At 43.1% G+C, this 255,859-nt stretch overlaps 2 protein-coding genes and 1 pseudogene across 4 annotated transcripts in view; 1 reads left to right on the top strand and 2 right to left on the bottom strand.

Moving 5' to 3' along the window:
* The window catches only part of DMRT1 (doublesex and mab-3 related transcription factor 1), a 68,911-nt gene extending 2,254 nt beyond the window's left edge, over window positions 1–66,657 (bottom strand). The window contains exons 1-4 of the mRNA XM_066614449.1: window positions 66,349–66,657; window positions 56,264–56,450; window positions 32,060–32,343; window positions 24,095–24,257 (exon numbers count right to left, since the gene is read on the bottom strand). Of these exons, the coding sequence (XP_066470546.1) occupies window positions 24,095–24,257; window positions 32,060–32,343; window positions 56,264–56,450; window positions 66,349–66,657 (943 nt within the window). The remainder of the gene's footprint in view (window positions 1–24,094; window positions 24,258–32,059; window positions 32,344–56,263; window positions 56,451–66,348) is intronic.
* A 17,640-nt stretch (window positions 66,658–84,297) lies between these two features.
* Window positions 84,298–231,833, bottom strand: KANK1 (KN motif and ankyrin repeat domains 1). Of its 3 annotated transcripts, none has more exons than XM_066614750.1 (12): window positions 231,581–231,833; window positions 141,446–141,560; window positions 107,773–110,427; window positions 101,003–101,164; window positions 99,948–100,050; window positions 98,957–99,178; window positions 97,326–97,413; window positions 94,404–94,623; window positions 91,717–91,859; window positions 89,156–89,356; window positions 86,680–86,778; window positions 84,298–85,823 (listed from the first exon to the last, which is right to left on the bottom strand). In XM_066614750.1, the coding sequence occupies exons 2-12, from the start codon at window positions 141,480–141,482 to the stop codon at window positions 85,758–85,760; spliced, it is 3,996 nt and encodes a 1,331-aa protein (XP_066470847.1). In that variant the 5' UTR covers window positions 141,483–141,560; window positions 231,581–231,833; the 3' UTR covers window positions 84,298–85,757. The 3 variants fall into 3 exon arrangements, with proteins under 3 accessions (XP_066470847.1, XP_066470848.1, XP_066470849.1); XM_066614751.1 differs by lacking the exon at window positions 231,581–231,833 and adding an exon at window positions 201,123–201,206; XM_066614752.1 differs by lacking the exons at window positions 141,446–141,560; window positions 231,581–231,833 and adding an exon at window positions 114,736–114,814.
* Window positions 216,968–218,473, top strand: LOC136638536 (aurora kinase B-B-like; annotated as a pseudogene).
* Window positions 231,834–255,859: the final 24,026 nt, after the last annotated feature.

Raw genomic sequence — 255,859 nt, 5'->3', positions numbered from 1 at the left:
TATATGTACACAAAAACTAAGAGGAGGGTTGCCACATTTTTTCCCTGCAGGGCTCCTGTGCCCCTAGCACTTCCATATCTGGAAGAAATTCAGCACATGAACCTTCTTATTACTGCATCTTCAAGCTGGGAAAAGCCACATCTACTGAAGTTTCTGCTTGTCTTACAACTCTTACAAGGCACAGAAGTTCTACTAGAAAAAGCTGGCAACTATGCAGAAAAAGAATTTAAGTCACAACATGCGACTTGCATGTAACAACTGTGCATACCTCCTTTCAACAAGGCACAGTTCATAGTCTGGGAACATGGAGTTCATAGCATTTCGTGCAAAATCCCGATTAGACATATCTGAATAACGTCAATGGGATAATTCCTATGAACATCAACAGAATTATTTTTATGCTTAAAGCTTAGAAGGACAATTATCTGTTTAGATAAGTAGTTCCCAAACTATGGCTTCATGGTCCACTACGGGGGTCATGACCCAATTTTTGGTTCGTTGCAAACCAGAAAAGGCAGATTATACTATTAGCAGCAAGGGTTAAACAACCTGCTATGGGGGAGGGGGAAGCACTGCTGTCCAATCACCATTATAGCCACAGAGGCTTGGGCAGGCGGTAAAATGAAACTTTTTTTAGGTGGGTCCCGATGCTAAAAAGTTTGGTTTGTTTTCCCCTACTTCTAGATGCTCAAAGAATTTTCAAAAGAATTTTTCAAGGAAGCTTACATGAAAACAGAATAACATAGAAGTATAGATACAAACAGGCAAACCACCTTCCACTAGACTTCATATCCACCTTGGTTTTCCTGAGCATTCCTAACAGGTATACAAGAATCCAAGAGCTTCTGTGAGCAATCCCAAAGAACACTGGCAATAGGACAGGAAGCAGTTTTAGAACATGTCCCCTTATGAGCCAAAAACTCTAGCGCAGTGCTATTCAAACTGGGGTGTCGCGACGCCCCAGCCTGAGGACCCTGGTCTCTGCCCCCTTAAGGGGGGCAGCTTAGAGGCAGGAAAAAGGCAGCGGCATGATCCCCAGGATCGCGCCACTCAGGGGGCTGCAGGGGCTTGGCTGCACTTACCCAAGCCTCCTGCAGCCTCCCTGGGGCACGGGGAGCCCGGCACGACCGCTAGCAGGGCTCCCCACAGCAGGGAAAGTGGATGCGGGGCAATCGCACCCCGCCCCAAAGCGGAAGTGGAGTGTGATTGCTCCACATCCACTTTCCCTGCTGCGGGGAGCCCTGCCAGCAGTTGCGCCGGGCTCCCCGCGCCCCAGGGAGGCTGCAGGAGGCTTGGGTAAGTGCAGCCAAGCCCCTGCAGCCCCCTGAGTGGCGTGATCCCCAGGATCGCTGCCTTCCCCCCGCCCCCACTGCCTCCCCCCCCCGCCCCTGCAAAGACATTCTGGCTCTCAAACTCTCCCAGAGAGTTTGAGAACTACTGCTTTAGCAAATAAAAAGAAGTTTGCTATTGTTGGGGTAGGGAAGTGGTAAAGGCAAGAGCTCGCTATAGGGCCCATAAGTGAGTGGACAAGGGGGTAATTTGTACCTGGACCCAGGGTCAAAAAGGGGGCCCAGGACCCAAAGGAGGGGGCTCAGAAATTTCCTGTGATCTGACATTTTCCAATCTTACCCACCCTTGCTGCACACCTGGGATGCTGGGGGAACTATTGTAGATATAGCAGCAGCTGCTGCCACAAGCCATATGCACAGGGCTGAGGAATGCATACACGACATTCCTCAACACAGTGTCAAATCTGGGAGGAAACTGGCCTGCTACAGAAGCTCTTTGGCTTGTGGATTTGCTTACCGTGCAGGAGTGTATAGGAGCTCAGGGACACAGCTGCAGAAGTAAGTTATGATACACAAAGGAAACTTTCTACTCTAGTGTAAGCCTAAATACGATGATGCTAATTTTCTGCAATGATTCTCTATATTTAAAAGATTTTTGAGATTCTTGAGAGTGTGTTTAATTTTTGGTATTACTGTATCTAGCTGCTATGCCACAGGGTCTGGCAGACCTGGGCTCTGCATTGGGAAGTCCAGTATACCTGGACTTCAAAGACTATTCTAGCTGCCACCACCCTTCCCCCCCCACCTTGTCTGGGAACAAGCTCAAAATAAACTTTGTACCCCATGATAAAATTCCTCTCAGAGGTCCTGGCTCACTCTCAGGCAGGTAAGGCAGGCCTGTTGGCCAGCCAGCAATGTAACCTTGAAACAAATAGGTGTGTTTATCCTGGCATGGATCTGCATTGACTGAAAAATGTATTGCAAGGTGTTTTTTTTTATTCCTGAGCTGACTGTATCACATTTTGGAACTCACCCCTCCGTTTTGAGATTATGCCAGCCTCAACTATAAACAGGAAACACAATAAAACCCCAGAGCAGCAGGATAGTAAACTTCAGGAGCTACAATAAAACAGGTACCAATGCTCAATCAAAAAGTCAAGCAAATAAAAAATAGTTTCGACATAACCCTTAGCACTAAACTAACGAAGTACCAGAATTCACATCTGATTTCACATCTGGGTGACACCACAGAAAATGCCCATTCCCTGGTCACAACATGCCTAGCCTCTGAAGGTGGTAAAAACCATGGAAGAGCCCCTAAAGGAGGTGTAACAATAGGGAAGATTCATTTAGGAACACATGATCTTTTGGATACCTGGGTCTTAAGGCTGCAATCTAACCACATTTTCCTGAAAGTAAGTCCCATTGAACAAAATAGGACTTTTCTGAGTAGACCTGGTTAGGATTGCCCCTTTAGGGCACAATCCTAACCAACTTTCCAGCACCGAGGTAAGGGTGATGCAGCTCCAAGATAAGGGAACATACATTCCCTTACCTTGAGGAGGCTTCCGGAACTGCCATCCAAGTGCAGGTTGCAGCATGTGCCCCATTGGCACAGCTATGTCAGTGTGAGAAAACTGGTTAGGATTTGAGCCCTAGTCATACTGGGTTTTAGTGGACTAACAGCCTAATCCTGAGCAGCTGTAGCGGTGCCGAAAATGACTGCCACTGTATCCTGCGCACTTCGGGCAGCTGCCGGCAGCTCCTTGGGAGAAGGGGACTTTTGTCCCCTTCCTCCAGGTAAAGAGAGTAGCCCCACAATGGGGCTACTCAATTCGCCGCCGACCAAAAGAGCCTTCATGTAAGGTGGCAATCCAAACATGGAGGCTCTGGATCCAGTGGAGCATCGCTCCTCTGGTCTGCCTCCCTCCCTGCCTGCCTCCCAGTAGTACCTCCTCCCTGCCCTCTCCCTGTCCTCCACCCGCCTCCTCCCTCCCTGGAATGCCTCCTCCCTGCCCCGCTTACCTCTCTGCTGCTCAGCAGTGCACTGCTCAGCGGTATCATTGGTGTTCGTCCAGTGGTAGGGCCTGCAAACATTCCTTATGGCATGTTTGCAACAGGTCGCGCCAGCAGTGAGCCAGTGTGCTGAGCCCAGGATTGGGCTCAAAACCAGCACTTAGGGCCAAATCCTATCCAATTTTCCAGCACTGATGCAGTCATGCCAATGAGACATGTGCTGCACCCTGTACTAAGGGAACAGTCATGGAGGACTCCTCCAAGTAAGGGAACATTTGTTCTCTTTCCTCATGGCTGCACCGGCACTGGAAAGTTGAATAGGATACAAGGCATACAGCAAGTCAGTGAAGATATTTTAACAGCAGTGCAACATATATATTCCTTACCCAGTGGTACTTACAATGGCACACATGCTGGCTTAAGAATTAAAAAAAAATTGAGCAGAACAAATAGATACTACAGTAGTGATGGTAAATCTTTTGGGCTTGGCATGTCAAAAATTCTGAAAATACCTAACTTGACTCTGTTGGCATGTTAGCCCCACCCTCCAAACGAAAGAAAAACAATTCTTTATATATTCATTTATTAAAAAAAATACAGTCCAATCATGCGTGGTGCTATGTATTATATAAAGAACCATTAAAGGTAATTACAAAAAGAAATATGAGTAAAACATATTGTTGGGCATTAGTGAACACTAGTGTGTGTCATCCAAAACATTGTGTCGTGTCACACACGTGCTATGGGTTCACCATCACTGTACTAGAAACTTCAATCAATCCCTTGGGAGTCACAGCTGCCACTTCCTTTCCAAAATCGATCATACACTTTTATTAGCTGCACAACCTCAACTGAGAAGGTAAATCTTTTCCCTAATGTTTAGTGGAGCTTCACCCACTGAATTTCCACTTGCTGTGCAGCTGTTACAGATGTAGGACAGGAGCACTGCTAGCAGAAATGTGGTAACTCTAGGGGGAATTAGTGAGAGAAGGTAGAATAAAATAGCCTAGTTATCCGTGATTGCAAGATGGAGTCTAGAGGTCCATTTCACACATTAATCTAGGCCATGTGACTCCGACCACAAAAGCAGCTCTCAGCTCTCCAGGCATCTCCTCCTCCCCTTCTGGCAATCATTCCTTCCTGGAAGCCTAGCACAAAAGACTCAATTCACTTTCTTGAGTTCTGATGAACTGCAGCAGGATGTACAAGGTGCAAAAGAGAAGACCTCACCTCTCCCTTCAAGTCCTCTGTCCTGTGCAGAGGGGCAGGGCCAGTTTCTCACGCCCCGTGTTGGACTTTGGAGAAAGAAAATGACGGCTCAATCCTATTCTACTTTCCAGCACTGGTGCAGCTACAATGTTGCCTAAAGGAAAGGGAACCAACATCCCTTTGAGAAGGTCTCTGTGACTACCCCTCCCCCACCGCAGGACGCAGTGCACATTGCATCAGCATGGCTGCATCAGGGCTGGAAAGTTGGATAGGATTGGGCCCTGACTCTTTCCTTGCTTCCTCATTCTCCCAACACCAGAAAAATGGGAAAAGAGGGAGATGGAATCTGTGGCAATCACACATGATGTCGTAAGCCAAGAGCTCTCACTAAACTTTGGCCAAAGTAACACCATTTTAACATCAGCAAACGAAGCGTCATAAAACCCCATTATCTAGCAAAAGCAACACAAGCTCACCATGGCAAAGTGTGGAGGGAAGGGCGGAAGTACTGAGAAGAGGAGAGTGGAATTTTACTGGACCCTTTGCTCATATGCTTGCCTATGGTTGAACTGAGTATAAAAGCTAGTTGCGTCTGGTTAAACCTCCGCATGATCTGAGGCAACTGGTCTCCTTGCTGCCTTGCTTTGGTACCAGCAATAAACCAGCTGTTATCTGCTACATCTTCCCTTGTTGTGTAACTGGATCTTGCACGCTGGGAAATGATCCTCACGCTAGCTTTGTAGGTTCAAGGGCAACACACAGGATGTCTGGCAACAAACCACATTTGTGAACCACTTCTGCTTCTTCATGGGTGAGGTTACCAAGGGAGCCTATGAAAACTTGTCCATGTTAATAGCCTATCCTGAAATGGGAAGGAGTCATGTGATACAGGTCAAAACATGTGAGAGAATGTTTTGGCAGTGTGGGAGCAAGTCACAGAGATGGCATCTGGAACTAGCCAGGTACAGTGATCAGCCACTGATTACTCTGCAGCAGTTAAAGATGAACCAGGCCCAAACTACTGTAGAATCACTATAGAGGGGGTGCATTCACTGGGAGTAAGAAAAGACAGCAGGAAGAAAATTGTAACAGAAGGATGTCCTTGATCTCCAAAAAGGAAAGCAGAAGATCAAAATAGAAGTGTTAAAGAATTTAAAAAACTAATATGGTGTGAGAAATATTTGCAACACTTCCATCTCCACTAGATACAAAAAACCAAGCAAAAGGGTCTCTGACCTGGTTCACCTTTGATGAGTTGAGATCCACCCAAAGCACTCCCTTTCCGCCTAGCACAGATGTAATTAAGGGGAAGCTGCAGTGGTAATTTCTCTCCTCATTAACTTCCTGATTGGTTTGAGGCTCAGAATTCCACCAGGCTGCCGTTTGTCACCAAATCCAAATGGCCAATCGTTAAGACTAATGTTTGTGTAACTAACTGCCAGCATCTGCCACGTCTTCTTGTACAACAATAATAGTGAAAGGGTAACATTAATGCTCCTGTGTTAATTCAACATGTATTCATCAATAAGGAAATCTATGATGTAATTAGCAAAATGCATCAGTAGACAAGTGCTTGGAGTCATTTGTAGAAAACTAAATCACAGGAGAGACGTGCACAAGTCCTTAATGTATTAACCAACAGTACTTATTCTGTTTTGAATGTTCATAATTTAGTGGGGAGCACTGCCAGAGGACATTTTTTAGAAAGAGAAATCAGAGCAATTCACCAGCCCTTGACTTCATTGATTTAAAGGCGTTGTAATGCATACATTGTTTAAAAGCTATGACAAACACTGTACCATCACTTATGAACTAGGAACAGTGTTAATTACCTGAATTCCATCTTTACACCACTCGCAACTTCATTAAGTGTTAAATGAAACCAATGCTGACATCACTATGTCAAAGCTAAGAGTGCAAATCCATTTTGCAAAAACTCACAGAGGACTCCCTAACTTCAGATATCATAAAATGGATCCCCAGCAATACTGGGTTCTTCAAGTCTGCAATGAATGGCTCTGGTTCTGAAGAACTAAGAGTGCAATCCTGACCTAGGATTGGGCCAGCACAAGTCCCTTGAGCTGGCCAAGGAGGGTCGCAAAGGTGCCGTAAAGCACATCTGCGCCTCCTCATGAGTTAGCTGGGCTAGCGCACGGAATACAGCCTCTGTGCCAACTCGGGAAGGGTGCCTTCTGTTGGCCAAGCTCAGCCAACCCAAAGCTCAGGGGTGGGTGCGGAGGAGGCAGGAGGGAGGCGTTTGGGGCAGGGGAGGAAGGGCAGAGGGCAGTCCTGGGGGCAGGCAGGGAGTGGGAGGTGGGGCTGAGACCTGGCTCTTATGCCGGATCCCAACCCCCGTTCCCAAGCAGTGTGGAGTGGCTTCAAGCTGCTCCGCTCTCCTTTGACATGCCACCACAGGTGGCAGCACAACTCTGAGGAGGCCCATTGGGGCTGCAGTGACTTACCTGGGAGTAAGGGGAAGAGTTTCCTCTTACCTCTGGCTGAGCTACTTCAGGGTCCTATCTTGCACTGGATACAGCACAGGTCTCCTGGCCTGCCTGTTCCAGCACAATATAAGACTGTGTTGAACAATTCCTTTCTGGGATTTTATAGCTGCATAAGATGGGGAGATGGAAGATCTAAGCTGAACACATGAAGTTGCCTTATGACCATTTCTTAAAAGATGCTTAACTACAGAAACAGATGCAACCATAGCTCATTTTGAAGTACTGTGGTTACTTTATCTCTGCTCTTTATTAACCCATTCTGATACTACCATCCTTAGCTCGAATTATTTCTCCATGCATTGCTAAAGTGTTTTAAAACTACTTTTGGATTCTTTATTTACAACAATAAGTGCAGTGGTGTAGCTAAGGGGGTGCAGGGGGTAGCAGCTTTATCAAGGGGGTATCAAGCTTTAGGGGGACAACAAGCTGAGCTTGACACTAGTGACCCAAACTGTGAAAATATGAGTATGTACGAATAATACCATCATATATCATTGGAAAGGTAATTAAATGCAGAATGCAATGAAACAGCACTGGAATATCTGTATTCTATCAAAAGTTATGGCCAATTAACCAGAAAATGAAAACATAACTGCCTTGTGGAACAAAAACCGGTTTTGCTTAACTCCAAACTGACCTATGAGACTGATTGTTCTGAGTGCCAATGAGATGTTGTTATGATACTGCATGGAACCAATAACATTTTATTTATTTACTAAATTAAATTTGATTTTGTCATGTGGGGGGCTACAAAATCTTCTTTGACCCCAGGTAGCAGATATATGCCTTAGGGTGCAAATCTAACCCCTTATGTCAGTGCTTTCCAGCACTGGCATAGCTGTGCCAATGGGACATGTGCTGCATCCTGCAGTTGGGTGTCACTCACAGAGGCCTCCTCAAAGTCAGGGAATGTTTGTTCCCTTACCTCAGAGCTGTATTGCCCTTATGTCGGTGCTGGAAAGCACCGACATAAGAGGTTAGGACTGCGCCCTTAGCTATGCCACTGACTGAGGGGAGGCAGCAGAGCAAGTGGGTGGTGAGCTGCTGGGAGGAGGAGGTGGGTTCCTCCCAATTTTCACTTTTTAAAAAACCCGGGCGCGATGCCACTTCCGGCTGTGACATCATTTCCTGGGCAACATTTTGAGCTTGGCATCGGGCTACACGATCATTAGCTACGCCACTGAATAAGTGGTCTATTCTATCCCCATAGTTTAAAAAGTTACTTTGTTGATAAATGTATTGTTTGTACTGGTTTTGAACTTGTATGTACATTTAAAAAAATTCTATTTTTAATGGATTATCTGATGCACACAAATCCCTCATAACCGAAAATCATTTTTTAAGAATCTTCAACTTACATATTTACATCAAGATTTATTGTATACACACACACCCCAACGCTCTTATAACACACATCACACCTGCATGACAGGTTGCACATGCCCCTTTAACCAACTCTTAGAAGGTATGGGGGCCCTGTACATCTGGTTACCTAATACAGGATTTAACTTGAATGGTTCAGATATTATGTCCTTTCGGCCTCACCACCATCCTGTTATATTTGGAAATCAAGGCAGGCAATAATAAAGTCAGAACATTTGGTAGATGAAATGTGAACAGGGCTGAATGAAACAGAAATATCCCAAATACTGCTCTTTCACAATACACAATTTTGTTCTACTGTTTTTAATTCATTCCCCCAACATCTCAAAGCCGTCGTTATATTTATCAATTCATAAAGAATTTGTTCTAGCGAGACTTGCCACAAACTAACCAGTTAGTCTGTACATGAATTAAAATATGAACTCAGGTCTGTGACATGTGTCACAATGAAATAAGCTTTGCATTGTTGGCTCACCTCTACTAGAGCATAATATTTGAGGGTTTTTTCCCCTGGGTGTTTACTATTTAGTTAATATCACATGCAAAAATACAAAAGGAAAATACACAACCTCCAACACAAAGTCATCAATGGACTGATGCCATGCAAAGAACTGACTACCTTGAGTGATCTCCTGTAAGTCAATGGCCTGGAAAACATAATATGCTTCTAGTGATGTGAGAAACCACTAGGATAGTCATGCTTGGAAGGCAAAATGTTCTTTGTGTTTACATTTAAAAACCATTAGACTCTTAATAAGAAGCAATTTTTTAAAGATTTAAGCTCTCAAGTAGTACAGCCCATTTATTAAAGCTCTTTCACCTTCTTATTCAGGGAATGGAAGAAAATCCGTTCTCAAAGCACTCTCACTGTTAGGATTTAAGGCTCATTTTTACATTGAACAAATAGCAAATGAATGTGCCCAAAAAGAAATGTATAAAAAGGGGTGATGGTAGAAGAGACTTCCTGCACAATGAAAAGTGTTCTGGTGTGAACGTACAGGTGGGGCCTCTGTATCCGTGGATCATGAACCCCCCCCCCCCGACCTGCACTGAGCCAGACTTGGTACCACCTGAGCTCTCTGGAGGCCGCCCGCGGCCTCTGCAGGCTTTGGAATGACCTTTTAGTTTCAAAAAAACACTTTTTCAGCCCCTCCAGGGGCTACCCTGGGTCTCAGAATGCCTTATATGACCAAAAACGTCATTCCCGGTTTCCCAAGGGAAACCAGAAGTAGTTTTTTTCAGCTGAAAGGCCATTCTAAAGCCCACAGAGGTCACAGGCAGGCGTGAGCGGCCTATCCGGGCTTCAGAAAGCCCCTCCGGAGGCGACTGCAGCACAGTTCCAGTCCCCTATGACGGGCTTAAGGGGCCAAAGATAGCAGATTTGATTATCCATGTTTTTCGGTATCTGGGAGGGAGGGTTCGAGAATGGATTCCCTGCAGATACCGAGGCCCCACCTGTAGCTTGAGTTTGGCAGTGTATGGCTTCTGAATGCACACACATAAATGGCAGACAAAATCCAGAGTGGCTCCAGTTTGAAAATGAAATGTGTCAAGGCTAAGGGGGCACCATATCTTTCTTCCTAAAGCAATAGCTATTTGAGAAAGGCCTTGATTAATAGGAGCAGTTTAAGGTTGGAATCCTATACATCAGTGATTCTCAAACCGGTAGGTTGCGACCCACCAGTTCATGTAATGCAGCAGCAGTCCTCTGCAGCGCTCCCCAAAGCTTGGAACCTTCAGTAAAAGCGGATGCAAAGCACTTCCGTTTTGCAGGAGGTGCTTGGTTCCCACTTTTATTGACAATTCCAAGTGTCAGAGAGCGCTGTGCAGGGCTGTGTAGGGCTCCCCGCACCTCCTGCAGCCCTACCTAGATCAAAGTAAGTGCAAAGCACTCCCCTCACTCCTCTTAGCAACGCAATCCTGGGGATCACATCGCTGCCCTAACCCCTCCCCCACAAGGACTTACTGAGGGAGTAAAGCTCCCTCAAAGCTTGAGAAACACTGCTATACACACTTACCTAGGAGTAAATCCCATTAAATCCACTGAGTATTACTTCTGAGTAGACATGCATTTGATTGCACAGTAGTGGCCCAATCCTATTCTAAGAAATGCTACACACACCAGTGCAACGAAGCCCCACCGTCACAGAAGCCCCTCCACCACCAGATATGGCCCCAGCTCCACAACCACAGATCCAGCAAAAGATCTGGTGTCCTATAGGAGGCCATGTGGCAGCTGGGATGCGCAGTTAAGTTTCACCCCACTTTACCATCCTCTCCACCAGGATGGCCCACTGGATGCAGTGGATATCACCAGTGGTCCTCTGTTCAGCAGACACATAGGATCAGGCCATTCATTGATTAAATGGACATTCCGCTAAATGCAGGACTGCTTAACAAAATCTGGCTTTCCAGACTCATGGAGAGCATTGGGTTTTGATAGAAAAAGAGACTGAACTGCAGATGGGTTAGGAGAAGTGGGTTTTTGAATATCTGTCTTGCCTTTGAAACCTACCAACTCATTCCGCCTTTGCTAGAAAGTTCCTGAAAGCTAATCTTTGAAACAAATACCTATCTTGCATTGTACCTTAGCATTAGATAGCATTAGATAGCATTAGATCCAACAATTCCCAGCAAGTTCTATATACATCTCAAGCAGCCCTCCCCATCTCCACTCCATGATATCTAACAAATTGCTTTGGAAACTGGGCATCTTCCAAAGCAGGTTGAGAGATGGTATGCAGAGCCTGCAATTCACAGAAAAACAGTAAAAGAAAATCCCACTACACATAAGTAGCTCTTTGCATCCTGGCCTTAGAGTTGAGACTTAGAAAGGATTTATTATTATTTATTATTTTATTTATTATTAGAAAGGGGAAAAAAAGTTCAAAACCAAAACTGTACACCCTATTGCACACCAGACATGCAGCCACATACCCAGTGCTGCAATCCTACGATCACTTTCCTGCAAGTCAGCCCCACTGGAAATAACAGGTCTTACTTCTGAGTAGACATGCCTAGGATTGTGCTGTGAGAGTCGGTTTCCCATCTGGAAAGCTAACTTCAGGCATGGCTGTTTTGTATGCTAAATGCACTCTTCTTAGGCATCTGTTGTGCTTAGGCTTCCAGTGTAATGTACATCTGCTTAATTTCATCCATGCTGACAAAAGGTGAAACAGAGGCAGGTGAGGTATGAAGTCCTGTCAATGGCACTGGGTTAAGAGGGGAAGGTTTATCATTTATTTATTGCAAACATTATTGTAAAAAGTCTCTCCTCCCAACCAGTCTTATCTGCAGGTTCTAGTGGCTGTTAACAATAGTTATAAATACAGATACTATAAACATATCTGAAAAAACCAATAAAAAGGTAAGCTGAGCAATGAGAACAGAGTTGATAGGACATAAAATACCAGCAGCCCCCGCTTCACACAGAAGCCCTTCTAAAAAGAAGATTTTTACCAGCCTCCTGAAGGAGCCCAGCAAACTAGTCAGATGATCTTTCTAATAGGAAAATCTGGGGGGGACGATATGTCCCAACAGAAGGTCCTGCTTTGATCCATTTTACTTTGAGGGCATAATAAGACTTTGACTTCACAAAGTAAAGACTTTGAGTTTACAACAAGAGTGTGATTTCTCAGTTACTGATGTCCACACATTTTAACACATATCAATAGTCAAAATCTTAGGATCGTGGGTCTTTTTCTACTCCTCTTGTCCTAAATGAGGGGTGTAAGAATTTTTTGGTTTCTTTTTTCTCCCTTAATTAGACTTAGGGTTGCTCCTAAAAAGAGAAGGGGATTACACCACCAATTATTCCATTAAAGTTTGTCCCAACTGAAGGGTACATCTGGAAGCTCTGATGGATAGAGACCCCACTGGGGTCTCACCAAGCAGAGAAACACTTTCAAAAGTAGTGTTTCTCCTATATTTAGCAGGGGAACAGCACTTGTCTTTATGCCACCCTGCATATAATCTCTTCCAGTGGCTGTTGCTGGTTTCTCTTTGTCTTTTCTTAAAATTTGAGACATTTGGGACAGCTCAGGGAACCATGTTTTCCTTTATTTTACTGAGTAAACTGCTTGGTGAACTTTTAGTAGCAAACTACTCTCAATAAACAAACAAACAAAGCTAATATTGATGCCCCATTTCATTCTCCCAATCAGCTTACTGCTCAACAAGAAGAACCAAATATAAAAATATTAGAACACGTTAACACCAATCAAGACAGACAACAGTTGCCTGTTCTCAGAATAGCTTCCAAAAACAAACTTGAAAAAATTGCAGTAGTATCTTTAATTTTCATGCAGCATTGAAGCAATACCAACAGCCAACACAACTGAAACAAATCAGTTATTCTCCTGTGCTGCTGCTCAAACAACAATTGAACTTAGTATTGATATTAAGACAAACATCAATAAGAACATCAAAAAACAAAGTTGGCGGGGAAGAGCCAAAACTGGGCAGAAAGGGGTAGGAATGGGGCAGTGAATCCATGACGATGGTGTGTGCTGGATCCTGTCCTCCTTATCTGCAGCCTCCCAGTCTCCTTTTGCAAAATTGCTAATGCAGATCTGAAGAGATGCACTGCAGGGAGGGAGACTTACAGAGGGGAAGGGGACTTCAATCTCCTTTCCATTCCAAAGTCTCCTGCTTTGCCCCTTCGAAGTTTGGTGAAACACGCCTGTGGGACTCTGGAGGGCAGAGTGCTATCTGGTCACCTGAGACCATTTACCTGCCCTCTTTGTGGTTCTTGAGTTGTTCCCCTCCCCCTGGGCTTAATATTTAGTTAATATGATGTGCAAAAAATACCAAAGGAAAATACACAAACTCCAAAACAAAGTCCCCTTTTCCCTTCCAAAGCCTCCTGCTCTGCCCCCTGCTGGACGTCTGGTGCACATGTATAAAGGGGACCTGAACAAGGCACTGTCCCACAGCACAGCACTACCCAGTGCAGGCCCTGGTGTACAACCCGAAGAAATCTCTAGCATAGTCGTTACTGTCACGACGAATGCATTCTATGACGCTTTGTCATCATGGGGTATGTGTGGGGACAAAGACAACTAACAACGTGTTTGGACCAACTGCCACACAATCCTTTACATCCCAGTCTTCATGGGCAGCAAGCTGCCTTGGAATCAGAGCAAAACCCACACATGCATATGTGCGCTACCTATTTGTGTCTGCTTAGATAGTTTGGAGGCACAGTGGGTGGGGACTATGTTCTCTTCTTTTCTGCTAGAGAGTAGTTACATGAAGAAAGCCAATTAACAACCCGATCCTAAGCAACTCCCTAAGCAGCAATGTGACCATGCCAACTGGGCACACACTGTATTCCGTGGGGAAGTTTCAGGCCCTGGAGACCTCCTTAGGGTAAGAGAACATTTGTTCCCTTGTCCCAGGGTAAGCTGCACTGCCCCACTGGGTCTACTCAGACCTACGCCAGCTGTCTCTCTGGTCCAAGTCCATGTGGACTGGGTCCAGGGGTTGAGGCAAGGAAGGAGGATAGGATATTGGTGGCACCACTGCCACTGATATCACCCCCTTCCTGCATTGATCTGCCTTCCTCCACATCCCAATCTCTTGCCTGTTCCCCTCCTCCCTGCCTCCCTTCCCACTTGCACTGCCTTACCAGTGCCGGTGGGCTTCCCCTGGCCACTGCTGCACAGACCCAGTCACTTGCAGTGGTGGCCAGGCTGCATTGAATGGTGTGTTGTGTTTTGTGGCAGCCATACAGTTAATTGTGATACAAGTTCCAGTTACAGGGTCTGAGAATAGTATTGCTAAAAACCAATGAGGTTGTGCACATACGCAGCCTGAGTGCACTTTTCTCTAAAAATGTCACTGGCTTGCACAGAACAACCATAAAAATGTAAGCAGAACCACCTTGGCAGCATGAAGAATTAACAATTTGGCTTTATACCAGTGAGGCAAGTTGGTTTTTAAAGGTCTCCAGTGTATAGACTTAACATGAAAAACCTTCTTTGTCTAAGTAATACCAGCATATTCTTGGAATATGAAGCAGACATGCACAAAAAATTGCTTACAAGCTTGAGAAAATGGCAGCTTTGGCATTTGCATGCTGATCTACTCCAACAGGTCTACAGGGAAACAGAATATAATTTATTAGATCTCATTTGGCTCAGCAACAATTGCTTTTCAAAAAGGAAAAGAGAACAATGTAATTGAACATAAGTGACCCCGTTAGTGGATAAGCCTTCAACAGCCTGAGGCAAGAGCTAGTACTGATGTAAGTACAAGGCATGACAAGAGCTGGGTGCTATAGCTAGCAATTATCCTGGTATTTAACCAAATCTATCGCTCATCAGTAAAGCGTTTAGTGCTCTAGTCAGAGCGAGACAGGCTGACACGGGCACAGTTACTTAACTGTCCCCTCCAGCGATTATGCTTTTCCGCAGCTCAAGAGTCATGTCAAATTAAACAAGGCATTGACTTTTCACTTTTAGAAACATTATGGCGTGATTGACAACTCTAGGATGCTTTAAGCCAGGCACTATAATCAACTCGCAGAGGTTCCACTTATTTGTGAGGCAGGCTTCCTCACCCCCTGCCCCCCTCCCAGGGTATTTCCTCGCATGTTGTTGTACAGTCATCTCCAGCTTGCTTTATCCCTCGGGAGGTTTTGGGAAGCAAGTGATATTTTCATTGCTGGGTGACGAAAGGAGAAGACGGGGAGCAAAAGAGATGACTCGGTTTCAAATGGCCAGATATCTCCTTTCTCAATCCAATCCTGTTCACATTTCTTTAAAAATTCCACTTGGTGGTGCCTGAACAACAAGGAACACAGCAAACAAAATACTGCCCCAAAGGGAAACTGGACCCTTGATTTTTCCTGGTTTATCATTTGAGAAACTACAGAATAAATGCAGGGTCAGCACAGGTGCCACATGGCTTGTAGGCCTCAGGTGTGGAAAAAAATACATATACAGACATGTTGGTATCGGTAGGCACTCAATAGGCACTCATCCTCCTCGCTGATACATACAGATGTGCCTCATTTAACAACGGGAATGCGTTCTCTGCACATCGTTGCTAAGCAGGTGCGTCGTTAAATGAACCTAGGTTCCAGGATGACTCAGTAGGAGTTCCTGGAGGCCAGGCCGCTAGCCCACTCTAATGGCTTCCATGGGCCTCAGAATGCCCCACAGAAGCTTCCAGAAGCTACTTTCAGTTTTCAGACGCAAACCAGAAGTAGCTTCCCAAAACCAGAAGTAACTTCTGGAAATTGCTTCTGTGGGCAATTCTGAGGCCCCGTGGAGGCCATTAGGCTGGGGTAGCAGCCCGGCGCAAACCAGAAGAGGCCTCCAGAGCCTCCTACTGAGGCTTCCCAACACCAGCAGCACTGCGGTGCATGAAGGGAGTTGTGGTGCTGTCACCGTCTAAGTTGTCCATTGTTTAGCAGAGCTAAATGATGCTTAACTGTATATAAACACTGTTGTACACAGAATTCTATGAGATAAAATGAACAGACTGCAATCTGGGATATGTGTTTGTGCATAATGACATGTCCTAGACCTGGTTTCCAGGAGTTCTTGCATTACAAATGCTCTTCAACCATTACCTGTCACCAATGTGCTTTCTCCTACTTATTTATATAAACCTGTTTTCAGGTATCACCTTTTGGTTAGCCTGGACTTCTGGTTTCAGAGTCCTCCTGCACTTAAAATGGTGCACACGTGGTGTGTATCGCAGCATGACTAAGCAATGGGAGGCTTAGAGCAGGTGAAGACACACTGTCTCCACTCAGGCCCACAAACAGTTTTTTGGCATTTTGTGCCTAATTTCTTTCTCTGGACTAGATAAACCATATTGGACCAGGTAGACCAGGGTCTGAGAATAAAAGATCTTAGCAGATTGTTAGTCAGGTTACTGCCATAGGTGATGCACATATCTCCACATGACAGATGATGAACTGTAGGCAGTCATTGCCTAGCAAGAGTCATGTATAACAGGCCAGGAAATAGGCTTTGGTATTGCCATGTAGCTGCCAAGGCCCATGCCCTGACAGGGGCCTACCCATTACCAGAGCCCCCATTACTGCTGTGTGATATTGGCTGCTCCTCCAGCATTTCACCAATGTCAGTTTCCTCTCCCCCGCCCCAACACTGGTTTCCGCTTTGACCCAATCCACTTGAAGTCAAAGAAAACAGTTTCCACACTGAAACATTCAAAATAAACGGCAAAATCCAATACTTGCAACAACAGTATTTAAGCAATTAGACATATTTTGCTAGTAAATGAGGTACAATGGAAGGATGTCAGATGGTCATCTAAACATGGCCCATATACAGCTGTATGCACGAGTGTTTCATCCTTTAAGGTGTTTGGATGAAAGCATGCAGATTAGAAAGTGGAGCTCTCTCCTGCAATCTACATGCATTCTATGTCATCTGATGACCTGATGGTGGAATGGGGGGAGGAGGGAGGGAGGGAGGGAGGGAGAGAACACTTGCTGATCTCATTCTGGCTAACAAAATAAGATAATTATGAAGATGATTACGTAATGGTAATTCAAACACAGCTCCATTTTTCAATTTGAACTTTCAAATGGAGACTAAAGGGGAATCTCAAAATAATTACCTGACCTACCTATAAAATCACATGTTCAAAATTAAAGAATTAATGACCCACTTCCCAAAAAATATATCACCCTGGGCTTCTGGGCGAGAATGAGAGGATCTTGCAAGATCTGATTCTCGGAGATGACTCTGTGCCAGCAGAGCCTTGTCCCACACAATCTCATGCAGGGTTGACCCAAGACATCCTGACAACTGAGGCACCACGCCAGATGTCGCCCCCCTTACCCAGTGATGTGCTGGCCTCTGCTCCTCTCACTCTCCAACCTTCTTGCTTAGCCCTCTTCTCTCCTCCACATTTCCACTTCCTCTCTGTCCACCTCTTCCTTTTCCAGTCTTCCAATCAGGTGATTCCAATCCAGGAAGGGGAAGGAGGAGGAGAGGCTCTGCAGACAAGAAGGCAGGCAGAGACGGGTAACCCACCTCCAAATAATCAGCTGTCTCAGGTGACTTTGGCTGGCCCTGAACTGATGCCGATACAAACTGTTGGGACTGCAAGGTACTGTGCTTGTTATTTGAAGATCCTTATCCTACATGTATTTGCTTAGACTGAGTTCATTTCTTTAGCACTGGAGCCAACAACTTTTCAGATGAGACATAATTAAACATGAAGTCAAAAACGGATTCTGGATATAGGGGCGACATATTAAAAAGCCAAAGGTAGGGATGTGCAGATACTAATATTGTGATTTTGTGTATTGCACAGAAAAGATACATGCATGCAAACCCCTATGCACATTTAAATGCTTATAGATCCATATGACCAAGGACAACTTTGTTTATACCTCCGCCTGCATCTGTATATGTATAGAAAACATATTATATATTATCGAAATATATATAAAGCTAACTTTTCAGTCTTGAGAAAACAAAAGCTATCCCCATATAACAGCCAAATTCCTACATAACTCAATTTCGACATCTCATCTGGTGTGAACTGCACTCATTCCTAGTGTAAACCCCACCGCGCTGTGCAATGATATACTGTAATGTCACATCGCAATCTGGATTTACTATAAAGGGCTTCTGACGAGTTTCAGAGCAGTAAACATTGCAGCGAGGTGTATTTCACACTGAGCTGGTTTTTATGAAGAACACTTCACCGCCCAGCCACGGCACCCAGATGATGAATGGTGAAAGATGCATGACAAGCTTCATCATTGTTTGTAAATCTTAACTGTTCCTGCTCACTAACTCTGCAAGCAATTTTCAAAGACAGCGGCCGACAGAAGGACAGCACAGCTTTCCTGAAGGTTATTCAACTTGTACCCGGCCTAAGCTCTGCCTCTGAGGAGCTACGGACTGGAAAAGAAACTTGCTGGTTATCAGCACCTCGACGTTAAAGGCATGTTAAGAAAAGCAAACTTAAGGAATCGCATCTCCTGGTGTAGTGCCACTGAGGCCTTGAATGGTTAGATCTACAGAATGAATAAGAAATAAAGTCTTATTATCCAGGTGGAGAGCGGATGTGCACCTCGACTTATCTGCACATGAGCAATGAAAATGATGAGACTAACAGCCCAATCCTGTGCACACCTACCTGGAACAGGTCTCACTGAGCTCAATGGCCTTACTCTCCAGAAGGTGCATACTGAATTACAGCCCAAAAGCTTTAACAAAGCTTCTTAGTGTCACCTGGATGTAACAAACATATGCAAGACATGCTCCATATGCATTAACCAGGGACAACTATTGGTTCTGAACTCACACTACTCGTGCAGTTCATCCACCCACATGCTCTCAAGGGATAAAAAATACTTGGCTTGGTCCTATACCCTAAGCATCTGCCCTGCGAGTACGGCAGAGTGGTTACAGTGTGTTCAGAAAAAGTTGGTTTAAGTAATCCTGAATAGCCTTTATTAGCTATTATTATTAGCCTTTATTAGCTATTATTATTATTAGTAGTAGTAGTAATCCTGTTAGCCTTTAATCTAACAGCACCAAAGTGCACAGCTACCCCAGTCTACTTCAAATACTACTTCTGACATTCTTTATCCTGAGATAACAAACCCTTTAATCTGCTTTCCACCTCTGATTTTTTGCACCATCAAGAATACTCAAGATTGATTCAGCTTTGCTAGCTTGAACCAACAATCCTTCTATCTACGCATGCCAGAAATCTCAGGGTGTTTTAGCCTCCCTCAGTTAACAGGGATGTGGAACTAGCAGACAGCAAAGAAAAACCTCTGCATAATTAGATGGTTTTGGACTTAGCACTATTCCACCTCAAGTAATAATAACAACAATAACTAGGTATTTATATACCGCCTTTCTGGTCATTGGATTACTCCTCTGACTTTATTCAAGGTGGTTTACATAGGCAGGCATTTCTAAATCCCTCAACGGGATTTTTACAAACATAGAGGTTCTCTCTTTCAAGAACCAACAACATTTCAGATGGATCTTCCTGGTTTGGTCTCACTTCTGGCCTCCAGTTCTCTGATGCAGGCTGACAAGCAGCTCCATCTCTCACATGGAGGGCAGCCAAGACGCTTCTTGCTCACACCAAGAGCAGGTGGAGTCACTCAGCTCGGCTTGTCAGCTGCTTCAAGGTCTTGCCATTCTCAGCCGTTCAGGGTGCTGCCGGTGTCCTCAAACTGGCGACTTTCTGACTTTATCTTCGGGCTAATGGAGGCTCTACCCTCTAGACCAGACATCCTGCCCGTAGCAGGAGTACAGTACAGTACAGTAGCACTGTATCTCAAGCACGAGTCCAACAGTAAAGAATGGTCCAAATGAGCAAGTAGAAAAAGGTTGCTAGAACACTCTCAGACTCCCTATTTGTGAGTTGCTGATTCTGGCAGCAATGCCACACAATCTTCTGAAGTAACTTTCAGGTATATATTCCTAATCATGGCAACAATCCCTTACCAAAATTAGCAATTTATTCAGACCAGCAGTCCGCCAGAGGCAGCAACCATGAGAGGTCAAGAAGAGGCAGGCAAATGTCCACCCAGGAAACAATCTTCCTCCTTTTCCACTGTTTTTCACAATTTATAAGCACGCTGCTTGTGTTGGTAGTGATTTGAACTCACAACTGAGTCAGAATGAGCTAATGGTGCATTAGCAAGTGGTTAATGAGCCAGAATGAGCTAATGGTGCATTAGCAAGTGGCTTAAAAAGAAATCCTAACCAACATTCCAGCACTGAGGTAAGGGAACAAACATTTGCTTACTTTGAGGAGGCTTCCATGACTGCTACCCAACTGCAGGATGCACCCCAATGGCACAGCTGAGTCAGTGTAGGAGAGTTGGTTAGGATTTGGGCCTTAGTTCATTTGCTGATACACTACCAGGCTTACAGCGCAATCCTATCTTGTGCTGGAGGTCTTCACTGTATCCAGTTCAAGATTGGGGCCAGAATCAGTTCAGCAGGAGGCAAGGGGAAACTCTTCCCCTTACCCCCGAGTAAGCCACCACAGCCCCGATGAGTCTCCTCGGACCTGTGCCAGCTTAGGAGGTGGCACAAGTCTGAGGAGAACGGAGCAGCTTGGAGCCACTCCGTGCTGCTCGGGGAACGGGGTTGGGATCTGGCATAACTGCCAGGTCCCAGCTCTGCCTTCCAAATTGCGCCAGCCTAACACAAGGTTAGGATTGCACCCATAGTCTGTCTAAATTCATCCATTTCTGTCACACTGCTGTGAAAAGTCAAGAATTTCACCCATACAACTCTACATCTAACTCTACAAGTCAGATCAAGAAGGCTTCCATTCCCACTACGTTCTCTATCAGGAGAAAAAGCCTTGCAGTCTTAGTAGCATCTAGCAACAATAACAGTATCTAAGGAGAAACACAACTTTCAACTAGGTTTTAAATTAAACTGGCATTCTTGCAGATATACGACTCCTTGTTCCAGAGGAAGTTGCTTCCTCTGAAATAAGAAAACCCTACGGTATTAGTGCACAACTAAGTTCTACTAACAGCACTCCCAGTCCACCAGCAGTTCACCAGCCACCTGCTAGAGCAGGTAAGGCAGTGGTAGGACTGGGATGAAATGGTAGGGGGGCATAACCGGGATGGGAAGCTGCAGGAGGTGTGGATCTGGTGGCAATAGTACACACTTGATCCTATTGTCCTTTTCAGCAACTTCCCCTTCCACCACAGACTTGTGCCAGTGATTTTGGGGGCGCTGGTCAAAGGTAGCCCATTGTAGGTCATGAGGCTTACAGATGTATAAGGGGATTTAAATCCCCCTTCACCTCTGAAGCCTACCAACCCCCCATACTCATACTGCTGCAGCAAAACATCTGACCCACCAGCTTGTTTATTTTAGGACATAAAAAGGAGCAGGTTGAATTAAAAAAAAACAATGTACTGTATCTCAAGAAAAGGAAAAGAAAGCAATGGTTGGGGCTATTCTTAAGAGGACTTTCCTATTGGTTTCAGTAAGGTATTATTCTATCCTGAAACGTAGCTAGAGGTTTGGGGGCATGACTGGGATGGCTCCAGAAAACAAAAGTAGAAATGGCAGACTTGCTTTAATGCATGAAGGGACTTGGGACCAGTCTGGATATACATCTGACTAGCTCTTACTGCACAGCACTCCCCATGGCATGCAAGGGTGCACTGTTTAATTGTGTGGCAGGCGGTCAGACTACGCATTCTGATGCAATTAGGCAATTATACCCTGGCATGCCAGGAGAGAAATGGGACATCACATCCTAGTTGGTGGAGAAGAGGCTGGTCAGACATGTATAATCCAATCTGGCCTTTGGAATGATGATGATGGACCTTCTAACAGTGATTGGTTGAGACCAGGTATGGCATGACCAGGAATGTTGCTCAACATCACCTTGGGTCCGCCACTGCAGCTAGCACTAACAAAAAGAAAGAGCCCGTTACCATGCTCTGTCGTGCGATTTTCACAAACCGGAAGTGTGGGATTTCTGATTTAACCCACAGGGACCACACCTTTGTGTAATCTCTGTAAATAAAATCAGTAGATCTGCACTTCCAGATTTGTGAAAGCCATGCAATGGAGCACACTAAGGAAGCACAGCAATGTGGTTTGAGTATATGGCAGACTGGAAGGAGGCAGTGGCAAACTTGGGGTGAAGGGTGCCCTAAATTCACCACCTCTTCACCCTCCCACCATCTGCCGCTGACACAAGCAGCAACAAGTCACCTTATGGCTGGGCTGCCAGTGGCTAAGCTGTTCTCATATCACAGGGGAAAGGCGGGAGAGTTTCTAATTGTCAATAGCTGAGCTACTCATTTTTGAGAGATGTGGCAAAGGCATGAAAGGAGATGTGGAGCTAGGCTGAAGGAACCTTATGGCCTAGGAAAGCAGATCGGAAGGCTCTACAAGCATGGGGGAAACCTGTGAGAACTCTGATGGGCACACTACACATTTTGTTGGTGTTCCATGACAGGAACTCCCAATATAATTTTCTTCTTATATGGGTGGAGGCAATTTGGACCCGGGATGCAGCACAGGGGAAAAAACTGGGCCCTCTTCCCCTGCAGCCCTGATCCCAATTGCTTCCCCCACCCCAAGAAGAAAACTATGTTGGGAGTTCCCATCATGAAACTCCAGCTCAACCAAGTGTATAGTTTGGTACTAAAAAGGGACAGAGAAGCAAGAGAGGGAATGAATAAGGGGAGGGACAACGGTGAATCTTGAACAAATGAACTCTCTGGTTTTGAGATACATAAGATTTGTATTGGGTTCCATTGTTCACACCCTTCCCTTGAGTTGACACACTTTCAGCCCAATTCCATGTCCCATTAGCTCGCAGCACACTGCACCACTAAACAATGTGTGTGAAGCATGCTATTGGGGGGAGGGACAGCTCAGGGAAGGTAGATTAAATTTTTTTTATTTACTTCCACTTGGCCTCTAATGGGTCGCCTTGGACCTATGACAGCTCTTTTACTGTATATGTCTGAGGAGACTCCTGAGGGAGGGTCTGGGCTGGGAAGAGGGGGAGCATGCACTGCTGCCACCAAGATGCTCACATTTCCGGACTAGCCTGCTCTCTACACCAAACCACCCACAATCTTCCTCCAAACTGCCCCTGCCACCGGCTTGGATGGTGGAGGTTTAGTCGGCTGCTGTCGCCCGTGCATGGCCTCTAGCCCTTTGTTAGGAGGGAGTGCTTGGCATGCCACCAGACAGACATGCCACCAGATCACAATATCTGCCATCGTAACCCCAGCACAGGATTGGGCCATTTATGATGCTGCAGTTTTAATGGAGAAGAGCAAGCACAGACAGAAATGAAGACATCCATCTGCCTTTGAACTGAAAATGTACAGCCTGTGCTCGAAATGATCAATGTGTAAGGGGAAACGGGGGACTATTAGGAAGACCATCAAAAAAGTGTGCAATGTGTTTTTATTCACACCCTTCATAATTGTACTTGCACTTCTTGTGCTGGGCAGGTTCCCCTGCTATGGAAAAACACTCCGTCAGAGCTTGGAAATCACTGCCTGAGCTCAGTAAATTACATCTCCCAGCTTGTCCATGGCTGATTGATGAACTAACTTAGGGAACAATATCAGTATGTGGAATATCGTCTCGACGAGTAGTCAATAATGATTGAAAACACCACATTTTCTGCAAGTTAAAAATGTACAAGAAGCCCAGCTCCCACACCCCCTCCGAAATTATGAGCACAACCAAGGATGAATGTTCTAAAAAGATGTCCCCCCCAAACTAATTTTACAAGTACCTGAGCAAAGAACAAATATGTGAGGAGAAAGAGGCAAAAAACATACAGTGACTGCTATAGAATCTGAAGTCAAGCAACTGGACCACTAAGGGTGCAATCCTATGCACAATTCCCTGGGAGTAAGCCCCACTGACAATAATGGAACTTACTTCTAAGTAGACATGCATAGGATTACATTGTAAGTGAACAGAAACACAAAAAAGAAGCTACCCACTAATGGTTGGGGCATATATGAACCTGCAGCAAAATAATGGACAAACTGTGTTTTGGAGAATTTCGAATGTGGCAATAAACCATTTGACTATTTTATTCACCTCCAACATTACACGTTTCTGTTTAGGTAATCATTTCTGCCGTGTGTTTTTAAATAAAAGTGCCCCCCACCCCCAGTCTTCCCCCATTAGACCAGGGTGATGCTATTCTTACCATTTGCTTTTGCTTCAGAATAAGAGGGGCTCTCCTCAAAAGTGAAAATCTGCGGGACACAAGCAGGGGTTCCAACACTCTGTCCCAGGTAAGAGGTGGAGGGATAGTAAGAATGCATCCTGTACTGGGATCCCACACCATGGCGGTTCTCTGGACTTTTCACCTGTTTTGAGAAACAGCAGAAAAAATGAAATGTAATTCAAATCTAAGACAAGAAAATAAAAGTTTAGGTACAAGCTGGAAGCGTTGAGATTTTGTTCCCTTCTAACTTATTTGTTAGTTTAGCAGAAACAACATTACACATTTTCTACTGAATTTGTACCTGGAATTGCTCTCTTCAAACTCTATGTGGCTTAAACTGTCCATTTGCACCCCAAGCAGATGGTATTAGTACAAGTGTTCTAATGTACTGAAAATGCCTTTAGACAGGAAATAGGTTCATTTGAGGTTTTTTATCCACCCAGAAAGCTGAAGATGCTGAAGACACTGCTGTCTGTGGTGTGCACTCTATAAAGTCCCTATTGTTAAAATCCAAAGGTTTTACAGGTTTTGGTAGTGCTCAAAAACATGTCCGACCCAAGTTGATGACAAGGCAAAAGAAAGACCTGATACACTACAGGAAGTGAAGGCTCTCTCGATTGTGCTCCAACTTCAAAATCATTTGCAGACCACAGGCATCACTTTAAGGAAGACTACATTCTCAACTTAAAGAAAGCTGGGCTGTTGTGTCAAGAAACTTGTCTGGATCTCGTCAAAGAGCTTTTGTCCTTACACTTGATAATGAATCAGGGCCTTGTCAAACATGCAAATTATTTATTTTAGATTTTCACTGAGTCACAAACAGTTGTATGTGTTTAGCAGAACCTCAGCTCTCTAGTCCAGCTATTCCCAAACTGTGAGTCTGTGGCCCACCAGAGCCTGATCCAATTTTTGGTGAGTAGTGAAACAGACAAGGCACATTGGACAAAGTGCATCAAGAGCTAAACAACCTGCTACTGGTGAGAGGAAGCACTGCTGCCCAATTACCATTATCACCACAGAGGCGTGAGCGACTGATAAAGTGAAACTTTTTTTCTCAGGTGGGTCCCAATGTGAAGAAGTTTGGGAACCACCACTCTATTCCATTTGTATTTCCATGAAACAGTTTGATTTGGATAGTTTTGAGCCTAATCCTACTGGGCTGCAACACCAGTGGAACAACAATTCCACCAACACTAACCACCTAATGAAAGTCGTAAAAGCCCTTCCAGATGCGCAAGGAGTTACGTGTTGTTGTTATTATTATTAATAACAGTATTTATATACTGCTTTTCAATGGAAGTTCACAAAGCTGTTTACAAAGAAAATTAAACAATTGGCTCCCTGTCCCCAAAGGGCTCACAATCTAAAAAGATGCAAAAGAACACCAGCAGACAGCCACTAGAAAAGACAGTGCTGGGGTGAGGAGGGACAGTTACTCTCCCCCCACTAAATAAAAGAAGAGCACCCACTTAAAAAGTGCCTCTTACCCAGTTAGCAGTGTTGCTGGAACACCAGCAGGAAGGCTGGAACCCTTACCCAAAGAAGACCCCTTCACAGAATGCAGCACAAACCATTTTGGCAGGGGGAAGAAACCACAGGATTGGGCTGTCGGTCTTGAATTATCCCCCCTACCCTTGAAAACCACAGGCCAGAAATTGAATTAGGCTGCAATCCTATCTACACTTTCCTGGGAGTAAGCCCCACCGAACCCAACAAGGCTTACGTCTGAGTAGACATGCATAGGATTGTGCCCTTAGTTATATGGGACAAACATAGATCTATCCACCAATCTTCAGCAGGCAAAAAAACTAGGAATTGGTCAATCATCCATATTTTTTAATATAACTACATTGGACACCAAATGAAGATCAGGTAGAACTTACTAAATGCTTTGGGATGTTGACAATGAACAGAATGATCAGATACTAAAGTTAATCTTCCATCCACATCAACAGCTTGTCCTCAACAGGATGCTGCCAAATTTTGAGGAAACTCTCTGCACAGGTCAGTTTTTCAGCCTGCTCTTCATGCTGCTATCTCTGTTTGCTTTTGTTTTTCTGTGCATCCCCTAAACTAATCACTTGACAGGGACTATATAATTTTAGCAGCAATAAAATGGCACCAATACCCACTGGTGCTGAAAGGATGTCTAGTTTGTCTTCTTTCACCAGGGAGTGTGGGCAATGACCTGTTTCCTATCAAGTCTTCTTGGGGTTATTCCCCCTTGCCTATTCGTTAAAAGAAAAAAAAAACCCACCTAAAATCCCAGGATTCCATGAATTATGACCACTATTATTAGTAGTATGTGGTAGCTGGCTAGCAAGAGACATGTTTTATAATCTTATTACCTGCACTAAGTCTGTGAACCACGGTACGACCGACAGACAAAGACTAGGCTTTGCAAACAATATGCATTGGATTAACCACTGAAGAATATCTCGAAAGCTTTAGGTTTTGTTTTATTAAACTGTTTAGACTATATACCATAGTAAATCTGAGCCACAAGGTTTCCTTTTTATAGAGCTTAGCTACCCTATTTTATAGTAACAGTAAAGAACCAGCCAAACATTAAAATGCTTGACCTTCGCACTGTATTATACAGGGGACCTAGGAGATCATTTACCCAATGAGAATTTCGCATTACCTTTTAGCTTGGGAGCCAGTGAAAATCCTTGCCTTAACGTGTGTCAGGAGTGTCAAGAAATACACCACAATTCTGAAGAAGGCAAAAGAAGTAAGAGGAAACAATGGCCTAATCGTTATGGATTTCATAATAAAAAACTGCACCGAGGCCAGGGCCAAGTTGGATGTGATTTGAATCACATTTTTGGAGACAGCGTGCTTACTTCCTCCTGCTGCCCCACCTGGTGCACATGGAGCAATCCGAACTGCAACAGGGCTTTAAACCTACCCCTGCACCATGGTCCCAGTCCAGATTGGTCCAACATATGCTACAGGGTGGGGGACAGGACAAGTACACCAAGACCGTGACATTTACAGCCCAAACCTATCCCCCGCTTGCAACAGTGGAAGGAGCATCCTGTGGTTGCCCAACGACAGTGTGTACACTGCTGCTAGGCTAGTCCAAACCGCTGCCACTACAAAACAGTTGCAGCTCTGGAACCACATCACTGCGAATCCCAGGTTGCATCAGCCTTGGTAAGTTGGGTAAGCAGGGACATGTTGTGGGCTAGGAGGAGGACAGGGAAAGTTTCAGGGCACTTCAGGGGCAGACTGGAAAAGGGAGGGTTGCATCCCGGCATCAACATGCACCAGGATCTTATCACCTCTTTTTTGACCAGTCCCTCCCTTTCTGCCCTCAGACTTGCACATTCCCACATAGTGATAAGCTCTTCCTCTCCTGGGATAGCTGTAGGTATCATTCAGAGCCTCAAACAAAAGTGGCCATTTCAGTATTAGTCATGCTAAGTATTACTGCTAAGTTTCACCCCATAAGAACTGCTTGCCTTATTTGAGTTCCATTTCTAAAATACTTTTCACTATGGAAATAAAATACAGTTTCACCACCATGGTTTGACTCCCTTGGATACGAGAATGGAAAGCACCACACCATCTATATCTGTCCTGCCTTGATAGACAAACTCAATTAACCTTTGCTATTCTGTTCCAACCTACTATTTTAGACAAAAGCAGTGACCCACAAACAATACGTTACCATCAGAATCTCAACTGCCGTGACATCAAGAGATATAGCCCTATCAGCAGTATCGGAAAATAAACAGCTTAGATTAGCTTCTCCAAGAAATACGGATTATATTCATGTCACACTTGAGCTGTCAGAAACATTAGGTTACTTTTAGCATAAATCTGTATTGTGAAGGGTATCTTATAAATACAGTGCATGATATGCTTCCTGAATGGTAAACCAGAACTTACAGAATGGATTTACATTGCTGAGAGAATCCAGAAATACTGTAAAAATATTGGCCCACAATATTTAAAACAATTCCGTCTAGCATTCACTCCATGAATTGTTCATTGCTGCTCTCGTTTGATATATTAAAAAATCTGTATTTGGGGAAGTGTTCTCAAATGCCTCAAGCTCCCATCCCTTTCTCCTTTTCCATTGTTGTATTTAGGTTTTCTCCTTGCTTCGTTTTCTAGTTTCCCTTTAGTCATATCTTGCTCTGCAAATAATAAGAGCAAGCACTTGAACTATTCTGAATTATTCGGAGCAAAACTAATCATTTACCAAAACTGTGATCACCATCTAAATGAAAAGAAACAGAGAAAAAGATGTGGTTTAACTGCTTGGAGAAAACTCAAGCAAAAGTTCTTCAGGGTAAAGTCAAAGAAGTGGGGAGGCAGGCTCAGGCTATGCCCATTTGGACAGGTGCTTTCCCCGTGAATGGGCAGGGCTTACAGGCTTAGCTCCAAAAAGTTCTGAATGAGGCTCTGTGCAGGTGTCTATTAATACACCTGTGCAGGTGCAGAGTCTGTTAATACACCTGCACAGAGAACATGAAGAAGAAGTAAACAGTTGCCAGAACTGTAATCACAACAATAATCAAAACTGTAAAAGAAAAAAAACTTTCAAGCACCAGTGTCACATTTTAAAGACTGGAAGAAGCCACACACTCGGAAGTTTTCAGTTGCAGACAAAAACTGAATCGTATTTTGCCAAAAAATGTCTCTGTGGGACAACACTCCTCACAAAGGCTCTACCCTTTGATCATGGCTTAGCACAGCGATTTTCAACCAGTGTGCCACAGCACATTGGTGTGTCACGAATGGTCAGCAGGTGTGCTGTGGGAGTTTGGGGGAGAGTCATTTATTAGTCGGGTCATTGGAGGGTGTGAGCCCCCACCTGCAGGATGTTGTGCCTTGTCAGTCCAAAACCTGATGGTGTGCCTTGACAATTTTAGTGCCTTGTCAGTGTGCCGTGAGATTAAAAAGGTTGAAGATCACTGGCTTAGCAGGTAAACCCATACAAATCAGGTGAAGCATTTCTCCTGATCAGCATAAGCACTGGTAAGCACTGGGATGGAGAATCTCCATGCAATCATGGTTATCCATTCACCAGCAGCGATTTCCACAAGTGGTCGCTTCCTGTGTGGAGCACAGCCACATGAAACATTTTTTGGCAACTTCCATCAGAGGATTGTAATGAGCTACTAAAGGTGATGAGGGTAACATTTTTTTTGTTCAAAAGATAACTACTTTCAGAGATCACGTTCTAATGTACTTAAACAATGTCTGTGTTTTTTAAATCCTTCACACACAAGTTGTTTAGGTCAACAAGCTCAACACCTCTTATAATTAACAATGTAATATATCTCTTGGTACAGTCAATTAATTTTTCATTTTCGCTTTCCATGGCAGTTATTTTATATTTTCTATCTAATCATTTCCACGGAAGGAAATAAAAGCAGAGCTACCTGAAAAGAGAACGTGGCAATTTTTACCACGTTGCATGCAAAGTATAAAGCCTGAGTGTCTTAGTTTGTACTGTGACTCAAGGTCTTATGTTGGAAGTTTCTGGAAATCCTTTTCCTGACAGCTGTCCCTGGCTGGTAGGAAAACTTATTCCAATACCATTATCTACAACAAAGTTATCTGCAAGAGAGACTTGACAACTGAACCTCTCCAAGTTTAAGCCTTTTGCAAGTTCTGTTTCAAGGCCTGTTTCTTTAGACTAGTTCCTGACTGTTGGGACTGAAATGTTAACTTATACTTGAGTGACAGCAACAGGACATACTACAGTGCACTACTGATGTGAGTCACAAATTGGCTGACCCCAGAGAGTTGCCAACTCCTAATCTGAAGACACTGACTATTGATTTAACAGATCCAGGGCAGTGACACACTGGCCAGAAATGATGACTCTAAGTAAAAACAGGTCAGGAACTACTGTAGTCAAGATACAATTAGATGAAACATGGAGCTGTTCTCATCTTCCATCAAGGAAAGGATGGCTGGTGAAAACATGGGAAATGGTAGCCATGGAACAAGATTTTGTTTCAGCAGAAATGCTCTATGAGCCCAACTTCTATTGATAATTTCTTGGAAAAATGGCTCCCGTTTTCTCACTATACTGGTTCATTAAACACTAAAAAAACCAATGAGTTCTATTTTTGTTTTGTGACATGAAGGACGGTGGATGCATCCTTTTTATGTTCTTATTATGATTAATGAAGAACTCGGGGGGGTGAGGGTGCTTGCTCAGGACTTGGAGAAGACATTTTGATACTCTTTCACCATCTACGCCACAGTTCAGATCCATTAGGTTTTAAGATGATCAACCAAATGCAAAAGGTGATAATCTCTTAGGCTGATTTGAATTAGCATAAAAATATGAAGCCTTTGAATTACACTGAACTTACAAGACTCTTGTGCAAAATGCTCGGTATGAATTGGCTCGCCTTCTGTTTTTACTTGACTAAGGGCCCAATCCTATCTAACTTTCCAGTGCCGGTGTAGTTGCTGTGCAGCCATGAGGCAAGGGAACAAATGTTCCCTTACCTTGTGGAAGCCTTCATAACTACCCTCCCACCACAAGATGCAGCACACACCCCATTGTCACAACTAAACCAGGTCTGGAAAGTTGGATAGGATTGGGCCCTCAGACTGTAATCATAACCACACTTTCCTGAGAGTGAACAAATAGGACTTACTTCTGAGTAGACCTGGTTAGGATTGTGCCCTAAAACTAAAAAAAAAAAAAAAAAGGTACTTTGGAGAACCATTTATTCTTCTACGTGAACCACTTTGTGAATTACTTTTGTTGAAAAGGGGTATATACATATTATTATATAATGTTGTATTATTATAGTAATATTATACAATAACACTTCTACACAAAGAAAAATTGTTCCAGTGAAAAAGTTGCATATTACCTTTTAACAGTAGCTAAATGGGCTATAGTAAAACTTAGGAAAGATCAAATTTATATACAAATCTGGAAGTTTGTATGAAATGTCTAATCATGAAAACAGTAACAGGCTACATTACAATGATGCAAAAATGATGCATCATGGAACAAAACAATGGTCAAATATGGTGGCAATTCATTGCCTTTGGCAAAGATTTCTGCTACCTGCTACTAAACCAATACTGTATCTTATTATTCATCAATATTAAACAGTATTACCATTGACTAGAGGTGTTTCTTTCTGATGCGTAAGATAGGTTTGCAGCCCAATCCTATCCAATTTTCCAGTGCCAGTGCAGCCATGCCAATGGTGCATGTACTACATCCTCTGGTGGGGAGGCAGTCATAGAGGCCTCCTCAAGGAAAAGGAATGTTTGTTCCCTTACCTCAGGGCTGCATTGCTGCTGTACCGGTGCTCCAAAGTTGGAAAGGATTGAGCCATATTCTTACTAAACACAATGGATTTACTTCTCAGTAAAATAAATAACTCCGTTTTTCAAAGACCTCTATTGACTTAATATTTTGACGTTCTATTTGTATTACAATGTGTCTGATTTTTGCAACACATTCTCTCCTGTTATATTTTCACAGATATTTATATGCTGTGTTATATAATGTAGTTTATACGAATTGTTATGAATATGCAATATTAGTTGATCACTGATATTTTTCAATGCTAACAACCAATTTCTCTTTACTCCTCTGTAAACTGAAAAAACAACAATGAATTTCAAATCTCCTGAGATAAAAAGTTACTTGAGCTCCTAAACAGATAGGTGTGCAAACTATAAGCACAGGATACAGCTGACCCCTACAAAACACCCAGAGGAATACCAACATCTGAGAAAAGGTTTCAGTCTGAGTACTGCCACTTAGATGGCAACTGTCAGGCTACTTCAGCATGTGAGATACTTGGTGAAGGTATGGTTTGTTTCCTGCATCACCACAGCTATACCCTGACTACTACTGTCACATTTCAGTGAAGCCAAATGAATGCACCATTTCCAAAAAAAAATCATGGCTGTGATGTACAGCTCTCATTTACACTATACCTGCCATTGGTTTCCTGACTGGCTTGACATATAGGTTGCTGGAAGGCTTCGAAAGCTGTTTTTAACAGGGGACCCTACCAATGGGCTCCCCATCTCTCCAGAGGTTGTCTCACTGGCTACAGCCATCTGGTACTGGGAATAATTGTACAGGTTGTTGTAGTAAGGATACAGGGATGGCTGGTAAAAACTGCTGTAGTAGGTGGAGTCCACAACTAAATCAGATGTGCTCTCCAGGTGCCCTCTGCTGGTCAGGGAAGGAATGTCTTGAATCAGCATCCGTCCCTCTGAAAAGAATGGAAAGCACAACTGATTATGAAGTAGTATTTTGAAAACACACTCGCTGATCTCTTAGCACACTTCAGACCTGCAGGATGCAAAGCAAAAGAAATAGTAAACACGAGGAAACGGCAACTAAAATGAATGCAGATAATCTGAGAGATGAGCTCAAACAAATTCTCTCTGTGTCATGCCGGATATGAAGAAGATGGACTGTTTACATGATCAGAGTATTCTTTATGCAGTTTATTATTTGTGATCCTCGAGTACAGTGCCACTGATGCAATATACCGTCTCTGTATAATGGAAAGAGGATGGAGCTACCACTATTCCTCTATCCCGCTCCAAATACACACAGATCTATTGTCACAAATATACACCAACAGGAAGAGAGGAACATACTGTTTCCAATCAACTTGTAGAAAACCTTAAATGTTCACCCTGTGACAGAGCAATGGGTGTAGGCTTTGACTGTACTGCTTGTCATACATGCACACATACGTGCATGCACACACATTTTTAAAAGGGCTTAACATTGGATGAGCACCCAAGTGGTGGTTTTGTATAGCAAATGCAGGACACAGACACTAAAAAAAAAATTAAAATAACTTTTCAGGATGCTTACAAGCATCCTTGCAACATTATTCATCAGATGGCTATGACTCTCACAGAACTACATTTTACATTGCCATTACAACAGAAATGTATTCACTACCTGGGGAAACAGCCACTTTTCCCCATTTATTGTACTTTGGATATTGGAACACTTGGAACCTGGGGGAACATCCATGGAGAAACACGCTGAATGAGTAGCACCAACATATTTGCTATGTGTGTACAAAAAAAAAAAAAATAGAGAAGATTGTATGAGAAGGCCTGGCAAGATTAATACAATCAAGGACATCCTCAGTGGATTTAAACTGAAATTCTGAAGAGTGATACTATCTGACCATTACTTGGGAAAAATGAATTGGAAGGCAGACCCATTAGTCCTCAAAAATTTGAAAGACATGGACTTCAGGGAGACAGTCTGCTTTCCTTTTCTCTGTTGGTATGTTCAGGGATCATACAATAATAAGCTATAATATGATTCACTAAAGTCTAAAAGCCATCTGATAAAGCTTGAGAGGGGCTACTTGTTCATGCCACAAGGCTTCCCTTTGAATCAAACTGCATTACAATATTAGCAAAGCTATAACTGCTAAATTGTCAATAGTGTAATGTATTAAAGATTTCAACAAAAATGCCACAGTTGAAATTAACGGTCCTATACAATCAATAAACAAATCACTCTAGGCAACTCGTGGCTAATTTACTTGCAATAGATCAAGAGTGCCTATACTCTAGTTTTCAAAGATTAAAACAGATTATTTGGGGAGGGCAACAAAAATAATCAGCAATCAGCAGATCACCTTGCATGCAAGTCAATTTAGGAAAGAATTGACTTAGAGGGCTGAATATTCAAATATAAATACAGAAAATCATGACTACTGCAATTTAAGACAACAGAAAGAAGATATTGAGTCTTCCACATAATATAATTAGTAACAGAACTATAGAATACTGTATTAGATGAACGTGCATCTTAAAAAAGGAGACTCCTAGACTTTACAGATGTGGAAAAAATCTCAAAGAGATGAAGTCCAAAAGGTTCCAGTACTAGAAGGGGAGACTTGGTGGCACATGCATGTGTGTATATATATTCTTCTAGTTGCAGAGGGATTTTTATTGTTATGTCTCAATTCTCATTCATGCTTTAAAAATCCTTAGACAGAGCATTGCTGCCTTTCCTATCCTGCTCCATCCCGCCCTCCTCGCTGCAGCTCTCTCTTTTTGTTATAGATCAATGTGCCATATGATAAATACCATTATTGATTGTCCATGTTGTACAAAAGGCTTCAGGCACACTAACAGCAGTTAGCAATAATTCATTTTCAAGAGAAGGTGTCTATTTTTAAAGCAAGTCTGACTGTCGGGCCAGCTACACTACCAGAACAACAGGAAGAGTTATCCCATGCAGTCAGTGAGACAAGTGTTCCGCTGGCTCCAGTAGAGGTGCAGAGCATGCTGCTCATGGCTGTGATGGCTGTTCAGTTCTGGCACTGAATGATAAGCCACATGCATGGTTCATCAAAGAGAAAAACAAAGAGGTCTGAAATTGCAGGAGGCCTGGCATGCACCATTCCTAGTGACTCCATGAAGCTACCTTCAAACCAATGGTTGATCCAGTCCAGTATTTCCTACTCTGGCTCAGGTCTCAGGCAGAGGTCTTTTCCAACGCTGCTTCCCTGACAGCACAGTAACTGACAATGTAGAAGATTTAATCTGGGATCTTCAGCCTGCAAAGCCTGCTCATTGTGGCTTCTCCTGACAGCTGCCCCAAGGACTTAAAATCATCACTCCAGGGGAGGTTTGACCCATATTAGCCATTATGGCAATATGGAATCCTTATGTCTAAAAGTAGGATGATAGTGACTGGATCAGTGCTGGTGACAAATTGCTGGAGGCCCCAGGACAAAGTCTCCACTGGATTCCCACAGCACCCCTGCCCATCAGTTGATGGGCATGCTGGGTATTACCACTGCCACTGAGGGTGAGAACTTGGGGTCAGTATGGACAGGTTGCCCTCTGATGCAAGTGGAACTTTGACCTTTGCCCAGTGGCATCACTAGGATTCGCGTCACCTGGTGCAGGAGGCCTGCGTGTCACCCCATGCAGTGGGCGGGGCAACGCCCCAGGTGGTAGGTGTGGTGATGTACCATCACCCTGCCCCCACTGGTTTTTTGGCTGTACCTTCTATTAGAACACATATATTTCAATGTGGTTTCATTGCATTCTGCATGAAATTACACATTGATTGATACATAACATGATGGTATTATTCCTCCAAATTCTGATTTTAGTGATTTTGAAAACTTGTAGAGTCACACACACGCACCCCGTGTCAACTTACTAATACCTTATTGCAGCAGTTCTCAAACATTTCGCACTGGGACCCACTTTTTAGAATGACAATCTGTCCAGGACCCATTGAAAGTGATGTCATGGCCAGAAGTGACATCATCATGCAAATTAAAATACATAATTATAAATACTTAAATTAAAATAAAAGAAATAATTAAATAAGGGGGAGCCAGTCCTGTTCCACCAAGTGAATCTACTCTGAAGTAAGTTCTATTGTGGTCAACGGGGCTTACTCTCAGGAAAGCATGGGTAGGATTGCAGCCTGTGAGTCCAATCCTATGCATGTCTACTCTGAAGTAAGTCCCACAGTGGTCAATGGGGCTTACTCTCAGGAAAGTGTGGGTAGGATTGCAGCCTGTGAGCTCAAGCCTATGCATGTCTACTCTGAAATAAGTCCCCTAGTGGTCAATGGAGCTTACTCTGTAGTCTGCCTGCAATAACAACCCCCAAAAAAGAATCAGTGAGATTTCCAGACCATCCAATGCCCAGTTTAAAGTTCTTCTATTTCAGGCATAACAAGATAAAGACCCTCCTGGCGTTACAAGTGCAAAATAGAAAACATTCCCCTTCCCAGCTCAAGCCTCTTTTTTTGTCCTTCTTAGTGGGGGGGGGGGGGAGGCTGCCTTCTGGAGCATTTGTTGCGCTCCAGCTCCATCGGATCGGGACCATTCTGGTGTCCTCACATTCCCCTTTGCCTGGCCTGACCACCAGCCAAGGCACGTCTGCCTACTCGGGAGTAAACGTGACCATGAGGCTGCTTCGCTTTCCATAGGGCTCACAGCTGAGAGGGAGGGACCCCCTTCTCAGGTGTTTTGGGGGATGCATTCATTGGATCAGGACCATTCTGACATCCTTGGAGTCCTCTCAGCCTGCCCTTTCTGACAGATTAAGGCAAGTTCACCTACTCGCAAGTAAATGCAGCCACGTGGCTTCGTTTCGGGTTCAACAGACTCACAGCTGGGAGGGATGGGACCTCCTTCTCGGGTGTTTTTGGGGGGCTACATTCATTGGATCAGGACCATTCTGGTTGGATTCCTCTCAGCCTGCCCTTTCTGAAGGACTATAGCAAGTATGCCTACTCATGAGTAAATGCGCGATACGGCTCACTTTCACTTTCCATAGGGATCCATTCATTTTTTCTTTCCGGTTTTTTGGCCATAGCTTTTGAAGGAGCGATTTCAATTTTGTTTTTTTGCATTGCATTCTGCTGGGAATTCCGCATCCAATGGTGTATGGTATGATGGGGTAGCTCCTAAAGCCACAATTTTGGCGTGTCATCCCCCAGGGCGCGTCACCTGGTGCGGCCTGCACCCCCCTAGTGATGCCACCGCCTTTGCCCATCTCCGTATGAACACTAGTTGCTGGGGGGCAAACAGCAGAGGAAACATATTGGCTTCATGCTCTACTTGTGGGCTTCCCAGAGGCATTTGCTTGGCCACTGTGGGAAACACAACAGTCGTCCCAAAAGGAACTTCAGTCTAATCAAGTAGGGTTCTAGTTCTGTTCTGATAAACTCACAGTATTGGCATTGCCTCCAACAGCCTCACGGAGTTTCTTTCAAGATATGAAGGCTGTATAACATTCCTGTGCTTCATGTCAATTGTAAATGGAGCATAGAGATTTGAATTGGCACTCTGGCATATGCTGACCATAGCAGAATTGATCTCATCAGTCAATGCAACTTGTTGAACACCCTACCTGTTAAACCCACCACATACAAAGTAAGAAAATGTCCTCTCCAATTAAGAAGATAAAGCAATCTTTTTTTAGCAGCTGAATTGCCTGCCACAAAAGGAGCAGCAAATACTGTGACCACACTGGTCCACACACTCTAGTCCTGGTCATTACACAAGATCAAAAGTAGGCCATTAGCCCACGTGGCAATCCTGGCCCCAGTAGCACCTGGGACCAAGACCGCAGGCTACCGCCCCTTCCACATCGAGCTGCCACCCCTTCATCAGTGGGCTGCTTCCCCCCCTGCCTCCCTTTCGGAAGCCCAGGGGGCAGTGTGCTGTCTCCCCAACCCTCCAGAGGCCTTCTAAAGATGGAGTGAAAAAACCCACTTCCAGTTTCACGGAGGAAACCGGAGTGATGTTTAAATGCCCTTAGAAAGCATTCTGTGGGCCAGGGAAGCCTCCCCCAGCAGGCCTTCTAAGGGCCTATAATGTCACTTCCGGATTACTCCATTAAACCAGAAGTGGGTTTTGTCATCCTCCAAGGCCTTTAAAAGGCCTCAGGACGTCTCTGGGCTAAAGACCCTGAGTGGCATCAGGGGGGGTGGCACAGGGGGATGGATACCGGCACGGCAGCGCCCCACAGCCTGGGGCCCAGGGTATTTGTTCCTCCCGCCCCCAGGTACGCCACTGATTATCTCCTCCCTTCTTTCACCCTCCCTATTACATACACTTTCAAGGCTGCAGTGCTAAGTACATACTTCCATGGGAGTAAGTCCCATTAAACTCAACAGGGCTTACGTCTGACTAGATCTGCACTGCATCTATTCCCCTATAACTTTCTGCCACATCTAATTTAAAATTTTTATTTAAAAAATTTCTGAATTACAAAAACAAGTTTCGATAAAAGGATACAAAATTATGTCTATTCTAGACAAATTGAAGCCTCTTCTCTACCAAGGAAATAACTCTGACTTCTCAATTTATTCTCCAGACATTAATTCATCCGTCTCAGTGATTTCCCAACTACATTTAAATTATTGATGCCCTCTGCTTATAACCCAGTTCTGCCATGTCCACCCTCTTCTGCCAGCAGCGGCAACTCCTTGTGACCCCAACCTCTTCTTCCAGCCACCACCTATCTCATTCTGCCGCTCCAAGAGGTTTTCAGAAATCAAGACTTGCTTGCACTTCAATCCCTACCAACCCCTCACTAGCTTAGAAGGCAGAAAAGTGTTAGCATACATTCTGATCATTACCTGTTGAGGACCACCATTAACAGCCTGGTGGTTCCAAAGTCACTGGGTCCCTTCTCGCATAAAAGGAGAATTTGCTTCTTTAAATAGAAGAATCAGAATGAACACAGTACACTGGTACAGACATTCCCAAAGAAAGAAAGAAAGAAAGAAAGAAAGAAAGAAAGAAAGAATGAATGAATGAATGAATGAATGAATGAATGCTGGTGCAGAATGTTGGAAGTCTGCCTGACTAGGGGGCCAGAGGCCGACAGGCAAAGACGGGAGGAAGTGTAGCTTCCCCTAAACTGGAAACCAACACTCCAACACAGTGCCCAATATACATGATGGAGAAGACAGCAACAAAATGGGGTGTAGGAAGTCCAAGTAGTTCTTAGCTGGATAAGCAAAGGGCATTGCTGAGAGAAATGGCACTATTCTATCCCCAAGGCAGATCTGGGTTACAGGGTCATTTCATGAGGAAACTCAACTCACATTCTCCTACTAGATAATATGGCAACTGGTGTGGGCTGCTACCTTAATGCTCTGTTTATGGGCTTCTCAAAAACATCTGGCTAGTCATAATGGGAAACAAATCACTGGATTAAATGGATCTTTTGTCTGATCCCTTCTGGCCACTAGGATGCCACTCCTCTTGGGTGTCTGGGAACATGTGGCATCCCAGATCTAAGACAGAAATATTCTGAACAATGTTTCTTTGGATCAAACTGTGTTGCAGTCCTTTTGTAAATACATGCCATGGTGGGAGGGGACTGCAAGATTCTGTTCCCAATGAAACTGGGGCCTTCCACTCCCAGCATGCTATTTTCATTTAACTGGGAAAAATAGCTCCCATTGGATTTCAATGGAAACTTTTCCCTGAAGGGCAGCCCAAACCTCAGCATTTGGGTGCCTGCCAGAGCAGCGGCACCAAAACGGCTACCACTATATGCAGCGGGTGCTGAAAAGCTCTTGAGGTCTCCTCGGGGGAAGGGCACTTTCAGCCCCTTCTTCTCCAGGGAGCCCCAAGCCACACAATGGGACTTCTCAAGTCTGCACAGGATATTTTGCTAGTGCAGACTTGAGAGACTCCGTGTTGGGTCTTCCAGCCTGACATGGATTTCAGGATGCAGCAGAACAGAGCTCTGCCAGTTCCATTCATTCCTGCCCCGGTTCCTCCCTGTGCCCCACCCTCCCCCACCCCATTCCATCTATTCCCCCCCACCATGAAGCTACTACTGCTGGCAGGCACTGCTGGAGTGCCGGCTGGTCCTTCTTGTGGCGCTGAGGCTCAGTGTCAATTGGCACTGGCCCAGAACCGGCAGCCCCTCCTCTCCGGATGCCGTAGACATGCCTTACCGCACGTTACAGTGCTGGTGTGGGAGCTCAGCGCAGGCGTTGAGAAACATCAGGATTGGGCCCTAAATTAGTATTTGGGGAGGGGGTGATCAGGATTAGAACTCTGGCAAGGGCTAAGTCATAAAGCCCCTTCTACCCCTGCCACGGCTTCCTCTCTCTCTAGGTGTGCTATTTACAAAAAGACACACGGGGCACACATTCTAAGTAATGTCTAGCTTTACATTCCTAGACATCAGCATTGGTAAGGCTACAAAAAAAAGAAATGAAACCCAAGTCCCAGAAAACAGTTATTCATTTGCCACATCTTGAAGTTTAGAGCTACCCTTCACACTTCTTTGTGGTGACTCCATATCACCTTAAATGTTCCAGTGTTAGGGTTCACAAGGTAGTTTTATTTTTTTAAAAGGAGGACTAAGTGGGAAAAGTGTATTGCAACATCAATCAACACCTACCCAAAAAAGCAGGCAAGTCACAATGATTTCTTAACTGGAATTATTCCCACTTCCAATATTTCTTTTCATACCTCAAAAGAAGTTTAACTCTCAACTCAGCAATTTCCCAAACTGCCATCCCTCCCTCATCCTCCCTCCCTCATCAACAGACCTGGTGATGGTTAAGGTTGCAGTGAATGTCCGCCTCTGAGGTCAGGCAAGAGCCTTGAATGAGGCTGGTGTGAAATCACTCCCTAAAGCCATAATCAGAAACCGGTGGAACAGTGTGTTTCTCCCACCAGACCGATCGTGACAGAGCAATTTTTGTTGTCCAGCAACTCACTGCTAGCCAGGTTTCCAGAGGCATCAAGGTTCTTTCTGAGTGGAATAGGAACAAGGAACAACTGAAGTCCAATGTGTCACCTGCTTCTCCCTGTTCGTAGCTCTGAGAAAGAAATGTCCTCTTGCAACTTAGAAGATTTTTGCTGTTTCAGTGCTGAACTTGTAGCTTCCTATAAAGTTAATGTGCTACGCAATATTCATTCCAGACAAGGCTGTGATTTCTTCTTGCCACCCCCAAAAAGAGCCATTATCTGTAATTACCCATTACCAGGCATAATTATTTTTCCTAGGCTGCTCTACAACCCCCAGGATTTGATGCAGTTACGGCTCACTGCGTTATGTTATCAAGGAAGCTTTTTCTGACCTTTAGAGCACGACTCTCCATACATACAAAAGTGGGCAGTAAATTGTTTAAGCATGTGATTTATCATATAGGTCCCTCTTGAATGTGCTGTATGCAAAGAAGTCAGAAATGTTACTTGTACTCACTGCCAAATGTTCAGTTCATGCTCAGTGCCCACATTCCAGCAGCACCTGTTTTTCGGCAATGAAGATCAGGGCCTTTACACATGTTTTTGATTGCACAGAGTGTTGCAGGGGAATTCAAACGCATTTCCCCCAGCTCAAGCTGGCGTGATAGGAAGATTCAAATGCTTTTTCGGGACCTGTGCATGGTATCAAAACATCTTTCCCTTAACTGTCACCAGTGGGAAAATCTCATTTCCCCAGTAATCAGACTGCTAGCACTTCCATTGCTATTGGTGTTCTACGTAAAATGAGGCCCAAAAGTCAGAAATGCCTATAGGCTAGTACCAGTGATATCATGGGTATCCAGTGATATATGCCCCTATAGTCCGCATGATCTTCAGTTCCCACTGAGTGGCAAGTGCAGGGCCACAGCAATCAGTAGACGATGTCCTCACCAGGCACAGTCAGCTCCAAGAGAACTACCAGTTTCACAGCAGAGAAGAGTCAGCAGTTGGAAGGGCTAGTCAGCTGGGACCAGCCCTTAAAAGGAACTGGTCTCACAGAAAGAGGAAGGGAAAGTGGCAGAAAATGAAAGGAGAGAAGAAGAGAGAGAAAGGGAGGCTGAGAGAAAAGAGACTGTCAAGTAGTGCATGAAGGTGCAGAAAGAAGAGAAAGAGTCCTCATTCATTCAATAACTTCCTTACCCTCTTGCAGCAATATCATAAACCTATATACAGTATAAAAAATGAATTCAGGGCCCTATCCTACAGGCACCTTCTGCTGATGGAACTAGTGTTCCTCAGTAGAAGACGCTCTCCATTGGTGCTGCAGACGCAGCAACAACATGTGCAATGGGGCTGCCTGTGTGAATAACTGGCAGCCATGCATGTGTATCACCAGAGCACCCAGTCACTGCCAGAGGAGTTACACTGCTGGCAGGGGTGGCCGATGGAGAGGTGAGCGGGCGCCGGAGAAGGCAGGGCAGGAGGAGTGGGGTGGAACTGATGCAGAGTCGGCTAAATAGCTAGCACAGAGCTGGCTAAATAGCGCAGAATCGAGTAGCCCTACTGCAGGGTTTCTTACCTTACCTGGGGGAAGGGGACAAATGTCCCCTTTGCCAAGGAGACATCAAGAGCCATCGGCGGTTACCCAGCATGCTCATGATGCAGCAGCAGACATTTTGGCCATTTCTAAAGCAAATACAAAGACCATGAAGCACTGCTACAGGTGAAATGAAACATGAGTGGCTTCAAATGTCATATAAAAAAGCTTTTTAAAAACCCATGAAAACTGAGTTCAGGTACGGGTGTCTGGAATATCTCTGGGGGACAGCAGAAACCACAGCTCCCTCTCTTCTTTCATGACTCTCTCTCTCTGACTAGGAGCCCAATCCAGTTCCAGTCAAGTCCTTTAAGCCGCATGCATTACAATGAGAAAGCATTAAAGCACATGTTTAACTGTGGCTGGCTCTTGCCATATATTCTCTCCTCCACACTCACTCCCAGCATTCAGCAAGCATCTACAATTTTGTTGTGAGATAAAAGGTATTTCCTGTACATTCTTAGAGACCTAATAAGAATACACTTTTTATATTACCATAATACAAAAATTCCATTAGGAGGGACATAAAAAGTATGTTCCAATATCCCCATATGCAGCACATTTCTTCAGTAAGATGTTGCTAGTTTTGTGTGATCTTGGCTTACTGTAGCTATACAAGGAATAAAACTGCACAGTCCCTTCATATTTAGCAAGCCACGTATACACTTGAACGCCTGCCAATTCTGACTCTGGCATTATCTTTCCTCCCCCAAGCATCCCACCACTACCTTGTCCCATAAAATAAAACAACCAGTTTTGAAGAGTTCTTTGATACCACGGCATGATGCACATGGACAGCAGGCTTCAGGCCACAACAGTGCTATTTCTGTAAATATTATCAAGCATTCATACAAGGCCTATCTGCAAGCAAGAAGAAAGGCGCCTGTGGGCAGGCGCTGGCTTTATCCATAAAGACGTCAATGGCAAAGCTCACGTGTTTCTCAAGGTTTATCCCTTTGGCGAGAAACAACGCTCAGCTGTGTTTTTAATGATGGGGAGAATGACTAGCATTCTCCCCATCAGCGATAAGTTTGCATCATTGCCAGCTACAGTCACTGGACCTGGAAAGTGAGTTCCCTGTTGTACACAGATTTATCACTTGCAGTTAGGCTCATCTGTGAAAGGGGATGCTATTCACTCTGGTCAATAATTGCAAGCACATCAGGTTACAGAAGCTCCCCTGCTTAAGAACATTCAACCTAAGAACAAGATACTAACATGCTGTCCATGTCTCCATAGATGATGTTTGAGCCCATTCTCAGCATTCCTCAACATTCTCCAACGGGCAGCGCAATCTTAACTTCCACTGGAACAGGCAGTCCAGGACATCTGATCTGTATCCAGTGCAAGGTTGGGGCTGACTACGGCTCAGGCCAAGGCAAGGGCAAACTTTTCTCCTTACCCTGGGGAAAGTGGCAGTAGCCCCAATGGGTCTACTCGGATTTGCACCACCTGACAAGGCTGTGCAGATCCAAGCAGAACGGAGCAGCCCAGAGCTGCGTCGCGCAACCCAGGAAAGGGGCTAGGTTCTGGCATAACTGCCGGGTCCTAGCCCTGCCTCCCGCTCCTGGGAATGCCCTCTCCCCCCCAGAACACCTCCCTCCTGTCGTCATCCCCGTCCTCCCCATGCCCCCCATACCCCTGAACCAGCTGAGCTCAGTCGCTGCAAACTCACCTGCTGCCGCCACTGCGGAGGCTGAATCTGGCCTCCATGGGCTAGCACACCTCTGTGCGCTGGTACAGCTTACTCCCACGGAGGTGCAAATGTGCTTTGCAGCACATATGCAACAGTTAGGATTGCGCCCTTAAGAACATAAGAAGAGCCCTGCTGGATCAGGCTAAAGATCATCTAGTCCAGCTTCCTGTATCTCACAGTGGCCCACCAGATGACTCAGGGAGACCACAAGACAACAATATACTTGTATCCTGTTCTCATTCCCTTGCATCTGGCATTCAGAGATAACCTGCTTCTAAAACCAGTAGGTTGCGTATACCCATTTTAGCTTCTAACACATGATGGACTTTTCCTCCATAAATGTACCAATTCTAAAGGTAATTATAAAGGTCAGGTGCCGCCACCACATCCTGAGCAAGGAGTTCCACAGATAAATTACATGCTGGGTAAAGCAATATTTTCTTTTGTCTGTTCTAACTGTCCCACCTCTCAATGTTAGGGGAGGTTCCCTGGGTCTGGTGTTGTGCAAGAGGAAAAAGAACATCCTTCTAACCACCCTATCCATTTCATACATGACTGTATACATCTGTATCATGTCCCCTTCTCAGGCGCCTTTTCCTCTTCTTCCGGTCAGTCCCAGCAAGGTCTATCAGACCATTTTTCAAAGTAAAAGCACACAAAAGAGAGCACTAGGCTCCAGGCGCCTCCTCGAGAAGGAAAGAGTAAAAGGAGTTGCCTTAGAGCAGTGGACCCCAAACAGTGAGCTGTGGGTCCCCAAGGAGCTGTGGAAACCAGTCAGGGGAGCCACAGAATCCTCATGGAAAAACCCACCTATTTATACAGTGTACAGTACTGTAGCCCTAATTGGGAGCCACGGCCAACTGCCTGGTAGCCTGAAGGAGCCGCCAGCTGAAAAAGTTTGGGAACCACTGCCTTAGAGCAAGACCCCTTCCCGTTTCTATTTTTTATTAACAGCTCTAGACCAAGGGTGGGGGCTCAGCTCTTGAAACACAGAACTGGGGGATTATATCTTTCCCTGAGGCAATTTTCTAAATCACACTGAAGCTATTTGCTCCTCCAGGGACTTCTGTTTTCCCCAGTAGGATAAATTAGAGATGAAGGGAGGCAATTTAGATCTGGCGCAACCTTCCTGCTTTAAATGAAAAAAGGAAATGGGGTGTGTGTGTGAATATAACAGAACTACACATAACAAGTAGATCCATCCCATAGGTGTTGCAGTGGGAGGGCTGATGGCCAGCACACAAACAGAGTTCCCATCAAAGCCATGTTATTGATACCACATTCAAGAACATCTAGAAAATATTGGCAAAAGATTATTTGAGGGAAAGAAAACAGAAAAGTCTGGACAAGAATTTTAAAAACTCTACAACTACAAGCAAGCAACAAATTGCAAACAAAAAAACCTCGGAGGAGGAACAAAATTAGCACACCGAGACTGGAGCGGAATAAATTCATTAACAGAATATCAAAGGCAAGATTTCAAGGGGAGTATGAGCTCTTCAAGTATCTGTGAGGGGAGACCTTGGAGGAAATATGGCTGGGATAAAATCATTATAGCTCACACTAAAAATAACCTCAGGGAGGTTTGGCTGATAGGAATTCACCAGAGACCACTTCATTAGGAGCTACATGATGAAAGACACCCAGGTGCTTCCTAAAAACCAATGCAGGGAGTAATCACAAAAAGCTGGTGGGGACAATCAGTCATTCCTGCACCTTGGGGTTGCTCAGCTAAGATACAAGAGTAACGGAATCTAGAAAGTTTCTACCACTACAGTTCTTGCAAAACTGACTTACTAATATGCACAAAGAACATACGAGATACACACATTAGCAAGACAAACATTTCAGCAGTTAGACTAAAAATAAAACAATTCAAAATGTAACTAGAAATTAAACTTATTCTCTAAAATGCATTCTCTATTCTATGCTGTCTTTATGCAATACGATTAACATAAAATCAGGATAGATTAAAAAAACTTTTGCAAGGTCATCTGTAATATTGCTGGCTAATATAATCATGGGACAACCATAGAACTGAAGAAAAGAAAACTGACAAACTCTGGAGAAGTGGAACTTGGGGAAGCTGCTTCTCAGGGAAAGCAGTATAGCAGTTCAAAGCTGGAATATGTATCCAACAGGAAATTTTAAGGTTCAGGGACAATCAAGTATTCCTTTCCTACTGAAGGAGTGTTATTCAGGAGACCCAGGGCAGATCTTATCTTGTCATTATTATTATCAGCATTTATTATTATCAGCATCTATGCATATGGTGCTTTACAGCCAATGAGCAGTCCCTACTCTGAGGGGCTCACAACTCCAAAAGGGACACAAAGGAGGGGTCAGGGCAATAGTGAAAGGGCTCATAGGAGAAGGCAGCAACTGTTACCTTGCAGATGCCCAATCTTGTCTGATCTCGGAAGCTAAGCAGGGTCAGGCCTGGTTAGTACTTGGATGGGAGACCACCTGGGAATACCGGGTGCTGTAGGCTTATACCATAGTCTTTCAAGACTGAAGGTTGCCAACCAACCAATAGGAGAAGGTGATGCAATCATTTTGTGTACACATGCTTGGGCTTTGTAGCAGCAAAGAATAGAGACGAGGGGATAGTGCCAAATGCTTGAGCTATCTTTGGGTGCCACCGTGAAAGGTAATGCTGGTGGCAAAAAAGTGGGGGTGAGTCAGGGTGTGGAGGCTTGTTTTGGCCACTTCCCTCTACCTAAGATTTGGAGGTGAAAGGTTTAAAATAAGAACTTGCAGCTCGGCCTTAATAATCAACTAAAAACAATTTAGCCAAGTGACAACAACCAGGACTACCTGTACAAGGCATGTCCTCCTGCCTAAGCCAAACTCAAGCCCTAAGCTAGAGGGCATCCATGTAACTGCTTCGGTTTGATGAGCATCTTTTCCTCTATGGCTCTCTTTCATGTCCAATTTAAGGTGGTGATGTTCTTGGAGTAAGAAATTGCTTCTAGTGTGGCAAAGCACAATCCACTCACATTGGGCGTGATGTTCCAGAAGAAGGATTTCAGTGAAAGTTTTAAACTAGTTTAGCAAACTGTAACACTGTGCAACTCACAGCCCAGTCCTAACCACATGCTCTGCCAAAAGAGTGTACCGATGGTGGTGGAAGGCATTTACAGATTGCAAACGCTGCTTCAGAAGTGTGCATAGCTACAAGTTGCTGGACCACCACCACAGGCAGTGTAAAAGACCCCGCACACAGGGGCAGCAAGAGACCATTACAACATTGGTAAGTTGGCAGGGTGGGCAGAATAGGGCGGGATGGGAGGATTCGGGCAGAACGGGAAGAGGCAGGGCATGTCGGAAGCAGGAAGGGGTGGCATACGACATAAGTAATGTGTGACAGATGCTATCCCCTCCACACCTCCAATGGTAGACCCCCCCAGCTTTGCACCCTGGAGCAAAGGTTCACGATGGTGCCCCCCACAGGATGCCGCCGCCCTCCACGTATAAATCCGTCCCCCACTTACCTGGAGCGCACAGTGCCTTGTGTGATTCTAGGACATGTTGGGGAAGCCTCCTGAAGGTTCCAGGACTAAACTGTGCTTCCGGCAAACCAGAAGCACAGTTTCCCACCCCGTTAGGAGCCTCAGAGAGACTTCTGCAGGTTCCTTAAGCTGCATGAGGCTCAGTGCCCGAGGCATTTGCCCCATCAAATGAATGAGAGGTCCACCACTGCACACCCCCTTTGTCTCCTTGGACTTGTGCAAGCTAAAGAGTCGGCACGGGTCCAAAGAGACCCATTGGCGATCAAGGGGCTCTGTGATCCAGCAACTCTTCTCTTTAGCCAGCTATGGACTATAAAACAGCCTTATGTGGAGGATCAAAGAACAATAACTTACAAGAACAGGGAAACTGGCTAACAAAGTTGCAACACTACAGACTAGAGCCCGAATACCACCCTTAACGTCAGACACATGCAAAGTTAGCCTCTCTGCAGGGATGAGAAGTCACCTTCAGCACAATACTAAGCAAGCTCTTAAATTCCTTTCGCCAACAATGCTAAAAATACACCTCTTTGTCCTTACACAGGCCATTCGACTGCTGATTTGCACTTCTTGTTACGAAAGGAAATGTCTCCTAACTTAATTATTCTCCTTGTATTTTTTAGTTTCAAGTCATCGCTCTTTGTTATGCTGCCTCAAGCATTGTAAATAATCCCTCCCCCACCGTCATATTATTACCTCAAATATTTATAGACTGTTATATTCACCCTTAGTCTCTTTTTCTACAAGCTGTACATCATTTTGTCACCCGTCTCTTGATCCACTCAGATTTATCTATACCCCCCTTTCACATGAGATCCTCAAAAAGCTCAATGCCATATTCCCAAATATGACTTCAAGAATGCTAGATAAAACCTGGGCAAAGCAACAATAACTATAAGACTGAGTCAGTCAGTCTTATTGTTACTTTGCCCAGGTTCTATCTACTTTACCCTGGCCTAAACTTTACCCAGTCCTAAACCCTGGACTACTTTACCCTGGCCTAAACACCCTGTAGTATTAAGGATCAGATCTAGCCCATTTTCTTGTCATTTTTTCCAGGAATCCTGAGACCAATGTTTCCCATGAACTAATTAAAGATGAAAGAAGAATCAGAACTAGTGTACAGAAAGCACAGAAGAGTGTATGCTAGCAATTAGCATGTCAAAGTGAAGAAGGCTAAGCTAGAAGCCATCCATCTTTTTTCCTAGATCAGGATATGCAGGGGAATTGCAATGTGGGGACACTTCCAAATTCTCCATGTGCATACCTGAGGCAATAAACCTCCATGAAAACTATAACCATGTGCCCTTTCCAATCCCCAGCACTGAAATTAATGAAAAAGCCCAGATACTCAGTGTGGACACTGAAGTACATGCAGAATCTTGAGCTCTGGTCCAAACTACACATAACGTCAAATGCACAGTTTGGCCCCGTGTACTTGTTTTTCAAGTGGAAATAGCAGCCATTGGGAGAGGTATGTTCTGGATGTGGTCACAGCCAGGAGGTGAAGGGTTTTTAATCCATTCCGTCTGCTATGGCCACAGCCTGGCCACAATTTTGTTTTCCTTCTGCTTTCTCTGAAAGATACCACCATGAACTGAACCAGTTTGAAAGAACAACTGCTTGTATCATCACAGACTCTCATGAGATAAAATGATCCCAGAGGCTGTATTTGCCGCCATGCCGTATGTGTCAGTGATGGGATTTGTCTAGTGAGTGGTTCCCAAACTTACTGTGGTTTAAAAAAAATTCATGGCACCCAGTCACAGTGGCAATTGTGTGAAGAACTATGCAAGATCTTGCGAGAACTGCAAGAGATCACAGTTGGCCCAAGATATCAAGGCCAAGGAGAGCTCACCAGATAAGAGGCCACTGGAGGCATCCTTTAGCACTCCTGTTGAGTTCACTGTGGCACACAGTCTGGAAACCACTGGTCTAACCTGTGGAGCAAAGAGCCTTTGGAAATATGGTTGAAGACTATCTCATGTGATGGGTTTTTTTTACCCATCATAATTATGCAAATGTATACGACTCACCCCAATAACTTCAGTGAGCCTTAGCAGCTCTGCCTGGGCTTTGTGAGAGTGTGTATTTTGGGTCACTTGCATCATTTCATATGCATACAACTTCCACCTGAAGCACACAGCTGGAAGTGCAGTATTTTTGTACTCCCTGGTGCCAAGCTTTTACACTATATTAATAAGATATGATATCATGTCCACTTCTGGTTGCCACATCTCAAAAAGGATATAGTGGAGATGCTAAAGGTGCAAAAGAGAGCAACCAAAATGATTACTGGGTTAGGGCACCTTCCCTATGGGGAAAGGCTACAGTGTTTGGGCCTCTTCAGTCTAGAAAAGAGGCGCCTAAGGGGGGGACATGATTGAGACATACAAAATCACGCAGGAGATGGACAGAGTGGATAGAGAGACGCTCTTTTCCCTCTCACATAACACCAGAACCAGGGAACATTCACGAAAGTTGAGCGTTGGGAGAGTTAGGACAGACAGAAGAAAATATTTCTTTACCCAGCATGTAAGTAGTTTGTGGAAATCTTTGCCACAAGAAGTAGTTATGGCATCTTGCCTGGATGCCTTTAAGAGGGGGTTGGACAAATTTCTGGAGGAAAAGTTCATTACGGGTTACAAGTCACAGCAGTATGTGCAAGCTCTTGGTTTTAGAGGCAGGCTGCCTCTGAGTGCCAGATGCAGGGGAGGGCACCAGGACGCAGGTTGTGTCTGTGGTCTTGTGTGCTCCCTGGGGCATTTGGTGGACCACTGTGAGATACAGGAAGCTGGACTAGATGGGCCTTTGGCCTGATCCAGCGGGACTCTTCTTATGTTCATATGTTCATGCATTAATGTCTACAAAAATCTCTACAAAAATCTCAAATCCTGTGATAAAAATGTACATAAGTATACTTAATTGCATGCTTTGATTATAAGAACTGGGTATTTTTCAGGAAAAAAAATGATTTTGTTAATGTTTCATAAGTGGCCAGGATAGACTTCAGAAAATACAGGCTGGAATTTCCAGAACATTTAATGTCTGTATGGAGGATGGAAGAATGGCTGTGGCTCAGGAAGGAGGATCAGGTTCAGTCTTAGGGAACCTAAACCAGAATATGCTGAGATGGAAAAGCAGTGAATCTTTCAATAAGCCTATTATACCCATGCCTCCACATCTGCCAAGGTCAAGTGTGGAACATAAAATGTGTTATCTGATACAAGAGAAAAAAAAATAACATGCTCTCTGCTTATCACTTGTGCCATGGTTGAATCCTTTTTAAAACACTCAGGTGCAAGAATATCAGGCTGCTCAATTTTCTAATCAAAGCAAGTTCATAAAATGTGGGATATACAAGCAGTTTGACTAAATCAGCAGGTATATCTGTAAGGTACCTCAGCAGTCAATCCACTGACTACCACAAAAGATCCAAGAGACAGCTCTGCTGTACTTCTCAGAATGGTTGGCTGCTTTCCCCTACACAAATCCAGCTACCTACAAATGATGAACATCCTGATCCATTGCATATTCTGTCACCTGTCTCATAGTAATGTTAACACTACATAAAAAAAGGATTCCCTTTTATTGAAATGCCTGATTGAACATCTTGGAAATGTTCCAGTACCGACATGTGTACTATCGATAAATCAGCATCCTGCAACACTTGCAGTTTCAGAAAAGAGGTATGGAGACTTTTCAGGGATTTCCCTACCAGGTGCCCATCCTGTTTTTCCAATTCAGTCCTACCTCTGTCCTTGTCTATAAAGGTAACCCCCTTTAAAAACAACCAGTGTTACCACAACTGCATAAAAGACATAAGCATGCTGGTAAGCAGAGCAGGTTCTCCCCCTCCCCCCTTTTTGGAAGAACAACATGTCACCAGAGGTTTGAAAAATTGTCTCTGGCTTCACAATATGCCCTAATATTTCTTACCTGCCAATAAAATGGAAACAGCAAGAAGTCGACTTTACAGTTCCTGGTATGATTTGTAAGGCTCCTTTCACACCCTATTCCTCTCACTGTAAACCATGTGCAGTGTGATGAAGTTTGAAATAAAAATGGCTAGACCTTGGTAGGAAACCTCTTAAGGACCAAGGAACCTGCTCTCGTTGGAATCATCAGGGAGGATATCCAACCTCCCTGGGACTCAACATTCCAGACTAGCTTGGCAACAATGGTAATGGATGTACCTTCAATTCGTCCACTCTAACTTTTCTCTGGTATTGCACTCTTTTGGCTACAGATCACTGAGATGAGGTTGTTCTAAGAGAATGGCAGTCTGGTATTATTTTTTTTGTCTACCCATGTTTTTTCACACCTGATTTGTGGGTGGGGGGAGCAGTTTGTGTGTAATAAAAAGTAATCCTCAGCCTCTACAGTGCAACATGCAAGGGACGAAACCCTATTTGCACTAGGAATAAAACCTACTGAATTCAATAGAACTTGCAAAAAGGAATTATCCATGGGAACAAGCTGCACTTCTGTTACAGAGCACCTGCTGAAACTCGAATGTATAGATCAGCCCTTGGCATACTTGTGAGTAGCAACCCTAAGATGCTTGGGATCATTAGGAAGGGTATTGAGAACAAAACGACTAGTATTATAATGCCGTTGTACAAATCTATGGTAAGGCCACACCTGGAGTATTGTGTCCAGTTCTGGTCGCCGCATCTCAAAAAAGACATAGTGGAAATGGAAAAGGTGCAAAAGAGAGCGACTAAGATGATTACGGGGCTGGGGCACCTTCCTTATGAGGAAAGGCTACGGTGTTTGGGCCTCTTCAGCCTAGAAAAGAGACGCCTGAGGGGGGACATGATTGAGACATACAAAATTATGCAGGGGATGGACAGAGTGGATAGGGAGATGCTCTTTACACTCTCACATAACACCAGAACCAGGGGACATCCACTAATATTGAGTGTTGGGCGGGTTAGGACAGACAAAAGAAAATATTTATTTACTCAGCGTGTGGTCGGTCTGTGGAACTCCTTGCCACAGGATGTGGTGCTGGCGTCTAGCCTAGACGCCTTTAAAAGGGGATTGGACGAGTTTCTGGAGGAAAAATCCATTATGGGGTACAAGCCATGATGTGTATGCGCAACCTCCTGATTTTAGAAATGGGTTATGTCAGAATGCCAGATGCAAGGGAGGGCACCAGGATGAGGTCTCTTGTTATCAGGTGTGCTCCCCGGGGCATTTGGTGGGCCACTGTGAGATACAGGAAGCTGGAGTAGATGGGCCTATGGCCTGATCCAGTGGGGCTGTTCTTATGTTCTTATGTTCTCAGTGCACATGGAAAATGGGGTCACTTGCAATTCAGTCTTCAAACCATCAAAACACATTTGCCTGAACTTAAAATAGCTGAAGTTTTGATTCTATGCTGCATATAAATATAGCCTGGTCCCAACACACAGCAAAATGAGGAGGCAAAACAGACGGTACCCCTTTGGACTCCCATGGGAGAACACAATGTTGAATGCTCCCTTACACAAAGAAAACCAGTAGAGGAATGGGTTGGAACCCTTCTCCTTGGAATGACAGATTTCTGTTTGCGAGGAGTTTGTACATGGAGGTGTTTTAAAAGAAAATTTCCCCCACCTGCAGTCTAACATTTCAGACTAACATTACCACCTAACATTACCACCTCATTCACGTGCATGTATAGATCCAGCCTATGCTGCACTGAAATCAGTGGTATTTAGGATCAGGGTATAAGAAACTGAAGTCTCCAAAGGCCAGCAAAAACACCAAAAACTGTATTGTTTCATTATGAGAACCACAGCCTAAGGGCCAAATCCTATCCAACTTTCCAGTCCTGTGTAGTCGTACCAATGGGGTGTGTGCTGCATCTTGTGGTGGGAAGGTAGTTATGGAGGCCTCCACAAGGTAAGGGAACATTTGTTCCCTTGCCTCAGGGCTGCACTGCAGTTGCACCAGTGCTGTAAAGTTGAATAGGATTGGGCCCTAAATTAAGTTGCAGAATGTACTCATCTAAGGTTCCAGAATTCACTTCTTCCTTTTCTTTGTTGGAATTTGATCAGTCATGATGATCTATGCCCGGAACCAACCCATGCTGTATTCTATAAAAAAAAATTTACTCAGCTGCTAATGAATCTTGGTTTGACCAGCAAGCACATTACACTTTACAAGACAACTGAGAAAAATATCTACAGTTACAGTCTTTGCCGCTGCTTTTGAAACTCATTAAACCAACATTTGTAGCAAAAATGTCTGCTATCCAATTCTGTTGATTAGTACATTTCTTCAAAGACTAGAAAAAATTATTTAATTAATAAACAAAGCTAGTGAAATGTATTAGGAAGGGGCACAATACAAGGAAAGCTGTTTTCCTGATGCTATTATTTTTGCTATGCCTATTATGCATTTGTTTGAGCAAAACCTGGTCTTGCATAATACAATCAAGTGCATGTTTGATTAGAAGTGAGTTGCACTGTATTCAGAGAGCAGCATGTCACCAGAGGTTTGAAAAACTGCCTCTGTCTTCTCAAAGTTAGTGTGAGTAGGTCTGTAGCCTTCTTTATGTTTCTCTCTTCCTTAAAATAATGACCAAATCCTATAGAGTCTGGCCTCCAAAACATGTTGGACGGATGAAACTTACATGTTTTGGCAAAAAGCTACGTGTATAGAATGAAGGCAGTCACCCAATTCAAGGCTGCAGTCCTGCACACACTTTCCTTATAAGACTTTCCAATAAGGCATACATAGCCTTATTGAACACAATGGGATTTACTTCTAAGTAGGCATGCACAAGATTGTACTCAAAGAAGTCCAGTCCTAACGGAGCTTTGTGACAACTAGAGCAGCAGTTCCACTGTTGTAAATGGTCATACAGTGGTGCACATAGTGCACCCATTCCAGAACTGCTGCTGCTAACAGTAGCAAGGTCCACTGCCGCTGCCAGCTACTGGAAAGAGCACATTTATATTCATTAGGCTGCAGTCCTAAACATACTTACTTGGAACTCAAGTTCTCCCAGAAGCAATGGTCTTACCTTCATTCAAATGCACGTTTTTGCTGTCATGTTACAAAATGCCCACACAGAGCTGGCCCATCCACAAGGCCAACTGAAGTGGTCCCTTCAAGCAGTGAGGAAGAACTCATCACTGTATGCCTACTTGTCTCTACTGCTTCTCCCCCTCCCTGGACTGGAAAGGGAGGACAGGGGGGAAGAGGAAATGTGGAGGAGGGGGAAGAGGAAATGTGGAGGGGGGAGAGTACTGAGCTAGAACATTGGAGAGTGAGAGAAGCAGAAGCTGGCACATCACTGACTAAGGGCACAATCCTATCCTACGCTGGAACAGGCAAGCCAGAAGACTTGCACTGTATCCAACGCAGGATAGGGGCCAAAAGCCATTCAGTCAGAGGCAAAGGGAAACTTTTCCCCTTACCTCTGGGTAAGGCGCCCTTGTCCCTCTGAGTCTCCTTGGACTTGCGCCACCTCTTGAGTTGGCACAAGTCCAAGGAGAGCGGAGTGGCTTCCAATCTCCCTGGGAACGGGGATTGGGATCCAGCATAACTGCTGGATCCCTGCCCTGTCTCCCGCTCCCTGCCTGCCCACCTGCTCCCGGGGCCGCCCGCTGCCCGGCCTCCCCCCACCCAGGAATGCCTCCCTCCTGCCTCCTCCCTGCCTACCTCAGAGCCTTGCATCTGCCCAGCCAGGCCAACGCAAGGTTTGGTGCCTCAGTCGGTCTGGAGGCTTGTTTCAGCCTCTGCAGGCCAACACGCCTCTACGCGCCAGCCTAGCCAACTCCCAAGGAGGCACAAACGTAACTTATGGCACATTTGTGTCCCTCCTGGGCTGGAACAAGGGACTTGCACCGGCCCAAGCCTGGGTCAGGATTTCACCCTAAGCGGGACAGTATTTGGTATGCCGGCTCAGGTATCAGGAGGTCTTGGGCAAGCACTACACCCAAACTGAAATTACTAAAATAAAATTCAAATAAAGAAACAGAAAAGAGTACGTGAATTGATTTTGTGCATCACCTGAGGAATGTTCAGGGTAGGATGTAATCTGCTTTAATCCCTGATCACCCTTTCCTCTTATGTGCCCCACGGCTATTTAGATGAAGACACAGTACACGCTGCTAACTGGGCAGGGAGGCCCTTTCTCAAGTGGTGCCCCTCTTATATTTAGCAGGGGAAAGAAACTGTCCCTCTTCAACCCAGCACAGTGTCTCTTCTAGTGGCTGTTTGTCAGTGTTTCTTCTGCATCTTTTTAGATTGTGAGCCCTTTAGGGACAGGGAGCCATTTAATTATTTGATTTTGTTTGTAAACCACTTTAACTTTTCTTTTCTGAAAAGTGGTATATAAATATTCTTAATAATTATTACTATAATATAATACTCTAAGAGTAATTCACAGAAGTCAAAGCAGACTTGGTTTCAGGGATTATTTAATTATATCACAGCAGTCCTTAAAACTAAAAGAAGGGTAGACATGTTAGCGTGCAAAAATACCAGTCTTATGCCACTTTAAAGACTGATTTACTTTGGCATGAGCTTTTGTGGACTACATCAGAGGCATGAAATATTATCCTCAGCAAGCAAGCAGGCAGGCAAGCAGACACACACACACACAATCAACCTGACTTTGCTAAATTAATAATTGTAGTGAGATAAAAAGCAATGTCTGGACCCTAAAACAAGGTGCTCCAAACTGTCCCTTAGGCCAGATTGAAATTCAGGCCGAATTCATCCCCAGGGTGAGCAGAACACTGTTCTGCCAGGTGCATCCTTACCATACCACCGGTCTCCTCCAAACTGCTGGCCAGCCGCCCCAGCAGGCTTTGCACATGGATTTCCAGGCAGCAGCTTTCCAGGCTGGCCCGCACACAGTTTGGGGGAGATCGACAGCATGGTAAGAAGGCTCCCCGGTGGAACGGAGCTTTCTGCTTGCACCAGGGAAGTCTTTTTTGGGATGCAGCAGTGTCCAGTTTGGAGACCACAGACCTAAATGAACAGAATCAAATTTATTATTAAGTCCTAGTTAAGTAGTTTGATATTGGAGTTTCCCTCTGCAGTTCTTTTGTTAAACACTTAAAACTAAAAACCCACAACAGTCCCCTTCTTCTCCCCAAGACACAGAACAGGTTAAGATAGCAGCACTTTGAACCCCATTACCTGTAGAGGAGGCAGACGCTGTGGTTGCTGTAGCTGTGGATTGTGGTGGGCTGCCGCTTTCCAGCAAGAGGCAGGAACCATTTGCATTGTTCTCTTTCTTCACATACACTTCTGTGGCACTGGGTAGTGGGATGGGGTGGCTGATCCCCAGTTCTTCCTCCTGAGCTTGCTGTCTTCTCAATGCAACCTAGGAATTAAAATGGTTAAGGTGTGTTGCTGTTTGAAACAGTTTGGAAATACAAACAAACATAAAGCCACCTTAAAGTGTCCCATTCAGGACTCTGGTTTAAAATAAAACAAAAAGTAAAAAGCAAAACACAGAAAACCACAAAAAAAGGTTTTCCCGTGCAAGAGTGAATCCTGGATCAGATCTGCAATGATGACAAATCCAGATACTCTAAAAAGGGAAGACTTCAATTCACTGCAATGTTAAGATAAAATTACTGTACAACTGAAATTCAAAAGTTATTGGAATATCTCAGGGATCTTATGTGATTCTTCCTGAGAATGTGGTAGAGAGAGGAAAAGCGAGGGGCTTTCGCTCCATTTGAATTGAAACCTCATCCAGAAGGGCTTTGTTTGGTGGCTAAGGTCAACAGACTACCACTATAAGCAACACAGGCCGCAATCCTAACCAGCTTTCCAAACCGGCATAGCTGTGCCAGTGGGGCATGTGCTGCATCCTGTAGTTGGGGAGCAGTCATGGAGGCTTCCTCAAGGTAAGGCAATATTTGCTCCCTTACCTCGGAGTTGCATTGCCCTTCTGTCAGTGCTGGAAAATTGGGTAGGATTGTGGAGACAGTCTGATTATTTTTCACCTCTCTAGGGCAGACATGAAACATTTCAGTCAAGGGGGGAGTACCCTGGGGGATGCAGCAGGGAGCACAGAACAAGCTGTACTTGATCTGATACTTTTGCAAAGAAGCCTGAGACTTTCGAAAATATTCTGCTTGTGCAACCTTCTATATCAGTATTAGGGCTGCAGTTCTGAACACCTATTCTTGCAAGAACCCACTGCAGCCAAGCTAAGTGGCTACCTCTTGAAAGCACAATCATCGTCCTTGTTCGGAACCATCAGCAATCTTAGCTGTGTATTATCACTGCAAGCAAACAGAGGAGCAATGCTGGAGTAGGCCATGGATTGCGGGTCTTTTTAGGCCTATGGAAAAAGCCAAGGCTCTCCTCATGCTGGCTTCAGAATTGCCATTTTTGTTTCCAAAATGCTGTGTTGTATGATACGCCCAGAGAGGCAATAATGGTAGAAAGAAACCATGGATTTTCATTTTGCATGCTGCTATTAAAAGTACAGGGAGTCTGTTGAAAGACACACAAAAAAGCCATTCTCCTTAGCTATGGAAATGAACTGAAGAAGATAAGCTCAGCTGAAGAGCAAAGGAGCAGAATGCAAAAACTCCAAAATGGGCATCACAGCAAAAGAAACAGCAAAGAAAAATGTAACATTCACACTCAGTGTGCATTTTTCCACGTGATACGCAGGAAGAAAAGCAGTGATCATTTAGTAGTATAACAGCATCCTGTAAACATCTATTGAAATTGAAGAGCTTTCAATCTGCAAAAACAACTGAAGCTTAGTTTGGTGTCATAAGTAAGACCAGGAGAGATTAGGTCCTTCTTTCTGTCATGCATTTAAGCAATGGAATTCAGCTGTTCTCAGACCTACAGTGCTAGGAAATGGGGAAGACAAAAGCAGATGGATTATGTCTGAAACTATAATCAGTTTGTGCTGAGCCTCTGCACAGGGTCTTCGCTAAGCAAATCTAGCCAAGTAGTACAGAGTTAATCACGTGGTATTAGCTTGCTTCCTACCTGCAGCCCTCTGGTCCTTGGAAGTCTCCCTTACCCTCATCTGCTCCTCCTAAAGAAGCATGTTTTCTAAAGGAGCCCTTAAGGCAATGATTTTCAACCTTTTTCATTGCATGGCACACTGACAAGTCACTAAAATTGTCAAGGCACACCATCCATCTGTTGACAATTGGCAAGGCACACCAAACTGCTGGTGGGGGGTGATTTAATCCCTCAATGGCCCTATTATAAATGATATTTATTTAATTAATAAATAAATTTGCCAAACTCCTACAATACACCTGTGGACCACCTGCGGCATAACGGTGTGCCATGGCATACCAGTTGAAAACTGTTGCCTTACGGCAAACACCATCACACTGTTTTTGATAGTGTGAAATACATAAACATAAATACTAACTGGTCAGTTAAGGCTACATGCTGAGAAACACCCAAAATGCCATACGTAATCCAGGACTGAACATGAATTTAAGATTCTATAATTCTAGATTACACCCCTCCATTTCATATTTTTTTCATCTGCTGGCATAGGCAAATCTGCCACTGTATTATTTTTATTCTTATTAAGAATATTTATATACAGCTTTTCAACAAGCGGTTCACAAAGCGGTTTGCACTGCTAAATAAATGGTTCCCTGACCCCCTAGGGTTCACAATCTAAAATCTGTACTCTCTCCGCAGAGAGGCTGGGTACCCCCACCCCTGAAGAGAAGTGTTGTGCACTGACCTGCAAGGCAAGCTAGCCAGTGAGGAGCCCGACCTGCTTCTCCAGAGGTGAAGGTCAATCTGGGGAGCAAGGTGGAGCCCCTCCACTCAGGAAACTTTTGCCTGACCCGCCTATATCCTGAGAGGAGGAGTTACCCACCTTAGGAAGACTGACCCCACCATGGAGAACCCACTGAAGAAGCAATCTTGATCAGCAAATGCAAGCAGAGACATAAATAAACAAGTCTCAGAGATGCTGGAATACCAAGATCACAACAACAAAACTTACAGCCCAATCCCATGCATGTCTACTCAGAAGTAACTCCCATTATAGTCAATGGAGCTTACTCCCAGGAAAGTGTACATAGGATTGGGCTGTTAAGTCTGGCAACCAAAATACATCAAAATTGAGACCAGGAGAGCTTCTCCAGGGAGGGCACCCCAAATACAGTGCTATGAATAGAGGTGTCTGAATTTTTTTAAATAGTGTTTTTTGTTTTTATTCACAAATGAAATACACAATTCCAGTGTTCCTTACTCATTTCCTATGTATAGAGGTGTTTGAAAAATGTGATGATGATCCAACAAGACAGGCTCCTAGTTGGGGCTGTCCAGAGCCTGGCAGCTGATACTCAAGGTGCAGACACAGAGAGAAATCATAGCCAATCCTCAGTTTTCTTCTTCCAATTACTTGAGCCCATTCTTCAGCCTGACTTCTCCTTAGGAATTATAAGCTGCAGGACCTTCCTGAAATTCTAAAGTAGGAGTGTCAAAACTAACTTCATGAAGTGGGCTGAGTAGCACTGATGGTGCCAGCTAAGGACCGAAAGTGACATCATTAAGCAGAAAAGTGACATCATTAAGCAGATGATGGCCAGAAATAAGCACCTGGTTCTCACATAGAAACTCAACAGCTGCAAATTACAGAAGAGGAAATGTGCAAATCTTATTCATAATTTCAAGATATGAGAGAACTCAATTATCATGGTGTGTGAGCCCAATTATAACAGGGCCAGATGACAGTGGCGATCCTGGTCTTGGTACCACCCAGGGCCAGGACCACAGGCTGCCACCCCCTTCCTCCCTTCTGGAGGCCCAGGGAAGCAGCGCACACCCTCCTCACCCCCACAAAGGCCTTGTAAAGGCCTTGTAGGGCCTAAAAACATCACTTCTGGTTTCACAGAGGAAACCAGACAAGGCGTTCAGAAGGCCTTCTAAGGGCTTAAAAATGCTATTCCTGGTTTCCTCTGTAAAACTGGAAGTGCTGTTTTTCAGCCCTCCAAGGCCTTTGGTGGGTTGAGGAGGTAGCACACTGCTACTCCGGTCCTTAGAATATCTCCGGGCTAAAGGCCCTGAGTGGCTTGGGGGTGCCGCAGGGAGATGGATGGTGGCACATGCCACCCCCCAGTCTGATGCCCAGGACATCTCTCCCCCTTGTCCCCCCAGGTATACCTCCGCGGGATAAATTGTTTCCAGGTGCCAAACTCAGCCCGCGGGCCTTATGTTTGACACCTCGGTTCTAAAGTGTTATGGTTATCTAAATCAGTGCTTCTCAAACTGTGGTCTAAATTTCACTTCAAGAAATCAGAGCCTTTAAGTCCCCTGACGCTTCAAGCATGGCAGGGTAAGCACTCCATTCCTGCCTGCTTTTTATGTCCATGTCACAGGCAGCTGGGCTGTTCCGCTCTTTCAATCTATTGTGCCCTCTCCTAGGCTGCTGTAATGAACAGCATTGCTAGGTTGAAGTCTCTCTTTTGGCCTATTAGGTGCTCCTGCTCCCCTGCTTGTTTTCCACCCTAATAAAGACCATACAGGAAATAAGCTTTTCACACCCCTTGCTAAGTGACTAGGAGTTGAAGTCAAATCCCCAGATCTGCAAAGACAAATGTTTTGAACAGTTAACGTAACAGTTTGTTTCTGTTGCAAAGTGCCAGCCAATCCCCAGCATATTGGGGCGGGGGGGCGGGGGGGGAGAGGAATACCTGTTTGCCACAGTAGAGACTTGTAGAAACCCAGATACAAGCCAATACGATTAACTGGTTGAGCGTTTGGATTTTGTTTTTTCTGAAAATTTGGCCTGATTAACCAGGGTCACCTTTTTGAGCGTAAGTCTGTGCATTCAGGGCTTCGGGCCCAATCCTATCCAATTTTCCAACACTGGTGCAACTGTGCCAATGGGGCATGCACTGCATCTTGTGGTGGGGCAGCAGTCATAGCGGCCTCCTTGAGGTATGGGAACATTTGTATGTATACCTCCTTGAGGTATGGGCTGCATTATGGCTGCACCGGCGCTGGAAAACTGGATAGGAATGGGCCCTAAGTCTCCTGTTATTCCATTCGAGATGGATGACTATATTACAGCCTGAGTATCCCTTATCCAGACTGCTTGGGACAGGAAGGTGTCTGGATTTCCAATTTGTCTGGATTTTGGAATAATTGCATACATATGAGAAATGCTTCCTATTGCTTTCTTTACTGTTACCCATATGGGTGTCTGCTTGCCTCTTTGACATTTTTCAACAATGTCTGTACAGATACACACCAGAGACTAGTCTGTACCTGCACTGTAGATGGGAATGAGCACAACACACTACATTAAAAAAAAATTTGGACAAAAATATCTGGATTTCAGAATAATCTGGATTTTTATTGTCCAGGTAAGAGATAATCTACCTATAGTCACCTACAGCAAAAACAAGGAAGTTGGTTGTACCTCAAAGACAAATAGTGTTGAGGTAGAATAAGCCACCAGGGGCCAGAACATGGCTCACTTCATCAGATTTTCCCTTCTTCTCTTGGTGTATAAGCATGCAGAGGACTTGAGCACTGAAGTATTTTGAGAGGGCTTTTCTCAGATGCATTTATTCATCTCTTCAGAGTATCCATTGAACAAATGTGTTCCCCAGTATGCAGGGAAATTAGGGTGATAAGAATAACCGTAGAGACAATATGCAAATCCTACATCCTGTTGTTTTTTTTAAAATAATAGAAAGACAATTTTTAAAAAAATAAGTATTGTGGCCTTGCCATTATTTAACAGTCCACCAAAACAAGGGGCTGAATTTATAAAACTTCAAGGACCATCTTCAGACACGTGCATTAGTAAGAGCAGATCACAGTACCCACTTCCAAAATATTTCTCTAAGCATACTGGAAGTTTTTGCATCAAATACATCAAAGATTTGAGGCATCATCAAGTTGCTGACTTGAAGTTACTTTATGACTTATCAAGACTTGCATATTTTCTCTGTCATGTGCAACTCATGCGTTCCTAGGTGAAAGCAAAGTGTTACTTCTGGTCATTACCTGTCACTTACTGCTTAATGAAATCACTTCTGGTCCTCAGTAGTCACTATGAACACAGTTCAGCCCACCATATGAAATGAGTTCGACACCCCTGCTCTAAGATGAGGCAGATTTGTGCAGAGAGCCAGTACAGTGTAGTGGTTAGTTTTGGTCAAGGACTGGGAAAAGTAAGGTTCAAATCCCCATAGCTGGCCCAAGACTTCCTGGTGCCTGAGGCAGCATGCCCTTCCTTACCTAATAATGTGCCAATCTCTGCTCCTGCTTCCTGGACTAGAAAAGGAAGAGGGGACAGATCAGAAGAGAGTGTTGAGGAATTAAGAGTGGTGGACACAAAGTCAATGCTTCAGCCCATCATTCTCTTCTCCTCCTCATTTCTTCTTCCACTTCATTCCTTTCTTTTTTCTAATAGTGGAAGAAGGAAGAGCAACAGCGAGAGCAATTGCGTGGACAAAAGGGGGAGTAACCATCTCAGTTGGCCTTGTATGCCCTGACTCTGCAAATTCCCCTCTTAGCCATGAAGCTCCCTGGCTGAGTTGGGCCAATCTCTTTCTCAGCCTAACATATATTACAGGTCTGTTGTGAGGATAATATAGGGGTACGGGAAATATATGGGTATGCTCCCCAGAGCTGGAAAAAGGGCAGGATAGGAGCTGGAGCTGGAAAAAAGCTGGAGAAAAGGCAGGATAGGAGTGCAATAAGTAAGTAAAGTAGATGGTGGCCCTTCAAATAGCCGTGTCCCAAGTCATTAAGAGCTTCTTACACAAAGCTCTGAGATCTCTAAGCCTCAAACCATGTACTCAACTAGCAGCTTGGATTCCAGCTGTACGTCTTCAAGAGCGTGGATTTTAATGTAACATGTTTTAAGCCTCAAAGAACTTTCAAAACCAACTTACCCAAGTGTATTGCTTTTGACTTGAGACGCCAAAAGCAACCCCTTCCTTCATATTTATAATCTGAAAAACTATATATGAGTATATATAAAAATTTTAAAAAATATATATATAAAAAATCATGGAAGTGTGACTGCTAACTCGAACGGATGTTGTGTTTACTATATCCCTAGGGAAGATGGATCCTGCAGCAGAAAAAACAATTTCAATGTATTTGAAATATGTCCTTAAGGTGTGAAAGATTTATTTATTTATTTACACTTGTATACCGCCTTTCTTCCAAGGAGATCAAGGTGATGTACCCTCCTTTTCTCTTCACAATAACTCTGTGAGGTAGGTGAGGTTGAGAGATAGTGATTGGCCCAAGGTCATCCAAGAAGCTTCATGGTTGAGCAGGGATCTGTACCTGGATCTTCCAGGTCTAACTCCTGAACCACTACACCACTCACACCAGCTTACTACAGGAGTATGGTCCTCCTTCCATGTACTGTGTTTGCACATCACCTGCAGTAGCATCATGTTAAATTAATGCTGGAACATGCAGCTGTTTTTCCTGAGATGCTTGCAAGCAACAGTATGGATGGTTTCTGGAGCAGGGAGTAGCTCTTGGTCTTTCTGAGCAGAAACAGTTGGGTTGAGTGCCCTTTCAAAAGACAGAATCCCTCCATATTCCCTGATGCAGGGAAACATGGCAAACCTGTTATTTTCTCATCTACAAGGGACCAAAACAATAAGAGATAATAATATACTGAAATGGAACTTTAAAATACAGACATAGTTTACATCTGAAGACCAGCTGGTAACAAATTATTGTTGGTTGGAAAGGGAAGCACAAATGCATGTATTTCATTTCAGAGTTAGAAACCAACTAACAATCTATGCTTTGGGGCTACTGTATTTGACTTGTTGGAATATTCTAGAATAAGATATTTTTAAATTGGACTCTCACATGTTGATCCAAAATATCTACTAGAAAATCAACCAGTAGTATCTAGTAGAATCAGGTTGCAATCATACCCTTACTTGAGCCTAAGCCCCACTGAACTTAATGGAACTTACTTCTGAGTAGACATGCAGAGGACTGAATACAGCAGAATTTACTTCTGAGTAAATATGCTCAGTTTCCACTCCCACCCTATCAGAAAACTAATGGAAAATTAAAATACAGAGTTTAATAGAATAGTAAATTAGGACTGTTCGCTCTGACTACTGAAACATTTGAAATACTGCTCTCTAAAATGTGGAACTTTGAAAACATTTGTATCCGATTTCTTTCCAACCAATTTTGCATCAGGTCATGTCATTACATGGTATCCTAAATGGAAAAAAAGAGAAGCAAATTGTATTAATTAAATCCCAGCTTCACAGGGCTGAAATAAAGTCCAGCACTGAATAGGCAGCCAGCAACGTATTCGTTTGGGGTTATTTTTCTGTACTAGTTTGCAACTCAGCATTTAGAGCCATTGTTAGTGAATTTATTTTTCCCTGCATGTATTATTAAGAATTGTTAGTGAAAAGCAATGCTAGAAGAAATTAAAAATATTTAATTAAATTAAAATTAAAAATAAAAATAGAGAAATTAAAATATGTTTGCATAGAAAAACTGAAGTTGGCCCTGAAAGTCAATCTGGTTGTTGGAATCCCTGATCTTGATCACTGAATAATGACAGATGAACGAATTATTGAGACTTTTTATGTAAGTTGTTTTCTTCATGGCAGATGATATTTTCCCCCAGATTAAAGCATGACGTAGTATGTGTACATGTGTACTAAAAACATCCTTTGGAAAATTTCAGAATGCTCTTTTTTAAAGTAGTATATCCTATTTCTATAAAACAGATGATAAGTCTTCTCAGAGTTCAGCAACATATTTGTGTTTAGGGGTCTTACAGCCCAATCCTATCTACACTACCCTTAGAGTAAGCCCCATTGACTGTAATGGGACTTATTTCTGAATAGATATGCATACGATTGGGCTGTCACCTGGGGGCTGGGGATTAGAATAGGCCCTCAGTTTGTCTGTACTTGTCATAAGAGGCGACTAAACAGCCACCGGGTAGATGGGACTCGTCAGCCTGGGAAGGCAGCTCATCTGAGAGAAGGAAAACTCTGATCCCAAACCTCCACTGCCTTGTGGCTACATTCAGTTATGGAAAAGGCTTCAGGAGTCAACCTCGAGGCAAAATCTGGAGCCGGAGTCCCTGAGGCAGTTCATGGCTGAACACAGTCACGTTCTGGCAACTCCTGCAACGCCGCTGGAACCAACCGTATTGGCCTCTGCCTTTCCATTGGACCATTTCAGCAACGTGGAGAGGGGGGATTTGCTGCATGGGTAACAGCCTATCCTCCATACCTACTTTACCCAGGCTTCACGCACTGGAGAGGACACTCTGTTCCAGAACCACCATTCAGAGCATGACACCATAGTCTTCCGAGACTGAAGGATGCCAACAAGGGCTGTCACTCTAATCTACAACATCCAGCTCTAAAGCATGTGCTCTCTCTCTCTCGCTCTCTCTCCTTTCTACTTTTAGATTTAATACATTAACACAGACTTCTAATAAAACAAACTTCATTTTTTACACATGCAGTTATGGTGATGGGGCTGTAGAAAGCGGGACCCATTATTCAAAAGTTGTTGGAAAATGGCCTACAATAGCCACTTGCAAAATCCTGATGAAACAAATAAGGAATTGTGGGGTGGGGGTGGGAAACATTCCAAGATGATGGAGAGTCACTACATGATGGGTATTAAAGTTCCCGCCCCCCCCTCCCCAAAACAGGCTGGCATGTTTTTGAATGGTTGAACGGGGAGATCTTTTTAAGTGGCGTGATGCACAAAGGAGTATTAGCAAGGTGGTCCCAGAAGGGCTGTGTTCAGTGCTCCAACCATGGATCCTTCATCTTAAACCTGCTGGACCCGCTGCAACTTATTAAGAGGAAGATGAAGGTGTGAGAATCCAGCGGTGCAAACAAGGACCGGAGGGGTCACGTTTTGGGTTCCCCTCCCTGAAAGCCAACCTTGTCCTACCTGCAGGAGTGAACAGGTGGTCTCGTCCTGCAACGCACTTGCAACCAGCGTCACCAGGCGGGAATCAGCCCCAACCAGGGGCGTGCGGTGGGTGGGGAGGCAGGTGAGGCAGTGCCTCCCCACTGGGGTCCTTCCAAAGGCGCCGCCGCCGCCGTCGTGCGAGGCGCCCAAGCACCCACAACCCACGCGTTCTGCACTCCCCTCCTCGCGTGGGTTGTGGGTGCTTGGGCGCCTGGGGGAGGCACTGCCTCCCCCGCCTCCCGCCCAGCGCCAGCCCCTGGCCCGGCACACACAGACTCCTGCACACGGACCCCCGGCCCTGTCCTCACCTGGGCGGCCATGACCCGCTGCCTCTCGGCGATCAGGCTGCACTTCTTGCACTGGCAGTCCCTCCACATGCAGAAGCGCTTGTGGCCCTTCAGGGGCGACGAGTAGCCGTGGTTGCGGCAGCGCGCGCACTTGGGCAGCCGCGGGGACTTCTTGGCCAGCGGGCTGGAGGCCCCGCTCGGGCTCGGCCCCGGCCCGGCTCCGCTGCTCCCGCCGGCGGCGCCTTTGCCGAAGCTGCCCATCCTGCCCCCCTGCTGGCCGGGCTGCTCCGAGGAAGCCGCAGCCTTGCCGAAGGAGGACTCGTTGGGCATCGCCCCCGGGCAGCAGCGGGACGGGAGGCTGGCGGCGCCGCGGGCTTTGCAGAGCAGCAGCAGCGCCGTCTGGGTGCAGGGCGGCTTGTGGCGGGCAACCTGCAGGAGTGCTGCGCTTGCTACTTCGCGGGAACACCGCGTGCCCTGCAGCAGGGCGTCCCGGGCAGGGCAGGGCCGGGCCGGGGAGGGGGCAGGCTCCTCCCCCAGCCCGCACCGTGCCGTGCAAGCAGCCCGCGGGCCTGGGACGCAGGCGTCTGCCTTCGACGGGGCGTCCTGCTTCGCAGCCGCAGCTCCCCCGGCTCAGGCCCGGAGGCGGGGGCTGGAGAGCAAAGCCCCGCGCTCCACGGCTGCTCTTGCAGGCCAGGCCAGGCCAGGCGCAGCAGCCCCCGCGCTCCCCAGCCCTCCGACGGCTCCTGCCTTTGCAGTCCAGCCGCGCACCCTCACTGGGGAGTGAACTGACAGGAGGCCTGGGGAGGCTCTGCCTCCACCGCCGAGGCTGCCCCCCTGCGCAACCCCCGAGGAGTCAGTCGCATTGAACCGAAAGGGGCTCCCTTGGAGCGGGCGCGCAGAGGATCGCGTGCTGTGGATTCCGTCCTTGCAACTGTAGGGCTGGGAGGGAACTCGACAGACCACAGCGCTCTCACCCAGGAGCGATGGCACGGGATGGGGTTTCCTGCACCCACACACTCCGTTAGCCTGACATGAATGCCCGCAGATCCCAGTCCTATGCCTGTCTACTCAGAAGTAAGTCCCATTATAGTCTATGGGGCTTACTCCCAGGAAAGGGTGCATAGGATTGCAGCCTCACTCAGACCCCAATCCTATGCATGTCAACTCAGAAGTCCCATTATAGTCAATGAGGCTTACTCCCAGGAAAATGTGGATAGGATTGCAGCCCCAGAGCCCAAGCCTATCCTAGTCCTATTATAGGCAATGGGGGCTTAGTCCCAGGAAAGTGGATAGGGTTGCAGCCCCAGAGCCCAATCCTATGCCTATCTTCTTAGAAGCAAGTCCCATCATAGTCTGTGGGGCTTACTTCCAGGATTGCAGCCTTCAACCACCCAGGTTTCCTTGGCTGGAGCCTTACAGCCATCAAAGGGGAAACATCTAGATGTGCAGTCATGGCCCAACCTCCCCCACCGCAACAGCTCTGCCAGCAGAGAGTCAGAGCTGTGACTTTGAGGGAGACCCCCTTCCCATGGAGCGCCCACCTTCCCATGGAGCGCGCGCCTGTCTTGACTCCCATTGTCGCCTTTCTGATGCAACAGGCTTTTGAGATAAGAGCCTTTTTAGTCCCGTGCAGAAGTGGGGCTGAGTGAGCAGGCCCCAGAGCAAGGAGGCTTCTCTTCAGTGTTTGGAAGGAGAAGGAGAAAAATAGTCTGCCTGCTGCCTATGAATCAACAGTGCAATCTCTGCAAAGTGAAATAATTGTCTGGAGAGGAAGAATGGCGTTTAGCCTCTACCATTAAGGGAGGGGGCAAAACCCACAACAACTTGTGAATCTGCTTAATGTTGCATGGAACACAAGAAACAACCACTTTTAATTGGACTCATAATTCCCAGATAGGTGGCCGTTGGATTCAAATGGTCTGAGGGATGCACCCCATCCTGTTGCAAGGAAGAGGTGCAGAGCCATTAAAGATACCTTCCCGTTGCTGATGGCCATAGCTTGTCATTGAAACTTCGTGCTGGGGAAGTGGCCTCTCCCACACGTGAAAGTGGGGAGTATGGGAGAGGAATGAAAAAGGGTCCGCACCGCAACATGCATAATGATACTGTGTGTGTCATTGGGACATTGTAACATGGGAAACACCAAACACAATTTGTGTGTCTCTTGTGAAAGCAAACAATTTTTTTTTCTGCACTCCATCAGAAAACATACATATTGGGGCAGGAGATCTGGTCTGGGGCAGGAGGTCTGGTCTAGAGGGTAGAGCCATCAGAAGCGAGGACACCGGCAGCTCCCTGAATGGCTGAGAATGGCAAGACCTTGAAGCAGCTGACAAGCCTAGCAGAGTGATTCCACCTGCTCTTGGTGTGAGCAAGAAGCGTCTTGGCTGCCCTCCACGTGAGAGATGGAGCTGCTTGTCAGCCTGCCTGGGAGAACTGGAGGCCAGAAGTGAGACCAAACCAGGAAGATCCATTCTGAAACGTAGTTGTTTCTTGAAAGAGAGAACCTCTATGATTGTAAAAATCCCCTTGAGGGATTTAGAAACGCCTGCCTATGTAAACCGCCTTGAATAAAGTCAGAGGAGTAATCCAATGACCAGAAAGGCGGTATATAAATACCTAGTTTTGTTTTTTTTTGGCGCTAATATAATTGGAGACAGATTTTTTTTTTAACAGCATTGAAAGAGGTTGATGAACGATTCCTCCCATTGCAGGCTCCGGTAAACAGGTGTTGCATGTTTTGGTTTCGCTTCAGAAACCTGCAAAACCTATTGGCCAAAGATGACAGTGGAGCAAAAGGCATCTGTGTACATGCCAGAAGTAGTAAAAACCCCTTTTGAAGTACTTTCAGTTTTCTGAAAAAATTTATCTGTCTTCAACCCGAGTTAATTGTCATCGGTTGGAGATACACGCAGACATTTAGTTGTATCCTCTTGTAAACTGACCATGGATACATGCAGTCACAAGGAAAGCTGGTTGAAGGTGGTGGCCGGCTACAAAATACCCACCTCTGGGAGGTAACCAATCAGAAGTGAAGAGCAGCAGAGATGCAATCAATTTGGTCTCTATGTTGCTTATGCCACTGAAGACTTGCTCCTTGACATGAGGGTATTCACAGCATTATCAGTTTACAAGTTGCCACAATGATCAACTTTCATTAGCATCCACCACTAGTGTCCAAGATCTCAAGTCAAACCCTACCTTCATCACCCCACTGATGAAGATACATGATGAAGATACATGATCTTGAGGAAATTGCTGACCTGGTTCATTTCCTTCCAAATTCACTGATAAACTAAACAAATGGTTTGTAAAAGTCCTTATCACATTTAAAAAAAACAAAACTAACTTGAGTGTTCTTGTTGGTACAATAAAAATCACTTTGCTATCCACAGACACACCCCAACAGCCTAATTAGCAAACTATGTAATGAAGGTGTACTTATATTTGAAGATTATGTAGCTCTGATTCACATTTTACATGCAACATTACTATGCTCAACACATGAAATATGAAATGTGACTCGTGCTTCCAAAACTCAGGGTCATACAATTGAATACACTGGGGAGAAGCAATTGGCTGCAGAACTCTGACTGAGTGCTTGCTGCATATTTGGGAGTATGCAATTTCCCTTTCACACTTTAGTCTATACCGGTCAGACACCAGTGTACCCACAGTACTGGATAAAGTATAAATTAGACCTCAGTCTCATCAGAAGATTGAGATAATCAATAGTAGTGGGATTTGTGTCAGTTTCAGTTCTGTCTTGGGAGTGGCTTGTAGACTGAGCTGCTTGGCCTCTTTCAGATGTGTCTGTCTGGAAGATGTCTCAAGCACATAGGGAGATGTGTAGCACTGATATTGCATATTGGCTATAAACAGAGCCACTCTGATATTACCCTGGCTCATTGTCAATTTGTTTGTAATAGCTGGGACCAGACCTCAGTCATTATGGTGCACTATGGCTCCATTGTCCTGGGAGAGCTGAGGACTCCAGTGAGGTTCTAAGACCTTAACATGTGGCTCTTACAGTAGACCCACTTTGTTCTTGCAGTAGACCCACTTTGTTCCATAACATCCTAGCCAGAACCTACTGCACCTAAGTTAGAAGACAGATTTGTTTTGCCAAATTCCTGTTCCAAACTTGGTCTAGAGAACGTATGTCCACTTTAAGCTAATTAGTTCTCCCTTCAATCAAAATAGTCCTAATTCTGCAGAAAGCACTGCTGGATACTGTCCCACAACTAGGGTAGCTCACCTGTTCAACCTGCAGAGGTCCTCCTTCCTCCCTTGTCCTGCCAGCAGCTTCTCCAGCCACCACAACAACAGCTTGGTTCTCAGCAGGTCTTCGGCATGGCAGCCACACACCAGTCTCCAGCAGTCTCTGTCCCAGCAATCCCCCCTCAGTAGTCCACTCACCCATCCATCCATCAACTAGTCTCTCCTCTAAACTCCTTCTACACCCACACACTCTCCCTTCTCCAGATGCTGTTTTTATCTCTGTGGGTCTTTTTTGCCTCTAAGTGGCTACAGCTGTGCAGCAGGCTCACTGCATTCTAAGGCCCTGATAACACCCTACTTGCCTGCCAGAGAAAGGGACCACTGTTGACACCACAGCCTGCCTCCTTGAGGGATCTCACACATTTCAAGGTGCTTCAAGATCTCGCCATTCTCAGTCATTCAGGGAGCTGCCGGTGCCCTCGAACTGGCGACCTTCTGATGTTATCTTCAGGAGGCCATTACCAGTTACCTCCGAGGGTAACAGAGGCTCTACCCTATAGACCAGACCTCCTGCCTGGAGGATTATGAACTTCTTTTTCAGTAAGATTGGTTAGCGGCTGACACTGTCACTGGGAGACACTGTAGGGGAGGTGACTTCTATTCTACCTAGGCTGTGAGTATAGATGTTAGGCATGCAAGTGTTTCTGTTTATATTCCTCCATCTGCACCTCCAGTCTGGTCCCCCTCCCCTGCATGGCCCAGAGAAGATCCCACCACATATCTTAGTGAACTATTCTGAGAGCCAATCCTATCCCCTGCCAGTCCACAGCATGCAGATGCACCAACAGTGTGTATCTGTGTGTATGTGTGTGATCAGATGACCAGCAAGAAGTAAGTCAAAATATTTTTTTCCTTGCCTCCCAGCAGGCCACCTGATCTCTAAATAGTCTCCTCAGGCCCGTGTCAGCTATTTTGCTGGCATAAGCCTGAGAAGGGACTGGGGCAGGCTGGTAAAGGGGGGTAGGATCTGACATGCACGACTACTCCCTAGATACTCCCCCTCCCACTCTTGAACCACCACCCAGTATGGCCCACTCTCTGTCCCAAACCTTATATGAACTGCCTAATCCATCACCTGACCTGGACTGGTAGAGCATCTGAGTGGTTCCGGCACATCCACAGAGCTTCTGGTCGGTTACCCCAGTAGCTGTGGCACACACTGGGTCATTTACAATAGCAGATCATGAGATCACTGTCATATATGACCCATAAGATTGGGTGAGAAATAAACTTGTAAGTGATTTGTTTTTATAATATTGTACTTTTTAAATTTAATTTTTGTTAACCACCTAGGATGCCTCCATTGGATGGAAAAAGGCAGGATATAAATATTTTAAATAAAATAAAAATTAATCAAGTGATATGTACGTTTATAGCTGTTTTAATAAGCCAGTCTCTTTCAGACCCCCCCCCCCCAATTATAATCATTTCTTGATAATAATAAGAAAGGGAGCTGATGGTCCTGTTAAGATCCCTGTTTGAAGGAGCCTGATAGGTCTCAGCTCACAATCTGAACATGAAGCTCAATTGCATGATATTTTCCCCTCTAACCAGGAATGTGCTGAGCCACTGTGGAGACTGGAATCACGTTCTGAGACCCCATCCCGTTTGACTCGACTTGTGCGTGAATATTAATAGGTCCCCTTTGTGACTTGTGAATATTAGGTCTCCTTTGTGACTTGGCCAGAGCCTTTTGGGACTCTTTTTGTCTTAAGTCAGAGTCTTCCATAAATGAGTCAGGCACAGCTCAACAGAAAAAACAGAGCTGCTGGTGTTTGTGTGTGTTGGAGTTCTCATTTAACATGCCCCTGACATCCCCATCCCATCTACAAACAAAATCTCTGCAGTTCTTCAGGTGAGTGCAGCACATCAGTTCTTTACGAATCCCAGCAACCACTTGTTCCCAAAAACAATTCCTGAGTCCAGAGTCACTTCTGTTTTTAAAACACATGTGTCTTGAGTCCACAGGAGTCCAGGAAATATGTGTTTGGCAACTCTGTTCTGAGTCTTGAGTCACCCATCCCTGCCTCTAACCAATTGGTTTTGTAACAAAGTAATCGGAAGCTATGACCTTGGAAGCTGTGACCAAGAGCAGAGGTGGAGTGGAGTGGCTGAGTAATGCCTTTCCCTCTTGCCATTTATCAGTTCAAAATCACCCCCAAGATGCTTTTCCACCTGTAAAGGGACAAATTCAGGGTCTCTGTACCTTCTGCCTGCAAGGAAAAAAGCAGTTGGGAGGCATATTGAGAAGACAAAAGGCAAGAAGCAGTTTTTTCCCTCCCATTCTTCCTGCATTCAATCACAGCCTTCCTGACTGATTTTAATTTTTTTTAAGCTAATGGAAGGAATCATACACCTGAGAGTCACACATGAAATCTGGCTCTCATAATTTTTTTCCCAAGAAAAAGAGTGAATACGTGGTGTAAATGTAGCTGTTCTGTGTCTTCTCATCTGCAGGTCGGTAAATACAGTATGCAGAATATTGAAGGGAATGCAGATGGGCAAGTGGTATTGTGTAACACTGTCTGAACCTGTTAAAGAGGCAGTCTGCAAAGGAGCATAACAAAAAATGCTGCTGAGAACCTTTGTCCCATTACAGAATCATAAAAAGTTTTCACAACATATGCTAAAATTGCTTTTTGAAGCATTATGCCATTTTTCTGTTGTGCCAACTCACTAAGGTGAAGTATTTGGGTTCAGATGTTCATGCTTTACTAGTGTGAGGAGCAGAGCTAGCCGTAGGAGCTGCAGGCCCAATTGGAAACATTCTTTGCCCATCCCAAGGTCTGTAGAATCTTAGAGATCTATAAATAAAATTTATTATAGACTTTCTATCTCTATGGTAGAATGGAACACAATCGAAACATGTACTTAAAAAATGCATGTGAGTTAATGGATCAAATTGGTCTAAGCCAGTGATTCCCAAACCCCTTGAGGGAAGTTGGGGAGTTGGGAACTAGGTAAGTGTTTGCGTGGGTGGGAGGGGAGCAGTATCTGCTCCATTGCTACCAAGGGGCTCGTTTGTTACTTAAGGGGCAGAGCAGGCCTCTTGCAGCCTCCTAGGACTTGCAGCCCCCTTCAGTGTCCTCCCTGGCCCTGTGAACAAATGCATCTTCCTGCAAGACTTGCAGGATTGGGTGTGCCGATTACAACCGGCTTAGGCGCTCCAAAATTCATATAAGATGAGGCTGTATAAATGACAGAGTTGGATCCAATTCATCATCTATTTCAACCCCATTTCAGAGACTGCTCTCTGAGGGAGGACAACTTCAAGGGAGCCTTCTTGATACTGACTTGCATTAGGGCATGCTCCGCTGGTCCTGCTGCAGCCTTGCAGACCCAATATGGAAATAGGCCAAAGTAAGGTGCTTAATGCAGAGGAACAGATCATATATGAACAGAACATTGCAGTCCCTGTTAAGTCAAAATAGATGCTGTCACCTGTTCACATTGTAATATTTGCCAGTGTAAAGCACTGTACATTTTCCACAAAGGACTATTGTTATCATTCATACTAAGTTGCTGCAGGGATTCAAAGAACAGGATCTAATTTTCATGAGTTTTCCCTTGTTAGGCATACAGGGGGCCCCTGTATCTGCGGATTCTATATCCACAGTTTGATGTATTCACTGATGTGGATACCTCCCAAACCCTCTACGTGCCCTCTGGAGGCGAGGGGAGTTATGCTACCCTCGCCTCCAGAGGTTCTGAGCCCCGTATAGGCCATGTGCTTCCGCCCGCAGCCTCTGTGGGGTTCAGAATGACTGTTGGAAGTGAAAAACATTGCTTCTGGTTTTGCTAGAAAAGTGGAAGTGACATTTTTTGCTTCCAACAGTCATTCTGAGCCCCTCAGAGGCCACAATCGGACATGCACAGCCTCTGCGGGGCTCAGAAGAGCCTCTGGAGGGAAAGGGGGCCATCTTCAATATCTGCGGTTTCAGGTAACCATGGGAGGTTCTGGAACGGAACCCCCACGGATACCGGGGCATGCCTGTACTGTCTTTCATTATAAAAGTGAGTGACAGTTATCAGCTGCCTGCCATTTAAGTTGTTCAGAATACAGTCTAGAAATATTCTTGATGCAACTACCAAGTGATGAAGTGAGTTGCGCATCTCATGGCCCAATCCTATCCTCCCCTTCCACTGGTTCAGCTGCGCCAAAAAAGCATGTTCTATAAACCAGTGGAGGGGGCAGATCAGGAGGCTACCATGGGGATTTGGGATTTTAATCCCCTTACCCCTCCATAAACCTTCCTCTCCGCAATGGTTCTCCTACTCCATGTACCAGCTCTTTAGCTGGTGCAAGTCCAAGGAGGGGAAGGGAGGATGCAAAAAAGGTTAGGATCTGGCATGCACCATTGTCACTGGGTCCACCCCCTGCTGCAGCCTCCCCACTCCCTTTCTTCCCTCTTCCTGTCCCATTTTGCCCCCTCCCTATCTCCACCACTGCCTTACCTGCTCTGGGAGGACCTGGCAGACTAGGCAGTGAATGGGGAGCACTGCAGCAATGCACCCAAAATGGCTGTGCGTTCCATTAGTAGCCATTTTACAACAGTGGAAATGAGTTGGGCTGTTGTGCACAACCATTCATGACAGTGGAACTGAGTTCCACTGTCATAAATGGTTGTCTACCACGGCCCAGTCCAGAATAGAACTGGGTTGTTCTTCATATGAATGTTTACTCACAAGTAAACCCCACTCAGGTCCAGCAGGGCTCACTCTCAGGTGATTATGCACGGGATTGCACTGGTCATCAATCTATCACCTTCAAACAATTCTTTTTTTGTAATCAGCTCGTTAAACTAGTTAACTATTAACATTAATACAAATCCTAAAATAATTACAATTGTGATTATTGAAAAGTGATATTTTGTGAACATTATGCACAATCTTCCAAGAGGGGCAGTGCTAAGAGGAGCAAAATAGAATTGTTTCAAATTTCACAGAACAGGATTATTCAGTTAATCAACCTGGTTAATTGTATCATGTTTCTAAGCTTGGCTAGGCCTGATTTATACAAGAGATGTTGAGGGCATGCAGAAGCCAGCGCGGTATTACTCGGCACTGATCCTCCAATTCATTTTAGACGCACTAAAAAAATTAATTGGACCAGTGACTTAGAACATTGAGGGCTGCTGCATGACTCATTAAACTGACATTTTGAACATTTGTAATTCGCAATACAAGACTGATAGAACCCTATATGCACTCTATATGTTTGTGCTCTTTTATCATAGACTAGCACTAGTACATAGAAGGCCTTCTGATTAGAATGTCACCATCAATTGAGAGCGAAGACAACCGTAATGGAGCTAGATTTGATAAACTGGCAGAGTGTGACAAAGGAAGCTTGGGTCTCTTAAAAGAGGCTACACGATTAATTGCTACCTTTTTCTTTATGATATTTAGTCTTTTATTGGATACAGCCAGCTTTCCATTGGGGTGGACAAGGTCAGAAAGAAGGAGATTGTTTCAAGTGATTAAGCCAATGCTTTCTGTAATTTTTTGCTATCTGTAATTTTTAATGCTATTCATCTCATTATTTTATCTATTTGATTTTTAAAGATTATCCTGCCTTTCTCCAAAGTTCTGAGGTGGCTTACAACTTAAAATACAACAGAAGTAACATAAAACAAAATACACAACAGGCAAAATAATCAGAGAAGTAACATAAGTGTGTCCTCTACTTCCTCCCAATAAGCAGAAGGAAGGGAGCACAACAAAGCTTCTGCAGGAGGAAACTCTACGGGGAGCAGCCACCATTGAGAAGGCCCTCCTTTGTGTCCCCACATGCCGTATTTTAGAGAGCAGGGGGGATGTACAAGAGTGCCTCTGCAGAAGATCTCAGGCAACAGATGATCTATACTCATGTGGGAGCAGATGTGCCTTCCAATATCCATGCCACAAGCTGTTAGGACTTTAAACATCTTAACCTTGAATTGTGCCTGGAAGCAAATTGGCAACTAACACAGCCAACGCAATAAGAGCATGCTATCATCATAATATCTCATCCTTGTTAATATCCTCATGGCTGCATTCTGTCCCAGTTGAATCTTTTCTTTGGTTAAAGGCAGCTTCATGAGGCTCCAATTTGAATTGGTGTTGTGATAGGGTATTGTGATGGAGGGGGGCTTCTAACTGCTGAATCCTAACTAAATATCCATGTGGCAATGCAGTGGCACCCGTGCAATTGCCACTATATTATACAGAGGATTTTTGGCTGCTGGAGGGCTCCTCCTGGTAAGGGGACACTTTTCTTGAGCTAAGTTCCAGCAGATGCTGTGCTTCAACGCAGAACTCAACTGCTGGCACAAGTTCACATTGACCCAGGAAGGCAAACCAGGCCTGGGAAGGGGCTTGGGATTTGGTGTGTGCTGCTACAAAACCCACCCTCCTCCTTGCCCTGTCACAGCTCTGTTCCTTCTTTTAAAAATACACATTGGATGCAGAGAAGGAGTAAATGGATAGTTTCACAAGAATCTCAAGAATCTGTGTCGAGGTTGATTTTGGGCACAATCCTAACAACTTTCCAGCACTTGCATAGTTGTGCCAATGCGGCATGCACTGCATCCTGCAGTAAGAAGGCAGTCAAGGGGGCCTCCTCAAGGTAAGGGCATATCTGTTACCTTACCTTGGGTCTGCACTGTGGCTAGGTCAGTACTGGAAAGTTGGTTAGGACTGCACCCTTAATTATTTAATTCATTCATAAATGAGCTGAGTCAGGATAACCAATCAGGTAGTTAAGTTTGCAGTTTAAATTACACTAGTTCAGTACAGCAAAAACTTGAGCAAAATGCCAGGAATGCCAGAAGATCTGTCCAAACAATATGAATGAGCAACAAAATTGTAAATCAGAATCAGTGTAAGTGTAAAGTTATGCAGATTGCAGTTACTAACGCTGTCTATTGCTCTCTGTTTTACTGCTGCTTTGAGTAATTTATTTAATGTAGTTTAAAGTTTTCTGTTTGATTGTTAGCTAGCTTGTATGCCTCCAGATTGGAAGGAAAGGGCAGTACCTACATTTTAGTTTAGAATAAATATCTGGGCAAAAAAATTTCACATATACACTGATGAGATTGTGTGCCTCTGTATGTATGCGTGATTGTGTGCCTCTGTATGTATGCGTGATTGTGTGCCTCTGCCTGATAACAGCAACCTTTGGGAGGTGGTAAATTGCATACAGTTTCAGGCAGCAGATCAGCTTGGGTTGCCCTAGCCAACATCACAGTGGAGAATACACAGTGGAGTGGGCATCACAGTGGAGAATACAGCACTATATTATGTGCTATATGGAATCGCCGTTTCCATCTGATTGCAGAAGAGCAATGCCTCTGCAGTGTTAAAGGTCCCTTGAGTGGAAGTGTGAACCAGGAGTTGACCATCAATTCAGAGATTATTGGGAAAGAAATTGAAAATAACACTGCTGGTATGTGTTATAATGTATCAAGGTATAATGCCTTGATAGACATCTCTCGTGCAACTACATATGAATTATGTAGAATTCTGGTTGTCTCATTTCAGAAAGGACATTGTGGAGCTGTAACTTGTGCAAAAAGGGGCAAGCAAGATTATCAAAGGGTTGGAACACCTTCCCTATGAGGAAAGTTTAAAGCATTTGGGACTTTTTAGTTGGTGGGAGGAAGAGAACAGAGGAAGGGGAGATGATAGAAGTTATAAAAAAATACATGATGTGAAAAATTGATAGAACATTTTCTCCCTCTTCTATAACAGAACACAGGATCACAAAATAAAATTGATTGCTGAGACATTTAAGACACACAAAAGAACATGCTTTTTCATACAACACATAATTAACTAATGAATTCATTGCCACAAAATGTGGTAATGGCAACTATCTTAAATGGCTTTATAATTAAGGATAGCTATGATAGCAATATGAATCCTCTGAATATCTGGTGGATGAACAGCAGGAGACAACTTTTGCTTTCATGACCTGCTCATGGGTGAGTGTTCCAGAAGTATCTGGCTGGTTACCACTGGAAACAGAATTTGGGATTGGTAGATCTCTTTGACATTGCCCCTTAAATTTCCAGCTGAGCTGGAGAAAATGAGGCTGGGTTAAATGTGTCTTATTAACTCAATGAAGTTAATTCATGCATGCATGAATTTAATTCTTAATTTAATTCATGAAGTTAATCAGGCTGCATGCAAAAGACCCACACGGGCAGTTTTTAAAAGGGGCCTCATTTACTTAACAGGCCACAGTGCGTTCTACATAGAAAAGATATAGTTCACCCTTTGGCCAGCCTGAAAGATGCATCAAAGTACTTCCAATGTGCTTGGAGAAAAATGCCTACAATAAGCAGCCACTGAGCCACAAACCATGGGTTGCTTTTTACTATCTATATTACCTTTAATAGAATTTACAACGTCTCTTTCTCATTCATCCTCTGTGTAAAATATAGAAATTTCCAACTGTGTCCATAGTACAGATAGCAATCAGAAAGAGAGTGAGTGCACCCAGTGGCTGGACTGCAAGTTTTTCTCCTGACATAGCTGGATTTGAGGTCAGTTGTGTGTGCTTGGGGGGAGGGGAAGATACAGGTGAAAAGAGGGAGCAGTCTGCAACCTGGACAGGGGAGGAGGCATAGGGAGAGAAAGCTCTGAATTTAGTTGAGTTAGCTAAACATTTTGCAAGGAAGGGAACGCTGCAAAGGTCACGTTTTGCTCATACAAAAGCTGCTGCAGGACTTTTGTGGTACTGCATCCTCTCTTCTAGTATGTTCTGCTTTAATAATGGTAAATAATTATAAATTCACAGATCTCTCGTGTTCACAATGGGTCCTGTATTGAAGTCACTCATGGAAATTCCTACTCATGTGTAGGGAAAAGCCATCAACTTTTTGTAACAGTGTGCAGTGGACCCTTAAATGCAGAAGTAGGAATGCAGACTTCTCTCTTTAAGACAAATATATGTCCCAATTTTGCATTTGTTTGCTCATGTATGACCTCACTAGGGCATCTCCGCCCCCTTTCCAGGTTGCCCTCTGTTACAACATGGAGAGCATAGGAACACACAAGGATGTTTTCCCTTGAACTTCCTCATCATTCTGTACCTACAAGGGTATGTGAATTTGAAGGAAGACAGACATATCATATGAATAAACTGTACAGAGTAACTTAGGCTTTTTCTCCTTTTTATTAAAGTTTGCATTAGAATGAATGGGGTTGCCAGTGGTAACTTGCCACCTCTTATTCCAGAACCAGACGTTGCCCTTCATATTTCCAGCTGAGGCGGGTGAAGAAGGAGCTGCTCCTGCCTGTTCCCTCAGCAATCTTGACATCTACTTCCTTCCCCACAGTTGCTATGGGGCGCTACTCACGAGGGGTACCACACACCAGGGAAGGGAAGTAGAAGATAGGACTGCAGAAGGAGAACCACAGCTGTAATTGATTCTCATGCATTGTGACTTAGTTTGTTGACCTACTGCATCCCTGCAAACCTTTAAGCCAGAAGCACACAACTATAGGACTTATCTAAATAGAGATAAGGCCATGCTTTTACTGCAGGATTGCCACCAGCTATAGACAGTTAAGATGGACATGCAGAGGCAATTTTTCAAAAATAATTCTAATGTTCTGTAATTAACAGATTAGGTAAGAATGAAGGATGCACAATAATACTGACTTGAAGAGACTTATAAACCTTTAAGGAAAAAGTCTCCATAATAGCCATCTATGGGAATAAGAATCATTTTTGTACACCTAATTTCTGCCTCAAGATGGCATCATTTGCCTACTGGGAACAATTACAAGGGAACTGGGCTAGGGAGCAGCAAGCTGCTGGGTTAAGAGTTAGTTGTAACTTTTGTTTTGGAAGAGTGCATTTGGAATATGGCTGAACTTGAGAGGAATTTTCTGTCTAGAGCAGTGTTTTTCAAACTGTGGGTTGGGACACAGTTTGCAGCCTAGGATAGTTAAAAATGTTCCTGCTTGATGATGTCACTTCTGGTCATGACATCACTTTTGGTGGGTCCTGACAGATTCTCATTCTAAAAAGTGGGTCCCAGTGCTAAATGTGTGAGAACCACTGGTCTAGAAAAAGGCCTTCCCCATAACAATATTAATTCCAGAAAGCAAACAGGAGTCACTTTTTGAACAAAAAAGAGCTTTGCAGAATTCGTATAATACCTAATTTGACTCCTCCTGAGATGACAAGTTTCTTGAGAATCAGCAGCAGTAGCTAGATCAACTAACTGATCTACATCCATAAAGACTGGACAGTAGGAGCAGGATAACTTGGAAAGATCTATTTTCTGAACTAAAAATAAGCAGCTGAAAGCCTGATTCTGTAGCTCTTTTAAAGTTCAGGACTATATATATAGTTTTCCAACTATATATATAGATAGATACTGATATTGATATTGCATTCTTCTCTGAAGTACTTTTCAGATATATATGGCGTGGCAAGATGTCCAGTCAAAAGTGGCTTACTGGTCAAGAACTTAAGCAAGAGTTCTCACATTGATGAATTTTGCCCATGTGTGAGCCAAGGTCTAAACTGCCCAGGACCACGGGATATCAGTATAAGGTTAGCACCAAGTATTTACCATTTAAATAATTAAATTTGCCCCTAGTTTCCCAGGTACATTTTTCTGCTCATCTGGACCAAATTCTTCTATTGAAATAAATGAGGAAGCCATTGTGCGCAGTAAAGCTTCATGAATGTTTGAGTTCCCATACCTGGCACAAATTCCTGGATCAGGGACGTTATAAATTTTTTAAGCAGGAAAAAAATTAAATCACCGTCATATATTTCACTTACATTTTAACGGTAACATATCTAGCCATCTTTATGGCCTTGTCAGGACTGCGAACACAACCCAAATCTCACCTTGGAGAATGTATTTTTGAAGAATTCCTCCATAATTGTTGCACAGTCGTTTGCCCCCAAAGCATGGGCAACAGTTACCTTGTGTTACAAATAGCAGTTAATGCACACTGGCTATCAGTGTGATCCTGAAGAAAGCAGATATTCACATGATGATGCTTTGTTTTCAAAACTGAAAATTATTAAAACCTTGTATTTGGTATGTCCTACCAGCAGGGGTCTCTCCTCTCCTTGGGGAAAAGGTTGGTGCTACATGACCATAACAAGTATAGGCAGCAGAACTAGAATAAAATGTTACATTGTAGCTAAGATATGCTTTTAACAGGTTTTGCCAGAATGCCCATGTTTGCATTAAGCCAAACTTGGTGATTCTCTTTTAGCAGTACCTGCCCTACTTCACCACTGTGCCAGAGGGTCATTTTTGGCTTTGTTATCCTGTCATGGTACTTCAGGCATTCCATCTCCCACAGAGCTATCTTCAGCTTGAGAACTTTTGATCAGTGTGAGTTGTAAATACACTATATACAGAACTCTACAACTATCTTATTTTTCCTCACAATAAACCTGTGAGGAAACGTTGGACCGAGATATTGTCTTGCACAAAGCTACTTCATGGAGCCTCATTATTATGCAAACTTTTAATGGTGGAATCGTTATTGTACAGTTCTTCTGGTCATTGAGCTATATTGGTTTCCCACTGAATGATAACATTTATAATCTGATACCATCTCACCAGGATTCTATAAACAATTGCCTTCAATTTTACAATACAGCCAAGAAAATGTGCAGAAACCAATTTTGTGCAGTTATGTTTCAGTGAGAATCAGTTTATGCACAGATGAAGTAACTTATCTTACTGCCCCATGAGAGAAGTGTTCTTCATCACTGACAATGCTACTCGTGTTGCTTTTTGTAAAAAACTTTTGGGTTTGGCAGAACATTTGGACTGCTAAACATTTACACTTGTAATGGAAATGCGCAAGATCCCTCAAGGAGATAGGGTATGGTGTCAACAGTGGCCCCTTGCTCTGGCAGGCAAGCATGAGGTTAACACCAGGGCTTTAGAGTGCAGTGAGTGTGCTGCACAGCTGCAGCCACTTGGAGGCAGAAAGGCCCTCAAGGTTAAAAGCAGCAATTGCAGGAAGGAAAAGGGGTGTGGGTAGTAGCAGGAGGAAAGTTGGAGGGAGGAAGAAAGGAAGGAAACTAACTGAACTGAACTGAACTGATGGATTAATGGACTGAAGAACTAATGGCGCTGGAATTGCTGATGGACTAACTAAAGGACTGATGGGTGAATGGACTTTGGAGATTGGAGTGTTGCTGCAGAAGCTACTGGCAGGAGAGAGGAGGACCTCTGCAGTTTGAACAGGTGAACTACCTTGCTGATAGGGTCCAGCAGTGCAGAACTAGGGTCATTGTTGGGGAAAGACTTTAGCTTAAAGTGGGCATAATTCTTTAAGCGAAGCTTGGACTGGGAATCTGGCAGAACACTTGTGTGTGCTTGAAATGACAGAGGTGATAACATAGGCCAACACACATTTTGCTTCCTTAAAAGTTACACCAATTCCTGGGTATATTTGGGGTGCCGATTCCAAAAATGGCATCTGTTTTGCCCTATCACGTCTAGTTTTGGAGACAATGCATAGCCTCTTTAGTGAATGGTTCAAGCAGCCTTCTCATGAGGAAGCTTACACCATGGCTTACATTCAAGTGACCTGTTCCAAATAGGATTTTGGATGCCCTGTATTTTAATGGAAGCCTCCCATATTTCTGGTCACCAAAACCCTAGGGTCGCTTCCCTCAATTTTAGAATAGTTATCCAACATTCCTTTCAAGTTCAGCAAGTAGGCTGTATCATTTACATTTGATGAGTACACAGTCTCCCATATGGCATGCAGATCTGGGTTAGTAAGTTCTCTGCAGTATAATCTTTAATGTGCTTTTTATATGATTGAAAATTGCTGCCATTCAAAACCAACCAACATATAATTAGCAATTTCCTTATGGGAGGAAGTTGAGCTAAGTGGCTTCTGTCCACATTCTAAATAAAAATACTGTTCTCAGTAAGACAGAAAATAGAAAGCTGTTCCTGCATTCCAAATACTGTCAGGCTGCCCACTATATAACAACATGAATGCACCTGTTTTGCTAGGGGGTGAACTGAAAGCTATATCTTCAAGTAGAACTGGCTTTGCAGGGCTGGTTTAGCTGAAATTTTTACACCTTTTATTTTTATTTTAAAGAATTTTTTTAGTTACGTAAAACCAAGAAATACCATTTCAACAACAGCCTGTTGTGTCCCATTAGTTAAGTATTTTATAAGATATTGGAGTCTCATTCCTGAGAGTTTTGAGCCTGTTTTTGCTATTTTGACTAAACACACCACTATCTTGGTAAATCAATATGTTAATTGTTAAATCCAAAACAACAGTTTTGGATAAGAATTCTTCCATTACAATAAACATGATATTCAGTTTTAGTGTATCACCTTTTCATTACTATTTTCTGAGGTTTTTCAAACATGAATGTTCAAAGATATATGATGATATATGTAGTAACAGTTATACATTATATGAACAGTTATGCTATTTAAATGTTCATTAAATAGCAGTTATGTGCTATTTAAATGAACAGTTATGCTGTTCATTTAAATAGCACATAACGTATACTTCTCCACTGACTTTTATTGATTTGCTTCAGTACTTTCCATTCGTTTTGTGTGTGTATGAAATCTTCAAATGTACTGAAAATCAAAATGTTTTGAGACATCTACATGTAACAGTACCCATAATCTTGTCTTTCCCACACACAAAAACAAACAAGAGGCAGAAACAAAATAGCATAAGGAAATTTTATTCTGAAAATATGGCAAGAGACTAAGGCACTTCAAACACTTAAATATATATGACTGAAGTGAACATGACAGGCAATAGCTTTCCATGTATTCGTGCTCAGAACTATATACAATTCCTCTTGAGATAAACTCCTTTCGTCATCTCAGGGGTTATGTAGACAATAAAAAGCTAGTAACGGTTATGCTTAATGTATTATTTTAATTACTATGGAATAAAAAGGGTCAAAAATACTGACTTAGGCCCAAATCCTAACCAACTTTCCAGCACCGCCATAGCAGTGCCAATGGGACGTGTGCTGCATCCTGCAGTTGGGTGGCACTCATGGAGGCCTCCTCAAAATAAGGGAATGCTTGTTCTCTTACCTCAGAGCCGCACTGCCCTTATGTCAGTACTGGAAAGTGAGTGAGGATTGCGCCCTTAATCTTTTAATATAAAAGCTGTACAAATCGGCAGCAACAACTTTTTTTTTACTAAGTTTCAGGTCCTATTTTGACCCATCTTTCATTGTTAAGCCATCAACCCACCAGCTGAATTCCAAAGAGTTAACACAAGCAATTACCACTTTATTTATTTAAAATATCCTTTAAAATAACACTCAATATCATTTTGGAATGACATTTATAATAAAAGGTTTCTTGCCAACAATTCCAGGAGTAGCAAATATAAATATTTGTAAAGAACATAATTTCTTTTTAAGTCAACAATATTTGTCCAAGGGAAAGGGAGCACAGTTGTAACCAAAAGGATATAGCTTAAAATAGTATGTAAGGTAACAGAAGAATATATTCCTTAGCAGAGAAAGAAACAAGACTTTGGGCCCAATCCTATCCAACTTTCCAGCGCCAGTGCAGCTGTGCCAACATGGCGTGTGTTCCACCCTGCAGCGGGAAGTAAAATATGGAGGCCTCCTTAAGGTAAGGGAACATTGTTCCCTTACCTCAGGGCTGCAGCAGTGCTGGAAAGTTGGATAGGATTGGACACCTGATGCCATTTTCTGGAGGTTGAAAAGATGAACAAAAAATGGTTACAGCTACCAGAGCAGGTTGCATGTAATCACACCCTTATGGCAACTCTCCCACAAAGCAAGACTCATATGTCCACCAACTTATCAAGAAGTTAGGAGAGTTGTCTACACCTCTCTGTAAACCTACAGCAATATGGAGAAGATTGCCCAAACTATGTTGTGAGCAGGTGCACACAAATGGCCATGGGGAGTAATATAAAGCAACAATCTGGCAGTTATACTATCTACACTGAACTGAAGTAACATTGATGTTGTTCTAACCCTTTTCCTGTCAACATTACTCTGTCTAGCTCTAGACATCTGCTTTCAGTTTGCTGGTGAATTCAGGCACGAGACAATTACATTCAATATCTGTCACTGTAAGACAGTAACCACTAGCAGCTTAGAGGTGATATTACCGTTTACATATATTTGTGCATTAGCAATCAAATGTGCCTCGGTGGGTAGGCCCAGGAGATGGCTTTCTTCCAAGTCTCGGAGTGCCCTGGAGAAGAAACAGCAAAGGACCATTAAAAATAGGAAATAACAAAACCTATTTCAGTAAGATACTGATCCTTTCAGCTCAGCTGCATGTTGCTGTTGAACTCAGGTTCAGTGCAATTCCACCAAGCCTGAAGCAGTGTGACACAAAGCAACTGTTTTCATCCACACATGGCTATAGAATATGATTTCCTGAAACATAGCCACACTGGTCAGAGATGAAAATAAATGCAGCAAAGAGCAGGACAGGAACAATGGTGGATTGCTGCAATAGAAATGAAAAGTACCCTGAATGGGAGAGCCATCTGTTTCTGTTCTGGAGACAAGAACTTGGGGGCAAATGTGTATCCTTTAATCTCTACCATATGCCACTTTGTGAACACTGGCTAATAAATTTGACAACATGGTAGTTCTAGCAGGTTTTTTTTTTTTTTTTGCACATACAAATGCTGCATATAGATGTTACAAGACGTTACAAGTAGAACTGCTGAACTGAAGACACATAGGGAACTACCTTATGTGAAGGCAGTCCACTAGCCCATCTAGTTCAATCTTATCTACACTTGCTGGGAGCAGCTCCCTAGGGTATCAGGAATTTTTCTCTGCTTTACCTGAGGATTGAACCTGAGAACTTCTGTATGCAAAACAGGTACTCTACCACTGAGCTATACCACCCCCACCCCCCCATGGAGGGATATACTGCCAGTAAGATGCAGAGTAAAATAAAAGATATAAGCTAAGATTGCAAGTTTTGGGAAGAGGTCTTGCCTATCTCATTTTCCCTGAGGACCAATAATCCTTTTAGTAGATATGATTACATAAACTCACAATTTTGTGTGTGGAATGTTCCATGTACTCACCGGGGACTGGGTTTTGGAAAAATTTACATGAGCGTAGAGAAGAACAGCTATATCCTTGTGCCCTGCATCAAGGGCTATTGAAAGCGCTGTGCTGCCATCCTAGAGAGAGAATGCACATTTTATAATCTTTTAAATGATGCAACAACCTTCAGATATTGAAAGATACTGGGGGAAAGGTCCAGTTACTCAGTCAGCCAAGACAATATAGAAACCCATTAAAAACAAAACAAACATTTCATTTAATTATAATGTGTGACAAGCTTTGTGCTTCTGTTTTATGAGGCAATTCAATTGCCAGGGGCCTCATAATTTCTCTCAACAAGGGAGCTGGATTATTGCTGAGTGCACCATTGCCATAAGAACACTACAAGCAATTCTGTGACTGTTTCAGGAAAATGAAATATTGTTCAGGAAGGCAAGAGGGGGAGAAATGTAGAGAGGAGACAAATGTTAATCAAATATGAGAATGAGCTGTGATAACTCCCATTAACAGAAGACAGCCACATTCTTCTATTCCAAGTGTTCCTAAAGAGCTGCCTATTCGTACGACTGAGATTTTGCTTGATGATGTGCAATCTGACACACTTGCCCAGTACTCAGAATTAAAGGGTGGCGGAATGCATTTAGTGTCATCCACTGAAGGAGGATACTGTTGTAATGAAACATTTAAAAATATCTTTATTTCCGTCACTGTGAAAGCTTCCTATATGGTTTGCTTCAATGCTTGCTATTTCTTAATCCTACCTTTGCTTTAATAGCCTTCCGTTTTCAAGAACATTTTGTAATCTGAGCATAGCAAGAGACAAGGGCAGTGATTCTTGAGCATAATTTTATACAAATAGACAATTATTGCTATTGTTCGTTTTTATTTATTTTGTTCTAAACTTTTATCGTGTAAGTTGCCCTGAAAAGATTTTTACGCAGCAAGGTTGAATATAAATTGATGAAACAACCTGTTAATTGGTATACACCTCTGTGTAAAGTATGAATTCAGTGATGTGTGTTTGAATCTGCATGGTGCACACAGAGGTCAGAAACGTGTCTGCATACAGACACCAGAGCTCAAATTTTGAGGTCTGTGGTTTCAGTGAACTGGAGCCAGAGCACCAATGTCATCTGGGACTGGAAATGGAGTCCCCAGCAGTTGTGTGTTTCCCAGCATGCTGCCTGCACAGCAGCATGGGATTGAAGAGAGGTGGGAAAGAGAGAGGCAGTAATAGCAGTGGTAACAGAGGGCCCAATCCTATTCAACTTTCCAGCACCGGTGCAGCCGCAATGCAGCCCCGAGGTAATGGAGCAAATGTTACCTCCAGCCTCTGTGACTACCTCCCCAATGAAGGAAGCAGTGCATACCCCATTGGCATAGCAGTACCAGCACTGGGAAATTGGATGGGATGGGGCCCAGAGTCCTCAGCAAAGCTGAATAGTGAGGCACCACTGAAAAAAGATGGTGGAAACCTGGGACTGAGAAGTAATAGTAAGAATGGCGAACTCCAGGGCCTGACAGAGTCTGAGACACACAGTGAGTCAGGTGCCTCCCTAACAGGTAAACATGTGGTGGTAGGTCAAGTTACAGTGCCAGCCACCCCAACAATAGTGCACCAATGAGGAAATAGTAGCCACAAGTACTTTTACCATGTCCTCAGCTGAAAATTAGTACAATTTGCCTGAGGTGGGTGAAAAATGGATGCATTCTGCCTAGAGGTTGGAGGTGGCCACCTTAACAAGTACATTCAAACACACTCAAGCAAATTGCCTGTATTATCATTAGCCATCATTAGCTTTTTAAGTAACTCTTGCAGTGTAGAGAACTGCGTACTATTTTACAGGTGAATGACAGAATACCAGTGTCCTTCACCATGTTCAGCAACCTGGTCTCATGAATGTTGCACAACATGATGATGCCTACCCCTGGATAAACAATGACAGTAGCAAAATACTAGAAGTGGCAGAACCAAATTTGTTCCCTGAAATATGCAAAACAACCCTTAACTATGTGCATCTTACAGCAATACTGCAAACAATTCATTTGGACAATGAAACCTTTCATTGGCATACACATAATGAATAACTCCAATAAAGTGGCTAACATCACCAGCACAGTATGAATAACTGTCACTGTACTGCATGAGATGTGAACAGATAACCCATTTGTGCCCAGCCCACAGTTGTATACATTTTATCCCTGTTGCACATATGCAACATGGGCAGAAATGGCTTAATTTGGTCCTTATGGTGAAACTGTGGTTACTAACACACAATGTTAGGTAGTGTATGCTTGGTTAAGGTACTATTAGTTTTCAGACCATGAGATTACTTGCAATTTGTGGGCAATAGCAAAATAGAATTTTAGCAATTTGATTCCAGCTAAATTTTGCATAGGTCTAAAAAAGCAGATTCCCCATTTTTCCTAAGAAACACATCACCAGTAAGCAGGAATTAACTGAAGTACTGACAGTTTGTACAGAAAACTCACATTGTCCTCCAGAGTGCCATTACACCCAGGCTGACCGAGCAAGAGTTTGACTATCTCAACATGTCCGTGTTCACTAGCACACATCAAAGCAGTGGAACCCTCATCATCCTGGATGTTGACATCTGCACCACAGGCCAGCAGAGCTTTCACCATATCTATTCGCCCATGACTCACAGCAAGCATCAGAGCCGTTTGTCCAGCCTGTGTACAGAAGAACATGAAGTAAATATATCCCTGACCCATTAGCACAATGGAGTCTTATTCAGTCTGACATCTATACGTTAAGACATAAAAAATTCATTGTGAGCCCTTCTGGGCAAGGGGACCATTTTTCAGTCTCTCTATGTAAAATGCTTTGTTGAAAAATGGTCTTAAATTCAAGGGATTCCCTTTATATGTCAGGGACTAGAAAGCTGGGACTTGTAGCAAAATGACTTTTCTCCAGTCATTTGGAAGGAACATTCTTCCAAAGAAATTATGTAAATAGGAATTAATGGAGACCATACATACCCACATGCCCTTTATTGGTCTTAAGAGGGGAATTTTCTCCCATAACAAACAATGGAATAAAGGTAGGAATAGGGACTGTAGAAAGTGGAATGCAAGCCTGAACATGTATAAATTAGTACAGCTCCACAGGGGAGCCATCTCTGACATGAGCTGAGAACTTCACATCAGGCAGCAAGCTGTTTTTGAGGGGGGGAGGGAAGGCACCCACCTGCCACCTCACACAGCCTGCAGCCTTCATCACGCTGTTACCTCTCTCCTGTAGCATCCAAAGCAATTGCCCCAGCATACTCTTCCGCTTATGGATGCTGGATGGAATATTGGGAGCCCAGTATTCCCTCTACGGCCATTAAGGAAGGGGCAGCAATGGTGCTCAATGCTGAGGGAGAGACATAACCCCCCAACTTTCCCATTATCTCTCTCTCTCAGTGTCCAATGCTACAATTTCTAATCTCCCAGCATTCCCTTCACTGGCCACTGGAGAGGGCTGCATGGCTAGACGCCAAGAAAAACATAAACTCTCCTCCTCCCTTTGGTGTCCAGCACTGAGACCACCCACCATCTCCTCTAAAGGCCAGTGAGAGCCACACATTCTCTTTGATGAGGGAATGCTTGGCTTCCACTGGCCATTATAGGAAGTGGTGGGGGCACAGGATACCAAAGGAGGGAAGTAAATGAAAAAGATGAAGCTGGGGGTTATTCTCCCTGTTATTCCCGCTAATGGTGGAAACACCACCAAGAGCTTTAATTGCCTTGAAGAGCTTGGAGGGTGTAGGGAGGAGAAACAAGAACATGCATAGGTTCAGCAATACATAGGTCCAGCAATAGCGAAATCTAAATATCGAGCAGGTTCCTTGAAGGTGTTAAGATGATATGTAGTTGGGGCTGCAGTAAAAAAGAATTTAAGAGCAGGGAATTTTTATGTCTAGTTCTTTAAAAAGTTGAGGATTTCAGTGCAGGGAAACATAGAACAGGGAGACTTGTAACGGGGACTTCCTGTAATCATAACAGCACTGAAGACATGCATCTGTTAACACATAAATAGAATGAGGTCAACTTTTTTCTGTTAAATCTGAATTCCTTGGAGTGAAAAATGAAAAACAAGAGAGCACACAGCATGCACATAACATGGAATGATCTCAGCTTCCTCCAAGTTTCGTATCTGAAATGACATTCACGCTACTGAACTGAACAGAGTCTCAACTACTGGTCTTGTCTGTCCTCCATGCTTCAGATGAGCTGCATACTGTTTTGCAAAGTAATATATGATTATTCAGGCATCTGTCAATTTCTTAATTGAAAACGAAACTTCTTTTTCTTAATTGAAAAAGAAATTGAGGAAAGCTTCTTGATATTGCAAATAACAGCCAATCAGCAGCATGCACAAGGTGCTTCTCTTTTAATCTTGGGCAATTGTTTTATTCAGAGTTCAACCATGGGAGGAAAAAAAGGTATGTTTCAACTGAACACAGTAAGTGCACATTCATAGCTACCCTATGGCTCTAAGAATATTTCTTCACCCTTAGAAATGTTTCAGCAGTGCAGGTCCAACTCAAACCATTTTTTTAGAACAAACTATAACAGATTAAGTATGCTGCAATGTGCTGACGAACAATTTCTCAAGGTATTGGGAATGGCAGCAGGGGAGGGAAGCAGTGAAAGAAGTTTGCCTTTTCTCAAGGCTCTGTCTTAGAAGAAGTAAAAAGTGCATATACAGATACCAAAAGTGGACTGGTTAACTTCCTATAATTAGGAGAACAATCTGGAGTTAATTATACCTTAAGTACGCTAAAATAATATCAGGTTACCACAATATGCCAGCAAGATACATTGATTAAAATAATTGCTCCTACCATTTTTTTTAATACGATGGGGTACTAAGGCAGAAGAGTAGTATGTTCATAACTTAGTGGAATGGGGTAGAAATCAAATGTGTTTGATTTCACACAAGGTACGCAAAAAGCAATCAAACTGCACCAGAAAGTTGTACTCTTATCTGCTCAGGAAGTCCATCATTACTTTGAATGATGAAAGCCTAATGTAGCAGTACAAACCTGGCTGGCCTTAGCATTCACGTCTCCACAGGCAAAGAGTTCTTCCACTATTCTCATTTCTTTCTCTGCATCCACAGCTGCAAGAGCAGCCAGCATAATAGGGGTATAACCAGCCTTGTTCTGGTGATTTACGTTGCAAACATCTGCAAAGGGACAGATGAGAGAATCTCTTGAGAAAGCTGGAAGCAGCAATTGTACAAAAGAACTGAATAAACTGTTATTAGAGCAGACTTTTGGAACTGCAGCAATTGCTTACATAGTGAAGATGATTCAGAAGAACTTCTAAAGGGAAAGGGGGGGCTGGCTCTAGAGCCAAGTAAACAAAACAAATCACTTTATTGTAGACATGACAGAGGAGCTGCAGACAGGGCACAAAGTCATGTTTCATGCAATTGCTAAGACAGTTAACTTAATGGCAATTGTTCAAAAATTCTATGAACAAAACTATAGACAGTACCAGCCTCTGGCCAAAATGTCAGGTATGCAATAGAAAAACCTCAGATGTACACAGAACATCACACAACAGTTAAATAGCGGAGAAAATACAAGACTAAAGTTTCCTATGAATTAAAAAACACCCCCTCTACCTGCAGTACCATTTCAAGAAAACACTTTTGACATGTTTGGAAGCTTTAGAAAGGACCTGCCAATTGAATGGCTTCCTACATGGCAAAGTATTTAAATGGAACCAAATGGATTTAATTCCTCTGAGGAAGTGCCAGGAACCAATAAAGTCACTGCTGCTATTCAAGGGTTATATGTTAGTTTTATCCTCCGCTCCAAAGGTTTCTTAAAAACAACTGCTGGGCTTACAAGCTTGTTATTCAAGAAGTCTGGAATGTGCTCATCTTTCCATTAAAATATTAAAAAATATCTAAATGGAAGGAATATGCACACTTATTGAAAACATCAAGCTAAGGAAAAGAACAATAAGCTTCAGACTTACAGGCTGCTATTTTTGAGCGGATGAATCAGAAGCAATTGGACAAAGAAAGTACTAAAAAGAATGTGTGTCCTTCTCCCTGAAGTGACAGCAATTGATCAAGCAAACATTTATAGTGAACTGTCAACTACATCTTCCACTGTAGGCTACATATATAGAAGGTTCAGTTATTACTTAAACTGTCAATGGAAAAAGTGAAAACTGAAATCCAAGTAGCCTTACAGTTTGTTTATTTGAGAGATTTATATCCCGCCTTTTCCATGCCAAAGCAAATGCCCAAGGAGGCTTACAAAGCTGAAGATGTTAAATACCATATAATATGATTTGGAAATTATTAAAAGCAAAGCCAATTCTAATTCAATAGATCTGTTTTAACTGAAGTATCCAGCAGCCTTCAGGTGCACGCTGGTAAAAGGGAGATTCAGAATTCTGGAAAGAATGCTTTTCAATGCTGCAAAAGTTTTTGAACCAAGGAGTTCCATTCAAAATAAATATGGTTCAGAAGAAAAATAAAAATGAAGTTAATGAGGTGCCCTTATGTCCAGCTCGAGCCATAGTGTCCCATAAAGGCATTCTGACAACTGTAAGTATCTGAGTTGCTGCATTCATTAAAAACTGCTTCTACATAATCAAACAATGGTAGAGGCAGCATTCATCTACAAGGAGTATGCTAGTATTCTACATCTGAACTGCAAGGATAAAGCATCAGGGCAGGAAACAAGAATCTATATGGCTAAAGGATTAAGTGGCTTCAGGAAGCGGTAACTCGAATCTGCTTGCTGGAAATGAAGTTATGAAGAACTTAGGGATACTAGAGAGTGCTAAGAGGATAGTTATTTAAGCAATGGTGTAGTGGTAACTTTTGAAGTGCAGAAGCTTGTCATGACAACCTTGCATAGCTGCATCTCACTAAGATTTTACAACAAAAATCAACTTTCTTAGAGTGTTTTCATCTCCTGCCACTTATTCCTATTTTAAAACTTATAGTTCACTAAAAGCCAGTTCATCTCTTATGTCTCAAGTTTAGCACAAATATATAAATATTGAAAAATAGATTGTAAAAATCCCATGAATATGGTGCATTCGAGTGCTAGTCTTATGCACATTTATTCAGAAGTAAGTTCCACGAAGTTCAGTACAACTTATTCCCAAATGCATTAAAGCTACAATTCTAGGTAAATGTAACATGAACTACATATTGTCTTATCTCTTGGGAAAGATAATCTAGATCAGGGGTGACCAGCCTTTCAACTTTAGGGCTCCTGAACCTTTAACTAATGTGCAGAAGAGAGAATCTCAGCAGGTGCAGCTTGTCATCTCACAGATAACAAGTAGCACCTGCTGAAATTCCCTCCTCTACATAATTGTTTAAGGTCCAGAAGACCTAAAGTTGAAAGGTTGGCTTCCCCTGATCTACAGACAGTATTTGCTCCTAAGGAAAAGTCTCAGCTTTCATCCTACTGTGCCTGAAGCCTTTTTTTTTTTTTTTGGCCAAAGCCCTCTGAAAAAAACTTTCAAATGTAGCACCTGAGTACTTATGCTGATCACTGCTCCTGCTATCAGAGAAGTCCCAGTGCTTTGTCCTCATTCCTCCTCCTTCAAGTACACCTTTCTGCTGAAGGGAGATTAGGAATTCATGAACCTATGAGATCCCAGAACTGAACCAAATATCCTACTGAGAAGAGATCAATTACAACTGGAAATTGTAATTTTTCACACGCAATTTTTAGAAAAGCCAACTTACTTGCATCCAAAAGCAACTTTACAATCTCAAAGTTAGAGTGGGAGACACTGTAATGGAGAGCTGTGTTGCCATTCCCATCTGCCATGTTGATAATGTGCCTAAGAACTGCAGGAGAAACCTCTTCAAAAGCAGCTATGTAGTCACCAACCATTGCAGGAATAGCAGACTTTTGACTCGACACTCGAAACCACTCATGCTGGATGGTGTTTAAACAAAACCGCTGCCAAAACCAAAAGAAAAAGGTTTTCAAAGAAATGTTCTATTTATAGTGATTTATGTCCCCTACTGACATTGCAGGAAAAAATCAGTATTTCCTTTAAGTCAGATGTGGACAAACATCCAAAGCCACCACAAATCAAAAATGCTCTTTGTTTCTCCAATTTTGGTACAAGTCTAACTTCTTGTATGTCTTTGTTATTTTAGCAACATACTGTTGAAAGCAAAGCACTTTAAACATACTGTAAACACTATGCATGAAACATTAGTGCCTGCTGTAATAAGGCTTTGGAAAAAATATGCTCAGAGACAGTACAAAGATACAAAGTGTGTGACTGGCGATTGACAAAATAGATGTCTCTTTCACTGATTCTTTACACAGAGAGCAGTTCACCTGTGTGGAGAAAGTATGCCACACTGATACATTGCTAAAGGCTGCTCAGTTGCTTCAGAAATAACTCAATGTGTATAGACACAGGCTAAAATTTCAATACAGAAGCGGCAGATAGACCATAAAGTTATGGTCTTTATATGGCAGATAGACCATAAAGTTACAGGTAGCACAGGCTAACCCTGTGAGACGCAGAACATAAGAGGAGCCCTGCTGGATCAGGCCCAGGGCCCATCTAGTCAAGCTTCCTGTATCTCACAGCAGCCCACCAGATGCCTCAGGGGGCATACAAGACAAAAAGGTACTTGCATCTCGCTGCCACTCCCCTGCATCTGGCATTCCATTTACCCTCATACACTCCCAAATGAAGACGCCAGATTGCACTAGGGTTTAACCTGTGCTAGTTTATTAAACTCAGTGACCAATTTTTAATGCATGAAACCTACTGAACATACCTTCCGTCCATCACCAATCTGGGGTAGGCGAAAAATTGACATCCATGGCCAGTTCGGATGACAGAAAAACATTCCTACCTGGCCCTCATAATGAGTGACCAGCTAATCTCAGACTGTATATACCCATCATGTAACCTGCGATGGAGTTTTACTCCAGAAAACTGTCCAAACCCATTTTAAAGGCATCTAGGCCAGATGCCATCACCTCATCCTGTGGCAAGGAGTTCCACAGACTAAGTACATGCTGGATAAATAAATATTTTCTTTTGTCTGTTCTGACTCTCCCGACACATCCAATTTTAGTGGATGTCCCCTGGTTCTGGTGTTGTATGAGAGGAAAAAGAGCAACCCTCTATTCACTCAATCGATCCCTTGCATAATTTTATATGTCTCAGTCATGTCCCCTCTCACGCACCTCTTTTCTAGACTGAAAAGCTTCCAACTCTGCAGCCTTTCCTCATAAGGGGGGGTGCCCCAGCCTAGTAATCATTTTGATTGCTCTTTTCTGCATCTTTTCTAGTTCCAGTATGTCCTTTTTAAGATATGGGGACCAGAACTGAACACACTACTCCAGGTACCATTGATTTGTACAATGGCATTATAATATTAGCTGTTTTATTCTCAATCCCCTTTTTAATGATCCCTAGCATGGAACGGGCCTCCTTCACTGCCGCTGCATGTTGGATCGACACTTTCATTGAGCTGTCCACCAGCACCCCAAGAGCTCTCTCCTGAGCTGTCACAGACAGCTCTCAGAAATGAGAGGTAATTGACAGTGCAGACGTACCTATACATGACATGCCCATTAACACATCAAATTTAGCTCTTGAGTCAAAGTTAGACATATTTGGATACATCTCTTCAGCTTGCTTTTTAGATAACCCAAATTCTCAATTGTGGTAAGTATTATTGGAGACCTCATTACTTTATGTTGATTTTACATAGTGTTTTATGGCCATATGGAATAGTTCCTCATATTTAGTTTGAAGAATAACTTCCCAAAGACAATTGCAATTTATTCCAAAACATAAGACTAAACTGCGACATTATCAAATAGCTTCATTTGGCTTGCTTCCATAGTACAAAGTATACTGCAATTGAACTTCACCACAGTAAGAGGGGAAGGAAATTTATTTCTATGTTTGGTTAGCGAAAGAACACATTCCAGAGCAGAACAAACTTTACACTTTCATAATCAAGTGGAACACTAACTCCCTTTTCTGTGTTCTTTCCCATAAAAATTAGGAGTACCCAGGTCATATAACAGAATATACTCAGACGTAAGCCCCACTGAGCTCACTGAGCCTTCTTTTTTTTAAAATGTGCATAAGATCTTAGCCCTGGTGAATGGTAATGCACTTCCTAAAAACAAGAGTGTGCTCCACAAGGCTTTAAATAAGTTAATTTGATACTGCTGACAAAACAAACTATCAGAAAGTGAAATCTGCAAAGACAAGTGGGCAGAGGTCTTTTGAGATAGGACTAAAAAGAATACTACTGAACACATGGGTTTCAACATGTCTACTTCAATCTGTACATAAATGCAACATTCGCCATCCCACAGCAGTCACTTCAGCATTGATAGTAGGTTAGACATGTGACACAACTAGCTTTACTATATGAACAGCCTTGAGAAAAGGGCAGGGGAAAATTATCTGCCAAGAATTCCCTAGTATTATTAGTGCTGCCTTGGCATAATCCAGAATCCAGGAAGGTACAGCATGTTAAGTGGCTATGTATTTATGCTTCACTTGTACTGACAGACCTACAAATCAAATACCTACCCAATTCTCTTGCACCCCTCAGCTCTGAATAGAACAAGTAATCTGGGTACATATACTTCATAAACACTGGACTTACTATCTCCTTGCTGATCATGGCCTTTGGATTGTCAATGTTGTTTTTAAGTAGATGGCAAGCAGACAGCATCTTCTCACTTAGTTCATACCTGGCAAAAGAAAAAGAGGCATTCTTAGATAAACACTTTTTCCAAAACTTAAAAAATGCCACAAAGAAGATCCCTTATCTTATCTAGGTACCTTATCTAGGTACCTGAGTATGGCATCTCATCTGGCAACAAAATCAATGGCGTTTCCCCCTCTACAGTACATTGTTCTTTCACTGTGTTGGCTTTAAATCAAGAGTACAGTATATGCCCAGGGCTGCTATTGCCCAGGGCTGAGCAGCGGATCCTAAAACTTCCAAAAGTTTCTTCATAGTCATAAACGGGCACAGCAACTTTCTACCACTACTCTCAAGCTACTTGAAGACCACCGTGAAGACTATCTAGAATGAAAGCCTTCTCACCTGAAAATTCTGATCCTGCATTACTGGGTACAAGGTGAGACCAAACAGATCAATGCAAGAGTTACTGTGCAAATTTTGTAAAGATTCATAGAACCCAGGCTAACCCCAGCGCAACAAAAAAAGTTGGCTACCTGAAAACTGGGCTAGATAAAATCTAAAAAGACTAGCCCTTTAGTTCATATTACTAGATATACCCTCAATACTGCAAACACCTTGGCAAGGTGCAGGTTAGTCACTCATCCGGTATGCATACAATCATGGCATGGGTCATTTTGTCAGGGATGTTTGGGTTAGGCAGGACAATGCTTTCAGCGCCAGTAAATTAAGCAGGTGTTATTTCTAGTCCTGTAATTCCTTAACTCAGTAAAATGCATTAAATTATGCCACATAATTAACAGTGTAACTTTTAATAATAATGATAGAAACATTTAATAAAATGGCATATCATTAAGAAGAGCTCATCAAATAAATATCAATTGTCACTGGTTTGATAGCTACTGAAATATCAAACTAGAAGAGGTTTAACATTTGTTTTCTGCCACTGTTGTGCTACTTTGTCATTTATTTAAATATCTTGACACACTTTACATGTTAGCAGAATCCCTTCAGCTCAACTGATATTTTATATTGGCTCTTATTTGTAACCACATTTCTGACTTTAACATATTCATTATGCAGGAAGTAACAAAAATGACATGCAGTGCTGTCCTGCATCTGGCACACTCCTTGTTACATCTCCAAAGCTCTCCTAGCATTATTTACCACTGAACACTCTTATAGTTTTGAACTGGGGCAGCTACATACTGTTAAGCACTACCTCCCCTCTCCCATGGGGAAAATGATCAACAGTTTTGCATTCTAGAGTTATTGTACTGCTCCAATGATGGCTGCCATTTTCTCCCAGGAGCCCCTTCGGAATGATGCTGTTACGAAAGTTAATGGTGGCTGGTCAGCTCCTAAGTTCTTCCACCAAGTAGCGGTGGGAGGGGGGGGGGAGAACTGCTGGAAAAAAAAAAAAACAGATAGCACTGCCAACAATCAGATGTAAGTTTCTTGACCCAAACATTTCTCAGGTCTTTCCTGCTTTCCCAGTTCTGGTTTCTGTCTCCCCAAATTTGCCACCCATCCCAAATTTCAAAGCAAGGCTCAGTACTAATTGTAAACATGTCAAAAATACATCGTACCTCTCTCGGATTTCCACTTTTTCAGCCTCAGCCTCTTGATCTTCTACTACTTCTTCCCCTCTGACAGAGTTAACATCTTCACCATTCAAGCCAGGCTGTTCTTCCACCGTAAGCAAACCGCTGTTCTCTATTTGAGTGTACTTGTTTTCATCACATTCATCATCAGACTCAGAGGAAGAACTTTCTTCTGAGCTAGAATCATCACTTGATGTTGTTTCATACCTACATGACAAAATGTTTTACCAATACTCTGTTAAAACAAATTTATTCAGTGCTAAGCAGTTTGCTATACATAAATTTATGTCATTTAATAACCAACTTAACTTGCGATTCCAAATTTCTCATACATTTCAGTTGTGGTGATGACGTTACTGTCTCCATAAAAATCTTGTGACTTCACATTGTTTAAAATTACATTAGTGTTTATATTTTACAGTTCAACTTTGTCAGTGAAGAGAAACCACCGGATGTGCATATTGCAGGTAAACACATACAAACATCATTCAGTAAACATACTGAACATTTGATATCAATTCAGATGACACTTCTCTAGTTTAGAGGCTCAGCATCTTCTTCACTGCAATTTGCAAAGGGGAGAGATGAGCAAAGATGGCTCTCCCATTGCCTTGCAGCAGTTCCTCATCACTTCATTAACATTTCCACTCCCTTCCCTCCTTTTCTGAGAAGAAAAATATGTTTTGTTTTTTTAATGGGGCCTCCATAAAGTTGTGCTACTCCACCGAAAGACATGGAACCCATGCAGTATGCACATCTATTGGATGAAAAACTGATCACCAAAATAAATTCTTAAGTTGCCACAGTATAAAATATGGTTCTTTTTTCTCTCCACTAAAATTGTGATTTAGAATAAAAATGGAACTACTTTACATTGTGAGGATTTTCTTGGTGCAATCATTATTGGCAACAAATATGGTCTAAAAGCTTGGTTTCTATGGCACAAGAAAGAAAAAAGCTTCTCTGAGCTTCTTACCCGCCGTTTATACCAACAAACTGCAGATTCTTCTTTGCGTTCACATCCTTTTTCCCATCTTTTTTCTTCATAATGGACTTTAACATGCCCTCATTTGCACATACTGAAACAGAGAATATGAAGGACATTTCTTAGTAAAGGTTTTGCACCACTTGCTTGAGCAGCTATAGTTTCAGATATTAAAATCAAGCTGTTCCAGTAAATCTAGAGTTGTGCAGGAAGAGGAAAAGGCATGCAATATGGAGACATCAGCAAACAAACCTGTTTCAATTAACACTAAACAGAAGGCCCTATTCTGGTCTTAAAAGAAAACTTATATGTATTTGGACACAAATGAAAGTCAATTCAACCACTTATTTTAATATACTGTACATGCTTTTCCTTTGTGCTGTAAGACAGGTTGCTATTCAGTTTGGCTTCTGAGATATTAATATAATTTATATATAAATATAATTTATTCAGCTCTTTTAGTCCTGTTTGCAAGTAAGCAATGCTTAAAATATTAATGGATTAAGGGTACACATTGTCCTTTGTGTGAACTATATTTCTCCTCACAATGCTTTATTTGACAGCTATTGATAAAAGTATTTCTATGCTGTCCTTTTCTACCAGGGAGATTCAAAGCATCTAACAAAGCTGCCAATAAAAGTACACAATACAGGTAAGGCAGAGCCATGCAGACGTTCAGCTGGAAATTCTACAAGGTGGGTGCCACAACGGAGAAGGTCCTCCCATGTAACAAAAATTAGAGCTTTTATAGGAAAGTATCTCCAGATGATTTCACGGAGTGGGCAGATTCATGCATGATCCTCAAGTCCTGAGCCATACAACAGGTTTAAAAGGTAACCACTAGTACCTTTACTTAAGCCCAGAAATGAACTGGTTGCCAGCATAAATGATTCAACAGGGGTATGTCATGGTCACAGTTATACAAGTTTGAAGTTATACAAATCAAAACATTCATTCTTTTTTCTTTTCTTTTTTTATTAGCAGAACCAACTAATCAACAATAGCAATATATATATATATATATATATATTGGCCCAAAAAGTTACCATAGAGTCCAGAGGCAAGCTGGTCATCTGTCAGGTTAATTGGTGCCATTGCACTATCTTGGGAAGGTGAGGCTTTCTGGTCCTGTCCCACTCCTACTATGGCAGTCTTTTCACTCCTGGTCCCAATCTCCTGTCCCAGTTTCAGTGTCTGAGGGCTTGAAACTAAGTGAGAAGTACCACAAATCAAGTTATCTTCTTTTAGCAAGGATAGCAGATAAACCAAATTTTGCCAAACCAAGACTTCTGCTTAACATCTCTCCTGTTTGTAATTTTAAGTGTTTCATTCCTTGAATACTCTGCAGTATAGAACACAGAGAACAGTGCATTCTGTTGAAATAAGAAATAATGTACTATCGTTATTAAAAATACACACCTGAAGTTGTTACTGTTCCCTAGTTTTAAAGTACTGGATATTCAGTCAGCCTGTCTCCCTCCTTCTTAGTATCATCCTCTCCAATGGCAAACTACTTCTTTAAAAAAAATAAATCAGGATGAAGAAGTCACATATTCCTGCTTTTGCTTCAGTAGCTTTTACAGAAGCATAAGGGGGGAAAAAAAAACACCTTTCCACTAGAAGGTTGGACAGTTCATGGCTATGACTATGAAGTATAGGTTCTCCTTAGCCACATGCTATTTTATATATTCAATAAAGGCAGCAGGCAGGGCTCTTGCCATGAGGAGATTATTGCTCAGCAATTATTTCATGAAGACAGCCTAAGGCTGCAATCCTATACACACTTTCCTGTGAGTAAGCCTCACTGAACTCAATGGGACTTATGTCTGAGTAGACATGACTAGGATTGCGCTGTAAGTGTGATACTACACTATGGTAGTACTATCATGCAATTTTTCATTAACAGAGGGCTCATTTGAACAAGAAAGTACAGAGCACGCATGGTCCTTCCCTTCCTGTCCAGGGTAATTCAGGGCTTTTCCTGACTGAGCATCTCATTCAACACATGGAGCTGGTTCAGGCAAGAGATAAATGAACTGACTACTTATTGGAACAGCATCAACCTTTGCAGTAAAAAAAAAAAAATTGGGTACTGACTGAAGGGCTACAATCAGAGTCTAACTAGATGACAGAGATCCATGATGAATGTCCCACCCCTTTACATTTTAGCAAATATAAGTCACTGGGGGACAATAACACATATTTCAGACTGGGGACATAAGGCAGAGAGAAGGATTGGTAGTGTGGAGAGGGGGACTGCCAGTCTCTGGGCAATGACTAGAGGAAGCGAAGGAACAGAAGAGAAGGAAGAATGACACACATAAAGCAACATCAAACAAAAAAACAGAAAGTAATTCTTGGAAAGGGTTGATAAATGAACTGAAGGCTTCAATTTTACCACACTTTCCTAAAAATGTCCCATTGAACTCAATGGAACTTGCTTCCAAGCAGACATACCTAGGCTGGTACTGAAGAGAGAGATGCCGGGCAGAGAGGGAGAAAGAAAGCAAAGTGGCTACGGTTGCACAGGAGCACTACCATCACACTGGTGGGATGACTCACATTTAGTTAGCACATTGCTGGCTTGCCACTACTCAGTTGACTCCAAAGTCAGCACTACACGTGTGCAGGAGCCAGGAATGGCATTCTGTAGAATAACGGAGGTGGGGGCAAGATTTGGCATTGTATTCCCTCGAAAACCAATTGGGGAGGCAGCAGTATGGTGCAATAGTACCACAGCAGTGTGTTTAATCCACTGCTTAGAGCAACTGTTTCACCATACCACACAAGAGGGCCAGCCCTGGTTATCAGTATAATTGAACTTTACCATTCATTCAGTAGGTCATCAGCACTTCAGCAGCTGAGATTCAACAGGCTTGTGCCTATTCAAGTAGCATGTACATAAAACAGTTTCTTAACGGGGGGGGGGGGATGGGTGGGTCAGCACAGCAGAAAGAAGGGAAAAAAGACAACATACACCTTTTATACCTCTGCATACTTTCAGAATCCCTTATCTGCATGAATAATATGCTTACTCAGCAATGGAAAAAGTTTACAACCCATATGCAAATATCTGTCCTATTTCTATGTGGAACACGTTTTAGGCCCCTTCACAGCTCCTTTAGTGTACAGAGATATTCTGATCACTTCAGCATGCCTGCCTAATGAAAATATGTCATGCATACCTCAGACAACTGCAGGTACGAGGTGACAATGATCTCTTCTACCCCACTGAAGAGGGGAATTGCAAGGGGAGGAATAGAGAGGAGACTTTAAGGTAAACTTAAGGGCTCTCTCAGAAGGATCCAATAGGTAGCAAAGAATCTGTATAATCTCTAGAGTAAAACGGATGGGCTTTGAATTGCTGATTAAAATGAAAGTGCAAGGATAAGCAGTCTATAGATACAATATTAACTGGGAAAGGAGTTTCTGACCTCTAAATCAGGGGAGAAGGGAAAGGCTACATCAGAAGTTTGGAAGAAGTTTCCAGTTCTCCTGTTAAGTGACATTGTCACACAAGGAAGCTCCTCTCACACATTCAAAATTGTGGCTGTGAGCTGTACGGTTACTTCTACTACAATAAACATACTTATGGGATTGGCAGTTAGCCTGCTTTGGAAACTTTTATACAGGCTGCTACTGTGGATAAGTGAAACCATGGATATGGGACGTGCATATGGCAGACAGGAGACTCCTGTATGTTTAACCAGGAAATGGGCTAACTTTCCCAATGCAACATGGATAACTTGAGGCTATGACAAAAAGTTCAAAAACATATTTAACTCCTTCACTTTCTTTCCTTTAAAAACATATTTACACACACACACACCCTTTCCTTACTAGTCATCTTATAGAAGGATGTTGCTTGGGCCTTAATAGAATGAAGCTATCAACTATCACTACGGCCTGTCAAACTGGCACCAGAGAACCATGCCTCAGTGATTTAGCTATGATATATTTAGCTCTTTTCCCTGTTTTAAATAGCAACTTTACAAATGCAAGTGAGAAATAAAAATGCAATGGCCATATATGTATATAACCATATAGAAGGCCCAAGTAGGATTTTACTGCCCATACATATTCTCTTTCATCAGGCTTCTGAAGGGTGTGCCTGATCAAAAATGTATAGTTGCATAAAACAAAAAGGGGCAGGATCCATTCATTTAATGAGATAGCTAAAAACTGAAAAGCAAGCAAGAACGTATTTTTATCTGACTGAAGATAGTTTCTGACCAATTCCCCACTCAGCTAAGATGCTCATAGGGCAACTTTGCACCAATCACTCTCTCACTTTAACGCTACCTCACAGGGTTGTTATGAGAATAAATACACACTGTCCTCAGTTTAAAGGCAGGATAAAGACCTAATAAAATCAAAAGACTTATATGTGAGCATCCCTTTTATGGCATGCTCACATAACACAATATTATTAATGCTGCTTACTGAAGATTTGTTCCTTATGGGGGTCAACTACATAAAAGTGTTTAGAAGTCTTAAAAAGGAATGGGTGCATTCAAAGTGGAAAGGAAAGTGGAAAGTAGTACAATACATTACTTTTACATTAAAAAAGTTTTCTGATGTCTCAAAGCACTGCCTGATTTACACCGCTGAAAAGAAGGGCCACTTTATTCATTTGCTAAGCACTTTTCTGTTCTGTAAGGCACATGACAGCAGCAACATACAGAACAGAAACAAAATCTACCAAAGTTGAAACCAAACATTTATCCTGTTATTTAGAAATAAAAAAATAACTAGCTTGTTAAATAAAACATGAATGAATGAAACACTATTGCATTGTGGTAACAAAGCCATTAAATTCCAGTCAGAATCTATAAATTCCCAACAATGCTGACAGAATACATCTGTAGATTTTTAACAATTTTACAAAGAGGTCCTGCTATTCTGCAACCGAGAGTTATAAATCTGGGGTAAATCTTAGTATCTAGAAAATGAACCAGAATCTTTTCTCCTTAACTGGGCCTCCAGAACAATAGAGAACCACACCCCCCCCCCCAGCAATGAATACTACAGTAAAGTTGCCTGCTTTGTGTTTCTCATTCTCCCTTCAGTACTATATATTTATGCAGTGGCCTCACATTTTTCACGACTGATTTATGTGAATTCAAGTATATGCACTCAGTTCCCCTCCAAAAGGGTGGGGGGGAGAGAAAGAGAAACAACTGTCTGCAATTCCACTTAGGCTGCAATCCTAACCACACTTTCCTGACATTAAGCCACACTGAACAAAACAGAACTTACTTCTGAGTAGACCTGGTTAGGATTGTGCCCTTACTCAGATGATGATGATGATGATGATGATGATGATTATTATTATTATTATTAACAGTATTTATATACCGCTTTTCAACAGAAGTTCACAAAGCGGTTTACAGAGAAAAAGCAAACAACTCATGGCTCCCTGTACCAAAAGGGCTCACAATCTAAAAAATGCAAAACACCAGCAGACAGCCACTAGAAAAGACACTGCTGGGGTAAGGAGGGCTAGTTACTCTCCCCCTGCTAAATAAAAGAGGAGCACCCACTTGAAAAAGTGCCTCTTACCCTTATGCCCTGGAATAAGCAAATGGGAGAATAAAACTGCTGTTCCCTCAGTTCTCATGTCTCTCCTACTGTGCTTTTAGTTCATAAAGAAACAGCACATATTTGTTGACTTTAAAGGGGTTCACTTCTGCAGAATTTTGGCTTGATGCACTGATCTCAAAATGTAGCACTTGCATAAGATGCGGGCCAACAGTATACAGGTGTGCGCCCCTTAACGACTTTCCGGCCAGTGACAGGTTGCATATGTGACGGCCACCAAACTTCTGAAACTTTTCTGAGTCTCCTAGAATCAGCACATGTATGTGTGCTGCCTCTGCGAGGTTCAAAAAGCCCCAATTGCACAAGAGACACTGTTTCTGGTTTCTTGGAGGAAACTGGAAATCGTGTCTGTCATGTGATTCTGGTATTCTGAGCCTTGCAGAGGCTCAGAAAAGCCCCCGGAGGCGAGGGGAGCGAAGCTTCAGAGACTTCACAGAGTGTTAAGCCCTCCTTGTTAAGCGGCGCACAACTGTACTGCTTTTCAACAAAGAGCTGAAAGTGGTTTACGCAGCAAAAGAAATACAAAAATGGCTCCTTGTCCAAAAGGACTCATATTCTAAAAAAGATAAAGAAATACCAGCAAACAGTCAATGGAAAAGATGCTGTGCTAGAGTGAAAGGGAACATTTTCTCTTCCCTGCTAAATGTAAAAGGAGCATCACTTGAAAAAGTACCCATGTAGCAATTTCTATACATACTGTAAACACACAGTTGAGTTACAACTATTACAACAACTATTATTAGAAAACTATTGGTCAGTGCAGTTGAACATTTGGAAAAAGTAATTTTTTTCAAATTTTTTAAAATACCCCTTTAAAATACCATTCTTAAAATTCCATTTTTTTAAAAGTACAATGTATAAGTAAACATAATTCTTTATACTGTAGCTTGTTTTGGTGTAAGGTTATACCACCTTTGATCTTGGCACTGGAAAATCAAGAACTGAGCAAACTAGCATGGTATTGTTCAGTCTAAAAAAACCACCAAGTAATAGATTATACAGACTTCCTGCACCAGAAAAGATGACATTACATGTTAACACAAAATGCCTTAATATTTTTGGTGACAATGTGAAATACAAGTCCAGTCCACCTGTGCCCAGATAAAGTCTAAATTCTATAAATTCCATTGCTAACATAAAGTTGGGGGGGGGGAGGGAGTATATATACAGAATGGCATATCATTAAGAATGTTTACATACCACTTTCTGATAAGGAAGTTCACATATTAACACCTACAGCTTTCAGATTCACTAACAGCGCAATCCTAACTTGCGCTGGAGCAAGCAGGCCAGCAGGCCTGCACTGTATCCAGCGTATGTTTTGGGCTGGCTGTGGCTCGGCCCAAGGCAAGGGGAAATAATTCCCCTTACCCCGGGTAGAAACTGCTTTGAATGGAAGTCTATGGCAACATATTCATCATGGAAGGATGTCATACTCAGTCATATGAGCTCTCATGTGCATTCTTAAGTGGTACAGTCCAGCAACCTCAGACAGAATTATGATTAGGTGAATGAGTGTAATGATACAAAAAGCTCCCTGAAATGAAAAAGGGTGAAAGAATGGCCTATGGGAGAGCTCCATTAGGCCATTATGTACAAGCCTAAACCACTTTAAGAACATTTGTGCAGCCCCAACTTCAGTAATTGGAGCACAAAGAATGACAGATTACAGGATGTGGTGTGACTTGCATCCCCTTGCACAAATATCAATAGCATTTAGCACCTAGAGCAGTAGTTTAGCACAGATTTACATGGCTTATTGTTAGCAAGCGACATTAAAAAAGGATTAGTCACAGGAAATTAAAGCATAAAAGGCAAGGGAAACAAATGTAGATGCTGACAGAAATGACTTTGGTAAGAGTTGATCTTATAAAATACGTCTGGCATAATTTTAGAGTCATATCCTGTCCTTAGGCAGGGTCTGAGCTCTCAAGATCTTAACTATATAAAGGTTAAATATCCGGGGAAATGGAATAGATGATTACCCAGGCATAGTGTATTTTTAGCTATTTTAGGTATTCAAGCACTGATACCCACTCATCACTTCAGTCTTGTCTACAGTATAAAGATAGGAATCTCTTTCCCAGTCTTTTCATTCCAGTGAGAGGCAAGTAATGGTATAAGCAGTTTCTGCTCTGTTCTGTAGGAAACTATTCAATGCCAACTTTAAGGCATCACAATTTACTAGACAAATGAAAAAGTCTGTTCAGCCTACCTGTTGCAGTACTCTTGTCGATGAATTGTTTTGGTATGCCTACGTTACGCAGTTCCTCCGTGCTTGCATATTTCATGACATTGTTGATGGAAGACAGAGTGCTAATGAGCTGGGAATTGAGACAGCCAATTTGAGAATGAGGCTCTCCAAAAGCTTCTGCTAGTTCAGCATAGTTTTCAGCAAGGAGCATCTGCTGTTCCTGAACCAGTTTCTGCACCCGTTCAATGTAGTGGTCCAAGTCAGTCTTCATCTCAGGTGGAGGGAATGGACCACCCATCACAAGGCTCCCTGACTCACACACTGATTCATCCCCAACACCGATGCTTCTAGTGCTGAGCGGCACTACAGACACTGGAGGGGGGCCACAGGCAATATTTCTCATTTTCAAGCCAACTAAGTAGTTCTCATTAACATTGATCTGCCCCACTCCAACGTCTTTGGTCTTTGTTAGTGAAGATTTTTCAAAGCTAGCAGGGGTAGAAAGCAGTGTTCCCACACCAATGGAACGTGTTTTAGCAGCTGTATTTACATCTTTTACCCTACCATCTCCCACAGCCACAGTTTGCATCTCCACAATCACAGTGTTTGTCTGTTTATCGTAAGTGCTCAGGAAAGTGTTGGTGCCGGAATCCATCATGGTAGCCATTTCTGTGTTGGTGAATTGGTCAGCTTGTTCTAATACTGTATTGGTTCCCTGGGTAGCTGTAAGAGGTACTGCCATGACTCCGGAGTCTGCTTTGCAACCAGTCTCTGTGTTTGTGCCGCGAGACATGGTCTCCTTTTCTGGACAGATGGTTGCATCCAAACAGCCCCCACAGCCGATTGACCGCACTTCCTTGATTGCCACCTCCGTCTTGCGCAGACTTAGGCTATCTACCGACTCCTCTGTATTAACCCCAGTTTCACAAATACTCATTTCTGTGCCCACACACTTGTTGCTCATCTCAACAGAGCTCCCAATGCAACGGTCACACACTTCTTTTCTCTCCTTCACAATCCACCAATTCATGGGCACATCTGGACCTACAGCTGTGCTACGCAACACAGGCCTACAGGATATTCCAATACTGCTCATCTGTAAGCAGCTCCCCACGCATGTATCAACAACATCCACATGATCTCCCACCATTTGGTCTCTTGTTTGTACTACTGCTTCTACTGCTCTGCTAAAGACAAGGGGCTGAGCCATCAATGCTTTGTCTGTTTTTTTCCTAGAGCCAGCTGCCTGCAGCTCATGCTTCAATTTGGTCATTTCCCTGTCATGCGTCGTTTCCCTCAGCTGAACTTCCAGTCGGTAGATTTTCTCTTTAAGGGCATCAATGGTCTGATGCTGGAGTTCTATTTCCCTCTCAGCTTCCGTAGACAAACCAAGCATCCCCTCTGTCACCCCAACACTAGAATCTTTAACCTTGCATTCTGTCCCTACTGCCACATCCCTACACACTCGTAAAGCTTTGTTGAACACAACAACATCATTCATATTTTCCTCTGCTCCCACTGCAACTGACCTGTTTTCTTTTGGTACACTTTCTCGGTTCACTCGCAGGTTAGATGGAATATCGTAACTGCTGTCCTGGATTTTCTTCTCTAATGCTTGCATTTCAGCAGTTAACTGCCTAAACTCTTCTACTCTCTCTGAGCCCTGGTCTACACTTCCCACCTCTTCCTCACAATCTATATAGAGTTCTCCACTCCCTTGGACTGGAACCAATTGCTTCCACTGCTCTGCATTGCCTGCACTGTATGATCTTTTTCTGAAATGGCTAGTGTCATTCTGGTTAACTATTCTTTGGCTTTTGAGCTTTGCCATCATCTGCCTTTTCTCTTCCTGCAACACTGAAATTTTAACCTGGAGCACAGGAATAGTTTTGACTTGCTCCTCGAGCTCCTTGAGGCGTTTAAGGGCAATAGCCATTTGTTCCCTGATGTGCTGCAGATGCACCGGACTCACATTGGTCACAGGTGTTGATACACCTGAACTCAAGGGACTATGCCGGATGGAACTGCCCAAAGAGGAAGCTAGATAAACATTATACTCTCCATTGCCCTGATACCCATTTTGAAACTGCTGAGACATTTGGTTATGTCCACTGGAACCTACAAAGGAAGGAAGTGAGCTTGTTGAGCCCATGGCTCCAAAACTGGAGAGCCTGGGCCTCCGAGTCTCTCCTGGAATAACTTGCATTGCCATTTTTTCCTGCTCCAACCTTCTCCGTGTTTCCATTAGAGTCTTTGTGACATGAAGGTTGTGCCGAGGCAGCTGTGGTGAGGGAGGCAGTAGCTGTTTGCTTTCAGGGATAGTTAGGAAATTTGGAGAGGCTTCAAAAGACAAGGATGGTCTTGTGGAGACTGCAGCTGGGCTTCGTGCCACTAGGAGAGATGATGAATGTTTGTTTTCATCACTGTTGGATGAAGAGAGAGATTCATTTGATGTCCATCCACTGTATTGGCTAGGAGTGTTTTTGACAGACGCAAAATGTGGTGTTACTTTCCGCTTTTTCTGTATGTTCAACTTTTTTATAGTATTTCCCTTTTGTATATCTTCCACATACTTGAGAAAGTCCAAGTCAAGCTGGTAACCATAAGGTGTTTCCACAAAATAAGGGTCTTTTTGATCTCTTTCATCCTCCTCGTTCAGAGCATTTTCATCTTTTTCTGAAAGGGGGGGAAAATTGCTTATTAAACTCTTACATTAGTTTATAGGAATGCTACTCAAAAGCCATACTGGAAAAATTATGACATACCCATTATATTTCTTAATCTTTTTTTAGCACATACTTTCATTTTATGAGAGTGTCAATTGAACATTCAACTTCAAAATACAGGTATGTGCCACTTAATGATGGGGATACATTCTCCAATCCCTGTTGTTATGCGATTAGGTTGTTAAGCAAACATTCAGCCCAACCTAGTGCCTTTGTTGTGCAAACAGTCACTTCCTGCCAGAAATTAGCTGGCTGTATAGGCCACTGGAGACTGACTGCCTCTTCTTTGCATTAAGAGCCTCTTTGTTGTGTAAACAGACACTCTGCTGCAGACTGAGAGTTCCAACTGCCTCATTAAGGTTGCAATCCTATCCACACTTTCCTGGGTGTAAGCCCCATTGACTATAATGGGATTTACTTCTGAGTAGACATACATAGGATTGGGCTCCAAGAACCTCTTTGTTGTGTCCGTCATATGCGGTCCATCATTAAGCGGAAGGTTGTAATTAAGCATATATATTGCTGTACGCCTATACGCCTGCAATTAAGCATATATATTGATAGTAAGTTTTGCATAAGCCAATAAAAACAGGTATCACTGTTTATACCATGTAACAGAACTTTACAGCAACCTTTAGTTTCTAGCACATCACCCTGTTTAGCACATGCTGTGCCTATAAAAAGTGAGTTGATCCTATATATTGCACATTGGACATATGGACATTCATTACAGTTTAGGGAATTTCTAAGGGTTACAAAGAAATAATCTCTCTCTCAATTTGCTAATGTTATAACACTTCTGACAACCATTTAAGACACATATATTCAGATTTTAAAATAAATAATCTGAAGAGGTAGTAACATTCTGATAAGGAGCACATTCATTTGCTATTGTTTATGCAATCTCTTTTACACTTGTATACTTCTAGAATAGACATACTAAGAACTATGCGGGGAGACCCATTTCCAGTGTAGTCTAAAATATCTCAGCTGAAAGAGAAACTGTCGGCTCAGATGTCAGGACAGCACAGCTTCCTGCAGACAGAGGAGACACATATCACACCAAAGCATTCTAAATAAAACAGCAACAGATCTGCTGAGCCTATTCTTGTTGTATAACCTGTATCCCTCCCAATCATAGGCACACACACACACCACTACAAAGTAAGGATTTCTGAACACCAGCATAAAAGTCTTAGGATTTTCATTTACATTACCTTAAGGATTCACTTTTAGTCCATGAACATTTCTGCTCAAAGTTTGACAAGCCTTGGATTTCCTGCAGTCACAGCTTCATATATCAAACAAGCTCTTTGGCTACGCAATTCCTGCCTCTGAACTTTCTCATTCTTTGCCCCATAAGGGAAAAAGTGCCCAGCTTTGGTACGAATACAGCCAAGCAGATCACGAAGTTTCATAGGCTGAGCAGTCTCCAATGAGTTCACAGTTCTAGCTCAGGATTGGTGAAGGGAAAAACACACACGCACACACCTTATTTTCTTTCACAACTCCTTTCAAGCACACTCTTTTCACTCTTAAAGAGCAGCCTCTTAAAGATGTATAACCCTTTTTTTATTTATACTACAAACAGGTAACTATAAAATTTTTGGCACTTTTAAGAAGTAAGTGGAACATTCTTGTGAAACATTTATCAGACATTCTGAATACCAAGGAACCCTGAAATTTACAAGCCATATCTAGAAGATGTTTAGCTATTTATAAAATGAAACAGTTCTCTTTTTCAGAGGTTTTTAGCACAGACCACTTGTTGGCAACCTTCAGTCTCGAAAGACTACGGTATCGCACTCTGAATGGTGGTTCTGGAACAGTGTCTAGTGTGGGCGAAAAGGCCAATTTGGGCCTGGTGCACAGTTGTCGATCCGCTTGTCAATTTTCACCCTAAACCCCATGCACCCCATGAGGTTAACAGACTGAGGCGAGGCAGCACCTTACTGGCTGGGGACTGCCCAGCTTAAGGCAGGTGGTGGCTACCCAATGAGATGCAATGATCTCTTCCACCGTCGGAAGCGGCCCCTGGCGTCACGCTCTATGCCAATCGAGCTAAGACTTATAACTGGTAAACTGCTGCTTCCCGTGTTGTGTTGACGCTATATGGTGAAGTTGGAGTGTCCTCTCCAGTGCGCGAAGCCTGGGTAAAGGTATGGAGGATAGGCTGTTACCCATGCAGCAAATCCCCCCTCTCCATGTCGCTGGAATGGTCCAATGGAAAGGCAGAAGTGGTTGGTTCCAGCGGCGTTGCAGGAGTTGCCAGAGCATGACTCCTGAAGCCTTTTCCACAACTGGATATAGTGACTTGTGACTCAGCCATCAAGCTGAGTGGGTGACTTTGGGTCAGTCATTATCTCTCAGCCTAAACTACTTTGCAGGGCTGTAGTGAGGGTTGGGTGGGGAACAGGAAGGAGAGAAACAACATACAAAACTCTAAGCTCCTTGGAGGAAAAGCAGTACAGTGGGTCTTTGGTATCCATGTCCTGGAGGCCCTCTGAGGCATGGACTCGTGATTTCCTGATGCTGAGCCCACACCTCAAATGGTCTCCAGGACGTGACCAGAAACTATTTCCAGGAGGTACAGGGAGGCACATGGCACGCTCCACGGACTTTCCAATACCTCGTAACACCTCCCGGAAGTGACCGGAAGCCAAGGACACAAAGTGGCTTCTGATCGCGTCCCGGAGGCCTTCTGAGGAGGCAAGAGGTCTGTGGATTGGGCCACATGTGGCTGTAATGTGAGTAACTGCAGCATCATGACCCACCTCCCAGCAAACTCTAGCATCCATGGATTTCAGTATCTGTGAGGGGTCCAGGAACGGATGCACAGCAGATCCCAAGGGCCCACTGTATATAAATGTGGGGATAAAAGATAATATTGCACATGTACACTTCAAGCCCCAGCATGAATTTAAGTCAATGCAAGTTTTCATGCTGGTGCTAAATGTTGGGGCAGACCAAGCAGGTGAGATTCAGGAAGGTCAACAGCAGAAGACAAAGCTTTGCCAATCAGCCAATATGAGACTTCTCAGAGGGGTAATGAAAAGATTCAAAATTCTCTATATAACAATGGCCTGAGACCTACCCAGCCACTTCATCTCTCTGCCCAGTACTGAGACCTGACCAATACTATTTCCTCACAGAGCTCTACTTTGCTAAACCCTGTGTCATCAAGAAGTAAAAGTGGCATTTCCAGAACAATTAAATCAAATATCCTTTTAGGTGTACTATTCAAGAAGTTAACAGTGGAGTAATTCAACGTGGTTCTGCTAGCATTTGGGATCAACTGAGAAAGCTCATTCAAAACACACCAATTTCCTCCTTTATGAAAACACACTGTAGGAATGGTTAAGTCAATTCAATTTCCAGAAAGTAAAGTTCCCCAGGCCAAAAATCTCCTTCCTGGAAACTGCTGGTGTCTGACGATATCTCTCAAAATACTTTGGCAGGAATCCCATCACTTAGTATAAGAAAGTTATGGTTGGGGAAAAAAGCATAGGAGCACAAGAAATTGACTTCTCCTGGATCTAACTATTGGCCCGTCTAGCTTAATTTTGTCTACAATGTCTTGGAGTGGCTCTCTAGGGTCTCAAGCAGATGGGTCTTTGTAGCCCTACCAGGAATCAAATATATGGGACTGTCTGTATGCAGAGCATGTTGCCTACCACTGGGCTGCATGACAGAATGTTTTTGTCTTGTGTGGGAGGAGAATGGTGTGCATATGCCCAAGGTAAGGCGAACCTAGGCATCCCAGATAAGAATGTCACATGGTTAATTATATCCCAAGTGAGCAACAAAACAGTACACAAGGGTCCTAGTCCACTACATTTGGTCACATGCTTATGCCAGTGACCAGGTAAGTCATCTTCCTATTTAAAAGGCAGGGTCTTCCACACTTTCAATTCGGGGGGGGGGGGGGGGGACAGATTTCTCACATAAGTTTAGCTATGTTGAAATGCTTGATCATTTATAACAGAAGCTATTCATTTGATCTAAGCAAATGTAGAGCACACAACTAACTTTTTAAAAAAAGAAGAAAAAATGCTAATAAAATAAATCCACCACAAAGTTCAATTATCCTCTATGCTTAAATAGAGGTTTGACCTGTTTGCTTAAATAGGTTTGACATGTTTAGGCAAACTTGATCTAAAACAAAAACAAACACCCCCACCCCCAGCATCGCCTAACATGCTATTTCAGCTTTAAGGAAGGTGCAAAAAGAAACATTTTTATCTGCCTCACCGCATACCAGGCTTCCAGAAGCTAGATTCAGCTACATCTCCAGTTCTAAGACACTGCTGTATCCAAATATGACTGACATTTAGCAGTCCTGTTCACAAAGCTGAGAATGAAAGCTTTTAGAAATTCTTCCTTCCCCCAATGCACATCCACAGTTCATCTAAACATGAGAAAAAGTTTGTTAAGCAAGTGAAAACCGGCTCAAAACAACTCCACCACACACACAGCCATAGCAGTGGTCAATTATATATAGACACTTTCCTCTAGGGACTTTAGTCTAATAGAGCATTACTTTGTCTGAGAGAACAGTGGTATCTTTATATTAAGAGTCACAGTGAGGAAGGGAAAAAGCAACCGGCGAGCAAAGGTACAAGCAGTCTCATCTCCATTTAGTCGGCTAAAAAAATACTGGTATGAACTTCAAATTATCTAAAATTTAGTTGTTGGCTCCCCTCCCCAAATCTGTCAGTTGTACTTACCATCTTATGAAGAAAAGATTATAGCATTCTGCACTGTTTTGCTTGCAGGAAGTTAGGTCTGAAGCATACTTTCCTCAGCCTTAAAGGGAATATGTACTTCTGACACATACGCAGGCAAGGAGCCCAGGGTTGCTACAGAGAATTTATTTATACTCATTTGGAATTTCCTGACAAAATTCTCTTCTGCCTGCCTGGCTCAACTTCAGCTAATGGAGTTCAAGCCCAGTTTTTTTCCCCCCCTCTTCTTCGTCACATAATTCAGTGCACAATTAGGCACAGAAAAATAACTGCTTGGAAGAACCTAAATTTTAAAAAACCAGCTCTGTGGTAGAAGTCTTATCATGCAAGCCACAAAAAGTTACACTCTCCTAATCACAGTCAGACAAACCAAACCAGACCAGAGGGAAAGCAAGGGCTGTCTCACCCACCTCATTCCTACCCCCCCCTTGACCCCACCTCCTACTGCAGGCAAAAAAAGGTTCATTGAAATAAGCTGGTCAGGATAATTATCTCTCTTGTGAGTCTATCACAGTCTGTGCTCAAATAATTCTGGTTTCCAATGCCACACATAGTCTGCTTTTGCTTGCTTTTGTCCGGCACAGCTTGTAATTTGAAGGCTAAAAATAAAAGTATTACTGAGCCTCTGACAGACAAACAATTTTGCTTAAGGGATATGGCCCAAAATGTGGCAAGTGCACTTTATATGGGGGGGGGGATGTTTCAAATAACGCACAAGTTTATTTAGTTCTCAGTAATAGAGTTTACTTCTGTATGCATTTTTTATCTCCCTCATAAAGTACATGGTCTTGTTTATCAGCCTGTGTGTCCAGACTCAGATATACTACGTTTCACAGTATCATAACATATCACTTACTGAAAACTTCCAAATCAAGTCTCTTTCATCTTTTTGTCCATAATGCAGATTAGGAAAAAATTAACCCATCTGGTTTTGTTTTAGTAGATTATTGACAACTTAGGCCTGCTGTCATAAGAGAGTCCAAAGGCTAAGGCAACTAGCACTGCTCAGTCTAGGGTACATTTCAGAATTTTATCAAACTTTGCTAGTGGCCTGGGGTTAAGCAAAACCATTTTAATATTGTTTGCAAGAAACAATTTGCTCAACTTGGTTCTTTACAGAAAGCATTCTTGAAAAAGGCTTTCAGACATTTTCAAACATGCTTCATAGCCTCATGATTTTAGATCCGAACTATTCCACCCAAAATACAACATGCATTCATATTAATTCTCATATATACATTCACAATCTCTAAAGGCAAATTTGTGATTAAAAAAAAAAATCACAAGGAAGGATTCACAACAAAATGTTTCATTGCTCTACCAGGAGGGCTTTCCCAGGTTCCACCTAGAACAGAAAACTTGTTGTAATATCAGTGTCCCCCTTTGTCTTCCTCCTGAAAAGTCCTCCCACCATGTTATAGGGTTCGGAAGTGACTGCCAGCCCCAAACTCCAACATTCTATTTCTGTACTGTAGGTGGCCACTTACTTTCCGGAGACTGAGAAAGGGAAAAGGTAACCTTCTTTCCTTACTTTCCTCCTGAAATCCTCCTATATAGCAGGGATGTGCAAACGTTTTGGCACAAGGGCCGCATCATGTATCTGACAGTGTCAAGGGCCGGAAAACAAAAAAGTAATAAATGTGTGAAGGACTGATGTGCTGAGAGTTTGAATGACTACAATAAGTGGGTGGGGGTGGAAGGAAGAGGGAAGGAAGAGGGAAGCAGAGGACAAAATTGATTTGCATAGGAAGAGTGGGGAATTGATTTTGAAAAAAGTGTCAAGCAACCTACGACACAAATCCCAAACTTCGTTTTAACTAGCATATTTATATTCCAGGTCTCTCAGTATCGGTTTATATCTCATTCAGCCACTAGAGGTGCAAAATGTAATGCAATGTAATGGAATAATTTCTTTCCATTATATTACACTTCATTACATTCAGCACCTCTAGTGCCAAATGAATGCTATATGTACCCAGAAGTGAGTCTTTTTTTTTTTTAGCCCCGCGAGGCTAAGGAACTTTGGGGGCTAAATAAAATCCTCCTGAGGGCCGGATTTGTCCCCTGGGCCAGGGTTTGGACACCCCTGCTATATAGCATAGGGAAGAAAGCATTGTTTTTATCTCTTTCTGTAGATACTATAGAACTTTCAGGGTTCAAGCAGGCCAATGCCCTCTCTCCCCCACGAATTTTCTTCTCCTACCCCAACACACAACTTCAACATTTGGTAGTCTTAGAAGATCACAGATCCATATCAGGTCATTTGAGAGTTTGAAAATTTAAATGAGAAGCCAGTATAATTCTATGTACCTAAAGCAGGAATGAACAGAAGGCAAATAGGCATCTGTGGGGACATTTCTGAACAAACTACTGTTGATCAGTAAAGTTTCTGAATTCCAGTTGTTTAGAAGAGAAGAGGCTTTTAAACTGTATTTCTAAACTAAGCTGTTTGAATCCATGATCTGCAGTCACTCAGTTGTAGATTTATGCTTATATGTGGCAGGTCATCCCAGTGTATGGTCCACTGTGGTGCAACAGGTAATTAGTTTCACCTCAAGCCACCATTATACATCTTGTTCCACCCCCAATCTACTATTTTGCACATGACTCCAATTAGTGAACATTGGGTTCCTAGGAAGCCTTAAGTCTGTCTATGCCTGACTACAGAAGTCTCCAGGGTATGCAAAAAACATACAAGACCGTATTTTGGGGTAGCCTTGAGATGCTAACCTAGAAGGATGCCATTTTTTATGTTATCAAAAGTCAATGAGAATCCGAATCACACTCCTCCACCATCCCAGCATGTCAACCAACAGGGTGACCAAAGCAGTTCCTGTACCAAAAAGCAGGCCCAAAGCTGGACTGAAATATTTACTCAGTTTTCTTTCAGACTGATCTCAATTATATTCTGTGCAACTTAAAAAAGGGGTGCGGAATCATCCCATAGATATTTCTGTTCCAGATAGATAAACTGCTCTTATTCCATGTATATTAAAGTCTAATAATGCAGATCACATGCATTTCCACAGTAGACCAAAAGGTGGAAAGGAGCCAAGTAAACAGCCAGCTACTGTTTATAATAATAATAAAAAACACACATGAGCACCAAACAGCTCTTCAGGGACAGAGAACCTAATCTGACCAGGGCAAACAGATGATTCAGTGTATAGACAGCTGCTTAATTGGTGAACCCTGCAGATTTAGGAGAGGGAAGAGGGAAAGTTCACAAATTTTCCAAAGCAGAAGGCAAACAGCAGTGGACACGCTTTCTGCTGCCCTCTCCCAGAAAGTCAACACAGGATACAGTTCTGCTAATACACCTACGAGTTAGCTTTTGAAAAAGTATTCATGACAGGTCACTTTTTAGGGACATCCCCCCCCCCCCAGACTGATAATTGTGCTCCTTTGAGCACTGTCTTAAACAAGCTTATGTGCAAGTAAATTCTACTGAAACCAATAAGACATTTGCATTTGCATATTGCAGGTGCATTCCAAAGCTTTACCTGTGCAGAAATCTTCCATGAAGGTAAATTCTCAGCATGCTCAAAGGGATTTCCCCCACTCTATTCCCTGCCAGAATGCCTACTTCAAATGAAGCAGGAAGTCTGTGTGTAAGCATCAGAGCATCTGGATAGCAGCCAGTGAGCTTGTTGGGAGCAGTTATATAATGTCTAACTAATTTATTTGTTAATTACCATTTTATGCCACCCTTCCTCCAAGAAAAGAGGCATCTCTTTAAATTCTCACAACAACCATTTGAAATAGCTTGGGCTGTGAACTTGTGACTGACCCAAGATTACTATAGAAACTGTGCAAGTGAGTAGAGGTCTTCCCAGTTTATGCCCACCACTCTAACCACAAGATCCCATTATCTTTATTCCATAGTGGTGGTGGTGGGGGGGGAGTAGTACCATTGCTCACCATCTCATGACTCATTCCTAATCTCAGGAATCCGTACAAATGGATCACAAGACACACAGTACAGGCACCTAGCTTGGAGCAAAGAAGTGATATGAGAAGAGAGAGACAAAGTATTCTGAGTTTACAGGTCAGATATTTCACAATTTCAGATGAAAGCAGTCTATCTAAGCACAAGACAGCAGGTTATTCCAGAGTTCTTTCCAGACAACAAGAGCTACAACAAACAAAACCTACATAATATGCAGAATGAACACTGGAACATTTAAACAATGGCAATAAATTCCATTCCATTTACCCTCCCAGACAGCATCTACAGATATCAATAGATCTCATTATTGATTATCCTTCCAGAAAATAATAGATGAGGAACCACTGAACCATCTGCAAAGGGGAGCAAAAAAAGTAGGTACACACTGGGCATCATACCTACTTGGTATGAAGGATGTTGAAGCAGCTGGCAGAAAGCAGGACTAGGAAACACGTCTTTTGAATGCAGTCAAGCAAACAGAGCTGAGGTCCCAAAGAAGTGGGAGGGAGGTCATGAGGAGGCAGTACTACAGCAGGACAATGAGTTCAGCCTTATTGCACCCAAAAGGTGTACAGACCGGGCTTGGTTCTCCTGCTCTCTGCTCTTTCTCTGAACAACTCCAGACACTGCAATTAATTTTGTAACACTCATGCTAGAAATGACAAGGAAGACAGTAAACATATTCCATTAGAACATATTACAATCTTCCATTACAAATGTCCCCAGTCACAGTCTGGCCCTTTGCAGATAAAGGATAGCCTTTGTAGCTTCGGTTAATCTGATCTTCAGATTAATGTTTAAACTTCCTTTTAGAAAGAGGGCATGAGAAGAAATCTAGAAAAACCTGTAGAAGGACAGGCTACAATGACATTCCACCCTAAAGAAAAAAAGAGTTCTATGACAGGTGATTAATACTATTTCAACCTCACCACCCAAAAAAGACATCCATGCATATTTTGACATTCACAAGCTGAAGACTATCAGGAGTTATTAAAATTAGAAGGATATGCCGTGATTTAGAGCAGTATTTATCTTGCAGGACACCAGGATGACGCACACTTGATAGGCATAAGTCAGTCAGTAGCTACTTCCATATGGTAAAATTCCATAAAATTGATTTGCCACATGTCAAAAGTGATATCACCACAAATGCGCAGACCCCTCTGGTAGCAGCACAGCGTTGCAATGTGTTTCGACACCACCTCCACGTGTTTGGCAATGATGTCAACATGTTGTCACTGAACTTACGGGTTGCCAAACTCTAAGCTGAACAGAGCTCAGTCACACATCTTAAAGGGAATGCTGCTCACCAATATTTGGAAAAAGACGATGGAAACCACAGAGAAAAACCAGTACGATAAAGCTCTTTGCTGGCTGTTCTATGCAGGAAATAGAAAAAGAAGTCTTCAAGGCCAGAAGGCAAATAGTGAGAGGAGCCCCTTCTGCAGTAATGAATAAAACACAGGTTGCTCAGAAGGGTTAAGTGGTATAAAACCAGATCTCACTGAGGCCCTGTCTCTCTAGCTGGCAAGGTAAGAGGAATAGTACACAGGACATCCTACCAAGCATGGAAGACAAAGGTGTGAGTACAGGCATGCCGCCTTATCTGTGGGGGTTCCATTCTGGAACCCCCTCCCCTTCAGATAGCTGAAACAGCAGATATGGGTGAACATCCAGCCCAGAGGTCCAGAGGCAAGTCTGATCTCAGCTGAGGCGAGGGTCATCCATTCCTGGCCTCTGCCAGCTCAGACTGAGCTCTACAATAGAAAAAAAAAATATGGTTCCACAGAGAAACTGGAAGTGACAGTTTTAATGCTGAGACGCCTGCGTTGGCTCGATCATGTCGTGAGAATGGATGATGGCCGGATCCCAAAGGATCTCCTCTATGAGAACTCGTGCAAGGAAAGCGCCCTACAGGTAGACCACAGCTGCGATACATGGACATCTGCAAGAGGGATCTGAAGGCCTTAGGAGTGGACCGCAACAAGTGGGAAACCCTGGCCTCTGAGCGGCCCACTTGGAGGCAGGCTGTGCAGCATGGCCTTTCCCAGTTTGAAGAGACACTTGGTCAACAAACTGAGGCAAAGAGGCAAAGAAGGAAGGCCCATAGCCAGGGAGTCAGACCAGGCACAGACTGCACTTGCTCCCAGTGTGGAAGGGATTGTCACTCCCGAATCGGCCTTTTCAGCTACACTAGTCGCTGTTCCAGAACCACCATTCAGAGCACGATACCATAGTCTTTCGAGACTGAAGGTTGCCAACATAAGGCATTAGGAGGCCTGGGAAAGCCCTGGAGGCCAGAACCCGATACACGTATAGCTGAATTGGTGAATATGAGATCCATGGATATGAAGGTCCCCCATCAGTACTTCTACAAATATCTGGGGATAAATTGTGTTTCATATGCTCTAAAGCAGTGGTTGCAAAACTGGGTCTGTGGATCACGACTCAATTTTTGATGGTTCGCAAAACTGACAGGGTAGATTAGGCTATGTGCATCAAGGGTTAAGCAACCTGCTACTTTGGGCGAGCACTGCTACCCAATCACCATTATAGCCACAGAGGCTTGAGCTGCTGGTAAAGTGAAACCACCCCCTTCCTCCGCTCCCTAAAGGGATGGGGGAAGCTTTACACAAGCTGGTGGGTCACGACCCACCAGTTTGAGAACCATTGCTCTAAAGCAAGGGTACCCAAACTCCAGCCCGGGGGCCATCTGCGGCCTTCAGGAACACCCAATCCAGCCCACGTGGAGCTCACAGTCTTCAGTGAGCCTCTGACCCTCTGGAGACTTGCTAGAGCCTACGCTGGCCTGACATGACTACTCTCAGAATGAGGGTCGACTGCTTCTTGCCGAGTTATGGGCCGAGGGCTCCCTCTGCTGCTTGCTGTTTCCCATCTGTGAAGCAGCAGTGGCAGCAAAGGAAAGGCTGGCCTAGATTTGCACAAGATCTTTTATAGGCCTTGAGCTACCAAGAGACTTTCATTCATTCATATAAGTTCCATCTCCAATATATTAATTTATGTAAATTTATTCAAATTTTAAATGTAAATTAATTATTTTACCCCGCCCCTCCACACAGTGTCAGAGAGATGATGTGGCCCTCCTGCCAAAAGGTTTGGACACCCCTGCTCTAAAGCATTATAATGCTTCCTACCTCTGCCCCCCCCCCCCCACACACACTACCTACAGGAAGGGTGGAGGTATCTAGTTAGCCAAGCCAAATGTGGCCCCAAGTCAATATTAAGCAGAGATTACTCTTATCAGGTACTTATCAGATTACTTTCTTTTAAACATAAAAAGTGGTAACATGTTTCTCCAATTTTACTTTTAAATAAAATATAATTAAAGGCAGGTAGAGAGATGTGTCCACACAAACACACACAAGCAGAGACCACACAATGCTTTCGATGCAGTGTTGCTCAACTGTGACTCAGGACATGAGGCCCATAATAACTGCAGATCCTACAGCTAGGTGGCACCAGTCATTATACAGCCTGACCATCTGTGAACCGATCACGTTTTAAGGCAAATATAAATCTCTAAGAGAGTCTGGGGTCAGAATACCACAACAGCTTCCTTGAGCAGGTTCTTTCAGGACTTTTGAGATCAACATCCACAGTCTCATTCTCTGTTCTACCAACCGTGTTCAGCAGGTGAGATACACCTCTCCCTGAAGGGAGATACACCTGGATCTTTTCATAGAGCAATCAAGGTTTGTTTGTTCCAACAGGATTTTGCTCCTAAAGTGAACAATTTATCTGTTGTTGTTTTTGCTTAAATATGTTTTATATTGTTTTGCTAGTTTTGTAAGTCACTTAGATTCTCCTGGAAAGAAAAGCAAGGTAGAAATTCTTTATTAAAAAATTGTTTTAAAGACACTGGCTAACCCAAATTTGCACAACAGCTAATTTGTACTATGGAATTTTTGGGTGATCATTTGCCTGAAGAAAACGGAAAAGTAGAGGTATTCACTGCCTCTCTGAAGTAGTAACAGAGAAAAACCACATTAGAAAAGGCTTACAAATAGCCACCCAGGTAGTCCTCTCTGGCAAGACTCACACTGAGATAACCAGTGATGAAATCTTGTGTAAACTGAAAGGCAATTTGTTATTTTCCTTTAATGCCACCAACGAATCATGAATTACTAACATAGGTTGGGTGTGGGAAAGTGGGCTAATCAAAACATTTATGGAACAATAACTTAGGTGGACTTCTTTCAAGTCATCATTGGTAGCCAAGCTTCCAATATAACCATAAAACTTCATTTCAAGACATGTTTCTGAAACTTCAACTCAGCAACAACTTAAATTCCCAGCATTGCTGTGAAAGTCAAGAGCAATTGCATTTGGGAGAGACTGCAATATAAATACCTGTGAACTTAAGGCCCAGTCCTATCCAACTTTCCAGCACTGATGCAGCCACAATGCAGTCCCAAGGTAAGAGAACAAACATTCCCTTACTTTGAAGAAGTCTCCGTGACGGCTATACCATCACAGGATCTAGCATATGTCCCATTGGCATGACTACACCAATGCTGGAAAATTGGATAGGATTTGGCCCTTAGTCATCTCCTTTTAGTTTCTGCTAGTAAACCTTTTTCTTGGTTTTTATTCTATATTGTGCTATATTCAGTACATGCTGCACTTTTTGCTGTGTTTTAGTATTTTTATTGTGTTTTATTAGATTTTTTGTATCTTTATTGTATCTTTATGGTGTTGTAAGCAGTCTTGGGCATCTTAGTTCTTAAGAGGAAAGGGAGGACATAAATCATTTAAATAAAAGCAAAATACCTCATATAGCAGGCAATGAAGAGAATAAATTACATTAAGTGAGCTAAGATCTTCCTCCCAATAATTTCAGTTTTAAAACTGAGACTAATCCTATATACACTTGCCAGGGAGTATGCATTAATGGGACTTACAGTGCAGTCCTATAAGATTCAGAGGTAAGTTCTGGAATAAGGCTAACCCCAGCAGCTGGATATCCAATTATTTCATGGAATTCTATACATTTTGCTTGCTGGAGCCCATCCTTGATTGATCTTACATCTAATTCAGGGCTGGACCATCCATGAAGCCAACGGAAGTGGTCACCCAAGCAGGAGTTTGATAGGGGCACCAACCTCTGTCCACCTGCTTGCCTCCACTGATCCTCCTCTTCCTCCCCCCCCCCAATTGGAAGAGGGAAATTAATAGAAGTGTATAGGGGAGAGAAATGGGTTAAAAGTGCTGGAGGAGCAAAATCTGGCACATCACCAGGTGAGGATGGGCAGCATCTGACCTCAGGTACCAGGAGGCCCTGGAGGTACATGCCACCTCAGGTACCAGGAGGCCCTGGTCTAGTTTGATTAACTTTCATTAATTCATCTGGTTAAAATATATATATACAGTATATTGAGTTTTGACTATATGCAATAAGTTTATTATAACCCACAAATCAGTAGCCAACATGTTGCAACTCAAAACATGCAACTGGAGATGAAAGATCTCTGGTCAGGATCTCTGGCTTAAAAAAATTAGAACAGTTGGGAGGGCAAATGGATGGGGGCTGTAGCACTGAGGACACATCATGCTTCTAACATGAAAAAAATATGGTTGATCTGAATCATGGGTCTTCTGTGCCTTGACTAGTTTGATCCACAAATGAGAATTATCATGGCCTGAAGGGCTACTGGTGATCAGCATATTTTAGTTCACATATAAACAATAAGAAGGCAGTATTAGCACTGATCATCTAGCCCAGGGATCTCCAAACCCCAGCCCCGGGGCCAGATGTGGCCCACCAAGAGCCTCTATTCGGCCCGTGGCCAGTCTCTGATCCCCTGTTCAAAATCTGAACCTCTGGCCCAGTTGACCAAACAGAACCAGAGTTGTGCTTGTGTGTGCTTTATTTCCTTGGCTATGTTGGTGCTTGGAGAAATCCTGGACATTTGAGCCCATTCATTCATTCGTCTAACTTCCATCTCTAATGTATTTATTTAAATTTTATATTTAATTTTTTTCCGGCCCTCGACACCATGCCAGATATTTAATTCGGCCCTTTGGCCAAAAAGTTTAGAGACCCCTGATCTAGCCTATAGGTATTTTGCATACAATTTGACATGCTGTTTCTAATCTCCAAAAACTTCAAATAAAATTTATACATGCATAAAAATTATTAGCCACCTTTCAGTCATAAAATGAATAACAAATGTGGCTTACAACATAAAAACCAATACTAAAACCATTTAACCAATGAATGCCGACAAAATCCGAAGTGGGAAAGAGAAATGTCTAACTTTATAGAAGATCAGAAATGATGAACCTAGAACCTGGGTCCTGCTGCTGAACAAGCCCTGTTCTACATCCTCATCCACCAGAGCAGGGCCTCTTATGAAGAACACAGTGTCCAAATGGGTTCATGTGGGAGGTGGTGGTCCTTCAGGTATCCCAATCCAAAGACATAAGGTTTTATAGGTCATGACCAGAACTCTGAACTGGGCCAGAAAGCAAACTGGAACACAGTGCAAATTGAAAAGCACCAGTGTGATATACACCAGCAAGCCACTGACCACAGCACTTTGTGCAACTTCAGTTCTGAACCACTATCATGGTTAGCCCTAAGTAGAACGCAATACAATAGCCTAACTGCAACGTGACTAAGATATGGATTATAGTAGCCAGATTGCCTTATTCAGAAAAGTTTATAAACTGGTACACCAGATGGATAAAGGCATTCCTGGATACAGCTGCCATCCAAAACCCCAGGCTCAAAGCTGGGTCCAGGAGCTCTGTCAAACTATAAGCAGGGGTACATGTAGCACACAGGCCAGAGGCAGCCCATTGAAACTCTTTATCTCCCCTCCCCCAACAATTGGGTTCTTCCAGCATCACCACCAGCTGCTTTGAGCTCCTGAGTTGTGGCGATACATCAGCAGAACCAGCACTGCTGAAAGGGCAACCCAGTTATCACGCAGGCCACCTTTTCAGTAGTGCCATTCTGCTGAAGTGTCACTGCTGAAAGGGCAGCCCACACGATAACTGGGCTGTGCTAGCCTGGCACTTTCAGCAGCGCTGCTTCTGCCAAGGTGCTGGGAGGGAGAGATGGAAGGAAGCCTCAGAAAGGTGTGGAAGAGGCAGACCAAGAGGGGTAAGAAAGGGAGAAACTGCCAAAGCACTAGGAGGACCCTAATGGAGAGAGGTGGAGAGAGGTGAAATGGAGAGAGGTGAAAAGCGGTGTGCCCCAAGGATCTGTCCTGGGACCGGTGCTTTTCAACCTCTTCATAAATGACCTGGAGACAGGGTTGAGCAGTGAAGTGGCTAAGTTTGCAGACGACACCAAACTTTTCCGAGTGGTAAAGACCAGAAGTGATTGTGAGGAGCTCCAGAAGGATCTCTCCAGACTGGCAGAATGGGCAGCAAAATGGCAGATGCGCTTCAATGTCAGTAAGTGTAAAGTCATGCACATTGGGGCAAAAAATCAAAACTTTAGATATAGGCTGATGGGTTCTGAGCTGTCTGTGACAGATCAGGAGAGAGATCTTGGGGTGGTGGTGGACAGGTCGATGAAAGTGTCGACCCAATGTGCGGTGGCAGTGAAGAAGGCCAATTCTATGCTTGGGATCATTAGGAAGGGTATTGAGAACAAAACAGTTAGTATTATAATGCCGTTGTACAAATCTATGGTAAGGCCACACCTGGAGTATTGTGTCCAGTTCTGGTCGCCGCATCTCAAAAAAGACATAGTGGAAATGGAAAAGGTGCAAAAGAGAGTGACTAAGATGATTACGGGGCTGGGGCACCTTCCTTATGAGGAAAGGCTATGGCGTTTGGGCCTCTTCAGCCTAGAAAAGCGACGCTTGAGGGGGGACATGATTGAGACATACAAAATTATGCAGGGGATGGACAGAGTGGATAGGGAGATGCTCTTTACACTCTCACATAATACCAGAACCAGGGGACATCCACTAAAATTGAGTGTTGGGCGGGTTAGGACAGACAAAAGAAAATATTTCTTTACTCAGCGTGTGGTCGGTCTGTGGAACTCCTTGCCACAGGATGTGGTGCTGGCGTCTAGCCTAGACGCCTTTAAAAGGGGATTGGACGAGTTTCTGGAGGAAAAATCCATTATGGGGTACAAGCGATGATGTGTATGCGCAACCTCCTGATTTTAGGAATGGGTTAAGTCAGAATGCCAGATGTAGGGGAGAGCACCAGGATGAGGTCTCTTGTTACCTGGTGTGCTCCCTGGGGCATTTGGTGGGCCACTGTGAGATACAGGAAGCTGGACTAGATGGGCCTATGGCCTGATCCAGTGGGGCTGTTCTTATGTTCTTATGTTCTTATGACCCAGTTATCACACAGGCTGTCCTTTCAGTCACACCACTTATGCTGAGGTTCACTTTGCAGAGCACCTCTCAACTTCTAAGCTTCAAAGGGATGTCTTAGCAGAAGCTGAGCTGCTAAAAGGGTGGCCCGTGTGATAATTGGACTTTCCCATATCTTGAAAACATGATCAAAATATGCATATTTTTTCTTCTGTTATTTACAGCTAATAAGTTCCTAAATTAGAAACTCACTTTCTCACTTATTTCTGGTCAAAGTCAGCTTAATGATGTCAGTTCCTGCTTAACCACATCACTTCTTTCTCTCAGCAGGTGCCATTAATGCTATTTGGTCCGTTGTATGAAACAAATTTAACACTCCTGCTATAAGCCTAACCTTTCAAAGGCACTGCAACCCCATCTAGAACTGGTTATAAACACGCCCAGTTCAACCTTCCTAGTGACCAAGAGAACCTCTGCCTTGCCTGGATTATATTTCAGAGTTATTAGCCAATGTTCAGTCCTTCACTGCAGCCTGTCACAGTCTAAAATAAGTGACCAGTTCTGCAGGTTTCAATCATTTGTAATCACCTTCCACTGTTCTCTACCAGTGGAAACCTAGTGACTCATCCCCAGCTGCAATAAGTCAGTTGCTAAGGTGTCACAGTACTTCTGTTGACTTGGTAATGGATGTCAATGAACCATAAGCTGTTTCAACAGCAAGGGATAATTGCAAACCAGATGCCTATATCAGATTTTCTTTTCCCATGAACCCAGCATCTTGCACTCCTTGCCAAATCAGCCGCAGGTTAAAACCTGCTCGTCATTTTCCAACAGGCCCTAGAATTATTGGCAATTCACTTGTCTGTCTCTCCACTGCAGGATTCTCACTTTTATCTTACGCGGCATCAACAGTGATTTGATGCCAACACCAAAACAGGAATATTTTGTGCCATTACAGCACCTGGTTAAGCTGATGGAGATGTATTATTCTGGCTTCATACATATTTTAGACACTACTAGCATCATGAGTGGGACAAAGTACCATTTATATTACAAGAGGTCTCACTTGGAGGGATCCAGGGCCGATCTTGATAAAATATTACTTCACACACACACACTGCCCCAACATGGTGCTTAAACAACTCAAGGCCCAATTTTAGGCCTGGGCAGGAGGTCTGGTCTAGAGGGTAGAGCCTCCGTCTGCCTGAAGATAACATCCACAAGGTCGCCAGTTCGAGGCCACCGGCACCGTGCGACCTTGAAGCAGCTGACAAGCTGAAGCCGAGCTATTTCCATCTGCTCTGAGCGTGGGAGGATGGAGGCCAGAATGTAAAGCCAGATCGGAATGAAACACCTTGAATGTAGTGGTTCTTGAAAGAAAGAACCTTCTTTCAAATGGTAAAAATCCCTATTTAATAAGGGATTTAAATAAAAGCCTGCCTATGTAAACCGCCTTGAATAAAGTCTTGAATAAAGACCAAGAAAGGAGGTATATAAATACCTGTTGTTGTTGTTGTTGTTATTGTTATTGTTGTTAACAACAACAACAACAACAACAACAAGATATTATTTTATCCAACTTTCCAGCACTGATGCAGCCATACCAGTGGTACATGCTCTGCATCCTGCAGTCACAGAGGCCTACTCAATGTAAGGGAATGTTTGTTCATTTGGTTGCATTATTCAGCGGCTGCACTGACACTGGAAAGTTAGATAGGATTGGGCCCTCAATTTCCAACAGTTTACAATCTCATTTCTAAGGGTCTGCCTCTCTGTTTTCATCTACTTCTCCCTTGTTTTGTAGCAGGATGGCTTAATGACTAGTAGCACTAGGACAAAAGGTTTGACATCTCCTTTCTAGGATTCACCATGTCTGGCCCATTTTTCAAAGTATAAACGGTTTTACAAAGTGTGCCATTTAGCCAATCAAAAATATGCAGAGTACTGTTGAAATGGTAAAGTCTAAACAAGCTGTGCAACATTAAAACATTAAGGGCACAATCATACAACATACAGCAAACCTTTATTAGGCATATAGTTTTACAACTAATATCTCCAGACAGTCATGTATGATATGTTAAAAGAGAGATAAAAACAAGGGTTAAAACACAACAATTTACTTACAGAGTTGCTCCAAGTTGCTTAGGACCAGCAGCTTAGCCTGCTACTCAAATATAAGAATTTAGCAACTGGAAGGGTCACTAATTCAGATTCACCCGCCAGCAGAAGTTGTAAAAAGGTGTTCTCAGAGAGACCTTTTTTGATTCTTGACAATGAAGGGAGATACTGGTCGCTGAGCACTTGATTGAAAGCACAGTGCAGAACAATGTGTGGAAGAGAGTATGCCTCTCTGAGGCCACAACTGCAAAATCATTCTTCCTTCGGGGCATTTCTAAACCTACCAAGTAGGTCTTTAGAAGCAAAGGGCTAATGTAAAAGCCCTCCTTGCAAAGGGGCACTCTAAGAAGGTCAGGTACTTTGGTTGTTGACCAAAGGTATTGTTAAGATGGAAATTTAGGGGCGAACATTTTTTTTGTGCTGCAGCCAAAATCTCTTGCCTTTAGTCTTGTTGTCAGGAGCCTAATAGAAACCTCAAGTGTAGCAGCACCTTGTAGATCTTCCTCAAGACCCATTTGTCTGATTTTCTTATTGAAAAGAGCTAAGCAAGGAGATAACAGTGAGTAAGTCAATAACCCCTTTAACAATGGGTTTTGGTCAGCCCTGAAGCACACTTTGGCCCAGTATTTTAAGAAACTGGACCAAGCTAGGAACTCCAGCCTATATTGGCCTGTCTCCAGGCAAAGTGCGGTGAAAGGAACGCAATGCGGTACACCTAAGATCTTGTATAGAAAATTTGAATGGATCTTTTCAATCGAGTCATTTAATGCTGGCATCCAAACAGGAATGCCATACAAAATTTGAAGTGTAACTTTGGCATTAAAAGCCTGGAGAGCAGCTGTAATGAATGAGTTACCCCAAGAGAACGGGTTATAGCCTGAACAGCTAGTTTGGATGAGTTGATTACTGTAAGATGATGGGAAGACCAGAAATGCAGGTAATGAAGCCGGAGACCAAGATACTGAACTTCCTTGACTTGTTGTATTGATTTACCATTGAAAAACCAAGACTATGGTTTCCAAGAGAAGGGCACAATCCTAAGTACACTCTAGGCTGGTGTAAGTCCCATGCGCCAGCCCAGGAGGGTCACAAATGTGTCATAAAGCATTTTGCACCTCCTCAGGAGTCGGTTGGTCAGGGACACGCTCCAGCCCATGGAGGCTGCATCCAGCCTCTGTGCCGACTTGGCCTCTCAGCCCTTGTTCCAGCCTACAAAAACATAATTCAAGTTTTTTCTTTTAAAAAAAAAAGTCAGCAATTGAAAAGACACTTGATGGAAACTGGACTGTGCCTTTAAAAAGGCAGGCAGCTTTCCAGCTGAGTTATGCACTTCACCATCCTTGATGGGTCAAAAAGCTAGGATCATACTTACATCTAGTAGATGCATAGTGGGGCATGCCGTAAAGCAAGATTCTTTCAGGCTTTACTATTTCTAAAGGATGAAAGTAAAACCAGCCCGAGAGTCAGCAAAGTAACTCTGAAGTTGCAATCCATTAATTGTACATTATGCAAACTGGGGCTTTTTTCAAGGGTATGAACATAGCCGAGGAGTTTATGGAACTCTATTCCAAAATTTAGGGAGTCTAGTGTTTTCCAGATATAACCAATAGCTCTAAGCATAGTTCCTTTCTTACAATGGACCTCAATCCTTCTGGCTCTTCAGATCACTTTTTAACTGAACAGTATGTTCAGAAAAGAGGCTTAAATCTACAGTGTTTTAATTTTTTTTAAGAGAGTTTTTAGAAAGAGGTTTCAAATTACTTTCAGAGAGGTCTGCTAACCTCTATCTGAAAAATGACTCTATCAAGTTAATTAATACACCTACATACTTTTGGAATCCGTACAAACAGGAGGGTGTGACTTACATGCATGTGATTAAGTACCTATTCCCAAGGATATCAAAAAATGAAAAGAGTAAGAAAGGGGTAGGTTGGGGGGAATAATTCATTTTATAATTTAACCATATCTAGGATTAAAAATCTAATGGAAGAATGAGGGAGGGAGGAAGCACTCTCTTTTACATACTTAAGTGTTCACTGAATAGGATTCTAGTTTTTTTTGTTTTTGCAAATTTAATTTTCAAAATTCAATAGCATTAAGTCAGCAGCATAACTCCTTTAGAACTTGAAAAACAAAGCAGAATTCGGTTCAAGGTGGGATGCAATTGCAAGAAGTGCACACTGTTAAGGTTCCATCTGAAGCATGTCACCTTTACACGGATATGCACCAGAAGACCTACTACTAGGAGCTTTATAGGATTGTCATTTCATCACACCCATTATGGTTGGTTTGTCAGCCCAACTGCTGAATAAAATAATTTATCAAGTCGGTGGCAAAGCCACTTAAAATATTCAAATTCTTCCAATGTGTCATCTTGTATGTCTTCTGTTATCCTGATATTATATTTAGAGATAGCCCTTTGTATCACAAAACAAAGATCCACATTTGCAACATGACTAGATTTAACACTGACATGCAAAATTAAGTAATGCTAAAATTGCTTTACGTGCTCATAATATTCATTCCTATGGCCAAAGTCTTTCATCCCTTAGGAAGCTTCTTTGCCAATATGCATCTACCCACCCAAAGGAATGAGGTCATTTGAGGAGACCTTGCTGCAAGTCCTTTCTATTACGGAGGTATGTATTATGGGGTGCAGAGCAGACCCATGCAAAGCCATTATATAAGGTATGAGCAAGACACCCTAAGTACTTGTTCCACCAGTTCTTGGGGCACAATTTAACACTGTTGTGGTTTTGAGCATCACACAACTTACATTTTTGAATGGTATTTGTGATTGGACTTTTATAGGTTTTATGTCTTTAATAGTTTATTTTGTTGTGTATCTACTGAGCAGAAATGTCAGTTCTGATTTCAGAAAGTGTGGGGGACCAAATTTAGAGGAAGGGGGGAAAATTCTCAGATTTAGAGACTGATTCAAGATTCATCTCAAACTGCAGGTTTTTTCGTTTTGCAGAACATCTGTTCATTCCTTTTTTGTACATCATGACTATCAAATATTATCCGCATCACTGAGTTACCTTTTTAAAATAAAGGGATGTGTGTCTTTGGCACGCACAGACAGTATGTAGCCCTTATTGTTTATAAAACAATAGTTAGGCCTCCAACAGAATGTGAGAGGAGCAGCTGTGGCTCCACAGCTTAGAAGAAAGGCAGGGGAGAAAATGAAGCCCGGCAGACAACCTGTTTGACAGAAAAGGACACTGATCTAACCCCGCTCTCCCACTACTGACTAGCTGAGTGAGATTTAAGGTTTGTTTAGTAAACTGCATGTATGTAGGCCCAGCCACTGGACAAGGAAGGGGAGTCTTCCATGCAGCACCTAAGTGTGTGCAAAATTACCCACCTACCTAAGAAAATACACACTGAAGTTAGAGAATGAATGCCTTAGTGCAGTGGTTCTCGCATATTTAGCACTGGAACTTACTTTTTAGAATGACAATCTGTCAGGACCCATGATGTCATGACCGGAAGTTACATCATCAAGCAGGAAGAGTTTCAACAATCCTAGGCTGCAATTCTACCCACAATTACCCAGGAGTAAGTCCCATTTACTAACATTGTTAAAAGAATATACATAGTAGCTTGATAAAGGTACAAGACCGTACCTTGGATTCCCCAAATGCAGTCACATACCATGGTAGCATCAAGTTTAATAGATTAAACATAAAATATTGAAATGAATGGGGACCCACCTAGTGAGTCCCGACCCACAGTTTGAGAAACACTGCCTTAATGACTTAAAGGCAAAGAAACAAGTGAAACGGCAATACAGGTGTTCCTAAACAACATGCAGTCTGAAACCAGGTGGAGAGAAACCACCTCCTGATCTCCCTGGCATTGGCCAACTTGTGAAGAAGCAATTCAGGAATAACAAGGACACTATATGTGCATTATATGTACAAAAATATTTACATAGCACAAAGCCAAAAACACTGTTGTCACCATCAATGTGTATCTCTACCCCCCAGCTTCTCCCCTTTTTTACATCTTGCCTCATCTCCTTCAGTCGCGTCCCTTCCCAACGGCGCAGACCTGCCTACTTTTCCAACAAGAATCAGCCTGATCATGGCACCTGGTTAGCAGCGAAATAAAAACATGAACGGTTCCCCACAACTGGGCCAAGAACTTCTTGGTTTCCAACACAGATGCCACTGGGAGCATTTCAATAATTTACAACCAATAAAGAAAACCATAATCAGCTTTGCAAACCACATATTGCTTCCAGGCAATTTAAACACACTTTCTGAACTGTTTGCCAGCATGCCTCAACCACGAATGCATGCTTTCAGTCATTCCATTCCCCCCCCCCAAACACAGCCCCCCTCAGACAGTATTTTAGACTGGGCCTGCACCCTGCACTATGTCTATAAATAGAGACAGAAGGAAGGAGGCACACTGCCTTTGAGTTTTCTTAGGAACTTCCCTTGAGTATAGACTCACACAACCAATGAAGCAGAATGACCAGGCAGATTCTGGACTGTATTATTTCAGACCAAAGGTTGGGGGACATAATTTTCAACCTCCCCTCCCATTTAAAAATAAGTAACTCTCCACATGTAAATTGCTAGTTTATCAAAGAGAGGCTTAGTTTGTTTTATGCACTACGTGAAAGAAGGCATGGGTTTTTTTGTTTTATACAGAAGGGAAGATGAAAATGACATTTGCACTTGCAAATGGTATACTCCAGAGTTTTACCATCTCATTCTGTATAGACTGTGTAACAGGTTATAGAATCCCCCCCCCAACTATCCACTGAATGCAGCATACAGTACTAGAAAATGGAAATTGAGCCAAAGACATTAAGCACTGTTACATTAAAAATGATAGAAGGTCAGGTGCAGAGTTTTCCCTCCCTTACAGATTAATCTGGAAAAAAGGAAGGAACCAAACTGGACAATGGGACAAGTTACCACATCCTAGGAGACACTGCTATCATGGGAGGTTCACCCAGTTATATACAAGATCCAGACCAAATTGGGTCACATACAACAAGAGGTACATAGATAGAAATGCATATTATCTAGCCTCCAGGCCACTGCAATACAGCAGAGGTGAATGGCATTGTTGTTGACCTCACAAAGACCAAACAGCCAAACTAAACATGAGCCTTCCTTCTCCAAAGACAAAAAGATCAACTTAGGGTTAATCCCCCCCTCCCCATTACATGCAGCTATGTAGGTTTCAGCCAACTTTTGAATAGATGGCCTGTTGTAGACTACAGTATGTGCAATACTAATGATAAGTTTTCCAAGTGAATAAAATTACTTAAAAACAGACTAAAATTACCAACCAGTCTTATGAATCAAGTACATCAAGATCTTAAAGTTTACTGCAAAGTCTTTACAATTCAGCTACAAGGCTCAACAAGAATGGACACTATATTTTTACTACATTCATTGCTTATACCTACAAAATCACTGCAATTTCATGTTTTTTTCTTTTTTGTTCTCTTATAACTTACTTTCTCAATAGAGTTATTTCTGTTATTATTATCTCTGTGTCTCACTATAACCTTACAGTTACAAACCCACACAGAGTATATTCTTATATTACCACTGCCTTTATGCACATGTAAAGAAAACTGAAGTCTGGTTGTGAACATCAAATTCTCCACCCTCAAGATCATTCCAATTACTATGGTCTTGACAGGGTAGAATACTTCAAGAAATTACTCAAATGGAGAAAAGAGGTGGCAATTCCAAGAACATGCAATTGCCTCAGAAGACTCCACACTCACCACTATACAATTAGCACCCAAGAACTGAACTGTACCTTCAAACAACTTACACTAGATTTGCTTTCCAAGAGTATAAACTTCTCAACCAGCATAAATTCCAACAATGACCATAAGGAACACTCTGGTCTTTTTCTTCTTTCCGATTAGCACCCTCAGCATCAAAGAAGAAATCCTCCACCTCTCTCAAACTTGACTTCCACTCCTTGAAATAGTGTAATTAAGAAACCTGTTTCAATACGCCCAGATTGTAGCTCATTACGAGACCAGTCTCCCTCCCCTGGTACAACAGAGTAACAATACCAGACGTGCCTGGGAGTCCAATGCTATTATGAAATACTCATGGTTTGAGCAAACAGGCACACACAACACCAAGCGCAACACGTTCAAACCAAGGTCTCAAAGCAAGTCTCAACAATTTCCAAGAGAAACACACTGCCAGTATTTTATTCTGGCACCATGATTTTTTTATAGTCACTCCTGAATGAGTCAATTTCTATTACATTCTAAACTCATAGCACTTCTAGCCCCAAAAATGCCAACTGGTTTGTCTAATGCTCTTGTTTGTAGGTAGACTGTTTCAAAAGATAAGGACCAACTATTAGAATCAAAGTAAAAGTATTCCTCTACAACAGTGGTTCTCACACATTTAGCACTGGGACCCACTTTTTAGAATGAGAATCTGTCAGGACCCACCAGAAGTGATGTCATGACCGGAAGAGACATCATCAAGCAGGAAAATTTTTAACAATAAGAACATAAGAACATAAGAACAGCCCCACTGGATCAGGCCATAGGCCCATCTAGTCCAGCTTCCTGTATCTCACAGAGGCCCACCAAATGCCACAGGGAGCACACCAGATAACAAGAGACCTCATCCTGGTGCCCTCCCTTGCATCTGGCATTCTGACTTAACCCATTCCTAAAATCAGGAGGTTGCGCATACACATCATGGCTTGTACCCCATAATGGATTTTTCCTCCAGAAACTCGTCCAATCCCCTTTTAAAGGCGTCTAGGCTAGACGCCAGCACCACATCCTGTGGCAAGGAGTTCCACAGACCGACCACGCGCTGAGTAAAGAAATATTTTCTTTTGTCTGTCCTAACCCGCCCAACACTCAATTTTAGTGGATGTCCCCTGGTTCTGGTATTATGTGAGAGTGTAAAGAGCATCTCCCTATCCACTCTGTCCATCCCCTGCATAATTTTGTATGTCTCAATCATGTCCCCCCTCAAGCGTCTCTTTTCTAGGCTGAAGAGGCCCAAACGCCGTAGCCTTTCCTCATAAGGAAGGTGCCCCAGCCCCGTAATCATCTTAGTCGCTCTCTTTTGCACCTTTTCCATTTCCACTATGTCTTTTTTGAGATGCGGCGACCAGAACTGGACACAATACTCCAGGTGTGGCCTTACCATAGATTTGTACAACGGCATTATAATACTAGCCGTTTTGTTCTCAATACCCTTCCTAATGATCCCAAGCATAGAATTGGCCTTCTTCACTGCCACCGCACATTGGGTCGACACTTTCATCGACCTGTCCACCACCACCTCAAGATCTCTCTCCTGATCTGTCACAGACAGCTCAGAACCCATCAGCCTATATGTGAAGTTTTGATTTTTTGCCCCAATGTGCATGACTTTACACTTACTGATATTGAAGCGCATCTGCCATTTTGCTGCCCATTCTGCCAGTCTGGAGAGATCCTTCTGGAGCTCCTCACAATCACTTCTGGTCTTTACCACTCGGAAAAGTTTGGTGTCGTCTGCAAACTTAGCCACTTCACTGCTCAACCCTGTCTCCAGGTCATTTATGAAGAGGTTGAAAAGCACCGGTCCCAGGACAGATCCTTGGGGCACACCGCTTTTCACCTCTCTCCATTGTGAAAATTGCCCATTGACACCCACTCTCTGCTTCCTGGCCTCCAACCAGTTCTCAATCCACGAGAGGACCTGCCCTCTAATTCCCTGACTGTGGAGTTTTTTCAGTAGCCTTTGGTGAGGGACCATGTCAAACGCCTTCTGAAAGTCCAGATATATAATGTCCACGGGTTCTCCCGCATCCACATGCCTGTTGACCTTTTCAAAGAATTCTATAAGGTTCGTGAGGCAAGACTTACCCTTACAGAAGCCATGCTGACTCTCCCTCAGCAAGGCCTGTTCGTCTATGTGTTTTGAGATCCTATCTTTGATGAGGCATTCCACCATCTTACCCGGTATGGATGTTAGGCTGACCGGCCTATAGTTTCCCGGGTCCCCCCTCTTTCCCTTTTTAAAAATAGGCGTGACATTTGCTATCCTCCAATCTTCTGGCACCGTGGCCGTTTTGAGGGACAAGTTGCATACCTTAGTCAAGAGATCTGCAACTTCATTCTTCAATTCCTTAATAACCCTTGGGTGGATGCCATCAGGGCCCGGTGACTTATTGATCTTTAATTTATCAATGAGGTCTGAAACATCTTCTCTTTTAACCTCTATCTGACTTAACTCCTCGGTTAGGAGGGGCCGTTCGGGCAGCGGTATCTGCCCGAGGTCTTCTGCCGTGAAGACAGATGCAAAGAACTCATTTAATTTCTCTGCCATCTCTAAGTCTCCTTTTATCTCCCCTTTCCCTCCCTCACCATCCAGAGGGCCAACCGCTTCTCTGGCGGGTTTCCTGCTTCTAACATATTTGAAGAAGCTTTTATTATTCCCCTTAATGTTGCTGGCCATGCGTTCCTCATAGTCTCGCTTGGCCTCCCCTATCACCTTCTTACATTTCTTTTGCCACAGTTTATGTTCCTTTTTATTCTCCTCATTAGGGCAAGACTTCCATTTACGGAAGGAAGCTTCCTTGCCCTTCACAGCCTCTCTAACTTGGCTGGTTAGCCATGCGGGCACCCTCCTGGATTTAGTGGAACCCTTCTTTCTTTGTGGTATACACCTCTGCTGGGCCTCTATTACAGTCATTTAGCATGTCAAGAAATCCGGTTTCCTTATCGTGACCAGGACACAAATTGACCCAGTCAATATGAGGATAATTGAAGTCCCCCATGATTACAACCCTGTCCCTCCTTGTCACCTCCCTGATCTGTTTCCTCATTTCAAGGTCCCCATCAGATTTCTGGTCTGGAGGACGATAGCACGCCCCCAGTATTACATCGCTGCACAAGCCTGGTAATTTAACCCACAGAGATTCTACGGTGGAGTCGGACCCACCTTCAATCTCTACTTTGCTGGATTCTATCCCTTCCTTAACATAAAGGGCCACCCCACCTCCAACACGCCCCTGCCTGTCTAGGCTAGACAATCCTAGGCTAGCGATCCTACCCATACTTACCCAGGAGTAAGTCCCACTGACTATCATTGTTTAAAGAATATACATAGTAGCTTGTTAAAAGTACATAGCTGTAACATTTCCCCAAATTTCACATACCATGGTAGCATCAAGTCTAATAGATTAAAAATAAAATATTGAAATGAATGGGGACCCACTTGAAATGGGCTCACAACCCACCTAGTGAGTCCCAACCCACAGTCTGCCCCAAATCCAAGTTCTGTTCCACACAAATGCAAGTTTTATATGTAGTTTAAAAAAAACAAACCTAGACAGGGACCAGTGTGATTGAAGCCCTATTGCAGGACAAAGCTATCATTCAAAATAGCTCAACACAGTGTTTCTTTCGAAGTGTGAACACCGGTTTACACTGCTGCAATTGTACTTGCTACAAGTGTTGATAACATACCAATTTGTTTAAATACCAATATACATGTGCCTGGGAGCTTTGACTGGGCAAAAATGTTACATTAATACTTTCTGCAGCAATAGATGCACACACAGCATTTGTGTTTATCACAAAAATGGTGGCGCTGCCCTTAGGTTTACTATTGTGTGAAATCAAAAATAAGAATGACAGAATATATAACAGAATGATAAAGATTACAGGCAACATTATTGCTGCCCTTTACAGTTCAAAATTGTAAATTCCATGTTAGTTAGTTGGCAACCTTCAGTCTCGAAAGACTAGACTTTGCATATCCATTTTATCTCTCGAAAGAAAAATTCCTTTCATATTACTCAAAACAGTTACATTTTTCTCAGACTTCTGAGTGGCATGCTAAAATTTAAAACAACTTCTACCTACTTAATTTGTCAAAAACGTTCTTCACCCTCTTTCAAAAGCGGGATGTTAGGATATGTTTGGTGGAACAAGGGACCCAATCCCTTATATCCAGAGGTGATGTGGTGTGACACCCCAGCCTAAGAAGTCTTGCTTCCAATTCTTTAAGGGACAGGGAAAGGAGGAAGGTAGCAACACAATTCCTGGGATCATGCTGCTGCTGAGGATGGTAGGTTTTTTTTTTACCTTCCTGTAGCCAGCACCGGAGTCCTGGAGGATCCACGGGGCTCCCCATACCTCCAAACACTTAAAAAAAAGCACAAAATGCTTTCAGGTTTTCATAGCTAAACCAGAAGTGTTGGTTTTTTGCTTTTTTGCTTTTAAGAGATTTGTCCTTCACCTTTGGTTACAAGTTTGTAAAACTATACCTCTTGAGCACAGATATCAGAATGAATTTGGTGTACATGTGCAGCTCAGATGCTATAGCTCAGATTCAAAAATCATGAAGTCCCCATGCACCAAGTGAAGTCCCCATGTTCAACGAAAACAGAAACACACACTATAATATTCCTCCATTTCAAATTCAAACTCCACACACATTTTCAAGGAGAAAAAAGTTACAATAGACAGTACAGTAAGATAATTGAATCTAGGCCTCTCACATATTGTGTTTGACTACATTTTATCATAGTGAGCTTTTTTCTGATGAGAGGGAAAACCTAATCAAACCTCCTTTGGGTTCTACAGATGTATAATAAAATCAGGCAGTGGTTCTTGCTTTTCTCTCTTGTTTGATGCCAAGGCAGACAGAAGTAGAGGTGCAAGTCATCTTAGGGCCATTAAGGAAATGGAAGTGCACATAGAAAATAGGACTGTAACCCCATTGGCACCAACTTTATCACCAGTTCTGTAACAGGAGAATCACAAACGCTATGTAGCTTCTGTTTCCTGACTCAATAGATATACACAAATAAGCCAGGGAGACGCTTGCACCTTCTGAGGAAAGCCAGTTATCACAAGCAAAAGAGGCATCACTGTAATGTTGGGTATCCAACTAGCCAGAATTTTACAGCTTTTTAATTTTTTAATTAACTTTTAATTTTATAGTTAGTTAATTATTCAAAGACCAAAACAAAGTCAAGACTTTCTGCTCTTCTAGTTTATTTATTTATTTATTTATTTATTTATATTCCGCATTTCTCCCCGAAGGGAACCCAAGGCGGCTGTCTTGGGTTTGTGTCTCAGCTGAGCTACACATTACTGCCTCTTCCTCTACAATTGCTAGCTGGTTGATGTACTCTCATGGCCATAAATAGCTACCAGTTTGGGGCACAGTGATGCTATCATTAACTATGCAGTACCCTGCCAAGCTTACACTGCATTTGTTTGAATAACTATCTGCATCTGTGAACAACGTAGCAATCATCAAAATCTCTTTTAACAGCAAGTCTAAAATCAACGTCTATAATTGCTTCAATATACAGTAGCTACACTGTTTATTCCTTGTAGCATTGTAGACTTTAAGCAGGGAAGAGGGTGATGATAAAGAGGAACTGGCTTCTCGCATGTATGCAAATAGCTTCACATCCATTACACCAAACCTATGGAAGCAAGATACATACTTGAAATACTTCACTAATGAACAGACTTTGGCTATGGAATTTGTCAATTGTCAAATAGTACCACAAATCTTGCATCTGGGATTCTTTAAGGATTTTTCTTCGTGTTAAAAATGGAAGCAGTCTCCGTCACTATGAAGCCAGAAGTTGTAGACTATATTCTGAATTATTAGGAAGTATACATAGCAAAAGATCCATTCACACACAAAACCAACAACTTTAATGTGGAAGTCACAACACAGCAAGAAAAGATATCATACTATTTCTAATAGTTGTTTAAAAAACAAGAAGAATTCTAAGAACATAAAAATGTAACACATTACTTTGAACTTCTAGATCAATAAAGAATTTTACAATGATGAGATAAAACATTACCTGTGGAACTGCCATTAATATTCAGTGGATGGGCCATGCTTGTTCACTGACAAATCCAGAAATTGAATGTTAGGAGTCATACAAATCATCCATCAAGTCTACTCAGGCAAGCAACCTGAAACAGAAAAAAAATGATCAAAATATTGCATAGCACACAATTTTTTATTATGTATTACAAAGTACAAGTTAGTGACTTAAAATTTAATTTCTACTGAACAACTGAGTGGAATTTTCAAAGTCAACTAATACAGAGAATAAGCTCTAAAAATGTTAACTTTGTCAACCCTTTATGTAACACACAACCTGCTCTACCAGTCACACACAAGGGTGACAGTGTCAGTGCAAACCTAATACAAATGGCAGACAATGTGACACTCAGCAAATGCATTATTGCAAATACATCTGAAATGCAAACACGTGCAACAGAACAACAACTACTATGGCTTACAATCAGAGAAATAACCAGTGCAGCTGGGAATGACAAAGTGCTTGAATACACAGAGGCTTCATGAACAGACAGATCCAGTTCAGGCATTATGATTCAAGTCAAAACAAACTAGATTCATGCACTCCCCCCCGACCGTGTGCTTTAATTCAACTATTTCTGGATTGTTAAGCCACCTTTCCCATGATGTTCAAATCAGGAAGCTGTCATTTGAAATTATGTGTACAACCTAGGATATCAAACCATGGTTTAATCCTGTTTAATATTTCAGTTTCTATACAGGTGCTTCAGTCATAGTACAGGGCGGCCTTCGATCCGTTCCCGGACACCCTGCAGATATTGAAATCTGTGGATGTTAAAATCTGCGGGCAGGAGCATGATTGCCCTCTGAATGTGAGTGGAGCTGTGCTCTGGTCACAGCCAGAGAGCCCAAATACACAATCTCTAGTTTTCGTTCAACCGGAAGTCATGTTCTACAGTCCTCAGGACATGATCAGAGCATAGCTCCAGGAGTTCAGAGGACAACAGGTGGCCTATTCCATGAGTTTGGAACCTGTGGATATTCAAATCTGCAATTACCGAACCAATGGATACTGAGGGTCACTGTATTCAGATTCAGACATTATGGGAAACAGTATTTTCATGATTTATTGGGTCAGGATTATTACATTTGAATTGTAATTGAACTGAAACTGTGTGCTTCAATTTATATTCTGTCTTCCAACTTCTTTTACATTCATTTGCCTCTAAGTTGTTCAAAAATTCTTGCAATTCAGATGCTTTACACCTTCCTGCTTTAAATGTATTAAGGTGCCACTTTTAGGAGCACCCAGTATTAACTGGCTGCAATTTAAATCAAGGACTTTGCCAAGGGAGAGGGGCAATGAAAATGCAGAATTCTTGGCATCCTTCAGTCTTGGAAGTCAATGGTATCGCACTCTGAATGGTGGTTCTGGAACAGTGTCCTCTCCAGTGCGTGAAGCCTGGGTAAAGTAGATATGGAGGATAGACTGTTTCCCATGCAGCAAATCCCCTCTCTCCACGTCGCTGAAATGGTCCAATGGAAAGGCAGAAACCAATATGGTTGGTTCCAGCGGCGTTGCAGGAGTTGCCAGAATGTGACTGTGTTCAGCCATGAACTGCCTCCGGGACTCCGGCTCCGAATTTTGCCTCGAGGTTGACTCCTGAAGCCTTTTCCATAACTGGATGTAGCCACAAAGCAGTGGAGGTTTGGGATCAGAGTTTTCCTTCTCTCAGATGAGCTGCCTTCCCAGGCTAACGAGTCCCATCTACCCAGTGGCTGTTAGTCGCCTCTTACAACAAGTACAGCCAAACTGAGGGCGTATTCTTATCCCCAGCCCCCAGGGGAACATGCAGAATACAACCAATGATATCTAGAGACAACATTGAGCATAATGATCTACACTTGTTTTATACTGTATTATACTGTTATTAATATATACAATACACAAATGGGAATTCAGGTGTCTGCTGCTTAATCTTCCGCTTAAATATATGATGGTGGTCAAAGCACAACAATGAGTTTTTGCAATATATATAAAAAGCTCTGCGTAACTCAGCTTCACTGTGAATGGGTTCGTTTTTCCACAGCTCTGTTAACAGAACAGACCCATTTTTTTCATCTTTCTGTGGTACCCCAGCAGCCTGAAGGGATTGCTGAGACTGAAAGACAGTTCAATCTGCCGATTATTTTGAGAGCATCTTCTGCAAATGACTAATAAAAGACTCTTCGCAGAGAACTTGGCTCTGAGAGAACTTGGCTCTGAGCCAGCTCAGTGGACCATGAAGTGTACCTGATTTTCAGGAGCAGAAAATTCAGGGACTCTGTGACCCTATTTTTTGTTATCTGTGGGCATTAATTAAGCTTGTGGAGTTGGGTATGGGGGGACAAGCCACCAAATTTCCTTTTACACAATTGCCCAAGTCAGATGTTAGAAGGATCTGAAGCTTCATGAGGTATTTGCCCACTCACCTTGCTGCAAGTGAGGGTTCTGGAACCAGGACCCAGGAACAGCATGATCAGGTAACATAGGGATCTACCCAGTAAGATATGTCAGGGTTTATTTTATTTTCTGCTTGTCTTTCAGTATCATGCCAACCTTTGCCTCCACCCCTTTCTGTCAGATCATCAGCATTTCATTTTACCCTTGCAGTTACCCTTCCACTGTACAGCTTTTGAAATAAAACTTCTATCTGTCCTTTTTACAATTTCATCTAACTGGTCTCAGTTAATTTAAGAGGGAGCAGGTTGCAGTGTCTCTCAGTGTTCTGCTACTATTTGATTTTAAGGAAGGAATTTTAAGGTTCTGGGGTTCCAAGGTCTGCTGGAGAAGGGACAGACTTTCCCCAGTCAGCCTCCTTCTGTCTGATTTATCAGTCTGGGGAGGTGGCAAGAAGCTACTTTTCCCATTTAGCCTCTATTTCATGTGTAAAGTGGGAACAGGAAGGCAGGCACCAATCACTAACCGCTAGGAACTGTGTCCAGTCTGCCCTGAAACTCACCTTATAGCAGTATTAGAATTTACAGCTACATTTATTTCTCATGGCAAGCCTTTAGCACTTGCTGTTCTTGTGAATCCTGCATTTTTGCATGCTTGTCCTGTACTTGTCTGAGACTGCAATGTTTTTAAGACCTTCAGGTCAAATAGAAAAACAATGATTGATTTGAAGCTTCATTTGCCAGTAGAAGCTGCTTCTTAGTTAGAAAGCACATTTAAATTTAGCATTCAACCTTTTTAACCAGTGAGTTCCGGTGCCAGAAGTCTTGGCATTTACATGGTTTGGCAGCATGTGAATTGTTGTCTAGTAGAACAAATTCCTTTTCCATACACAGCCAAATGGTTATTCACCGATACACAAAGTTAATGACAGACTGAGTCGAGAAGGCAGTGGTGGTGAAAGAGATGCTTATTCTGTTGTAAGCCCACCAGATGTTAGTTAAACCTTTGGAGAGGCCATAAACTCAGAAGCTGCCATCAACTTAGTGCCTCTTTGTATGTTACAGATTTAGTGGGTAAACTGCATATATCCACATTATATCCCATGTGGATATAGATTCTGATTTATTTCACAAAGTGCATGCACATGCTGCAGCTTCTCTCAGCACACACGTGCAGTAAAATGCGTATAGACCTTGCTCATGACACAGTGCACCATGAGTCCACTTAATACAGTAAACTGTACAAGTGTGAGTTGCCAAGACTAAGCTTACCATGCAGCTGCTAACAAGTAACTATCTCTTAGCCCTCTATCTGCAATATGGGAACAATACTGAGCTATATTATAAAGCTGTTGTAAAGATTAATCCAGTGGTTTCCAAACTTTTCAACTGGTGGATCCCTTGACCTACTGGGTCACTAGCCAAGGCTCCCCATTACGGCTACAATCCTATACATTGTATAGGGCAACAGGATTTTCATGAGGACTCTGCAGATCCCTTGGCTGGTTTCTGTGGCTCTCTGGGGAGCTGCGGCTCTCAGTTTGGGAACCACTGGATTAATGGGATGCCATATATTAAACACTTCAAAATGCACACCTAGGTAGTTATTATTTTCCAACATGAGGCAACCCTTCGCACTGCTACTAGCATCTTTACTCCAGAGAGATGCAAACGTACAGGATAGTTTTCCTTGAGGGTTTAAGACAAGTTAACTATTTAGAGAAGGCTAGAAAGTTCCAAAACCTTAAAAATTGAAATGCAAACATTTGTACTGAAGATTCGTTAAGCACAGGCTCTCATGTGAATGCCTAATTCTTACATGGGAACTTTTGGTTTTATCTGCAGTTTCAACTGTACAAAGCCTACCCAAATTCCTAGCTACATTACAAAGATATTTTACTGGCCAAGATGCAATCTAAACATAACTCTGAGGGTTTAAAAAAATAAAAAATAAAAAAACACAACCAACTGCCATCACCCAGTGATTTCCACACTTTAAAAAATAAATAAAAAGTAACATACAGCACATCCTGCAGGAAGCCATTCAAACCACATGTGCACCACCCACATCATGGCATGAAAATCACTTCTGCAGACATAGTTTGTACCTAAATGGACAAGGCACATCTGGAATTGCCTTCTCAAATCACAATTCACACCTTACCTATACCCTGTATTGTGTAAGAAATGAGTTATCACACATGACAAAGGGTTGCAGCTTACAGGAGCATTCCCCATGTCCCCCCTTAAGGGTTTGAAACTTCATATTACAGCTAAGATACTGGATCATTGTTTTCCCATTTAAACAGAGAAGAAAAGATTCTCACATTTTAAGGACAGCGTACCAAACTAAGACATTTGTGATAGCATCAACCAGTAAGTTATACTCAAACCATCAAATGTAATTTTTAAGCCACCTGTCCCAGTTGCCATGGAAGTTCTTCCAATCACCATGGTTTCTGCTCCATCTTCTTAAACCCCCTGTGTATACACATGATCAATCTGATCTAGTTTATTGTACCTTTAAACAAAGTGTCTAGACAAGCTTTGTGGATGTTTTGTTAGTAATGAGAAAACACTTTTAGTTTGATTTACAAGGCACTGCAACTACTGTTACTACTACTGGACAATTGCAATAGTTTAATGCATTCTCCAAAATATTCAAACCTGCCAATGGTATGCTTAATTTCCTGTTTCTTTTCCCTCTACCTCAGGCCACTGCAACTATTAACCAAATTCCAGCATTATCATTATTTAAAAACTGCATATTTCTAGCCCTCGCTCACTCAGTGAAAAAAGCATCTGCATTTTCTATGCAGGAAGACAGACAATGCCAGAACCATCAGAATGTTTTCCTGGCCAGTGACACATCCAAAGCCCCCACAAGCTGGCCCTCTCCCTCACAGGCTGCATCTGCCACTTGCTACCATAGCTGGCCATCTTTTAAAGGATGCCTATTCATCATGGCCTCACAGGGCAGCCACATCACCAGACAGAGGCTGGGCCAGCTGAGCCCCAAGGGCACATGGCAATGAAGAGGCCTATGCCAGACCAGGATATCAATGGTTAGCTTATAGCACGGTGATGACATGGGGCCCCCAATCATCTAAGGGGGTCTGTGATGTCAGGGAGATGGAGGGAGGGCAGGGTCTGTGCGGGCTCCATGGGGGCGATCCCCAAGCATGACCATGATGGCCTGGGGGCTGATCTACATTGCTATAGCCTACACTGCAGCGCTAGGACAGCCAGTGTGTCCTGGGTTAGTGTGTCCTGCCACTCCTAGATGGCCACCTGCTAGACCCAGATGGTCCACTATGTGGCTCTACAAATGAGGCCATCCAATACATCCTTGTGGGTACTCAGGGCAACAAGGATCACCCAACAGAGCCCCTGGAACCTAGCCTAAGGCAGGTATCAGTACAGAACCTGTAAACAGAAGGAGGATGGGGGGGGGGTTACAGTGGAAATGCCCCATCCCCATTCTTGAAACACCCCAGGCAGCCCACCCAACATCCATGACAATGCAGCCAGGTTGGCATGGGTTGCATGTGGATTAGCATCTGTATAGGGCCTCCAACAGCATTTTTCCACAGACCCAGGTACTGGAACCCCCCCCCCATCCCCTATAACTGGCACCAGCTTTCCCTGAACTGCTTTTGTTGCCTTGTGGCCTCTGCCCAGGTTCCGTGTTGGGTTTTTTTTTTGACAGGGCCACTACATCTGTGTCTTCCTTGGGAAGGGATGTCTTGCTGGCAGGGGAATCAGCATAACAACATAGGCTCTTCATGATCCACAATCCCTTAAAGCCATTATCATCACAATTTAAAGTTTATACTTTATGATTCCCGGTCTCTTAACTGTACAACTTCAGGGAGCAGCTCAATTTGAATTTTAGTGGAGCCTGTTTGATTGAGTCCCCACACCATGAGAAATAAATTTCATATTATAAGTTGCCGTGATAAAGTCCTCCTAAGTATCAGAAATAAACACTGAAAGTTGTAGCTACCTAAGAATTCTAAAAATCTGAGTCTTTATGCAACGTCAATGCATAAAGCGCCCAATCCTATCCAACTCTAGAGTTGATGCAGCTATGCCAACAGTGTACGCACTTATCCTGTGGTAGGGGGACAATCATGGAAGTCTCGTCAAGGTAAGGAAGATTTGTTCCCTTACTTTGAGGTTGGATTGCAGGTGCAATCTAAATCTGGTGCAATCTGGTTCTAAAAAATTGGTTAGGATTGAAAAGAAAGAGCTGGATTCTCTCAGGCCTACAGAGCAAAGGTGGGAGGCAGGTTGTGTGGGAAGAGAATCCACTGCACTCTCTTAGAAATACACAAAACCACCATGTGCATGTTTCCACCATATCAAGATCCCATGTCAAGGACAAGCAGAATTCTTAGGAACAACATGACATGTACACATTTTAAAATATCATGGTTTGCATTATTTTAGGAAAGCAAACTTGTTCCTGGGAATAAAGAGATGTACATAAAAGGGACTATAAGTGTTATAAGATAGGAATGAAAAATGAATAGCCTCCTGGTTTTTAATTTAATTGCTCTCTCCAACCCCACTCACAGCAAATTATTCAGACCTGGAGAAAACATCAGCTGAGAAATTAATAAGTAGTACTATTTGGCATTGGCTTAACTCTTTGTGGTAGTTATAAGGTTCTTTACTGCAAAGGAATCCTTTAGAACATCATTTCTCAACCAGTTGAACTTGTACCACAGGTGTTACTTGAGGAGCTGTCTGATGGTATGTACAGGATCCTAAGACCCCCACCACATGGTAGTAAGACCAGAAATCCAACATGACAGGTAGCAGGAGGAGGCTCAGCTCGATAGGATGAGAACCAGCTTGCTCTATTCTCATGCTCGAAAAAGCCCTCTTTTCCACTCTGAGCCTCTTATCAGTGATGCACTGTGTATGACCACCTAGTCTGGAAGTTACTGATGATGACATCATCGCCAGTTACTTCCCGTGGTACTTCCAATAGGCGGCCCATGTGAAGTGGTATGAAGGGGCCAAATAAGAACATAAGAACAGCCCCACTGGATCAGGCCATAGGCCCATATAGTCCAGCTTCCTGTATCTCAAGGCGGCCCACCAAATGCCCCAGTAATCACACCTGATAACAAGAGACCTGCATCCTGGTGCCCTCCCTTGCACTGGCATTCTGACATAGCCCATTTCTAAAATCAGGAGGTTGCACATACACATCATGGCTTGTAAGCCATAATGGATTTTTCCTCCAGAAACTTGTCCAATCCCCTTTTAAAGGCATCTAGGCCAGATGCAATCACCACATCCTGTGGCAAGGAGTTCCACAGACTGACCACACGCTGAGTAAAGAAATATTTTCTTTTGCCTGTCCTAACTCTCCCAACACTCAATTTTAGTGGATGTCCCCTGGTTCTAGTGTTATGTGAGAGTGTAAAGAGCATCTCTCTATCCACTTTATCCTTCCCATGCATAATTTTGTATGTCTCAATCATGTCCTCCCTCAGGTATCTCTTTTCTAGGCTGAAGAGACCCAAACGCCATAGCCTTTCCTCATAAGGAAGGTGCCCCAGCCCAGTAATCATCTTAGTTGCTCTCTTTTGCACCTTTTCCATTTCCACTATGTCCTTTTTGAGATGTGGCGACCAGAACTGGACACAACACTCCAGGTGGGGCCTTACCATCAATTTGTACAACGGCATTATAATATTAGCCGTTTTGTTCTCAGTACCTTTTCTAATAATCCCAAGCATAGAGTTGGCCTTGTTCATTGCCGCCGCAGATTGGGTCGACACTTTCATCGATCTGTCCACCACCACCCCAAGATCTCTTTCCTGATCTGTCACAGATAGCTCCGAACCCATTAGCCCTGCGGTTTTCAAACTCTCCGGGAGTTTGAAACCCACAGTAAGTCTTTGCGGGGTTGGGGGGGAGGCAGCAGGGGCAGGGAGAAGGCAACAACGCGATACCCAGAATCGCGTTGCTCAGGGGTTGCAGGGACTGGGATGCACTCACCAGTCCCTGCAGCAGCCATTCCTACGTGTGGGGAGCCCTGCGCGAGTGCCTGCAGGGCTCCCCAGGTCAGGGGAAGGGAGAGTGGAGCGATCTGTTCTGCCTCCGCAGGATCGCGCCGCTGCCTTCCCCCTGTCTCCTGGCTGCCCCCACCCCTTAAGGGGGCAGAGGCCAGGACCCACAGGCTGGGGCATCGCAACGCCCCAGTTTGAATACCACTACATTAGCCTATGTGTGAAGTTTTGATTTTTTTGCCCCAATGTGCTTGACTTTACACTTACTTACATTGAAACGCATCTGCCATTTTGCTGCCCATTCTGCCAGTCTGGAGAGATCCTTCTGGAGCTTCTCACAATCACGTCTGGTCTTCACCACTCAGAAAAGTTTGGTGTCGTCTGCAAACTTTGCCACCTCACTGCTCAACCCTGTCTCCAGGTCATTTATGAAGAGGTTGAAAAGCACCGGTCCCAGGACAGATCCTTGGGGCACACCGCTTTTCACCTCTCTCCATTGTTAAAATTACCCATTGACGCCCACTCTCTGTTTCCTGGTCTTCAACCAGGTGTCAATCCAGGAGAGAACCTGCCCTCTAATTCCCTGACTGTGGAGTTTTTTCAGTAGCCTTTGGTGAGGGACTGTGTTGAACGCCTTCTGAAAGTCCAGATATATAACTTCCACCGGTTCTCCCGCATCCACATGCCTGTTGACCTTTTCAAAGAATTCTAAAAGGTTTGTGAGGCAAGACTTACCCTTACAGAAGCCATGCTGATTCTCCCTCAGCAAGGCCAGTTCGTCTATGTGTTTTGAGATCCTACTGGCCTATAGTTTCCCAGGTCCCCCTTCTTTCCCTTTATAAAGATTGGTATGACATTTGCTATCCTCCAATCCTCTGGCACCATGGCCATTTTGAGGGACAAGTTGCATATTTTAGTCAAGAGATCAGCAACTTCATTCTTTAATTCCTTAATAACTCCTGGGTGGACTTATTGATCCGGTGACTTATTGATCTTTAATTTATAATGAGGTCTGAAACATCTTCTCTTTCAACCTCTATCTGACTTAATTCCTTGGTCAGGAGGGGCCGTTTGGGCAGCAGTATTTGCCCGAGGTCTTCTGCCATGAAGACAGATGCAAAGAACTCATTTAATTTCTCTCCCATCTCCAAGTCCCCTTTTATCTCCCCTTTCCCTCCCAGAAACAGAAACACTGCTTTAAATGCAGAAAAATTCTCCATCTTATTCTAGAGACACTGCTTTCAGTTTAGTTTTAGTTAACTGATCAAGTTGGTATTTTTTTCCACACAGTCCTGAAGGAAAACACTGTTAAGTAGTATTTTCCTCCCTCTTATAAGGTGACAGTAAAACATCTACCAAATACAAAAGGGAAGGTTTCTCAAGAGAGATTCAACACTACAGAAGAAAAACACACATCTTTTAAGAATTTTCTATGTAGGTCAGTCTAAAAATTCCAAGAATTCTAGAACAGCTCTGTTTGACAACAGGCTGAAAACACTGAAACATTCTTTCCACTATGGCATGGACAGCCTAGGCAATAAAAATTTGAAATGAAACAAATCTGGGCTCAATTCTATTATTTGGGAGTTCATAGCTCCATTTTAGGCCAGCAGCTCTTCTGTTTGTGCAAATATGCAATGATGATACAGAAATCTCTTGGGAAGCACCTAATATAGCATTAGACTCATGGAAAGGAAAAATACTTTTATTTTGTTGTAATTGTCAGAGAAAAAGATCTATGGTGCAAATCTTTCATTTACACTGTACCGTAATACATTACTATGATATACTACTTTGAGAGAAAAGTGGGGTAGAAGTGTTCTAAAAACCTGTACTTCAAAAATGTTAGCTTTCCACTGACATCATGCCACACTGCAGAATACAATATACTGCAGTATATTGTGGAAAGGATCCACAAAACCCTCCACCCAACTTTCCATTCATCAGATTCTTTTACCTTTTTTTTTTTTTGAGCTTCCAAGCAACTCATGTTCAATTCACTCTAAACCAACAGTCTCCAAATCGGAGACCTTTGTGTGCTGGGAATGCCTTCCCCAGTACAACCAGCGCTTACCATTCTGGCATGCCATGGGACTTCATGTTCCCCAGATTGGGATAACGCAACACTCTGGTCAGTCACGTCTATGGTGCAATGCCCCAGTGGGCATTGTACCCAGATTTCCAGGCAGATGCAACTGTCCAGAATGTCGTGTTGTCCTGATCAGAGAGCATGAAGTCCTGCGGTACACCAGAATGGTAAGCACCGGAGGGGGGGATTTGCCCAAAACCCAGATCCAACCCATGGGCCAGGGTTTCGAGGGGGCTGCTATAAACCACAGAGCAGAGTAGACTCAATACCAAATGACAATTTTCTGAAGTGTTTTAATCCATGCAACACAAATTATAAATTCATGCAACTTAAGTTATTATGTCCACCCTCCTGGAACGGTCTGACCCAATAAGTACAGGCAGCCTGGAAACAGATATAGTCCAACGCAATGTTGCTCAGACTGTGGGTCAGGACCCACTAGGTGGGTCATGAATCAATTTCAGGTGGGTTCATCTCATTCATTTCAATATTTTATTTTTAATATATTAGACTTGATGCTACCATGTTTTGTGACTGCATTTGAGGAAATTTGAAAGATCAGTACATTTAACAGGCTACACTGTATATGCTTTTAACAACGATAGTCAATGGTGCTTACTCCTGGGTATGTGTAGGTAGGATTGCAACCTAGGATTGTTAAAAATTTCCCTGCTTGTGATGTCACTTCCAGCCATGACATCACTTCCAGTGGGCCCTGACAGATTCTCATTCTAAAAAGTAGGTCCCAATACTAAAAGTGTGAGAATGACAGATCCAATGCATGCAAACCAGAACTGCATTCCCCCCCACCCTCCATGATCTGGAAAGCAGAACTGATACTAGGAATAAATTTCCATTACAGATCTTCCCCCATTTCAACTCTTGAAGTCAACATGTATGGAATTGCTGATTGTAGTGTTAGGATTTATTCCCATGATATCTCTACCCCAGAGGTTTTCAGACTGGGGCATTGTGACACCCCAGCCTGAGGGCCCTGGTCTCTTTGCCCTTAAGGGTCAGGGGCAGCCAGGAGGCAGGGAGGAGGCAGTGGTGTGATCCCGGGGACTGCAGGGGCTTGGCTGCACTTAAAACAGCCTCCTGCAGCCTCCCAGGGCTGCAGGGAGCTCTGTGCGGCTGTCTGCAGGGCTCTCCAAGGCTTCCAAAGTGAAAGTGGGGTGATTGTGCCCCGCCTCCGCTAAACAGGAAGCAGAGTGTAATCGTTCCACTTTCACTTCTGATAGGGCTGCAGGGACTGGGGTGTACTCACTAGTCCCTGCAGCAGCCGTCCCTGGGTGTGGGGAGCCCTGTGTGAGCCTCTGCAGGGCTCCCCAGTTCAGCAGCAGTGAAAGTGGAGCGATCGTGCTCCACTTCCGGTTTTGCGGAGACAGAGCGCAATTGCTCACTTTCACTGCTGCTGACCTCGGGAGCCCTCCAGGAGAGTTTGAAAACTGCAGCTCTATCCTAATCATTCCAACATCTGGAGCGCAGCCAGAAGCTGGAGAACTGAAAAATGGTGAACTGGTCATTAATGCCCCTTGCTACTGAGTCAGGTTCAAAAGGAAGGAAACAGCAAGAGAAAGTATAAGTCACCCCATTTCCACAAAATCCAAGCTTCTACTCAATGTATACTCAGCAGTCCCTTCACACATTGGCTGGTTTCAGACATTAAACATGCCAGTTTCACATTATATCTGAACCAGAATCGAACTACAAATCAGGATATGAAACCATAATTTGAAAACGGCTTGTAAACCAGTATGTGTAAACTGTGGCTTTATATTATGTTTGAATGCACACGCTACTGATAAGCCACAGTTAAGGCCACTGCTCTATCTCAAGCGGCTTATGCACCATAATAATGTGATGCGAGTGAACTTATAAAGCCAAGTACTGAGCTAATGTGCAATGAAAGCAAACAAACAGCTCTGTTGCACATCTGGAAGATCAAGCCATGTTGTGGATTGTTATGGTTAACATAAACTGTATTTTCACATAAACCCAGACACTATATTAAGAGGCTATGAATGTTCTCCATACAGGAACACATCAAAATGAGCCACACCCAGCTGAGAGTGACCTATAGCATGAACCCACACTGTACATGTTTCAGCACATTTCAGGATTCAAACATCACGTTTTCAGCATGTGAAATATAGGTACACACTAAAATAATCAGCTATGAAGCAACCCTTCGAGTCAGAAACTATACACAAATCTAGCACATCTAATTAAGAGCTAATTGTAGCAAGACTGCAGTGGGTATTGAAAGGTACAGCACTAGGGTTGGACAGTTTTCACCTATGTTCCCAGAATAAAACTCAGACAAGGAATAGGAGAAATTCACAAGTCAGTGGCCTTCATACTCCTATCAATCAGTTTTCAATGAACTACAAGCTACATGCACCTGCAAATACTTCCATAGCCCAAATATTGTTAGTCTGCTGAAAATTCCAGCTTTCATTGTAAAAAATGGCTAGCACTTACAGTTGCAGAGTTCAGTTTGAAAATGAGACATCCAAAAATTCTTAAAGGATCAGAATCAAAAGGCAAATAATAAGCAGTTCAAATCAACAATTCCTTTCAAGTTATCATATGAGTAACAATTGTGCAATATTTGGTTTCAAGTGCCAATTGGAATTTTCTATACATGATGGTAGAACTTGATGGTAGAACAGGTTGGGTTAAGAATACTGTGCTTTAAAAAGTATAGTTTCATCAAGTACAATTTTGTATCAGCCATATATATGAAAATTGTACACAAATAAAATCAGATGTGACTGAAATATGCAGGTTAGGCGATAAAAGAAAACCCCTGCTGGATCAGGCCAAAGGCCTATCTGGTTCAGCATCCTATTTCCCATAGTGGCTCACCAGTAACTCACAAGCGGGAGAGAAACACAGATTTCTGGCTCACAAAATATTCCCACTCTACTCTGGACAAGCTGTTTATTCTTACAATATTGTTAGTTTGAATCATTTTTTCAGGTTGTTTGTATCTGGAGCTATACTCTTTGCCTCTGAAGAACATAATAAAACATATCGGAATCTAGTTAAAGTGTTCTGTCCTTTTAGTCATAGAGGGAATATTTCAACAAATTACATTAATGAAAACTGTTGAAGAGCCAAAGTCACAAGCTCCATGCGGACATTAGCTAACACGCTATTCAGAGAGCTCTCTACATCTCAGTGTACATTCCAAGCCATAATCGGACACCTATTCCTAACCAAAGTTCAGATCTAAAGGTCAGATTTAATTGCACTGCATACTGAAACAAACCCAAATCAGAGGACCATTGCCAAGAACCCAGTATACACAGCAACCTGTAATGTAGGTGCTAAATCTTCAGAGTCCAAATGACCCAACAGTTCCTGTAAAGCTTCCCCTGTCCTTTAAGGGATGGAGGAAGGGGGCAGGTAGCAACATGATTCCTGGGATTGTGTTGCTAAGGGGGGGGAGAAAGGGGTGCTTTCAATTACTGTGGGCTTGGGCAAGCAGCAGGAGGTGCAGGGAGCTCCACGCAGCCCTCCGCAGGGCTCCCTGAGGCTTGGAATGTTGAGAAACAGCGCACGCAAACCACAGGTTTGCTCCCCACACCTGTTGCTGCCTGCCCCCCTTAACAATGCAACCCTGGGAATTGCGTCACTGCCCTCACTCCTCCCTCGCAAAGACTGACTTAGGAAATAAATCTTCCTAAAAGTTTGAGAACCACTGTTCTATGGAATATGTAGCTTTCTATACAGGCAAATTTGTTGCCGATTCAAACTAAAATAAAATGCAGTTCTTCCCTTGTTCACATCTATAAAGCCAACCTCATCCTGCCGTATCAGAAAAATACTTTGAGTATACAGACAAGTTGTTCTTTCAACAAGTTTTTTACAAATATTTGCAGCATAAATTTAGTTCAGGGAGCATCTAAATGTAAAAAAAATTGTACTTTATAACAGTGGTTAAGGAATGCAGTCAATAAATTTCTTCCCCCCCCCCCTCCATGTCAGATCAAGGTTGCTCCTCTATGCTACACACACACCAGTAGAATCCCAGGGGTATAAATCATGCCTGAACAGCCCCACAAATTCATTTCACTGCTAACTGCTAGACACTACATACATAGTGAATATCTTGGAAAAACTATGCCCACCCCTACTGCTGCATTTACAACTACCTGTATCCTCATGCTCTATCTTCCAGATTTCATTACTCTTCCATTTTCCATGTGGATAAATTCCCGTTTGACAGGAAAGGCTTCATACTCACAAGCATGTAAGAGTTCACCCTAGGTTGCCTTTTTTTAAACCAGTTTTAGAAGTCACATTTCTTGTTCAACATGAACAAAGGCCTCCTCACCCTATATCTAAACAATCTAGTCAACAGTTCATTTACCCCTTTAAAATAAAATTGTCACATCACTTGACTTATGAGAAATTTCAGCTGAACCATCACTAATGAATACTACTGTTGATTATATTGTGACTTCTCTATTAAAGCTCCCTGAAAGTTAGTCACTTGCCTGGCTGTCTACAGAAATTAAGAATTGCCTCCAGACAAAGCAAATATGGAAGCTTTTGTAAATTGTTTTTTTCTTCCTTTCAGGTCACAAATAATTAGTGTACACCTGTGTGAGAGCAGGTGGACTGGTTTTTTCAGACTTCTTACAAAACTACCTTAGCAGTCCAATGATAAATGTCTGGGAATCCTAGAAAATGCAAGTTAAACATTTTTAAAGAGATTTTATGAAATAATCAACTTGTTTCATGGAAGCCCAATAAAGTTCAGAACACCAGTGTGGCTACCTATCTACAGACAACAGAAGAAGAAAAAAGCAAGAATAAGAAAGCTGTCTTCTGAGATTAATCCTCTTCTTTCACTTGGCATGGACAATGGCCTGTTAAGTTTTTAAAAATACTTTAAATGTAAAAGGTTTCTTCTGAAACCATGTTTTCTATATTTCAAAATACAGTACTTGGGATATTTCTTAAAATATACACCTGCCATTCTAGTATCTCAATTAACTTAAGCACATTTTTTAAATAGTGTACTGTACTTCATCAACTCATCAATAAATGCAAAACAAATGGGGAAGATCCTTTTACTATCTTCAGGTACTCCATATACAATTAGAACAGTCTTTTGACATTAAAAAGAACAAACTTAAATCTTTAGTTAAGGAACACTAAAATTTTCTGCATATGCTGTAACTGAAGCAGATTTTAAGATTACTCAGGCATGATCAGCCTTCATTAACAATGCAAACTTATGCCTGTCCACTCACATATTAAGTTCTATTGAGCTCCTGGGACTTACCCCCAGGTGTATTAGGAGACACACACACCTAAGCGTGTTCACGACTCCAGCCTTAGTTACTTACCGGTTGCCATCATATAGAAATTTGACAATTATTTTTTTGAAAAACAAGAGGAAGAATAGGACAGCAGGATAACACACCAAAATAAAGTTGTTGAATGTTCAGAAGGACAGCTCTAACTCTCTTCTAAGTATAGCTAAAACTTCTCATATGATGAGAAGCTAAAGTAAGCTGACCTATTAGGAGACACTAACAAGAGCTATTTTCATAAGGAGCTCAGAATTCATTTACCTTATGAGAAGCTATGGTTTGGATAGCAGAAGGCATTGGAAGATCAAAGCTACTTTAACCTATTCCTCAGGTCCCTGTCATTCAAGTTAATAAGCTATTTAACACACAGCCAAAATAGTTGCATTTTGACTACCTCTTAAATAGACTAAACCATTTTAAAAGTGCGAAGTCCAAGTAAGTTTAGCCTACAACATGCAGGATTTTAATTAATAGCTATAAGATGCCTCAAACTGCTAGATGCCAATACGTATGCATACAGTCTGCAGACTTACAATCTAATGTAACGTAACAGAGAGTTATAGCTATTACAATTGTCTACCATTGTTTCTCCCCTTACTGTTCATTTTCTGTGTTTTACTTTGTCTCTTACAGGTCAGGACACACATATCACCCCTTGGAGCCCAAGTTGCAAATTTAATCTCTGTAAACTCCAATCTTTTATATGTTGACTCCTCATGCAAAGCCCTCTAGTTTTATACTGGAGCCAACCCTGTGTTATTAATTAATGCATTTACTTCGCATAATCAAACTAGGAAACCGATCTGATCTCTGCTAACATCTGACAAAATTACAGCTATCAACCAACAAGTCTAGGGTTTTCGGCTTGTTTAGCACTAGCTATGATAAATTTCACAAACAAGCTTTTTCTTTGCCTTTCGCAACAGAAAAGTTATTCCCTTTAAGAGCCCAATCTCCCCCCTCCAGTTGATGTAGCAACACCAGAAAGGTACGTGCTGTATTCAGTGAGGGAGGTGGATCAGGAGGGCAAATGAGAATTATTTTCCCCTTACACCTCCGTAAACCCCTTGATCCTTGGACCATCATCAGCTAATAAGCTGGTGCAAGTCTGAGGAGAAGGGGTGGGCAGCAGCAAAAAGGAGGGGATAGAATCCAGCATGTGCCATTACCACCAGATCCACCCCCTTCTGACCCGCATTCCTCCCCCTCCCCACCCCACCTCTTATTTACTGGCTTTGGCCTCTACAGATCCTGCTGCCACGCATGATGCCCCCACTCAGGCAGTGGGACAGAAGCATGCAACTCCACACGCTTTCACAAGGCCTTTACGATGGCCATAAAACAAACCCACTGCCAAAATGCTAGCTCTGGCAGCAAGGCGGGGAGATACAGTTGGGCCATAAATGAATGGCATGTCCTATCCCATCCAGAAAAACACTCTTCCAAGGTACAATAGTAATTATATTCCAAAACACAGAAAGTGTGGTCTTTAGTTTTTCCTGACATTCTATTGGGATGTACATAGGTAAAGAGGTTAAGACTATAACTCTCTGGGAGGTTGGGAACCAAATTAAGTCGCTGCAGGGGAGGGGCAAAGGCAGTGACAATCGCCACTGCCAGGGATCAAATGGTTTTTTAAAAACTTAGTATTAGCAGCACTGGCTTTCCATGGGTTACAGGGAGCCCACAGACCCCTTTGCTGCTTTCCCCACACCTCAGAACAACTAAAAATAGTGATCGCAACCCACTTCTGGTTTTCAAAACAGCAAGTGGGTTGCAGTAGCTATTTTTGCTGGTTCTGAGGTACAGGGTGCACAGTGGAGGGGTTCGCAAGCTCCTCGCACCTCCAGCAGTGACACAATCATGGTGATCGCATTGCTGCCTCCCCTATCACTCCACCTTCTAATCTAAGCTGGCAAAGACAATGCTTCCCCTGTCGCAACACACCAGTTTGGGAACCTCTGGGTTAAGTCATAGGAAGTCCCTTGTTTTTCTAGTTCTGGGTTAAGATTTACTTATGAGTGAATAATTCACTTCTAGGCTCACAGCCCAAAGGCAGAATCTGCTGCCTATCCAATTCCCTCAAAACTATGCATGGACAGCCTCTCACTATCCCATGTCTGTTATGTCAAAAGCTACAGCCTTATCAGGAGGAACTCGAGCTTCTAGTACATTGCATTACTATACAAATGCGTGTTTCCAGACTAGTTGCCAACATTGTATTTCTAACATTGTATTTCTCTGGGCATGACCAAGAAGGAGGAGGAAAAAAGGCCAGCTCTGAAATGTATTGGCTTCATTACATGACACTGTCTGCCAGCTACACTTTTGTTTTACAGAACAAAACAGTAAGACAATGGTTATCTGGCAAGCCTGTGCCACACAAAATTCTATAAAAGGTTTAAAGTCACGTTATTTAAACACTTTATTTCTCAGTACTGAATAATCAAAGCAGTAGTGTAATCAAGATATTCCTTTTTCAATCAGGATGGCTATCAAAAATGGTCATGATGCATATGGAACCATAACTCTCGCCCCCGTTTGTATCATTTCCAGTGGCATTTTGCTGGCATTTCTTGTGCATTTTTTAACCAGTGTGTGAGCCCTTATGCGGCAGGGAACCATTTTTATAGTTGTGCAAATCTCTTTGTGAACTTTTTTTGTTGTTGAAGTGGTATATAAATATTCTTCTGTAATGTACAGAAAAATAAGAAAAAGTGCCACCGTAGGCAGACCAATAGTACTGCGCTTGCAGGGAGAACCAGTTTGAAAGCAACATCTGCTTCCTCTTGAGTTGGGAGGATGAAGATCATAAAACTGAGAAAGTACTATTTAACATTGACACTGCAATCCTAACCACACTTTCCTGTCCATACGACCACACACATGGACAGACACAAAAGGATTAGCGTTGGGCTACTCCTGTCACAAAAGCAAGGACATCTCTTTATTCAGTCAGCACTGCTGTACTTTCCTTTGAAATAACCCCAGGAAGGGGGATGAGTGGGAAAAGAGGTTATAAAAGAGGAAAGCTATAGATTTCCCCCAGCACAACTCACTTTCTTCCCAATTTATCTCTCACCTCAGCAGATTAAAAAGGCCAAGAGAATAAGGCTGACATATCAATTTATGTAGAACATTCTATCAAGGGATTCTAAAAATCCAAGGCAGAGCTGTAGAAAGACTGCTGATGCGCCTCCCTGGCGCGCCAGCAGAGATTGCCGGGCTTTCCCCCTGACAGCTGGGTGATGTTGCACACATTGATTGGCTGGCCAAGAGGGGTATGTGTTGGGGTCAGTTTTTCCCAGCCTTTTTGGATTTTATTGCACTCAACCCCCTGCCCCAGGTAGTCATTGTCCACTTAGGTGAGAATGACTTGGGCCAGAGGACGTCTATGTCCTTGAGGTTCCAGGCCTGCAGGGACTTTACTGCGCTAGTTAGTCAGTTCCCCGGGATCACTATCCTGTGGTCTGATATGCTACCTAGGAGGGTTTGGAGGTGGGCGCACAGCATTAGAAGAATAGATGTTGCCCACAAAAGAGTCAATGATTACCTGGGCAGGGTCATCACGGAGCTCGGGGGAGCGGCTATCCATCACCCTGGAATTTGTTTTGGGCAGCCTGCATTTTACCGTGGCGATGGAGTGCATCTTTCCCCTATGGGTTGTGGCCTCTTTCTAACAGACTTGCAACAGGGCTTGAAAACCTTTTTGGGTGCAGGGAAAGCCAAGCGCTAGGCTGACCTCCCCTTGTGGCGGTAGAAGTGCGGGGTGGGTAGGCAGAAGACCTTCTCGGTGTCCAATCTAAGTCAACAAGGACAGGGGGTGAACCAGAACCGCTTCCATGATGCCTGACCGACTTGAGGAGGCAGGCTGGCTAGCCCCTTGTCCGAACTTGGGGGCCTTGCAGGGGTGACCTGAAGGCATAGCAGTTCGGCTGACTTACACTCTCCGAGCGACGTTGAAAGGCGGGCTTAATAACAATTGAATTGCGCCTGGAGTCGAGTGGACACCCTCTGAGATTGGGGGACAAAGATGGCTAGGACCGTTTCCCCCACGCAGAACCCCGCACTTGGGATGGGTTTTGTTTACCCCTTTTGCTGCCCTGTTGTAATGTGTTGTATTCAGTAAAGTGGCCCAATTTTAATTCCATACCGGTTGTATTTATTTGGGGAATGTGTGGTAAGTTAGTAATATAATGTATATCCAAGTATACAAAAGCAAAAACTACCTAGATCACTTCATTGTCAGATGAGGTAGGCTCGAGTGTAGCCCATAGACAGAAGCTTATGCCATAATGTGTGACACAGGATTCTGTATACTGCAGCAAGGGTTGAGTAGACAAGCTACAACCTGGGAAGTCTATTCAAATCAAAACCCAGTCACGAAGTTACTGGGTGGTCTAAGGCAAGAAATGATCTCTCTGCCTCAACACTTTGCAATATGGTGTACATTACAGAGTTGTTTTAAGGACTGCCAAGAAAACAAACGTGAGGGAACTGCTCTGAGCTCCTTAGGAGCTTGTACCATTTACAATTAGATTTCCTATCGCACTGGATCAATCATGAGGCCGAAACTGCAAGAAAATTGTAACAAGGCAGTTTCAGGACTGGAATGTTCAGGTGACTAGAAATTGGAAATACGTCTCCCAGGCACAATCCCAGTTTCATTTTGAAAACTGTGTTTTGTATTTCACTGATGAGATTAGGAAACCTCTGTTATGAATTTGCTGACAAGTTCTGACAAATGCTGATAAAGCTTCTTTCAAGTTACAATGTCAAAAGACTTCACACACACACAATCTTGTGGTGCTTTCCATTCTATTATTTTACTTTTTTAATCATTAGACATGTTTTAGTTCTCTCTAGTTTTGTAAGCTGTTTCAAATGTTTTTAAAAAATTAAACACATATTAGAACAGTAAAAGAGTGCAAACTCTTGAAGTAGGTCTTTTTATATCCAAAATACTTAAAAAAAATTAATCAGGAAGAAAAGTATTGTCTGAACAAGAATTTCAGATATACACTATTGAGATTTTTATGATAGTTCAACTCAGCACTTACAGGTGGGGTATCTGTATCTGCGGATCTTGTATCTGTGAATCTGGCTCAACATAGGTCCCCAGAAGTCACATTTTCCACGCTCTGGGGCCATTCTGAAGCCCATAGAGGCCACAGGCCTTCGGAGAGTTTAATGGTTCCAAAACAGTGGATTTAATTATCCGCAATTTTGGTCTCCAACAGGGGTCTGAAAATGGATTCCTCGCAGATACCAAAGCACCACCTGTACATTCTGGCTTTGCTATAGAATAGTACAGTGTTATTCAAACTGTGCAGCGCGGCTCTTTAGGGAGGCACCAGGAACTGAAAGGGGAAGCACGGGATGTCCTCTCGCAGCAGAATACGAGCCCGTCTTCTGCCCATCGTCTGCGCTTTTTTTTAAAGCAGAAGAAACCCGAGTTGCTCAGCTGCTTCCTCTGCGAGAGTGCGAGACTGTGAGAGTGGCTGCTGCCCTCTTCTCCCTCCACTCCGAGGTTGCCACCTACTGTGTTGTTGTGCCTTACGCTGCATGTTGTTTCCAAAGCTCTTACACTCCAACCCCCATCTGGCAAGTACCAAGCATGTTCAGCTTGCAGTCCTTAACCCTCGCTGATCCTTGTCTGGTTGGTTCCTAGTTCCCAGCCTGGGATCGCTTCTCATCAAAGTGAAATCTCTCTTTTCAACCCCCTCCCCCCTTTCGATCTCCAAACCTTTCCGCTTTCCTCCCCCTCCCCAAATAAAATGCTTCCTATTTTACTAGTCACCAGGGGTCTTAAAGTTGCTTCCATGCAGTTGGCAAAGGGGGAGGGGAGAGACAAGCACACACTTTACTTGGTCAGGAGCAGAAAAAGGGTACTGTTTTTAAAGTGATTTATTAATCTTGTTGTTTGACTGAAGAGGAAAGGCTGTATTTTTAAAGTGATGAATCTTGCTATTTGAAGGGAATACTAATCAGCCATTGATGAAGTGATTGCCAGCCCAATCCTATCCACACTTTCCTGGGAGTAAGCCCCATTGACTCTAATGGGACTTACTTCTGAGTAGACATGCATAGGCTTGAGCTGTGCATTTCCTAGTATAGGAGACAAATCAGCTTCCTAACCAAACCCTTATCAGCTCTGATATATTTCCACGGTCTATTTTTGTTTTCCCCACTAGCTGCTGGAAAAATTTAATTTCATTAAATTAATGAAGGGTTCAATTCTATCCAAGGAGAATGGGAGAAATGACTAGTTGGATTGGGGTCCACAGGGGTGTGTGTGTAATGTTGGTCAGACTGGTTGTTCACAAAGTTCATTTGATAAAACAATTCTATTGGTATGCTTACAAAGTTTAAAAAAATGAGTCCTCCTGGACCAGACAAAATCTACCTACTCCAGCATCCTGTCTCTAACAGTGATCAGCAGCTGATCATTTATAAAGCATGTATATTGCTGTGTATTAATAATATATTTTTAAGATCTGCATTTAATTAATGATATGATTAATATAACATAGTTAATATAGATTTAATATTTAATATTGTATTGTAATATTATAATATTATATTTAATATAGTTAAAATTTCTGACCACTTCCTGTTTAATGATGACACTTCCAGCCCTCAGGAACATGATGGGGAGTCATGGCCAACAGCCACGGGGGTCAAGGGAGCCACTGGCCGGAAAAGTTTGAGTACCACTGGAATAGTAAACTCCCAACAAGGCCAGAATCCGATGACCTGACGAATAGTTTGCTAAAAGATGAACTTTAATCCAGTTCTAGAAGACCAACATTGTTCCCACACAAAGAACTTATGGCAAAATCCTAACTGCACTTTGGGTCAAACCAAGTCCCTTGCACCGGCCCAGGAGGGTTGCAAACATGCCATAAGGCACATTTGTACCTCCTTACAAGGAAGCCACATCGGCGCAAGGAGATGCACTGACACACGAAGGCTGAATCCAGCCTCCGTGGCGGCTTCCCCACCGAGTCTCACATCAGCCCGGCTGAGCTGATGCAAGAGTAAAAGGCAGGTGGAATGGAGGCGTTCCTGGGCGGGAGGAGGATGGGCGGTGGGCAGCCCCGGGGGCAGGCAGGCAGGGACAGGGAGGTGGGGCTGGGATTCAGCAGTTATGCAGGATCCCAACCCCCATTCCCAGAGAGAATGGAGCTGCTTCAAGCCGCTATCCTCTCCTCGGACTTGTGCCACCTTCAGAAGTGGTGCAAGTCTGAGGAAACCCATAGGGGCCAGTAGCCGTTACCCAGGGGTAAGGGGAAAGATTCCTCTTGCCTCCGGCTAAGCTGCTTCTGGCCACAACCTGAGCTGGCTACAGCGCAAGCCTCCTGGCTTGCCTGTTCCAGCACAGGATAGGATTGCTCCCTTCGTCTCTTACATGTCACCGCGTCTAGTTTAAAGAAGCAAGAATAGAAAAGGGGAGGCTCCACCTAAGCTGACAAAAAACCAAATGGAAGACCACAAGGAGCTCAGCCCAAAACAGAAGCACAAGTGGCCAACAATAATCAACCTGATAAACTTTCATTTCTAAATGTGAACCTGCCTGAGTTTTATGATTAACACCAAGGGCTGCTCTCAAACCAATCCCTACTTGGGTAGATACAAGAAACAGGGTCTTTTCAGTTACGGTGGTGAAAGTTAAGGAATGCCTTCCTAGTGAAAACCCACCAACCTTGTACCCCTCTGTTTTAGGCATCTAATGAAGACCTTTCTATTTGCACAAGCTTTTAATATCCAACAGTTTGTTGATTTTAGAGATTTATATGAACTACTGCTTTTAAATCAAGGTGTTTTCAATGCTATACAGTTTTTAATTTTATTGAATGCTTTCATAAACTCTTATCAGTGTTTTTAGAAAAGAATAAAAGTCCTCATGCGAGGGTCATTTTGTTCAATATCATTTTGTCACAGTGTTGATGAGGGGGAAAAAATCAATCCTTGACTGGATTTTGAACATTCTCCCAATGTTCCACATCCCAAAGATGAGTATACTGTGTTACTTGGTGTGCCTAAATTGTCCCATTATAAGTGAGCATTGGTATGTGCGTGCAAGTACACCTGCAATAGAATGGCGTCATGTCCAGCAGAGTTGATTCCCACCTTGTGCCCTGAGCGTGCACCCTGAGCATTCTGAAGCCTGCAGAGACTGCGCACATGCAATTTCCAGTTTCCCCCTGCAGTGGTATAGGTTCTGACCACCTCAAACCACCCACCACCACCACCACCACAATAAATAATAATAATAATAATAATAATACAGGTATTTATATACTGCCTTTCTTGGTCATCAGATTTCTCCTCAGACTTTATTCAAGGCGGTTTACAAGGCTATTTAAATCCCCATAGGGATTTTTACAATTGAAAGAAGGTTCTATCTTTCAAGAACCACAACAATTCAGATGTTTCTTTCTGATCTGGTTTCACATTCTGGCCTCCATCCTCCCATGCTCAGAGCAGATGGAATAACTTGGCTCAGCTTGTCAGCTGCTTCAAGGTCGCACGGTGCCGGTGGCCTCAAACTGGCGACCTGCAAATGTTATCTTCAGGCAAACGGAGGCTTTACCCTCTAGACCAGACATCCAGCCCCCTGTGGATCATCATACATTGATCATCATACAGTACACTGATCCACCAAAAATTGGGTAAACACTGTAATTATCTTACTTGTTTTTATTAATCTTTCCTAAATGTATAGACTGTATAACTCACATTTATTTCAATGTTTAATGTTAAAAGTGTTTTGGGTATTTAGAAGTTTGGTGATGCTTTTGTGACCAGAAATATGCCATAGGAATTTAACTCTTATTTACACATATCATTTAGCCTACAGTAAAACTGTTTACATGATTTGGAATTTTAATTCAAGTCAGGTCACTATAACCTTTGTTAAGTTAATTTTCGAATCTCTCTCTCTCTCTCTATTTAACTGAGGCTGTTGTCACCAGAAGTTTACTTCATTCTCCTACAATTAAAATTATAACTCAGAGTCATAATTATGTAAATTTCATATCTTATTTACATTTCAATTGCAATCCTGTATATATTTGCGACTTCTGATTGATCTGACTTGTTACCAGATGTATTTTGAAAGACAAATCATACTGCCGGGTGGGTACACTGACCCCAGGCAGGGAACAATTGAGGACTGATAAGGCCGCCTGTCCAAGAGAAGTCTGTCACAGAGTTTCATTACATTTCGCAACACAAGACAACGTGGCACCAAACTTGATGATAAATTGCTTCTGACAACATACCTTTATGCAGAACACAACAAAACCTATACCTATTCACTCATCAATTCCCAGTAGGATTAGGCATTGCTCAAGAGTTCCCCTACCGATTGCTATCATGATTAATTACAAAAGTATAGTTCAACCACATTTGAATACTGTGTATAGCTCCTGTCACCACACCTCAAAAAGAATACTGTAGAGCTTGAAAAGGCACACCAAAGGCTAATCAAAATAATCAGGTAGACTACTATCTTGGAGGAAAAGCTACCAAGTTTTGAGGCTTTTTAGCCTGAAGAAAAGACAATTGGGGGGGGGGGTGGCAGGACAGGACATAAAATTTTGCCTAGAGTGGACATAAGTGTTTTTCCTTTTCCTTAGGATGGACAAAAGAAGATACTTCTTCATATGTTGCATACTCAGAGCCCAATCCTGAGCTCTGCGCTCCGGCTCTGTCACAAAAGTGCCATAAGGCACATTTGTGAGGCTTACCACTGGGCTAGCGCCTGTACTAGTCCAGTGCTGGCTAGTGCTGGGCTAGCGCCCAGCAGGCACACGGCCTCCGCTACTTGGTGGTCTCACGGACTGCTGAGCCATGGAGAGGAAAGCAGGGGCAGGGGGAAAGGCGAGGAGGAGGCATGACGGGGAGGGGGGAGGCTGGTCGAAAGCGGAGAGAGGGCGGGCAGGAGGCGTGTTGGGGGTGGGAGTGGAGAGGTAGGGAAGTGGGTCTGGTGGGGCTCCGCGCCACCGGATCCAAAGCATTTGTGCAGGATTTGCCGCCCAACATGAACACTGTTTCACGAACGGTGAAACGAGTAGCCCCATTGTGGGGCTGCTTCCCTTACCTGGGAGAAAGGGACAAAAGTCCCCTTCTCCCAAGGTGCCACCCACGGCTGCCCGAGGTGCACAGGATACAGCGGCAGCCATTCTTGACTCCGCTGCAGCCACGCACCCCGGGCAGCTCCGGATTGGGCTGTCAGTCTGCAGAACTGGTTGCCACTAGCTTGGATTGGACCAATTCATGAAAGACAGGACTGTCACTTTCTACTAGTCACGAAGGCTAGGCACTACTTTCAGGTCCTGTAGCAATATGCCTCTGAAATAAGTTGCAGGAGGTCAACGGCAAGAGAGAAATATGCCTCCCTCTCCTGCTTGTGTGCTTCCTGGAAGCAACTGGAGGACCACTGTGAGAAACAGAATACTGGATGAGGTGGGATTGACCCTGCAGGTTTTTTTATACTCTTGTTCTCATACAGTTTTCTTGTATGGAAGAATCAAGGAAAATGTTACTATAAAGAGGCGTGTGAAATTTGTAGTTTTGGTTTAGTGCAGTGGTTCTCAAACTTTTAGCACCAGGACCCACTTTTTAGAATGAGAGTCTGTTGGGACCCACTGGAAGTGATGTCATAACCAAAAATGACATCAACAGGAACGTTTTTTACAATCCTAGGTTGCAATCCTAGCAACACTTACCCAGGAGTAAGTCCCATTTACTGTCATTGTGTAAAGCATATACAGAGCAGCCTGCTAAAAGTACAGATGTGTCACATTTCCCCAAATGCAGTCACATACCATGGCAGCATCAAGACTAACATATTAAAAATAAAATATTGAAATGAATGGGGACCCACCTGAAATTGGCTTGTGACCCACCTAGTGGGTCCCAACTCACTGTTTAAGAAACAAAGTTTAGTGGTTTTGGACTAAGAACTGAAAGATCCAGGTTTGAAACCCCACTCATCCATGAAGCTTCCTGGGTGTCCTTGGGCCAGTCACTACCTCCCAGCCTCACCTACCTCACAGGATTGTTGCAAGAACAAAAGAAGGGAAGGAACCAGGTACACCAGGGATGTGCCATGACTTCTTGTGCCAGTAGGACATAAACTTCTCAGTGCCCCGTGGTCTAGAAATGGTCACTTCAAGGTCACTTCTGAAGTCACATCTGGAGGTGTTCTGAGTGCAGGAGAGGCTGTTCAGTTTCTCCAGCCCTCAGAAGGCCTTCTAAGGCCTCTGGAAGGCCTTTTAAAAAGATACTTCCATTTTTTCCCCCCAAAAAACCAGCTTTCTAGGGCATTCCAAAAGCCTTCTGAGGGTCAGCTACAGTTAGCCTCCAGGCCCAACTTTCTTTTTACTTTTTGGGTCCTTTTGGGACAGGCTCCCCTGCCTCTAATGATAAACATCCCTGATGTACACCACCCTTAGCTAATTGGAGAAAGGGTGATATAAAAATGCAAAAAAGATAAACACTTTCATATGTAACGAAGAAACTGAAATAACAGGATAGTGAGCTTAAGTTCAAGAGAACTTATTTATGAAACAATTCCAACTATTAATTTTAGATAGACATGTAAGGTATGCAAACAGACAGCAGAATCCAAGACACAACAGTGCTAACCATATTTTTTCCAAAGTTCACTTTTTACAAGTCAACAAATATTGCTACCAATCTTATAAAATCTGTAATGTTGACCATAACTCATTTCTCTAGTGCCACTATTGACTGATTCAGATACTATATTTCAATTTTTTCTTCCATTATATTTCTATATATATACACATGTACTATGAATATACAGTATATTGACTAAGTGCAATTAAACTTTTTCCAATGATGAAAGCTTATAATAGATTAGAAACAAACCTCTTATGTAGCACAAGTTTATTTTTTCTTGCTGCTTTAAGTCAACATCAGTACTTCCCTGGAAAGAAATGTTATTTTGTAATCGTAAACCAGCACTAAACATTTATTGGATTTGTAACTGCCTTTTCCCAACATATGATCACTTAAGGCAGCTGACAAATATCAAAATATAAAAATTTTGCTACAGCAAAAGTTTAAAAAAACTATAAATTTAGGAGGGCAGGAGGTCTGGTCTAGAGGGTAGAGCCTCCATTTGCCTGAAGATAACATCCACAAGGTCGCCAGTTCAAGGCCACCGGCACCGTGTGACCTTGAAGCAGCTGACAAGCTGAGCCGAGTTATTCCATCTGCTCTGAGCGTGGGAGGATGGAGGCCAGAATGTGAAACCAGATCAGAGTGAAACATCTGGACTGTTGTGGTTCTTGAAAGATAGAACCTTCTTTCAATTGTAAAAATCCCTACGGGGATTTAATCAGCCTGCCTGTGTAAACCACCTTGAATAAGTCTTGAATAAAGACCAAGAAAGGCGGTATATAAATACCTGTATTATTATTATTATTATTATAAATTTACAAAATTATAACACAGTAAACATTATATGCAATATATTTTCTTCAAGGCAGCATACACCCATTTGACAATTCCTTTCTCCCCCTTCAAAAAGCAGAACACTCAACTCCAAAAGCCTATATATTAATTGCCAAAAAATTTTCACTCGGACACTGTGCCTTGTCCTGATCAGCCAAGTCCGGGAAGTAAACACACCCAAATTTCCTGTGGATTAACTGTGGAAATGCAAATACCAAACACCTATCAACTGATAAACAATTGTTTCAGGAAACTGCTATGTTTGGGGGGGGGGGGAATAACAAACTTCAGCTGCTCAGAATTAGTGCTATACCCACATCTTCCATTACCTGAATTACTTCTAAATATGATCCCTAAAAGACGCTTTTTGCTCCAAAGTATAAGCTGCTTTGGGTATGGGACTGCAATTCGGTAGTAGGGCACATGCTTTGCACACAGAAGATTCCAGTTTTAGGGCCCAATCCAATTCAACTTTCCAGCGCTGATGCAAACCAAAATGCAGCCTCAAGGTAAGGCAGCAAATGTTCCCTTACCGTGAGGAGGCCTCCATGACTACACCCCATCACAGGATGCAGTGCACGCCAAATTGGCATGGCTGCGTTGGCACTGGAAAATTAGATCGGATTGGGCCCCTAATCCCTGGTATCTCTAGGAAGGGTTAGGATTCTGGTCTGAAAGCCTAGAGAGCCACTGCCAGCCAAATGTAGTAAGACTGAGCTAGAGGGAGAATGGTATGATTCAATGAGAGACAACTTCCTATGATTCCGTAAAGTACCGTATTTTTCGCTCCATAAGACACACTTCCCCCCCCCAGAAGTGGGTGGGATGGCAGTCTTGCTGAGCAAGCCCCCCTGTCTACTCAGAAGTAATTCTCAGAGTCACTGGGGCTCACTCCCAGGAAGGTGTGGGTGGGGTGGCAGTCTTGCTGAGCAAGCCCTCCTGTCTACTCAGAAGTAAGTCTCAGAGTCACTGGGGCTCACTCCCAGGAAAGCGTGGGTGGGGTGGCAGTCTTGCTGAGCAAGCCCCTAGAGCAGGGGTGCTCATTACGTCGATTGAGAACTACCAGTCGATCTCCAGGCGAAATGAGTCAATCGCAGGCTTCTCTCCCGTCCAAGCATCCCTAGGAGTGAGCCCCTGGCAGGCTTGTGAGCCCAGGGAGGGAGCCTAGGGAGTGAGTCCAGGGAGCCCAGGAAGTGAGCACCTGACGGTTCTGTGTGGTTCTGTGTGCAAGGGGTTTTGCACTGGTCTTGCTGTGATGTCTATACAGAGATCTTCCCTCCCCCACACCTTTCCCCTGCTTTTGCACTGGTATGTATGGAGATCTGCCCCCCCCCAACTTCCATCTGTTGGTTCTGTGTGCAAGGGGTTTTGCACTGGTCTTGCTGTGATGTCTATACAGAGATCTTCCCTTCCCCACACCTTTCCCCTGTTTTTGCACTGGTCTGTATAGAGATCTGCTTCCCTCCCGCCCCCTTGTATTGGAATCCAGGAAGATCTGGTGGGGAAGTAGATGTGGTGTCAGCAGTGGCCCCTTTAAGGGTAAGGCCTGGGCATCCAGCAGAGTGTGCTGCACAGCTGCAGCCACTGGAAGGCAATAGGGCCCTCAGGGATATAAGGAGTACCAGAGGCAGAAAGGGTTTGTGGGTTTTGAAGGAGTGCAGGTTGGAGGTAGGGGAGGAGACTGACTGGGTTTATTGAATTTGGAATCTGACTGTGGATTGTGACTGGACTTGGATACCCTGATGGATTTGACTGACCTACCTGGAACCTGACCTTGGACTGTAATTTGGCTTATTGGCTCTGAACTCTGATTTGGTAACTCTGATTGATGGGACTGATTTACTTGGCATCTGTGGACTGGAACTGGACTCACTTTTGCTTGTTGCACTGGTGAGTTGCACAAGGGGGACTGATCAGCCTTAAGCGGGCACGAGGCCCAGTGGTTTGGAATTTGGCAGAACATCATTGTAGCAGAAAGACAATGTGATCCCCTATTTGTGTGCACCTGCTTTTGTGAGCTTCATAAATTCTGACTCTAGCGATGATGAGTTCTTGGGGTTTCCAGAAAACTAGAGTACTCAAACCTTTAAGTCTCTCCATTTGTTAATGACCGTGATAATGGTTCTTAATGCCACTGTTGACTGCTGTTCACTTTACATGGTTCAAATGTTATTCTGTTATAGTTTATTAAATATTTTATTACACTATTTGGTTCAGAATATTTTTTTCCTTGTTTTCCTCCTCTAAAAACTAGGTGCGTCTTATGGTCAGGTGCGTCTTATGGAGCGAAAAATATGGTACCACATGCAGGGGGAATGACTCTTCCCTCTCTAAAGGAGCACAGAATAAATGGGTCTGGGTCTCTGATCCAAAGGCTTATAATCTAAAAGAAACAAAGGGTACAGATGAAGAAAAGGAAAGTAAAAACCAAGGAAGATGAAATCATTGTGTACACCTATTTAGGCAAAGCTAAAATTTACTAAAGTTAATTAAGTTTCAATACACCTCTGAGGAAAACATTTGCAATGAAGACAAGAAATATTTTTCCACTTCAGGCCCATGACTTGAAAAATACAGTTCTCCCCAATGGTAACAATCAGTAACGTAGCCAGAGTGGTGCAAAATGGTAAGTTTGGCAGGCTCCCCAGCCCAAGTGTAAGCACTCCCACTAGCCCTTTGAGCTCCCCTCCCCTCCCACTAGCCCTCTGAGCCATTCAGGCAGCAACAGCAAGGTGCAGCTACGCTACTGGTAACAATGCAGTGAGAATTTGGTTTCAACTCCAAAACAGTACAGGACATAGCAGAAACCTAGCATTCGTGTCTTTATCCTTGGTCTGTGCAAACATAAGTGAAAGTTCAACTATTCCACTCCATGCCTAGCATAAAGATCACCAGTATGGAATACAGAGAGCGCGACTGAACCCTTCTCTCAAAAGCAGTATCCAAACAAACCCCTAATATTGGGAGGGCTTCAGCAGCAGATTCTGATTTAGCATAAGGAGCTGAAAACTGCAGCATCTGTACAGTAGTACTATACTTGGATGTACCTCAGGGGCTACTGGCAATGGATTGGAAGACATACTTCTGCCTCAAGCAATGAGATGCAAAGTTTGTTGTCATAATGCCACTTTTAAATAAACAAGTACAAATTGCTCCTCTGGTACAAAACCTTCAACAACATTCTTACTTGAAATTGAAAAACTTCCCTTTGCTACATATGCTTAACCAAATTTTGCTGGCTATAGAGAAAGGGTATGCAGTGAACTGAACACTCCGCTTATGCCAATGGTTTCTGCTACCCCAGCAAAAGCAGATCCTGTCTCCATTTTTTAGAAGAGCAACTGCTATCTACAAGCTGCCCTTCTGTCTTCAATTTGGAATGATTAGAACACAAACACACACACACACACACACCACTGCAAGTTACCAACACTGGCGATGTTATACCTGGAGAATTATATATTTGGTAAGTTTTCAATCCCCTGGCTACAGAACAGTTAATAGATGAGACTATAACAAAGCACATTAAAAATAACTAACCACCAGGTCTTGATTATCTCCTTTTGGATCTATCCAAGGAGGTAATAGGGCTGCTAAGCACATGTGTTGCATGCAGAAAGTCCCAGGTTCAATCCATGATATCACCAGGTAGGGCTGGAAAGATCTCCACCTGAAGCCAGATCCTACTCAGCAGAAAGCAGCTTTCTATGTTTTGTTTCAGGTTTGAGACCAGCCTTGTGGTCAGGATTCCTTGCTTCACTGAAGTTAGCAGCACTAATAAAAGTACAGAACCAGGCAGACTGGCAACTATTCAAGGTTAGCCACTGCAAACAATTTTTTTTTCCTAGTCAAAAATATGTTGTATGTGCAGACTGAGTAAGTTAATAACTGTTGGGTATGCAAGATACATATATGCAGCCTCTGCACCACAGGGAGATTTCTTTCTAGTTCACTAAAATACAAGGAGCAGCCAATAGTGCTATGCTAGAGAGGTTGGACTTATGCCACAGCCATACCAAACAAATCATCTAGGTCCTCTTCCGAGTATACCACAAATTCCCATTACTGTTCCATGACAAGAAGCCATTTAAGTCGGTGCCATGGAAGTTTCTCAGAGGGTCTCAGTTTAAGACAAACAGCTTAATCCAACCTAAATCGCCACATGGTGATGCAGTGGTGCCAGCAAGGGCTATGCTGTATCCTTTGGGGATTTTTGACTGCTGAAGGTCTCCTCAGGGTAAGGAGACATTTGTCCCCTTGCCCCAGGGTAATCCCCAGCAAGCAACAATGGGTCAGCTCAGAACTGCAGCAGCAATATTGCTGACTCATGTTGGTACTGATCTGTGCAGGCGGATCAGGCCCAGGAAGGGGTCCAGGATTCGGCATGCAGCACTGCCGCCGCCAATCCCACTCACCCCATCTCCTCTCCATCCCTCCCCCCCGCCCCATTCAAGCTCCTCTCCACCCCCACACCAAGCTTACCTGCTCAGCAGCCCTTGATCGCTCTGCCAGCGTGTGTGGGAAGGCTTTGGCTTTCCCACTGCTGTGCCAGCTCCCTGGGCTGCCAACTAAGCGCTTTACAGAGCTTTTGCCTCTGCCAGCACCATGCGTTCCACTGGCGCAGTCTTTCATCTGAATTGAGCTGAAAGTAACGTTCTCCACAAGCAATCAAACAAATTATTCAATAATGCTCGACTTAGTACACTTTATTTTTAAGGGTTACAAAAAGTTTCTTTCCTGAAATTCCCTTCCCCACCTGCAGAGCTCCATAACAACTAATTATGTACAACTTTATAGACCTCTTATTTCAGTTTGGAATTTTTTTTTTTCGGTTTGGAATTAATACCTAGGGGTTGTTGTTGAGTGAGGAGTTATTTTGCAAAGAAACCTCCAGACACTCTCCTGGTTCTACAAGCTACAACATGCAAAAGGAATTCAGGTTGCACCTGTATAACCAAGTGACAACAGCAGCATTGGGCATATGTGTTCACTTTCTGATTGTTCAGATTCTTGTAAACATGCCTTACTTTTAACAGTTCTAACAAGATTCATGGATCCGCAAAAAACAGCCCATCCAAGATTCATTAGTTCTTAAATATTTTGGTTTTGGTAATGAATGATGGATCAGCCCTCTTTCACATAAAAGAACCTCATATAAAAGGACCTTTCACATAAAAGAGAATAAAATTCTCATATTATTTCCTACCAATAAAGCTATTTTACATAGCAAATTGTTTTTCTGCAGTTATATATTAAATCAGCTTTTTCTCCAGTGTGGTCTACTATGAGGATCAATTAATATCTCAGCAAACCTCTGCCCCAATATAACTGTTTTTGCACTAATCTGATAGCCCTCCACATGAGGCTGGAGGAAGGATGTAAAACCCTGCATTTATTAGCTACAGTTTCTAGTCCTGCATAAGAATCTAGATGGGCTTAAGAAAACCAATTGTGACACATTTGTTGAACCCACACAGTTCTCTGTAGACCAGGTAGGAGGGAATATCATCCATCTTTCTATCCAATACCCAGAAGCATACTACAGGTGTGTGCTGCTTAACAACCTTCTGCTTAATGACAGACCGCATATACAGGTCCAGCCTATTTATACACGGATTTTTTGTACACAGATTTGACTCAACAGTAATGGAAACTGCAAATGAGAAGGAATGTGCTGATCCCTGGAGAAGGGGAAAAATGCATCCCTTTAAAGTCAGTTTAAAAAACTGAACAGTCCTTTAACAATAGCCGCTTTAATGACAGAGAGGGCAGCTGGCTGACAATCCATCAACCCTTCTCTCTCCAGGCGACCCCTCCCTTCCCCCTGAGCATGTGAAAGAAAGGTGATTTGCATTAGTGAAGGGAGGGGCTGAATGAAGCCCTTTGCGCAAGACTGATTGATGATTGTCTTCTTAATGACTCTTATCTTACATCACAAAGGTCATTCAGGCTGTTTTTAAATCACCAGGGCAAAGAAACTTTGTTTTTTAAATTGATTTGCTATAGTTCTTTTTTGCCATCCAAGTGAGTGCTTGGAAGGGAACCCACTCAAATAATGAGGCTCAACCTGTACAGTGGTCAAAGCACAACAAAGAAGCTCTTAATGAGTCATTCAGGCCTCCCACAGCCTGCAGCAGAGTACCTGTTAAAACAACAAAGAGCCTCTTAATGCAGAGAAGAGGCAATCTACTCTAACAGCCTGCACAGTCAGCTAGGGTTTGGCAGGGAGTGTCTGTTTACACAACTGGCATTAAATTGGGCTAATGTTTGCTTAATGACCTATTCTCATAACAACAGGATTGGAGAACATATCCCCATCATTAAGCACTGCATGCCTGTACAGTTCAATACATTAGCTTCAGAGGCTGAAATCAGAAAAATCAAAGCAGATTCAGTACCTTACAGAGACTGGAATTATCAACTACAAAAGTGAGCCTACCATCGGAGCAAAGATTCTGCCTTAGCAAACTAGTGCTTTGCTATATAGCTAAATTATATTCTACCTATTCAATAGTTAAATAATTTTTTTTAAGGTATGCTAAGAAACTGAGGCATGCCACACAGACTGGAATCCTATGCACACATTCCTGGAATATGCTCCACTGAACAGTGAGACCTGCTCTACTTAGAGCAGAATCCAATGCATGTGATGTCCATAAAGTTAGTCTCACCGTTTACTTGGGAGTAACAAGGTGAAAGCAGGAAAAATGCTGAAACAAGATACTTTTGTCAACAAGCATTACCAAAAAACAGAATCCTGAACTCGTCCAAGAAATACAAGCTTTTTCCTATGAAGTGGCATGTTCTGACAGGTTTTAGGGCCCAATCCTATCTAACATTCCACACTGATGCAGCCATGCCATGCATTGCATCTTGATGTGGAGGTGAAGTCATGGAGGCCTCCTCAAGATAAGGGAATGTTTGTTCCCTTACCTCAGGGCTGCATTGCGGCTGCATCAGCGCTGGAAAGTTGGATAGGATTGGGCTTCAATAGGTTCATCAGTCTATGTATCATAATATAAACCACAACAAAGCTCAAGTGAAAAACAGGCACAAATTGGGATGGGATCTTTTTCAGAACTAAAGTTCTAGTGTGCTTTAAAGTGATCATGAAGCATAAATGAATATAAATCAATGAATTAGGGCAAATTCTGTGCAATAATTAATGGGAAAGCTGAACATAAATTGCAGGTACATGCAGAAGACCCATAGTCAATTGCTAATGGCCAGTACCACACACACAGTATTAAAACTCACACATGCAAACTTTTTATGCTCCACATACCAATTTCACTTTAGATTCAATCTTTGTAACATGTAAATTGGTCCTAAGTATGCCCAGAACATTCCAACAGTTGGACATCGAGTCTTCAGGCCTTTACCTGCTTCAGGTATTTTTCAAGCAGCTGCCAGTTTTCTATCTTATTTTTTTGGACAATCTTTAAATATCCATACTGCCATCTAGTGAAAAAAATTGTTTTTTAAGAAAACACACCTAGCAACACTAAAAGGTTTAATGGTATGAACATAAGAAATGTGGATTATCTCCACTTTATTAAAATTCCAACCATATAATGTGTTATCTTCCCCCATCCAATGAAAGATCTGTAAAATATTTATGAAAAGAGGTAAGGAAAAAAATCAAACTACATTTTTCTTTTTAAAACTATGAAAGTTCTTTTTATAAGCACTAATTAAAAAGGTGTGTCTGGGAACAGACTGAAATCCTACCAACATATGTAGGTTCACAGGAAAAACATACAGCCTCACCCTTGTAGGATTTCAAATGGAAAGCTCAAACTATTATTACATATTACATCACTAATTATGATTTGTCTGAAGTTAGGGAACCTCTAGCTGTAAATGTTACACAAGTTAAAGCAAACAGGTTCAGGTGAGACAGTTATACACAGCAAAAAAAAAAAAAAAGAGGGAATCAGTCGCAGGTAATTCTGCAACTCAATTCAGATATCACACCAAACTATGGTTTGCACTGCTTAGAATTTAAACCACAATTTGAGTTTCCAAATGAACAGGCCAAGAAGAGATGAGAGGAAGTGTGTTCACCACAATGAGAATCAGCCTCTGTGACAAACAGTGGTTTTCCATTTATGCATGAATTAGGTTTTGCAACCAGGAGCATACTAGACATAGAAGGCACAAAATATACCATTTGAACTGTATATTAGCAAAACCCTCACTCCAATATTGAGCAAATTAAGGTCCAATCATTTACAAATGTTCAAACTGCATTCATTCTTCAAACATGACAATGCACCAAAGTTGACAGCCATTGTTATAATTTCACAGCCACTTCATTGAATGAATCTTGTCTCAGATTTGAAGTGTGGAAGACCTTCTATTTTTGACAAAAATAATGCTGTTATACCTACAATACTAAGGGCGCAATCCAGCCCTGATGATGGGTGTGTGCAAGTTCCTTGTGCCGGCCCGGGAGTGTCACGAATGTGCCCTGAAGCAATCTGCACTAACACACAAGCTGGGTAGACCAGCACAAGGATGTGCGCTGGCCTCCTGGCACTGAATCCCAACCCAGAGGGGGTAGGTTCGTGTGAACCTAGGGTGGCCATGGCGGGGGGAGGGTTGGGTGGGTAGCAGGAGAATGGGGGCATTTGAGGTGGGGGAAGGGTGGGCAGCAGGCAGACTGGGCTGGGGGTGGGACTGGCCTCTGGCACTTAGGCTTTACACCGGGTTGCTCAGATCTGTGCCAACGAATTAGCTGGTGCAGATCTGACGGGCCCCATTGCAGTGTCTGGGGCAGGGGTGGGTAAACTTTCAGCTTTAAGGATCCTGGACCTTTAACAATTGTATAGAAGCATGAATTTCAGCAGGTGCAGTTTGTCATCTGTGAAATGACAAGCTGCACCTGCTGAAATTCTCTCTCCTACACAATTGTTAAAAGGTCCAGGAACTCAAAAGTTGAAAGGTTGCCCACCCCTGGTCTGGGGCATTACTCAGGGTAAGGGAACATAAGTCCTCCAACCTTGCGCTAGATACAGCTCAGGCCAGTCAACCATGATCCTATCAAAATGCATAAAATCTACTACGGCTGATACTTTAAATCACACAGTGTATACCAGGGGTGTCAAACATAAGGCCCAGGGGCCGGATGTGGCCCGCAGAAGCTTTTTATCTGGCCCTCAGGCTCTCAGCTGCTGAGCAGTGGCACATGAAGGGCAGTGCCACATAAGGGCAGCTCACATGAAAATTGGGCTCTCCCATATCTTGGAATATGATCAAGATTTCTGTATTTACTGTCATTTGCAGCTAATGAGCTTCTAAGTGAGAAAAAGTGCTTATTTTTGGTTATGACCTGTTTAATGACATCATTTCCTGCCTAATAACATCACTTCCGGGGCTCAGCAGGCACCATGAACGCTGTCTGGCCCTTGGTATGAAACGAGTTTGACACCCCTGGTGTATACCATCATCAGGACAGAACTTTAAAGGAATCCTCTTTGAAAGTAATCTTCAATAAGAAAAAGGAACTTGATTTCCAAAGAGATTATCAATCCTTATCCATAATCAAAACAGTGCACATCAATTTCCCAGTGCAACTTAGAAACTTCTGAAAAGAAACATATTAATTAGGATCAAACCGGGATTTTTCCAGCATAGTTCTTTTCTTGCCTGGAAAATGGCAAACAGAACCTCAAACATCTGACAGCATCTCTTTTGTGTTAAACTTGAGAAAAATTTAACAAAACAAAGAGGGTCATATCCTAAGTAGCCTGTGCAGAAATAAGGTACAATTTTGTGGTTATGCAGGTATACAAGTGCATACAGGAGTAATCGCTGTATTTGAAACTATGAAGTATTGGCAATTTTATGCAGAATATCACATACAACATGTTGGGCATGCACAACACCAAGTCAGGATTCTATTCAGGTTTCTGTGTGTAAGAACCTCATACTATCAGTTCCTCATGCACGTGCACAAATGGAAGGGTAACACTGGATACAACTTTGGAGGTTAGGCCTTCATGGGAGGGGGAAAACATCAAAATTTCCTCTGTCACGCTAAGAAGAAATACAAAGATTTTTAAAAGTCTGGTGGTGTAGCATAGTGGCCAAAGAACTGAACTACAAGTTTCACCTCTGCCATGAACTCATTATGTGACCTTAGGCAGGTCACTCCCTCTCTGATCCAGTCCTACCATCTGCAACATGGGGATATTACTTATCTTTGGAACAAATCTTTAAAGGTAATAAGATAAACACACGTGAAGTGCTTTGGGCACTCAGAAGTGCTATACAAAATTTTCTAGTTGCCATGTTGTCAAGGCTAAGAGACAAATTAGTCCTTTAATTTATTCCATAAATTACCCTTTAATAAGGTGAAGTCTGATCTAGTTAGACAGGAGACATTCAGTCTGCCTTAAATGGGTAGAACTGCAGTTCTTAAATGAAGATCTTGCCAAATTTTAAATATTGTTCCCATCTTTAAATATCAAGATCTCTAAAAGATAATAAAAATAAACTTTAAGAACTCACCCCACCCCAGCTGAGAATGCTACAGGTTCTTAAGTAAGCACGAAAGACACAACAGTACCGATTATATGCTGCCATACAAAATATTAAAAGTGATTATTATTTTTTGAATATTTATATATTGCTCTTCAAAAAAGTGCAAAGCAGTTACACAGCAAATGAAATTGAAAAAAGATTCCTTCTCCTAAAGGGGCTCATAGTCTTTTTTTAAAAGTGTATTTTTGGAGGGAAGAGGGAAAGGGTTTGCAGAAGTGAACAACTAGGTTTCGGTTTTTCCTTAAAAGAATGGTATTCTGCAATAAAAGCGACAGGAAGCTTGTAATATCCAAAGGGAATAACCAAGATCAGGCAGCAAGATTTCAAGAAATCTTGAAATAAGGAAAAAAAATATATACAAGAGTTGCAGTACTCAATATGTTATGATACATTCTTTGTTGGCATCCTTCAGTCTCAGAAGACTATGGTATAGCACTCTGAATAGTGATTCTGGAACAGAGTGTCCTCTCCAGTGCGCGAAGCCTGGGTAAAGTAGATATGAAGGATAGACTGTTACCCATGCAGCAAATCCCCCTCTCCACGTCGCTGAAATGGTCCAATGGAAAGGCAGAAGCCAATACAGTTGGTTCCAGCGGCATCGCAGGAGTTGCCAGAATGTGACTGTGTTCAGCCATGAACTGCCTCCGGGACTCCAGCTCCGGATTTTGCCTTGAGGTTGACTCCTGAAGCCTTTTCCATAACTGGATGTAGCCACAAGGCAGTGGAGGTTTGGGATCAGAGTTTTCCTTCTCTCAGATGAGCTGCCTTCCCAGGCTAATGAGTCCCATCTACCCGGTGGCTGTTTAGTCACTTTTCACGATAAGTACAGCCAAACTGAGGGCCTATTCTTATCCCCAGCCCACAGGGGATCCATTCTAGAAAGTTCTATTAACTAGCTCAGGGGGGTGACAACAGATGCTGCCCAGGTGCACTGGAGTTAAACTGACAGCTATAGCAACCGAGACATTCCAATATCTGCAAGATTTTATCAGGCAACATTCTGATTCCAGCAATGCCAAATCTCCCAACTTTTTCCATATATGAAAGTGGGAATTTCCCCTATACCACTACCAACACACGCAAAAAAAAATTGACAATTGTTAGCCTTCGGAGGAAGTTAATTTGGACTGATATTGTGATCTGGCTTTGTTTGATAATACAGAGAAACTTTTTCAACCCAACCCCCCTGCCAATATTTATAAGTTAAAAACTTGATTAATAGCAGAGGATTATTGTATCGGTACGTTGATAATTTCTTGTTTTAAATTTTAAAAAATTAGGTTGGATGCAAAGAACTCAGAAGATGCTCACACCACTCTTGGAAAGCTGTTAACAGTACTAATAGGCAGGGACAGCAGTGGACTTCCCCAGCCCTGTGCCCAGGCCAGAACGTATGTGATAGCCCCCCCCCCGCAGGCTATCGCCTCTGTGCAAATACCCCCCCCCCACTCACCTGAGGCTCACAGAGCCTCGCGCAACCCAGGACTGCATTGGGGAAGACTCTCCGCCCCATCAGGAACCTCAGAGAGGCTTCCATGGGGTCCTAGCACCTCGGGCTTTTGCCCCATGGGACCTAATGGTGGTCCCCAACTGGGCAGGGATGGACCGCGACTTGGATGACTCAAGTCACAAAAAACGCTTTTCTGCGACTCATACAGACTCGAGTCACATTAGTCAATAACTTGGGCATTGACTCAGGGAAATTACCCTAAAAATGAAAAGAATCAAATAGACTCGAGTCAAAGATTACTTGTGTGTGTGCTTGAGATTCTGTTTTGTGTGTATGCCTACTTTGGTTTTTTCCTACCACTTCCTTGGTTTGACTCATTTTTCAAAAAGACTCAGTCAAAACGACTTGAAAAACAGCTCTGGATCAGTCATGATGGCTGCTGTTATGACTCATGGACAACTCGAGTCAAGGGGGGGATGGAGACTCTGAATTCAACTTGAGACTAGGCACTGCGGCACCAGCACATCTCTGCTAACAGGTAAATTCTATTGTAGTTCTCACACTTTTGCATGCTTGTGTGCAAACTGACCACCATTTTTGGGCTTAAGCAAGGTGCAAAAGCAGAAGTGACCTTCTTTATAGAGAAGAGCACTTTTAAATTCAAGCCCTTATAAGTTACTCTGACGTAACGGTTGACACGTTGTCAATCCAAACTATTAGCCAAGCACTTCTAGAGTGGCTGGAATGGGGTCCAAATCAAATGATCCAAAGCATAGTTAGTTGAATGGTGAATGAGTCATAAAGCCTACAAAAACCATTCCCTTTGTGACTAACTGAATTTTAAAACGTCCTGAATTCTTAACTCAAAACTTCAACATGAGATCTAAACAAAGAACTTCTGTTTAGGTGATCCCGACAAATTAAGATATCCAGTGCACCTTATTTGTTGGTATCGCTTAAGCCACAGGTCCTGAGTTCAGACATAATATGAAAACTGTGGTTTAAGAAAGCAGAAAAGCTGTTTGGTAACAGAAACTAGCTTGTACCCCTAAAGGCAAAAAGGTCAGCAAGACAAACATATTTAAGCACAGCATTCTGCTAAGTATGGGATCGGACTTCAAGCATTACAAACCAATCTGAAAGCATGATCCAAAGCACTCAATAAGAGTAACAATAATAGTGTAAATTTAAGAGGAAGCACTACTGAAAAAGTGCTTCACAGCAACAGGTTTACTTTTGTAAGAAAACACACTTTGCTCAGGCTATGAATACAATATATAAGTGCTCCAACAAAAAATAAAATTGCATTTAATCCAGAGAATTTTACCTACATTTATAATCTCCGTATCACAAATACTGACATACCAACATGCTTTTTAAATGAGTTAAATGCAAGATAGTTGATTAGGTTAACACGTCTAACAGATTAACAAGTCTTTTATCTATAGAACAAAATCCCAGCTCCATTACGCCCTCTTGTGGGTGCACTAGCTGTTTGTATTGCTCATTGAAACACCATCTTCAGTCTATGATAGTAATTTTGCAGATAGCTAAATGAACTCAAATCCCATTGATTACACTGTGACTCAGAAACAAACAACTTGGTAGAGAACTAACTTGGCTGGGTTGTTTCTCATCTATGCATACTTGCATGCTTAAACAAATCCTTGGCTGCTGACTTAATATGATAAACAGAGGCATGCCTAACACTCTTTTTGGGTGTGCCCCAAGAAAGTTCCCTTTGTGAAGAAATAAGTTTTATACACCTGAGTAAGTTACTTTCTGGCAAAGTGCCCCAGAATGAAAGAAAAATATGCCTTTAGAGAGTCTGAACAAAATGCTGGAGAGATTAACATAAAGCAAACATCCTATATTCTGAAAAAAAGTGGGGGGAAGGGCGTGGACAAGAGATGTCAACATTTTATTTGTCTGCCTTAGCATGCCACGCCTATTAGAGAAAAACCAAGAATGCTCCCAAACAACATTATGTGGATGGAGAGAACTGGATGAATATTGGGTGACTCTGGAAAATGCTGGTGTTACTCTAAACATCTGCGAACAGGAGTATGTTCAGCAGCAAAGCACCAGTCTTGATAACACCACCATGTGAGATTATTAGGATACATTCCTATGCACACTTAAATGGGAGTATGTTCCACTTAATTCAATGGGACTTATTTCTGAGTAGATAGACATAGGGTTGCTGCTTATGTCAGCAAGTTAACACCTTGGAGAAAATGCTATTTAAGGGGGAAAAAGTATAGATCTGCATCTCTAAATCGACTTACTGGGGAATACCTTTCACTGACACTCTTATGAGCTGACCTGTAGAGAATACTACTGCAAGTTAAAACACTGTTAATGTGAAACGCAAGAGAGGCTAGCCTGATTTCATCTGTGAAACTTAAGGTCATAAAAGTGATGGTCATAAAAGTGGCATGAATATTCTGATGTACATACTACTATCATAAAATCCGATCACTCCCATCAGCAGCCCAAGGGGAAAAAAAAACAGAAAATACTACAACATTTTGGAAACGTGCATAAATAGCACATGACCAGAACAGTTTAAGGAAATGGCCGTGCTACAAAATGTACTGTACAGTAGTGCTTCTCAAACTGTACTCTATGGACTGGTGCTGGTCCATGAGCCATCAGCTGCTGGTCTATCATGAAAGTCCTATGTGACATCCAAGAGATCGGAGCCATGAAGTCTCAACGATAGCTGTGGGACATGGACTGTGGAACATGAAACACCAAGCCTTGAAGGAGGCTATAAGACAGTGAAAAATGAAGAGGGAAGAAGGACAGATGAGGTGAGGTCTGATGTGCCTATGTTCCAGTTGGTCCCTGGCTCAGTGGGAGAAAAAAAACTGCCATTCCACCAGAGCAAGCAGACTGGACATTGAGAAGCACTGCTGTACTGCAACAAAAAAGTTCAGCTATTTTACTGAAATGTTCCTAGTTATAATTACAACAAATGTTAGGAGCTAGTCAAGACAAGAGATGCATGATTGCCATTTAAAACAGCAGCCTCACATATCCTCCTTTCTTCTTTTTCCCAGGTTTGCAATACAAAATACATGAAGCAACATGATATGCCAAGAATAACCATGCAGCTGGGAGTGGGGAAACATTCAACATCATGTATTTTGCATTGCTGAATGTAACCAGGAGACATGTTGGGTTGCTAGATCAATCAGGAGTGTATGCTCCATTGCACAGTCTGAAAAGGACACAAGTTCTATATAGCAGCAATAGCGGATGAGAGACTAATAGTATGCTTCAAGTGATTCCGAGCACATGAAGTAAAGCAACGTTTCCCGGATGACCTTCAGATCTATGTACAATTTATTTTGTTATATTTATGAGAAGTTGTAAAGAATCAGAGTCTCCATTTTTAGTTGCCTTAGATTACATTTTGTAAGAAAAGCCTTGTCATCCTTGCTTGGAAAAAAAAGGCAGTAAAACTCCGTGAGAACAGCTGTCGGGGTTATCAAACCGCTGTGATCTTTCCAGGCTCTGTTGCCAGGGAGTTAACTGGTCATTGGAATTGTCTCATGAGAAGCACCTGTGTAATCAGATGTTTGGACTTCACAAGGCCAAGATGCTGGGACCTTAATTAAGAATTGGCTTCAGCTGTGTTCATCAGGCTGGGGGGCGAGAGTGAGTTGCATTAACCTTCCAGGGACTTCAGAGGCCTCCGATTGTTGAGAACCTTTGAAGTGAGCTCAAGTCATAAAAAAAAGTCACCCAGGGGTGTATGTTAGTTGCCTAGCATTTGTCAGACCTTCACATGGAAGTCAGTCATGTTAAGGGATGGTGTTCTAGAACTCTTCGTATGCTTTGAAGCTATGCTCCAAAAAGGTGAAGCCAGCTAGTTTAAGCTAGGAGAATTAGTTTTGTTATCTGTCCACCTGATGCATTACTAACCTATATTTTTAAGTTTTCCTACTATCCTTTCCCCCTTTTAATAAATTTATATAATCTACTTCACTGAAGTATGCTTATAGTCTGGGAAAATCTTGGTTCACTCAAAGTCTAGTCTTGACCACATAAGTTGTGTTATTTTATTTTGCCAGTACTGGAAAGGAGGAAGCTTGGCTGTTTGCAAGGCTTTGGCCTTTCCTAGAAGGTGGAACACCAGTAGGTCCTTGGCTCCCCTGTATGAGGAACTGGCAGAAAGAGGTGATAGCAGTTCTTCTCAGCAAGGCTGGTGCCAGCCTGGGAGTGTGGTCAGTTTCCAACCAACACACAGCTGAGGGACCCTGCAGAGCCCATATTGGAGAACTGGTAGCATTCCCCCTCCTTCTTACAAAAGCTCCACAAGAATATTCAAAAAAGTAAGAACATGAAACATGCCAGCCAGGCCCTTTTAATGTAAATTTTAACAATCCTCATAGAACAAGTCTAAAAAATTAAATCTATGCACAAGCCTGAAATGGTAGGACTTGTATTTTATTAATTAGAACCCCAAAACAGTTTACAATATCAATAAAGCAATACATACATTAAATTTATATAATAACAAAACCAGCCACACATGACAGTCGCTAGAAGTTTGTGCATGAAACAGCTTGGTAGAGCATGCATTGGATGTCATCAGCTGCCACTTACCTATGTGAGCAAAACCTATGAAAAACAGAACACGTTTCTGAGTGAAAAGGTGTAGGATGCATCTCTTCAGCTATTAGGTGTCAGAATCCCAGAAGACTCCTTAAAAGCTTAACAGTGCACTCCTAAGCATGTTTATTCAGGAGTCAATTTCATTACACCCTAGGGGACTTGCTTCCAGGTAACTGCATAAGATTGCAGTCTTAAGAACAACAACAACAACAACAACAACAACAACAGTATTTATATACCGCTTTTCAACTAAAAGTTCACAAAGCGGTTTACAGAGAAAAAATCAAATAACTAATGGGTCCCTGTCCCAGAAGGGCTCACAATCTAAAAAGATGCAAAAAGAACACCAGCAGACAGCCATTAGAACAGACAGTGCTGGGGTGAGGTGGGCCAGTTACTCTCCCCCTGCTAAAAAAAGGAGCACCCACTTGAAAAAGTGCCTCTTACCCAATTAGCAGCAGAACCTCAATTTCATACTTGTTTAAAACAGTTTATGACTCTAGATTTTATGACCAAGTGACACTCCACCCAGCAGACATCGCTGGGAGAATACTGGATACATTATGACAAGAAAATTAAGGTCTGCATGGAACACCCCAAGGGAATTTCACTAATTAGCCGCAGTGGGTGTAACAGCACATAAAATGAGTCAAAAACCTCTGCATGTGGAACAAGGGGGGGAAGAGTATGTTTATTTCCCTGACAGCTGTCTCAAAAACTTCCAGTACTTTAGAAGTTGCAGGTAATTCTCAGACAAACACATGTGCCTACTTGGGCTGGGCATGGGTCATGAACTTGGACCCAGCAGTCATAGCCAAATTACTGGACAGAAAGTTTTCAAAACTGCAACTTCCCTACAAGGCTGCATATCAACACAGACATAAATTTTAGCATAGTTGGTACAATAACGGGGGTTGAATTACTGGAAACTGGACATGGGATCACAAACTTTTCTCCAGTCCTTCCCTTTATTCATGCAAGTTCCATCCCCCACCTTCCCTTTTCCATATCTAGTACTGTATCCAATTCCCACTACAGTGGTGCCTCGCAAGACAAAATTAATTCGTTCCGCGAGTCGTATCATATTGTGAAATTTTTGTCTTGCGAATCATGATTTAAAACAAACCAAAAAAAATGCAAAAAAATTCGTCTTGTGAAGCACGGCCATAGAAAAATTTGTCTTGCGAGTCGCCAAAAAAAATCACAAAACGCTTTCGTCTTGCGAGTTTATCGTTGCGCGAGGCATTCGTCTTGCGAGACATCACTGTACCTATTTTTAAGACAAACACAGGTTACAGAAAAACCTTTTTTAAAAATACAGGATATCTCCTTAACTGGTAGAAGCAGTAGCTCAATTAAAAACACAAAGCATAGTGATGATATGCATTGGCTTACCATTAGTTTATATTTAATTTAATATAATTCTTTTAATTATCTGCTGAGAGCCAAACCACATGTTCAGAACTTAAGCATCACTTCTGGAATATCAATTCAAACTGAGGTTGGTAGGGCATTTCATCCAGTCAAAGACATACTCCTACACATAAAGCTAACGTGTCAAGGATAAGAAAACTTGTCTAGCCTTTTCCCAAAAATGGTTGTTTTCTAGTGTGCCCGAAAACTGTGAACATGCCAAATTTAAACACACAAACCTAAATCCATGTAAACTTGTAAAATTCATAAAAATATGAACTCATTTACATCTTTGGTCAAAGCATGATTTTGTAAAGTACAAGAGTACCAAACAATACTTTCAGAGTAGTCTCACCCAACATAAAACTTCAGCAGAAACAGGAATGCACCACTTGCAATCATCATTGTGTTTTCCAACTCCCTAACACCAGGAATAAGCTATCTCCAGCTTGTGCCCCTCGGGCAATTTTAGAACCTTGTTGCGAGATAAAGGGTCATGCTCCCTCTTTTTTCCACTGATTCACATTTCAGCTGCCAGCTGAGTATTGCCATGGCCTCTCCTAGAGAATGTCATATAATTTTGCTTCCAATATAGAGAACACCCCACCCGCATCTTTCTTTGATCTACAGAACAGCCAGAATTACTGGAGGTTCTCACTTCACTTTCCCCAAACATATACCATAACACACAAAATGCCTTCAAGCTAATCCAAACAGGTCTGGATTAGACATACTGTATAATGATCACACCTGCCTCCTAGTGTGGAATTCCATCTTTGAAGAATCACCACACACTCACACACACACTGACAACTTATCTTTCTATTTTAAGCAGAGTAACATTTTATAACGAAGGACTCACAACTTTTCATCCCTGCATTTTTCAATTCTGTCTCCACTTTGATGGGCAGAAAGTGGTTCTAATTAGATTGCAGACAGGCATTTTAGCCAGAATGTCTGTCTGACAGATATCCACCAATATTGTTTGTGAACCAAGAAGATTCAAGGAGCTGGCCATAGCTACTATTTTGTTCCATCCCATTTATACTAATGTATATCCAGTATCGCTACTCCTTATGTGAAAACTCTGTGGCCAAGTTAAGCTACTTGATCTCATACTACTGGAACTATTTAACCTCACTAACTAGTAAATATCTCAGTGAAACCCTTTTCAATAAATGGCATGGGGGTTGGTTTTGTTTGTTTGCTTATGTTTGGATTCTAATACACTATAAGCTTCTTTACTGGTACTGCAGCCTAAAAGGTGCTGGGACATGCTCCTTCCAAAATCTATGGCCTTTCTTTAAAAACTCAGATCCCACAGCTGTGTGTCAATATGGAGCTGATCCTTCTTCATGTCTGGAGTACCCAAGCCTCCTATTGACAATGGCATGGCCTACCAATTGGACAGCGAAACCTGTCTGCCTAGGAAAAGAGGTAGGTTGGAATGACCAGGTGGGTTCCACTCATCCAATCAGGTAACTGACATAATCAAACCTAGGTTACTTACGTTCAAACACAGTGTGTGCTTGTAGATCTGCCATGAAATTAATGCTGGTTTGCAGAAAGCACATCTACCTTCTCCCCAGTAAACGCAGGGACGAATTCCTAGGGCAATGGAAGTAGCTGGTAAATAGGGACTATATTTCTAGTGAGCCACGTTTGGGGAGTTAATTTTGATGAGTTTGCTCTTCTCACTCCAAACCAGTTTGCACGCTTCACTAATTTAGCAGTGTGTTCGGGATTTTGTATGCTTTGCTCTTGAAGCTCCCTCTGTTGAGCATTACTAGTCACTTCATCCAATCAGATAAGCTACGATTTGTGGCCATCCACCTTGTTGTACTTATTTCTAGCCCCCTTTCCCTCATTTCACTTAATTCTGTTTTACTTCTGTGGCAGGGAATTCCACAATTACATGCTGTGTGAAGTACTCCCTTTGGTATGTTCTGAACTTACTGCCCATCAAATTGGATGGCCCAAAGTTCTAGCATTGTAAGAGGGGGAGAAGGATTCTGCTGTCTATTTTCTCCACACCATTCATATCTTTTGTAAGCCATTATCATTTTCTCTCACTTTTAAAGCCCAGAGGGAAGAACACAGAATGTTAAAAAACACACACACTATTGCTTAAGCAATAAAGATGCCTTAACACATGTGAATATTATTCAAAGATACCACTACAGAACTGTGAAAATCCCCATGCCTTTCAGGTAGTTCATCAAGATACTCCCATTGAAGATAACAAATCAGATGAAAGCAATGCAGTGTTTTGCCAAAGGCAACAGGGAGCCTCCTGTGGCAGGAGATTCAAGCCAACAATTTTCTTTTTTCCTAAGCATCCTCCTCCTCCTCACAATCTTCCAAATGCCCCCACACCCTTTGACTTTGAAAGAATGAAAGTTAGTAAAATTACTCAATATTAAAAATTGTGAATAGTATTCTTTACAGTAGCTAATAGTGGGGATGGAACTGCTCGTGCTCCATGAGCTATTTGAATTCTGCTATTAGTTTCAACGTTATGGCACACATCGCTTTGCTAGTCCCACATTCCAGTTTGAAGTTTTCTTATTAATCTTAGGGCACAATGCTAACCAGGTCTACTCAGAAGTCCTATTTTGTTCAATGGGGCTTACTCTCAGGAAAGTGTGGTTAGGATTGTAGCCTTAGTTTGCAGCTTCTGTGTGCTATTTGGAAAGCCAGCTGATTAAAAGCTAGGTACAATGCCACAGGATATGCTGCTGGGTTCATTTACCTGAAATTTTAAACTGAAAAAGAAGAATGTTTTCCTTTCTCTCTCAGGTTACAAAAAGCCCACTTTCCTTTCATTAAAAGTAAGCCTATTGTCTAAATGCCTCCCCTCTGCCTTGCTTTGTCTTCAGTTACTTTGACAACACATTATCTAATCAGTTTTTTATTATTTCAAAAAAAAAAAAATCAAGTCTATGCTTACCCGACTACACCCAACAAGGATAAGCCTAGAAAACAAACTTTGCAAGCACCTTTGGATCTCAAATTAAGAAAAAAAAGATGTGTTCTCTCATTTCCCACTACAATCCAAACCCCTTCCTGTTCAATCACCTCAACCTCTCTAAAGCAGCCTTCAGGAGTGCATCTCATCAACATCTCAGGACCCAATCCTATCCAACTTTCCAGCACCGGTGCTGCCTCAATGCAGTCCTGAGGTAAGGGAACAAATGTTCCCATACCTTGAGGAGTAAGGTACGAGTACACAAGCATTGATTTAAGGGAGTTTCAACTACTGTATATGCAATTTTGGCTTTACATGTTGACTTTGGAACCTAAGATGCAGGCCAACCTGTACTGAAATTCAACTACTGAAATTCAGTAGACAACCACACACAAAAAAAAATTACAGAGAAACAATCTCTGGTTTCAGAGTAAGGTCATCCTTGTGCCACGGACGTTATACAGAAAGATACTCAACATTTGCTCCTCATGAATAAAATATACAAAGCTGAATGTATCATTCACAGAATGCCGAATCAAACAAAGCCTTATTCTAGTACCCATTTTGCTCAAGCTGAATACTACATGCAGTACTTATATCATCAAATGAGGAAATTTGAGATTACCCAAATCCTCCCCCTGAGCAGGTAAAATCAGATAATCCAAGTCTTCGAAGGAGAAGGGGCTCTTCTAGGTTCCCCAGACAGGACCAAACATCATGAACTCACTATGTGAAAATACGAACAAGGACAGGAGCAGACCACAGGCCATTAATGGATGCTAGTAAGACAGGCTATGTACAAGCTGGAGGCTTGCTGGTTTCCCCCGTCCCCACCATGGGTCCATGATTGGGGCAGTGTTTTCTGTTCAGGTGTGTACACCTCAAGCCCAATTAAGGTTGTATATAGCCTGAATCAATGGATCACCGAGAAGAGGAATTCACAGGTAAGCCCAAATTCACCCAATCACCACTGGTTCCAAGGTGGCTCAGTCTTGAACATCTGAAATATATCCAAAAAGTCCCTCCCCAAGGGTGGAAATTACACTAAACTCCCAGAGGAAACCTATACAAGTGAATGCACAACTCTAACTTGTTTCAAATAGTTTTCAGAGTAGACTTTCAGGCAGCAATACCCTGTTTGCATTCCACCCTGATGTCCAATATTCTTCTGCAGTTTTATTTTTGATGCAAGAACATCAGCTAGTACAGCACAGTAGTGGATAAGAGACTGTGCTATGAAGCAGGGCTTCCTTGGTCTGACACCCACCTCTGCCATATATTCTCACTAGGTGACCTTCAGCAAATTGCTCCCTCTCAGCTTCAGCTCCCCAGCTGCAATATGGGGACAATAATATAGGCTCCCAACAGACAAGGTGTATTATCTTTATGTTGCCCTTACACGTGGGGCACTTTACACACTCAGAAAGCACTAACAAATGCCAAGTATTATTAAATTATTTAACTAGCACATGATTAAGTTTTTGTTTAAAACCATAGCCCTAATTAATAGGTTATTTAAAAACTGGCCAGGATGGGGCCAGTCAAGAACTGGCCAAGAGCAAAATGATTTATTTTCAGAAAGTAAAAGGGCTCATGAAGTTTCATAACTCCTAGAAGCAGAGGCAGGTCTTTCAGCAATTCTGGCATGTGTTCAGAGGCAGAGATAGATTTATTCTGCATTTGTCTCCATCTAAAATGCTGCTACCCGCACAAAAGGTAAGGCTCAGAACAAACAAAAAATTACTTTTGCAATTACTCTACGCTTCATTTGTCCCAAATTTCAAATTGCTCCTTAAGCATCTCCATGGAATTCACAATCTTTAAACCTGCTTCAAAGCATTTAATACTTTATTTAAATCTGCAGGTTCTTATTCTTTCAAGAAAACTGTTTAGGTAAGGATAAGCCTGTTAAGAGATTTACAAAGTCAATAAGAAATCATAACCCCTGCATTTTAATCATATATAGCCACTATATTTGATTTACCCACATAACTCCCTGTAGAAAATGAAAAAAAAAGTTTTGAAGAATGAGTTATTCTTAATGTAAATCTCCAGCAAGCCTCTGTCAATCATGTTAGCTAACTGAGGAAAGGGCTATTCATGACAGAAACTACACAGCCAGCTTAATTGCTTTGTGACTTATATTAAAAGTCAGCAAGATATGGAAAGTTAAGAAGTGAATACTTTACCCTCAGTAGCTCCTTTAGGCAAAGCAGCAGAAATAAAACTGCAGTGGTGACCCCACACATTGATCTGTTTCACTTGCTCTTACCAAATGATTTATGGACACAACTCTTCAAAAGGAGATAGTTGGGAAAACTCTCCTAAAGGAGTCCTTCTTTTCCTTTGAGGTTTGCAAAAACTAGCAACTGGTCAAAGTAGCACCTTCTTGAACAAGGTACTCAAGCAGATGGTTACCATTCATCTCTGAGTACTGTTGGATGAGCATGATTACTTTGCTCCATTTCAATCTGGATTTGGTACAAAACCTGCCTTGGTCATGATGAACTATGCCAGAAGTAGTGCATTCTCCAGAACCTGTCAGAAACTTTTGGATACTATCAGTAATGGTATTCTTCTGAATAAGCTCACCAAATTGAAAAAAAACAGTGCTCTGGTGGTTCCAGTCATCCAGAGACAAATGATTCGAGAACATGGTGTTAGGGGGTCGCTGCTCAACTCTACAGCTTTATACAGTAAAGTTGCTATTCAGGCAACAGACTCTCAGAGCGCAACTTGCCCTTCCCATCCATCCTTAGCTTCAAACTAACTCCAGCTAGGAACTTGTGCTCTTGCACTTGCTTAGCAGAAAATATTGAACACATACTATAAGGCATAGCAAGTTTGATTCAGGGCATGTCAGTTTCTATGGTACTTAACAAAGCAAGATATGCCCCAAGTCACATCTAATTACCTTCCAGTTTTCTTAAATGTATAGTTCAAGACCAGGGCTGGCCCAAGACCTCCTAAGGTCTAAGGCAGCATGCCAAATGCTATCCCTTTCTTACCCAAATGTGCCAGCCTCTGGTAGTCCCACTCTCCGATGTTCTAGCTCAGCACTCTCCTTCTCTCCACATTTTTTATTCCCCTCTGTCCCCCCTGTTCCTTAACCAATCCAGGGAACAGAAGGAGAAGGTGGAGGCACTTGTGATCCTGGCCTGTGCCACCCTGGGCCAGGATTGCAGAGTGCCAACACCCCCCGGGACTTCTGAGGCCTCCAGAAGGCCTAAAACCCCACCTTCTGGTTTTCATACAAAAATCGGAAGTGGAGTTTAAAAGCCTTAGAAGGCTTCGGGGGGTCAGAGGAGGCCATAGGTGGCCTCCCCGACCCTCCAAAAGACCTTCATATGGGGAGGCCATGGAAAAGGACATCACCCCTGCAGGCATGACAACCCAGGGCATTTGCCCCCCCTTAATCCTCCTAGGTACACCCTTGAGTGGAGGCAGCAGCGTAGCTAAGGGGGTGCAGGGGGTAACAGTTCCACCGGGCATCAAGCTTTAGGGGGGCAACAAGCTGAGCCTGACACTAGTGACCAAAATTGTGAAAATCTTGGTATGTATGACTAACACCATCACGTTATTGGGAAGGTAATTTAATGCAGAATGCAGTGCAACAAACAGCACTGGAATATCTGTATTCTATCAAAAGTTATCCTCAATTTATCAGAAAATGAAAACACAACTGCCTTGTGGAACAGAAAGTGGATTTTCTTACTCCAAACTGACCTACAAGTCTGAGTGCCAATGAGATGTTATTATGATGCAGCATGGAACCAATAACTTTTTATTTATTTACTTAATTAAATTTGATTTTGTCATGCAGGGGGGGCTATAAAATCTTTGACCCCAGGTAGCAGATATAAGCCTTAGCTACACCACTGACTGGGGGGAGGTAGCAGAGCAAGTGGGTGGTGAGCTGCTGGGGGGGGGGAAAGATGGGTTCCTCTCAATTTTCACTTTTTTAAAGCCCGGGCATGATGTCACTTCCGGTTGTGACATCACTTCTGGGGCAACATTTTGAACTTGGCACTGGGCCACACCTGAGGTATTCAATCTGTGTGTCCCGCCTCCTTAGGGAGGTGTGGCTAGCCTCCAGGGGCCTTGCCAGGCATCTCAGGGAGAGAGGCTGCTCTGCTCAGTTGCACGTGCCCACTTGCTGCTTTGCTGCAGCTGTGAAGAGGTGGGTGGGGCAGCGTGAGGCTGGGAGGGCTGTGAAACATGCTGGGGGGAGGTGGGAGAGAAGGCTGGCTGGGCAGGCAGAGGTGCCACATCTCAGCATGGAGCTCTCTCCATGTGCAATCTCGCCCCACGGACTACATTTCCCAGTGTGCCCCTTGCCCTGGGCATCCTGGGATAGGTCAAGGCTGGAGGAGAGAAGAGTTCGGAGGTGCTGCATCTCATCAGTACAGGGGCTCTCCTGGCAGGCTTCAAAGTAGGAGGGAAGAGTAAGTCCTCCACTTGGGGAGCCCAGCCTGCTCTTAGTGTCCAAATGCCCCAGCCTGCATCCCTCCATCTTGCCTGGGGGAACAGGGGTGGCATCTGCATGTTGCGTGCGTGCGTGCGTGCGTGTGTGTGTGTGTGTGTGTGAGAGAGAGAGAGAGAGAGAGAGAGAGAGAGAGAGAGAGAGAGAGAGAGAGCAGCCCCCATCTACTTTGGAGTGAGTTGTAATCTTGCTGGGTGTGGCTGCAATCCTTTCCACACTTTCCTGGGATTAAGCCCCATTGACTCAAATGGGGCTTACTTCTGAGTAGACCTACATAGGCTTGGGGTCTGTGTCAGCTTAACCCAGGATCCTCACCTTTCTCTTTTTTCTCCCCCTCCAAAAAAAGAGAAAAAAGCCACTCTTGATGGCTTTGTCTCCAAAAATTGAATAAGAATAAAAATAAAAATCCCCATTCCTTTTCAGCCATCCCCCTTTTTCCTCCTGCCTCCTTTTGAGGGGAGGGAGGTACTCTGTTGGCTGCCATTGTAAGACAAAAGGCACAATCCTTGCTAGGTCTACTCAGAAGTAAGTCGTATTTTGTTCAATGGGACGTATTCCCAGGAAAGTGGTGTTAGGATTCTAGCCAAACAGTCTCTAGGTCTTGGTTTGCATCAGTTTGCAATTAGCAGATACACACAAAACAAAGTCTTCCCCTCCTGCAAATTCATCACTTCCCCCCTCCCTTTCCAAAACCCTCCAGGTGTGCTGCTAACAAACTCAGGGCACAATCCTAACCTGTTCTACTCAGAAGTAAGTGCTATTTTGTTCAATGGGGCTTACTCTTAGGTAAGTGTGGTTAGGATTGCAGCCTCAGAGTGCTAGCAGCCTTGTTTCTAGTGTATAATTATAACACCTTCATCCCCATTTTGGGGGTAACTGAGGTGAGGTGTTGTAATGGGGAGCCGTGGTCAATGGCTACAAGGATCAGGGGAGGCGCAAGCCAGAAAAGTTCGAGAACCACTGGGCTACATGATCATTAGCTACACCACTGAGTGGAGGCAAGTAGGCAGACAGAGAAGATCACCCCCCCCCCCGTCCCACTGAACTGCTGCTGGAGGTGACCACTTTAGTTGGTCTCACGAATGAGCCAGGCCTGATCAAGACTCGCTCAGACTTGCATGGACCATAGCTGGACTTTTGGTATACAGAATGCAAAGATTTGATAACATCTGAATGATTAAAAAAAGGATTACTGTATATACATTCTGTGATTTGCCCACGAATGGCACAAACCATCAAAACTTCTAACCATGTTTGAAATTCAGGGACACTTACACAGATGTCTCAGATTTTCCTTTCTAGAGGAGAGCAGAAAAGAATACACTGACATGAATGGTTGGTTGGCAACCCTCAGTCTCGAAAGACTATGGTATAAGCCTACAGCACCCAGTAGTCCCAGGCAATAAGAGAAAAGGAACTTGCATATCACCCTTAAAGCTATTTCAAGAAAGAGAAACTGGTTAAGAGAAACTGGTTACAAACACATAAATTTGCAAAAAGGAATGAAGTTGCAACATAATTTGCAAGTGAGATCATCCTTTAAACCCTACAGATTTGAAGGAGGGGAAAAAGATGAGGGAGAGCACAATGCAAATAATCCACCAGCTGTTGTGCTGACAACATGAAATAAAGAAATTATGGAGTTTTATTCTACCCTTTATCAATAATGCATGGGTGCACACAGACAATTTATAGCTGTTTTCCATCACTGGGTACTGCACAGTGCTAAATTAAGTCTACAAAATTCAAGGACAGTCCACCCACACAGCTACTGTTAACAGGGCATGCCACTTTGAATTAACATTTTAAAGGCTTTTTTAGTTTTATTAGCATCTTGGGACACACAACTAATTGGATATGTATTTTTGCCTCACACACACACACACACACACACACAGCGCTGCTGCCACAGTCAAAGGAAAACAGTACAATATTCTGCCTACCCTCTTTCCCTCCTTATCTTGTTCAGCTACTTAAATTACATGCAAGATGATAAATGTAGAGCTTCCCCCATTACTTTCCTAGAAAAAAGTTTGGAATGCTTGCACTGCAATAATATGCAAGGCTCTCTTAAGCCATTGTTATTCATATGGCTCCCAAGGAAAAAAGTGAACAGCTTAAAGTTATTGCCCTACAACAAAAAGTTTTCCACTACAGTTCAAATACCTGCCTCCTTCAACCCATAGAGGGGAGTTCTACAAATTTGCAGAACAAATAAAATATTTTTCTAAGATTTTTATGTAGGTTCTGCATAAGAATTGGTGTCAGCAAAGAGTCAAAAACACACAAGTTATCCACAGATAATTTAAAGTACATATTATCCCAGTGGTTATCAACATGTCAAGAGGTGGGATCTAACACAATCACAGTCAAGTGGAGGATGGGGGGGGGGGGGGGTTCACTGAAGATTGATAAGACTTAGCCAAAACAACCTCACCAAAGTCTCAAGTGGGATTTGCCTCATCTAAGACCAGTCGCTCCATCCATCAGACAAACAGAGGTTAGCATCCCTTCCTTCAGATCAAGGAACTGTGAATGATACCAATTATAAGACACATACATTCTTGTTCTTCCTTGTGGAAGTAGTATTCTACAAGATTTTTCAACACCAATACTAGGGTACAGGCATCTCTTAATTAGTACGGTCTTGATGTACATGTTTTGAAATGGTGCAGTTTGCAAATACCAGAAGGCTAATTTACACTGGCAAAATTTTGAAATAATGCAGTCCAATAGCTGCTCATTAGTTGCTAATGAGCAACCCCGTTAGACGCTGGCAGTTTCCTGTGGAGAGGGGAGCCTCCTCTAAAGCTAGAATATAAAATATAGATTAACAAAATTCATTCACAGAGCAGCCGCTTAATTTCCTGACTGGCATCTTTGTAAGCCACCAACATCCGTAGCCACTCCTAGAAGCCCCTCTCCTCAAACCTGGAAATTCCCATTCACCAATTAAGCTGCAAAAGTGGCCTCCCCCTCTCATATGAGCTTCTAACTTGTCCATCCGAGTGCCCTCTCATGTTTTCTTCCTCTGAGGTTCCACCCCATGATATTTTCAACCATGCTTTCAGGTTGGTTTGCCTGCACTTGGCACACTGTTTACAATACACTAGTGCAGAGGCATTAGGTGGCAAGTTTTGCTGCACTCCCTCTGCATTATGTTACATCTTGTTGCCTCCATGATATATGTTGTGTTGCCTACACCCTCTTGGGCAAGCGGAAGTCACCAGTCTTCAGTGTGAGTGTTCAATGACTTTTCCCCTAACCCAGGGCTTTTCAAACTGGGGTGTCATGACGTCCCAGCCTGTGGGCCCTGGCCTCAGGGGCAGCAAGGAGGCAGGGAGGAGGCAGCAGTGCAATCCCCAGGATCGCGAGAGCCTCCTGCAGCCTCCCAGGGGTGCGGGGAGCCCTGCGCAACCATCCGCAAGGCTCCCCAGTGCTTCTGCTTCCACTTCCGCTAAACCAGAAGTAGAGCACCATTGCTCCAATTTCACTTTTGAAGCATCAGGGAGCCCTGCTGACAGCCACGCAGGGCTCCCCGCACCCCTGGGAGGCTGCAGGAGGCTCTGGTAAGTCCAGCCAAGCCCCCCGAGTGGCACGATCCTGGGGATCACGCCACTGCCTTCCCCCTGTCCCCACAAGAACTTACTGTGGCTGTCAAACTCCCAGAGAGTTTGAAAACAGCAGCCCTAACCTATGCTATTTACATTGTTTCCTATGGAGGAAATAGTTTTCATTTATGCATTTTCAAAACATATTTCCAAGGACATCACCCCCATCTAAATTGACACGAGTTTGCATGTTAAGCAGGAAGTAGGGATGATCACAACAAGGAGAAAAGGAACAAGAAGAACTGAACATCACAAAATGGGGATAATTTTGAATAATTAGAAGGTGAAGTTAAAATGCAAATTAAGATGATTGAGGACTTTGTTTAGGTCTGCCTGATGAACCAAGTCATCATCTAGCCCAGAAACAACACTAATAGTTACCAGTAACTAGTGCGCAAAACTATATGACCTAACCATAATGGAATGCAAGCAAGATTAAAATTCTTAACAAGCCAGTGGACATGGAAATTAAGCTACATGCTGATGCTCTCAACTGCTGGGCTTTTCTTGCTATTAAGCTCTTCTCCCCCTCCCCCAAATGGCAGAGCTTCAAATATATTCTCATTATATTTTCTCTCAAAACATCAACAGGACAGAAAAGGCTCAATGCTAAATAACCTTTTTCTTTGGAAGCTTTCAAAGAAATATGCCCATATCAGAGAAGTGTCAGTAAGAAACCCCTTTCCAAAAGTAAGGAGGCAGAGGCAATGCAGCCACTAAGGGCTGCCCATTACAGTCAACAGACAGGAACAATATTTCAAGCTTCATGAGGAAACCCAATTTTTAAAAAAATCAGGACACTTTCTGGAGAACATTTAATGTAAATTAAGTGATTCCAAAAACAGAGAGCAATAATTAGACTTAGAGATGGCAGAGCAATTAAATGAGTTCTTTGCATGTCTTCATGGCAGAAGACCTCAAGCAACTGCCTGAATGGCCCATTCTGATCAAAGAATTAAGTTAGATAGAGGTTAAAAGAGAAGATGTTCCAGACATAATTGACAAATTAAATATAAATAAGTCACCTGGCCCTGATGGCATCCACCCAAGAGTTATTAAGGAACTGAAGAATGAAGTTGCTGATCTCTTGACTAAAATATGCAACTTGTCCCTTAAAACAATCATGATGCCAGAGGCTTGGAGGATAGCAAATGTCACACTGATTTTTTTAAAAAGGAAGGAGAGGGGACCCAGGAAACTATAGGTCAGTCAGCCTAACAGGGAGAGGGAGAATCAGCATGGCTTCTGTAAGGGTAAGTCTTGCCTCATGAACCTTTTAGAATTCTTTGAAAAGGTCAACAGGCATGTGGATGCGGGAGAACCTGTGGATATTATATATCTGGACTTTCAGAAGGTGTTTGACACCTCACCAAAGCCTCACCAAAGGCTGCTCAGAAAACTCCCCAGTCAGGGAATTAGAGGGCAGGTCCTCTCATGGACTGGGAACTGGTTGAAGACCAGGAAACAGAGAATGGGTGTCAATGGACAATGACAATTTCACAATGAAGAGAGGTGAAAAGCATTGTGCCCCAAGGATCTGTCCTGGGACTGGTGATTTTCAACATGTTCATAAATAACCTGGAGACAGGGTTGAGCAGCGAGGTGGCTAAGTTTGCAGATGACACTAAACTTTTACAAGTGGTGAAGGCCAGAAGCGTAAAGTAATGCACACTGGGGGGAAAAAAATCAAAACTTCACATATAGGCTAATGGGTTCTGAGCTATCTGAGACAGGAGAGGGAGGGGGAGTTGGGGAGAGTCCATGCGGAACTTCAATCTACTATTAACCTGAGAAGCAGTCACAATAAAGTCATTAAAAAGTTAACTTTAGAATTAACCATTTTTTTCCATGTTTTGAAGTTACTACAAAGTAGTTAGATTTTTACAAAATATTATACCTTTTTGATGTGTATCTAATTGAAGTTTCTTAAATGCGGCCTTATTAGATTACAGCTAACTTAATGAAGTCTTCCAATATGAAAAGGTTCCACACCTCTGCACCAGAACCTCTAATACAGTCTTGCCACCTTGCAAAAGCATACAAATAGAAAGATAAGAGTACTATTTAAACTCACTAACTACACCAAATCAGAGATGTAAAAAAAAAATCCAAAATACTCTGCACCTTTAATTGCTTTCTGCATGCCAGATCACACCTTCCTCCAAAAGATACCCATTCTTCCTTAGTAGGAACTCCAACTTCTTGCTAGGGATAAAACTTCAAATCTTACCATAGGACACCATGTGGTTGTGGGAAGAAGATAAGCTCCGATGTCAGGCATCCTTCCTTTCACCAAAACATCAGTAGACTCTCCTGCCACCAGAAGGACATACCCAGGCAGGGAAAAGAAAAAAAAACATCCTTGGAATCATCCTTCCCAGTTACATGGGGAATTTCACCCAAATCTAACCATTATTATACAGGATTATACAAGCAGGTATTATACCATCTTTCTCAATGACTCTCACAATGAGTTAGAATTTTACAGACCCAAAGCGATTCACTAACAAGAGAGTATTAGCCTGTGGTCAAGGAGGACTGGGGCAATGTGGAAATGGAAGCCAAGCAACCACAGACAGTCAAGAGTTAAAAATGTGAAAATGGGAGAGTCTGTGGACTAAAAAAAATAAATCAAAATTTACACTGAGATTTACATTTAAAGATAATTTTTATAAAATGATGTATAGATGGTATATGATACCAGTTAAATTAGTAAAAATGTATGAAAATGTTCTGAATAAATGTTGGAAGTGTAAACAAGATGGAATGTTCTATTATATGTGGTGGACTTGTACATAAGTGAAAAATATTGGACTTTGATACACCAGCAAATGCAATTGATATGCAAGGTAAATCTACAAATGAAACCAGAAGTTTTTTTTGGCTTTTTTTTGTTGTTGTTGTTGGGAACAAGTTTTTTTGTTGGGAATACTCAATGATTTGATTAAGAAAGATTTGTAACTATATTTTTTAATATGACAACTGCTGCAAGAATATTGTATGCTAAGTACTGGAAGTTTCCAGACATACCTTCAGTTGAAGAATGGTGGATAAACCATTTTTGACGTGCACATTGGGGGAAGAATACCAGGCAAATCTCTAACAAAAATCCTTGACTTCCGACGGGCGGACTTCCCTCAAATGAGGAGGCTGGTTAGAAGGAGGTTAAAAGGGAGGGTAAAAAGAGTCCAGTCTCTCCAGAGTGCATGGAGGCTGCTTAAAACAACAGTAATAGAGGCCCAGCAGAGGTGTATACCGCAAAGAAAGAAGGGTTCCACTAAATCCAGGAGAGTGCCCGCATGGCTAACCAGCCAAGTTAGAGAGGCTGTGAAGGGCAAGGAAGCTTCCTTCCGTAAATGGAAGTCTTGCCCTAATGAAGAGAATAAAAAGGAACATAAACTGTGGCAAAAGAAATGTAAGAAGGTGATAGGGGAGGCCAAGCGAGACTATGAGGAACGCATGGCCAGCAACATTAAGGGGAATAATAAAAGCTTCTTCAAATATGTTAGAAGCAGGAAACCTGCCAGAGAAGCGGTTGGCCCTCTGGATGGTGAGGGAGGGAAAGGGGAGATAAAAGGAGACTTAGAGATGGCAGAGAAATTAAATGAGTTCTTTGCATCTGTCTTCACGGCAGAAGACCTCGGGCAGATACCGCTGCCCGAACGGCCCCTCCTGACCGAGGAGTTAAGTCAGATAGAGGTTAAAAGAGAAGATGTTTCAGACCTCATTGATAAATTAAAGATCAATAAGTCACCGGGCCCTGATGGCATACACCCAAGGGTTATTAAGGAATTGAAGAATGAAGTTGCAGATCTCTTGACTAAGGTATGCAACTTGTCCCTCAAAACGGCCACAGTGCCAGAAGATTGGAGGATAGCAAATGTCACGCCTATCTTTAAAAAGGGAAAGAGGGGGGACCCGGAAAACTATAGGCCGGTCAGCCTAACATCCATACCGGGTAAGATGGTGGAATGCCTCATCAAAGATAGGATCTCAAAACACATAGACGAACAGGCCTTGCTGAGGGAGAGTCAGCATGGCTTCTGTAAGGGTAAGTCTTGCCTCACAAACCTTATAGAATTCTTTGAAAAGGTCAACAGGCATGTGGATGCGGGAGAACCCGTGGACATTATATATCTAGACTTTCAGAAGGCGTTTGACACGGTCCCTCACCAAAGGCTACTGAAAAAACTCCACAGTCAGGGAATTAGAGGACAGGTCCTCTCGTGGATTGAGAACTGGTTGGAGGCCAGGAAGCAGAGAGTGGGTGTCAATGGGCAATTTTCACAATGGAGAGAGGTGAAAAGCGGTGTGCCCCAAGGATCTGTCCTGGGACCGGTGCTTTTCAACCTTTTCATAAATGACCTGGAGACAGGGTTGAGCAGTGAAGTGGCTAAGTTTGCAGACGACACCAAACTTTTCCGAGTGGTGAAGACCAGAAGTGATTGTGAGGAGCTCCAGAAGGATCTCTCCAGACTGGCAGAATGGGCAGCAAAATGGCAGATGCGCTTCAATGTCAGTAAGTGTAAAGTCATGCACATTGGGGCAAAAAATCAAAACTTTAGATATAGGCTGATGGGTTCTGAGCTGTCTGTGACAGGAGAGAGATCTTGGGGTGGTGGTGGACAGGTCGATGAAAGTGTCGACCCAATGTGCGGTGGCAGTGAAGAAGGCCAATTCTATGCTTGGGATCATTAGGAAGGGTATTGAGAACAAAACGAACAGGCCTTGCTGAGGGAGAGTCAGCATGGCTTCTGTAAGGGTAAGTCTTGCCTCACGAACCTTATAGAATTCTTTGAAAAGGTCAACAGGCATGTGGATGTGGGAGAACCCGTGGACATTATATATCTGGACTTTCAGAAGGCGTTTGACACGGTCCCTCACCAAAGGCTACTGAAAAAACTCCACAGTCAGGGAATTAGAGGACAGGTCCTCTCGTGGATTGAGAACTGGTTGGAGGCCAGGAAGCAGCGAGTGGGTGTCAATGGGCAATTTTCACAATGGAGAGAGGTGAAAAGTGGTGTGCCCCAAGGATCTGTCCTGGGACCGGTGCTTTTCAACCTCTTCATAAATGACCTGGAGACAGGGTTGAGCAGTGAAGTGGCTAAGTTTGCAGACGACACCAAACTTTTCCGAGTGGTAAAGACCAGAAGTGATTGTGAGGAGCTCCAGAAGGATCTCTCCAGACTGGCAGAATGGGCAGCAAAATGGCAGATGCGCTTCAATGTCAGTAAGTGTAAAGTCATGCACATTGGGGCAAAAAATCAAAACTTTAGATATAGGCTGATGGGTTCTGAGCTGTCTGTGACAGATCAGGAGAGAGATCTTGGGGTGGTGGTGGACAGGTCGATGAAAGTGTCGACCCAATGTGCGGCGGCAGTGAAGAAGGCCAATTCTATGCTTGGGATCATTAGGAAGGGTATTGAGAACAAAACGGCTAATATTATAATGCCGTTGTACAAATCGATGGTAAGGCCACACCTGGAGTATTGTGTCCAGTTCTGGTCGCCGCATCTCAAAAAAGACATAGTGGAAATGGAAAAGGTGCAAAAGAGAGCGACTAAGCTGATTACGGGGCTGGGGCACCTTCCTTATGAGGAAAGGCTACGGCGTTTGGGCCTCTTCAGCCTAGAAAAGAGACGCTTGAGGGGGGACATGATTGAGACATACAAAATTATGCAGAAGATGGACAGAGTGGATAGGGAGATGCTCTTTACACTCTCACATAATACCAGAACCAGGGGACATCCACTAAAATTGAGTGTTGGGCGGGTTAGGACAGACAAAAGAAAATATTTCTTTACTCAGCGCGTGGTCAGTCTGTGGAACTCCTTGCCACAGGATGTGGTGCTGGCGTCTAGCCTAGACGCCTTTAAAAGGGGATTGGACAAGTTTCTGGAAGAAAAATCCATTATGGGGTACAAGCCATGATGTGTATGCGCAACCTCCTGATTTTAGGAATGGGTTAAGTCAGAATGCCAGATGTAGGGGAGAGCACCAGGACGAGGTCTCTTGTTATCTGGTGTGCTCCCTGGGGCATTTGGTGGGCCGCTGTGAGATACAGGAAGCTGGACTAGATGGGCCTATGGCCTGATCCAGTGGGGCTGTTCTTATGTTCTTATGTTCTTAAAACAGTTAGTATTATAATGCCGTTGTACAAATCGATGGTAAGGCCACACCTGGAGTATTGTGTCCAGTTCTGGTCGCTGCATCTCAAAAAAGACATAGTGGAAATGGAAAAGGTGCAAAAGAGAGCGACTAAGATGATTACGGGGCTGGGGCACCTTCCTTATGAGGAAAGGCTACGGCGTTTGGGCCTCTTCAGCCTAGAAAATAGACGCTTGAGGGGGGACATGATTGAGACATACAAAATTATGCAGGGGATGGACAGAGTGGATAGGGAGATGCTCTTTACACTCTCACATAATACCAGAACCAGGGGACATCCACTAAAATTGAGTGTTGGGCGGGTTAGGACAGACAAAAGAAAATATTTCTTTACTCAGCGCGTGGTCGGTCTGTGGAACTCCTTGCCACAGGATGTGGTGCTGGCGTCTAGCCTAGATGCCTTTAAAAGGGGATTGGACGAGTTTCTGGAGGAAAAATCCATTATGGGGTACAAGCCATGATGTGTATGCGCAACCTCCTGATTTTAGGTATGGGTTAAGTCAGAATGCCAGATGTAGGGGAGAGCACCAGGATGAGGTCTCTTGTTATTTGGTGTGCTCCCTGGGGCATTTGGTGGGCCGCTGTGAGATACAGGAAGCTGGACTAGATGGGCCTATGGCCTGATCCAGTGGGGCTGTTCTTATGTTCTTATGTTCTTAAACACATTGGACCTTGCTAAAATGGATAAAGTTACAATTTTCCTTAAAGAGAAGTCAGTAAAGACTTTTATGGACAATTGGAAACCATTCATGGACTTCCTGAGTGTGAAGGGGAAAACGGGTCAAATGAATTATGGATTTGATGAGTATAATTGATATATAGATTATTTTTCTCTGCTCTTTATTTTAGAATAATTAATAGATTGTTGAAGATATTATACTCAATATCAATACCTAATATAAATATGCTTAATGCATTTAAACTTCACTGTTTCATAACTCTACTTATTCAAACGTCAGCTTGAAGAGTCAATCACACCCTTCTGATCCCCAGGAGGCAGGTGAAGGCTTGGCCAGACACAAATGTGATTTCTGAAGGTATCAGGCCAAGTACACCCAAGCACCCTTGGGCCTGACCTTAAACCGAGGGTTATCTCACTGATCTATCTGACTGGATTGTTTACAACTACCTGAGCATCCCTACTTACACTCTTATCTGGTCATGTGGTCATGGATGCGAAAGCAACTAGCACATGCCAATCTCAGGAGATGGAGGGAGTCCACTAGGACAACTGTCTCAGTCGAGCCTATAAGGCAAGGAGAGCTTGGCCATGCAGGCTTTCTGCAACAGCACCAATTTCAGAGTGTCTCAGGAAAGCCTCTTTCCTACTGAATGTTACTTTGAGGCTTTCTGTAAGGGAAAAGCAGTAGGAAAAATGAAGGGAGCAAAAGGGGCTCAATCTCCACCTCTGGGTTTAAAAGATTTAGCTACAGATTGCGCACATGCTGTCCCCACCACCACTTATTTATTTAAGAATATGACAGAATTCTTGACAATTAAAGTTTGGGTACTACACTTTTCAAAGCATACAAACACATTTGTGTGGCATTTTCAATGTACAGGGAAGCACTGCAGTGCTACCCAAAGTACCCCTGCTAATTGGGTAAGAGGCACTTTTTCAAGTGGGTGCTCCTTTTTTTAGCAGGGGGAGAGTAACTGGCCCACCTCATTCCAGCACTGTCTGTTCTAGTGGCTGTCTGCTGGTATTCATTTGCATTTTTTTAGATTGTGAGCCCTTGGGACAGGGAGCCATTTAATTATTTGATTTTTCTCTGTAAACCACTTTGTGAACTTTTAGTTGAAAAGCAGTATATAAATACTGTTAATAATAATGTTAATAATTAACAAAGTAGCTTCCCACCCCACAGAAGAGAAGCTGTGAGAGAAGCTTCCCACCCCACAGAAGAGAAGATGGAGAGAAGCTGTGGCCTTCTCTCCATCTAATTAAAAATATCAGAAGCTCACCTCAACAAGCCTAAACAAAACCTTTTTCTCTGTAGGAAAAAACTGGTATTGTTGCCCATTTTTACAGATCTCACTTTAAGGTCTACACAAACAACAACAAGGTTTAGAGAGAAGGATCATGTGTCAGTGATGTTCATTACCAAGGTAATGTCCTCTTTCCGTGAGCAAAGAAACTAAATAGCGGCTCATCACATGCACCAAAGCCATGACTCAACTTACATTCACTTAAAATAACCTATACAGCAACTAAGAACCTAACCTTTCCATCATGGCACAAGCACACTGGCTTCAGAAACTACAAACAAGGAACAACAGACACAATAAGATATGGGTGCAAGTTTCCATTTCATATATTACACAGGGTATGTAAAAAAACAAAGTATGAATTACTCATACTACCCTGTAGCAATTCATATTTAAGGAGGGTGAGACCAATTGTTCTTATTGATCCCAGCATAGGATCAATCCTAAAGGACTTTTTTTTAAGGATTGTGAAACCATAGGAGACAGGGAACTGTTTTCTCATTCCCTTTCTATGTAAACTGCTCTAATTTTTTTTTTAGTCAAGAATCCAAAACACGTGTTTCTCAATCAGTGGTACAGGTACCACCAGTGGTACTTGAGCTAGTGTCTGGTGAACTGGCAGGACCCCTGAACACCTGCTACCTAGCTACAAGACTAGGAACGTGACACAGCAAACAGTGGTAGGAGGCTCGGCAGGTAAAGTTCCAAAGCATGCTTTTCTGTGCTCGAAAAAGCCGTCCACCTCTTCCTGGTGTTTGTTACATCGCATGTAGCCTCCCAGCCCAGACGTAAATGGCAATGGTGTCATTGCCAATTACTTCCAGTGGTACTTCGAATAGGTGGACCATGTGAAGTAGTACAGCGGATGACAAACCTTGAGAAACACCGCTCTAAATTTCTCCACTGTTCCTGGTTTGCAACATCCAACGCCACCTTCAAGCAGTACTTCAAGAGGAAGTGCCAGGAAAGCAATAAACATACTCACTCCAGGCCCCTGTGGAGGTTTCTCAGAATCCAGATAAGCTTCACAAGATTCCTGCAGTAAACTAACCCACCTCCATACAAATGCACATCCTCTCTCCTCCACATAGAAACAACAGGGGTCCATTAGCAAGATGCAAGTATCTTTCATAGTGAGAGAACACTGCTGACATCATATGGACAAGCTATGCTCCCCACTGATTAATTTAAAGCCATCTCTGCCGAATGTTGCTTATATGCAGCAGGGACCAAATGTGTACACATGTGAGCTGCAGAAAAATGGGTTAATCAAATGCTAGTCAGTGGCACAAGAGCAGAGATCATGCCAAAAACATGGATTAGTAGGTACTTTAACACATCCATGGGCCCCAGGCACAGTGGTCTGCCTCATGGGGAGCAAGGACTATTGGTTAGCAATGACAACTAAATTGATCCTACATGTTTGTCAGTATGTCATATTGCACAGTAATGAGTGTCTAGGACAAAAAGAAGATGATCATCATGTCCTGTTTGTGAGGTTACTGCATTCTTGGTTTGGCCCAACAAGGCATTTCTTATGTTCGTAAGATATTGCCAAGTGCTGTCACTTTGCCTTCATATTTATACGTCGCTTCATCCATATTTGTACATTGCTTCATCCAGTATTCAATGATTTTTTTTAAAGATACAGATGAATGCAATTACAGGAAGGGTTCACAGAAAGAAAAAAAGCTGTATAAAATAGAAATATGGGATTTTTTTGGCCGGCGGGTGTCAAATAATGACATGCAACAATGCTTCATGAGCAGCTGTATGTTGATGAGATTTTTAAAAAACCACAAAGTATACCACAACTGGGAGCAGCGCTTCAAGGAAACATATTTCCTCCCCACCCACAATGCCAAACACCCCTAAGGAGACTATAGCAGCATGTTTTAGTCATTCAGTAGTGTTTGTTTATACTTAACCTGCCTGATCCCTGAAGACTCAGGGTGACTAATGTATAAAATATGCCTTCTTAAAAAAAAAAATACTTCTAACACCATCTTACTCAAAGGCAACTAAACACTTGCATATATACAGAGAAACACAAACACTGCCGGCACCCACAATGCACAAAACTCAAACTCAAGAATACAATCCAGAGACAACTGGTTCAATGATATTAAGTATTTCAGATTTTTATCTGAAACCACACTATCATTCTCCATGTAAGACTTAAGGGGAAAGGGCATTCATGGTGGACTGGCAAACTAACATACAGAGTGTCACATAAAACACTCCCCATCAACTTTCCAAGTGTATAAGACAGGCTTAAGACTTCAATGTACATTTCAAGACGGCACAATGTAGGTAATTATTGCCTGGGATCATGATCAAGAGAAGCACCCAACTACCTTTGCATATGCATCAGGGCATATATGTTTCTCACACTGCTAGAGCATCTCATCTGGAACAGACTTCATGTGGCAAGGGTTGGAATAGGCCATGTGGTACAGGTTGGAATAGGCCAACAGCTACATTGGAGAGCAGAGGTATGCAAGTCTCAGTTCCTTAGGCGCAGCTGATCTACTCCTCTGTGCTAAACAGGTATTGGAAGCAGGCACTTAGTGTCAGACTCATTAAATATTTGCATCCATCTGTCCTGCAAAATGTAAAGTTAGGTATGCCCACATCTTAAATGGGACTTGCTAGATTGTACCCTTTATGTCTTGGGAACCCCAACTGAAAAACCTGCATGATTCCACACTGCTAAATGTAGTCTCTCTCTCTCTCTCTCAACATACAATGTTTTATTGTATTCCCTGGAGTGGTAATTTGACCTCTCTGGGAAGGTGGGTGGTGTTTTGCTGACTGAAATGTTAAAAAGTCAATGCATAATAAGTTTGGATATTTTCCATTTCGTTTGATCTATGAACATATAATCACAGCATGAGAGTTACTAAGGCACTCAAGATGGTGCTTTCAGTATTCAGATGTATACAAATCTGCCTTTTAGATGTTTCAAAAAAAACATTTCTATACAAAAAGTTTTCCCAAGAAACTAAGGTTGAACGAAGATTTGATATATCAAGATATGAAAGGGTGCGGGTAACTGTATGTGCTATTTTAACTCAACTGAACAATTTCTACAATCTTTAAGTGGCATTACTGCATCAACAGCACTATTGGTGTACCAATTTGTGGTAAGAGACCCAAGCAGAGAAGTAAAAATTCATTAATTGCTCTTCAACTTTGGCCAGAATTGAGGATACCTTTATTTTTTTCTTTCTCCTTGGCTCATAGCTGATAGACATATTGCCCTTCAAGGGACAAGTCACACCTATGCTTTAACACATGCATTTCACAGCATTAAAAATTATATCCAAGAGCAATATGAAAAGCAGCACTGGTTTGTAGTCCTGCACGAGACCACAACTGCCTTTCAGCAAAATAATGAATGCCAAATTCTTGCCTGCTCAATGGAATTCCTTTTTTTTTTTTTCATCCAGAGAAACATCTCAAGCTTTCCTTTTATGATGCTGCAGGGCTTGTAGAAATATTCTGTATTCCAGTGCAAGCCTAGACAATGTCACATTAACATCTGCCACAGACTGAAAAAGCTATGGAAGGACAAGCATGAGCAACAGCACCCCAAGTCACTGATTCACAGTATCATCACCGTCATTAAGCAACAGAGCAGTCACAAGCCAAAACATGTGGTACTACTGTGGCATTTACATATACAAGCTCTCAAATTAAAGATTACTGAACTCCATATATACGGTACACTGTGAGTGTAAATTAAGGGGTAAAATGAGCTTCTCCATCTTGCATATTTACTCCACCACCTTTCTTGAGTAACAGCTCTCATCTCTTACACAAGCCTCAAAATGGAGACTATTTTCTCTCCACTTTGCTGAATTCTGACCAAAGAACTGAAAAATGCATTATAGGTATTTGATGAAAATGGTTTATACCGTGCCAGACTGAAATACAACTCTTCACAATATTTTATCTTAGGCAGGGAAAATTCCATAATAATTTGTCACCTAGAACAGCATTTCTCAACGTGTGTTCCTGAGACCCCTTTAGGGGCTCCACAAGCACACAATAATTTGCTTGGAAGGGCAGAAAAGGGGTGGGTGGGACAGGATATGTTTCCGTGCAAAAATGGAAGTAACTGCTGATTTGAGATAAGGATTATTTACAGAAGCCTCAGAGGACATTGGAGGGGATGCAAACCTCCAAGACCTTACAGGAGGCCACCTCTGTCCCCAAGAAATAAGCCCCTTGCCAGCAGCAGCACTGCGATCATTACAACACCATTGCTGCCCCCCCTTCCCGTCCACACAAATACTTACCTGGTTTTCAACTCTCTGTAAGGATTTCGGAACCACTGCTCTAGAGATTTACATGCACTCTAAATAATTAAGGGTGCAATCCTAACTAACTTTCCAACACTGGCATAGCCATTTCAGTGGGGCATGTGCTGCATCCGGAGGCCTCCTCAAGGAAAGGCAATGCTTGTTCCCTTACCTTGGAGCAGCATTGCCTTTATGTCAGTGCTGGAAAGTGCGTTAGGATTGTGCCCCAAGTCAAATAGAGGTTAAAAGAAGACATTTCAGACCTTATTGACAATAAAGCACTGGGCACAGATGGCATCTTCCCAAGAGTTCTTAAGGAACTAAAGAATGAAGTTGCTTGTCCTCTGATTAAAATATGCAACGTGTATGCAAATATGCAACCTTAAACAGCCACTGTGCTAGAGGATTGGAAGCTAGCTAATGTCATCCCAATCTTTTTAAAAAAGAAGAAGAGCCAGGAAACTACAGGCTGGTTAACTTAACTATTCCAGGGGAGATGGTGGAAAGCCTCAAAGATAAAATCTTAACACAAATAGAAGGATGAACATTACTGAAAGAGAATCAGCATGGCTTTAAAGAGGTACCAGTAAGTCTTGCCACATGAATCCTTTAGAGTTCTTTGAAAGGGTCAACAGGAATGTAGATGAACTCACTGATATTACATATCTGGATTTTCAGAAGGTATTTGATACAAACCTTTAGCAAAGGCTCCTGAGAAAACTCCACAGATATCTTAGGGATTAGGAAATGGTTGAAACCCAGGAAACAGAGAGCGGGTGTCAATAGGAATTTTCACAATGGAGAGATGTGAAAAGCGGAATGCCCCAAGGATTAGTCTTGGAACCAGTGCTTTTCAACTGGTTCCTGAAGACTGTGAGGTAGCCAAGTTTGTGAATGATACTAAACTTTTCCAGGCGGTAATAGAGTATATAATAAAAGCAACCATCATTTGAAATAAAAAGGGAGAGGTTAAAGATTTCAAATCTGTGTAACCTTCAGTTCTAGGAGAAACCAGAAAGTTCACAGTATCCTTTCAGATGACATAAAATTCAATCAGTTACAGAATAATCTACTTGTGCAGGATATCTCTGGATACAACCTGCATCCTGCCTGCATCAACTGTGCAAAGCTAATCAACCTATACAACCACATCATGTTGGTACAGTTGACACAGCTATTACTAGATCATGAAAACATCCAATTACACCCTTTACTATTCGTATACTAAGTGCAGTCACAATGTTGCAAGTCTCAATTACTGTGAATCAGACACAACAAAGAGTACCAATTTTCTTTATGAATATGGTTGGCTCCCTGAAAGGGCAATTCACCTGCAGGGATGGAGTAAATTTCAGTACCCTGTGGAGGGTAGACAGCAGCTTGAGTTTTAAAATGGACACAGAGAGAGTAGGCTCTCTCTCTCTCTCACGCACGCACGCACACACACACCCCCCAACAGTTTGACCCACTCTGTCATATGCAAATCAACAAGGGGAAGGCAATTTTAGCCTTTAGAACAGGGGTGCTCACACTTTTTTGGCTCGAGAGCTACTTTGAAACCCAGCAAGGCCCGGAGATCTACCAGAGTTTTTTTTACAATGTTCACGCCATCATAACATATAACATTTATGTGTACAATGTATGTTGGTGTACCTTGAGCCCCACTGAGTATAACAGGACTTACTCCTGAGTAGACATGCCTAGGATTAGGCTGTGAGGCTGCAATCCTAGCCACACTTACCTGGGAGTAAGCCCCATTGAGTACAATGGGCCTTACTCCCAGCGTTTCCTCCCAGAGGCACCTAAAGGGGGGGTCGGCACTCTGCGATCTACTCATTTTGCCTCGCGATCTACCGGTAGATCGCGATCCACCTATTGAGCACCCCTGCTTTAGAACAACAGAGAGGTTGAAAGAGTGGAGTATGCATTGAATGAATGACTTCCAGTTCCAGATATAGTTGAAATGTGTTGAAAGAGTGGATTGTCAAAAAACGAACCGTCAAAAAGCAGAAACTGTCAGAATACCTATATTGATGTTTTGGCATCTGCATTTTTATTATATATCATTATGGGACTGAATCTGCTTTCATTGGTCACCCTGGTGGATGAGCTGCTCTGAACAAGACAAAAGTGTATCCTTATTGGTTCTGCTGGACTTCTAAGAATCCAATCCTATCCAGTACAGAAGCAGCAGTGCTAAATAGCTACTGATGGATCTTGTGCTGGTACCTGTCCAGCCTTTAGAATCCTTCAGGATTATATCTTACATGAAACTGCATCTTTAACATCTACATGAAACTGCAGAACTCATCTGGAGGTTTCGGCTCCATCGTCATCACTATAGTGATGACACCCAGCTTGGTCACTTACTCACTCGCTCATATCTGATCCTGGAGAGGCAGTAGAAGTCCCAATCAAATACCTGAACTCAGTGATTGACTGGATGTAGGTTAACCAACCGAGACTGAGGGCCCAGTCCTACCCAGCTTTCCAGCACTGATGCAGCCAAGCCACCAAGGCATGCGCTGCATCATGTGGTGTGCAGTCACGGAAGCCTCCTCAAGGTAAAGTAATGTTTGTTCCTTTACCTATGGGTTGCACTGCAGCTGCATCGGCACTGGAATGTTGGATAGGATTGGGCCCTAAATCAGGAAAGTCAGAGGTGTTAGTCTTTAGAAGAGCAGACTTGGATTTGTTCAATTGTTCTGGATGAGGTAGTTCTTCCTCTGAAGGCTAGTTTCATAGTTTGGAGCTGCTGCTCCTGAATGTCCAGGTAGCAACCATGGCCAGGGCACCTTAGCAAAGCATTGGTTGGTGTGCAAATATCGGAGATGCTGCTTTATGTTACCCTCCTGCTTAAGTTGGGGGAGGGGTTTGAAGGAGACATGATGATACTTTCTTTTCATTCCTAGTCCCAAGGTTGTGGAATTCCCTCCCTTTTGAGGCTGGCTTGGCCCTCTCACTGTCACCTTTTCACCATCTGATGAAAATTTCTCACTGCAGACAGGTATTCAATTAGGTTAATTGTGTTTGTTTTCTACCCTCGATTGGTTGATTTTAAGTCTCAGGTTTGTTTTTTTTAGTTTGTAGACTACAGCTGCGATACAAGGACATCTGCAAGAGGGATCTGAAGGCCTTAGGAATGGACCTCAACAGGTGGGAAACCCTGGCCTCTTAGCGGCCCGCTTGGAGGCAGGCTGTGCAGCATGGCCTTTCCCAGTTTGAAGAGACACTTGGCCAACAGACTGAGGCAAAGAGGCAAAGAAGGAAGGCCCATAGCCAAGGAGACAAACCAGGGACAGACTGCACTTGCTCCCAGTGTGGAAGGGATTGTCACTCCCGAATTGGCCTTTTCAGCCACACTAGATGCTGTTCCAGAACCACCATTCAGAGCGCGATACCATAGTCTTTCGAGACTGAAGGTTGCCAACCTCATTATTCTTTTGATTCAATTTTAAATTGATTAATGTTCCTTTTAATTTTAATGTCTTATTAATATGTCCATTATTTTCTAATCTTGATGTAAGCTATCTTGAGGGACCCAGAAGGATCTGAAAGGTAAATTAAAAACTGCCCAATGAATAAATAAAATGATCTGGATGTTTCCTATACTGTTCAGAGTCAATCAATTCAATCAATTCAACAACCTTTAATGGCATCATACATAATAAATACACAGTCACAAATATAAAACCAAATATAAAGAAACACAGAAAACTGTTCAGAGTAACAGATAGTTAGAAATTAAAATAATGTGAAGTCAGTATGCAGGAAAAAAGCAAGTGTGAAACAAAAAGGTAATATAAAATACTGAAATGACATTTTATACTGAAATGGCAAATACTTAAAAATGAATTAAAATGACATCTACTAATGTGATCATAAATGTTTACCCCGGGCAGAGTATTTCTGCAACTCTCTGGAGAGAAGAAGTTATTTGACACACTTTGTATCAAGGGAATTTTTTTTTTTTTAAATCTTCATCATTAAAATAGTGTTCATCAACAGTTGGTGAAGATTTTTTTAAAAACCCCATTCTTCTCCTGCCACAACATGGCTCCCCTCATCATTCAAGTACAAGCTTGATTAGCCTCTATGGCCTGCTGTATGAAATTAGACATGTCAGATTTGTGTGAAGACCAGAAATCACTCATGTGTCAAGAGCACTGACAGGCCTCATAAATGTCAGACAATATTTACATCCAGGCCAAACTTGTGGTTTGGCAAAAGAGTTCATTCACCCCACTAGAGCTTTGATCTTCTGACAAATCATTTCCTGATACAAGTTTAAACAACAACAGGGAAGGACTTTGGACACCGACCAGCTGTCACTGGAAATTGGCTCTAGAAGGGGGGGAAAGAAAGTGAAGAGAGACCCAATCCACTTACATCTATGAAGTAGCAACACTGGCACTTGACAAGAACAGTTATTTTCAACACACACATTTTTATTACACATATACACACCCTGCCATCCCTCTTACAATGGTGCAAAAGTATGCATTTCACAGAAAGTTGGATAACATTTTCTCCTCAGAGTTACAGGCAGCATGCCAGAAACTTTGTCTTCATTAATTCAACATGTTTGAATAAGTACAATAACAGGTGAACTACAGCCCAGTTTTAAAACCACCCTGATTTACCACTGGTACAATCCACTCCTTCTTTCCTTTGGAATTTAAGATTTGTTCTTTAAGTAAACTCCTGATGAAAGTGTTCTCAGGATTCAACATACTTTAGAGAACTATAATAACCAGCTTTTTAACACTACAATAGTTAATATCAATACCTGAATTTACTGGAAAGCAAGAGACAGAAGGATGTGCATTCCCTTCATCTTTTTCTATCTTTTCACTATTCCACAGACTGCATGGGATTGAAAGTCCAATCCTATACTGACACAGGCGAAACATCAGAAAACTGCCACTCCAGCAAAACTTGGACATTGCTCAGAAGCCAGGGCAACTCTGCTGGTGGAGAAGCAAAATGGGGATCAGATGGGAGGGATGCCAGATCATAATTCCCTTTCAGATGGACAGACACACCCCCAATGCTGGGGAAACGATACATCAATGACAAACCTGCATAGGTAAGAGGAACCCCATTAGGAACAATGGGGAAAGGAAAAACAGTAAAGTGCAACTCTTGCTCCCCTAAATCCCCCCGCTATTCCCACCACCTCAATGGAGTATAGGATACAAGCAAGTCTTGGAAGCGGCAGCCCAGGGCTCCATGGCACTGCAAGCTGCACTAATGGCCATCCTGGTAACCTGTGGGTAGCCATGTGTGCTCCCTCATGGCTTTCCTCAGAATTGGACCCTTTCCCCCTTCTTTCCACTAGGCCAATGGTTCTCAATCTGGTACATCACGAAGAAGCACTGCCCCTTTCCCCTTAAATCCTCAGGATTGCGCCGCTGCTGGGGCCCTGAGGGGCTTTTTTGTCTACTTATCTCCCTTGTGCCAGCCTCTAGGGGGTGTGGTGAGCCTTGCAGAGCCCTCTGCAGGCTCCATGCATCTCAAAATGTTCACAAAACGCAATCACAACCCACTTCTGGGTTGCGATCACAAAATCAGAAGTGGGTCATAATAGCTTTTTTTAACATTCCAAGACATGGGAAGCCTTGTAGAGGCTAGCACAAGAGAGGTAAGTGGACAAAAAAGCCCCTTAGTCCCCGGGAGCAGCGCAATCCTCAGGATCGCACTGCTGCCTTCCCCACCCAATCCCCGCAAAGACTTAGTGGTCCACAAACTCTACTCGAGAGTTTGAAAACCACTGTACTAGCCTTATGCTTGCAGCCACTCATCCCTACTACTTAGATATATTCATTCTGCTGTCTGCATAATGCTTATGTCTCCCGTCATAATTATGTTCAGAAACTTGGACGATCAGGCTAAAAAACTGTTCTAAAAGCACACAGCTATTCAGATTTGCAATAAACTCTTGTAAGAAAGGAGTCTCCAGCAGCTGTCACAATGACGCCCTCAATTTTAATCTGCACTGTAGGCTAGAAAAAATGAACATGAAAAGACCTTTAATGAAACCAAGCGTGGGATTTATGAGCTTCATACAAGCAAAGCCCTTATTCACTAGATTCTCCTGAACTCCCTAGTTGTGGGTGGCAGAGAACAACATTCCTAACTCCCGCCAGCAGTGTATTTGTTAGCATCCAGTTTTTTTTTCTAATTAAGGAGAAGTTTGCAACTCAAGTGCTACTAGATATCTCTGAGAATTTTGTTTCAATCCAGTATAGTAAGTATAAAATATGAAAAGGAACAAGAAGTGACTCCAGTACACACAAGGGCACCAATAAATGGCACTCGGAGACAAAATAGTCATTGCCTGTGATCAGGCCTGTGTAGGCTTGGACTGGCGAATTTTCCTCTTGTGCCAATGCCCGTAAGTGTTAAAATAAAGCGTCCCATATTTTTGGAGAAAGAAGGTGTGGAACATCAGTTGTGGTGCAAGACTAAGATCCAGTGTCACCTCAATCACCCCAATATCCTGTGCCTCTACAGCTACTTCCATGACAAGACACGTGTGTATTTGATTCTGGAGTATGCACCTTGTGGGGAGCTCTACAAAGAACTGCTGAAGTATCAGCGTTTTGATGAGAAGAGAAATGCAACATACATGGAAGAGCTGGCTGATGCTCTCCTCTGTAACAGTAAGAAGGTGATCCACAGGGATATCAAGCCAGAGAATCTGCTCATGGGGCTGAAGGAGAAGCTTAAGTTTGCCAACTTTGGCTGGTCAGTGCATGCTCCCTCACTCAGGAGAAAGACAATGTGTGGCACTCTGGACTACTTGCCCCCTGAAATGATTGAAGGCAAAGCACATGATGAGAAACTTGACCTCTGGTGCATTGGGATACTGTGCTACAAGTTCTTGGTGGGGCATCCTCCCTATTAGAGCGCTTCTCATTCGGAGACATTGAGCCGTATTGTATCGGTTGATCTTAAGTTCGTGTCAGATGGTGCCCAGGACTTGATTTCAAAGCTGCTGCGTCACAACCCAGCTGACCAGCTATCGTTGCAGAATGTGATGGAGCACCCCTGGGTGAAAGCCAACTCTCTGCGCGTATTGCCTCCAGTTTTTAACCCTGCACCCTCAAACTAGGTCATTATAGAGACACTAGAGGAATTGGACAGAACAGCACATCCAGTGCTGGCTAAGTTAATCCAAACTATACAGCTGTACTTAGTTTGTCTAATAAACTATTTTATCTAATGAACCTAAAAAAGAAAAAAAGAAATAGCTTCTATAGTGAAAGGTGAATAGCAAAGTCCATTCACAAAGGTGAGAAGAATGAAAGTGGCCCGAAATGATGGGGCATTCCTGTAGGACATCAGGTAGTAGTGCAAGTTTCTTCCTTTGCAATGAGTTAGAATATCCTCATGAGTGTGAAGTACTCATCCTCTCTCAATTTGTTCCTGCACCCACTGTTTAAAGGTTAGGGAGACTTCAGTAAAGAAAATTACCAGCATTGGTCAGGAGCTGTCATGATTAAGTCACCTCTATTGATGGACCTAGTCTTCACTTGACCTCACTTACACTGAAACCAAAATTAATTATGGCTAGCAGTACATTTCATCAATCAATAATGCTGGGAGGGAAATTATCTGAAGCCTACTGCAAACACATTTCAAGTTGCTTCCTGTTCTAGTGTTATACTGCTGAACAGCTCTTTAATCTTTTGCAATTCATTCATGGTATTGCATTCATCAGTCACACCATTCTGAACTTTTCTTAGCTCAAGTATCTTCTCTGCTGAGGCTTTTGTATACAGCAATATTGTTCCAAGGCTTGCATACAATGGCAGAGCACCCATATTCTATATTCAGGTCCTTCACCAGTGGTTAACTACTCATTCATTGGCAACCTTCAGTCTCAGAAAACTATGGTATCGCGCTCTGAATGGTGGTTCTGGAACAGCATCTAGTGTGGCTGAAAAGGCCAATTCAGGAGTGATAATCCCTTCCACACTGGAAGCAAGTGTAGTCTGTCCCTGGTCTGTCTCCTTGGCTATGGGCCTTCCTTCTTTGCCTCTTTGCCTCAGTCTGTTGGTCAAGTGTCTCTTCAAATTGGGAGAGGCCATGCTGCACAGCCTGCCTCCAAGCGGGACGCTCAGAAGCCAAGGTTTCCCATCTGTTGAGGTCCATTCCAAAGGCCTTCAGATCCCTCTTGCAGATATCCTTGTAATGCAGCTGTGGTCTACCTGTAGGGCGCTTTCCCTGCACGAGTTCTCCATAGAGGAGATCCTTTAGGATCCAACCATCACCCATTCTCACAAATTGTCCCAATATATGTTCTCCATTCAGAAAGGCACAAAGGTTGGTGTCTAATACACATAGGTCTGCTGATGTGGGGCCAATGCTCTTTGCAGCCTTATTCTTTTCAAATGAACTTAGGAATTTTGTTGTCTAGACATGGTTTAATTTGTGGAATCTATTCTAGTGAACAATATCCTTAAGGCAGAAATAGGATTAGAAAAAAGAATATTGTCACATGTGAGGATTTACTTGGATTACACCCGACTCCCCTAAAAGAGGAAGCCAGATCTAATTAAAAAGTTTGATGGCTTAGAAATCAAGAGCTTGTAGCCCAAACCCTGCTCATATAAGGATTTAAAAAATAAACCTACAAAATGTGAAATTGTACCCAAACTCAGCACACAATGGGTGCAGTCCATCAGAATGCTCTCTATGGTAAATCTAATCAAAATGACTGGAAAATGCTTAAAGGCACAAGAATGCTCTTCACCAATTCCCACCCATTTGAAAGAAACTCTTATGAGTAAGGATCTAGTGAATGTTGCCCAGAATTTGCAATGCAAGCGAGAATTCAAGGGAACAGAAGTAATTATCTTCATGCAAGAGATAACAGGGCACCCAAAGAAAGTTTTCAGAACACTTAGAATCTTCTGGTTATCCTTTGTTTCACTGCCCCTCCCCCCAAAAAAGTCATACTCATTTAAAAACCTGCTCTCAGCTTAAGACAGTATAACAAGACTACATTGTTATATACAGAAAGCATAGCAGATCATTTTTCAGTAGACATGCATGTTTTCCCTGTATGAGAACAGAAAAGTTCTCATAGGCGCTGCAAAACTTCTCCCCAGAAGTACAATGGAAACAAGTGAAACAATCCCAAATTATAAAAATTTGGCATGAAATTAAGTGGTGGGGAACCTACCAGTAATCATTTTTACAAGTTGAGTTACCCACCTCATTTTTTTTTTTAACACAATTCCTCTTTCCTACATACTTTAATTTTCTCATCTGACAATTCACAAAGAAAACTTAGTGTTTCTCAACCAGTGGTACAAGTACCATCAGTGGTACTTGAGGTGGTATCTGGTGGTACTTCTGGGACACCCAGACCCGCAACAATGCAATGTAACAAGCAGCAGTAGAAGGCGTGGCTCAGCAGGCAGAGCCCCAGTGTACACTTTTTGGGTGCTCAAAAAAGCCCTCTCATCTGCCCTGAGCCTCTTACCAGCATTTGTCATGTTGCATTTTGTCTTCCAATCCGGAAGTAACTAGCGATGACATCATCGGCAATTACATTGGGTGGTACTTTTTTTACTGAAGTACTGAAGACTATGCAGCCCTTTACATGTCTAACACCTCCAATATCAGTTACTTTGTGACTCAAAGGACAAAAAGCCCTGTCTTCTTAAACAACTGCAATATGACCAAGTACAACTGTTTCCATTCACAAATTTTAAATGAGAGCAATTCCTTCACTTCCATTTTCAGGTTTTGTTGTAAAAGATAAAAACAAAACAATAAAATTTTGAAACAGTGATCCAAATCTCCCCCCCCCCAACAGCCAGCAATTTCCAGTCAAGCCTATACATAACTAAGACTTTTGACTGCATAACCCAAGATATGGCTCTATTAACCTCAAGCACAGCATGCAAAGACACAGAGTCTTCTGTGATAGAGAGCTAGCCGCCATGTCCATGAACATTTATGAAACACATCACCCATGCATTTCATAGAAATTATTTGGAGTAACAAACCAAAGTAAGAGTAGGTTAAAAACACAATTCAGTACATATTGTATACTTATACTGACTTATACTCCTTTAAAGGAGTCTTGATCGCTCCCATGGCCCATAAAGCTACCACTGATGCTAAACCAAAAGACAGTAGTACTTATGGATCCTATCCATATTCTAAGGAGACTGAAAGACCCATATAAGGGATTATCATCAACTACCCAGAATGCCTAGCATACATGCACACACCTTTGTATGAACTAGTCAAACAAAATGTTGCAATGTCATCCAAGCAGGACAAGATAGCCTTACAGTAATGCTGTAAATCAGTGGTTCTCACACTTTTAGCACTGGGACCCACTTTTTAGAATGGGAATCTGTTCGGACCCTCCAGGAGTGATGACATGACCGGAAGTGACATCATTAAGCAGGAAAAATTTTAACAATCCTAGGCTGCAATCCTACCCACACTTATCCAAGAGTAAGTCCCATTTACTATCAGTGGCCTGTTAAAAGTACAGATCTGCAACATTTTCCCAAATGCAGACACATACCAGTGTAGCATCAGTATATTAATAAAATATTGACATGAATGGGGTCCCACCTGAAATTGGCTCACAATCTACCTAGTGGTTCCTGAAAAACACTGTTGTAAATGAAACAATTTTTGTTCCTTTTCTCATATGCTTTTATTAATATAGGGGAAAAGAAACACAAAGTCTGTGCAAAAACAATAATCTTACAAGCTCCTGACAGATTATTTGCTTCATTAACAGGTCAGATGTTGCATTGTATTTTTAAAAAAACACACAATTTATTAGAAAGAGAAAGAGGACTTGTGATCCAAGAGCAGAAGTCAGCACAGCTAGGCATGTATGTACACAGAAACCTACTCTTCACTGCAATATGCCAATGAAAAAGCACTGGCTTGTGTATTAAATACCATATGCAACATACTGTATATTTGAAAACATAGAGTTCATAACTAGCAAACTGCCTAAGGAGGCTGCAGAATTAGCCCTTCTTAGAGCAAGTTACGTGCATGTTGCTACCTCTACATTAAAGGCTTTAACCATTAAGCACAAGACAAAATGATACTGTTTCTCCAATACTGAATAGTTCCTAGATAGAAGCAAGAGTTTTTTTGGGTGTTACATGGGATATCAAGTCAGACAAAGTACTCTAAAATTTCATTAGGTTACTTTAGTTTTTTTCTCTCTATAAAAAGAAACAGAAGACTCTTGCTGCAAGATTCTCTCTGCCTCTCAAAAGACCATTAGGTCAACCTTACCTGACCCCTACCTAACTCAGCACATTCAGAGTTAAACACTCCTGCCTTCTCACAGCTTCTTCCAAGAGCATTTTAATCCTTGAAAACTCTCCAGCGAGTATGTATCCTGCATACAAAGTAAGGAAGAAATGGTGCATTTCCTAACTTGAATGAGCAATTCTTTTACAAGCAAGAGGCTACAAGCCAAAGCTGCAGTTTGTGTACATGGCACAAACCTCTTAAGACATAAGCACACAAAGTCAGAGCTTTCTGAATGGTTTCACTTGGCAGCTCCCTCAGTCAATGAAGTAAGCCTCTTCAAAGCTTGGTGGCTTACCCTAGATGGCCTACACATAGCATACTTGAGATAGCACTATCTCCCATACAAACCCTCCTAGTCAAAGACAAGAACTCCAACCAAGCTATTTTACTTACTCAGGCAGTCTATGAGGTGCACAATGAAGTACAGACTACTACAAGTACAATCTCCAATATACATACTGGTTCCAATCTAGAGGTCTGTCTTGAACTCAGAACATACATAGATTGAAACAGCCAACTCTTTCCAGGCCTGCGCTATTATGCCTGTATAAAACCACCATAAGGGGCATCCTAGATATACACTGGCTTGACAAGTTAGGGGTGACTGTGTTGGCACTTTCATGCAGGCAGCCTACAGTGTGCCTGCATGAAAGTGCCACCCCTAACTTGTCAAGCCAGTGTATATCTAAGATGCCCCTTATGCAGCAAGACCCAAGTCCTCTGCAGAGTATCCCAGCACCTCACAGGATAACTAGGTAAAACAAATAAGATGGGTGCCTAGTTGCTTCAAGACCAAATCCAGCCTAAAATAAATAACTGCCACCACCTACTAAGTTAGAGAGAGACAGGACTATATGTGTGGGGAGAGGCGAGATTTGACTCAGGTGGCAAGTTACAACTTTGCTACCTTTTGGTCTCTACCCACCCAACTTCTCTAGAGGAGTAGTGTGTTCTTTGCATTGCCCTGGGTCTCTCAGCCAGACTAATATGGGGTGACATTACGTTAGTCAAAATTAACCCAGAACAGAAAGGAACAGTTTAATTAACCAAAAATTTCTTACTAAACCCAACCACAAAAAACCTAGGAACATAGCCAAGGAAATGAACCAACACAGGTTCCAACTTCTGATATAGTACTTGTCTTATCTAGCTGATAAAATAGGTAAACAGGTTGTATCAGGAGTGTCAAACATAAGGCTGCAGGCCAAATGCTGCCCCTGGAAGCAATTTATCCACCCCCCCCATTATAGTTGGGCTCTCTCATATCTTGAAACATGAACAAGATTAGCACATTTTCTTTTCTGTCATTTGCATCTAATGAGTTTCAGTGAGAGAATGCTTATTTCTGGTCATCATCTGCTTAATCATGTAACTTTCTGCTTAATGATATCACTTCCGGCTCTCCGTAGGCACCATGAATGCTAAATTCAGCTCTCCGTAGGATACAAGTTTGACACCCCTGGGTTATATCTTATGCAGTGCCACAACTATAGTACTTCTGGCAGTAAATATGATTCAGAAGTCATAAGTCTCTCTGCGCCCTCCTGGCAGAAGACGCAGCATGGAATCCAAAGACCACAGCTACCAGCAACTCCAACTTTACACCTTTAACAGAGCACTTGGTTGAGTATTTATATGACCTTGCCTGAAAAATCAACATGACAGCATGACTCACTTTGGGATATTGAAACCTAGTGAAACCAAGGGCAACCTAGGGGGAGCAGCATGCACTTTTATCCCTATGAATGAAGGCAAGCTGGCTGCCTGGAAAAAGCAAATGTCAGAAACAGAGTTACAACTTATATACAATTTCTACCATTACACCTGTTGCATCCCTCCCTCTCAACGACACCTTATATGGACTAAACTGAAACTGAAATTATAAAATGGAGCACACAGACATTTTGCTCCACAAGAAAGCTTCTTCTCTTATATTTGTACTACTTTTAAAATAATGATGCTGGATGAGGGCTAGAGCCATAGCAGTTCAGATAGATCTCACTCTACAGAAAGTGTCTCTCCACAGCCTTAAAGAGACAGTTTACATATCATTCTGAAAACACAAGACTGGATCCTAAACTTTCCCCTGGGGAAAAACTTTCCCCTGGGGGCTGGGGATAAGAATAGGCCCTCAGTTTGGCTGTACTTGTCGTAAGAGGTGACTAAACAGCCACCGGGTAGATGGGACTCATCAGCCTGGGAAGGCAGCTCATCTGAGAGAAGGAAGACTCTGATCCCAAACCTCCACTGCCTTGTGGCTACATCCAGTTATGGAAAAGGCTTCAGGAGTCAACCTCGAGGCAAAATCCGGAGCCGGAGTCCCTGAGGCAGTTCATGGCTGAACACAGTCACGTTCTGGCAACTCCTGCGATGCCGCTGGAACCAACCGTATTGGCCTCTGCCTTTCCATTGGACCATTTCAGCGACATGGAGAGGGGGGATTTGCTGCATGGGTAACAGCCTATCCTCCATACCTACTTTACCCAGGCTTCGCGCACTGGAGAGGACACTCTGTTCCAGAACCACCATTCAGAGCGTGACACCATAGTCTTCCGAGACTGAAGGATGCCAACAAGGATCCTAAACTGATCTTGGGAGAAAGAAGGCACTTGTGTTCAGCAAAAATTGTATCCCTTGTTGTCCGATTCTCCTGCTGCCCTTTGCACTCTGTAGCACCCTGTCCTGGAGCATCCCCCAACACTCAGGAGCAGATTTTCATAGCTGCAAGGAGCTGCCATACTGAGACAAGAGTGAAAAAATTCCACTTGCATGAGCTTCTTTCCAGGGGCACTCTTTAGGATTCAACCTATCATATTTGAGGTGGGACATGCAAAGATAACTATAGATTCAAAGCCTTTGCAACTACCTTAATTTCCTCCTTGTATCCCAAAGGAGATCTAAGTGACTACGTGACATCCAATTATTTAAGAGACTAAGGGCACAATCCTAACCAGGTCTAATCAGAAGTAAGTCCTATTTTGTTCAATGGGGCTTACTCTCAGGAAAGTGTGGTTAGGGTTGCAGCCAAAATCCTATACTTTAAGTCAGGGGTGCTCAAACTTTCAACGTTAGGGATGCTGGACCTTTAACAAGTGTATAGAAGAGAGAATTTCAGCATGTGCAGCTTGTCATCTGTGGGATGACAAGTTGCACCTGCTGCAATTCTCTCTTCTATACACTTGTTAAAGGTCCAGCATCCCTAAAGTTGAAAGTTTGAGCACCCCTGCTTTAAGTCAGTGTTTCTCAAACTATGGGTCAGGAGCCAGCTGGTGGGTTGTGAGCCAATTTCAGGTGGGTCCCCATTCATTTCAAATATATATGACTTGATGCTCCCATGGTATGTAACTGCATCTGGGGAAATGTTACAGACCTGTACTTTAAACTAGCTACTATGTATATTCTTTTAACAATGATAATAAATGAGACTTACTCCTGGGTAAGTGTGGGTAGGATTGCAGCCTAGGATTGTTAAAAATTTTCCTGCTTGATGATGTCACTTCCAGTCATGACATCACTTCTGGTGGGTTCTGACACATTGTCATTCTAAAAAGTGAGTCCCTGTGCTAAAAGTTTGAGAAACACTGCTTTAAATAATTAATGTGTTAGCAGAAGAAAGAACAGAAAAAGGCTTCATTACATTATAAATACAAAAAGGTGACTTAAAGACACTTTCACACCTTCACCTCCACAGAGCATATTTTATGCTGTTATATATTCTAAGCCACCCTGGATGCCTCATTTTGGGAGGGAAGGCAAGGTAGAAATGGTTTTTAAAACATATGTTTATAGCGCTTTCTAGATGCAATATTGATGCCACTGATCATTAACATGGGGAAAACCATCTTTACTTCCATGAGTTAGGATTTCAAAACTACTAATCACTTACTGTTTTTAAAAAGTTGCCCTTCTATGTAAACAAAAATTATTTCCATTAGCTCAACTATTTCCATTGAAATGACTCCTTCCAACAAGTACTGCAATTTTAAAAAGCATATCCATCAATATGCACTCTTAGGAAAAATGATTTTAGGATTAGATAGAATCACAAAAAGCGTAAACAGCATTGACTATATCAGGAATATAATACAAGTTGATGAACCCTGGCTATTTTGTGTAATCAGTCATCTAGAATTTGTAATTTACGTATTTTTATGGCAAAGCAAACACCATACCAATTAGCTGCCATGCTATATTGAATCTATCATGTCCCTTGTGTGGAAGAAGTGGAAAAACATGAGTGGAAAAAATATCCCAAATCAGTAGTTGGGGAATCAAGTTTATATGGTTACAAGGACCAATTAAACTGTTGGTATACATTTATGTGTTTGTATAATTCAGTTTTTAAAAAACCAAACCATGCTCTCATGTCAAATTATCCATTCACATCCTGTATAGTTTTTTTTCCCCTATTATTCCAGCAAAGAAAGAGATACGCCCTAACCAGTGTTTATTTTTATTGGAAAGATCATGCAGGTGTGATTTGAACTGATAAGAATTTAAGAGAATACATCGTTATGCACTCTCTTCCCTGGAAATTAACAATTTTGGAAGGACACTGTGCTTCTTTCCCCATGTTAATGATAGGCAAATATAAATGGTTCATATCAAAGCACTGCAAGCTTTCATTAAATCCCATTACTTAATTCCATTAACTAAATGACTGAACTATAGCGAGTGTTGCTGACAGTATATGTTTACAAAGGTTCCCAATTAACTGATTGCACTTCTGTACAAACCAAAGCAATGAATTGCTGCCTGTTTCTGACAGCTCCACCTCCATAGCAAGCAGCAAAGGGGGGGGGGGGAACCTGCATCAGTTACCAAGCAGATTCTTTATTAGGGAGTTTTCATTTCACTTCCTACATCTATTATTTAAGACAGACCATGCACAGCAAGAATGGAAAGACTAAGAGGTATTACAGTTTGGAAAGCAAAAAGGAAAGCTGACAATATGGTTTGATTCAGTTTTAGAGGAGATTTATGAATACAAAAAAAAAACAAAACTGGCACATTTTCCATTTCTGTCAAAGCAAATGCATCACTGAGGGAATCCTGCAATGCCAGGTTTACCCAGACAATCTAGAGTACAAGCCAAGCAGCAGCATCAACTTTGAAGTATAAAGAGTGAATGCTGACAGGGGGGTGGGGAGAAGAGTATGAATACCTAAGGACTTATCTGGTACTGGAGGAGTAATCAACAATTTATACATCACTTGTCAACAAAAAAAAGTTATCAAAGCAGTCTACATAACAAATACAAAGATGATTCTCTGTCCCAGGTGGGCTCACAAACTTAACAACAGACACAAAGGAGACATCAGCAAAAAGGCAATGGGAGGGAAACTATATTGGGATGCTCTTCCCTTGATAAATTTAAGAAAGCTACCACTTTAACTAGTTAGCAAGCAAATTAACAGCTGTACAAATAGCAGTTCAAACTATGGATCAAATATCTAACAGAAGAGTTTAATCTTGTACACCCAAGAATCACAGTACAAACTTGCAAGTTAAAGACTGTATCCTTTTCCTCATCCCACCTATTCAATTTCTGAGCGTGTATCTTTTGCTTTCCTCTTTGACAAAAGTAGCGTAACAGCTCCACTGATAATCTGAAACCTTTCAATCAGACTTCGTAAGCATGAAATTGCCTTAACAGGCAACTATTATACAAAAAGAAAAAAGCAAGTTTGACCCTGATTATTCTATTGACTCAGAAGTTTTTGATACTATTAACCACAAGTATTCTACTGGATCATTTGTGTGGGTTGGAGGACATGGCACTGTTTTGCCCAAATTCCACTCCTACCTCACAGGTTGAATAATGTAATAGAAGGCAAGAGCAGGAAGCTACCAATCTGCCTGGTGGGAACTACCCTGCTTCCATCAGCCCTCAGTTTCTTCATGAATGTTTGGGAAGAGGTACATTCAAGTACACATCAGTTCCCTTATCCCATGTAGAACTCCGCTGGCCCCGACAGGTCTCCTCGGGACTGCGCCAGCACCTGAGCTGGTGAAGAACTGAGGGGATTCATGTCAGGGTCTGCGGCTCAGAAGGAGGGGAAAGGATTCGCCTTCAACCTCTGCCTCCATCCCTTCCCTCTCCCAGGCCCTCCCTCCCTTTGCCCAGTTTTGTCCCCGGCTTGCCCCAAAAAGCCTTCCCACTGGGGATCTCACCGGCCAGCACTCATCTGCATATATCCCAGTGCAGAGACCCAGCGCCAACCAGCATGGGCATCTCTGCCAGTGCTGGGTGTCTCCTGCCTTATGGCATTTTTGGAACACCCAGAGCCACAAGCGCTGAAGTCAATAGGGCAATAACACTCCCAAGAGTTCTATAGTCCCCAAGTACCCCATCAGGACTGCTCAACAGGGAAAAAGATAATGACTTACCTTTCACTACAGCTTGTACAAATCTTGAGCTTTATGCATATATCCATGTCATTACTTTGAACTGTTAATTTTGAAGTTGCAGTGTTCTCACTTGTTTAATAAAATAGCTTATGAATAACATCTGCAATGGTCAACAATCTGGCTTTGATAGCCAAATCAAAAATTGTTAGCCAGAGCCCCTGCTCTGACCCTTTGACCCCAAACTGTCCCTCCACAGGTCAGAACAATGAATCTTTCGATGGGGACACAGTGAATGACATAGTCATTCTTGCATACCTTCAGGGAGTCATAAAGCCATAGGCAGATTTCACTACTCACTGTTAACAGCTGTTTCTCCTTAAGACACTGTTTCGCTTTATCTACAAGATACCAGTCAAGTGTACAAGGAACACGCAAGAACCTTTTTAGAGGTTGTCCCAGTGGTACTAAGACAATGGGTCACTTGGAAACTTATTTAGCTGGCTAAGTGTCTGACTCAGTAGAAGTGAACAGCAACAAGTGTCCCAAACCCCAGATGCCAAAATATGGAGCATAGCAGCTACAGGATGTCATGCCTTTCACTCTGGATCACCACTTCCCAATGCTCCTCACATACAAGGGCTGATACTGGATTCTGTTTAAGCCCAGTATGGAATACAGTCAAGGAGGCCATCCAGGACAAAAAGAGAGCTCAAGAAGATTTGTGCCTTATAGCTGGTATAGTTTGGACCACAGGAGAAGTTATTAGCCCAATTAAAGCTAATAAACCAGAAGTTTTAGAATAAATTCTACAAGTTCTGCAAAAAGATTTTTTTCACCCTTGTCTCATACAGATATCCACAACTAATGTCAATGGAAGAACATCTTCAGGGGGCATCTTCATCTTACTCAAATATGATTACACACATTTTGGACTCAATCCTTCCCAGTGCCAATGCAGCTACAAGGCAGTCCCAAGGTAAGAGAATAAATGTTCCTTAACTCCAGCAGTCTTCAAAGTGGAGACCACTGCATGCCAGCAAAGGCTTCCCCAACATGGACGGTGCTTACTGTTCCATGGGGGAACCTCCAACAAAGCACCTTTGTGTGCCCCAGACTTCACCATGTCCAGCAGCTTCTGCCTGGAAATCCGGGCACAAAGCCTGCTGGGACGTTGGAAGCCTGAAGTGGCTGGACACAGCAAAGACTGGAGGTGCATGGAGGCACTTTGTGGAGGCTCCCCAGTGAAACGGTATGCGCCGTTCACGCAGGGGAGGGCTTAGGCAGGACACCAGATCAGGCCCGTGGGCCGGAGTCTGGAGAGCCCCACTTTACCTTGAGGAGGCTTTTGTAATTTGTCCCTGCACTGCAGGATGCAGCACACACCCTGTTGGCACAATTGTATCAGTGCTTAAAAGTTGGATGGGATTGGGCACACAGTGCAAAGTTTAAGCTGTGATATTTAAATAGAGGAGTAAGGTAGATTCCTACATACCAAGCTAAAGATTATGGTTTTGCTGCTTTTCTTGATTACTCTTCCCCCCCCCCCGCCCTTGGTCCTACAGGTACATGGATAATTTCCAGTCATGTATCTCTGGTTCTAGATCGAGCCACCATAACCACACACAAATGCGCCCAAACCCATATGGAGATGTGACGGTAATATAGTGCCTTCAGAAGGATGTGTGCACACTCTCCTTGCACAGCGGAGGAATAACCATCGTTTTGAACTGGCCTGTATATCAACCCATTCCTAGTTTGCCAGGAGGAATAAGTAAGCAAGGCGGCCCCCACCTGCTCCCCTTCAAAGGAAGGTCGGCTTTCCTTCAGGCTGGAGGCTGCTTCAGCCAGACTTCCCTAAGTAAGAACACCAGCAAGCAGATCAATGCATCAAATGCAGCTTCCTGAGCACAGCAGCCAGGAGGGGGTGAGAGGCAGTGGGGGTTTCTCCTCCTTCAGCAAGAAGCACCGCAAGGAAGTGCTGACAGGCGCCCTGCCAAGTTCTGCGCGCGCCCCCTCGGTCCCAAGTACCTTTGATGTTGGCAGAACAAAAGCCTCCCTCATCCGCGCTGTTCCAAAGAGCAGAAGGAGCCGCCACACTCAGCCCGCTCCCCTGGGCCCTGGCCTGGGCAATGTCAAGTGAAGGGGAACCCGAAGCGGGTGGGGGGGGGGAGAGAACCTGCTGCCGCCCGAGGCTCTGCAGGCAGCAACATGAACACCCAGCAGCAGCCCGCCTTCCTTCTCCCGCGGGGCAGCTCTTTCCACCCCGGCACAGGAGCTGAAGGCGCTCCGCCATCCAGGAGAGGGAGGGGAAGAGCGCGGAGAGAAATGCCCCACTCCAGGCAGCCCCCAAGTCAGTCAGAGCTCCCCTCGCGCCCGCCCGGGCTGGAGAGCCAGTCCCGCGCACTGCGGTCTCCACGCACTCAGAGAGGACTTGTGCGCAAGTTCGCCTCCTCGTCCGTCTCCCCGCCGCCGGCAACCCACAGCCCTCCTTCCCGCCTCCTGCCTGCACCCAGAGGCGAAAGGAGAACGAGCCTCCTCTCGTGCGCGCTCCACTCACCTCCTTGTTCTTTAACCTGCCCCGAGCCAGGGGAGCGAGAGCTCAGCCGCAAGTCTCGGCGCAGGGAGGGGGGCAGAGGACGTACCAGGCGCCGCTGGTTGTGCACGGCTGAACGCCCACCCCGGGAGCTGGAGCAGCAGCCGCTGCTTCGGAGTCTCCACTCGCGCCGCGGAGAAGCTGCGGCTTCCAAGCGCCCAGGACTGACTCCGAGCTGACCCTGCAAACTCCTCTCGTGCGTCTTTGTAGCTGCTGCTCTCTCGCACCGGCTCGCCCGCACTGCGGCTGCGCGCGGCTGCCCCCGAAATCAACAATGCGAAGTCTCCCGACCCCCCCCCCCGCTCCAGTCAGGGATTCCGTAGACAAGGAGTCCCGAATCACATGGGCAGCCGCGCCTGCCTGCCTGCCTGCCTGCCTGCTGGGGTTGGCTCTGGCCTCTGGGGACAGTCAGAGGAGCTACAGGGCAAGGAGTCGGAAACTTGTTCTGACGGGGAAGTTAGTCACGACCCGGCTAAGCAGGGCAAAGGGAACAACAGGAGGAATCCAGGGGGAACCAGAGCTGCCCTTCCATTCCTAGCACTCCAAAGCTGGCACACTCCGGCACTCAGAGTGCAACTTTGCAGCAAGAAAAAAAAGCATTGGACAAATGCAAACCGTTCCCAAACCTGAATGCATCATAACATTGAGATCAGGGCTCTCGGATGTGGGGTTTGGAAAAAGCCCCCCTCCCCATGAACGGCGCGTACCATTCCGCATCCCTGTGCCCAGATCAGTTTGAAAGAAACACAGTGCGGCAGAATAATGGTAAGCACCGCTTGGACAGGGAGGGAAACACAGCAGTTTCCAGTTTGGAGACCACTGATTTAGATCAAAACTTTTTTTTTCCTATGATGAGGCTTCCCTGCATGAGCTGAGAGATGAGCTCCAGGATCCGGTGTAAATGTTCAGGGAATGCTTTGTTGCCATTCACAGAATACACATGGCTTCACTTCACCTCAGAAATATTGCAGTCCAAAGTGAGTGCTTCCGGTTGCTTTTGCTGTCCAGCAAACCTTCATCATAAACTAGATTAATCCATTTAGGGCCCAATTCGATCCAATTTTCCAGTGCTGGTGCAGTTGTGCCAGTGGGGTGTGCATTGCATCCTGTGGTGGGTGGGCAGTCACTGGGGCCTTCTCAAGGTATGGGAACATATGTTCCCTTACCACGGAGCTGCACTGTGGTTACCCCAGAGCTGGAAAGTTGGGTAGGATTGGGCCCTTGATTGACTCTATTAATTGAATATAAAAGCATATGGTACAAACAGAATAAAGGCCCAATCCTATCCTTGAGGTACTCCAACGTATCTGTATGTACGCTGGTACAAGAACAACCCCTTGGGCTTAGAAGCATGCCAGCCAACATACACCAACTCAACACTGGAAAAATGCCATGCCCATTACCTCAGCTGGCTCTGGCTGCTTCACATTGATGCTGCCTGTCTCATGTCTCAGCTCCCATCCTCTATCCATCAGGATTACCACATGTGTCTTTGCTATCAACAGTGTTGCCTATTACCCTGGTGGTCCACCTGGTCCATTTACCTTGGTGGTGCTTTTTTGATCACCAGTGTTGGGGCTGGATGGATGCAGAGACAGCATCCTTGGACAGCACACCGATAATACATAAACATTGTGCTGAGGTTGTGCCGATGTCAGGATGCTGCTCTGTGGGACTAGGGGCTCTGTTGTGTTGGGGCTTCCAAGGTTGCTGTCAACATTGCTGGGATAAACTGTACTGTACACAACATTGCTGGGAGGGTTGTATTGGCATGACACCTGGATGGGCTTAGGAGATGGTGGACATTCAGACATTCTCATGTCTGTGTAACATTGGTGCAGCGTCCAAATACTTGGGCTACAAGTATCCTTATATAACTTTTTTCCGTATTATTCACTGCAGGACAAAAATTAAAAGTTGTTCACCTTGTGCTGATAAGGAAGTGTTTTTTGTTTGTTTTTCATTTAAAATGAAAGGAAACCGGTTTTTCCATTGAGCAGGCACCTAAAGTCACAGACTTATTTGCATGACCTCTCTCTTGTCTCTGACTGGCACTGACCTTGAGGGAAAGCTCCTGCATTTCTGTGACATCAACACCATGTCATGTGCAAGAGAGGCCTGTGTCCTCCAGCAGTCTCTATAACTGTATAACAAGGGACTTGCACTGGCCCTTGGCTGCCTCTGGATTGTGCCCTTTGTCTCTTTAACTGATAAAGTCCCTTGCGCCAGCCTAGGAGGGTCGCAAATGTGCTAAAAAGTACGTTTGCGCCTCTTCGGGAGTAAGTCACATCAACGCATGGAACTGCGCCGGCCCACGGAGGCTGAATCCAGCCTCCATCGTGGCTTACTCTGTGAACCCTGCGTCGGAGCTGGGCCAATGCAAGGCTCTGGGGTGGGCGGGAGGGAGGCTTTCCTGGGAGGGGGGAGGGGGACGGGGGAGAAGGGTGGCCCTGGGGGCAGGCAGGTGGGAAGTGGGAGGCAGGTCTGGGATCAAGCAGTTATGCTGGATCCATACCCCGTTACTGGGGAGATCGGAGCAGCTTCAAGCAACCACTTGACAACCACTGCATCCTATGGTGGGAGGGCAGCCCAGGAGGTCTCTTCTGGGTAAGGGAACATTTGTTCCCATATGCAGGGATAAGCCTCCAAGGCACAGAGGAATCTATTCAGACCTGTGCTGCCTAAATACTGGCTCAGGTCCACATGGACCCATACTGTGGGATCAGGTCCAGGAACTGAACCAATCAATGCCACTGATCTTGCCCTCCTCCCAGACCCAAACTGTCCATTCCTCACCCCTTCCCCTGCCCTGATTCTTCCCCTCCCTGCCCCTCTGCCTTCCTGCCAAAGAATAAAGCAATCAGAATTTAAATTTAAATTTAATTTAAATAATAAATCAACAACTAAAGCAATAAAAACATTGTAACAAAATACAGAATACAACCATAAAAATTCTGCATGCCTCCCAAGAGACACTGCTTCAGTGTGTATGATCTCTAAGAGCCTTGATATCACTACTTTGATTCTACAGCCCCTCGCATAGAATGTGTTTACTGGCCTAGAACAAGTAGCTAGCAATGGACTCTGCAAATGCCAGCAGTGTAAGGAAGCTTGGTCTTTCCTGATTTGGATGCACAATGTCGCTTCTGCATCAGGGACGGCACATTGTTCCATTCTGCACAAAGCCACAACTATCAAATATAGAAACTCTCACCTTCTTGCTCTCTTCTCTACTTCACTGTCAGTCTCAGGCAACTTGTGACCTTCTCTAACTGCACTTAATTCTCCACTTATTTTGCTACATGAGGTTTTTCCTGAAATGGCCATTGTTTAACTTTTTTTATACCTCCAATAACTGAATAAAATCTCCCACACTGGGTTTTATTTCCCACCCTAGTCACTAGTGATAAAGTTCTGGTATTTAATGAAAACACACACACACACACACACACACACACACACACACACACACACACACACACATTAAAAGAGGTTCACTTCCAGTTACAAAAAGAATCCTTTGGAAGTTTGGTTGTATAACACATTTTTAAAACCACATAATCATGAAGGTGTACAAGCTATTTTTCAAGCCACTTAAGCCACAATTTAGTGCCATGTTACGTACAACTTACCCTTTATCTGAATACTGAAAATATCACAGGAAATGTATTTATTCACTGTCAATCAAGAGCTCATATTTTTAGAAACCACTTTTAGGCTGTGACATCAGTTGTCAGTTCTAACAGTTACTTACACAAGTAATTATTATTGGCTATTATAGTGATGTATTTAAGCTCAGAAGATCTTAATATTTTATGCATGAGTTTCCGATGTCTAAGAAAAGAAACCATCATCATTCCTAGCTACAAATGTGTCCAGAGCAGCTGGAAGATAATTCTGCTTGCATATGTGGGTGCTAAACACACATTTTTTCCCCCAATGTAAATGCATTTATTTGAACATAAGTCCCCCTAATTTCTAATGAAACTTACTTTGTAATAAGTACTCCAATCATAATCACTAGAACAAACTCCCACTAAATTAATTGGCTTGTATCCCAAAATGTTTCTTGACTTGCAGTCTTATCCTCCCCCCTCCTCACAGTGGTGCAGCCACACCAAAAACAAGCATGCTGTATTCAGTGGAGGGGAGGCAAATTGGAAGGCTTCGGAAGGGAAAGGGGAATTATTTCCCTTACCCATCTGTAAGACTCCTGCTCTGCAATGGGGAGACAAAAAGGGGGCAGGCAGGCTTGCAAAAGTGGGGATAGGGCCGAGTGTGCACCACTGCTGCTGGATTCACCCCCTCCGGCCACCTCCCACCAACTCCCCCACCTGTTCCCCTCTGCCTTCCTACCTGTTCCCCTCTGCCTTACCTTCTCAAGTGGGCATGGTGCTCTGTTGGCAGCCATTGTACAACAGCAGAACTCTGTTCCGGGGACTGAGCTGTAAGTGTGAATAAGAATGGATATAGTCTCTGGGCACAATCCTAACCCTTTATGTCAGTGCTTTCCAGCACTGACATAAGGGCAATGCGGCTCTGAGGTAAGGGAACAAACATTTCCTTACTTTGAGGAGGCCTCCATGAGTGACACCCAACTGCAGGATGCACATGCCCCATTGGCACTGCTATGCCAGTGCTGGAAAGCACTGACATAAGGGGTTAGGATTGTGCCCTCTGTCTCATAGAAGGACCATAAGTGGCATTATTGCAGTTACCCACCTGAATAAGAGCTGCCCATGTAAGTACGAGCTCAAATGTCAAACCCTAAGACTAATTAAAAACAGAGGAAAAGTATATAATAAAGAACAGAGCAAGGCAAACAAAGCACCCTCTTTCTTTTTGATTCCGTTCTTCCATTCAGAGGCTTCCAGCCAATGCCACTTCAGTGGGTGAAACTGAAGAGGAAATCAATGGTACTCTTCCCCCTATTGACGCTTCAAGAGAGGGGGAGTTAGAGGTTTCTGAGATATACAGTATATTTAGCTTCACTGTCCAGTATAAGCAGGGGAGCATATCCTCAACTAATGTGAATCTCTTGGAGTTGTTTTAATGAGTCACACAAGTAAGCTTTTGAGTGAATATCGCCTTTTACATTATATATGAACAAGTAAAGCTGGATTATACTGAGCCAGAATCCAGATCACTGATCTATGCAGCCCAGTACTGGCATAGTCAAACAGCCCCACCTCACACGCCACAAGGTCTGAGGTAAAGGACTTTCATCACCCAGATATTTGAAATCTTTTAAACTGGGGAATAACAGGGACTTGGAGAGACTTCTGCCTCTGAAACATGTGCTGTACCATTCAAGAATGGACACTTCCCTCCTATAGCCTGCAAGCTATCACTGATTTATTATGTTATATTGCAGGCAATCTGAGACCTGTACTCTTGTGCTACACATATCTCCTGAAGCCAGTCCGGCTACAGGATCTAGGAAGTCCTCGACAAAGTGTTTTCAGCGGGTCTCCCCTAAAAGTAGGTGGCTAACATTACTCATTGCACAGGTAGTCACCATATTTGTAGCACCCACAGTGCAATGTCCTTGGTCCAATGAATAATCTAATAATGTGGCACTGGGGCAGGCATTGCATTGTGAGGGGAAAAGATGGTTGGGGCTACTGCCATAATTGGCATTAGGGCCATGGAACTAGCCCCAGAGTTGCTATGGCAGAACAGAGTGTATCTGTTTCTTTAGCACCTTCCCTTCCTGCCTGTTTGTGAGCATCCTGTTTGTGAGCAGCCTGTTTGCTCCAGCAGGTGGAAGGGATAAGTGTGGCTTTGGGGCCAGAGAAGGGATAGATAGCATGCTTGTGATTGCCCTTTCTTTCCTAGTTGTAGATCTATTAAAGAAATAGATGTGATTGTGTAGAGAGGATAAATTAGAACCAAGTCCTCAAAACAACAACAGTACTGTGAATTTTCTATCTGGGCACTGTGAATAGTTAAAGTGATGTCTGATTAGAGTCAGAGATTTGACACAAAAGATCCTTAATGTGTTTTTAATGGATGTAAATAGTTCCTGAATGGGGAATTCAGTTGCAGGGCTGCGTGGCTGAGGCCAATGCTTGGCCCATTGTGTGCGAGCAATAGGAGGTTTGTACTTAGCATAGAGAGGAAACCAGAGAAGTGTGAGTTGGTTAAAGGTGAAGCAGTGGTGTCGCGCGGGGGGTGCGGGCCGCACCAGGTGACGCACACTAGGGGGGTGACGCGCTAAAATCGTGGTGGTTAGGAGTAACCCCATCGTATTATATACCGTTGGATGTGGAATTTTTTCAATGCAAAAAACCAGAGTGAAATATCTCCTTTCTATCAAAAGTTATGGCCAAAAAACCGGAGAACAAAAAATGCATGGAGCCCTGCAGAAAGTGAAAGTGAGCCGTAGTGCACATTTTACTCATGAGTAAGCAAACATGCCTTGGAAGATCAGGTGAAGGAATGTGCAAGGCTACCAGAATGGTCCTAATCCTATGCATCTGGAGCTAAACAAGTGCTCCAGAAGGCAGCCCCCCCCCCCACTAAAAAGGATCAAAACAGAGGCTTCAGCTGATAAGGTTAACCTTTTTGAGACTTGTAAAGCCAGGTGGATCCTGACAGTGTTCTGGTTTAAACAAAAGTTCTTAAATTGAACTGGATACTGGGTAGGACTGAAAACCTTACTGATTTTGGAGGGGGCTGTTATTGCAGGCAGGCTATAGCGGAAATTTACTTGATGGACCAGGGCTGGCTTCTGCTTATTTAATTATTTGTTTTACTTTAATTATTTATACTTATTTATTTTAATTTGCATAATGATGTCACTTCCACCATGACATCACTTCTGGTGGGTCTTGGACAGATTGTCATTCTGAAAAGTGGTCCCAGTGCTAAAAGTTTGAGAACTGCTGCAATAAGGTGTTAGTAAGTTGACACCCTGGGGTGTGTGTGTGACACCACTAGTGACTAAAATCACTAAAATCAGTTTGGAGCAATGATACCATCATGTTATTTTTCAATCAATGTGTAATTTCATGCAGAATGTGTTCTATCTTTGTTCTATCAAAAGGTACAGCCAAAAAACCAGTGGGGGCGTAGTGATGGTACATCACCACACCTACCACATGGGGTGTTGCCCCCCCCACTGCATGGGGAGTGACCCACTGGCATCCTGCACTGGGTGACGCGAACCCTAGTGACGCCACTGAAGTGAAGTACCTCTGATTCTCTTCAGGGACCTGATAAAGGATAGTAATTCTATTGCCTTGAGGAAATGCCTTTTTACCTCAGATTATGGTTTGCTTATGTATATAAGCAAATAGTACAATGAAGGCATCGTAACTCTCCATAACTCTTTGATCCTGAGGAAACTAATAGCGTAATCCTATGCATGTCTACTCAGAAGTAAGCTGTATTATGTTCAGTGGGACTTAGGGCCCAATCCTATCCAACTTTCCAGTGCCAATGCCACCACAATGCAGTTCCTAGGTAAGGTAGCAAACATTCCCTTACCTTGAGGAGGCCGCCGTGACTGCCTTCCCACCTCTGGATGCAGCACATGCCCCACTGGCACAGCTTCATCAGTGCTGGAAAGTTGGATAGGATTAGGCCCTTACTCCCAGATGTGTATGACATTGCAACCTAAACCTAGTAAGCCTCCCCCTAGACCTTCTCATCACTTGGGAAAGTGAGGAGCATGCAACAATACAGTTGTGTACAGCAGACAAAATATATCAGTGACACCTACAACAACCTAATCTGGAAACCATTTACCACTTGAACAGGAATGTCCCTGTATCTGCAGGGGTTCAATTCCGGAACCCCCCACAGATAAAAACTCTGGATATGGGGGATGCACTCCCCTGCCCTCTGGAGGTGAGGGGAGCTATGCTCCCCTCGCCTCTGGAAGCTCTTCTGAGCCTTGCAGAGGCCGTGTGCATTTGCCCTCAGTGGCGTCGCTGGCCCTCATAATACCTTTTTAAGGCATAAAAACGTCACTTTCAGTTTTATGAAAAAAAAAAACCACAGTTGCAAACAAGTTGCATTCTGAAACCTGCAGAGGCTGTGGGCAGATGCACATGGCCTCTGCGGGGCTCAGAAGAGCCTCCGGAAGCAAGGGGAGCACAGCCAGAGGGTTCTCGGGAGGCCCACATCTGTGGAACTGCGGATACATGAAATCGTGGATATGAGATCCATGGATATGGCTCCCCCTGTATCAATATGAACTTTTTGGTGTCATACTACAACACCTGGATCTCCCCTTTTTACCTCCCTTTCCCCACAACTTCTTTCTTCTCTCCTCTCTTACATCTACCTATTATACTGAGTAATTTGGAGGTAGGGTGGGTTAAGAAGGGTTGGAGAAGTGTTCTGCACAAGTCGGTTGTTGGTAATGTGACTGTTAATTAAAACAAATCCACATTTTGCAAGGAAGGAAGCTGATTATCCAAGTAATAATATTTCCTTGTCTTGTTGATTTCAAATGAATGTACTTCCTGACTATTTAGGAACTGTGTGTTAAAACCCTGTTCTGGAACACAATGATTCAGAAGTAGGTCCACCAAAATTAAATTAAGCTTGCTCCTTAAAAGTGCTATACTATTGTTATTGTTATGCACACTATTGTTATGTAAAAGAGCTGTTTTTGTTATTGACAGTCCTTTTCTGCTACTCAATTGTATCCATCGATGAAACACACAGCCCAATCCAAGGAAACCCATTGGCAGTCGCGGGGCTTATGAAGGGGTAAGAGAATACATTTCCCCTTTTCTCTCCCAAGCCTCCTGATCCCCCTCTCCCGACACAGCATACAGTGCAACCTGTTTTGGTGCGGCTGCATACAATAGTGCTGAAAATCATGGGGTTGGGCCCCAAAGTCTTCTCTCCTGTCAAAGAGATATTCTGGCAGTTTGAAGACAAGTTGCTTTAAAAAGACCTGTTTCATGATACAGTAAGAAAACAGCCCATATCCTTTAATTGCATGGATGAATGCACTACTGCTTAGGTGTGATTAATTCATTAGAATCCTGATGACAGAATGACAATACAATTCTAATTACAGTATGACATGTCTAAAGTAGAAAGAATCATACCATTGCCCTGGGGGAACGTTTAGTGCTGAACATTTTGTTAACAAGCTTAGCTTTGGACATCACTAAATCCAACACTAACACAGAGATTTTGGCCTTATTATTTTGTTTTATTTATTAAAATTTCTATTCTACTTTTCCAGAAAAAAAATGAACTAAACAACGAACAATAAAATATAAAATTAAAACAAAATAATTGCACAAGCTTAATACCATAAAGTACATACCAAGCAGAATAGCAGTAGAATTATAAATATTAAAGCCTTAAAAATTGTCCAGTTACAATTACAAGCACAGAGATTAAAACCTCTTACCACATTACTGCTACTCAGAACTAGGGAGTCAAACTAAAACCAAACAAAAATAGCAGGTCAAGCAATTGTGTTCACTGAGCTAAAGCTGAATGCAGGCTCAAATATGTTGATGGGCTTGAGCCTGAACCAAATTCTGAAACACAAAAATGTCTGTTTCCCTCACTTTTTTTTTAAAAGCCTCTCTCAATTTTCAGGAAAACAAGGAGGTCTTTCTGGGGTCTGTCATACACCCTGGGGCAAATAAGTTCAAAGTTCAATAAGTTAAACCATGGTTTAACTAGGGACTTGCAGCGCTGAGGCATCAGGTGAGGCAGAACTGCCAGACGTTCTCTGTGGAAAAGCGCCGCAGCTGCCCTGCCTGCTTACACCCAAGGAGGCTCTCCTTACACCCGCTTTCTCAGGTTTAAGGAGAGCCTTCTTGTGTGGCTGCTGTGCTTTTCCACAAACTATGCTGGGGCAGTTCTGCCTCACCTGCCATTGCTGCACTGCATGTCCCTGGGTTTCACAATACTCACTGTATATTTGTGATCTTAAGCAGGTTTAATAACACAATCTTATGTGTGTGTTCTCAGAAGTAAGGCTTACTAAGTTCAACAGAGCTTTCTCTCAGGACAGTGTGGATAGTTTTGCAGCAAACCATGATTAGCGCTAATCATGGCTAACTGTTGTGACTGCATCAGCCCTGCGTGAACTGCTTTATGGAAGTCACCCCTTACTTTATAATAATACTCAGATAACAAGTGCTCTCCCAATATTTCATCATAGTTATTTCTGTAGCCTTAACAGTACACTAACAAGGGCCACTATTGTACACATGGAGAAAATGAATTCAAAATGCAATCCTAACCTTGGACTGCACCAGCTAGAGCAGGGATTTTCAACCTTTTTCATCTTGTGGCACACTGACAAGGCATTAAAATTGTCAAGGCACACCACCAGGTTTTTGACAATTGACAAGTCACACCATGCTGCCAGTGGGGGGCTCACATCCCCATTGGCCCTACTAATAAATGATCTTCCCCCAAATTCTTGTGGCACACTTGTGGACCACTCGCGGCACACTAGTGTGCCATGGCACAGTGGTTGAAAATGGCTGAGCTAGAGGGTGGCAAACATGCCGTAAAGCATGTTTGTGACTCGGGAATAAGCTGCACCAGCAGGACGGCCTGCACTGTCCTGCTGGTACCAGATGTGGACCAGTGGCTGCCAGAGCAGGTAACATCTGCACCAAGCAGCACAGGGGCATGGCAGGTGGGAACAGAAGTGGAAGCGGTGTTTCTGGACAGGTGGAGAACAGGGAGTGGATCAGGCATGGAAGGGGGGCAGAATCTGTGAAGCAAGCTTATCCCTTATCCTATGCCCTCTTCCCCAGGCATACTTGTGCCTTCTCAGACTTGTGCCGATTATTCAGCCAGTGCAGATCCAAGAAACTCCATTGGGTAGGCTGGGACTTTACAGGGGGTAAGTGGACAAAGTCCCATTACTCTGGGTAGACCTCCATCCTGCTCCTTACCAGCACAGGATACAGCATGGGCCATTTGGCCCTGCTCAGCTGGTTAGGACTGAATTTTAAATTTGGTGTGTATTGTTGATGAGAAACTCTTCCACCACCGCCAAATTCTTCTCTTATGGCCTGTTCTGAAGTGGCTGTTGGAGGAGGAGAGGAGGCAATGACAGTAACCCGCCCCCATCACTTTCCTAGAAGGAGAGCAATCAGGAACAAAATCATGGTGGCTTCTACTGCCCCCTCTTCTAGCTCTACTGCTGTTGTTTTCAGCAGCAGCACTGGTGGAGGTGGTAAGCCTCCCCCATCCTCTTCTTGCTTGTTCTGAGGATAGCAAGTCAGAACAGGATGGGGCAGTGGTAGGCCAGAGCAAAGTGGAGCAGCCGGGCAGACAGCAGGCTGAGGGGGTTTGGGGCAGGTGCAGTGGCGTAGCTAATGATCATGTAGCCCAGTGCCAAGCTCAAAATGATGCCCTGGAAGTGATGGCACAGTCAGAAGAGATGTCATGCTTGGGCTTTTAAAAAAGTGAAAATTGGAGAAAAACCTGCCTCCTCCTCCCAGAAACTCAACACCCACTTGCTCTGCCGGCTCCCCACAGCCAGTGGAATAGCTAAGTTATCTATCTGTACCTGGGGTCAAATAAGATTTTGTAATCCCCCCACAACAAAATCAAAATTAATTAATTAAATAAAAAGTGTGCTCCTTATTGGTTAGAGACACTATGCTGCGGTGAAGAGGGACCATTATTCTCCCCTGCTAAATATAAGAGGAGCAGCACTTGAAAGTACCTCTTTACCCAGTTAGCAGGGGTAACTATATTATGAAACATGGAAATAATAGCTGACACATATTAACACCTTATTGTTTCCATGCTGTATCATAATAACATCTCACTGACTCTCAGAACAATCAGTCTCATAGGTCAGTTTTGAGTCAAGAAAATCCACTTTTTGTTCCATAAAACAGTTGTTTTCATTTTCTGGTTTATTGGCCATAACTTTTGATAGAATACAGATATTCCAATGAGGTTTGTTTCATTGCATTCTGAATTAAATTACCTTTCCAATTATATATAACATAATGGTATTATTCATACATACCAATTTTTTCACAATTTTGGTCATTGGGGCACGATCAGCTTGTTGCCGCCCCATAAAGTTTGTTGCCCAGTGCAACTGCTATCCCCTGCACCACCTTAGCTATGCCACTAGACAGATGCAGGGGGTCTACAGCTCAAAATGGCTGCTTCACCTGGCTTCATGTATAATCATTATACAAAGGGCTGAGGTAAAAGTTTCTAAAACTGCTAGCTAGTTGGCTTCGTTCCTCCACTTCCATATCCCATCTTTGTTTTTACTGCAGCTAAATTTCCCTTTTGCTTTTTTGTTGGAAGAAGTCAACTTCTGAGAGAATATTTAACATTCTTTGTGTTCCAGCCACAACAAAGCACTCTGCTGCTAAATTACTCTACAGGGTTTATGTTTCTGAATGGGAACTTAATAGGATAGATTTCACAAGCACAAAAGATGACAGTGAATTCTTGTTGCTCTTCCAGGGTTTGTTTCTGAGGCTAACTAGAAAGGGCTACATATGCGTCTGCCTGCCAGTTGAGCTAAAATGAAGTGGAATTATCCACAAAGTGACTTTCTAGTATCTGCTTTTTGACTCCTTGAGGGGGAAGTTGTGCCTGTGCCTAGATCTTATCTGAGATCCCACTGTTAGGCCTATGCATGCCCATGTCTCAACAATATTCATTGATTTGTGCATGACTGCACAGGAATGCCATTCCAGAAATAATTTACTAGACAGATTGTAACTCTTTACTTACTATATTTAACAGAACACTGTCAAGACTTTCTGTCCCCAAGGATCCAGCCTCTCATAATGATTATAATTAATTATTATTACCATCATGACTCCAAGTCACAACTCAGCATTGCTACTGAAACGCATATAGGTTGTTAGAATTCCTGAGCATATAGGTTGTTAGAATTCCTGAGCTTATTCTATAAGGCAAAAACCCTCCAGGTTGTCATGATCCATGTTATTTTCCAAAGCTATAATTTGAAGATCCTATTAATGGAAGTATTTTTCTTCTGCTTCACGGAATCCAGTGGGTCACAGTGGAAAAGAGACTTCATTGCAACGATGAATGTGCAAATTATATGAGTCTATATAGCAAAACCTAGCCTTTGGATTTCCACTGACAAGGTTGTGTGTGAGTGTGTCAGGGCTGACCCATCCATGCGGCTAGGTGAGGCAGTTGTCTCAGGCTGCAAATTAATAGGGGGCACCTGCCTCCATCCTCCTCCCACTTCTTGAATTGGAGTGGAGGCACTCTTACCCTACCACTTTCCTACATAATTCCTCTCTCACTCAGTCTCTGCTTTTTTTTTTTCCCAGTTCAGGGATTTTGAGGCGCAGAGGCTGGCACGACACCAAGTGGAAGGAAGTCTTGGGCCACTCAGCGATCACAGCGAGTTTCAGTTGTGTGTGCCCCTATCCCCAATTCAGCTAGAATATGCTGGAAAAAGTGACTAAATTTAATGTGAGAGACCCCCATGGTTTCCATCATGTGGTAGCCACGAAACCCTTCAGCTGCTCCCAGCACTGTGGTTAAAACTAAACATATTTACAATTAATCACAGTTCCCTATGTTTGGATGACTTGCAGAGTTTTGGTTTGTTTAAAACCAAAAGCATATCCTTTGATTTCCTCCTTCAGTGGGTGAGGGAAGGGGGAGAACATGAGCCTGAAACTCTCCAAGGCTCATTCACATAGCAGAAAGCCATGGTTTCCTGTAACCATCTGAGCCAGTCCACTGTTGCTTGATGTGTCAGAACAAGTTGCGTGGGCACATGTTCCCTCCTCCCCTCACTCGCCTGACTGAATTCCAAGCTTCCTAGTTTGTTAAAACCTAAATTCATGTCACATTTGAACTAGGAAGCTGGTTGAAATGCAAGCCAGAAACCTCAACGGTAATAAGCTGTTTCTCTTCAACCTTTGTGCAAGGGATGATGACAACTTCTTTCTAGCTAACCTCACTTATCATTACGACAATTGCATAAACTGGCAGCTTTAAAAGATGTTGGGCTCCCTTTGGGTTTGCCTGCAAAAGTTGAGAAGCCAACAGTAAGTCATCAGTGTGTGGAAATGGCAACCCTCCAGGCTGCAACCTTTGAAGCAAGCAGCATCAGAGTGTGATTGTATTGCTGCTATTTGCCCTGCCAGTTCCTCCCATTCTTCTTGTACTGCCTGCTGGGACAGATGCCACCTGATTCTCAAACAGAGGATTGTTATGTACTAAACCAAGGAGCGCTACATTCACAGGGAACATTTCCAGGCCCTCTCAATACCTGAATGAAGGCTAGCTATTATCAAAGGTGACCTGCAAAAGAAAATACAATTGGCTTGATGCCTTCCGTACTATCTTCGCAGCATTCAAAGGAGCCTTGAAAGGTTATGTTTGTTTGGATGTGTTCTTCTAACCTTAGAACTCCTAGAAATTTTAAACTATGGGAGACAAAGCTTCTTCTTTAAAGGAATGTTCCTAAACTCTAACTAGGTCTTTCTCAGGCACTTGAATTAGATGCAAAAGGAAGCAAAACAATTTCCTAAGCAATCTGAATAACACTGCAGATTTTCACATCACTGCAAGTTCTTCCATGTTCCCTGGAACAGGGGAAGACAAATTTGACCTAAGTTATAGAGCAAAGCCTTCATTTTCCTGAGAGTCACAAGACACATGTAACTTTACCTCCTTTGTCTTCTTCCTCCAATAGATTCTGATCTGTTTTTGGCCCTGCCCTCATTTTCCCCTCTTCTTTGCCTATTCTCTCTCTTTCTTCCCTTAATTCCAACCTGTGCAACTGGGAGAGGACAGAAGAGAGCAACAGAGAGAAGTTTCTATCACTTGAGATTCAGAAAACTGGGTTTGATGTGTTATTTTCTCCCTCTTTCAGGAAAGCATCTGCTCCCTTTCTTCCTCTACATTCTTGAGACCAGCAATTTGATACCACTTTGAGGAGAATTCAGGTACCCCAGTGGGCTGTGCAGAGGCACCTTTTAAAGTAACTGTTCTCTTACATTTAGCAAAGAGGAACCAGCTGTGTTTTTCCCCCCTGTGTCTTTTTGGATTGTGAGTCCTTTGGGGATCCTTTGAGAGTCCTTTGAGAATCATCTATTTATTTTCTTAACTATATAAACCACTTTGTAAAATTTTGATTGAAAAGTGGTATACTGTACTAATATTAAAAGTAATAATGTAACATTTTGCTGAACTATTTATCCGTGCTTATACGATTCTTATATTATATGTGTTAAAGCTGTTCCAGGGAATTCAAACCGATGTTATTTATCACTTGTTTCCCAGTATGAAACATGCCTTGAGTCATGTCAGAACCTAGATCATTTCCAAAGTCTGCATTTATGTTTTCTTACATTTTTAGATAAATGTGCTAGTGCAAGAGTGTCAAACTTGTTTCATATAGTGAACCAAATAGTTTTAATAGCACCTGCTGAGGACCAAAAATGACATTAAACAGGAAGTGATGTCATTAAGCAGATGATGGCCAGAAATAAGCACTTTGTTCTCATATAGAAACTCATTGTTGCAAATGGCAGAAGAGAAAAAGTTGCAAATCTTGGACATATTTTCATGATACAGGGGAGTCCAATTATTATGTGGGCTACCTTTTCAGCCGTGATGCTTCTGCTGAGGGTCACTTTGCAGTTCACTATGGTTGCCTGCAAAGTGACACCTCTGCAGAAGCAATACTGTTGCTGAAAGGGCAGCCTTGGGAGAGCCCAGTTGTCACAGAGGCTGGATAAAGAGCTTCGAGGGGGCACATCCACCTTGTGAGCCTTGTGTTTGACACCCCTGTGCTAGTACTATCTACCTCCCAGTTGTTCAGAGAAAAGACTGTTGGACTCACTAGGAAAGGTTCTTTTCCTCAGTGAACAGTGAGCATACTGATATAGGTTACTCTTCCTAGTTGCTGCACAGCCAGGACCAAACTCCATGGGATGAGGTCCAATCCAGTTCTGGGTCTGTTTGCTTTGTAGCAACAGAGCTTGTTGCATTAATATGGTGCTTCTCAAACTGTGGGTTGGGACCCACTAGGTAGGTTCATGAGCCAATTTCAGGTGGGTCCCCATTCATTTCAATATTTTAATATATTAGACTTGATGCTACCATGGTATGTGACCACATTTGGGGAAATGTTACAGACCTGTATTTTTAACAAGCGACTATATTATTTTAACAATTATATGAGTAATTAAACTTACTCCTAGATAAACGTGGGTAGGATTGCAGCCTAGGATTGCGTAAAATTTCCTGCTTGATGATGACCCAAATCTTAACCCACTTTCTAGTACTAGCATAGCTGTGCCAATGGGACATGTGCAGCATCCTGCTGTTGGGTGGCACTCAAGGAGCCCTCCTCAAAATAAGGGAATGTTTGTTCCCTTACCTCGGAGCTGCATTGCCCTTATGCTGGTGCTGGAAAGTAGGTTAGGATTGTGCCCGATACCTCTTCCGGTCATGACATCACTTCCAGTGGGTCCTGATAGATTCTCATTCTAAAAAGTGGGTCCCGGTGCTAAAAGTGTGAGAACCACTGCATTAATAGGTGGTCACATTAAAGTCACTAAGGTCACTATTCTGAATTAAGACATTAAATGATTATCAAATATACTGAATTAACTGAAAAATGATCAGGTTCCCATCCTGTCTTAGACTGCAATTCTGTACCCACTTTCCTGAAACTAAGCCCCATCGAACACAATGTTACTTTCTTTTGAGTAAACATGCATAGGATTACACTGTGTCCAGGGAAGAGAGGGCAGAAAAATTAAACCTTCTACTTGATGGACAGAAGGAGCAGAACTCCAGAAGGAACTTATTGCTTCAGAAGACAGAACCAGAATTAGGCTGGGCGTCCTCGATGCCTTGAAACAATTGATGTGACCTTGCCTGTGGAATGAGTGCATCAGGATACCCTCCCTCACTGTTTTATCCTCTGAGTGTTGTTTAGGCTGAGATAAAGCCTCATTCCCAAGACCTACCAGAATGAGCTTTATATGTGAGCAGGAATTTGAATCCAAGTTTCCCACTAACTCCAAAACTGAAAGCATTGTACTGCCAAAGGTTTGGAAATCTAACTTTTTTTTTTAAGCATCAGACATTTTGTGTGTACAGCCTACAGGCACACCCACTGGTTCCAAATAAGAGCACCAAATCCAGTTTCAGTTGCACAGGTCATGTGATTGGTTGGCAACCTTCAGTCTTGAAAGACTATGGTATAAGCCTACAGCACCCAGTATTCCCAGCGGTCTCCCATCCAAGTACTAACCAGGCCTGGCCCTGCTTAGCTTCTGAGATCAGACAAGATCAGGCATGTGCAGGGTAACAGTTGCTGTACAGGTCATGTCCTTCATCCTATATTGCCAGTCCCCAAAGCTGACAGAGCAGACAGTGCAGTCTACATGACCAATTTCCTACACTGAACAGAAGTAGGAAGAAAAAGTTCAGTACCTCTTTTGAGCTCAGTGTTATGTTGAGGAATTTAGAATCAGTGGTGTTTTATTTTTATTCCTAACCTCACTTAAGGACTGAACCACTTCAAATATGTTAGAATGGTTTCATGTTAGGGTTCCTTGCAAGCTATAATTTATTGATTTACTTCTTAATTCTTCAACATAAAAAAGAAATCTCAAATGTTTGGCTGTGACTTCCAGTACATGTTAAGTATATGCAAGAGCTAGTAAGGACTACAGGATGTACTTTTCCCAAAAGAGGTTCTTATGGATGAAATGTTCTCCTTCAACAGTACTTCCCATAAGTGCTCCCAACAAGGTTTAAGATTGCAGTTCTGTGCACACTTACTAGGGAATAAGCCCCATTGTACTGAGTAGTGTTTACTTCTGATTAGACCTGCAGAGACACACCTTTTTACAGCATGAATATATCCGTTGGGTCTCCTTTTGGTAAGGTAACAGTCTCCCCCACACCCATAGCTTCCACAGCCAGAAATACTTGCTGGTTTGGGAAATTCTTTGTTTTAATATGTTACGTTTATACTTCAAAATGTAAGTTGTTCAAGTTTGGGGAATGCTAAGGAGTTTGAATTTATTCTTTGTAGGCAACCACTATGTTTTGCTTCTGGAAGATAAACTTTACCTGGGGATGGGGTGGGGTTAAATGTCCCCCAAACACTAGGTAATACTGCCTAAATTGGCTTCTATTGACTCTGTACCTAGTGCACCACCATCTAAAATTAATTAGTGGCTGGCACCTAATGAGATTAATCAAATGGGCAGCTGGATCCAGCCATTATCAGGATGGCACTGCAGAGTAGCAAAGATCAAGTCAGTAGGTCCCTCTGCATGGGAGTTATTAAGAGTTATTAAGGAATTATTAAGAGTTACTACTACTACTACTACTACTACTACTACTACTACTACTACTACTACTATTATTACTAGAGTTATTAAGGAATTGAAGAATGAAGTTGCTGATCTCTTGACTAACATATGTAACTTGTCCCTCAAAATGGCCACGGTGCCAGAGGACTGGAGGATAGCAAATGTCATGCCGATCTTTAAAAAGGGAAAGAGGGGGGAGCCGGGAAATTATAGGCCAGTCAGCCTAACATCTATACCAGGTAAGATGGTGGAATGCCTCATCAAAGATAGAATCTCAAAACACATAGACAAACAAGCCTTGCTGAGGGAGAATCAGCTTCTGTAAGGGTAAGTCTTGCCTCACAAACCCTATAGAATTCTTTGAAAAGGTCAACAGGCCTGTGAATGCAGGAGAACCCATGGACATTATATATCTGGACTTTCAGAAGTCGTTTGACACGGTCCCTCACCAAAGGCTACTGAAAAAACTCCACAGTCAGGGAATTAGAGGGCAGGTCCTCTTCTGGATTGAGACCTGGTTGAAGACCAGGAAACAGAGAGTGGGTGTCAGTGGGCAATTTTCACAATACAGAGAGGTGAAAAGTGGTATGCCCCAAGGATCTGTCCTGGGACTGGTGCTCTTCAATCTCTTCATAAATCTCTCCAGGTCATTTATGACCTGGAGACAGAGGTGAGAAGTGAGGTGGCAAAGTTTGCAGACGACACCAAACTTTTGTGAGTGGTGAAGACCAGAAGTGATTGCGAGGAGCTCCAGAAGGAACTCTCCAAACTGGCAGAATGGGCAGCAAAATGGCAGATGCGTTTCAATGTAAGTAAGTGTAAAGTCATGCACATTGGGGCAAAAAATCAAAACTTCACATATAGGCTAATGGGTTCTGAGCTGTCTGTGAAAGATCAGGAGAGAGATCTTGGGGTGGTGGTGGACAGGTCGATGAAAGTGTCGACCCAATGTGCGGCAGCAGTAAAGAAGGACAATTCTATGCTTGGGATCATTAGAAAAGGTATTGAGAACAAAACAGCTAATATTATAATGCTGTTGTACAAATCTATGGTAAGGCCACACCTGGAGTATTGTGTCCAGTTCTGGTCGCCGCATCTCAAAAAGGTTATAGTGGAAATGGAAAAGGTGCAAAAGAGGGCAACTAAGTTGATTACTGGGCTGGGGCACCTTCCTTATGAGGAAAGGCTGCAGCGTTTGGGCCTCTTCAGCCTAGAAAAGAGACGCCTGAGGGGGGACATGATTGAGACATACAAAATTATGCATGGGAAGGATAAAGTGGATAGAGAGACGCTCTTTACACTCTCACGTAACACCAGAACCAGGGGACATCCACTAAAATTGAGTGTTGGGAGAGTTAGGACAGACAAAAGAAAATATTTCTTTACTCAGCGTGTGGTTGGTCTGTGGAACTCCTTGCCACAGGATGTGGTGATGGCATCTGGCCTGGACGCCTTTAAAAGGGGATTGGACAAGTATCTGGAGGAAAAATCCATTACGGGTTACAAGCCATGATGTGTATGTGCAAACTCCTGATTTTAGAAATGGATTATGTCAGATGTAAGGGAGGGCACCAGGATGCAGGTCTCTTGTTATCTGATGTGCTTCTTGGGGCATTTGGTGGGCCGATGTGATATACAGGAAGCTGGACTAGATGGGCCTATGGCCTGATCCAGTGGGGCTGTTCTTATGGAGTTACCCCAGTAGTAGAGTATAAGGTGTCTGAATCCTACTGCCAGATCACCCAGTCTGAACCAGCTGGCACTTTCTAATAGTGTGTGCTGTTGCAAATGTGAGAAAATGATAATAATGAAATTGGGGATTGACAAACTTTATTTAGCAGTGTTCAACTATTGGAGCTGAACTCTGAATATTGGTTGCATCAAGTTTCTGTTCTCTACTAGTGTCCTCAGTACTGCTGCCCTCCATGGAACACACTGATTCCTTCCTATCGTCATGGCACCTGCTGCTTACACTGATTAGCACTGGACATTACCAACGTAAGTAGGGTTAACAGTTTTGCCAATGGTAATTGACTGAGAGTCTGTACAGAATTTCTCCCACCAGCGTGCCACAGAGTATGAACGTTGGGACCCAGGCACCCAACCGCTTGGCCAGTTACGCAGTCAGTTGTCTTTTCTTACTGACCTGAGATTTCCTACTGCTAGCTGTAAAGAACAAATATTGTAGGAACAGCAAAGCTGAACAGAGGAAGGGGCAAATGGAATGCGCTCCTGGTGCTACTCCAATCATCTTTCAAGGCAGAGTGCTAAAAACAAAGAAGGCATGCTGTTGAGACACGCCAAGACTCTATTAAATTTTGAGGCTGTAGGAAATTACCTTTCTGTTTGGTTTGTCACAATCTCAAAGCAACTTTAGTGGAAGGAATGCCACTTGGTAGGGGCTTCTGTTGGCTTTTAATTGAATAGATTATTTGCTTTTGTACTTCAGTCCAGAAGCTTTTGCTCCAAGTTGCTCTGTGTAGCAACTCTTGAATGCTACAATTGCTCTTGTGCCAGAACAGTAGTCACTTGGCTAAACATTGGCTGAATGCCGATGCCTAATCAACTGCCATGTGGTACATTGGCTGTGTGCAGATGCATAGAGGCTGGTTAGTGAGTGCAACAACTAATGTGCCCAGTGTCTTGAGGTTTGGCCTGAGAGGCTGTGACACACCAAGCTGTTCCACTGTGCTCTGTCATAGACCTGAGAGAGGTAACCCAATCTCACTTCCAACTTCCTACTGTACTCTCTACCTGGGAATTGTAGCATTAGGAGATGCAGACCAAGTGTTAACTTAGGATCAGTCCATATTTTATCTAGCCCACATGGCTCCTCTTGAACATCAAAGTGTAGGGATGCACACATCTGAGAAGATTCCTGGTAATCTGTCAGCAGAGAGAGTACACGGCTGGAACAGTTCTCTGAAGAAGTTAGCTGCTACTTTACATGACACTTGATACTGCATTTCTTTATAGATATAATGGTCGATACACAAGCTTTAGCACCCTATAGGTAGACCACAGCTGCGATACAAGGACATCTGCAAGAGGGATCTGAAGGCCTTAGGAATGGACCTCAACAAGTGGGAAACCATGGCCTCTGAGTGGCCTGCTTGGAGGCAGGCTGTGCAGCATGGCCTTTCCCAGTTTGAAGAGACACTTTGCCAACAGTCTGAGACAAAGAGGCAAAGAAGGAAGGCCCATAGCCAGGGAGACAGACCAGGGACAAACTGCACTTGCTCCCGGTGTGGAAGGGATTGTCACTCCTGGATTGGCCTTTTCAGCCACACTAGACGCTGTGCCAGAACCACCTTTCAGAGCGTGATACCATAGTCTTTCGAGACTGAAGGTTGCCAATACAGGCTGCCTCCAAGCCATACCTGAAGAAGATAGTATTTTTAGATTAGATAAAAACATGACATCTCTTTTGGTTTTAAAAAGTACATTGCCCCAGCCTGGGAAAGTGCAGCTGTTTACACAGAACCCCCTCAGCTGCATCCCCTCAGGTGCAACGAACACCAGAACAACTGTTTGCAAAGGGATCCTGAAAACCTGGCATGAATGACTCTTCATTACAAAGGCTAGGTGCAGGAGATGACAATAAGTACAGACCAGCCTTGCAATCATATCACATCAAGCTAAGGCACTGTACTGCCAGCTATCAGGCTCTTTTAAACATAATAACAGTGCAATCCTATACTTAAGTGTAGGTCTGAGCAGCATCATAGCAGGTGTCCTCAGATGCTGGCAGCACCACTGATATGCTGGGGCAACAGCCCCACTGGCATAGTCCCAGTTCCACCAATGGACACGGATGCAATGTCATCAGTGCTACATCAGTGCAATGTACCTCTAACACTGGCAAAATGATCAAAATGGGGGGGGGCAAGGTGCTATACCCCTGCAAATTGGGTAAGAGGCACTTTTTCAAGTGAGCGCTCCTTTTTTAGTAGAGGGAGAGTAACTGGCCCACCTCACCCCAGCACTGTCTGTTCTAGTGGCTGTCTGCTGGTATTCATTTGCATGTTTTAGATTGTGAGCCCTTTTGGGACAGGGAGCCATTTAGTTATTTGATTTTTCTCTGTAAACCACTTTGTGAACTTTTAGTTGAAAAGCAGTATATAAATACTGTTGTTAATAATAATAATAATAATAATAATAATAATAATAATAATAATAATACACATGCTACATCCTAAACCAGGGGTGTCCAAAGTTTTTGGCAGGAGGGCCACATCAGCTCTCTGACACTGTGTCAGGGGCCGGGGGGAAAAAAAGAATTAATTTACAGTTAAAATTTGAATGAATTTACATAAGTTTACATAAATGAATATATTAAAGATGAACTTATATGAATGAATGAAGGTCTTGCAATAGCTCAATGCCTATAAAAGGCCTTGCACAAAGCAAGGCTGGCCTTTCCTTTGCTGCCGCTGCTGCATCACAGATGTGAAACAACAAGCAGTGGAGGGAGCTCTCATCCCACAGCTCACACGAGAGGTCAAACAGTTGCCCTCGCGCTGAGAGAAGTTGTGTTGGGCCAGTACGGACTTCAACAAATCTCCAGAGGGCCAGAGGGGTTTGGGCACCCCTGTCCTAAACCCTCTCCAGATGACAGGCATACCCCATTATCAGTACAATGTGAAGTTGATGCCTGAGCTTAAAAAATTTAATTAAAAATTACCTTCAGGAAACAATGTGAAGAGAAAAAACACAAGAAAACCGCACCACTCCATCCACCTTTCTTTGAAGTACAGGATACACGCTACACTTTGCAGCACACCATCCACAGAACTATAGTCCCTGCTAGGGAGACCAGAACTCAGATGACAGGGTGAGCAACACAAAGCTGTATGTCTTTGGACTCATGTTGTGGATGCATGTCTCTCCCCTGGCAAAAGGGTTCCCTCCAGTTGGTAGGGACTCAAACCCTTGCTATGGAGAGATGTGTGTGTTTATTTCATATAGTTGCCTTCTCCCAGCCACCTTTTTTCCCTTGGTCTGCTGCAGTCAATGGGTGATTTCTTTGAAGTGTGTGTTTGTGTGAGTGGCATAAGGTGACTTGATGGTCCTTGATTTATCTCTTGCTATCTGTGCTACAATAGCTCCTGGAAGAGGTGGTGCATTCTTGCATTTTGTGTGTTGTCATTGGGGTATCTCTCCATATTTGGCAGTGATGACTTTTGCTGTGTTACTCATTTGGGGGGCACAGGACACATCATCCCACTAATGATCACTTGTTGGGCCTGAACTTGCCACTGCCTGCTGCTTGGTTCACCTTGGCAGCATTGGGACTGGGTAGGTTGTGGTCATTGGCTCCTTGAATGTTGGGGTGACATTGGGCTGTCACCCCCATGATTGTTGGTAAGGTTTGTATGGATGTTGACCCAATTCTTAAGAGAACCGTGTCACTGTGGAGGTGTTTGGGCTCTTGTTTCCCCTCCTTTGCGCTGGACAGTCTAAGGATACAATGGTGGCTGTATCAGTACAGCAGCAACAACAACACAACTTGGGCATAGACTTGCAGTGTTAATTGCTAAAATGGTCAATAAGGTAGTTCAATTTTCATTTCCTTCTTTTTCAGCATTGTTTAGAAAAGAAATAGACATATAGTTTCAGCTGCAAATGATTTTTTTCTCTACTAATTTTTTATTTTATTCAATTTTTTTATTTAATTTTTCATACGTTTCATAGAATAATTTTAGTCCTGTACGTATAAAAAAACTGAAATGGTTACATGATAATATGTCCCTTGCCCCCTCCACCCAGACATTTTACATTACCATCTACAGAACTATGTACAAGTATGAAAATTTAATTTAATATCACTACCATTTGCCATCATGGAGATGAAACGAAATGGAACAAGGTCCAGCTCAGGCACACAAATACCAGTCAAGTTATCAGGAAGCAGCCCCCATATTTCAAA

Source organism: Tiliqua scincoides, chromosome 2, assembly GCF_035046505.1.
Source record: "Tiliqua scincoides isolate rTilSci1 chromosome 2, rTilSci1.hap2, whole genome shotgun sequence".
In the NCBI taxonomy this organism is placed as follows: Eukaryota; Metazoa; Chordata; class Lepidosauria; order Squamata; family Scincidae; genus Tiliqua; species Tiliqua scincoides.
Note: the sequence above shows the minus strand (reverse complement) of the source record. Positions and strands in the feature narration are given on the sequence as shown.

Bases quoted from the DNA above. Each gene is read 5' to 3' on its own strand.
- KANK1 (XM_066614750.1), bottom strand. From the start codon at position 141,482: ATGGCCCATCCACTGAATATTAATGGCAGTTCCACAG. The intron at 100,051-101,002 runs GTAACTTTTTGG...TCTCTGTTTCAG, and splicing joins GCTTGCCTCTGGACTCTATG to TATGTGCAAATGAGGGCATG. The intron at 89,357-91,716 runs GTTTGTACTGCT...TTCTGTACACAG, and splicing joins TGAATGCTAAGGCCAGCCAG to GCTGGACAAACGGCTCTGAT.